The 230,070-nt window shown below is 42.7% G+C and overlaps 1 protein-coding gene and 1 long non-coding RNA gene across 3 annotated transcripts; both read right to left on the reverse strand.

Moving 5' to 3' along the window:
• Positions 1 to 117,608: 117,608 nt before the first annotated feature.
• LOC309873772 lies at positions 117,609 to 141,879 on the reverse strand. The gene is made up of 3 exons (XR_014316732.1): positions 141,610 to 141,879; positions 118,373 to 118,472; positions 117,609 to 117,962 (listed from the first exon to the last, which is right to left on the reverse strand). It is a non-coding gene; the product is annotated as an uncharacterized lncRNA (long non-coding RNA).
• A 3,985-nt stretch (positions 141,880 to 145,864) lies between these two features.
• On the reverse strand, positions 145,865 to 229,350 carry MSRB3 (methionine sulfoxide reductase B3). 2 transcript variants are annotated; one of them, XM_082757491.1, is made up of 7 exons: positions 229,220 to 229,344; positions 210,404 to 210,530; positions 197,449 to 197,557; positions 195,568 to 195,645; positions 185,258 to 185,286; positions 152,962 to 153,059; positions 145,866 to 148,557 (listed from the first exon to the last, which is right to left on the reverse strand). In XM_082757491.1, exons 2-7 carry the CDS (start codon positions 210,477 to 210,479, stop codon positions 148,393 to 148,395), a joined length of 555 nt encoding a protein of 184 aa, XP_082613617.1. In that variant the 5' UTR covers positions 210,480 to 210,530; positions 229,220 to 229,344; the 3' UTR covers positions 145,866 to 148,392. The 2 variants fall into 2 exon arrangements, with proteins under 2 accessions (XP_082613618.1, XP_082613617.1); XM_082757492.1 differs by lacking the exon at positions 210,404 to 210,530 and having other exon boundaries at positions 145,865 to 148,557; positions 229,220 to 229,350.
• Between the last annotated feature and the right edge of the window lie 720 nt (positions 229,351 to 230,070).

The following is a 230,070-nucleotide window of genomic DNA, read 5'->3' on the forward strand; positions in this document are numbered from 1 at the left end:
TGGGAACATGGGATTGTCTAGACTAATCTAACATCTTGTCCTTACATCATTTATATCCAGACTACCTTAACACAGGTAAGCACACGACATCCAGAACTCAGAAAGCCCGACTCCCTGAAGTGGCTAGCGGAAGGGGGAAGCCAGAAACAGCTCTTGGTTTTGTTCCAGGTTCCTTCCCCAAAGAGATGTGGTAACTGTTCCAATCCATCCTCCCTGCGTATGGATCGCTGCTCCATCCAGAGCAAACAGCAGTAAACAAAACTGTATAACTCACTGAACAGAACACGGCAAATCTACCGGAGTAGAAATGACCTGCTTTCCACGAGCTTTGATCTGAGATTTAACCTTTGGTCTGTCAACTGAAGTATTAATTGTCAGTGCTTTAATGGTTTTTGTTTTCCTGAAAGCATCCCTAACAGGTTAGGTTACTTAAAATAAGTCCTGGTTTTTACTTTCCATGAGCCTAAAAAGTCAGATTTTCACAGAAATTAGAGGAACTTCCTACAAGGTTAAGAAGAATAGGGTAAGACAGATTTTGCTACCTCACCTGCAACACTTCTCAGGACACTGTGTGTTATTCTGAGGCCAGTGTGACAGCTTGCAGTGGGTTCATTGGCCCAGTGCTGCCCGGTTCTGTTCCCAGGGGGGCTTTTTCAACCCTGCACTCTAACAGCAGCACTAACATCTTGCATCAGAGCACAGAACTAACTCCAGATTGCAGCAAGGTGCCCTTTGGAAAGACATCCCGGTCAGCTATAGTAAGCTAAACGGGTGTTGGAGAGCCAAGAACCTTCTTCACTTGCTCGTTTCTTCATCTGCCTCCTTTTTTACAAGCCTGTGGGTGCAGCACTCCATCCTGTAAGTCAATGGGCTTGTGCTGTGGATCATCAGAGGGAGATGCCACCTCTAGATGTAGTTGGTGTGATGGGCAGCCTGTCACTGACTCTACAGTGCCCGCTTGCCGTGCATGTATAGATATGCATGCATTGAGACAAAGAGTGGAAAGAGCCAGGCTATACATCCTTTCTGCTCAAGGGAGTCCTATTCCCTCCACCCTACTTCTCATGGAGTACAGGCTACCCCAAAGGGATAGTGACAAGGCAAGTTTGGCTTTGGAGGAGATCAATGGCCAGGGATGGGAGAGCACATGGGAAAATTCAGAAGTTTTTCTGCCTGTTTCCTCAGCTCTTCAGGGAGCCCACAGATCTGCATGGCCTCAGAGAGCTCCTTAGAGAAACTGTTAAAACCTGCCCTGTCCGTAAGTGCCATACATTGGGTAGGTATTTCACTTCTGTGGCCAAGCAGGGAAGGCAGCCAAAGGGATTTACGTGGTCAGAAGCAACAGTGGGTACCCAAGGAGCTGGGAATCCTGATGCTCAGTTTCTAGAAAACCACCCCTTCCAGGAGAAGTACATTTTGCAAATATCTTCTGGATTTGCGGGAAAAGATAACTTTCATTTTCCCTGGTTCTTTTGGAACAGGTTCCCTTTGGTCTTGGGGAACACAAGGCAAGCAGAAGAGCAGGCACAGGAGCCTTGAGGGCACCGATCAGATGGGCCTGGCCATGCTGCCGTGTTCCCACTTGCTCCTGTTCATCCAACTGGTGGAACCGGCGGCGGCTGCTGCCTCACAGTCAGCAGTCTGCAGATGGCTGGGATAATGCTTTAGGGAAGCATGACTGCAACTGACAACCAAGACTCAGAAAAGAACATTAAGGCTCGATCTCAGGCCTTGTCTGCACAAGGGAATTTTCTTCCCTCCTCCAAATTCCCACCATTGCTCATATGAATGCAGCTGCACAATTGTTAGGGATGCTGGGAGTCATAATATATGAGTTTTCATCTCGTCAGCCATTTGCAGCACTGTGTCAATTAACCCTCCTTAGAGCAGGGTTAACTGATACAGTGCTGAAAACGGCTGCTGGAGCTGAAGCTGTCTATACTGAGGCTCCCATTGTTGCTAGCCCTGGTGCAGCTGCAGGGGAATCAGCCCATGCAGGGTTATTTCGGTAACAATTCCCTAACCTAAAAACAGCCTAAAAATGCAACATGGCCACCTCATGGGCCAAAACATGCTTCCACCTCACCTCAACAACTATGCACCTAGGCTATTGCCCTTGGTGAGATCTTTCTTACAGAGGGCACTCTCTGTACTTCTGTATGAAATACCCAGTGGGTTTCACCTCAGCAAACTGGTGGTTTCGTCCTCACCCGCCCTGGACTTGAAGATGTGTGAGGACAAAGAGCTAATTATCTGGTAGTGTCTTTTAATTGTTTTATACATTCATTAATTCAAAACTGCACTGTCACTTACAGAAACTTATTATTTTATTTATTTATTTATTTTAATTTGTAATGCAGGTCTAGCTGTTTTCTTTATCATTGGAGATTATTGTCCATCAGCACTTTCGGTTTTTAATGCTACCAAGTAAGACCTTATTTACAGCACTGTGAAGACTCAAGCTGATTGTGATGGAGTGAAGTTCTGTTGGAATGAGTGGGGTTGGCAGAACCAGCCCCACTTTTTTCCATGTGCTTTAGGAAGCAGCAGGCTGGTGACATGGGTGACTTTCGCCCCGTTCTGAGTAAGAAAAACACTTCCAAAAGCCCCTCTCTATCCTCTACCCGCACCCACATCCACTACTGACTAAAACTAGCAGATGTTGCTTCGCATTTGTTAAACTTCCGAACAGCTATTTATCTGACCAATACCAGCAGTCAGGTTTTTTTTTAATTTAATTTAATTTAAATTAATTTATTTTTTTTTTAATTGCACTTTGGAAGTGTGAAAATGTTGAAGCCCAGGCTCAGCAAAAACCTCACTGAAAAACTCTAGCTCTCTAAAACCCTTGATTAATGACAGCCTGTTTTCATTTCATGCTTGGCATTTTATGCAAATAGAGAACATAGCTGTATGCAGACTGCATGTGCCTATAAATATCTGGAGAGGCTCAACGCACCTGCCCAGGGGAATGACAGAGGAGAGCCAGAGGGGATGCCATCTACAGCCACACGCCGTGGAAGTAAGCCAGAGACCCCAGCTCAGAGTGCTAGGGTGTTGGACAACATCTGATTTGGCAGAAACCTGGATATAACTGGGAATTTTGGGAAAGGGGAAAGGAACTGGCTTGCTCTTCCTTCACCTCTGATACTGCTGTGTTGGATCCTCTGCCTGGGATCTCTTTAGGTGAAGTGAGGTGCCTGCAAAGCAGGTGTCACGGCAGTCCCTGGGAGGAAGAGGAGCAACATACCCACTGCTGTTTAGCTCAGACCCAGCTGAGGGGATGTGTCACAAAGTTCCAAGGTCATAGCTGTCACACAAGGAGCCTGCTGCTTGGTGAGCATATTTATATATTTGCTTAAACGGTTTGCATTAATCTCTTGAAAGGCACTTATAAAAAGGGTGAAAAACTCCCATCATGAGTCCCAGTGCAACTGGATTTCTCCTCTCCCTTAGACCTTTTCCCCTCCAATATTAGGCTCAGTATCTTGCATGTGTTTTTATATGAAACTCTGTGATTAAAAGTACTTAAGACTGGCTCATTTTTCTCTGCAATGAGTTCAGTTATTTCCTTTTTATACCTTCCAGAATTTACTATACCATATCTAAATATTGGCTGCAGTCCACATGTTTTAGATCATGCTCTATAATGGTCCTGTTGTTACAGAATCCTTTGTGTGTGAGAGAGAGAGGGAGTGAGGGAGAGAGAGAGAACATGCATACGTGTTGGAAGGGAGGCAGGGTGCATATAATTGTTTGGAAAGAGAAATCAGGGTATATTAATTCCATAAGTGATTTCTGAACTGATAACATAAAAATGATAAAAATAGTGAGCAGTGAAATTATAGACCTCCAGTGCCCTACCTTGCATGTGTGGTAAATAATACTTCTGATCCCAACATGTTACTCTGCTGTATATATTCTACCAATAAAATGACTCATTCGTCTTTCATTGCTATATAATTTTAAATATCGGATTTATTGTTGTCACATTTCCTCATTTTTACATAGGTTCTAAATGTAAACTCTTCAATCTGAGCCATACAACGTGTTAGTCAATTGGAAGCTACCTGAAGATGAAACCAAGGCAGAAGCTGAACGTCCTTCTTCATTACACAATAACCTCATTGCCTGCTAATGACCACACAGAGAACGTATGCATGTAGGGCAAGTTGGAGATTTTATGAAAAAGCAGAATTTGATGCCCACACAGATTTTGTGCACAGCAAGCATGAGTCAGCCCCCAGCACATCAGATGAACGAGCCCACGCTCACCGCAGGCCGAGCGCCCTCATGCTCGCGGCGCTGCAGTCACAAGCACAAGGCAAATTCACTCCCAACTTTAACTTCTTGTGGATGAGCCCTGAGGCAGTCTGCAGGTGATGTAAATTCAGACGGCTTTTCCACGGGGAGAAGTTCTCAGCCACCCACGAGAGCAGAGATGCAAAAAGCCCTGTGCTGACTATTCCACTCATCTCCCACCCTGCAGGGCCCTGAGCCAGGGGTTAGGCAGTTCAGAGGGCTAACTGGATGTCATTTTGTGCTGGAATGAAAGTATACTGACTTTCTATAATTTTTTTCCCCCCAAGCTAAGATAAATTTCTGCTCTGGTCCATTAACAATACTTGTATTTTTAATCAGAATTATTTTGTACTGTATTTTCTTTGGAAATAACAGTAATACAGTTTATGTGAAATACAAACAAATGAGGGAACCATTTTTACCTAAATGTATGAATAGCATTTTGCAATTTGTCATTGTGATATATTTATCTTTTGAACTTTAAGTGAGCTCAGCTGAAAAAAATGCTTCTCTTCAGCACATGACTGGAAAATATATTACACCAGAGAAGTATATTGCTGTTTCAGTTTAGAAATTAGTGGCTAAATATAATTTTCCACTATACTTACTTTCACAAAGTATGTAGTAAACTATTTACATTACAGTAAATTCTTAGTACCTACTCCAAAAGGTGTTAAAATCAGCATTCCCACTCTCATTAATGGATATTTTGTAAATGTGCATGAAAGCTAAGATCCTTAAAATCCATTGTTGCCTGCTGAAGCCTTAAAACCACTGTAATACAGCTAGAACAAAACAAATTTGTCAAAGAAACGAACCTAGGGGAACAAAAAAGAAAGCAATATGGAGCAGATAGATGCTGATGAATAAAGTAATGACAACGTACAGCTGAAGACCGGGGTCTGCTCTCTGTCTAACACCCATCTCCTAGTGTCACGGTGTATTTGTCACTGCGTGCAACCTTTCTGACTGAAACTTCTCACGGATCGAGAGAGGATGCCTCGCCGCTTCCTTCCCCTGGCCGGCTCAGGAGCAGGGAGGAGAGCTGCCTGCAAGCTGGACACATTCTTCCTCTGATGGCAGCTGCTCCCGTTTTGCCCAGGGGTCATTTGCCTGTCACATCCCAGACATGCAGCCATCGTGCGATGGGAGAGCAGCCAAGCAGCCATCAGGAGAGGCTGGGGCCGGGTGGGAGCTGCTGCTGCTGCCAGAACGATGCACCCGAGCTGGGCCCACGGAGGAAAGCTGCTGGGAACAGGCTGTGGGACTGAGGAACAGTCTCCTCCACCACCAAAGCCTGCAGTCTATAGGGCAAGCACCTGTTTCCTACAGCTTATGGTCATCGTGTTCCCAAACCATTCAGCTCCTTTGGTAATTGGATTTGTGTCCGCTTTCCCTGCATGCATATATGGACTTTGAGGGAGGTTCCAAGGTTTGTAGTACCAGTTTGGAGCTCAGGAGGCAGATTTTCCTCCTTTCCCATAGCAAAGCGTTCCTGCGTAACCTTGGGCAAACCAGATACACCCAGAGCCTTGGAGGTGTCTGGGTGCCTACCTCCCACAGAGCCGAGCAAGAACTGAGAGCCTGTGCCGTATCAGGGAAACACGGATGTCGGTGTTCCCTATCTTCCAGGGCCATTATGAAGATGAAGACATTTCTAGCCTACAGAAACTAGGGTGATGGCAGTCATTCAAAAATCACATGTATGAGAGAGAGAGTAGTGCTGAGGAAAAGCTGTATGGTTACCTATGGCAAAGAGACATCTTTAAATGTTTTGAGTGTTGACTCAGAATTTGTAAAAAGAGGTCTAAACAAACCTTCATACTTAAAGTTCTGCCTGAAAATACTCCGGGCCTTATATTTATTTTTTTGAATAATGATAGTAGTAAGAGTCCATTATATAATCACAAGAAAATTAAAACTCTCCAGGGCATGATCTTAGCTGTGTAATTAACTGGGGTGGTTAAAAGTACAAAGTAAACCTGAAGCAAAATTTGTACCAGAACCACACCTCATTATGTTTTGCTGCCTAAGTCTGTCATAAATAGAGATGTTTATTACACATCTGCCATTTAAAGTACGTATTACATGCAATGTTATATTTTATTTAGATTTAAAAATTTAAAAACACACGATGACAAGCTGTGTTACTATTAACACATGCCTCAGGGACCAGGGCTGCACATTCTAATTGTGCCTTAGGTTGTATTACAATTCAACCACTCCAGAGTTAGAAATCGTTTACAGAAGTATATTGTGTAATTAGTGTGCCTGATTTCAGTCCATGGAGTTTCACTGGTGTGAAAGAACAATCAAGCCCTCTATATCCATTCACATTTATTAGACCAAACTTTGTAGTCTGTCCTTAGAGCACCACTCCCTCCTCTGCTTTCAACAGCAAATGGCACTAAAATCTCCAGAGCTTCCCAAAGGAAAAGCGGTTATTTTCTTTCCTTGTGATTATTTTTTTTTTCTTTTTTTTTCTTCACAGCAGAACCGATTCCGTACTGACTCAAATGTACGGGCAGAAAGGGCAAGAGATGGTGTGCCAGTTATATACTTCTCAATTCTCTCTTCAGGTTTACTTAAAAACCAGACTGCCCTCCTGGACTAGCTGCAGGGCTGGCTTTGAAGAAATCTTTCAAATAAAAGTTTTTTATGGAAAATCATCTTGTCTGGGATTTGCAGGGAAGGAAGGCCCTCTGTATGCATTCGGGTTATTACCAGCAGATCATAAGTGATTCACCTGACTAGTGATGAAACCCAAGTTTTTTTGTTTGTTTGTTTGTTTGTTTTGTTTGTTTGTTTGTTTGTTTTTTTGATGCAGGAACCTTGATGAAGAAAAATGCCACCTCCTAGGCAGCTTTTCTTTGTAAGCTGGTTATCAAAAGTCAGTGCCTATCACTATTTCCTAGCATTCAGATCTTCTTTGTTGCATGTTAAGGTAGCACACATTTAGAATATCCTATATAATGAGGTTATGTATCTGCATAATGAACACTTTATGTTGTGATCTTATGGACAGTGTTACTCAGACCACTGGCATAGGAATTTAACCTCTACTACCAGCCCTACCAGAGTTTCCTGTAGCATTTCGTAGTATGTATCACCTGCAGTCCTGACTGGTTTCTAAAAACCTAAAGTGAAAAGTAGGAATGCTTGAGAATGAGTCAGGCCCATCCCTTCAGACCAAACCCAGGAAACTGTGATGTCCACTGCCACCTTCAGCACCCAGTCGTTGTCTGAGGAGCCTTTCCAAATGTAGTCTTTGCCTGGTTGTTCAATCTGCAAAACCTAGCAAGATGGGAGGAGCCGAGGTGTTAGCCATTCACAAAGCCTGTCCAGCTCTATGCTTCTCCTCATCAAATGTAAGCAGCAAAATGTCTCACATTCCTCAATTCCACACAAAAATCCAGATCTGTACATAAAGTAACTGGCCAAAACTGAACCCAAGACACTGCAATGCAGCTCCGCTAGAAAGGGATGCACTTAAAAGAATTTCTATATCAGCAATATGCTCCACCAAGGAGGCCCCTGTTGTGAGCTTATTAACTTAGTTGAGGAACTTGGGGTCACTTCAGATACCAAAATCACTCCCGCAGAAGAAAAAGATTAAAGGGCTATCAGAAGATCCCAGTCCTTCCTATCAGATTCGGTCCTTGGTTATCCATCTGCACAAGATTCCCAGGAGCAGTTATTGCTTAGCATCACATTCCATGCACTGAGAAAGCTCCATTTGATTAAAAAGTAAGACATAACACATAAATGGCTGGCTATCCATCAACAGTGGTCTACCACTGCTCTGCAGCATTGATCCCTATTACATGACACATTACTTCTTACCTTCTCTGTCCGAGTGGCCTGTGTTGAGTAAGAGCACATCTTTGGCTCATGATCTCCCTGCTGCAAATCACTGGAAGCTAATTATCACAAAATATGTGCCCTGCTCTCATACACTTCCATAGACTTTACCCACTATTGCAAACAGGTTTTTTTGGCTAGATGGACCTTGGTGTGACCCAACAAGGATGCTGTTATGCTCTTGGACCTTGGTTTGACCCAATAAGAATGCTCTTACAGTCACACACACTAGCAGTAACAGATAAACTATTGCTTAGAGAAATCTAGGTTGTAATTTCCATGTTTGCTTACTGTTAGCAGCATGAGCAAGGTGCTAAACAGATACAGCTCTTCATTCCTATTCAGTTTAAATTTGCCACTTTATTGGCATGAACTTGGGAAGACTAGGCTATTCACCAACAGAAATTTTCATTATCCCAAACAAATATTAGTAAAAACCTTTTTATCACATATTAGCACTTTTGATTTATCATCTCTCCATTCATTTTATTTGTGCAACATTTTATTGTATTTAAATTGTTTTTGACTTAGCTGAAGTGGTAGCTGAAGTGGTATTCCCACATCACACATTTTATAAGAAAATCTATCTTGGAAATGCTTTAGCAATTTTCCTACTGATGTTATTTTTAATATTAACAACTATGATATCTTCCTAACAAAATTAGGTAAGCTATTTATCTGATTGCCTTCTCATGCCCTTTCTGCCATCACTCCTTTGCCCATGGTGCCTTCTGAACAAATTAGCAGTTTTCAGTCAACTTTGTCAAGGCACAGAGATCCCCAAAACAACTAAGTTCCTACAAGTTTCATGAATGTTCCAGCCAAGTAGAGGAGATAAAGATGAGATGCCTCCACCATCAGAAGCTCAGCAGTCCTCTTCCTACTTACTCTGCCACCAGCTCATTGAGTACCAGCTCAGGCTGGTCAGGTGAGGAGCACACACCGAGCTTGGAAGCAGACACCATAGCATATATTGTCTCTTCCTGATTTGATTGCCAGGGTCAGGGAGGGAGGTGGGTTAAATGACAGGTGTTAATGAGTGAGGGGAAAAAGGAATAGGGGACTGAAGAGGGAAGGGACTGGAGTTGCATCCAGGAGTTCTGAGAGAAAGGCATATCAAACATAACGTATAGGAATCTGTTTCATTTAAATCACTTACAAGAGTCCTTGAGATTCATTTTTCATGCACTTTTTTTCTTGCACTTACAAAATCTAGCTACTTGAATATGACAGGTATAACTGCCAGGCCTGATGGAAAGAAAAAAAAAATTGCATTTTAACACATGAGGATTCTCCTAATATTTTCCAAAATAGCTTTTCCACGCTGCAGTTTGATACTGCTTGCACTCCAGTGGCAGATCCATGGTCTATTTCCATGTGATCAAATATATGTAACAACAAATACCTTACAGATTCTCAGCTCTCATGTGGACTAAAACTCTGCATTACCCAATAAGTCAAAATGGATACCGGAAATTTAACATAGATCCAGGCAGAGTATTTTTTATCCTACCCATTAAAGGATGATATTCCATATTTATGGGAAGATGAGAAATTTTTGTTGTGGGTAGATGATGTTTACAGGAATTTTCCTTGAGTGTATTTGACTGCTTGAATTTGGTTCACTTTCTGTACAGAACAGCCAAAAGCAAGCCAGTTCAAGCAAGAACCAGTAAAATACACATCCTCCTTGTGTCTCTAAATGCAGTCTATAAAGATATGTATTTCAATGAAAATTTGCACTAAGTTTAAGAAAGAGTCACTGTTTTTCTTCTTTGTCCTTAAAGACAAATGTTTAAAATTCCATGAGTCTAGTAACAAATGTTTTAAATACAAATATATAAATCACAGTTTCACAGATAAATATTATTTTATAACAGACTATCTCATATTTAGTGAAGATTAAAATATCAGAATTGAGCAAGTAGTGACTCTACTTTGATTTCTTGTAAGTAAGTCCCCAATATCTAATTGTCAGACATCTGAATGTTGGCTTATTTCATGTGTGTCTGTCCTTTAAGATAGGATATAAATATATAAACATATAAGCATATTTATCCTGAATTCTCACTGTCTGACAGACTGAAGACTCTCACAAATGCATGAACTTTGTGTGAAATCAAAAACTTCAGATTGAACATTCATTCATTAATTAACATGACTAACAGATGGAATAACAGAGCTGTATGGGATATAATACTCTCCTTTTTCCAGAAGTCTACCTCACTCAAACCAAGACAGCTTATCTTCATTCAGAATTCAGTACTTCATAGGCTAAGTACTTTGGATAGGTATCAGCTGAATAGGTGATTCTGTTCTTGTCAGTGGGGTTAGTCACATACCTAAAATTAAGCAGGAGATAATGTGCTTTTTGGACAGAACACAGTATTCCAGATCCTTCCAGATTCTCATCTGCAGGCTGAATATATTGACACTTTGCACTTTGTTTTGTTGTATAGGGCTGCATGGATTTGAAAAGGTGGCATCAGTAGAGAAACTAATGAAACTAGGAAAAAACACTTGAAACTGGTCTCAGTTTTAATCCACAAGTGACCACCAAACTTTGTTTTGCAGGGCTCTGCCACTACTGCTGTCAGCAGAAAAGATCAGCTGAAACCATTTTAGCTGAGAAGAAACATGCTGTTGGAAAAATATTTCTATTTCAACATCACCCCAATTACATTAGCAAGCTGAAAGGCTCCGCTAATTTTGCAGGAATTTAGGTGTCTCTGAATTGAGACAGTGTGGGGAAGACTTCTGAGCAGTGGAATATATGGGAAAGGCAGTTTGCTTTTGATGTCATGATTTGATCATTTATTTTGCTCTGTGGGGAGGACAAGCTTCTCAGAATTGTATACTTTCAAGAGAAACACCTAGTAAGTTCTGCAAAATGGATGGCACACCACCAGCAATTATGTTAAGCCTATTCTTCTAAAGAAACAATCCATCAGTTTCAACCATACTCAAAAGAGAAGGTGAAGTCTCAAAAATAGCTAGGAAATTACAAGTAAATGAGAGGGATTAAAATGACTGTTCCAACAGAGGAAAAGCTGGGCAGAATTTAGGTGTAATATGTTAAATTTGACAGTAGCCCTTTAGCCAGTAAGTACAAACGAGTAACTGGCCATTCAGAGCATGCTGCAAAAATCCTTGGTCTGGTAAGGAAAGGCTTTTTTTTTTTTTTTTTTTTTTTTTTTTTAAGCAAAAATAAAGGGAAATAAAGGATAACCAGACTAACTTCATTAGCTACTCATTGAACAAAACCTATGATTGCTCCAGATTTAGCTATCATTTTAAGACATTAGATAGCAAGTAGGTAGATATACAATACAGTAACAGCTAGAGTAGAAGAGTGTGGGAAACAATATGAATGAGACAAAATGTGATTCAAGCAATCAGTGTTCATGGGAAGGAACTCCAGTTGTAGAAAGTGTACTTCTTGTTCACACTGGAAACAATAGAAAAATACATACAGAAGAGACATTTATTGGATGCAAGAAATATGATGTTGCAAAAACTAATAAAAAAGGAGATATTGAGAGTTTTTGAAATGCAATATTAGAGAAGCCAAACCACATTTACATAAATATTTCCTCTAAAGAAATTGTACAGTTTTTGAAATCTAAGATTTGTCTCCCGCACAAAGTAATCAAGCGTTCTCATGGATTTCCGCAGAAGAACACACTGGGACATGATGAATGAGTAGAGCATAGAAAATGGGTAGTCATACACAGCTGCAGAGTTACTGGCAGCTCTGCTCTGAGAGTCCAGTAGGTTCATCATGACAGTTCTCATTGTGGGATTATTATTAATACATATTCCCCTTTTCCAGCATTTCTATTTATTTCTGGAATGCTGCTTGCTTTCCTGAGGTGCTCTTTGGAAAGAAGATGCCTCAAATACAAGCAGGGAAATGGTAGCCCAAAGCTATATTATTTTGGATGTTCTTCTTCTCTGGGATCATGCTTTGAAGGGAGAGGCATCTGGAGGAAGAACTAAGTCTTCTTCCTTCACTATAATGCCAAGGATTTGAGTAAAACAGTGAAACACATCCCTTAGATCAAACAACACTGCATCTCTCCTGACAGTTTAGACGAGGTGAATATCTTGGAGCCAAAATGTAAAGTTTTTGCTTAGTTCTTATTCATTCATACCTTGGGCAGAACTCCATTTGTTTCAACAGATTTTTGTGAGGAATAACCTCAGGATTTGGTTCTTAAAGGTAACCAAGTATCTTAAAGATTACCTGACGTGCAACTAAGATCCTTCAGGCCAAATGTATTCTTATGCTTCCCAAATTAACCATTCCAGGGTCTAAAGGAGGGATCACCATAAGTCTTGAAGCAAAAAAAAAAAAAAAAGAAACATCGTTATTTAAGTCTGGGAACACTGTTTAAGGGCAACACTCTTCTGCTTTGATGTTCTAGAAAAAAATGTAAACAAAATCTGTAATTTGTGAGGTTGGGGATTGATCAAGTTTTCAGAGTGCAAAATAGCCCTACAGGAATCTGGTGGAAGTATCTGAAATTACTATAGGGAAGAAATTTGATCTTGTTTTAAACGTAATTAAAGCCTTCTGCATCTCCACAAAAACCTCCAAAACCCTGGAGATCTCTGATGGTTTACCCTCTGGGGAGAACACACAGATATGAATTTTAATAGTGTCTTTTGGTAATGTGGTGGATAAAGACAAATTGATTACAGCAGTCTGGAAAAAAGCAGGTGATGCATTACCAGGGCCACTGGGTTCATGTTTTCCCAGACATGGTGAAGGCCACCCAGATCGTAAAAGAAAGTTGATATCTTTAAAACTTGAGTTCTATGATTTGGGGCTTGATATGGCTTTCTTGTTTCCGGATACACTGGATTGTATCAAAAGAAAAATAAGATGCAGGGTCCAAATTCTGTTCTCATATACACAAAACGAAATCTAGGTTAAAACCTCTGATGTCAACAGATTTGCTCCAGATTTACACCCATACAACATGCAACAGAAGAGCGGTACTCTCGTTCTGACTACAGTGATGCATATCGTCATTTATTATCTGAAGAGTAATGACAGAGAATGAAAGTCCAAGAAATATGAACTCTGAAAGAAGTGTTTCTACATGTTATCATGAAATACTGGACAGAACACTCTATAGAAGTCCCTTATGAAGATACTTGTGCCTGGTCTCAACAGACATGGTTGTTAGAAATGTGTTAATTAAACAACACCAGCCATGCACACTGATAGAACATAAACTGAGTGTACTGTGATAACTATAGGCTCCTTGCAGTCTGTTTCTTTCTAGCCCATTTGGATTTATACTGGGACAATTAGATATACATGTATGATTAGAAAAGACATTTCACTGACATGCATGAAAACTATAGCAGATGACAAGCCAGACAACAATTCTGCTATTGCTTAACTCTAGCTTTGACCATTGTCTAATTTTGTTGATTAATATTTGGTACATGTGGATATACACACACAAATGCAAGTATGCACATATGGATCAGATCAACATGTGATCTGCTTTCAGATCTAGCCATTTTTCAGTACTGGAGATAGCCTGCAGCCTGTCACAGAGCTGTGCACTCGGCATGTGGAAAAGCCTCACACACTTAATGCTCCATGATACTAGCTTAGGTGTGAAAAACAACATGGATCTAATCCAGAGACTAACTCTCCATACAGAGACATAGCCTTGGAAAGCTCTGCTCAGCAGCATCTAGCTAAAAAAAAAAAAATAAGGCACTGTAGCACCTGTGCTATGGGAAAGCCCACAACTTCTGTTTTTCCAGATGTGCAGGACTGTGCCTTATCAGGGCTAGGAATGAAGTATGAATGGAAAACACTGACAGAATATCTTGCAAAATGTGGTCTACCACCCTCTTCTCTTAAAACAAGCACAAAGAAAGAAATCCATCCTGTCTGCTGGGACCATTCGTAGTTCTAAGTTAATTTTTAAGTAGTCCTTGCCTAAAACTACAAAGAAGGCAGCAAGTTGAAATTTCTTAACCATTACAGCAAAGTCATGCTTGGCCCTAGACTTTCCCATAAACTCTCATTTATGTTTTGCAATGGCACAATGGCAACAAAAGGAATGGGGAAAGCCCATCTTCTCCCTTCTTCCAGTAGCCTTTAATCTGGTGGTTAAAGCACCCTGCAAGAAGGCAATTGCCTTGGGTGTGAGTCCCCACCCGCAGAACTGGGGATTGACCTCGATCTCTAGTGTCTGAGGTGTGTGCTCCAACTGTTATACCACAGGTAAGATGGCCAGGCTACCAGAACCGGAGCCTCATTTCAGAAGGAGAACGATCTGGGCTGAATTCCTGCTGGAAGGGATGTTGATAATCTCCTTCAACAACTGCCAGGCTGTAGTTGCAGAGTGAATGCATACAGTTCCTAAAGCATTGAATAAGATCCACTGAGGAGAAGATTTACAGATTTATCTCAATTTTTCAGATTTCTCAGCTGGCCAGTTCCAGGCACTTACCAGCTGGTTTGGATCCCAGCTCTCCCACTGCTGCAAAGGAAACCTAGGCATCTGGCGCAGAGCCCTGAGGAGCAGATGTCAGAACACTGGTGCTGCAAGAATTAACTTTAAGGCACCTAAGTTCTTGCTGAATCTGACCTGCATCTGTGAACCATTTCAAATACGAAACCAATAGCCTAAAGTCTTTGTTTTTTTCTGGGGAGAGCGACACCTGCATACCTGAAAGAAAGTCTAAGTCACTTAGTTTGCACTTACAACGGTGTGCTGGCTTAGCTGCCCTTGCCTGCAAGTGTCAGGTTGCAGGAGAATCTCTTCCTCTTCTTTTATCCACCCAAGGAACTTGGGATACAAATGGGCAGATACTTAATTTTATTTGCTTTGGGTATTTCCATGCAAGGTCTGAAATTACACAGGTCTGTAATGGGGATTTTACTTTTGAGTTACAAGTTAGTCATATCTTTATATATATCCTACTTCCTGGTCCAAATATGAGCTAACAAAATTCAGCGGGTATACTGGAAGTTAGTATTAATCTTTTGATCAATATCTCATACTGTTGTATTTATTTTTAAAATACTCTATTATGCAATGCTCATTCTGCGTCAACTTTTTTCCTTTGATAAAATATACCACAGCCACCCACTTCTAGAACAGCAGAATGGTAACATCTTGTAAAAAGCAACAGTGCTCAGTGATCAAGGAGGAAAAGGTATCTTCCTACACAACAGAGTGAGTCTTTGATTTGAGAAGTCAAACTGGGAGAGGAGACTCCTCTCTTAGGCAAATCCTAGAGAGGATTTTTGCTAGGCAAAAATTGTTTAGTAGCAGACAGCATTTCTCAAAAACTCACAAGACCAGAACTTAAGGTCTTCAGAGAATGACTGAAGTGAATCAAGACCAACTTAAATAATGTTGTGTCATAAGTTTGTTATGTATCATATGACTTTACAGGTAATTTTCAGTCTGGTAAAGTTTATTCACAGTGATATAGTTAAAAATGTATAACAGCAAAAATTAATAATAATAATTTAAAAAATAAATAAATAAAAATGGCCCCATGACTTAAAGGTGAAAGAACATGCATTCTCACAGACTTGTGAGAAAGAGATTGGGAATTAATTTTTTTCCCTTTTTTCTTACTTTGTTTTTGAGAAGAAACATTGATGACTTTCTCCTGCACCCATTCCAGCCCTGGATAGCTGAACATGTTACAGAGCTATGCATAACATGCTAGCATCTAGATTGCCGTTGTTCATCAGTGTTGTCAGAAGCACTGACAGAAAGTGCCACACAATGGCTTTGAAAAATGCAGGAACTAACTAAAGAGCACTGATATCAATGTGGAATACAATGATCAGACAACTGTTGTGTTTAGTCTGATATCCTGTCTCCAGGAATGTCTGCAATCGACGAGAAATCATGAAACCAAACAGAAGGAAGCTATAGGTCATTCTACTGGCATATAATGCTGCCTGTGCTCAATTAAGTATTTAGACCAGCCACTAATAACTTCCTTCAGAGTGAGTTCAGCTTCATGAGCTGAGTGTTTGTCTCCCTACAGTTCTTATTCTTTGTTTACTTTTAAAAACTGAATGTATATGGTTATAACAATCTAGTTGCTTTCTTTATGCTTCCTAAGTTCTTGGTCTGAAACTTTGAGCAATCGGTTCCTTAGCTAACTGTTTACTGTGTTAAGTTGTATTTTGCTCCCTTTGCAGCTGTGAGTGACCTTCAATTATATCGAGAGACTAAGCAAAGCATCCTATTTGTCTTCCCTGCCTTCTTCATTATTGTACACAGCCTGTAAAAAGGCACACAATAAACAGTCCCTATCTTGCCCTGTTCTTTGGCTGAATCTCTCATGTGACAGATGTTCCAATGTATTACCCATCTATGCCCTGCTTGCTTGCTTTTACAGCCCAGAGCTCAGTTTTGATTGACATAGCTGTTGCTTTGACTAGGTACAATAAAGAAAAAAGGCACATAGCTATAATTACCCATTGCTCTTTTTAAAAATGTGACCAGCTTTCAAAAGCTACCCAACAGTGTGAGAAACTCACTGACGTAACGGCATTGCTGCCAGAAAACTAACAAGAGCAAAATGAGTCAACAGAGAGCATTCATGAACTACAAGAGAGAGAACCAGAGACCTGTCTTCGAAGACAGCAGCAGAAATAATACAATTCTCTAGTATGTTTTTCATGTGATGAACTAGCTGTTCCAAAAGCCAGTATGCTTTCATAGGCTGCCAAACTGACTGAAGGAAACATCCAGTCAAAGCCTGTAACTTAGGACCAGTTTTCCAATTGCTTGGGCAGTTTCCGACTTGTACAGGTAGCAGTAAAGAGAAGTGGATTCATATTTCACAGAGCTCAGGTTAAATCCAAACATTGGTGAGGGTCTCCTGGGAATTCTTTCTGGGGTTTGCATATGCTTTTTTTTTTTTTTTTTTTTTTTTCCTCTGACAATCCTGGCTATAATCTGCAAGGAGTTCTTTGTTTGCTCCCTGTGGAAATTTTTGACTGGTTTATGTTTACAAAATCAAAATCAGAATCAGTGAAGAGAGACAGGGAAAGCATGAAAACTGATGTAGAGCAAAGCAAACAGTGAAGTACCAACCTTTGTTGATACCAACAAAACCTTACCCATTAGCCTTTGTTTACTCTCCCCATGTAGCGTGTGCTCTGTCTTCTCTCATTTTTTACAATCTAACAGATGAGTTAACTGAGAGGATCTATCTCTATAAAATAGAGAATCCATTTTAGTAGGTTGACTGAGTTAGTTGGCTGGTCCTCCCATTGGAGCAATTTGCTAACAGCAGGAGTGTATCCAGCAAAATGTAGTTCTTCACACAGACCTCCCAAGTTGTCCCATCTCTCCATCAGAGAAACTTTTGTGGGGCCTGGGGAAGGGAGAGTCCTTCTGTGAAAATAAAAATAAAAATGCCATGTCTAGGTGGAACCCTGGAAAAATTCCACAGAAGAAAATCTCATTATGAAACCTTTCCCTACAGAACTGTATGGCTAATCTGAAATACTAAAGAGGAAGAGAGAATGTTAGAGCGGAAGGAAGAGAGGCTTGGAGTAAAGAAGATCTGGACTCTTTTCCTTGCTCTTGATCAGGCTTTCTAGGAGATGTTGGGTGAGAGACATAGCTGTTGTGCCTTGCTTTCCCCTCAGAAAATAAAAATTGACTGATGCTGCTGTTGTCCCTCCCAGAACCACTGGAGAGATTATTTATCAGGCTTCATAAGATCTTGTAAGGAGGAACCATGTATTTTTTAACTAATACAGTAAGTGTGGCATACACTTCAAATGGCTAGTGCAAAACACAGGATGAGGATTAACCTGAAAGCTTAACCCTAACAGACTTATTCCACATGAGGTGCAGTGTTCTACTCTGAGATGTTTTTCTGTCTGCATATTCTCTTTAACATACCTACACTATAAAATCTATCCTAGATCACCTGACTGAGCTATTCATTGGCAGGAACTCACAGTGTTTGGCTGGCAATTGTTTTGAAGGTTTCTAAACCTGGGTAGTTCCCCAAAGAATTCCACTCACTTTAGTCAGTCCTTAAAGCTAGCAAGAGAGGAGATATACAAAGGCAGTTTTGATGCTGTTAAAACAGTTATATTGGGTCTCGCATCTGACTTGGCTTTCAGAACAATAAAATGGATTATATGGGGATAGGGAGAAGAGTAACTTACAAGTGCAAGTTACACACCTGGACTACTAAGATGTTTCTGTCTGTGTTCCCTAATACCTGTTTTCTGTCTCCAAAAACGCACATAGGAGTATTTGCAGACTGAGGGTATGTTACAATCTCTCATCAGTTATATAAGTGGGACTGAAAAATACCAGGTTCTCACTATTCCTTTTCTCTAATGCCTGTTTCAATAGAGATATGAAGTCTGGGAGTAATGCATGACTTCATGCATTTTTTTCCAGAAGTAATGATAAAGATGTGACATGAAAGACCAGCCCAAACCCGGTCTTTGAACTGGAAGATGAACCAGATAACGTAGATATGTATTTTCCAATTCATTTATATTTGTGCTTGCAAACTTTTGGCTGTGCAAGCATTCCCTTAAGTTCCCAAGTGCCCATACAACTGAAAATCTCAGAGACACAACCCAAAGTGTGGGCAAGTTTTCAAGAACAAAAGGAATGGGAAAGCAGCAGCCTCTTTGGCTCTGAAGTTGTAGAGCACCTGTGGATCAACATTTATGGTTACAAGCAACCTTTTAATTCATTTTGCTTTATATTTAAGAAAAAAACAAACAAACAAACAAACAAAAAACATTTGCATACAAACTTGCCAGGAGGTATGTTAGTCAAAATGTATTGCACTCCCCTAGAAAGAGCCAGGGAGGGAGAATATGAACTGCAACATTCCCTGGGCTTCTGCAATATTGCAGCTGCTCTCAATTAAAGTGAGCAGTGGTTTCTAGGGACCGTATCTATGGTATTTATCTTCCAACAATTTTTTATTATTTTGCAATGATTTCATGAATTGCAATTGTAGCTTAATAAAGGGGTGTTACAGTAGTGACCATATTGTCTGCATATTTCTTCCGTTGAGAATCCCAATACACATTATGTTACTGTCAGAGATTTAAGGTATAGCTATCTATAAAGTACCGGAATATGAAGAAGGGTTAAGTAGTGAAATGCTTCTTAAAAATACATATGCACTAAGTCCACAGAAATTACCCTCTGTTGGGGAACAAAAGAGAGAAAACTTACATGCTCTAAGGAGCCTGGAGAAAGATACTGGCAAACCACTGTCACTACATCAGGCACAGTAGAAAATGTTTGACACAGACAAAACTTTGTATTCAAAACTCTAAGTAACTGATAGGGTTTCATCCTGCTGCATTTTTCTTTCTGTATTCCTTTCCTCTGAAACTGATGGGAGACTTCTATGCTACTCAGTGACCTGCTTGGGCATTATCATGCAAGAGTTAAAAAGGGACATTCTGCTTGTGCAAGATGAAATACACTAATCGGTTCTAATTCCACACTGAGTGGCTCCAAAAGGGAGATCTGTTCATATTCGTGTATTTTCTATTTGTCACTTGAAATCACTCATCAAGGCATCCGGTAAGCTGTCAGAAGACCTTTTATAGCATGTCTCAGCTTTGGGCTTCTTCTCCAATTCTGAATGTTTATTTTGTTGTTGTTGTTGTCTTTTACTTTTTTTTTTTTTTTTTAACTTTTACTGACTCTGTGTGAAAAGGATGTCCAGAGTCAAAATTTGACCAAGAAGACTTTTGAAAAACACTGTGCTAGCTTGTTTTGCATAGCTATAAAGACAAGTGCTAGTCTAGAAACATTTTCCCCAATATAAATTACCCATCATATTTCATCAGAAGACAGTGTAGTAGACATGCCCATATAATCAGGCCTTCCCATTCACAAATTGTTGAAAACACTCTCTTTTCACATAATGGCCACTACAGAAAAAATGGTAGTGACCATAGGTTGCCAGTGGATGTGGATGAGAGTGCTCTTTCTAAACCTAGATAATTATTGCTGGCCAACTTCATATGAAAAAGTTCATTCTTTAAATGTGTGTGTTGCATTATTCCATATTAATGTCAACATAACAACTTCTAATTACAGCACAGCATATCGTAGTTGCTCCTGTGCTGTATGTAGGTAGCCAAAACATTTTAGAAGATGAAGTAGTTCAAAATCTTGAGGTCTCTTCCAACCTAGATAATTCTGTGATTCTGTGAAAATCTCTGTATTCCAGAGAAAAGGCCAAGCAGGAGAAACAGGGAAAGCAGCAGTCTATGTCCATGTCCATTTTTCTTATACCTACTTCATATGCTTGCAGCCAACCCTTCTTAACATTAACACCAACCTTGATGGTGCAGTAGACTACTCAGCTGATGTTGCATAAGAAAAGTATAGGAGTCTCCCAAGCAACAAAAGTAGTGAAAGAAAAGGAAAAAAAAAAAAAAAGAAAGAAAGAAAGAAAACATAAATTTGTGTCAAGAGATGTGTTTACCACTAATGATCATGAAGCTATGATACCGTTTTAATTACCCAGACTTCTCTTTATTATGATGGCCCCATAAAATGCTGACTAAATAAAAATAACAGCCGTATATATAAGATGGGAAGCAGATGGCTGAGATTTTTGAACTAGAAGCCATTGCTGGAAAAGAATGATTGCTTTTGAGTCAGTCGCCTATTTGGCTAGATACTTTCTTTTAAAATGTTTTACTACATGATTAGAAGGTTTGAAAGATTTGAACGCCTGAGGAGTGTGCTAACAGATACAGAAACATGAAAGAGTGACTTCCCTTTAAAAATGCTAGCCCAGATGTGGTCCTCTACTAGAAGGAGCAGAGGAGGGCAAAGCAAACCCAGGCAGGGTCTTGCATGCTTTCTAATACAACAGAACAAAGTTTTGTACTAACAAGTCCTGATGAACTCTTGAAGTGCCCTTATGAACATAGTCTTAACAATAGCTACCACGAATATAGACTTTTTTATTATGTTCATTTTGGCTCCCTCAGATCTCCACACTGTCTAGCTCTCCAGCTGGACTTCCTAACTCCTGCAAGATGGCTCCATGATTCCCAGCTCCCTAGTTGTACAGTACAATATTTGAAACACACATAATAACATCAGATAAAATCAGTTATTGTTGTGAGAAAAGCTAAAAAAAAAAAAAAAAAAAAAAAGCATGACATGCTCTTCAGCTGCAAGACCATCTGCAGAACTGCAGAACTCTGTGGACAAGATGAACATAGCAGTTTACCTCTTTAAGTGCTACTATTAGGGTCTACTTTCTGACTCAGGCAAACACTACTGTCTGACACCATGAACATATAAATGTTTTGGCTAGAAATAACAATTATAGATGAAAGAGAAAAAAAAAACAAAAGGAATTAAAAAAGATGAAGACACAATTCTTTGGCATCTCCTTTGAAAGTGGGATTGGAATTCCATGGATGCCAAATTGCTGGGAACCTTTTATAATAGAAAATAAAATCTCCATGACAGAAGAAAGTGAAGTGTGGTGACAGTCAAAAACACTCTCTGTGAAGTCTCTCCACAAACATACTATGGGATTAGAGCTCCACTGGCTTTAAAAAAAAAAAAAAAAGGAAGGAGCCCATCAGAACAGTTACTTTTCATTAGCCCACGGATTCTTGCAAAAAATCACAACTCACTGTCCTGGCTTTGGCTGGGATGGAGTTAATTTTCTTCCTAGTAGCTGGTATAGTGCTGTGTTTTGGATTCAGGATGAGAGTAGTGGTGATAACGCACTGTTGTTTAAGTTCTTGCAGGGCTTGCACAGAGCCAAGGACTTTTCAGTTTCTCGTGCTGCCCTGCTAGAGAGGAGGCTGGGGGTGCACAGGGAGCTAGAAGGGGACACAGCCAGAACAGGACCCAGGCTGACCAAGGGATGTCCCACACGATATGATGTTGTGCAGTCCATGCTGAACAATAAAACTGGTGAGTTGGCTGGGGGGGCTGCTATTGCTTGGGGACTGGCTGGGCATCAGTAGACTGGAGGTGAGCAATTGTATTCTACATCACTTTTTTTTTTTTTTTTTAATTATTTTACTTGTTTTCTTTCCTTCTTATTAAACTGCCTTTATCTTACCCAACAAGTTCTTACACTTGTATCTTTTTTGGTTCTCTCCCCAATCCCACTGCAGGGGAGTGAGCGATCGGTGCTGAGCTGCCTGCTGGGCTGAACCACAACAGTCCTTTTGGCGAGCAACGCGGGGCTCCAACGGTTGAAATAACGACAGATCTGACTGGAGTGTGTTAGAGTGAACAGATTGATTTATAATTTGTTGTAGTTATTATATTAGTTTAAGAGTTGCTGGTCACAATGCTGATGAATTTGTTTGCAGAGTTGTTTTATGCTATGCCTCTGTTGCTGTATGTGCTCCCCGATTTGCTGTTTATCACCTTTGAGGGCAGGTTAAGCATTGCTTTTTATTTTGTCCTTTTGCTGTACTGTGTAACACTTGCTTATGATATGATAGGAGCACTAGATTTGAGCCTAATCTGGTATCTGCACTCCACATGGCTGTCACCCTTGTACTTCAGGAACTATCTCTCGGAAGCTATTGATTATACTCTTCACCTTTTCTCCCCTGAGACCCAAGCTCTGGAGGAGACAAGGAGTAGCACCTTCCCTTCCTCCTTCAATCCAGTTACAATAGCTCTTGAGTATTGGGCAACCAGCATGTTCCTATTGCTATGTCTCAATGTGTTTCTGTTCTTTGATAATGCTGAACAACTATTTAAGAATACAACCCACAGGTCTGCCCCAACACAGGATAGTTATGAGTGGCAGGGAGAGTGGGAGGATATGGGCAGGTTTCTAGAGCAGCTGGCACCTCCAGTGCTTTGGAAATTCACCCCTGAACAACTGCAAAATCCTAAAAAACTGGCAGAATGCTTGAAAAAGGGGTGTTGTCACCCTGGCTTTTCCAGACAGACACAAATCGCAGCAACGTGCTGGGGCCTGGCCTATGCCTACCGAGGTGCATTTACCGCTATTCAGCATCCTCCAGGGGAAGAGGTCATCTCTGGATCTGACAACAAAACGACAGACACTCCCACAACAAGCACTGTGGCTAATCCAGCCCCTATGGCAGGTGCTGCAGCTAATCCAGCTCCTGCAGCAAACGCTGTGGCTAAAGCAGAGAGACAGATCTCTGTGGTATCAGTTACCCCCACAGTCAGGGAGAAACAACAGCAGGAGGAGTCAGCTCAGTTAGTAAGGAATGAAGCAGCTTCTCCTAAACAAGAGCAGGAGGAAGGATCAGAAGAGAAAAGCTGCTCTAAAGCAGAGCAATGGGAAGAACAGGAGGGGGATGAGACAGAAATACGTGAGTCAGAAAATACCCAATACCTATCCCTGCGTGATCTACAATATATCCGAGAAGACTTCAGGCATTTTCCAGGCGAGCACATTGTCACCTGGCTGCTCCGATGCTGGGACACTGGGGCTGGTAGATACAGACTGACAGGCAAGGAAGCCCAGCAGCTGGGATTCCTCACTAGGCACTGGGGCATTGACAGAATGATTAGAAAAGGGGAACAGGCCTCCACCCTCTGGAGGCGACTCCTGTCAGCTGTGAAGGAAAGGTATCCCTTCAAGGAAGACCTTGTATGTCAGCTAGGCAAGTGGACCACCATGGAGAGGGGAATCCAGTACCTGAGGGAATTAGCTGTGCTGGAGGTGGTCTATAGTGACCTGGACAATGGGCAGCTACCTGTAGATCCAGATAAGGTCCAGTGCACGCGGTCCATGTGGTTGAAGTTTGTATGGAGCGCACCACCGTCGCATGTCAGAGCGCTGGCACTCATTTACTGGAAAAGCAGAGAGGCACCAGTGGTGGACACCTTGGTCTGGAAACTCCAGCAATACCAAGAAAATCTCTCTTTTTCCTTTTCTGGTCAGAGTATGAATTACTAGTTTTTGTAAATGCAAACCAGAAGACCTGTCATTAGGATCAGAAGTAAGATCTTTCTACTCTGACTGGGGAACTTCCCAATAGAAAATAGAGACATAATTTTCCTGGAAGAATTCCTGTGGTCTACTGTTTTTCCTTGCAAATCATGTACCCAGGCTTCTAGGTTCAAGGTAGATTTATGATCCCAATTCCTCCTATCTTCCCTGCGGTCATGAAGATAAAGGCACAGGGTGGCATGTGATGTGTACCCACGATATCCTCTCTCTTGAGCAGAAGGAAATATACCCTATGTCCCATGCCACCAGCTGGAACACTATCCTTGGTCTTGAAAAGCAAGTCTTCTGGTGACATGGCATCCTAGAAAGAATTGAATCAGACATCAGGACTTATTTCTGAAAAAACTCACAGACATCTGGGCCGAAGAGTATGGCATTAACTGGGTTTAACATATCCCCTAACATCTACTGGTCTCCGGGAAGATTGAATGATACAAAGAACACACTGAGAGCAATAGGTGCTGGGACATTCAAGCTTTGGGATACACATTTAGCAAAAGCTACTCTGTTAGTTATCACTACAGGATCCACCTGCCAATAGATCTGGTCCTGCCCAGTCAAAACTCTTGCATACTATAGAAAGGGACAAAATTCCTGCAGTGTGTAAAAAACTATGCTGGGGAAGACAGCCTGGGTAATTCCTGCCTCAGGCAAACGCAAACCCATCTGTGAGATTGCTTTTGCTCAAAGACATGGGTGTGCTTGGTGGGTAATGTGGGAGGATGGGGAACTCTGATTTGTACCTTAAGAGGATTTGATCTTGGGTGAAAACAGCCCGTGATTTGAATTGTGTGATGCTACTTGTTACACGATGTTGTATGCCACCACTGTTACAGCTGCTACATGTCATGTCCATGGTATTACAGTAAGAATTACCCATACTAATGAAGAGTGAATCTTGTAAGGAACCGGACAAATGCAGCAGTGATGGAATCAGGGAAGTGCAACGGTGATGTGACCAGAGCAGGCTTCATCACGCAGCAATCCAACACCACACACCGTCTCTCCTGTCCTGAAGGACTGTTACGACAGATGAAGACCAAAGTCATGGACTAAATGAACTCAGTAGACATTTTAAAGGGTTAGCACATAAACTAAGGGAATGATAACCATGTGTATATAGCAAAGAAAGCGAAGAGTAGTGATGATTAATGAGGAGTTGTTGGAAAGTATGGGACCTGAGCATGAAGTAGATGGTTTAGAATAAAGGGTGTATATAGTCCTGGTTTTGGTTCTGATAGAGTTATTTTTCTTTATAGTAGCTGGTACAGTGCTGTGTTTTGGATTTAGCATGAGAATAATGTTGATAACACACTGATATTTTAGTTTTTGCAGAGCAGTGCTTTCACTAAGCTGAGGACTTTTATGGTTCTCATGCTGCCCTGCCAGCGATGGGGCTGGGGGTGCAGCAAGAGCTGGGAGGGGACACAGCCAGGACAGCTGGCCCAAACTGGCCAAAGGGATGTCCCATACCGTATGATGACATGCTCAGCAGTAAAAGCTGGGGGCGTTGGCTGGAGGGCTGCTGCTGCTTGGGGACTGGCTGGGCATTGGTCAGCTGGCAGTGAGCAATTGCACTGTGCATCACTTGTTTTTATTATTAATCTTTTTCTTTCTTTCTTTCTTTCTTTCTTTCTTTCTTTCTTTCTTTCTTTCTTTCTTTCTTTCTTTCTTATTAAACTGCATATATCTCAACCCACAACTCTCACTTTTATTTTTTTCAGTTCTCTCCCCCATCACACTGGGCTGGAGAGAAAGCAGCTTCGTGGCACTCAGCTACCTGCCACGCTAAGCCAGAACTCACCTAACCAAATGTACATACCTACAATGTGGAAGCATAACTGATGTAATAGTTGGGAACACTTTACTGGTCAGTGGAAAGAAAGAAGGTATTTATCACCTTGTTCTAAAGTAAGCAGCACAAGTAACGAGGAATTGTTCTCTATCTTTCTCTCCTAAGAAGGAGCCTGGGATGACTCTCAGTTGTAGAGGGCCCTACTACAGGCCTAACAAAATATGTGAGATGAATCCCAACCCTGGGCTTAATACAAGTGCCAAGTGGTGATACAGTAAACAGAGAGCAACAGGTAAGGCTGCTAATGAGTTTTCCTGTTGAAATAACACCCTTATAAGATTGTGGTTTTGATACAAGTACTAAAATTGAGTTAAGTACAATTTTTCAGTCTGATATGGACTTTTAAAGCACCAACATCAGACCCCAACTTCAAATCGTTGCTAGCAGGTACTAAACATACTCTAATGTGGGTGAGAGACAGGCAAGAACAAGTCTGTCTCATGGAAGTTCAACAGTTTTCAGGGTAGTGCCTGCACCAGGGTAACAAAACAAAGAATATACTGTGTTGAGCTCTTGGAGAGAGCACAACTTTCTATCAACGGGGGCAATCTTCTAGCACTCTCAAAAAGGGGGCAAGAGAAAAGCCTCCCTAAACAAACCAGGTTTTGGCAAACCCAGCTCAGGACAAAGAGAAGCCAACCAAGAACTTTCATAACATGAGAGCAACATGAGAGCATAACATAAGGAGAAGTTGCCTTTGCAAGGTTTGAAGGAAACTGGCCTGGGAAGATGTTGGCATGATTGACTTCTGCCCTATGTACAACACAGACTGAGAAATGATCAGAAGAAGCAAAAAGTGGGAAAGAGGGAAAATAAGAACCGTCCATTTGTGTACAGATTGAAAACAAAGGGCAGTAGCTCTCTACATCAGCATGCAGTCACACTGGGGAATTACACGCCCTAGGATATTGTAGATGGTGAAAGTTTATTAGACAAATTAATAGGGAAAGGAATCCCCTGAGGGCTTCTAAACACAAAGACATAACCCCTGACACAGGAAATCCATGAACTGCAAGTTATTGGAGGCCAGGAGACATGTCTTCCCCCTTACATCCTTCTCTTTGCATCTTATTTGGCTGCTCTTGGGGGCAGGATACCAAGCCAGATGGACCTTAAGCCTGACCTGGAATTCCTGTGATTTATCAAGGTATTTTTATAGCAACCACTCCATTAGAATAAGTGTGATTTGTGACATTTTTTAAAAGCAGAAATTGTATTTTGTCTTCTTTTTTGACAGCACATGTCTGAAGATATTAAAAGGCTTTATTAGTGGATGCAGGCATTTTTGTTTAGTTAATTAGAAGTATTGTTGTATATGGTAATTGATTGGAATACACAGTAATTCAAAGATTTACATCTCTGAATGACATTTACTGTTATTTTCTCTACTATTGCTACATATTCAAAAGTGATGGTTTTATTCTTATTTTTATATGGGCTGTTTAAAAGCTCAAGATAAATGGGTAAATTTCTATCTCCTTCTGATGGACAAGCTCATTCAGATAACCACTGGTGTCTCTGTAAGCAAGGCCAAAGACACAGGCACAGCAGAGAGTGAACAATCATGTTCCCTGCAGAGCAAGGTGGGAACATATTGGCAGCTTAGTGGTGAAATAATGTCCATAGCTGCTGCCTATGTTGTGCGTGTTCTAAGGATAAACAGATTAGTTTCATTTATTTGTTAGTGTTGTACCTTTCATAAGTCTCCCTCTGTCAAGGAAAACAAATTTAAACTATCAACAGCTCCAGAAATTCACTTACAGATCTCTCTTTTTTCCTGGAGTGGTAAGGGTTTCTAATATTGGGGAACAGCCATTTATCCAAAGCTCAAAAATGTTATTTAATACAGTTCAACAAAGCCAGACAGATGGTACTAACAATACACAAAAGAACAAAAACAACCAATTTTCAAAGATTTCATTCCTTTTTCATTTTCTCTGCATTAAGTTACCAAACTCATGATTTGCATTATAATATGCACTAGAAAAGTCTGTCTTAAAGACCACTTGGAATGGAAAGTAGCTAAAGATAAAAACAAAAAAATTTATACCAGAAAACCTGGATATGGCTTAGGCTTTTCTAATGTTCTGAACTACCATGTAGCAGCTATCTGCTTTATTTACCTAAGTAAAGAATTATCTCTCTCCCACAATCCAAGCAAAACCAAATGAAACCAAATAAAACCAAATAAAATACAATAAAATAAAATACGGCCAACCCTGATTCCTTTTCACTTGGGAAAAAAATATCAAGAACTAAATATACATGGTAACTGGACAGTTTCTATCAAGACTCTGAATGTGTTTCTACCAATCTATAGACAGTGGCAACATAGAGCAACTGGTCATCAACAGAAAACAGAAAGGGAGGCAAGTCAGCAGCTAATAAAGGTCCAGTTTAACTAATCAAATACATTCCCACAAAGGGCCCAACCTTGCAAGAATCTAAGGGCAATCGGTCCCTGGTCTTAACAGGATTTGAGGAGAATAAGCACCACGAAGGCCAGGTACTTAAGACAAAAATTTGTCTGAAGCAAGTCTTCAAAAACTTGCACAAAGACCCATGAAGCTCTTATAAATATTTAGCAAAATGTGAAGCACTTGGGAAGGTTTACAGGGACACTGTAAATGCTTCTTGTCACAGTGAAGGAGCCACCAGGTCACATTTACAGTATTTGTTAATTTTGCTGATTCTTTGCTCTGCTAAGGTTTTAGTTGTCTCAAGTGGATGCCTCAACTTGCACACTTCTAAATGTAGTGGATTTCCTAAAAATTATAGCCCTATAATCTTTCCAGTTTTTACCTGGTTGTAAAAATGACAGCAACCAGATGGCAACATATTTCTATATGGTGTAGATTTATTGATTTTTATGATTTTATTTATATATTATTTTACTATTTTACTTACGTTGTAGATTTATTGAATGTTAATCTCTTTTTGTATTCTTCTTCATACTCTAATAATTGACAAAACTGGAATGTATCCCACTTTGCCACAGTGCCAAGAAGACTGGTTACATCAGACAGACAAACTTTTTGGAGACACTAAAAACAGACCATATTCATTTAAGAAGCTCTCTTCCACCTGAGACCTTCATACAATTAAATAAATAAAAAAGGGAGTAATGAGTTTCATTGCTCTGAAATCTACGCACTTAATGTGTTCCACAAAAGCCACCAACAATAAACTTCTTTATAAACAATCTAAATTAGTGGCTTCACTTTAACTAGTTAACATATCCTAGTGGTAGGGCAGAACCTCAAACAACAAGCATGTTTGCAACATTTTTCTCATGGATTATACCAAAGTGTCTAAATATGTACAGATGTGCTGGGGCACAGTGGTATGTTCAGTAACAGCCTGCAGCTAGTAGCCAAGGATTAGAAAGAAAAAAAGTTACATTGTCTAGTTCTTTCTTCTTAAAGAATGCATTACATTAGCCTTCGCTTTTCAGCTTTCTTTATGTTTACTTAAAAATTGCTATATTTCCATGGATAATGAGTTATTAGCATTACAAATACACTCTATCATTAGGCTAGTGGCTGCCAACTACCATCTGTATTTCTGCAAGACTCTGCTTTCAAAAACTGTTCTAATGGAGAGATCTAACTACTCTTTAAAACCCAGGAAAAAAAAAAAAAAAAATTGTTCCATTTGATCAATAACACCTGAGTTACTAAATCCAGCTAGGCAAAGACCATATCCCTCTTTTTGTGTTTCTGAAGCAAAAGGCAGGATGACAGTCCCACTAAGTGAAAACAGTTTCTGAGATCCCATGTTATTCTATGCTCAACCATAGCTCTTTTAGTAATGTACTACACGAAAAAATAATGTTCAACTTGTGAAGTTTCAGGAAAACAACCACCGTAAAGTACTGGCAGGAATGGCATTCTTTTGAGTGTCTACAGGTGTATTCAGGGAACAGTCTATAACCAACAGCTTTTCCCAGTACCATTCCTTCTTCACCCTTTATTTTTCTTCCAGCTCTGCCCTTCCAGCTTCTCATGGCCATCATCTCAAAAATCTCAAAACCTTCAGAGCAACTGGAAGCCACCTGTGTATGCTGACTCTTGCTTACAGCAGGGAAAAAAAAAAAAAAAAAAAAGTAAACCAATGTGAACATTCAGCTGCACAAAGGCTGTGGAGCAATGTTAAATTGCACCATCTGTGGCTTTCATTTGAGTATGATTTCACAAGGGCCTGAGAAGGGGACTAGAATTACTGGTGAAAAGGCATAGCATGAAAAATGGGAATAACAGGTGCACGTTATAGCAGCTTTCCCCAGCAACACCTGTAACCGATAGACCAGAATAAGGGATTAATAGGGACTTTTAATACATGGACACTCTCCCCCTCTATAATGATATGCTGGAAAATTTCTTTCTAAAATCTCTAATAAATGATGATAGCATTGAAGCCATGCTGGCACTTTTTCATTCACAAAATTCTTACCTTCATTTCAGACTTTGCCCAAAGGATTTGCGTTAGATAAGCAAAGATTAGGGGACAGAATCTGAATGGGGATGGGAACAAACTGCGTATGTATCTCAAGCAATATCACTATGGGAGGAATGATGGGAACCACAGGGTAGAAAAGGGTATCAAGGTTGAAACTGCCTGGAGAAAATGGGGGACTGATTTGCTGAGGATCGAGCATGGGACAGGATCTGTGTAAGGGAGACAAAGTGAGTGCAGGATTAGAAAGATCAGAATAAAACACAACCGATATGTGGAGCAATCACAATGGTAATTTCACTTGAGACCAAGAAGGTGTGAGCATAACCGTTTAGAAGCAGTCTCTGCACCAGGGCTCAGAAGATTGACAAAGGAGGAAGCAATGCAAAGATGTATTAAAAGTCAATAGAGCAGCAGCATAGTATGCTTCTATCACACTGCATATAATTCTATATCAGACTTCCAAATAAATATAAATTAATCCCAGTACTTTTTCAAGAATATTGGTTTGGTCATTTTAAAGGTTGGAAGCCAGTACTGGTATGGGAGCTGTTACGTAGATGAAAACTAGCTGTTTTATGCTTTATAAAACCAGTCCATAATGATGATTAGCCTCTTCTAAAGCCATTTTTGTAATAAAGATTGGTAAGTTTAATATTTGCAAATTAGCTACTAAACACATATATTACTTTCATAGAAAAAATGTTGTGGGTGCATATAAAAGCAAAGGGCAAACTGCACTGGCCTGAGACAGGAATAACTGCAGGCAAATACTATTTAAACTTTCACATATGGGTATCAGTACATCCAAGTTATTATCTGCACCACTTCAATGTGAGGCTTTGGCAAAGTCCTTGCAAATGGTGACACCTCTGCGTGGTTCTGGTTCTGATTCGGATCCTGACACCAAGTATGCCCACTGCCATCGGTCAGTCCAGTCAGGCTGCTCACAGGCACAGAAGAATAAATTTATTCCTTCAGACTTCTTCCTTCAGAAGAATAAAGCTTTCCTTCCACTCGGACACCATCCAAAAACGTCAAGCATTAGAGCTGTGGAAAGCACGGTTACTTAGAGCTAAGTAATGTCAACTTAGTTCATTTTTACTATCAATCTGCGAGGTCTTTGCGTACCGTGCCTTTCCGCAGCTGTTTCGGTCTGTTGGCTGTGCTGAACACCTATTCATCTGTCGGGGTGGCTAAGCCCTCATCACAATGAAGAAGACACCAGTGGGAGAACAATCACTGGTACTCAGAACAAATCTGAGTGCAATTAATACTGATACTTAAGAAGGCAAAAGTAGCAGTTACCATTAACCATTACCACGTGTCCTGTCCTTCCTAGTACTTTCCATTATCTTTCTTGGATGCACTCATGTGGACCATATCAGATATTCTTCTGCACTGGAATCACAGATTGTGCTACAATGCCGCAGAGATTTGAGTTTTCCAGCAGTCAGGTGTGTTTCTTTGGGCTCGGATCCTCATACACTTGGCTCATAGTGTTCTGCCCCCTGACACAAGCTGGTGCAGTCACTGACGGCCACCCAAGCATTTCTCTGGCATGGGAAGCTCCCTTTGCAGCCAGCCTCATGGCCTCTTTGGGGCTCCTCAGACATCATAAAGAGAACTTGGCCCATCAGTTAATGAGACCCATAGTCTATTTCACATACCTCACAGACAAAATTACGTAATGCTCGCATGTAAATAAATGGTTCTCAGATGAAAGAACTGGTCCCAGATGCAGGATCTCCAGTTAATCTGAAGTGATGCAGACACCAGCATTCTGAACTGACCTTGAAAAACAGATCCAGCAACCTGCAAATGCTGGAGTCTATATTGACTGAAAACCTAGCTGTGTCTCTCATTTTTGTTGCACTTATAAATCATATAATTGTGTTTGGAGGTGACTGAAAATGTTGCAGTGAGGTATTCTGATACTGTAAATAAGAGTTGTCAGGAAAAATGCTGTTTAGTAAAGGTTTTAACATCTCTGTTCTGGCTGAAAACATATCAAATTATTTGCATTTCCTGCTGAATGATTTTTTTATTCTCCAGTCTACATGATGTATTTCCATTTGAAAATGTAAAATATTTTATTCCGGCTTTTGGATTTGAATTGATAATTTAATCACTATTTATTCAACACTATTTAGCACTGTTCAACACTATTCCATTTCCTTCTGAGACGTGCAATCAACCTTGGCAGTGTCCGGGTTGTGGGTTCTGCTTTTCTCTAGAGTCCTTGATCTCTACATATCCACATATGCACAACCAAAGAGGCACCCAGCTCAAGCAGGTACAATATCAACTTAATATTGGTGAATTCTAGTTCAGATCCCTTGAAAAGTTTCCATCTAAATCAGTCTTTCTCAAGTAAAAAAAAGCCAAATTCAGTTAGACGTCATTTTATGCCATGTTTCTGAACCTGTAGTTAAAATAGATCTTGGTTCTTTCTAGGTCCTGCTACAGACAGCCCTTGAGACTTTACACAAATCTTATAAACTCAGTTTCTGCTCCTATAAAATTAGAATTGTATCTATTTGTCAGACATATTATAAGACTAAATAGTCTGTAGGGGGCTCTGATTTCCTTGGGTTTGGGCAGGAAAACATAAAGTCTTACTGCTGATTTGATATGCTGTACCCAGATAGCTCGGCACAGATAACATAAAATTAACTTTCTTAACATCTCCCTAAAGCACAACAGAATGACTTCAATACTTGAAAGTGACATTGCACGGTTATTTAAGCCGTTTGTGAAAAATAGAAGTTCTACAAGTCTTTGTTAGTGCTTTTATTGGTCAGTGGAAGCAGTAAGTTCAGAAAGCCTCTGTTGACACTGTAACATGCCACCTGAGTGCTACCAGTGCTTCACAAATTGCCCTATAAAAGAGGGCAATTTTAGTAGGTGTGATTTTGCTAAACTTTCAGCATGTGCATGTGCTAGGGTACTTTGTCAGGCCAATAAAATCTCACTGAATTGAATTAAAACTGAACACTGACTGACCTACAAGAAGTCTGCACATGAGCTGTCTGGTGCTGCCTGTAGTTTAGCAGCTAGACAAACCGTCCACCACACAAGAAGCTATTTTCCCAGTTTCCCAAATCTGACAGTGTGGAGCAAAATACAGTACACGATAGCCTCAGGTCACAGGACCTCTCCTGGAGACTGAAACCACATAAAATTTGTCCTAAGGATGTGATCGGCTTCTTACTTCTTCGTAAGATGCCTGATGTCTGATAACAATAGCACACTTTTAAGATTCTGGATTCTGCCATGCACAAAAATACTGAAAGCTCAAGAAACTCAAGAAACATGATCTCTTGCATTTGACAGGGAAAAAAAAAATATATATATATATATATTTCTCATCTGATTGAGTCATTTGTTCTGAGTGAGGAAGTACAAGGGAGGATCCCTTCAGCAGACAAATATTCCTCTCCTTGCTCAAAAGAAGATGCCTGTCATGTGCCATGGCAGTTTCACTGCACAGATGTTCCTTCACGTGTCCTGTTGTTCTATCTGAACCTAGGACTGTTTAACTATGGCAGTAATGCATGGAAAGGCAGCATATCAAGTCCTACATGCCTGCAAACAGCGTAGTTCTTACATCCAAGAGGAGTTTCTTACCCTGTAAATCTTCATAACTGGTAGACAGGATGAGGAAAAAAAAAAACAAAAAACAAAAAAAACGAGGAATTAAAAATTCACACTTCCATTTATAAACCCCCCTCTCCAAAAGAAATAGTTCTGGGAAAACACAGAGGAAAATTTCACTAACCTCTCTCCTCAGCTCTTTGAGGAAGTTTTCCATGACAGAAAGCTGTATGACTCCTTGATATCCTAGGAAGTTAAAAAAAAAAAAAAAAAAAAAAAAAAAAAACATGATATGTAATGGAGCCACAGATTTAGTACTTAGCGTTCAAAACACAAGTGGAAGATACACATAGCAAGACAACTAGAAAGAGACAGACTTACTGGCTACAGATGAAGCAGCTCAGGAATATGTAGTAATTTTTTGGAAACCAGTTCGAACCTGGGCTTGTTAATTCAGCTCTAGTTCTAATTGGTTTGGACAATAGCATGTAATAGAGCTTTATGCTAAAATTGTCAAATTTAGACAAACCCACAATACTTTTGGAAACTTGTCATCAAAGAAGTGGAAGATGTGGATACAAAGTACGATGTTTTTGGAAGGAAGGTAAGAAATTGCTGGATGGCAGCTAAAATTCAAAGGTTACTTCAGGCCATCAGACAGTTCAGAAACCCAACTCTCCCACATGTTTTGAAGATAACCAGCTCAGATCTGAGACTGTCTTTTCTGTTTTTCAACTGGCATTTCAGTATGTCTCAGTGTTGACTTCTGGCTATATTTATTGTGATCCATCTTATAGTTATTTATAATCTGAAAGCACCCAGTGGTTCCAAAGAAGGACTTGGATCACCACAAAATACAAAGACAAATCTCTCTCTCTTGTACATATGCAACAATACAGAACCATATCTGAGACCTGCTTAAGCCCAGGAAGCTGGTGGAATCAGATACCTCAGAGCTAGCTTTGCAGGTAGCTGTAGGATTGTCTGTACACATTAAATGGTATCCTAACACTGAAAACATAGTCTTAAACTATGAGACATAATATACTATAAAACACCGGGTTTTATTCTCTACCCAAACTACTCCTCTTTTAAAGCATTAACTATAAAAGGGGATGATCTTGTTATTGTACTTACTTCACTTTGAATATTTTTTCTGTATTCCTCACCATCAGGTGTTGGTGAAGCCTCCGGTATCACAGTCAACACCTCCTTACATGAGAAAATATTTTCTTGGACTGGCTTTGAGCTTGCCACCTTTGACCAGAAATGCCCTTTGTAAAAGAGGACTCCCAGTCAAATCTGAGATTGTATGTTATGGTAATGTCTCTCACTTGTTTTCTGAGCGGATCAGTTCCAGCCCCACTTTGGTTCTCCCATGCTCCAGCCCTTCTGTCACATCTCCATAATGGCAGTCTCCTTTTGGAAATGGCAGTACTATAGTACCACATGCAATATTCATCATGATATTCATCATGACTGAACAATGGAATAGGTGACCCAGCAAGACTGTGAAGTCTTCCTCCTTGGAGATCTTCAAAAGCCACCTGGACATGGTCCTGGGCAGCCTGCTATGGGTGTCCCTGCTTGAGCAGGGGTTGGATCAGGGGGGCTCCAGAGGGCCCTGTCGTCCTCAGCCATTCTGGGACTCCGTGATTCTCACTAAAGTAAAAAGTTGCCCCTTCATCACTGGTATAAAATATTTCCTGTATTGTTCTCCATACCATTCTTTACTCAACCTAAAAAGTCCACACCTTGAAGACTTTACAGGCTAATTAAAAGCAAGCCCTTTCTCTGTCAAAATACTAAAACACACATGGAAGGTAGGGAGGAAAAATGCGATGCTCAAGCAAAGTCATTAAGATGACAAAATGCTAATGTTATGTTAGCTCTGCAATTTTCTGTAACAGAATTTCTATATTTATACTGGAAATGTTTAGGGAATGATTCTCCATCACCTTTGTACTGTAATAGGGCAGCTGGGCATTCCCCAATGTAGGAAATCCCTGCACAGAATAAGGCAGTGTAGGAGGCCTTCATAGGTGGCCAAGGCGGAAAGGAGCAAGTGGCATAGGATAGGCCCCTGGGAACTGTTCTAACTAGTGTAATTTAGAGCATTCCTGCTCTCAGTTATGCCAGGGGCCACTTTGGCATCAAGTCAACCTAGAATCCAGGGAGATGAAAAATGGCTTAAAGCCACTTTCCCCCTCCCTATACCCTGGGCCTGCACCATGTGTGGTTTGGCTGGCTCCGAGGATCTGGCCCCTAGATTTTTAAATAGAGCATTTTAAGTCAAAGTTGAAAAGTGAAAGAAAACGGAATATGAAGAGTAAAAAGAGTAGGCAAGTGCTAAAGGGAGAGATTAAAAAAGAAAGAAAAAAAAAAAAAGAGGGAAACAGAATGGGTGGTATATGGGTAGTATTGGTAAGTGTGAAGCAGAGCTCATGTTTAGCAAAAGTGAGGAAGCACTGTGGAGGTCTGGGTTCACTTCCCAGCCATGCCAGAGACTTTTTAATGCCATGGTTTGTCTGTCAGGGTCACTTTCAAGGTTACCACTGAGCTTCTTTGACCATCTTTGCTAAATGTGTTTAACTTACTTCCTGAGAACTAACTAGTTTTGCCTGTAAGCACTGTCACAGAGTCTGAGGTCAGAAGTGCCTTTGGCCCTAATTACATATAACAAGAACGTACATAACAGGGACATGTCTGGAAAGAAAGACACTACTATCTTGAAAGGATCCAAAAGATGCCTGAAAAAAATAGCTTTGGTGCAAAACTGTACAACTGGTGTGGAGGGTAAGATGCTCAGCACTCTAGCTTCTCCACGATGTGATGTAAAGGATCATGCTGTATCACACCATGCTACTGGAGAGCTCAGGTCTCATTGTAAGTTTGTATTCAGTGCAGACAGGAGAGGGAGTAGGAAGTACCTGCACAGCTGGGGGACTTTGAGGTTTCACTTCAAAATGTCAACATCCATCACGATTTACCTGGAGTGTCTCTAAGCCTTGGTTTCTCATTTACTTAGTGGGAATATTACTACCTCTCTAACAGTAGTGTGGCAAGGATGTACTGGGATGTATGCCCAAAACTCAACAGCAACATGAAAAAAAGGAAATAATTAACAGAACTTCAGCCTCAGATTTAAATGAAACTTGACACATAGACAAAGGGAAGACACCACCACCATTATATTTAAAAATGCACTCAAATATTAAACTATTTGTAAAATTTTGAAAATGTTCAGTCTGAAAAGCTGCTGATCCTACTGGAATCTTTCAATATTTGTTATGTTGACTTCTGCCCCACTATGCGCCACCTTATGCCAACCAGCCCTGTTGTACCCCTGCCTTTCCTTTCCTTCAATCAAGCCTTCTTGATATTACTCACTCACCTTAATGATGATGGAGCAGAAGAGATGCTCTTTCTCTTCTATTTGAGACAAAGTGGTTCTCCTTAACCTCTGCAACGTGCTACAGTAGGACTCCAAGGCATATGGATGGAGGTAGGAGGGGTGCAAAGATTAATTCCCAGCACCCTCAAGTTATCTTGTCCTGCAGCCTCTACCATAGGATGAGGTGTCCCAGAGATAAACCCTACTCTTCCAAGAGGATTAACTGGCAAGCAATAATCTAATGAATAAGAGAGGGAGGGAGGGAGTAATTTGTTTTTCCCATTTATAGCCCCCAAACCTTACTGATGATATCTAAAAGGTTTAATAGTATCATGGTAGTGGTAGGCATTGTGATCTGTTTCTGCTGCAGGTATGTAGAAGATCCATATGACATGCCTACTGCTACTGCTTGTCCTGTTTCATGGTGGGAGATGATGTCCAACAGGCCCGAATATTTTCCTTACCATAAGTTGAGGTCATTGTTAAAAGTGCCCAGAGCAAGAATCCTAAATTCCCCTGACTCAGAGATCATCAAACTCCATTTTTGAGGGGTTTATCCAACACCAACATCTTGCGCCTTTCCCCAAATGCTTCACAGCTTAGGTCACTACCCCAAACTTCTCCTGTGCCCAAAGTCCCCTTGTAAAATTAACACTATTCTCCTTATTAACCCATCCCAAAGTCTCCTCTCACTTAAGTATCATCCTCCAAACAGTCATCTGCAGTTTGGATCTGCACCAAACTGATCTGCTCCGTGTTGCTGCCATTACTTTGCTTGCCTCTCCCCCTGTGCTCTATTGCTGCTCTCTCATTAGATACCACACAGGACCAAGCCCAGCCCTTGCTTAGTTCTCCCTGGAGCAAAACAAAGTGAGTGAGCAAGAGAGAGAACAAAACAAAAAGCCCCAGTTCCCACTCTGGCAGAGATTTTAAAACACAGAGTGCAATTATGAAAAGGTTACCCAGATGGGACCCAGAGGGCGAGTGAGGGGAAGGAGAGCTGTCATCCAAGGGGAAAAAAATCAGATGTATGGTAGCCCTACTGCTATAATATGATTCCTATTCCATGTGCAAATGTACAATGCAACGATAGTTCTCCAAGCCAGCATGGCCTGGGTTAATTGGACGTAAGGATTTTTTTTTTTAAATAACCCATTCATTCCAAAAAAAATCCTGCCCCAGTGATCACACCAAGTACAAGCATGTCACTAAAAGGCTTGTTCCTAATTGACAGAGGTTCCTGCCTACTTTTAAGTCCCTACCCCAAAACACTGAAAAAACATCCCTGTTGAGCATAACCCTGTATGGTTATGCTGTAAAACAATAGGCAACAGCTTTATCATTTAAAATTTTTCCCTGTATTTAAGCAGAGATGAATCATATTTACTGAAACAGATCCTGAAAAAAATAGTCTGAGGAAAACAAACAAACAAAAAAAAAAAAAACACAGAAAATTGCAATTGAAAAAGTGAGTAACTGGAAGGCTACAGTCAGTTGAATGGAAATCAGCTTTACAATGTCCTAATGCAACCAGGAGCTCCACCTATGCTATGTGCCCATGCAATGTTAAGTAATCATCTTACTATTGCAGAATTGGAAGTGACCATTGCTAACTGTACACATGGAAAGATATTTGAGGGTCTGTCATGTATGTGTACAATGTTAAAATATTGCTTATTTTTAACAATAGAAATAAAAGACAAAAAAAAAATCAGAACAGCTAAAACCCTGTCCCTAGCATGACATAGCTGGCAGCTAATGCATGGGAGATGCCAAATTCACTTGCAGTTATCTTTTCACCTCTCTGCTGTCTGAGGCATACCCAAAATTACAGTTGCTGACACAACCCAGCAGTCAAAATAGCTTGCTCCAGCTACCTGCCTGCTAATGTGCTACCATGTTTTTTCATGACAAGGGAATCCCAAAATAGGCTCAGATAGGCCGGGGCAGCAGCTTATTTATGCATTTTTCTACTGCCAGGTGGGCACAACCTGAGGCTGGGGGGAACTTAATCTCTGCTAAGCAGTTACTCACCAAATTCAATAGTTTCCAAGAAAAATTACATGATACAATCAAAGTGTTTTAACATTGAATCAAGACATACCAGTAAGTCATTTAGAGGAATAAAATCATCGATCATGTGAAGTTAAATTCAGCTTACTCACAGTACTAAAAAGCTTCAAGACACCAACCGAGATAGGCAGATCTGGGGGTGGATCTAGTACTGACTGTGTGCAGTTTTCTGACATCTTATCCCAAATATCTTGTTTAGAAAATGCCATGAAGCACTGTTAACAGAAATAGTTGCATAGTTTTTCTCCTCTGGTCTACCCACATGCAAGTGAAAGCGCATTTCCATGTCTTCGGATATCCCTTCTATCCCTCGATGCAGTTTTCACATGTTGGCAGATCCGACCAAAGTCCCAGCCGCAGCTGGCTCTACATGGCAGATGTCCACAGAGTGGTTGTGCATTGTCTTGGCACCGTTCGTGCTCCCTCCTCCCTCCTCTGCTCAAACTGCATGCCATAGGAGATTGCTTTGTACTACAAACTACGAAGGACAACCCTCGGCTAGTGCCAAGCAGCCTTTTTTTTTTTTTTATTATTTTTTTTCTTTAACTTACACTGTAAACTGCACAGTCCTAAAATTGACCTAGAGGAGAGAAAAAAAAAAAAAAAAAAAAAAAAAAAGCGAAAACTCTTCCATATATGACCAGAAAGCAGCTATTTAGACAAGACAGGAGAGACATTAACAGTGCAGTCAGGAGCCTGTGTGTTTGACTTGGGTGTCTTAACGCCCCCAACTCTCTTCCTTCCCTCCCTCCCTCCCTCCCTCCCTCTTTCCACGAAGTCTGCATTTTATTTATTGATGGGGTGTGCTTTAGGGATCGGAGGGCTCTTCCCCTCACCCCCAGCCCAGCCAGCCCCTGCTCCTGGAGGAGGAGGAGGAGGGGGGCTGCGGAGGGGGGGAGGAGGCAAAGTGGGTGCATTACGAGCTGATTGTGCTCTCGCCCCGACCTCCAACAGCCTGATCCGCCTTTGAAGTTTTCCACCCCTCGACTTGAAGTGAGATCGATTACAGAAGAACAACAGGGACAAAGAATCCGCTGCTTTACGTGCAGCCACTTTCCCACGATCGGGGCAGCCAGCTCGACAGCAGCGAGGGATCACCGCTTTCCCTACGCTCCTCCTCGCCACCATTCAGAAAAACTCGCAGCAGCCCCCGCCCCGAGCCCTCCGCTTCGCCGGGGAGAGCTGCTGGCAAAAAATAACCCGAGGTGTTTAGGGACGAAGGGGCCGGGGGGCGACTCGCACGGCCTCGGTCTTTAAAATGCAACGGGAAGGAATCGGTATGGGGCTGGGGGGGGGCGGAGGGGGTGGTGTTTAAAGGGTGGATAAATAAAAATTAAGCGGTACAGATGGGTGAGATGCGAGCAAGCACCTCCTCCCCGGGCTCCACACACGGGCTAGGGGGGGGGACACGCTCCGCACCGCCCCGCACCGGGGCTGGCAGCGCCTGCGGGCGGCACCAACGCCTTTACCTTGGGGTCTGGCCCCGGTTCTGACCGTGTCCCTACCGCTGGGACAGCCCCGGGGCCGGGAGGGGACGGAGGGAGATGAGGGAGGAGGTAAAAGGGCGAGCGGACAGGGCGAGAGCGCGGGGTGCCATCCCATCCCATCCCATCGCATCCCATCCCATCCCATCGCATCCCCTCCCAGCCGTGCGGGACGAAGAGGGGGGAAGCACTTCTTCCCTTCTTCCCGGCCCGCGCTGAATGGGGAGATTTGTTGTTGAAACTCGGTTTGAACCCATCGCACGCCGGCTGGCTTCTCCGAGAAAAGCGCTTGAATTTGTCACCGGGCTTCCAAGCCCATTCATAAAAAAAAAAAAAAAAAAAAAAAAAAAAAAAAAGGAAAAAGGCGGCTCAGGGCCGGGCTGCACGGACCCCCAAAGAAGGCGGCTGCGGAGGGGGATTTCCTCCCCTCCCCTCTTTCCCCTCCCTCCCCTCCCCGCCGGCCCTGCCCCCTCGCCCGGCGGCGCGGCTCCTCCCCGGCAGACTGCGCGGCGTCGGGGCGGCGAGCGAAGGGGGCGAGCACCGGCAATAGCCGCGGTCACAAATTACTGCAGGAAGTGTTAGCCGCGCACCGGCTCCTAAACAAGATCGATTACTTTCCACCGCCGCAGCCCCAGAAAGGGCGGCCGGGACCGGGGAGGGGAAGGGAAGGGAAGGGAAGGGAAGGGAAGGGAAGGGAAGGGAAGGGAAGGGAAGGGAAGGGAAGGGAAGGGGACAGGGCTGGGGGCGGCACGGCCGGTGAGTAAGCCCCCGCGGGGGCGGTCCGGCTGCGGCAGGAAGCCCTGACTCAGGCTCCGGGCTCCGGGCATCCGACGGGGCCCCGGTGTGAGAGGCACCCACCCGAGCAGCGGCAGTGGGTCGAGAAGAAAGCTGTGATCTAAAGGGAAATTGCACTCCCCTGCTCCACGAGTGTTATCCTCCTTCTCAGAGCGCTTTTAGGGTTTGTTGCTTTGTTGATGGTTTCAACACTGGGAATGTTAAGGCAGGTTTAATTTGATGACTCTGTGTGTTAGTAAAAAACCAGTATTTCCGACCTTGCAGTTAATTAGGCTAGCAAGGTAAATAAGAATCCCGTGTTAAATGCGTCTATTTGTATAAGGATAATTATGTATCTGCTGTACATGCATACACTTGCATGTCTGGGTGTAGGTTATAGCAGGTAACCAAGGCACACACAGAATGCATGCTGACATCTCAGTTTAGATGATGCATTCGCCCTACAGTGATTTAACTGCAAGTAAGTTGTCATATACAACGTGTATTAAATTCCCGTATTACCAAAGATAGAAATACCATAATTTAAAATAACCAAGTTTAAAGTTCAATCATATATTTTAGAGCATCCATAGAGGCTCCTCGTTCTCTTCAAGAGAGGATTCCAAATTTGCCCTTAGCGCTGTTGTGCTGCAGAGGTGTGAGGTGTAACTGTACCACAGGCACCTGCAAACCACTTCAGGGACAGGTTTGAAATGAGCAGCACAGGTGCTGCTGGTGGTTGTATCACAGCAGCTCATTGCTCAGCACAGATTACCACCCAAAGCACGCCCTTAACCAGCCTGAAGCAGGTTTTACCACCCCAGCTGAGCTGCTTGCTGCTGTGAGCCCCCTGCTAGGGGAGCTTATGCTTGCTACCTTGCTTAAGTAGCTCAGATATCTACGAAAGCTGTGTTCATGATGTAACTGTGTATTGTCTTCACTATCAACTCCTTTCACACATTATTCCTCTTCTCTGCAGCTAGTACAGCTGTTTCACATGGCCAGCTTTCCTATTGCCTCCTCTTCACCTCTTCTGCAACTATTCTTCAAAATCACATACACACATATGCACAAAAAAAAGAAAAAAAAAGCTTAGCATATTTTCTCATTTTAAATCTGCTGAAATCTGCAGTCATTTCAAATCTGCAGGAAAACAAAACAAAACAAAACAAAAAAACTTCAGCCAAATTGAGACACCTATTACATTTCACATCATTAACTGACATCCCTGACCTCTGTCATTAGTTTCCACAGAGATAAATATATACACAGTAATGCATACAGTAATAAGGAAAACCAAAGCTTATGAAGTCTATTAAAAAAAAAAAAAAGTGATATTAAAGGTATTCAATATATAGAACATTACTTCAAATCCTGAACTTGCTGTCACCACAGCAACATTAGTCTACATCCTTAATGTATGTCCCTTAACATACATCCGTACTCAATGTACCTTGTAATTACCTCATTATGGTTAACTACTGCTGACCCCTGTGTGGAACATGTTAACATACAGAACAACTGTGAAATACCTAGGGAAAAGCAAGGGGAGATTTTTCAGAATTAACTTACAACTCCATTTACAGGGTTTGTGCCACAGACTTACCATTGTCATAGACTTTTCCTCCACATTTATTTCACTACCATTCCATAAATGCTTCTTTAATCAGCAAACAAAGAGACAGGTCTAACAAATGTCAGGTGAAGCAAGTCACAAGAACTTATTATTAAACAAGGACCAGGTGGTGATCAGGCTTGGTATCTACTTTTCAGAATTAGGTCCCTGGCATAATATGTCAGAACTCTGTTTACGTGCTTAACATGAGTTCCTCACAGCACAACTATAAGAAGCAATTAGCAAAGTGTGCTCTACCACAGAGAAACCATTCATTGCTTTTCTCCCACTCCCACCCACCCCAAATCCCAGGGCAGTGCTGCTGTGTACAGTCCCACGACCGTGGGGAGGGATAACCTGCTTCTGTCACAGCATTTCTGTCCTGCAGCCAACTCCAAACCCATAGCGTTGACAGAGAGGGATGGCACTCCACCCCCAGGAACTCCTCCAGCCCCTACACAGAAGCATTATTGCATGCTGCTCTCATGTATAAATATAGGATAATTCCCATGCACAAAACCCCTCCATCCCTGCAGCCCCCCAAATTGACTACCCACCTATCCCTCCTCCAAACACAATTTAGCCTTGCTGCATTAATTAATGGAGTGGCTAACTCAGCTAGTACTATTCCTTTAGCTCTTCTTGGTATATACCTCCCGTTAGGGCACCCTTCTCTTGTGAAGTGGTGAGCAGGGGAATCAGGCAGCCAGGAGCTTGGGCACCTGGTGCCGTGGGGCGATGCAGCTGCAGCACCCCTGGGTGACTGCTTCCCCGGGAGGCTGGTGGGAGAGAGAGAACAACCAGCCAGGGGAGCTCTTCCTACAGGCGCAGCTTAACCCTCCAAAACCTACCAAGGGTCTGAAATCCTGAAGCCCGTAAGGAAAACCATTAGAGTTGGCAACCCTGCTAATGGTTCTCAGTTGCTCAGCTTTCACTCTCTTGGCTCTTGTAATGTCATTGTTTCTCCTTGCTCCCTGGTTGCCTCGGAGATTTCCGAGCCAGACAACACCTGAATTTCTAATGCTAAAAGAAAAATATCATTTCAGGGTTTCTTTACACGTCATAAAGAAGCACCGAAGGCCACGGGCTGCTCAGACAAGCTGCAGTGTGGGTCTCTGGCCCTAATGAGCAGCAGCCTGCCCATGGGGAGGCTGCCCTGGCTGCATGCTAGCTCCTGCCCTCCTCCAACACCACCACAAGCCAGGGGCGAGCTGGGCTGCTGCCCTCCTCGCCAGCATCTGGGGCAAGACAGAGGCCAAGGAACAGCCCAAACCCTGCCTGGGAGCCTGGGCCTGGGCATGGAGCTGGCTTGGGAAGCTGGGCTGGGCTGAGCTGGCATCATCACCAGCAATTTCTACATGAGGGAAAAGCCTTGAGATCTCAGCAGATAACACATGATTTCTGCCATGGGTTTCTTTTTTGCAATGTTTCTTTTCCAGAGGGTATCACTGTTACTTCACTCACTATAAATCTGTGGAGGTTGGTAGGGCTCTGGTGGTCATGCATACATTCTGCTCCCAGGAAGGAGGTGTTAAAATGGAAAGGCAGACTTACAGACAAGGCTTTAAATGACCACACTTCAAAATTTTCAGTCTCGCAACTTTACTGGAGTCCAGCTCCTGATGTTTTCATCTGTTGTAGGGGGGAAGCTAGTGACTCTCAGCATAATGTTTGAAATAAACAATCAGATATCTCCAGCAGCAGTTCCCAATCTAGAATTCATGGCCAGAAGTGGGGTCATAGAAGTTACAAGTGGGGTCACGAGCTTGGCAGAAATTAAATTGTTTACAGTAGCATCTGGGGTTGTAAGCCCAACAGAAGTGGAGACGTAATGTTTAGTATTTGCCCATCTCCAGTATCTGAAACCTCAGCTCCTGGATCCCAGTGATTTTCTGTTTATATGCAGAGATCAGGAAGCACACTATCCCTTCCTGAACTATAGAAAAAAAAGCATGAAAAGGTGAGAGAAATGTGTCCTATAGACTTGAAAGAAATCATCCAGGGTAGGAAGGTTGTGTTGTTTACATGTTTATTTTATCAGTTTTCAATGAATTGGTGTTTCTTATGATGTTCAGTTCCTAAGATAACCAGTGCTAAGTGGAAGGTATTTCCAGTTACGTGAGTGTGGGAGGTCTCCTCCTAGGACAGATACCACCTTACACTTTGTAACCTGCACAACTTTGGTGCCTCTAGTACTTTACTCTGCCCTCTTTCGATGTAATAGCACAAATGATCTGGGGTGATAATATACCTAATTTTGTTACTATCAGTCATTTAATGTGGAGACAAAACTCCAGTGTATTGTAGTCTCAAAGGTGATACAGAATATATTTCTTGAAGTACATTGCTAAATCACAATGAAAATTAAATGAACTTGTCTTTGTTTTTCCATGCTAAAAGCAAGGACACACATTTTTGTATCTAAAAAAGAGGTGGTATTTTAAAGAAGGAAGTTAGAGAATCAGTGACACTGGGAATTGTCTCATGACACTGGGAACTGTCTCATCTTATGCCATTTGTGTCTTTATCACATTGAACCCTTTTGTTTCCTCATGTGTCAAGAGGGAATAACTTCTGCTCTACCTGAAGGCAACACTGGAAAATAATTAACATTTGCTAGCAGTTTCATAATCCCATGTGGGATGTGGAATATCAAGAAAGTACAATATATTGATGGTCTCAGAAAGCATGGATGCACAAAACAATCGTGTTATTCTGCTACTAACCAATTTTGGTTAGAACTTTTGTTAATAAAACATTTCCTCTGCATCAACTTACTGGGTTTGGGTAGTAGGTTTTTTTAAAACTCTCTCTCAAGGGATATGGTACATCTAGTTTTGCCCCAGAATAAATGTTTATGGGTGAATTATGAAATCCATGAAAACAGAACTTTTTAATGGAAATGATGAGGCAGTATGAGCTATCATAACATTTCCATATATGTAACATTTTGTGATGCGTGTCTATGTGGGTATTTCCTTAGTGTCCGGAATGACTAGCTATTATGCCCAAAATATCCTTTGTACTTCACTCATTTTTTTTCTTGACAGTCACAGAGTCTTCACAGTCAAAGTTTCCTAGCCAGTCATGCAGTCAAGAACAGATCAGCTGTGTTCACGCTGCCAGAGACAGCTTGTACCAGAGGCTCCTCAGCGTAGTTCCTTCTCACCACATCCTAAGAACAGCTTCCTAAAGAGGGCCTTAGGTAAATGTTTTGGACATTACTGAGCCCTCACTTTCCAGTAATGTGACGTGCCCTTCCCTGGAAACCCAACCAGGGAGAGGTTATCTGATTGCCTTTGGGGTCAAGGGGGAGATCTCTGGAAGCTGAGATTCCTCATCACCCCTCATTATGTTCCCAGGTGGGCTGCTCAAACCCCTCTCTCTCCCCCAGACAACCAACACACCAAATGACAAAGCCACAACTCCTGTTTCTCCATGACGCTCAGGCCAAAAGTGAAGCTTTTCCTCCCATTGCAAGGCCAGAAGGCTCTGGCGCAGACACGGAGCATGGCTCCAGCCACTTGAGAGCAGTTGGTGCCCTTTGGGAAGCTGGGGAGAAAACCAATGTATGCCCCTCGAGTACCTGGGGGAGAGCCAGGAGGCTGGCAGTGCCCTGCCACCCGTGCTGGCCAGGCGCCTCCGAGCAGAGCAAAGGGGGACCAGAGCTGCTGACAAAACCAACTTTGTTTCTGTGTGCCTTTCTTCTGGCTGTGCTAGATGTGGGGGAATTAATCAGCCAGCCACTGAAAGGCCAGCGCGGCCCGGCTTTACCAAAGGGAGCTCTCGCCCCAATCAATACAGCCCCCTGAACAAGAAAAGAGTGGTTTGCTAATAATTAGACTTTCTACAAACATTATTTGTTTGCCTTGAGACAAAACACATTCCATTCAAAATCCCACAGGGGTTAGATTTTTGTAAAGAAAATAATAATAAAAAAATAACTAAATGGGTATTATTCCTAGCTGGAAGTGATTGGTTCTCGAAGTCACCTTTCAAACAAAGGAAACACTGACTTGTTATACAGAATTAGCTGGAAAAAGTTACTGATAGTCCAGGCGGCCATTCAGGGGGGTGGGGGATGTTTAAATATAGCAATAGCCATAACCATCATGACTTCTAAAATTAAAAAGAAAAACGAGTGCAAACAAAAATTTACAGTGTCAGTGAAATTAATTCACTGGAAAGTGAGGATAATCCACTCTCATAAAAAGCAGAAAATAACTTCACGCAGTTGACAGTTTTATTATAGGAACATAGGAAAATGGTGACAGAAAATGATATTTTGATGCCGATTGTTTTATTTGTGCCTCTTTCTGTGTGTTTTCTTTTCACAGGTCTGAGCTTTTAATACACCCTGACTGTCAAGTAATAAACAAATGGAATGGTGTGAATTAATTATCTCTTTCATTTAAATGTACATTTTAATTAAGTTTATTGGTGGGAGAATTGACATCTTGAAAAGTTCTTTACATTTAAGAGATGTTAAAATAACAAAATCACTGAAGCTTAAAGAACATCAAGTAGGAATGGCATTTGTTTGCCTTAACTGACTGGGAGATGGAAAAGCCTTATCCAGTTGACTTTTAAAAGGCCTAAAAATCCAAAGACATTAAAATAATTAGAGAACTTAACTCATTTGAAATATAATTTTGTTAAGCACTGAATCTGTAATTAAAACCAAAATAAAAGTGGTAGCTGTAATTAAAAGTGTATTCCCCAGAGCGAATTAACATGTTCTATACCTAAAAGAAGAAAACCTTTAGAGAACAGTTAGTGGAAGGCATAGCTTATTATTTCTGAGGATGGAAGGAGACTGATCTTTATTTTATTTTTTTCTGTTTCAGTTTTAAATAGAACCCTGTAAATATTTTTCACACCTATAGCTAAACTGGTAACATGGAGGTATTTGCTGGCTTTGCAAAGGATCAAAAAGACTGACTTCTCAACTGGCACGGCCTCATCGTTAGCAAAAACAAAACAAAAGGAAAAAAAAAAAGGCTGTTACATGTATTTCAACAGCTTGGGTTTGGTAAGTGCCTGTTGTGTATCACAGCAGAGAGAGGGAAAAGGTCAAAGTTTAAATTCAGCACACTGCCTTGCAGGGTCCCTGCACACGGGGCTCAATTCCTCCACCCCTGGCGTGCCCCATACCCCCTGGCACCGCGCTTCGTGCCCGCCACAGCCTGGCAAGGGGCAGAGTGGGTCCGGGCCTAGGTTTGGCAGCGCTTGGTGCCATGGTGGGAATTGGCCAGAGGAAAAATGTGGTGCTGGGGGATGGGGTTGGTGGAGGCAGTTCCAACAAAATTGGAGGGAAATGGCTTCTTTCAAATTAAAAGTTGAGTGTCTTAAGCTACAATAAATAAAATTCACTTTCTCTGGTTATAGTGAGAAAAAACACCAACGCAATGGGTAGCAGAGGAGCTGTGGAATTAAAGGTTGCACTTTTAAAAGAAGAGAAGGAGAAAGACAAAGGGCAGTCCAAAAACAAAACAAAACAAAACAAAACAAAACAAAAAAAACAAGATTCCCTTTTTTCAAAAGGTGGTGGCAGACACGAGCGCAGCATCTTTCCTCCATGTGCTTTGTATTTTGCTCCCAGGATTTGGGTTTCCTGAGTTTCTCCTTTGGAGCTACTGGGGGCTGGGGAGGGGGCCGGGAGGGGAGGTGGCAGGGCTCTGGGCTGCAGCAACACTTCCCCGCACTGACATCTGTGGAAGGGAGAGGAGTCCTGGCCACACAGGCCAGAGGTAAATCAAAGCAGTTGCCCCTCAGGAGGTCCCTGCCATGGGGCAGAGAGCCATGTCCTGGTCCCCATCCGCAGAAGCACTTAGGTATTTTGGATTGAGTGCAGAGCGGATAATGGATGAAAGGGCTGGCCCTGCTTGGTAAGCCAGGACCCTGCCCACCCAGTGGTGAGGAAGCCAAAGTCCATCCCTGATGGCTCCTGGTCTTGACCAGGCTGGAGGGTTGGCAGCAGGAGTTGGGCACAGGCCCCTTCTCAGAAAGGAAAGGGCTGAACCTCAGCCTGGGCAAACACTCTATAACCTCTGCCACATTAGTCATCACAGCGCAGTGTATTGGCACCATGACTTAGGAACCAGCTTCCGAGAGAGAAGCTCTGAGGGCCTGGAAGCACTCTTTGTGTTTCAGGAGACGGCACGGTGGTGATGGGCCTCCAGAGGCACTGTTCTGTGTGTACTGGCCATGAGGAGCTCCTGCTGGGTCCCAAGGAGCCACCTCCTTCCTCTGAGCACATTTGGGTGCCAGAATCAGGATGTGCTTGCATTGCTCTCTGGAGTCAAGGGCTTACAAATGAAACACTGAATCATGTGACTTTCAGGTGCCTTTTTTTTTTCCTTTTTTTTTTTTTTTTTGGATCTGGACCCATGTATGCAATTTTGAGAAGGCTTTTGAAGCGGGCTCACTCCTAGGTTTTAATCAACATATTTTTAAACAAGCCTTTGTACTTTGTATCCATGGTAAAAAATGATTAAAATCATGCTAGTTAGTTGTGGTTATGCATAGGGCTGACCATGATTACCTAAATTGAACATGACCTAAGGCTGCTAGAAGTTGCCCCTGCAACTAAAACTTTAGCTTCTCATTTAATCAGTTGCTGTTTATTTTGCTGATAATGATGTCTTGGTATCAGCAGAAAGAGTATAGCTCTTGTTTCTATTTTTGTAAGACAAATCTCTGCTTCAGAGGAGCTACAGGTCAGCAAAGTAGCTGGCCTGCAACCCCCTGACAGCACAATTTCTTCTGTGTCCAGTATTGTTTAAGCACAGAAATTAAATTGGTTGGGTTAGTGAATAGGGTGCGTGGGACGGCTGTGGGGATTTGTGTTTGTGGTACCATGCAGCTGGAGACAGGGCCGTGGACATAGGGTTAGAGTCAAGCAGGCACAGGCTCTTCTCCCCAATCCCAGCTGGAGTTGGGACCTCAGGCCCGTTTCCTTCTCCCTGGCGCAAGTTCTGCCAGTGTAGACATCTTTAAATCACACTGCAGTTGTTATTATATGTGATTACAGATTAATTAAATTACGTTTTCATTACATGTCATCAAAGTGTTGTGTGAGAAGAGGCAGTGGACGTGTATTTGGCACCCTTAACATAGTCATGAGGTAGGTTTCTGATCTGTAATGGCTGAGGTGGCTCTTCTTTCACTAGCAGCAGTAGCAGATCTGATGTTACTTAGCTTTTGCCAAAGAAAGCCTTGTTGCAGATCAGTTTGTGCATGTCCACATACCGCAGTGGCAATGGCTAGCCACGGCAATGGCTAGCTCCCCTCATCAGCAGGGCCTGCTCTTCATGGGGGAAACCAAAAGGCCAGCGATCCGAATCGCTGCCATTCCCTTTGCTAGAGACAGAAAGGGAGAAGGAGATGGGGGCCCTGGTAGGCCTCCGTTACAAACCTGCAAAACTTGTACAGTGGACACCTAGGAAATGGAGTCTCTTACTTCTTTCTTTTAGGATTTTAAAGTCAAATTCAATGAGTTTAATCTAGGCCTGAGATTAAAGGAATGGAAACCCCAGACTTTCAGTACTGTGTGTGTGTGTCGAAGGACCCAAGACCACTTGCTTTTTCTTGTTTTCAAATAAAGGTGGGTGCTGCCGTCCCCACCCTGGACAAGCAAGCAGCTGAGGTGCAGGGAGAGGCTTTGGCCTCCCTAACGCTCCACATGGCCATGACAGCACCTGAGAGCAGGGCTCCAGCCCTCCTAGATCCCAACCTGAAACACCCCTTTCTCTTTTTCCAGTGGGGTAATTCCAACCCAGGTAACTTAGACACGTTAATTCGCAGCCCAGCCTGTGCCCTGGAAGGTAGGGGTAAGTTTCCTATCCTAGGAACCAGAGTATTGAGTCATTACCCTCCCCCAAATTGTGCTGTTTTTATTCAGACTATCTTTTATTTTTAACTGTTCTGCAATCTTCTCTTGTGACGTATGGCAAATTCTTTACACTTTTCCTGCTCCATTTTTCCTTATCTATCAAGTGAGAATAACACTCACCTCAGAGGACTGGAGAGATGTTGGCAGGGTGCTCTGAGATGCATGGCTGGCAAGTCCCACGGGAGCCCAAAGCATATTTAAAATTGAAGAAATGTTTGATTCTGTCCACCCAGCTGTCTGCTGTGGCTTCACTGACTTGATAAAAAAAAAAAAAAAAAAAAAAAAAAAAAAAAACTGTTGCTGCAGAAGCTTTAAAAGCTGCTGCCTGTGGCCCTTGCTTTTCTCAATGCTCTCCCTTCCTTGCACAGCTCACAGTTACACATTTTCTTTAGGCAGCTTTCCTCCAGCAAAACACAGGTTTCTCTTCCACTTCTCTACACATGAAGAAAGAATGCCTTTCATTTGCTTGCACATGAGTTTTTTGCGTTTTGTTTTTATAGCTTTAATGTAACAGTTTTAAATTGAATAGATGGCTTTTATCGAGTCACTACTCCATTTTTGTATTTTACTACAATCCTGCAGTGTTTACAAAAGACATTTCAAGTACAATAAAAATCCAGAACATGATTCAACAGTTTCATTCACCTCCCTAAAAAATGATGGACTACAACATTCATGGTATTTTCCACAATGTTTGTTAGTACTATACATATAATATATATGCGTATTTTCTAGGTTAAAATAAAATTCACAAAGTTTATAGAGCATAAGCTTCCCTTGGATTTTAGTGAAGGCACTTTCCAGCCAAGCTCAATCTATTCGTAATTACTCAACACTACAGAATCTCTCCTTGGGCAGAAGATTAGATAATAAAGTGTCAGCGACAAGCACCAATCTCTAGAATGGCCAGAGCAACAGCACCTAAGATATCCGTAAGAGCAGAAATTCTACTTGAAAGAATATACTGGTGTTTCTATTTACTAACTTATCAGCTTTTCTTAAATTAACTATGACTGAAGTATGCTCTGCCCTTTTCCTCAATTAACTTTTCATTCATTCACAAATTCGCTGGGCCTCACCCTGGAATGAGACCCTTCATTCTTCAAAGAGCCTGGGTGACCTGCTACAGTTTTCAACTAATCAGAGAAACAAAAAAAGGCTGAGATTAAACCCCAAGGAAGCCAGGCTATCTTGGAATTCACTTGCAAGAATAAACATTGTCACTTACAACAAGCAGATCTGCAGATATTTAACAAACCCCAGGGTGCTCTATACAGTGAAGATTTCCACATTTGATTGCCATCTTATCCACCAGAGTAGTTTTCTTAGTTCTTTATCTAATCGAGAAGTTAGCTGGTGTGTAAGACAAAAGAAACTTTCAGCACACTTGTAGAGGTTTAGACAATCCTCTATGTCCCTGTCCTTTGCAGGCAGTCAGCTTAAAGGATATTGTGGTTCATAAAAATAATTTTAAAATTGCAATAGAAACAAGAATACAAAATTGGAAATCATACACTCTGTGTGTGATAGGTCAATTTACACATCACCTATATTTCTGTGAGAAAAAAAAAAAAAAAAAAAAAAAAAAAAGAAACACGCCTAAATTTGATTGTGGTTAATGCCACCATTTCTGAACAAGCCTTGTAGTAACTTAGCATTAATTATCCTTTTAGAGAAAATGTTGCCTCAGATGCCTTTTCTCTGGCAAATTGGGAGGGGGGGGAGGGTTGTGTTCTGTCTGAATGCTTGAAGTTAAATTGTTATAGGCGTTACAGCTATCCTTAGAAAATAAAAGTTTTGAGTCAGAAAACTGCTAAGATTTAAGAGAAAAATTACTTGATCTGCCGGGATGTCCTGGTGCTGTTGATTATGTTTTTCATTTTATGCAGGAGAATGGTTGGTTTGGTTTAGATGTTACCGGGCTGCCTGGAAAATGCCTGTCAAAAACAGTCTGTTGAAGAAACATCACAAAAGAGTAAAATTATCAGCAAACAATATTTAGCAAAGTAAACCTTCTAATGTAATGTGTCATGCTGTATGTCTGCGAAAGCCGTACCTGACATGTTATCCTCAGAGATGCAAGGTATGGATGGTAAATATCTTCTCATAACGATTGTGTTCATGCAAGGAAGGAGATAAAGCAAGGGAAAAGGAAACTTGAAACGAAATGTGCTAACCATGCACGACATATGTCATGAAGAATGAAAAGAGGTCAAAAGGAGTGGACAGATCAATGGGTTTCATGCCAGAACCATCACAGCACACCTAAACTGTATGCATCTCCAGCAATTACTTTGACCCTCTTTCATGGTAAGACATTTCCCCTTTATTGCATTTACCGTATTCTAGAGAAGCAGTGGAAAAATAATTATTCGGTAAACTGAAAGACAGAGCTGGAGAAAATGGACAAGCATCTTACACAGAGAGTTTTGTGTGCCCCAACATTTGTTTGGGATATTCAGATACAAAAAAAAATTGACGGTCTGAGAAAAAATGAGTGCCTGTATGCAGTAGCTTATGTTTTTAGGCTGTGTCTCATTAGGACAAAAAATTTATCTGTCTATCTGTCTGGCTGCCTACCTACATATAATACTGTTGTAGCAGTGGATAGGAATATAAGCAAGGTGAGGCTTGTAGGGCAAGATGGTGTCTCCCCTTCTTCTCCCCCCCTTTTTTTTCTTTAAGATCAGTATAGCTAAAAAAAGAAATGATCACTCCTTTGTGTCAGATGGTTGCCGAGAGTGGATTTAGCCCTCCTAGCAGCCCCTGCCTGCAGTGGGTTACCTAAATTCTCCCGCAAGCCCTTCCGCTGGCAGAGCCGGGGAGTGCGGAGCAGATGGGGGGAAGTGTGAAGCAGCAGAGATGGTGGATTCTTTGGTCAGCACAATTGGATCCGAGAGCGGATGTCTGCCTACCACCTTAGCTCTACTGAGAAAATGAAACATACAGCAACACACTGACTGAAGCAGATTACTTGCCTTCCATTTTAGCACAGCTTGAGTAGACACAATAAAATTTTACATGGCAATTTGATGGGAAGTATTGTTCCTTAAAACACAACAGAAACAGGCTATGAAGCGAAAGTAAAAGAGTTTCTTGTACCTTCCTGTTCCTCAGTGCAGATCAACAGCATAGAGCCTGATCTCAAGCAAGGGTCTCACACTGCTCCCATTAATCTAATACTCCATAGGCTGTAGTGAAAAGCCCCAGGGGAGTAAATAAGGACTACTGTGCTGAGCAAGAGCTTGCACAGGCTGTGCTCTTTTTGCAGTGCACGTCTACATTCGGGGTGAAGATTAGTGGGCTAGTTGCCTCCATGCAAGCAGAAAACATGTTTCAGGCTGCACATTTTCACGGCTGACTTGCGAACTGGTTTCAAGAGTGCACAAGCACAGACATATTAAAAACACTATTGTTTGAGCCCTTCGTCCTTTCTTGTTTGAAATTTTATGAAAGATTTAAGATTGCTTTCCTTTGATTTCAGTTAACCTAGCTACTCTGTATTTCTCTGTAAAGGTTGCGGAAAACAGGATTTTATGAGTAATTCAAACCACGCATGAAGACTCTGTTAACAAATACATAGTGCCAAATTCTTAGATACACAGGACCACTGCAGTAAAAACAAAGGGATTGTATGGGTGGGAATAGGAATAGATTTTGTAAGGAATGTGGATTCCCAAAGGAAGTGGTAACTTTCATAAACTCTTGAAAACCCATTTTCCATACCCGCCACTCTCACCACCTTCTACTTATAAACTGTGCTGTTCAGTAAAACCTGCACTTTTCTGGCCTGCCTTGCCGTGGTATTATGGCTGAACAAGTGGGGTGAAAAACAGTCATGTGAAATTTTCACAGTGCAGCACACACCAACACAAAACCTTGCCTGGTTTCAAATTTCTTTACCAATCCAAAACCCAGACAAGCTTCATTGAAAGGTTTGTTAAGGTTCACGAACCGCAGGATGAGTTTGGGGGGGTGCCAAAAAAAAGAAAGGTCTGGAAGAGCGAGCAGAAACTGGGAGCAGATCTATGCTGGGCTCGGCCATTGCAGGTATTGGACAGGTCTTCAACCTCCTTCTCCTCCTCTCCCATCTCTCAAACAGCATGGAATGAGTAAGGCTGATGAACTTTCTGTGTCCCAGGAGCACAGGGAGGATGAATGGCCAAGAAGCACTTTGGATATGCCACGTCCCTCCAGGACTAGATTGGGCAGTGGGGACTGGTCACCAGTATGGGTAATGGAGCCAGTCATGGGAAGCCCTTACAAGAAACTGGGATGCTGTTAGTCTATGCTATGGAGACTTTCCCAGTAGAGAAGTACCTGGGATGTCATCCTGAGGACAATACATGTTATTTTCCCAAAGGGAATTACTTCTAACGTACACCTAGTCATGCATTTTTCAAGGATACATCTACCTCCTCTGAAACAAGGGAAATAATTTTAAAATGCAGTTTACAGAGCAGGGCACTGGAAGGACAGAGCTTTGGTTTCATGAGGGAGAAGTAGGTATACAGGATAGCTCTGTTGCCATGTTCACATGCATGTGTGTGTACGTGCAGGGTGGAGGCTCCTATCAGCGGTGCTACAACTCCCTGCAAATTACCATGAAGTCACAACTGTAATTTGTTTGCTAGGAACAGTTCTGAACCCGTGTTCGGTTTCATTAGGGTCATTTAACTTCTTAGCAATTGTATTGCCAAGCATGTAAGAAAAGATGCTGAGAGGGAAAGAAAAACAAAAGTGCAAACATGAAAACACAGTTAATAAATACAGAATAGAATGGTCCAAATACCAATCTTCTTTTTGCAGGCAAAATTATGCTGTTCTACAATTTCACAAAACCAGGATGGTATAAAAGGAGAGTAATAACTCCAGTGGCTTCAGACAAAGCTTTGTTTTAAAGCTAAATAAACATAGTAATCTGTTGGCTAATCTATATCGTTGTTTGGAGAAATTGCAACTATTTGAAGTTATGAGATTCTGCATTAAAAGTATTCAGGTGTGTTACAAGTAATTATCTATAATAAGGTATCCTTCCATGACTCTACATTTAATCAGGCACCTTATTTTGCTCTTTAACTTCCATGATTGCCTTTAAGAGGAGCCATGTGGTTTTTGACCATGTTATTAAAAATATTTAAGATATCTTGTTGTTGTTTTGTCTATAAGCTTCATTTAAATATTGCAAGTCTGCAAAGCCCTACTCACAAATTCCTCAATACCGGGGGGGGGAGAGAGCTTTTTCTTGTCTGTAAAATAATTTTATTGGGTATTAAGATTACTTGCTGCAACCACATTCATTGTGGGCTGATGAAATCAGAGACTTTGTGACAATCCTATAACATGCGCAGTGGAGTGTCAGGATATTGATTACAGCAAGCAATTTTGTGAAAGTTTCACTTTGCAGCAGTCACACCAAGTGGTGTCCAATACATTCAAAGAGGGATTTTCTGCTGTGTAAGTCTAGACGTAAGGTCTAGTGAGGGTAGAGAAATACTAGATGCGATATTTGCAGCAGGAAACAGGGAGGTCTCTACATTTTTACTTCGTACAGGAAGAAACTAGTCTGTTGCAAGATCAGATTGTTGAATTACAGTAGGAATTGTTCTCATGTAGGGCTATGTAACATTAAAAAAATATGTATTTTAAAGGAAAGGTTCAGAAAGCAAGGCTTTCAGCTTCATGTTGTTTCAAATGAGGGGTGCCTCCAGCTTTTCTATGCATTCATGTGATTCTCAGCATTTCTGTGGGGAAGCATTCATACCAAAATGCGTAAGTGGAAGTAGGAGGGTGTACATAAAAGGACTCATTTTGGGGGGGAACTAGACATGACCTTGGCCAATGAATAATAAGGAAACTCAGAGGCAAAAAGTTGTGTAGCAATCACAGCGAAAGGTAGAGCTTGCATACTGAACTTGTCCATCCCCTCACTGGATGCTTCAGACACTGTCTCTATACTGCTTGCTCACATACATGGGCACATGCACACACCTGCACACACAAACTCATTCTCCCATTTATCCTATAGGAAAAAAAAAAAAAAAAAAAAAAAAAAAGGAATATAGAACAATGTTACTGTTATTTTCAGGGCTAAATACCCAGACAAGAATAATTATTAAGGTTATAATGAGCCATGAAAACAATACAAAGATGTAGGATAGTTTCCAAAAAGACTCGATATGAACACATCCATCAGCCTGATTATAGTTTTGCCCTGCAACTTTATCATTTTAGTGTTCTTAACACCGCTAATTGTAAAGTCAATGAAATCTGTAAATATTATTATTTCCAATGTCTGTATGATACCGGCTAGAAGTAAGTAACTGTTTATGCCACTTTGCATTTCAGAATAGCTGACATACACTGATTAAATATGACAACCTATGTAAAACTTGTCAGCTCAAATTAGGTACATCAAGTATATTGTTTTACAGAAGACTTTTTTAGAATAGATTACATCATGCTTGCTTATCACTGTCTGAAAATACAAATGCATTTTTCAGGTTAATGCATTGTTGCACAAAAATCTATTAGGAGGCAGATGAGTGTTGAAGGATTATCCTCTGTGTCGATAAGGAAACTGAGATGCAGACCTGGCTCTTTGTTGTTGCAATTCTTCTCTTGCAATTAACCAAGTCCTGTGCGTAGAAGAATAAGGGTGATACATTTATTCCCCATGTTTTTTGTTTGTTTGTTTGTTTGTTTGTTTGTTTGTTTTTGTTTTTAAACAACATATTTAATGAATTAGCTGGTCTATTATAACGACAAATAGTCACCGTATGCTATTGGAAGGACTGGGCCTTCTCTCTCTTTTATCCAACATCCAAAGCACTGCAGTCTCATCTAGGGAGGTACTATTTCTGGAGGGTGCTTGAAGTGTCTCGTCAGGTTCCCATGAAAAAGACACCCGGAAGAATCTTGTTAATAACTGCCTGCTTATAAAACTTAATCCTTCTTAATCGACTGTGTGCAGTTTCTTCAGAGCTGGAGAAATCTTCTAGGACTGTGATGTAGCTGTGACTCCTCGTAGCCATAAAAACCCACACTCTGTCTTGTGTCATGGGTTCTCCGGGTGTGATAATCACATGTTAAATATGCACTTAACCTCTTAACAGTATACATTGCAAAGCCACCGGGATGTGTGCGTCTCTCCTGAGGAACAGCCGGGCAGAAAGGCAGGATTACATGACTGCCACTGCTAATGATTGCTTTCCAAATACGTTCTGTGGTCATTGACTGGGCAACACTGGAAAACTTCCAATGCGGTTGTTTAGACTACTTGACTGAGTGATATATAGGGACTTCTTTTTACAGTGCCGTTAGTGTCTTAACGCTAGCGTGGAATAGGACTCAATAAAAATACTTTTCTTGAAAGAAAAAAGCAAAGGGGAAAAAAAAAAAAAAAAAAAAAAAAAAAAAGCTAGCATTTTATTTTAGCTGGAGGAAACACTCAGGCGTTTCCAGCTGCCTGGAAGTCGCCGTCGGGGGGCTGTGCGGCGGGGGATGCTGCAGCCCCCCGACGGCTGGAGCTCCCCGCCGCGCCCACCGCCGAGCCGGGCAGGGGGTGCCTGAGGTGGGCTCCCACCCTCGGCCCGGCAGCCTCCCAGTAGCCTCCCAGTAGCCTCCCAGCAGCCTCCCAGCTTCAGCCCCCTCCCCGCAGCGGGGGGAGGCCGAGTCCGTCCAGCGGCTGTCGGGGGCACTTCGGGGGAGAGGCGGCCGGGGGGTCCCTGCCCAGCGCGGCGCCCACCCGGGGCCGCTCCCCGCACAGCCTGAGTCCGGTCCCCCCCTAGCGGCCGCCTGGGCACGGCGGGGGGGACCTGAGCCCGGGTCTGCTTCCCGCGGGGTTGGACACGCGTGGGGCGACAGCACGGGCCTTCTGGTGAAAGCCTTTTTCATCCTCCTTCTCCTTCTCCTTCTCCTTCTCCTTCTCCTTCTCCTTCTCCTTCTCCTTCTCCTTCTCCTTCTCCTTCTCCTTCTCCTTCTCCTTCTCCTTCTCCTTCTCCTTCTCCTTCTCCTTCTCCTTCTCCTTCTCCTTCTCCTTCTCCTTCTCCTTCTCCTTCTCCTTCTCCTCCTTCCCCTTCCCCTTCCCCTTCCCCTTCCCCTTCCCCTTCCCCTTCCCCTTCCTTTTCTCCTTCTTCCTCTTCCTCCTAAAAAATCAGAAATCATGCTCACTTGCTTTCCCACCACCACCGAACAGATTGGTATTTCAGCCCATTCCTTGGTGGAGGGAAACCAACGGTGTGGAAATAGCAGGCATCTCAGTGGCAACTGCGACCTCCGCCTCAAGAGCCCTGTTTCATATTCACCCTTCATGGCAGGTCTGAACCTGCAGGTCCCACCCACTTCGGTTCAGATTTTGTTTAAGAAAGGCTGCAATGAGGCAGAAATGAATTGAGAGAAAACGTCTGTTTCCGAGTGTGGGAGTACATATGTATCAGGGAAAGGAGATGTTACATTTGATCCTACATATGTTTATATGTGCACAAATAAGGCATGCTGGTGACATATGGATTTCCTATATTTTGCCTATATAAACAGACACATAAAATAAATATACACCAACAGACAAAAATAGCGTATGGAGAGAACCCGCTATGCTGGGCAGCTGAGATCCTGTCCGTGCAAGTATAGCACAAATATTAAAAAGCAGCCATAACCTCTTTTTTGTTCTAATAAACATGACAGGTTTAAACAAATATGTAAGCTGAAAAGCCTGTAAAATACAAGATAAAATTTTGGGGAAAAAACATTTGTAAAAGTTGTCAACAGCATAACACATTCCCTGCGTGTATTGAAAGGTTTGCAAGACCTTGAATGTAATAAAGTTTCTTCATTCCTAATATGCCTGTTTTTATCTCTGTCAAAGCAATGCTCTCTTAAAGCTGTTTTCCAAAGACTGTTACAACTTAAGACTTTTTTTTTTTTTAACTTGTAGACACCAAAAGTAATTTCTGTAGAAGCCCACAGTGCTTTGCAAAAAAGCAACTGTAATAGCTGCAAACATATATATGTATATTTTCCAGTAGAAAGAATGCTTCCCTCTCAATCATATCTTCACCAAAGGAGTTGAGTTGACTGTATCAAGAGATTTGTAGAATTTGTAGAATTCTGGATTAATCTTATCTGGAGAGTATACCCAGTCTCCCCCTTCTTTCTTTGTACTCACAACTGTTCTCTCAACTTCTTTGCCTTACAGCTGCAGCGCTAATAATTTATCTGCCTGGTCACCTCCCTCACAGGAGTTGAGCCGAGTCTTCTTCAAAGCCGAAGGAGTGAGCTGTTGGGCTGCATGCGATACAGACAGCATGCTAACAAGGGGGGGGTGAGGGAGCTTCTCCTGCTCTTTGGTCATGAGTTCATGAGCCTTGTAAAGCCACCAGGCAGCGTAAGCAGATAAAGCAGAAATTTAAAAAGGAAAAAGAAAGAAAAGAAAAAAACACCAGTGAGACGGGGCCAGATCATCTTTGATCTAAGGCTAATTTGTGCTGTGGTTTTATTGCAGGCTTGCACTAGAGCAGACCTTGCTGGCCACAGAAGAGTCGATGGAGGAATTGCCTGAGCAGTGTTGGGAGGCAGAGATGCTTCTTGCCGCCACCATCGGTTGTAAAGACAGGGTCTGATGCCTTCAGACTCATTCATTAGAGTCTGAAGTCATCCTGGCATCTCCGTGATCCAGGTGCAGTAGCAGCCCCTTGGAAATACCAAGTGTTGGCACCAATGGCAGCGGCCTCTAAGCTGCTCAAACCTACACCACCAAGGGTCTTCAGCAGAGTCTGGGTCAGGAATCGGGGAAGTAGAAAGGTGGTGGAGTTGTACTTTGTGCTTCTAAGGGAGAGCAAAGATTGAGGCCAAACTGTTATCAGACAAACACACAAACTGGATTCACTCACATCTGGAAGTAGCAGCCAGCCAAATATATGCAGTATCAAACATTTGGAATGGGAGAGTTTCCTCTGAGTCTCCATGACCCAGGCTACTAGTGATAAAAGGAAATTCACTGTATGTGAGCTAAAAGTTATTTCAGTGCCAAATTCCCCCTCCCTACTGCTCCCCCTCCCCTGCACTCCTGCCTGGCTTTGTTCAAAGGGCATTCAGTGCTGAGCCAAGCTTCCTTGTTTTCTTTTGTTTTGCTGTTCACCTTAATGTTTTCCTTTCCCTTTGCACCTCTCTCAAAGGCTGAACAATGTGGTGCATGCAAACACTCAATCTCCTAGCTGCTGCTGAGCAGACCTCGACACCTATCCATGTTGCTCGAGCCAGGCAAGACTCCAAGACAGCAAACGTACCCTAAGGGAGTGACTGGCTGTGGACAAGGGCATGGCGTCCAGTGACCTCTTAAACCTGCCTGAGTATCCACACACCTCTATGGGGCTGGTAGCTATGGGAGAGGATTTAAATCAGACCCTTGTCCTTCCAGAATCGCAGCTGGAGACTATGAGAGACACCACAGGAATCTAATGCAGCACCAGATGCCATAAGTAGACAAGAGCCCAGCTTGACTATTTCACCTTGTGCTGCTGTAACTTGTTGTAACTGCACTGATTTCACAGAAGATTTGGGCCTCTGCTATTTTCTATTTATTTATTTATTTTAAATTATTTTCCCAAATTAAAAAAGACACAATCTCAGTGCAGAATCATGTGAGCCCATCTTACATTTTCATCCAAAGATGGACATTTAAGTTAAGGTTTTCATTGCAATCACAGTGGTCAGAGAGTGGCCATTCTTGAGAACATTTTCACATTTTTCAGTAGAAATTTAGAGATATCAACCGTATCAAAAAGTGGCCATCTCAAACCCAGTGCTTCCTTTTGAGTAGAAATCTTAAAGCACATGGTTTCACTTTGATCTGAAGAGTTACCTTTTCTCCTTTGCTCTCTTCAAACCAGAACAGTGGTTGGTCCCATAACATGACATTTTGTTTGCTTTTTAAGAGCAAAAAAAAAAAAAAAAAAAATCTGTTCTGCAGCAGTGCGATCACTCAGACCTAGTGGCTTAGCAGGGATCTCTGCACATCATGGCTCCCTGGTGATGTGCAAGCCACTTTGAAGCGAGCTCTGCAGACAGCTTCCAGCAGAGTAGGTGGAGATAATTTTGTAAGTTCTGGCGTGAGTGTATTCACACTCTGGTCTTTGTGCATCCAGCAGCAGATCAGCAATACCTTATTGTTTCAGCAGCTGCAGTAAAAGCTCTGCCAATGCCAACACCTGCATCTCCTGATAGAACATAAAAGTAAGGCGAGGTGATAAAAGAAGAGAGCACAAGGTGGGAGGTGATAGAAAGGTGCAGACTGAGGAGTCTGGGTGAACCGTGTGGGTATAAGGTTGGTGTTTCCATGGGTTAGAGGCAGAAGTGTGAAGGGCCTGGGTACATTTTTGGGCATGTTTCAGTGGGGTGGAGAAGAATGATAGAATCTCACAGGTTGGAAAAGACCATCAGGATCATCTGGTCCAACCACTACCCTACTACAATGTCACCCATTAAACCATGTCCCTAAGCACCACGTCCAAGCTTTCCTTGAACACCCTCAGGGCTGAGATCCTAGACTGAATTAAGTGATGGGGTAGAGAAGAAGCTGTGCCTCCTCATGCCCATAGGGATGACCTACCACAACACCAAGAACTGATGCCACCAGGGATGCCCTGTGGCTGCTGCTTTGTAGGCAAACTCAATTTGGAAACATAGCTTTAACAAGAAAATGGAAAACCCCTGAGTCTTTTTAGTTTCTCTTCTTAATGGAAGAGAAAAAAAAATGCAGTGCATTTCTCAAGAAGCAAGGAAGAACATTTGTTCATGTGCTTGTACCTGCCAAATAGCACGTGTTAACACAATTAACAATTTCCTTAATAAATACTTCTGCCTGAGGATCCAGATAGCTTTATAAACCCTGTCCTTGTACTAACATGGGTACACTGAGATGCAGAACGGTTGGGACATGAGACTTGCCAAGAGCTGTGAAGGAGCCAGGCACCCAGCCCTGCCTGGCTTCCCCTTGGAGCTGTGCATCGAGGCCCCCTTGGAAATTCCAGCATAAGCGATTTGCCCTGAGGTCATGCAGTGAGTCAGTATGTGAAGTGGGAACCAAGCCAGGCTATCCTGACTCCCTGTTTCCTATCCTAACCACTGGACTACTCACAGGATATTTGGTCATGCAAATCTCATTGCACAATATCTTGTCAGCAATGTTTTGCCATGAAAAAAATGTCATCCCTAACAGCACACGTGATGCCTTGAAGATAGGAACAGTAAACCCAGGCGGTTCTATATATTCAATACTACAGATGACACATCCCACATTCAGATCTCATTACAATCAAACATTTGTGGTGAAAGGGCCAAGATGAAATGATGCAGTCCTGATAAAATGGCCATTAAAGACCAGATGTATGCACCTGGAAAATGAGACACACTGCATTAAGTATCAGGCCACAAGTATTCCATTTCCTATTTGGGGTCAGACCTAAAGTCAAATGAGATCACTCCTCATGCTGAGAAGACTCTTCCCAGTCTTAAAAAAATAATGCACAATAGTGAAATAATGCAAGCTAGGTATCATATAGGTTCATCTAACCCACAGAAAAATATGTTCTGTTTGTATATAAAAACTCAGTTAGCCAGTGGAATAAATATAAACATGTTAGTACAGCCAGGAGGAGAGTTTGGCACTGTAGATCAAACCATCACTGGTGCACTGAAATTAGTAAGTTACAGTCAGCTATCTGTTCAGCTATAAACATATTTTTTAAAGTATCTATTTCAGCATTTTCCTTCCTGAATATTGCACTGAAATGAGAAACTGTTATTGGTACCCTCCTACTGCAGATTCATCTTTATAAATTACTATACATTTAAAATAAAATATTTAAGTTAAACGAGTCATTTTTATTTCATGGGAAAATAAGAATCCAGAGAATTGGTTAATAATACAATGCATTTTTCTTCTTGATCCAGTGACAAATAAATACAACTGGAATTTAGAAAACATTTCCCTTGGTATTCTATACAAAAAATGAACTTGCTGGAAGCTTTGCGGTGGGATGTCCATTAACTGAGTATATAATCTATCACTGTTCCATTACACTGTCTTTAGCTGGAACACAAGACCAAGAAAAACACTATTCTGTCTTAAAAATAGCCACAATCTCCCTCAGAAGCAGATTACACTGAGCCACAACAGACTCTCTGGATGGGGAAAATGTTCCTCATTTCCGCATGCCCATGGAGTGTTTGCATTATTTACTCTGGGACTTCCTAGATACTCAGAGGACTAGAGCTCACTCACTCTGCTACGTTCTGTGGAAACATGTCATGAAAAACTAGTACCTGCCTGCAGATATAAGCTTTACACTTACTGTGCTCCTCTGTACTGTTTTGACAGTGCAAATCTGTTCCAGCTGCCCTTTCCCAATACTTTTCCAATGCCATAGCTAGCTCCAGGGCATGTGAAAAATGATAACATGGCTTTTAATCATCATGTACCACCAAAGATGGGAAAGCAGAGCAGTCAGCCAGCCTCGTCTCTGCATCCAGTTAGATAGAGGATGGTGCTGGATCAGAACTTTGCACACGTTTGTGCCTACAGGTGTGTTTAACAGATCAGGTGAGCTGCCCTGCCAGACCCATCTTTTCATTCAGCAAATTCCATTCACAATAAAAGGTAAAACAACCCTAGGGTAGCTGAGCCCCCTTGATAAAGAAGGGCTCTCTTGTGCGATGGGAGCGCTGCTCATTCTGGTAACTTGAGCAGCCACCTCTGAGGAAAAGTGAGGTGAGCACTGATGCCTCAGTGTTGATTTATTCATTACTAAAATTAAAACTCAGGAAAGTAGCATACCTGGACACTAGCATAGCCTAAAAATGCCTCTAAGTAATTCACAGTTGTTTGGTGAGCTTGCCTCTTTACCAGTGTCATTTTGAACACACACCACTTTTCCTTTACTGCTTTTTGACCTCCTTGGGAAAAAAGCTCCAGAGAGTGGTGGCACAAAATTGGATTTTAAAAGCTTCTTGAAAGGAAACAGTCAAGCATTCAGATGCAAACACCCTTGAGCAGTCCCACTGAAGCATGGCCATACCAGATCCTGTGGCCACAGTGACCTTTACATCCCCTGAGATCTTCCTTCTCTTTCCCATTACATTTGGATTTGAGTTGTCAAAGCCATTGGAAGACCCCCGTACAACAACAATGACCTAGCTCCTACTGAGGAGAAGGGAGCTGCCAGGGAGGTAGGCCAAGTGGACACTGAGGTCACATTTTAGACACCAGAGATCATCAGTGGGGACAAAGGAGAAGGTGGCAAGGAATGACTGTCAGCCGTCTCCAGAGCTGAGAGTAAAGCTTAAAGGGGCAGCAAAGAAACATCTCCTCCCTGCTCCTGGAGGGATTCGCTCATTTGCCATTGGAAAAATGAGTTCAGGAAATAGATAGTATATTTATGGAGTTTACTGTTTTCTCCTGAGCTGCATCTTGTACAAAAAGACACGCAATTCAGCATGCAGCTCACCTGTGTGAGTCCATTTCCATGTGCCTAGCACCTTCTGGAGAGATTTATGTGCAAAAGTTCACATTTTTGACTGGATCCTGGGAGAGGGTGTTTATAGGTAGATAGCATTAGACAGCAACATCTGTTTGGTAATGTTTTTTAGGGGAAAAATAAAAGCCACTGATGTGAAGGATGTGACCTCTTTTCCTCCCCTAAGCCCCCTGAACAGGAGGATCACAGAGGCCTGCACTGTGATTGTACCTCCCTGTCTTCTGGCTTTGACAAAAGACCTGAAGGTCAGAGATTCTCACAGGATCTTCCAGCTGCTACCCACAGCTACTGATGCTGGCTACCAAAACTACTGCAGGAGAACCTCACTTGGGAAACCTCAGTTCCCCTTAATTGGAGCTGACTAAAACTCGTGAGCAAGACCAAAACCTTAAAGTGAGTAAGACTGTGGGTACTTTGATGTTTCTGTCCATCCTGTCCAGCTGAGTCAGGATCCAGATGCAAAAAAAAATCTCTGCTCATCAGTGGAACAGGATAACACAAACCCCTGTTTTTCTGCTCTCTAGCCCTGCATTTGTTTGTTGCACACTGTGTTCTCTGCTTCCAGATTTGACTTCTGATTTTCAAAAGACTGAGGTTGACTTAGGACCCACTTGAGTCATATCACCACCATGATATCACCACCCTGATTCACTCTGGTCAGCTGCCCTCTCCTAAGATAACACAGTTCACAAGGCCACTGATGAATCAAACAAACAAAAGACTTTTTTTTTTTTTTTTTTTTTTTTTGAAAGGAGGTTTAAATGAGTACTTTAATACTGTGTGACTAGTGCTTGGGCATTTGACAACATCTTCCTCTTAACAAAGCATTTTTTTCTCAAAATAACTTGATGTAGAAATGAGTTATTAATATATATTTCCCACTACCTTGGCAAGGGATCTCTTGGAAGTCCCCTGAGAAATGTACAGATCTAATCCACTTCAGTAACATTTTGACATCCCAGAAACAAACAACAAAAAAACCCTCACACAATTATAAAACCCCTAAGAAAGTCTTTGCCTACAATAGGAGATTGAGTCATTTCATTTAATCTCAGACAGTGCTGGCTCTAGGTTTGCTGAAGGTGTAGACAAAAATAAATATGCTAAACACTTATGATGTACATGGCAAAAACATGGTTGGAGGCAAATAGGTCAAAAAAAGTTGGCACACCTTCAGATGGATTAGGACAAACCTCACCTGTCTGTGTACATTTCGTTTGTAATCCAGTCCTTAGTTTGGCTCCTTCATTGAGAATGACCTGTTTTGTCTTAATTTTTTCCCTCCCTGAAACAAGGGGTTTGTGTAACAGCTACACAGAACAGCTGCTTGGACCATGCATAGGCCAGTTTACATTAGACTGGTTTTTCTTGAGAAAGTCATAGTTTAAACAAATGGTTATGTCTATTTTAATCATTTTTGTCTTCTTTTGAAGTGTTTTTTCAAACATTAGCTTTTTTTTTTCCTTCAAAATCAAGTTTAGCTTTACAAATTAGTCTGCTCTGTCATGTCCCCTTTAAACACAGCTGTTACTACAATGTAAACATAGGTTTTAAAATGTAGATAAACAGTTACAAGAAAGAGGGCTTCAAGTGTTTTTAACACATGGTCAGTTCTTGCTTACTTGATTTTCCTTGGTTTAAAATTAGAATTTAAAATACATGCTGTATTTCACAGATGTCAGCCCTTCAATAATAACACTTACACAGTGCTTTACATTTTCAAAGTGATGAACAGAGAGACACCAAGTAATAATCCTCCAAATGCCCCTGTGAAAGAAGCAAGCATTATTTTACAGGTGGCGAAATGGAGTTACACTGCTTATGGTAGGAAACATTTGCAACATTTTCCTACCATTGCAAACAGTTACAGTCCTGTCAGCGATAAGAGCTGTTGGGATCCTACTAGTACTGCAATTACTGTATAATACTTCTTTATGTAGCAGCACTCTCTTGGAGCACAAGTCAGAGCCCAGGGCTTGCACACTGTACCGAAACAGTTGGTCCCTGTTCCAAACAAAAGAAGGTGGAAAATCAGTGTTGAAAATTTGCAGCATTGTTCCGTAGGTAGACCCTATGCTACCACTAGAAACTGGTCAGAAACAGAAATGAAAGGACAGGGCCAAAGCTATCACCAAGGGACTCAGTCACTGGAGCTCAAGAAAGGACTTAAAAGTTCCCTTACTGCAGCTGTAGGCACTCATCCTTACTGGACAACATCACCTCTCTTTTTACAGTTATTCTCATGCATTTTCTGAAATTTTTGTCACTATATTTAGCAGTGAGCCTCACTGAGGCATTATCACTCTGTTAAAAGACCATCAGACATGCAATGACAGAGTGTGCATGACTGTAATGTGAATACTTCTGTGAATGAAAGGGTATGGGGATCATAAATCAGAAATGAATGTTTCCTTTTAGTGAATTAAGAATGACTTCAAACTTAGGAAGTACTAAAATAAAGCAAAATTATGAATGAGCTTTCCCTTCATGGTTATCTCTAACAACCGAAAGTAAAGTGAATGGTGTTTGTGCTGCATTTATATCAGACAAGCAGGAACACGTACAGAGCCATTAAAAGTCTAGCATAAAATATTATGCCATTCATTTTTCTACAAGACTGCATTCTGGTTCCCCCAGATGAAGTTACACGAGTGCTTTCATCCCCAAAACTCATTTTCAGATACTCAGAACTATGTTAAAACATCAGCTTTTTGGAATGCATGTTTCAAGTTTTGGACTGAACTGCTTCAATCAAAATTGGATAGGCCTTTTGAGAAAGTGGGGAGTGAAATAGCATGTTTGGGGCACTGTTAAAACTACTTGTCATGCTTTTTGAAATTGAGAACAGTTGCTCCTTAGGAAACACTTAAAACTTCTGATTTTTTGGGAGTGGTAGGACTCAGTTTCAGGTGTCCTTTGTAGGAGTTAGGTACCACAATACCTTTTGAGGACATGGCCATTACACTGTAGCTTAGTTCATTTGAAAAGATCAGTTCTAAACAGACAGAGTTCAGACCAATATGTTTGCAGAGCACAGTAGATTTTGTCATGTAATGGGTTATTGATGTGGGAAGAAAGATTATTTTTATGGTTTAGGTGTTGAAACTGGGAAAGATGCAGAGGATTAAGACTTGTTTCACTTTAGCCATCTCCCCCAAAATTGGTACCTAAGTTCAGACCATCTGTGGTCATTGGCAAGAGACAGGACAACACAAAAGGAAATTTTGACTATTATAAAATGACACTTCTAAGGCAGAGGAAACAAATCACTCCTTAGAAGTACTCTTGATGAGGAAAAGAGCCTAGGCAGCTACCTTTTAATCAGCTAAAATGTCTGAGATAAAAAATAATTTAATATCAAATCCTTATCAGGAAAAAAATATAACTTCTCCACATACTCTGTAGTCCCCACAGCATGCCTTTGTTATGGGTATCAGTGATGTGGGATATGGAAGGAGGGAATAGGAGTTTATTCTTTCACATAATATGAAGCATACATAAGAGCAGTTTTCTGATATCCCATGGCAGCATATGAACTGAAGGGAAATTTCAATCTCTTAGCAGCTCTGCTGTTAGTTTATTTATAGTTTGATGTCAGAGTCAGCAGAAGAAAATGACTTTCACTTTTAATTGGTGGATGCTCTTAAAATAACCCTGCACCTCCCTTCTTTTTGTGCGATATGCAAAGAACATAGCTTTGTGAGAGGCCATATCAAAGGAGAGAGTGCCAAAAGAAGATCCTCTGTCTGGTACATTTTTTCCAGTCATTTTTTTATGGAAGCCTTGCCTTGCTGAACATGAAAACTGTGCAGACTGGAGGAGCACTGAACTGCTACCTAGCAAATAAGATAATACCTTGTTCTATTTACTTCTTTAGATACATCTAAGAACTTCCATACCAACCACTTCCATGGAAAAAAAAAAGGCAATAAAAGGGAAAGAGGAAGGCAAAGTGAACAAGAACAGCAATGAGAAAGAGGGAAAGAGAGAGACAGAGAGACAGACAGAGAGGAAGAAGAAAGAAAAAGAAAGAAATTGAGAAGGATAAAAAGAGAAAGAAACACAGAAGAAAAAGAGGGAGAGGGAGATAAAGAGAAAGAGGGAGAGGGGGATAAAGAGAAAGAGTGAAAGAAAGAGAAAGAAAAAGAAGGAAGAAAAATTGAGAAAGAGGGGGAAAGAAGAGAGAGAAAGAAAAGAAAAAGGGAATGAGAAAGGGAAAAGGAAAAGGAAAAGGAAAAGGAAAAGGAAAAGGAAAAGGAAAAGGAAAAGGAAAAGGAAAAGGAAAAGGAAAAGGAAAAGGAAAAGGAAAAGGATTTTGACAAACAAGGAATGAAAGAAGGAAATAAGGAAAAGAAGGAAATAAGGAGAAGGAAGGAAGGAAGGAAGGAAGGAAGGAAGGAAGGAAGGAAGGAAGGAAGGAAGGAAGGAAGGAAGGAAGGAAGGAAGGAAGGAAGGAAGGAAGGAAGGAAGGAAGGAAGGAAGGAAAGCAGCTGGGTGTTGAACCACCTGACTATGAAGAAACGCCAAAAACAAATTGCCTGTCCATCCGTATCTTTGCCCTACTACAGCAAAAGCTTCTATTGCAAGGCTACACATTTTCCCACCCTCATCCACAACACACTTGCCTTGCAATTCCATATTATGGTTGGGGATGATCGGGACTGAGATTATTATGGCATATCCCTCTTTTTCCTAGGGAATTGGATGTGAGACAATTAACTTTGTGAAGAAAAATGATGAGTGAAGGACAAATTTATTCCTCAGTACCCATTTTCAAGGCTAAAATTTTGTTAACACTTTCAAAGAAGGGTCCTGTTTAAAGGAGGGAGGCTAGGGATGCTCAGCACCTTTGGTAGTGGGGCCACAGAGGCACCCCCGAAATTACCCTTGCCATTTTGGTCTAATGGATACACATCATACAGGGAAGCACCTGGTGTTTCCCTGGTTCCCAGGCCCACTATGGCCCAGGGACATTCTTTCCATTTATAGTAGAAACACACATGTCACACACCTTCTGCACTGCCATAAAACCAGCTCCTCCATGCGCCAGGCTACACAGGCTCTTTGGTAAAGAACAAGGCAAGAAATTTCATGTGTTAAGTTATACACCAGAGGGAGTCCCTTGAATGTAGTACAAACATCCTGATATTACCAAAGAAAAGTCAATTTAAAAATGACGGGATTCAAGCACTGTGGTCCATAGTTCACACTGTAGCTCCTCCTGTCTGCAAAAATTCATGACCATCCAGTAGCATTAACACTGCACTTTTCATAGGCAGCCAAGCTCTGGGGCTGTTGAAAGTGAAATTGCTCCTTACTTTTTTTTTTTTGTTTTCTTTCCAGGATGGATCCTTAGCTATTTCTCATTGAGAAAACCATGTGAAACTGATTTGTTTTAGGTGATATTAGATACTAGGCTTCAACTAGGTTGGTATGAAACAAACTCGGTTCTCACATTTGGAACTGCTTTAAGACAATATCCAAGATTTCCCAGCTATTTGGCTCTATATGGCATTTACAATGATAGAGAGCACTCCTCCTCTCCCTGTTCACCCCTCACATGAACACGGAGTTTTGACATCAACCTGTTTGCTGAAAGGAATCTGTTTAATAATTCATTTATTGTTTTCATTCATTACAATTCCTTTCCCCCTGCCCCTTTGGAAATGTTATAAATTTCATTACAGAAGACAAGCCATTCTGGTTCTTCCCCTCTACCTTTTCACCTGTACACTGCAGTGAGTAATGTTCAGCTTCTCCCTACAGAAATGATATTCAGAAACCTACCAAATACTTGCATAATGACTTCAGGAGTTTACGTCAAGTCTAGGCTTTGAATCACTGTGGAGGTGCAGTGGGTCAAATGCAGTTCCTAGCTTTTTGGCAGGTATTTTTTTCCTATTTTTTTAAGGCAACTGAATGGACCTTGTTTTGTCTTCTGCATTTCATTGGGCTATTTATAGAATAAGTCACACCATGCAGCTGATTTTTTTTTTTTCTTTTTCAGTAACATAATGCAAAAAGGTAGTGCCCTCACTGAAGGCAACTCTGTTAATTAGAGGAAAGGCTCGTATTGTGTGAACTTTTGATAACTGGCTGTGGGCTGAGCCGCTGCTGCTCTTTGTCTGAGAAATTCAGAGTCCATTAGGCTGATAGCCACTGTTCTTCTGAGGAAACTACAGCCCTTGTGGCCCTTCCTGTTTCCTTTCAACATTCTTAATGTGATAGTGGAAGAGGATATCCTAAGGTCAGACATTAAAATGTAAAGTTGTGAGGTGATGATTAAATGTGAACACAGTGAAAACTTCACTCTTCATTATTTTAATATAGTCCAGCCTGTGCTGATATAATCATTTCCAGCAGATATTTAAGGTAGTTATGGAAATGATGAAAAGAAAGGCCTTTCATTTATTATTTTAATTATATTTTGTGTGTTATTTTAATTTTTTTTTCTTTTCCCAGAGACCAACATTAAATGTTAAAGTTTAAGTCTTACAAGACCATTTTAAAAGACAGTAATATATTGTCAGCTCTGTATTGCTCTTTGATCTTTCAAAGTATAATGTCTCGCAAAGTGTTGCAGCGGTGGTCACTTTGGTTAAGATTCACAAACATTTTCCATCATAATTTGCTTGTTCTATAGACTTGTAACCTGAAAAATCCCTCTTGGGATGAAATTCTCCATTCTCAGTCACTGCCCGATAGCAATTACTTTTTAAAATTGGGGAGTGTTCTCTTCATCTCTCTCTCTCTCTTTTTTTTTTTTTTTTTTTTACTTATGGGAATGGTGGAGAAAAATAAGCAACACTTTTCCCACGGTAAGTGGTTTTCTGAACACAGCTATAACAAAAACAGCTGAAATACTCATCTTGAAGCTGGGTGACCATACTGCATCTTTCCATGGACTGACTTTATTGGTTCTTCTTCTGAGAATTATTTTTCTATATCAAGCTGTGTGGGTAGAAAAAGCTACAGCCTCCAGGCCAACAAGACAGACATCTTGGTGGGGGTTTGCTGTAGACCACCAAACCAGGATGAGGAGACGGATGAGGCGTTCTACAAGCAGCTGGCAGAAGTCGTGCAATCACCAGCACTTGTTCTCATGGGGGACTTCAACTTCCCAGGCATATGCTGGAAATACAATACAGCCCTGAGAAAGCAGTATAGAAGGTTCCTGGAGAGTGTGGAAGACAACTTCCTGATTCAGCCAGTCAGTGAGCCTACCAGAGGGGGTGCCCTGCTAGAGCTGCTCTTCACAGAGAAAGACTGGTGAGAGATGTGCTGGTAGGGAGCTGTCTTGGGCAGGGTGTCCACAAAATGGTAGAGTTCTCTTTTCTTGGTTAGGAGGGGGTTCAGTAAAACTGCTTGGATTTCCAGCGAGCAGTCTTTGAACTGTTCAGGACACTGGTAGTGAGGGTCCCTTGGGAGGCAGTCCTCAAGGGCAGAGGGGACCAGGAAGGCTGGACGTCCCTCAAGAAGGAAGTCTGAAAGGCAAATGAGCAGGCTGTCCCCATGTGCTATAAGATGAGTTCACAGGGAAGAAGACTGGCGTGGCTGAACAGAGAACTTTTGCTGAGTCTCTGAGAGAAAATGAGACTTCATGTCCAGTGAAAAAGGGACAGGGAACTCAGGGAGAGTACAAGGAAGTTGATATCATATGGAGGGAGAAAATCAGAACGGCTAAAGCCCAACATGAGCTCAAACTCGCCACTGTGGTAAAAGATATATATATATACACATTATTTTTTGTTGTTGTTATTATTTATTAATTTATTTATTTTTACAAATATATTAAGGAAGGCCAAGGAGAACCTCCATCCTTTACTGGATGTGGTGGTGGGGAACATGACTACTGAAGATAAGGAAAAGGTTTAGATTCTCAATGCCTTCTTTACATCTGTCTTTAATAGTCAAATCAGTTATCCTCAGGGTACTCCACCTTCTGACCTGAAAGTCTGGAACAGAAAACAGAATAAACCCCCTGCCATTCATGTGGAAGCAGTTAGAGACCTGCTGCTTCGCCTGGACTGTCACAAGTCTTTGGGGCCAGATGGGATCCACCCGAGGGTGCTGAGGGATGTGGCAGACGTGATTGCCAAGACACTTTCCATCATCTGTTAGTGGTCATGGTCAACCAGAGAGGTCCCAGATGGCTGGAGACTTGCTGATGTGATGTCCATCTATAAGAAGGGTCATAGGGAGGATCTGGGAAACTACAGGCCTGTCAGCCTGACCTCAGTGCCAGGAGAGGTAATGGAACGGGTTATCTTGAACACAATCACTCAATGTATGTGGGACCACTGGGGAATCAGGCCCAGAGAGTAGTGGTGAATGCACTGAAATCCAGCTGGTGACCGGTCACCAGTGGTGTTCCCCAGGGGTTGGTGTTGGGGCTCATCCTCTTTAACATCTTTATTGAGGATTTGGATGAGGGACTTGAGTGCACCCTCAGTAAGTTTGCAGATGACACCAAGCTGGGGGGAAGTGTTGATCTGCCAGAGGGTAGGAAGGCCCTGCAGAGGGACCTGGACAGGTTGGATCAACGGGCAGAGGCCAATGGGATGTGGTTCAACATGGCTAAGTACTGGGACCTGCACTTTGGCCACAACAATGCCATGCAGCGCTACAGGCTTGGGGCAGAGTGGCTGGAAAGCTGTACAGAGAAAAAGGATCTGGAGGTGTTGGTCAATGCTCACCTGAACATGAGCCGGCAGTGTGCTCAGGTGGCCAAATAGGCCAACGGCATCCTGGCTTGGATCAGAAATAGAGCAGAAGGACCAGGGAGGTGATTGTCCCCCTGTACGCTGCTCTGGTGAGGCTGCACCTTGAGTACTGTTCAACTTTGGGCCCCTCAGTACAAGAAAGATGTCGAGGCCCTAAAGCATGTCCAGAGAAGGGCTGTGAGGCTGGAGCACAAGTCCTGTGAGGAGCAGCTGAGGGAACTGGGGGTGTTTAGTCTGGAGAAGAGGAGGCTCAGGGGAGACCATATTGCTCTGTGCAACTACCTGAAAGGAAGCTGTTGGGGCTGGGGTCACCCTCTTCTCACTAGTGATAAGACCAGAGGGAATGGCCTCAAGTTGTACCAGGGGAGGTTCAGGTTATAAATTAGGAGACATTTCTTCTCAGAAAGAGCAGTCAGGCATCGGAACAGGTTGCCCAGGGAGGTGGTGGAGTCACCATCCCTTGGGGGTGTTCAAGGAAAGGTTGGACCTGGCGCTTAGGGACATGTCTTAGTGGGTGATGTTGGTGGTAAGGGGATGGTTGGACCAGAAGATCTTGGATTCTTTTCCAACCTTAATGATTCAGTGATTCTATATGAACTACCAGCTTGCAGGGAAGTTGTGGTTCAGCGGAAGAGGGAAAAAAAAAAACTTAGATACCCTCTTAAAATGGACTGTAGTTAAAGGGCAAATCCAACACCCACCTAACGTAATCAAGGCAAGCTCCCATACAAAAATCATAAACTAAAATAAAGGGTGGTGCCCTACATAGGGATGGAGGACACCAGGACTATGGCAGTCTTTGCTTTTCAGCTGCAAGGGAAGGGAAGGCAGAAGCAGCACGCAGGTGGCATTGGCAAAAGTCAGACATACCCTGCACTGGCTTTACACTGTCAAGATGAACATTAACTCAGTGACACAGGGAAAGTTTTCCATTCCTGTTTTCCTTGATTAAATGGCAAAAGCAAGTAATTATTTACTTTCATATATATATAATGGAGATTCCAAAAGCACAGAGGACAAGCAGCTAAGTTAAGGAGTGCTGTTGGAAACTCCTCTTTTGCATTTCCAGACATTTTGTGATTTTAACCATTCATCTGTAGCAAAGCATCAGTCCAGACTTTTCCCCTCCATTTAATTTTAGACTGAGTACAGACTGAGTACAATAACCTTGGTAAATTAAAAAGTCACATGATTTCCTTTCTGCAGGCTGAGCGGATGTGTCTGTATAGCTCTAATGAAGGAGAGTCAGTACAAGAATGGAGAGCTTGCACTCCAAGCACATCAAAGGCTTTCTGAGCTTGTATAGCTAAAGTGCAAAAAATGCAAATGTTGTGTGAAATTCCAATTTGAATGATGTATTTGGATGAATTGTGGTCTTCTATTTGATTTAAGGTCTTAATCTGGAAAGAAAGTAAGATGGAAGTGGATGGAAAAAGCTTAAACAGTAAAGATGTGTTAAGATTAGGCACATCAGTAAAAACCTTGAGACCTGTCTCAAGTTGCTATACCTGGCTGGGATTGCAGTGCTTTTCCAGTTCATGTTCAGCACTTACTTGGAGCATGAGCTCACTGTGGGCTTGTGCAAGAGGTCATGAATTCATTCAGTTTTAACTTCTAGTCTGGTATTTTTGATTTTCCTTTTTCTCTTTCCTTCAGAACCGTTAGGTCTGTCACTACATCACCTCAAGGAAAGGGAGCAGACTCATGGCATTTTGAAGAGATGTAAGGGACAGTTGTTGGACGGTGCTGACCTCTTTCATGTCCCATTACATGGAGTCAAAAGCTCGCAGCACTTCCCAGGAAGCATTCAGCAATTTGCAGGAATGGGTTCTCAGGATCTAGGTCACCTAATGAATTTTAACAGAGCGGAATCGCATTATGAATGGAAAGCACCAAATAGCAGATACTTTTCTTTATTTAAACTGGCTGGCTGTAATTTCTGAAGTACAATTGACTTCTTTCAGTCCCAGCCCTGCTGCAGAATTGTGTGGGGATGACAGAAGGATTTGGATAGTCGAATGTGCAATTCTACTCCAAAAACTGGCTTCAAAATGGCATTATGTATTAATGATTCCCAGAACAAATTTGCTCAGTTCACAAGTGAAAAGCTGAGGGGTTTTATAACTGCCAGCTCTGCAAATTCCCCTTGGGACATGAAGGTCAAGCTTGCGCTATTTCCTTCTCACACATCATCATCACCGTCATCATCAGCAATAAAGATTATGAGGACCAATTTTTGCCTCAGTTACATCTACGCAAGCTCCAGCATGTTTCAGGGGGTTGCACAGATGTAAGGAATTGTCCCCCTGTGCTGCATGTCCCCATGCCATGCTGCATGGACCTCGTCACCTGGGGACAGGCTCCAGGACCCTCTCCTGTGCCCCACAGGTCCTTGCCTGCATGTGACAGGTCTGACCCTGCAATGTCACCTCCCGGTGACAAATGGGCCCTGCAGGGATTAGGGGAGGGAGTCAGCTACCATGCAGGCAAGCTTGCTCGTACCGGAGGTGAAGGCCTACTCATAAATGTCATGGCTGGATGCAGTGTGGCAGCTAGGCCCCGGTACAGGTGCTGAGGACCCAGGCATCAGCTATGACTTTAGACCTTTAGCTGGGTTCAGTGGTGGACTTGTCAGTACTAGGTTGAAGGTTGGACTAGATGATCTTAGAGGTCATTTCCAAACTGAATGATTCTGTGATCTCATGTTTGTTATCCTGATGCCTGGGGTTGCCTTCCAAATCACAGAGCTCAGACCATGGGCTCCCTTTACACCTGGACTTGTGCCTGTGTGGGAGAGCAGCTCCTGTAGCTTCCACCACCTGAGTTAAGTAAAGGAGCTAAAGAGCTTCTCATGACTTTATGAACAGAAAAGCAGTATTTCAGTGAGATTTAATTCACTTCATAAAATATTGCCTAATAAGGAGCACAATTCCTGGGGAAAGAAGTGTCATTCTCCTGAGAAATTTTATTTCTTCACTACTAAGAAAAGGGATGAGCTTCTGTCTCAGTGTGATGGGCGTGTCTGAAACTGCAAACTGGCCCGAGACGTGTCGTCCCTTTTGTGTAGGAAGAACTAGGGTGTGCTCCAGCATTTAGTGAGAGGATCCCAGACAACACCTCCCTGTGGAGATACTGAATTGGACAGGGCTGGGCAGCCAAGCTTCCTGTGCAGGATTTCAGCATCAGACTCCATGTGATTTCAAAGTCTTTCCATAACACAAGTGCAATGATGCAAGTGAGAAAGCAGGTGGCTTTGTGTGCTTGGAGAGTAACTTCAGGGGTGTTTTCAACTGTATAATGCCTTTGGTCTTTATATTGTCTTGTTCCTTTATTGTCTTGTTCCTTTTGCTGTCTACCTGAAGCAAGCCGTGCTTGGGAATACTCCAAGAGACTGACTGCAGCAAGCCAGGAAGAGGTATAAGAAGAAAACTAGACTATATATTTGTTAGTCTAGGCTTTTTTTAATGTATTGTTTTCCTTCTTTTTTTTTTTTTTTTTTTTTTTTTTTGCTTCTCCCTCCTCCCCCCCTCCCCAGTAAAGGACAGTAAGACCCATCTTCCAAACAGTGTGATACACAGCTGGCAAAAGCCTTTTTGATACACCGCCTTTGCAGCCTTTTGCTGCTGGGCTGATTTGAGGACTGAAGGGTTAAGCTGGTATAGTTTAAATGGCACCAGGGGCACTCCTGAGGAACAGCAGCAGCTTTCCCAATGCATGCAAGAGATTGAGAGGCTGCTGAAATCTTCACAGCTGTGACTCTCTTCTCTTTGCATTCCTCCATCAGCTGCTCTAACATGCCCTGGCACAGATGTTCCTATGGGGTTGGCTCCATGTTTCCTGACCCAGAACTTCTCTTTTCCAAGGCAATCTGATTCTTCTTGCTCATAGTGTATCTCTTTTGTGTGAAGGGATAGGAGTGGGAATTTCATTTTTGTATGAAAATTAAGCATAAGCTTAATTTTGAGCTTTTCTCTTATGCATCAAGCTTCTACCTATGTGATCCAAATAGGCATTTGTGAACAGACATCCTGCTGAGCTACTCTGGATCAAGTTACTCTGTTTGTGTGATGAAACACCAAAAGGATCACCATGAATTGTACAATACAGTGGGAGCATGGAGCCTCTGCTGGGAAAAGCTTACATTTAACAGACAAGTCAAAAACTGTGGGAGAAACAGGCACAAAAAGGTGAGGGAACCTCACCTGTGCAGCTTGCCCAAAGTAGTGCAGTTCACTACTGTGAAAGTCAAGTTTTGCTTCTGTACTGGCATCTGGCATCCCCCTCCCTGAAGATAAGAATCAGGCATTCTTTTCAGATTTTTTTTAATTTTTTTTTTTAATATAGATCTCCTTTTTGCTTTGGTATGAACTAAAAAATAAAAACATATTCTAAGGTCTAGGTTTTCTTGTGACCATTTCATATACTCTTGGCCTACATACTCACACCATTTATATATTATTATTTGTGTGTATATGCACAGCATGTGAGTGATCTATAGCTCATGGAAGTCTGTGTCTTCCTAATAATTTGCACATTGTGGACAGCAAGCCCTTGGAAGGGCAATAAATGTTTTTTGCAGCTTTTGGCCACCAAAATCACTTTGTGTTCTTTGCAGTCTGCAGCTGGGGACAGAGAGGATGTTGTCCAGTTTCTTCAAGTACATTTTTAATGCCACGCTTCCTTGGTGACTATGAAATAACCAGCCAGGCTGCCCAGGCAGCTGGATTCAGAGGCAGCTTGAGTTACCCTGCTAGCAGTGAAGGAAAGTGTACAGGAGTGTAAGGTGGTGTCACTGACATGCCACAGGGACCAAAAAGCAGATTTTCCGTAGGAAAGTCAAGAAGCAGGGTGAAAAGTGTAATGGTACCTTCCATGTACTACCTCACAACCTCTTGTTAATAGCATTCCCGTCAACAAACTTGCCTGTCGCTCTCAACAGATATCCACTTACAGCAGTTTACAGTCAGGTAACTTACAGCACCATGTTTCAATCTGATGCTTAATCTTGCACAAGCCAATGTGATAAACAGGTACTCTAAAATATCATAGAAGTCTTCTAGGGAGTAAACTGAGTAAACTAAGTTGGGCCGCTTGCTCCTAATGTGACAATAGCCTTTTATTTAACAATACTAAAAAAAAAAAAAAAAAAAAAAAAAAAAAAAAAGCTTCTATTTTTACTTTGTAGCCTGCCATTATTAGAAGGGAAAATGAAATTATAGAAGTCCTGGGTTCCCTAGTGTGCTTTATGAAATCACCTACCTTTGCACTGTTTCTGAGACACTGATACCACCAGTAGCTGTGTTGGAGGCATTAGTGCACCAAGACAGATATTTATAATCTCTTGTTGTCCCCACTCCCTCTTGAGCAATATCAGGTAACAAAAACAAGGTTTATGTCCTCTTCACGCCATTGTGCTTGTCTACAGCAATCCCTCACACAGACCTTCTGGTAGATTTACCTTGAGCCATGTTGGGTGGTTTAATTCAGAGAATTGTAGTGTTTGTATGACTCTCCAAAGATCCTGTATCCCAGAAGTGGCCCACTGGGGACCACAGGCCAGATCAAGCCCACCAGAACAGCCACATCGTACCATGGCTCCCTCAGACACATAATCCATGCTTCCTCTTGGGGGCTGGGGGGTTTGATGAACTGTTGCACGAACCTGCACCTGCTGTCTCCATCATTCCTTGCTATGTGACCAGATACGCACCCCTTAGCTCCCCTTTCAAAAAAGTTCCATATATTATCTTGTAACTTCCACAGATTTTCACCTACAGACTGTGACTAACCAGACTTCATCCCGAATGACTGTGTTCTGCTGCTCTTTTTCTGCACCTTGTTCATTCCCTTCCTGGTGAAAGTTTCCCTGAGTTTTCTTGCAGTTGTTTCATAGACCATGTACTGCTGCTTTCTGCAGCTCTTTTGGCCTATGACCAAGCTGGTCTGTAGCGATGCTCAGTCCAGAAGTGCATGTAGACAGGGTCTTCACCAGTTATTATATTCATCTAAGACTTCAATTGGCATCCTTTTCAGTTTACAATATGGTTTCTAATTTAAAATGAAGACTGAACCATGTTTTATTCAAACTATATTATGGATTTCATGTTTCTATAGTTACAATTCCTAACGAATCAACAATTTTCTCAGCTTTTATTGGTTGTTGATTTTGAGGACACTGGAATTAATCAATGCACAATCACTTGTATATGTACGCATATATATATGCTTCATGCCACTTCTCCTGAAAGCTACCGGCCACCTTTCTCACCTGCTGCTGGAGGACTCCTCATGCTTTTCTTTGTGGGTGTGAGTATGACAAATGGAGAGATGCTCTGGCCTCCAGTAGGGAAGGAGGGAGAGCAGAGATGGACAAACAAGGGGCCAACCTGATCTTGTCTGCTCCCTGGCCATGCCTACACTCCCTCCCATTGTGTGTCTGATGTCAGGTAGACTAAAGGCCACAGCTCCTTTGTAGCTTGGCCCCAGCATTACTGGGCAAAGAGGCTATCACTTGGAGGAGCTTGGGTTGCTCAACATTTTCTGGATTAACCGCTGTACATGGCAGAGGAAAAACCTGTCCTTACTAGGCACATGGGATGGGTGCAGATCCCAGCTGCACATCTGCAGAACCTCCTTCGTGGTGCTGCTTCTCTGTCTTTCCTGTGGGTTTTCCACGAGCTCCTTGCACAAAAGGAGGAGAGAGGCCAGACATCATGGAGTCCCTGACCCCAGTGCAATTAGCCCTGGGGGTCAAGGGGCAGCCAACTGGCATCTTATTTGTCTTGTTTTCCTTGTCAGGGTCCCTGGCTGAGGCAGGAAAGCAGGGGTTATATAAGCAAAACATAAAGGCAATTGTTTTCTGGGCAATGAACAGATCAGGTGAAGGCTGTTTCCTTTCTCCCATCTGCCACATTGTAGACCCTTTTAGGCAGAACAAGGCACTACACAAAAGCCAGGGGCCAGCTACATGTTTCGTTATTGTGTGTGTCTAATTCTTTAATCCCATGCCATTCTTACTAAGTGATCAGTGACTTACTGAAATGAAAAATCCCAAAGTATTTATTTTAAAAGTGCAAAAATGGAATCACTTGAACCATGGCTGATTAAAAAAAGGAGACTATACCTTCAACAACAAGTGGATCAAATTTAGCTGGTTGTAGGACTGACACATCTCCGGTGTCATCTGCAACAAGAACCAAATGGTAATTGCCTGACTGTATTGAACACCTCGTCAACTGTGACTTAAGGCTCTCCCTGTGCGTGATTTTGGAAAAACAAGCCTTTCCTTATGCTTATTCTGGTTTTGTGTTTTTCAGTGGACCTGTTTTTCCTATGCTAATGGGGTTAATGTATTTTGTTGCTACTGTTTTGCAAACTACTTTTGATGAAGCACACAGAGGAAGCTTTCACACAGTCTGGATTCACTAATTGGAAAAAGACTTGAGACAAATCTGAACGGCACCATGTTTCCCCATGTCATCACGGAGGAGTTGATACTCTTCAAAAGACCACAAGGAATGGTGGTGACATACTTCGTTTTCAGAACTCTCAGAAGAAGAAGGAAAACAGGAAGATTCTAATAAAAATGCTAAGTGCGATATATTATCTTGCCAACAAGAACGTGTCCTATGAAGCCATGATTCAGAACAAGATGAAAATATGAAGTATTTGTCCGCAACTTTTTCAACTGCTTTTTTTCTGAAGTTAGAATATGATCCCAGAGTTTTTAGATGGTTGAGAAAGAGTCAAATCAAATTCACAGATTCTGTTCACAGACTTTGAAAGGATATTTCTAGGAAGTTTCTAGGAAAGTGATATGCTGGTACAGTAAATAAAATCTGATTTTTTTCCAATGAAAGGCAATTATAATTACAGCATTTGGTGACACTAATGCTTGTAAAGAGTTTGCTGCAAGACAGCCTGTACATTTGCAGAGATAGTTATATCTGAAATTGATCTACAGTTCTGAATATTGACTACTATTATGGATCATGTTACGCTGCTTTTGCTTGGCAATGTGAAATCAGTAAAAAGAACCACAACTTACAAATACCTGTTCACATAGGTGACATATGACCTTGTCAACTCTAAAGTATGCAATGTGATGTTCTGAAGCAAGAGCTCAGCAAGAGTTAATATGGCAACTCAGATGGGAAAATGCGAAGAAACTGATGTTGCTGAAATTTAGAAAGTCTCAATTACTGAATAGAAAATGCATGGAAAATAACTATTTATTGTCTGTGCACCAGATCAAAGGCACATATTATTCTAGGAACAAACCCAGGATAAACATGGGGGTGAAATGACTGGACTTTTGAAGGTGAATAAAATTTCCAGGAAAATATCAAGAGTAAAAGAGGAACCCAAACATCCACATGAAGAAATGAAATTTTATGGACTCATCAACTCAGAAATAATAAATTCTAATCAGTATTAATATATGATGTGAACATAAAGTTCTCAAAATAACTCCATCCAAAAATAAATAAGTAAAAATAAATAAGTATTGAAGGAGGTCTGTTTCCTATTTCAATTAAAACCAATTGATTTTTCTGCTTCCCATCCTGAAAAATTGATACTTCTCTAAAGATAACTGAAGATACTGCAGATACATTTCAAAGTTTGTGTCCTTGGAAAACTAAGTTCCAGGGAAAAGAAAACTGGATGAAAGAAAGATAAGGAGTTAAAACTTAAATCATAGAATACATTAAATCCCTGCATCAGCATCAGTATTTCAGAGAGATTCTAACTTTAATGAATGCAATCTTAATATTTTTCCATATTTATTTTAACTTTGCTTTATAGAGATACGTACTACATTTAGTCTAAATGCATACCATTTATTTTCTGAATTGGCACAGCTGATAAAAAATATTTTCATGGGAAACACACTGCAAAGGCCAATTCTAGCATTCAGCATGGAAGGAAAAGTTGGTTTCAGTTTGGAGTAGGACAGTCTTGGCTCAACTACTGCATGGTTTTATAAATCTACCTGGACAAAACTGGTGACCTACAGACTATAACTGTTGTAGAAGAATTAGAATCATGGAATATCCCGAGTTGGAAGGGACCCATAAGGATTATCAAGTTAAACTCCTGGCACCGCACAGGTCTACCCAAAAGTTTAGACCATGTGACTAAGTGTGCAGTCCAATCACTTTTTAAATTCAGACAGGCTTGATGCAGTGATTACATCCCTGGGGAGCCTGTTCCAGTGTGCAACCACCCTCTCGGTGAAGAACCTCTTCCTGATGTCAAGCCTAAACTTCCCCTGCCTCAGCTTGACACCATTCCCGCGAGTCCTATCTCTGGTGTTTACAGAGAATAGGTCGCCTGCCTCTCCACTCCCCCTCGTGAGGAAGCTGTAGGCCGCGATGAGGTCTCCCCTCAGCCTCCTCTTCTCCAGGCTCAACAGGCCCAGTGCCCTCAGCCGCTCCTCGTATGTCTTCTCCTCTAGGCCCTTCACCATTTTCGGCGCCCTCCTATGGACACTCTCCAACAGTTTAATGTCCTTTTTGTACTGTGGTGCCCAGAACTGCACACAGTACTCGAGGTGAGGCCGCACCAGCACAGAGCAGAGTGGGACAATCACCTCCCTTGACCGACTAGCAATGCCGTGCTTGATGCACCCTAGGGTACAGTCGGCCCTCCTGGCTGCCAGGGCACACTGCTGGCTCATATTCAACTTGCTATCAACCACAACCCCCAGATCCTTCTCTGCGGGGCTGCCCTCCAGCGTCTCATCGCCCTATACTCTATTTCTCGTTTATAAATGGAATACCTAAATTTTGAGGAAGTGACTAAATCTGTTTACCCAGTCTTAGTATCCCATGTCCTACAGTTGTGTGTGGAAATGAAGCATGAAACTAAAGAAAAGAAAAAAAATTTCCTCATCTGTATGTCATTCATTCAGATCTGCTTAGTCAATATTATTGGGATGTGTGAATTTCATGAGAAATGATATTTTAAACTTTTAAAATGCACCTTTCCTTGATTTTATAGGTGAACTGAAAAAAATATTTTGAAACAAATGGGTATTGTTTTAAGATCCCCAAGCACTAAGAACTCTTACAAAGCTATTTGTAAAAAGCGAGGGTGATTTTGATTTTCACTGTCCAGGATAAAATAAAAAATGTGAAAAAGAAAAAGAAAGCCGCAACAGATAATTGTTAGTGCATTGGATTTGTAAAGTGCTTTCTTTTTACCAGGATGTTATCTGTCACATGAGTAGGGTTGTGAGTACAAACATTACTTTTATGTGCAATAAGTCAATTGATTTGTACCGTTTCTTCAGCTTGCACAATTGTTCTGCATCAGAGAAAATACATCCCTTTCCAGTTGGGCAGTAACTGCAGCCAGCACTTCTTTCATTCCAATCACATACCTTTTTTTAGGCAATATATTACGTACAAAGAGACCATTGTACTTTTATTCCTGCCAAATGTGATACAGCTTACAGGAGACAAAAGAACAGAATGGTTCCTTTTAATAGATCTTGAACCTCCGAGTAAATATATAGAAGTTGCTCAAGCGCTAACCTCTGAAAACTGAACCCTGCAGCTTTGATTGTAGTAGCTCAAACAAACCAAACTCTGCAGGGCTTGCCCAGTGGTAATTGCAATAAACAACATACAAGAGCTCCCAAATATTGCTCAACCAAGCACAGTGTTGGCCACCTGCCAGATGCCTAATGGCCACTTCTGACCTGTGTACAATGGCATGGTGGGGGTGGATGTTGGCAGCCCAAGAGACCGGAGTGGCTCTGCTCTGGTGGCTCCGTGGGTCACCAGTGGAGCAGAGGGAAGGCACTGGGTGAATTGTAGACACCTGTGGGTCACATCTGTGGTTTGGGGCAGGTGGCTTCTGCACCTCCCCATTAGGTGTAATGAGTCAAGAAATAATACGTACACAACTCATGGAGAGTAGTAATACAATGGAGCACAACCATTGTAACCAAAATAAACAAAACTAACACAACTTCCAATAGTGATAATCACAGCAACAGGGAGCTTTTTATTATATAATGTAGGAAGAATACGGCACTTGGAGAATAAAACTGATTGCGTGGAGAAAGTCTTGCTTCCATTCACATTGAAGTCATCAACAAAACTATGGTTGCCTTCATGAGGAGCAGGTTTGGCCCAACATGGGTGGTGATTCTTGCAGGTATTAAGACTGTGTGTTCATCATGACATAGCCCTAATGAAATGCTCAGTGGTGAGGGGGGTGATTCCCAACCAGTGTGAATAATGTGCAACTTCCCAAGTACCAGGGCACAATAACTGCAGCCCCAACTCCTTGCTCTTCTCCATGGCCTTCCCCAAAAAATATGTTTGAGCACATAAAACTGACCTCCTCATGCAGAGATGTCTTCTGAGGAAAAACAAAAGCTGACTTTTCTTTCAGGATTGCCAATATGGGCAATATCGCTTATTTGCAGTTATTACTCCAGTTCACAGGAGGCTAGGGGGAAATAATACCAGCAGAAATACTATACCAAAGCCCAGTAATGAAGAGACCAGGCAGTGACAGTATATAAATTAATCATGAGTGCATGACAGGATGCTTTGTGCAAAAAAGCAAATTGCTATTTTTGGACACGTTCCGAGGGAACCTGAGTAAATCAGTGACATAAAGCATTCCCCTTTTCACAGCTCAGGACTCAGGCATGAGACCCTGGCTCATGTTGGTGAGCACTTAGTCACACCAGCAGTCCCACTGACTCCAAGAGCATAACTCATGTAGTCTGTTTTGTTCTGGGCCCCTTGGTTCAGAAGAGCTAGTGATAAACCAGGGCTAAGATCCAGCCACACAGTTGATAAAAAGGTCAGGGGCCATGACCTACAGGGGAAAAGCAGGTAGATGTTGCTCAGGCTGGAGAAGAGCTGACAATGGGCATATGCCTGTCGTCAGGAGATGACGCAGGTGTTAGTGAATGATTAAAAAAGAAAAAAAAAAAAACACTCTAGAAAAAAAGTTCCATAAAAGGGAGAAAAGAAGGTGTGATAACACCATTGTAGTAAAACTCCTGAGTGTAACTGTATGAAAAGGTCTTTAAAGATGTGTTCAGTCAGGCAAAAATAAGTATACCCTGAGAAATCACTGAGGCATATAGAGCCCCCCTGAATAGGTGCAAGACAAAGACAGACTTAATACTTAGGAGTGAATGTTCAACAAATACAGCATTGAAGTAACAGTATTAAAAAGTGCTGCAAACTTATCCCCTTCAAAACCAAGGAGGGCACTCACTCACTAATGGTTCCCACACCAATTCTGTAGTAATTAAAGGACACTCTCATCTCAAAATAATAATAATAATAATAATAATAATAATAATAATAATAATAATAATAATAATAATAATAATAATAATAATAATAATAATAATAATAATAATAATAAAAGACAAAGCAGATGTATAGATAAAAACAATAGAAATAACTGATTAATCACCAACATTGGTTATGATTTCATCACTGTAGGTAAATACATAAATAAAACAATACTAATTATATAGAAAACCTTTTAAGCCTTTCTTGATGTGAGAGAGAGACACAACAAGCTAGATTTTAGAAAAAGAAAATCTCTTGGAATATTACTGATATGCCAAATGGCTTGTGACTGCAGAAGTAACTAAGTGGTGGACAACTTGGTTCACCATCCTGGATATAACCAGGCTACTTTTAGACTGGAAATCTGCACAGCATAAAGGCTCACATAATCTTCACTGTGTATTAAAGAGCACTCAGTATAAAAGAGACACTATCAGAATGAATATTGTCACAGGACTTCAAGACCAAAAGTACAGCAAATAAGTTATAATCCAGCAAGGGAAAGAGGTAAAAGACCCAGTGTCAGGTTCAGGCTTCTCCAAGCTGTCATGAGATAAATAGGGGAATTACTTATGCAAAGCACGTAGCTGGATCACGTTTTAACTCTATAGCCAACACAGGGCTTTCCAAGTCAAGGACATATTAAAAATGATGCCAGTATTATTAACCTGATTCCCAGTCTCCAGATAAGTCCCTTCTAGCCAAGAAGACAGTATATCCAGCAACAATATTTCTGTCTTTCCAAAGCTGAGGACAAGACAGTCCTAATGCAGCCAAAAAGCAATAACATTCAGACATTCCTCCATAACTTAGACTGAACTTACAGTGTCCATGTGAAATACAAGATGACTATTGTCGATATACTCTACCTTATATTTTATAATGATCTCCCCAGCTGGCTATACTTTAAAGAACACAGACAGAAAAGCTGACCCATATTTCAGCATTCTCCGTGACGAGTCCAAGCAGCCATCACTAGAAGTGGATTCCTGCACTCTGAAAGGACAGGAACCACCGGAGAGCAGCTTCAAGCAAAGCAACAATATCCCTGGCTGCTGAAGCAACTGCCCATGATTAGATATATTACTATCTGCCAAGAGGTCCAGCACAAGCAAAACAGCTTGTAGATTTTGATCTTACACAAGCAGGAAATGATTTGCCCAGAGCAGCTGTGGATGCCCCATCCCTGGAGGTGCTCAAGGCCAGGCTGGATGGGGCTTTGGGCAACCTGGTCTGGTGGGAAGTGTCCTTGCCCATGGCAGGGGGATGGAGCTGGGGGTCTTTAAGGTCCCTTCCAACCCAAACCATTCTGTGATTCTATGATTTGTAGCTTCTTATGCATGGTATTGACTACAAAGAAAGACCAAATGATGGAACTACATGTGAACCAACATCCCTTAGTATGGAAGAACAATTTTGTTTCTCCAAAAAAAATGGAGTTTTATGATGGAATGATGCTGGCAAGTACTCCACAAGAAGAAGTGATTTCTTGAGGACTGGGTGAAATGCCCATATGTTTTAAAATCATGTTAATAATGACTGTACCTTTTTGCTTGCCTTAAGTAACTGTGAAGGATAGGAGAGAATTATACTTCTTAGTTCTTAGGGTGTGATAATGTTGGAGGCTGCCTCACCAGAAGCTGACTTGAACCCATTCACCAAGCAATGGCCTGTAAATGTAAACCCTGAGCACTTAGTAAAAATAAAATAAAATAGAAAAAAAAACTTGCCAATTTACCTTTCACAAAATGAACAGTAAAAAAGTATTCACATCATTTTATAGAAGGTAGATATAGAAGGTGGTAAGTTGCAGCATGTACTGCTAAGAACACTTGTGTTTTCCAGCTTCAGCCATGATCTCCCCCCACTCCCGGATACCTGAAAGGTCCAAAAAATTATCAAATTCCAAGATGTTCTTCAGCCATTTCCTCTCCAGGCTGTAATCCAAATGCTTTTGCTCCACATCCCTCTTAAACTCCAATGACTTCCCAGAATCTGAGATGGTATGATATAGAGCTCACAAGTCAAAAGATTCCCTTATGAATGAATCATGGTTATTGATGAGCCACTTTCCCAGCTAGATAAGTATCTTACATCCATTTGTCAGTAGAGTCAAGCACTGGAGGAGATTATCTAAAAAACTGCAAAATCTCTGTAGTTGGAGGTTTTCGAGCTGGACAAAGCCCTGAGCAACCAGGTCTGAATCAATGATGACCCAAGTTTCAGTGGAATGTTGATCTGAGTGACCTGCTGAGATCTCTTTCAGCTGGAGTTATTCAGTTCTCTGAGCTGCACTAATATAAAAGTCACTAAAATAAGATGGATCTGTTATGCTGTAAGGCCATGCTGAAAAACCCTAACAACAGCATTAAGAGTAAGGAAGAATACTTGACTTGTCATAAATGATGTGGCATTTCAGTGCCTCCATGCCATGGGTCAAAGCCTGATAGACAGCTCCACAAATATTCTCTGCAATAACATAGGTACAAAGTTTGCATTAAATCCACAAGGCACCAGTCATCATGTAGGGATCTAAGTTATACTGAAATCCCCAAAGAACTACACTCCAATTACACTCCAATACCAATGACAGCAGCTTCCTGGGATCATCTGGAGAAATCTCCTGTGGATCTAACAGTCCTTTCACCAGTAAAGAGTTTTTCCCCATCACAAGAAAAAAAAAAAAAAAAAAAAAAAAAAAAAAGGCCAAATGCTCCTTTTATTGAAGCAGAGCAACCTCTAACACTGTGAGTCCACTTGCCTCTCCCATCTTTGTGAGATCGCTGAATCACCGATGAAGACAATGAGGCCTGTTATAATGTTGTGAGGTTAAAGGTGAGTTGTGTGGAAATCTAAAAACATGTGAGGAAACTACAATGCTACTTGTAGCTGTTATAAATTCTCAAGTTAGCACATTTGGGTTTATTCAGTATTTGATTTTAGACTTTTAAATTTGAGTGATAAATCTGAATATTGTTTGAAATAAGATCATTGCTTGCCTAATACCATTTCAAGCTTATAGACTTGATGAGAAAATTTGAAAAGTCAATTGAAACAGAAAGAAAATAATTTAATGTTTTCAGTCATTCCAAGATTTCTTGCCAAAAGTTTGAGAAAAAAATCTGCACATTGCTCAGTTTCTTAAATAGATTTTTTTTTTTTTTTCACTTCTAGGCAAAATTCTGATTTTGAAATATTTTACCATAAGTATGAAAAGCAGAAACATTTTTTAAACAAATGCATTTTCTATTAAAATTAATATAAAACAGGTGAAAACTGAATAAAAAAAAAAGGACTAAATTTTGACAAATAACGTTTTTTTCATACCAACATATCAACACTTCCTTGGTGAGAATTCTTTGTGTCTGGAAGTTACTTCTGATATACACAGTGTAAGAGAGGCAAGAATGAAGCTCTGGTGTGTATAGCACTGTCAGACGTATTGGAATAACCTCAAAGGTATATGAATGAAAATCCCAGTCAGACTGTCTCTACAGGAAACAGTCCATTCAAGGTCTGGATTCCTTTCAGAGAATTCGCTAGCAATATATATTAGCATTTATCAGTGAGCATTAAACAAGTCTTACAGGTATGTTACTGGCTGTTTGTTAATGACCAGTACAAGACTTTTTCCAGGGTCACTGGTTCCCTGTTTGACTTTCATGAAAACAGAGCCAGTGAATCTCTAGGGCATGATAATGCTTCATCTCTTGCAAAAGACACAGATTTATCACCCAACTCTCCAAGGGGATTGCAGCACGCTTGGATTGCGACAGTTACTTTCTGACATCTAGAATTTAATGTACAATAAGTTTCTGTTTGCATGTATGATTGGAGGTGACTTTTTCTGGTTTTGTTACCTAAATTAATCTTTGATTTGTCACCTGAGGGCTGCTTTTTCCAGGCCCATTTGGAAATATGTGGAGTCCAAAAATATTAAAGAATTCCTAAGTCTGGGTTCATTCCATTAGAAACGAGCATTTCTGAAAGAAAGGAGGAGACTGGCAAGCCACCCTGCCTTGCATGCAGGACTAGGGGCCAGGAATCCCTCAGCTCCAGCTCTTGTACCTGGGCACTTTTGTGGTCTTGGACAAACCATGCCAGGTACAAGTGAGTGTTGCCCACATAAACACACAGGAGAGTAAGTAGGTAAAGACCCTTCTGACTCCCTTTTACCATGAGAAGCAATCTGTTTGCTTTTCTTGCTCTTCAGGGTGTGTAGATTGTATTTTATAATCTTACAATCTCAGATTGTGATGCTGAGCCATTTCCATCTTCCCTTCAGTCTCTAAAGACGAATACATTTCAGATTTTGTTTGGTATAATGCTACACCCTTCCCCTCAGTGTCCTCAGCTGCAACCAAGGGCCATGAAAAGTCAGAGAAAATACTTTTGCAGCATCAAAATTTCATACCGATTTATAAGACACTAATTTAGTATCTATGCAGACAAACATGGTTTTTCATTAACTGAAATGAATTCTTAGTTGAAATGTGAAGATTTCATTGTCTGACTGGGTACCAGTTATTACACTGCTACTCTAAACAAAACCAAAACCAAAACCAAACCAAACCAAACCAAACCAAAACAAACCAAACCAAACCAAAACAAAACAAAAAAGGAATATTTAGCCATGAAAATTCTTCCTCCCCTGCCCCAAATCTGTTGCTTAGGAGTAGGAGAAATACTGTCAATGGGCAGCAAAAGATACTCCATGGCACTACATGAATTAAATCATTGCAGTTTCAGGCAGTCAGCGAGGGACATCTTGATCTGCAGGTTTCATCTTGGCAGTCACTGCTCAGCAGCCATCAATGCACTTTTGCTCCACGGATATGTCCCAATCCTGTTTGCAACCCATGTATACTTTCAGTCTCCACTTTCAGTCTCACGGCAGCAAACTCCACAACATAATTATGAATTATGTGAAAAAATATATTTGGCTTAAATCTTATTCTTTCCAGTATTTTCTCTGAAAGGCGTCCTGAAGGCGTCCTGGCTTTTGTTTGTAGGGAGAAATAAATAATCTTTTCCCTTCCTCCCCTCTTTTTGGCCTGTCATGTCTCCCTTCAGCTGCATCTTTTTTTCTTTCCGAGGACTCTCAGTGTTTTTGTTTATTTTATTATTATTATTTTTTGGAGGGGGTATGCATATGCTATTCTACGAGTACATTCAGCATGGTTTATCCAGTGGCACAGCGATGCTTTCTCGTGTTCTGAGGTTCCCTCTAGCAATTCTCACCACCCATCAGGGAGGATGATTCCTTGTTTCCTTTACAGATAAAGAAAAACTTCGTATTTCATGTCCTGGAGATGTACCTGATTTTGGTTCGGAATACAAATGCCCCTTCTCCACCTACTAAAGCCACCCAAAAGGAAACTTTATGTCCGTCAGAAAGGCTGACAAGCACATACAGGGCACTCTTTATTAAACACATCAGAGTTGATTTGCAGGCTTTTACTTTACGGTTCCTACAACATTAACAAAAACAACCGAGCGAGCCAAATGCAGGATGGATCATCTGGCGGCAGGCAGCATTTGATGGTATTTACCGCAGTGTGAGTACAGCACTTGCTGTGCAGCTTCAGAGAAGGCTGAGTTGCATCTGGTCACCTCCAGGCCAACCCCGGCCTCTGCCGCGCTTGCTACTGTATCTCATTCATCTCTTGTCTTTGGAAACTCGATTAATCCTTGAAGCACCACAGAAAGTACAAAAGGTTTTCATTACATATCGGTGAGTGTATTTCCTTAAGAAGGTTCTTGGCGAACCATGGAAGTAAATGAATCACTGGCTCCTCTGGCTGCTGCATAACTACTTATTGTTTTATTGAACAAGAGAGTAAAAAGTCGCATAAAACCCTGCATACTATAAATGGCCAGGGTATAATTCAGACTTGCCCATGTGCACATTAATTTACGCATTGGTCTTTTTGGAAAAAAATGTCAACTGAATAAATATAGCTTAGGCTGAGCCCATGAACCACGAATGACTTTTATTATTTTTTTGGTTAAATTCCATTCACCTTTTTTTCCCCCTTTTCTTGGCTTGTGAGTTTTTCAAGAGTAGAATGAAACCATTTGCTAACAAGGGTAAGAGAGCTAGGGCTACAGAAAAAGCACATACCTTTTCCTAAGTCATTAAGAGCAACTTTTGGCACTTTCCAAATATGGGACATAAAGCTTTATGAACCTAATCCTTAATCTCTAGGTCCTCTAACAGATATATGTTTACTTATGGCATTGTGTGTTTTCTCCTTCTGAAGAGCACGGTCAGGTCTCTTAAAATTCACATGCAAGAGACCTTTTTTACGTCAACAGGATGGTGTGAATTTCAGGAAGTACTACAGGCTCCTTAATGCTTCAACATCCCTGGAGCCTCAGTTGCACGTGTAGTTTTTGGAAAAAAAAAAAAATTAATTTTAATTTCTTTCACAGAAGTACATGTGTCCTTCAGCTTGTCATGGCTTTTCCCAGAGGCTCTCCCCAGGCCTGATCCTCTAAAACCAGCTGCGAGATGCAAAGTGCCCTCAGCCCTATTGATGTCCATGAGTCACCGCGGAGAGGTGTTGAGTACCTGCAGCTCCCTGCGAAGCTGATGGAAAGAGCAGGTGCCCAGCATTTCTCCAGAGGGCAGCAAAGGGAGACAGGGAGTGCCCTGACAATGGAAAAAACTACAAGCAGAGGCCCTGAAGGAAGGAAAATGTGCTGAGGTCCCTCCATGTCCCATTTCCTCACAGGTTCTCCTCCTGCTGGAGCAACAGGGAGTCTTTGTGCTCCAGGAGGCTGTGCTCCTGAAAAAACCTCCTGTGCCACTGACAATCAGGCTGAAACCTCCTGTGCCACTGACAATCAGGCTGCCTTCAGGGCTGCCATTTAAAGGAGAAAGATTAAAAAGGTGAAGAGGTGCATGCTGGCAGACATCTAGGCAGGCAGGGGTATCACTTTCGCTGCGCCCTTTCATGGCTTGCATCTTCGGCTGCCTTTGGGATCCCCACCTAACATCTTCCTGCAAAATATCTGGGGAGGTGTTGAAGTTATTTCAAGTTAGAACTTTATCTAGCCACATCTAGTTGGCCAGAAAGTGAAAAAGAATCTCTTTATAGTCTCTTTAAATGGCTCTGGCTAATTCCCTCATGCCCGTGCAGCCACGGTGACTCAAGAGGACCTCAGAAGCACAAATCCTCTCAGTATCGTTTTCACAGACCTCCTATATTAAGAAAAAATCTTCCATTCCTTGGATGGTGACCCATTGACACTCCCTGCAAAGGATGCAGACAATTTGCCTCTGCACAAAAGTGCTGACTCCTGAGGAGTAACAAAAGGAGAACTAGGAAAAACAACGCACATGTTAAGTGTGCTTGTTGGAAAGGAGGGAGAAATGGCAGCAGCCAAAAGCCAAATGGTCACTTTAGGACCACAGCTGCATGTCTGTGTCAAATTTTAAGGGCCAGCTTTGCAACAGCATGAGCAAAGCAGAGTGGGAAGCCTTTATGGAAAGGCTTGCTATAAAGAGGCAGTTGGAATCAAGCAGCAATTGTGTGCCAGGCTGTTGCTGAAATGTGAGCTGATGTTACACTCTGTGTGTACGTATAGAGCATAGGATATATATATATATATATATATAATGGCCTGAACAGCCTAATACAGCTTACTTGCTGCTTGTGTCCCATTACATGGACAAAAGTACAGCCATATGTGAATCGTGTCATTCCATATGCGCCTCTACAATAGTGTTAAATTGGAGATGAAAATTTATGGAGAATTGATGTTTTACATAAAATAAGTCATTTACTCAGAAATTTGTGGAAGAGCTGAACTGTAAGTAGAGTCTCTTTTCTCTGTATATAGCATTATCCTTGCTGATATCTAAGAATGTGCATGTCTAGTTGGGAAAGTTGAGCACACCAGATAAGTAAGCCCCCATGTATGTGCAGAAGTGCAAACTGTATACAAAAAAAAATGAGTTTTAGGTAATCCAGAGATGTGCACAATATTTTTACTGGTTTTTACAAAAGCACACATTGCTGACATTCCCTTTTGCACTTTGTACTGCTGGGATCCAGGTGTTCATGCGATTTCATATCGATCTGCTTGAAATGAAGGAGAGCTGGTGACACGAAGCTCTGGAGCAAGTCCTGTTTTCTTCAGGAATCTCTCTCCAAAACAAAATACTGAAAGGGCACTGACTTTCAGAAAATGTTAGGTTCTGCTTTGCAGAAAAATTACAGTGAAGGTTCTTGGTGCAGGAGATGAAATTTATACAGGGAAACTCTTTTGATCACTGTTCCTCTCTGTGAAGAGGCTATTGATGATTTATAATGTGCTGGACACAAGTAGGATGAAACTCATGTCACCTAATTGTAAATGTCTGTGTTGCTGATTGGTGGACTAACTGCTAAGTACTTTAGGTTGCAACTACATCAGTGTTTTAAGCTGGATCTGGAGAGTACTTCAGAAGTGATTCTCCTCATTGCTAGCACTTTGCACACTTTGTTTGCATTGTGGAGTCCTCTCAGTGTGCAAAATGGATTCATTTTGGATAAAAACTAAGCCATGAAATGATCTCCGGAGGAGCATCTAATGTGCCCCAACTGCTAATGAGCATTTAGTTCACAGGAGCAGACTAGAGCTAGTCAAAAATAAAAGCCCTAAGTGCATATAGTGTGGATGTCAGGTTCTTGGTGTCAGATGTTTTGCACCACAGGGGTGGTCCTTCCACTCCACATGACGTTTGATGAAGACACAGCTTTAGATCCACTTCACAGCCAGTGGAAAGAAATGGATACGGTGCAAGTTATTTGACCTGTATTAGATACATGCTTTAGGAGGAGATAAATTTGGACATGTCTCTTTCTCTTCATTGATTATAAAGAGAATCCAGTTAACAAAGTCAGATGTAGATGGTTTTCTGTATGTCCCTGTCTTTACTTCTGAGGTATTGAATGTCCTGCAATATTTTAAGTCTTTTATGTCTTTAAGTCAGTGAAGGTAACGTCAGCTCTATTGAGAATGGTGATATTCCATATGCTCTGCTCATGATGCATATATGAAGAACTGGGGAGTCAAGACCCCCAGGGTATCAATACAAAGAACAAGATCATATTCCAAAGCCTTTTTCTGCCTTTGAGACAGGAAATCTTTCCACCTATTAAGAAATACATGTTTCAGTTTTCTAGTGCTACACCTGAAATAATCACACTTCCACAATGGCACAGCAGCGTTGTGAGCAATGCAGTATTTGTGGAAAGGACAGCGTTCCCTATGGGCATTCAATTCCTCTCTAGTTTTACTTCAGTAAACAGTTTTCCCTCTGTGTATCTCTGAACCAACAAATCAGTCAGGCTTCTGCCATGTTTATTTATAAAAATGTTGGCTACGTTCAACCTAACCTTCTCCTTGCCTCCCCCAGTAGCTATAATGCCTTGCACCAGTTTTGAGTGTTAGCTGGAGTCCCGAGCAGCTCAGCGCTCCCTGGGGAGCACGAGTGCTCTGAGCCACTCAGCACTGAAGCTGACAGTTCAGCTTGGTTAAGACAGCTACAAGCACAACGGGAAAAGAAAGGAAAGACTGTGCATATTTTGTGTAACATTTGGCTAAATCAGCCACAGAGAGGCGTGCAGAGGATGAAACTGGGAGAGCCACTGGAGAGATTTCTCGTTTTTATTAATGAATGGAAACATACACAGGTTAAGCCCAGAGAGATGTATATGAGGGTAGGAGACATCGAGTTCAGGATGACATGATGGGAAGGAATTACTTTTGTTTTTATTGATAATATAAATGCTATTTTTCCCTCAGAATGAATGTCTCATCTTCCTCAGGAATAATCCAATCCCCTCACTGAGATATATGACTCAGACTTCTTCCTCATGGTTTATTCCCTTGCAAACCAAATTATTGCCTTGTAAAACAGAATATCTCCTCCCATTATCCCCTTAGTGACAGAATAACAATCACTACAAGTACAGAAAAGCCCTCTTAGTCCAGCTGAGTTCAGTTGAAGAACAACTGGCTTAGATCTGCTCCTACTATTAAGGGAGGAATGCCTTTATTTGTATTACATATGATGATTAGTTCCGATTATCTCTGCAGAGCTTTAAATAAACAGGGACTTTAGTGTCTGGTTAAAGAAATAATGAGCTCTGAGTTATTTGTTTTGTGTGAGTGGAATTTAGGGATATTCCAGATATGAGCTAAACCCCAAGAAGGCACACACAGTCCTCCCCCTTTAGAAGGCAAGTCTGCAGTTTCTCCAGGATCTACATGGTCTTTTTCAGGTTGTGTAAACCAACAGAGCTTTGGTGGTATCAATGGAGCAATGCCAGTTTCCACCAGATGAGGCTCTGGCTCTGGTTTTCCTGCCTGCCCGTAAGGCTACTGTCTGCAAACAGGCTTTTGTCATGACCAACACACCATGTCTGAAAAAGCACACAGCGATGCACCCGCATGCATTTTGCTGCCATCCTGTGAGTTATTTTGTGTTCCTGAGGAGGAGCGTCACAGATGATGAAGCTTCACTGTTATGTGATATTGAAGAGTCATTTCCTTCATATTTTTACTGTCAGCTGCAATAATCAGGAGACACATACACAGATATTCAAGGTCAAGCTTCAAAGACCATCAAAAATCAACATCAATCAACTCTTTCATGGATCAATCCTTTTCACAAACTTCTAGGAGGTTTGGATGAGCAGAAGCAGGGATTTCCTTCACTGCTGACAGCCTACAGCAGAAAGGAGATATCCGAGGAAGATTAGAAAGACACTGACACAGAAAAGGAGTTGCAGTACTGTTTGCAATCTCGATGGTCTCAACAGCGAGACTAAGGTTGTGGTATTGACCACCAGAGAGACTAAACCACTTCAGCAGCACAAGGAACAGAAGAAATACAATAAGTATTTCCCCAAAGGTTAGCTGCCCATGTTGCCATTGTAAGGGAGGGAAGGAAGCTGCAGGCTCTCTGAGAAAGCCAGAAATAGATCATCAGAAGCAAGCAAATTGCAGAAACCTTGACCTGGCTGAGACACCAAGAATTTCCACATGGGAGAAAAGAATGCTCTAACGGAATTCACCAATGTTACCCCAAATTTCCTCAGAAATTCCTCAGGAAAAGGGAGCCTCAGTGCAAAACTAGAAAGAGATAGTAAATCTCACATAAAACGTCCTCCAGGGAGAAAGGTGGAAGGAAGCTAGTATGTTAGCACATGGCATGCCAGACGAGAGCTAGGGGGAGAGAGACAGCACCTAGCCAATACATAGCTCCTCAGTTCTGCACAGAGGCGGTCCATGTAAACATACCACCTTCTAGATGATTTTTGCCCCAATTTATATGTTCATAAAGGGACTGAGAAAGAGAAAGGAGGAGGAGAAGCTCTCCATAGTCTCTTTTATCTGAGTCATCCCTCTACGTTAAATATTGATTTTCCTAGCACTTGGAGAGATACCCACTCAGCAGCTGAGACTCTAGAAGTGTTATATTCCTCCAGAATTATAAGTTAGAGCTGCTGTGCAACCTGCCCAGCAGAGGCGGTGGATGAAGCACACAAGCACTGTGGTGGTTATTGTGGAGCAGCTCTGGCTCAGGGCACTGTGGAGGGCAGCACTGCTTCAGATCTCCTTCTGTACAGCCAGCTCCCAGACCAGAGCCTGTTCATCACTGTTTTAACCATGAGATATCACTTGATCTGCCTGGAGTGCACCAGACAAAGGTGCCAGTAGCACTAGAGAATGAATGTTCTGCATAGTTCCATTTCTGTTCATATCTAAAGATTGAAGAAACAGATATTAGCTACAATATTGGCAATGTGATGAAACATCACATAAAACATACTCCTTATACTTTCCCTTGCAACAACCAAAAGATAAGATTTTTTTGAATGCTCAAAGGACTTCAGAGAATAGGCCAAAACTTGTTTTCATAGAAAGTATGCATGAGAACAGCTGAACCCTCAGACTTCATCTTGAAGATGTTCAATTCTCTGAGTCCAGTTTCAATGGAAATGAGCGTAACTCAGCTCATACATTACTTCAGAAAACTAGAATTCAACCTTTACCCCATTCTGGCACTTTCCAAATGTTTACCCATCTCTTGATCTTTAAAGTGCATCCAAATCTCACTTGTTTGCTACGCCTTTTGGATATCAGGAAAATGAGGGTAACTGTAGGGGAATTTAATGTCTTTTTGCTGGAGTATCTATTTGTATGAGTGGAGTTAAGGAGATGTATCTGGTAAAATTATGCTATTCAAATGTTATTGGGACAAAAAACATAGGAGAGGTTTTAGCTAGCAGATACTTTTTTTCAATTTTAAATTGAACTCTCCTCTCCCAGGATCCTAGAGTTCACAGACTGCAGAAATAAACTTGACAGGAATACAAATACTACTGCATTTTGACATCCTGAGGAGCAAGTCTGATCAGGACAGGCCCCTTTGTACTGTGGTAAGTGGAGGAGAAGGTGGGGGCACCTTTGGGATGATGAAGAGGCCTGGAGGGTTGGGCTTATTGCTTCTAGAGTAGATTAATTCCCTCTGCATTTAAATCACAAAATTAAAATTCACACACTTCGTTTTGCTCTAGGTGAGACACAAATCCTTCTACCCGTTGTGCAGTGGCCCCTTTCCACTGATCACACTCATTATAAGCAATTTACTCTCCCACCAGTGCTGTATTTCCTGCCTGAACTGCATCTCAGCAGCACCTTTACCTACTTTTGATGAAAGCCAACAGCAGTCCCTTAGTTCTGCCTTTTATCTAGCGGGATGAATGAATGCACTTATGGTTCATACAGCAGCATAACTGAAATATGTTGTGGTTACACACTGATAACTTGAAGTGGAGCCTAGAAATCTAAGCATATCTAATAGATCTTCTTATGGCTGAGGGTCCTTCTCATTTTTCTGTGGAACACAACAGATTGGCCTTCACAAAATGGACTCTGAAAGACAAATAAAAAAAGTATATCTTATCATTAAAAATGGTACCTTTCCAGCCTTCTCTTACCTTCTGAGGGAGAAAGATTTTGGCCACAGAGCTGGCACAGCAGTCCTGGGTGTTAATAGGGGAAGATGGCATTGGGACACTGCTCTTTCTCTTTGTCCCCAGCCTGTACTGCAGTTAAGGCTGGACAGTCCTGCTGCCCACGTGTTTGGAGAAAAGCTGTGGTACGTGCCTGGGGGGCCTGCACAACTGTGGTACAATGGAGGCTGATTATGGATCAGCTTGGTGTGGGAGCCAGGACATCTCCTTCCCCAGGCTTCCCTCCTCCTCTGAGAAGGAAGCGTGAGGCTGGGGGAGAGGCGAGAGGCTGAAGTGAGGACAGGCAGTCAGGGAGGGGGGGAGCAGGGGAAAGGGGGGCTGGCAGAAAGAGTAGGGTGAAAACCAGACAGAAACCAGAGAAAGCGAGGATTTCCATGTCTCCCTTTGACACACCAGAGCAGTTCATGAGAAAGGCAAGCTTTTGATAAGGAAAATATTTTATTTTCATTGTTAACTTAAACATTTGCAGACCCCTGAGATCAGAGGAACACTTGGGGATGCAATCACACACACAGACAGCCATCATATTAAAGGCAAGGATAAGCACAGCAATATTACCCAGCATAATTTTCACCGTGAGCAAGCAGAGCAATTGTCATACCGAGGGCTGGGGGATTGCAGATGGGATCAGGAGGTGGCTCATAAGGTAATCTTGTCCTTAAGAACGGTTTCACACCCTGCAAGAACTTGAGTGCATCTGCGGGAGAGCAGCCTCCACAGAGCTGGCCGCTGTGCCTCTGCCAGATGTGAGGGCCCACGGGCAGCATCTGGCGCTGCATGGCTCCAAGCCCGAGCAAAGCAGCGCTGGATGAAAATCCACATCACACGCTGCTTGCAGTAAGTGAAAGCAGAGTGCTGTGGGAGAGGTGCAACATCAAAAAAGTGGGCTGCCAAAAAGTGCAATCTTCCTGCAGGAAATTTATGGCCTGGAGGCCCCCGTGCTATTCCCACAGGAAGATGTTTGCTGGCGGTGGACCCAGGGGATGGCCCTGGCCACCTCCAGGTGCAGCGGGCAGGGCCAAGGTGGAGGCATCTGCTTCTTCTCCTGCCCCAGGGAGCCTGCACATTGGGATGTCCCATAGCCACCACACCACTGTGGACCCTGCAATCCTTTCCTCACTTTTGCTTCTCTTTAGGGACCCTTGGTACTTCTCCACAGTGGTCCATCTCTGCCTTGTTCCCATGGAGAGAACAGGGGTGCAGCTGGGGGCTGGTGGGACAAGCCCTCTGCTCTCCATCCCCAACCTGGTCCCTCCAGACAAAGGGTGCTTGTCCAAAGAAAAGGGAAGGCAACCCCCCCAGCCAGGGGCCAGCTCCAGGTGGCCCAGAAATGCTGAAGGCGCATACCCTAGCTTCTGTCTTTCTCATTTCTGTTTTTACTAACCTCGCACACACATACACAAATGCTATTTTTAACCTCCAAAAATAAGTTTGTAGGGAATTTTTTCCTACCGGGCTAAAAGCTGTGGTGAAATGACTTCATATATTGACTAGAGTTTGGCTCCAAACATGTTGAAATATTTGTGTGAGGTTTGTGTATTGGGACCCAGCAGAGTGCCGTACAGGTTGATGCAAGTGATACACTGGTTGCCACGATACTGCAAATGTTGGGATCTGTTGACTGGCCTGAGCGCACTTCAATGCACAAAGCACTTCTTATACCCAGGCCCGAGCAGCACAACCTCACACTAACAAAGGCAGAGGTTTCATTTAGCTCACTGCAGATTGCCGATCCCCGAGCATTTTCCAGTGGAGGTGCGAACCCCTTCAGAAACATCACACATGTAGATGCCTGAGCGGTGTGGATGAACGTGCTTTTCTTCATCACTTTTTACACACCTCTTAGCTCCCAGGCTGAAAAAACACAGATTTCAGTTGCATGTAGCATTTCAGCCTTTAAATGTCTTCTGTTTGCTTCACCAACCATGGCTGGCCTGAGGAAACATGGCTTGTATTTAAACTTAGAAATAAAAGAGCTTCTCTCTTTCTCCTTCCAGTTTCAGCAGGATATGCCTACTGTGCCACAAAGGTTTCAGTGGGGTTTTTAAGCTAGGATCACCCCCAAAATGTGGGGTGCCACAGCCCATGATGCTATGGGGCAGGGTAAGGTCAGCAAGTGGCTTTGGGAAGGGGGCTGGCCCTAGAGCCACCACTTTTGCGTGGGGGGTGGTGACCAAGTGCATCTCCATCCTCTGGGCCAAGCCACCTAAGCTGCTGGTGATCCTTTTGTCGCCTATTCCCCCTTCCAGCCCCAGCACATACATATCCTCAGGTGGCTGAGTCCCAGTGGATAAATTTGCTTCTCCTCAGTCAAAACTTCCACTAATTTCATCATGGTTTTGCCAAGGAAAAAGTAAATATGGAGCAGGGAGTTTGGGGATTTGAGCTGTGAAAGAGAGAGATGGAGAGGCCAGGCCTGAAATAAGTTTTGAAAGTGAGAGGTCAGACCCAAGCATCCTGGCTCCTTCCCACCTGTCTTTCTGGCCTCAGTGCTCACAAGGGGCTGGGATGTTCACGATATCCTGAGCTTCACGAGGGCCAAGTCGGCTCCAGGTCAGGCCGAAGCGTCAGGGTTGCGAGCCAGCTTTCTCCTGATGACCCCGTACACTATGTCATGCACAGCTTTGGGTCCCAGACCTCTGCCATATGCTTACAAACACACTCTCACTGAGGCAAACTGGAAATTTCACACTTCTGAATGCAAAAAAAGGTCACTCCACACAATTCCCCCATTTGTGCAGGCGTATTTAGTGCTGCTGCCAGCATACACACATCCAGGTACAACCTATATCCCTATCTTGTGAAAATTCAGACGCTTCTTGTCTACCACCTGAAAACTCGAGATTTGCCTTTCCCATATAAGGTTTAATGTCCAGCCTAGGAGCAGTTTAAATACCCAGAGGAGTGGGGTTAAAACCAGCTGAATGATCCCCAGTGCGGTCTTAAAATCGAATTTCCTGTTCCCACAGGTGGGGCAGTCCTTTCCTTGCAGCTGGGCCAATGAATTGGGCACCTTATTTCCATCTCTCCTCATTTCCCCATTAGCTGGAGTGTAATAAGGCACTGCAGGCATCAAGCATGATTTAAATCACCACTTCTGCCCCTGCTTGATGTGCATGTCTGTGCAAGGTATAGGTTTTTTTTTTCCCCTTGCTCTCTTTTCTGTTTCAATTTATCTTCCTCGCTCAGGAGTTTTCTGGTGAATACAATGGCTTCCGACTGGAGAGACCTGAAGCTAATTTTCTTATTCTGTTTGAATAAATGGCTGTTGGCTCTTACAGGAGTAGGTTTGCCTTCTCATGTGGTTGTAATCTCCTTAGCTCCCAGCCAGAGAGCTCCTAATGCCTGTTGTATAAATAATCCGCCTTTCATACATGGTTGTGCTTGTCCTCATCCAATTCTTTTCCATATTTCTATCTCTAAAAATGCATTTTTCTGAGTGCTCCAATACTCTTTGTTCACGCAGCTTTTATGGCTCAACGGATGTCCTACCACCAGAGAGGAAGGGATCCCTCTAATGCCGTAGGAAAAAGCATAAACCTCTTGCTGTAAGAAGCAGGTTCCCTGCAGCAATGAGTGCATCTTACCATGTACCCTGAGCTGGTCTCCTCCACAGCACAGGAGATACCACCTCAATGACCATGCTCCTCCATCCGCCTGTGCCAGCTATGTCCCATATGATCACCTCAAGGACTGTGCCTCAGGTGGAGCCTTGGTCTGATCTGGGGCATTTTCCTAAGAAAAGCACTCATGAGTGTTGCTAAAATCTAAACAAAATTCTTCCCAGTATCCCCATGGGTGGATGGCTATCAGGGAAGCTAAATATGTAGAAGTCCAACAACATTTACAGCTTGCTGTGGTCTCTTTCCATCCCTGTGTTTATTCAGATTAAACCTTGTAGCACACAAAACACTTTTAGCTTCTCTCTATCAAGCCTCAGGAAGGAATTGAGTCCGATATTACTTTTCATACATTTCAGTAAGGTGTGAAGGCTGGTTTCTCTCTGTCTGGACACAGTTTCTGGAAAGTAAAGTGCTGAGCCCTAAGGATGGAGGCTTTCAACCCCCTTAGGGCAGCACAGGGCCATGCTGATGCACCCGTGTCCCTGCTCCCTGGGTGAGGGACCACCCCTCTGGCAGCACCTGCAGTCACCTCAGCAGCTCAGGCTGGACAACAGTGACCATAAAACCACACCCTTGGGTCTAAGCACTGCTGTGATGGCCTCTCCATAGGCAATACTGACAGTCTGTCAGGGTTTCTTATACAAGTAGAGGATTTGCTTATAACCAGAAACTGCCTATGGATGTGAGCCAACCAGTGGGTTTGGCATTCATATTCAGTAAGGCAGGTTCAAGTGAGACATTGGGTGTTTCTTGGTGTAAATCCTTGTACTGGTATACAGCTAGAGAGATTTAAGGGTGCTCCCAAATGCCTAATAAAATCACCGCTGTAGAAAGACCTGGCTCTATTAGGCGAAGTATAATACCCTCAAGTATAAAATGAAGCTGCTTCTATATTTATTTTTTATCACTCATTATACAGACATTAAGAAACATGGTGTACAAATATGATGCCTCTGAAATGTCATAGATTGCTGTCTCTCAGATGTCTTCTTTTGATTTGTGCTGTGATATTCCCCAAAAATCATGGGGTCATCTGCATGGCACCAGTATTGCCAAGGTGATCAAGACACCAGGTCATATAGCCTGAAGCAGGACATGCAGGGTGAGCTCTGCAAGGGTGAGTTGGTGTGGCCAGGATAAGGCCTTCCACCTCATGGGAGAAGGGTTTTGGGGACACATCCCCTCCTTTGGTCACACACGTCAGAGGCACCCGCTGAGAACAGCAGGAGAAACGTGAGGGAAAGAATTTCAGTGGGCACAGATGTTCCCATCTTTAGGTTTAGGGGAGAGCTGAGAAATGGGTTTTGAGGATGATGGTTTTAGGGTAAAATTTTCGTATTCAAGTGCTTCTGTGAATCTCATACCTAGTGCTTTGAAAGAGTAAATACAGCACAATTGATAAACATATTTGGAAATCAGTTATAGTGTTGAGAATAAACTACATGCAGTGACATATATTTTATGTGTATGTATCTTAGGGGAAAGATTTTAACATCAAGAATCAAAACCCATAAGAATGATGAAAACCAATGACTATTCACCACGTCCTTTTCACTATACCATTCTGCCAAACAAAATTGGTGAGACATTTCAATTTACTTACTGTCACTTCCCAAATGTAAACATTCTGAATGTCTTCAAACACTCAAACCTTGCCATGGCATTACAAATCTAAGCCATGATAATGAAGAGTGCAAGTATTTTGCAGACTGAACAGCATCTGTGTTGTTCAATGGCTAAAAGATATGTAGCAGAAATTAAAACTTGGTAAAGTAAAATTTGAAGGACAAAATGCTCCTCCTTTTAATGCTTTATTGTTAACTTGAAGGCTTCAGGTTAACTTAATTTCATTCCAGCATGTGAATCAACAGTTTGACTTTGCTAGATGCGCAGTTCTGTTCCTCTGAATCCTAAAAGCATATTGTTTACACGACATAATCAGCAAATGAAAATGATCTTGTTCACAGAGGGTCCAGTTCCCACAAAGTATCCACACCCTTCCTTGCTCATGAATTATGGATGTCTGGGGTCTGTGCTCTACCAGAAACTTGGCTGGGCTATGTAAAACCATTTTCTGGAGAGCATGTTTTATTTTGAATGAAGCAGGCAGGCAAGAGGCCAGTAGGATTAAAATGGATCCTTTATTTAAAACTACTCACAAAACACAGCAGCTCCTACCATTTTGTTATTCTCCCCTGTTCCTCCCGAGATCCCTTTTCCAGGCTTCGGCCGGTGCTCCCCAGTACCCCCTGCACCTCTCAGGGCGCATCAGAGGGTGGCTGCTACCAGGGCCAGTCGCCTCCCGAAAGCCCATGGGCAAGAGAACAAGGAAACCCTTGTGGCAGCCCCAGCTGCCGAGTCACTGGGTCCATTATCCCAGCCGCAGCATCAGGAAGGTCCATCCATCTTTCGGCTCCCTCAGCTTATGGGAAATAATTCCTCCAGGTATAACTGGGAAATACTGTGAGGCTTTAATTCTCCGAATCGTAACAAAGAGGTCTCAGACTCCCCGGTGAAAAAAGGGAATGCTCTGTATCTATCTAAAACTACACTGCATCCAAATCTTCATGAATTTATTTGGACAGTATTAACAATAGTTTATTGAATACAAGCAAAATAGTGAATGGGACACATCCACAAGAGCTGAAATACCATGAGGTGTCCTGACAGTGCCAAGAATTGCCGTGCTTGACCCAGCACAATGCAGTTTCCTTTGCTGTTCTCAGCAAAATCTAAATACGTGATCTCCTGCAGACCTCTAAGTCACTGCAATAATTTTCTCCTGATTTACTTTCTGTAAAGCAAAATAAGAGCAGGTCCATCTCCAAACCTCAGACAAGAATTATGGAGCTCCGTTGCCGAAGAAGAGGCAATCTGACTTGTCCCACATTGAAAATTCTTTCCTTCCTCGTGACACCCTCGTTAGAAAAGCGGTCTTTTCACCTCTTCAGCCACTGCTCCTTCTTTTGTGTTTAGTCTCACCATGTTTGCTCCTTATCAATTTGTTTGGCTCAAGGACTTCGAGTTTTATGGGTTGTCAACACCATGGGCGCTACTCCTCACTGGGAGCCCTGAAGCGTGGGAACCTTTTTTGCTGCCCCTGTCCCAAAGCCCCCTCTTCCCTGTGTTGCCTCCCACCACAAGGGCAGAGGATGGTACCTGGGATGGGCAGAGGTAGGTCCTCATGGGTGAGGAAACTGATACTTAAAATGAGTTAAAAAAAGGAAAAAAATAAAAGAGCAAGAGCCCTGTTAGCAGCAGTTGGCAGCCACTATGTAGTTAGGAGGACCTAGAGGGCTCCAGAAAGAAAGCATTTCTCTGTGCGCTTTCCAAGATTTGTTTTGAAAAGATGCCAGGCAGAGCTCTGCAGAGCTAAGTGGAAGTAGCAAGCATGATGGTGACATCTTTAAACCTGGCTGGCTACCAACGAGCTTTTACGGGGCCAGAGCGATAAGGCTCATCGGAGATTATTTTCTTTGTTGTGAAGTCACGTAGTCCTTGCTCCTGACAGCTCTGTAGGTATTTATCCTAGAGTACATTTTAAATAAATACCTATGTCATCGAGACAAGAGCAACCAACATAATTTATATGGGAAGGCTGACATTCCAGAATTAAGTAGAAAACAAAACAAAACAAAACAAAAACCCATGACATTTGTCATTTTTAAATCACCTCCAGGCAGGATATCCAGTCAGACATTACCACAGCCCAATTAACCTGATAAGAGGAGGAACAACAGTTAATGTTCAAAATGCGCAACCTTCTCCCCTTCCCTTGCCAGAAAGAAAAAGTAATGAGAGTGGGATTATAAATTTGTTATCGTGTCTATTAATAATCAGGCCAAAGGCATGGAGAAGAGACCTTTTGACAAACCAGAAATTAACAAGAACTAGTTTAGGGAGATCTGCTTAGAATAGATTAGAATTGTCTTTGAAAGGGTTTTCCCCCTCCCCATACAATGCTTTGATTCCCAGTATCATCTGAGGGGAAAATACTGCAAAGTCTGCCAAAAAGCATCAGAAGAAAATGAATATATAGAGGAAAGGCTGAAACGAGATGGTGATCCAAAGGTTACAGGCTTAATGTTCAGAATTTCTGTAGTCCAGTCTTTGTCCTGGCAGCAAAGGACACTGAGTTAAAATATATCACTGTGATTTCTGCTTGCAGATATTACTAAATCATATACATTTTTTTTCCTACATTGTGTACTTTTCTGGCTCATAAGGGAACTAACGTTGAGAGATACACAGTATGTGAAAAAAAAATATATATATATATATATATTCTGATGTATGGTGTCCACAAAGGTCACATCTCTGACTTCTACTATTTTTGCTCTGAGTGACTGAGGAAAACAGTCTTGTTCCATGTACAGGACAGAAGGGATAGATGGAAGTTTGCTGAAATCCATGATGCCTCAGATCAGAGGGAAGAAGGAAAGGAGTATTTCTGGAGATGAGTAAATGCAAACAATACAGAATTGTCAGAAGTCACCACCAGCCACTAGAGTGAGAACCAGATGTCAAGGGTGTTTAATACTTCATGCAAGTGAGAAACAGAGTCAGGGAAGGAGGGGAAAAGTAGAGCAATTAAACTTATTCTAGTGGCAAATTCCATGCTAGAGGTATATAAATACCACTAGATAGACACAGTCAAGGAAAAGCAGCAGTCAATGGAAAGATGACCAATCAAGAAGACAAGCAGCAAGACACACTGATAAAACCATGCATTTTCCTGATACGATGCCATTTGTTGCATATTCTGTCCCTTTTCTTTGGTTAAGTACATAAACAAACAAACGAACAAACAAACCAAAGCAAAATTCACTAATGTCTTTTGTATGTCAAAGTGGAAAGAAGGGAAACAGAGAAAGACATGTCAGTTCACACTAAATCAACTTGCAGAGAAAAATGAACGCTCATGAGGCTCTATCGCTGATAAATTCTCTGTGTATGACAAAGTGTCCTAGCTTAACACTCTCCCTGATAGAAGGTATGTTCTGCCACGTACGTTAAAGCCATCTCATAATCACACCACTTAAGTTATTGCTTCCTTTCCAAGCATGGTGTAATCAGGAGAGTGAAGTGCTCCTGCCCATAATATCCCAACAGCAAGGGTGGCAGTACATGAAAGAATGGCTTTCAAATGGTCTAGGGAAAACATGCCCAAAGGACCATACCCAACAGCTAACACAGGTAACAGCTTGCTTTTTCTTGGGCAGAGGATCAGATGGGGTGACCCATCCTGGAAAGGAAGGAATTGAGTGTCTAAGAAACCTGGCAGGTGTCTTCCAGCGAACTGCACGGTGGCTTAAGACATGGGAGTCCACATGCCTTCCCTCTCCCGTGGAGAAGGCTATACACACTGCAGGGACCATACACCCACATCAAATGCACTTTAGAGGAAAATCCAGGTGAAGGAGGCTGCTCTGCAAGCCTTACCACCTGTGGTTGGTTGTGCACAGAGCCAAGGGCAGGGCTGCCAGCTGCTGGCCGGGGCTGAGGTGCACCGAGCAGGACTGCCCCTCTCTGGTGGCCTCTTGCATGATGACAGGGCTGCAGGACTCTGCCGAGACATTGCTGACCCCCACCAGCGTGGATGCCCGCAGCTCAGCACCCCAGGGGCAGAGGCATCAGCCTGCTCCCTGGCTGGTACCACAACGTCAGCCTAGGCTTGTAATGCGATTCAGGAACGACAGCAGGTTTTTGTGATTTAGCTTACATTGCGTGGGACAGGGTTATCACGTCTACTGGTTAAAATGTGTTTCAACACATGCTTCAGTTTACACGACTGTAGACAAGCCCTTAGTGTGAAGCAGCAGCAGTATTTTTTTTTCCAAAGCAAAGATTCAAAGCAGAGCTATTTTTCCTGTGCTGTTTAATGAGATAAGACTAACCTGAGTGAAATCACAAGAAGAGCCTAAGTAAGAACATTTGTGTGCAATTGCATGTGATAAGATCATTCACAAAAAAAAAAAAAAAAAAAAAAAAAAGGCTTAAGTGCATGGAAGTAATCATTAACATGAAGAAGGGAAAGGTGGCCCACCTTTAGTTTTTGCAGTGTGAAATTCTATGTCTTTTTCTGTGTCTGTGGAATTTAACACGTATTATCACTCAGACTGTGACAGATATGTTTTAGCAGAGCATTCAAGAAAGCCTTCCCCTTTCTATCTGCTCTCCAAGATACCGTGGTAACACAAACCATTCCTTTCTCCATCTGTCTGCATGGCTCCTCATTATTAATTGTATTTCCCAAGGTTCAGGAGTGTCTTCAGTAACCTTGGGAAAACTTGTTTTCAAACTCCAAATGTGGTTTCTTCCCTGATCCCTCTTACATCCCCCTCTTTAAAATGAAAGGCTCCCATTCATAGTTACCCTTTCTTTCCTCCTCTTTTGCCAGTTTTTAGTCCAATATGCTCATTGTCCCTCTATTCCATGACTTCAGACCTTAGACATTTTAACCAACAGTGGAGAATGTTGTCAAATGCTTTCTGAAAAACGGAGTCTATAATATCCTTTCCCCTTCCTTACCAGGGCAGTAATTTCCTCAAAGAATTCCAACAAATTAGTTAGGCATGATCTCCTTTCCCTGAATTGATGTTAGCTGTCTTTAATCAAGCTCTGCTTTTCCAAGTGTTCCCTATTTGATTCCTTAAAGGAGTTTCAGTCTTTCCCCCTTCAGTGAAGTCAAACTGACAAGTCTGATTTTTCCCAGTGTCTGGGGAAGCCGTCTTCTTGTTTCCATTAAGAAAAAATGATGAGAAGTAAATTTCAAATATGTTCAGCAGCCTCCCACCTAGAGACACTTATTCCCTTGAATTTTAAGTGCAGCTTTTGCTGTCAAGAAGGGGGACACAAACCAAGAAGACAAGGGTGGGAATGGAGAGACACAACATTACAGATGACAATTGTGTGCAACTGGACAACATCGGGAAAGCTGGGAAACAAATAATACCGAGCATTTCTGATGAGGTCTGAGACTTGCATGGCTGAAATTCATATTTGGTTCCTCTTGTGGACAAGCAACACCGGGACACACAGCACCACACTGCAAGCTTCCTCAGGGACCTTGCTAGGGAACATCTGCTGCGATGTGACCTGGTCTGTGTTACAGTCTTAGGCATCTCTGTGTGCTTCTGAGGCTTTGTATTGGACTCTTTGCAGGCTGCACTCTAAGCTGTGCTTTCACTTCAGGTGTGAGTTAATTGGGGAGGAGGATGTAGAGGTTAACCCCTCTGCTGCCATGAGCACGGCCAGCCTCTGAAGGCATGTACTGTATAGTACAGCACCTTTCACTGGTAAAGGAACAGACATCTGAAAAAATAACAGAAATCAGTTGTTAACTCTTTTGATCACTGCATTTTGAATGTACAGTGAAAATCAGATAGCCCTCAACAGGCCCAAATGTTTCCTTATGATTGTGAGAACAATATCCACTACCTACTTCTAAAACTGTCTCCTCTTATTTCCTTCTTGTCATCAAGCTCCATTCATAAAGCGTCAGCCTCCTGAAAAGGGACTCCTGGGTCACCAGTCTAGTCTCCCAGTATCACAGGAAATTGCACTAATTGCACTAAGTCATCCCTTTCATAAATTCCTTCCTAAAACTCCATAGGTTATTTGCTCCTGTTATTCCTACAAAAGACTAACTCATCTCTCTGCTGTTTTAATTTTCCTTCTTCCTATTTCCAGACTACATTTTTCATGACCCATTAATGTCCATTTGTCCTTGTGCCAAGATTTTCCTTTGACTTAAATGTATTTTCTTGTTTCCTCATAGGCTGTTTTCCTTATGCCATCTTGCTCTTTTCACTGTTCTCCTTCCTTTCGTGTTTTTGCTCTCTCCGTCTCAAAATCCTATCTCGTTCAAGACAGATAGTCTCGAAAAAATGTTGCTGGATCAGGCACCAAATCTTCCATTGGGCTGAAAGTCTCCATCGTTGAGAGTCCAGATACATCAGGAGGAACATGACTTAGATACCATACATCAGCTGAACTGCAGGTAACTGACAACCATGGCTTGTGCTGGGTAAATCATATCATTTCAAGACTTAGCAGAAGGGATCAAGACTAATATTTCAGACTCAAAAGAGCAATAAGTGTGGTCATTCAGCTGTGTTGCTCAGACCTGTTCTGGAACAAGATATGGCAGCTATCCCAGCTCCTGCAAATCTTACTCACACGTAGATTTCTTCATTGTAGAACTGATCCGAATTAGTGACGTGGGGAAGAGTCCAAAAAGAGCTCCATCCTTACAACTCAGCTCCTGGGGCCAGCACAGGGCCTGGCATAATGAGAAGGGCTAGAGAGTCACCAAAACACTGAGCATTTGCTTTCACTCAAAGGAAAGTGAGTTGCACAGCATTACTCTGTATTTTTTGAGGCCACATAATATCAATCATATTATTCATTACCGCAATATTAATGAAGGACAACCCTGCAAGACTGGTGGTGGGTCAAAGCAGGGTAGTTTTTTTTTTTAGTATCTATAAAGAAAGTGTATAGCGCATGGTCACACCTTCATGCAGCAGTCAGACCACCTTCTCCTTTTGTAACCAACAGCTTTTCACTGCAGTGGCTGCACTGTGCTCCAAGAAGTGGCATTAGCTCCAATATTAAATCCCAGTCCAACTCAATGAGGGTTTCCAGATCTCCTTCAGAAACAATGCAGCATCCCTTTTTAAAAGGCAGAAATGGTAATGTTTTGATGGGCCATTAAATGACATGTTCCACTGCAACAATTTTAATATTTTTGCCTGTGTTACCAAGACCTACAGCTGCTTCTTCCTTTTATCAGGTTTCACATTTTTAAGTAGATTTCTGATTGGTTTTGGAAAATGTATCCTTGCTACAAAGGCTAGAGTCTGATTCTGGTGCCTTATTAATATCCATATTCCCTTTCTGTTAAATACTGTGATTCAGATAGTTTAAAACAGTTTGGTTTTGTCTTGAAAACAGACAGTCAGCTAAAGATGAGCCTCCTTTTCCAACCCTTTCCACAGCCTGCTGTTTTTGGCTGGCTTTCTGATGCTGACAGCTAGGCTGGCCCTTGGTAGGCCGCCCCACGCCACCCACCCTTAGCCCTTACCAGGGCTCCACATGTGAGTCCGGATGTGAGGACAGGGACCTGGTTATGTCCTTTTGATTCCTGCTGTGCCACTTGTCCTGACTCAGCATCCCGGTGAGAGCAACGTGATGCCTGCTACCGCTGCCGCTCGCGCAGCTGGCGAGGTTTCCCCGCAGTTATTTGCCATCAGTGGCTTCAAAGTGCACCACCACCACCTCCCTGGGGCCCACCAGATGCAGGTTTGCGATCGCCTGCTTTGTACTGCATGCCCGTTGCGACAGGACTTCAGGAAGGAAACCACAGAGAAATGAGCTGTGAGTGCATCCCCTGATCCTCCTACGGTGGGCTCGGAAGTCACAGCGCTGCAAGCCTGTCTCAATGAGAAGTGATTTCTTAGCTGACAGTTGTGCGTGTGGAAGGCTAATAAGTGCTCACACTGGTTTTCAGCCAGCTAACAGAAGTCAGTTGTAGTTTACATCTTGCCTTTGCCTCCATATGCACCAAGGAAGAAGTCACTGGTACTGTCCACTGAAGTCATCTGCATTTTTTCCATGTCCAGTCATCTCTCGGTGTTTTTCTCAAAAAACTAATACAGAACATATGTAAATTGGGCTGTAAGAACATATTCTGTATATTTAACTCTGAAAAATGAAGTTAGGATGAAGAATGAACATCAAGAGAAAAGAAAAAATAAAAAGGATGGCTGGGAATATTTTTACCAGGGCACAGCTAATCCGCAACCTGGATGCGCTGCTCCCAGGTGATCAAGACCTGACTGTGTTTCAATCACAAATGTGACTCCTTTCATTTCTGCCTTAAACCAAAGCAAGCTCGAGTTCTCTGGGCTAGCCTACATCTTTTTCTCATTGCAGAACTTGGCACTACTCAGCACGAATAGCATGCCTCGCTCAAGGAACGGCAAGAGTAATGAAGGCAGGGGCTTTCTGGATCATGCATGAGATTCATTAGCAGAGCTGTGGGGCACTTCCCGCAGCACCTGCCCAGGCTACTCCTGGCAGCGCTCAGCGCTTTTGGGTTTTCCCTTTCCTGATCCCCAGCTGAAAACAACTTCTAAAGAGGCAGTTCCCATGACATGTTCACGTTTGGCAAGTAATGGCTGATGCTTAGGTGGAAAGAGAGAAATCACCCTTCCCTGTTCATCGTGACCTCTTTACCTTAGCTTCTCTCCACATCTGGTCCTCTTACCCCATGCCCCCGCCTCCGCTATGCCTTTTCTTCTTTTGTTTTTCTCTCTTTATAACTTATCCCCCTCTTATGTTACCACCTTTCAAAAACACAATAGCGTGGACCTAACATAATGTTTCCTGCTATCATTCCCTCCTCACCTCCTCACCGGTGGTCCTGGTTTCTGCTGTAAGCTCTTTGGGAAATGGCCTTCCCACCACCTCCTCTTTGCCTCTGCTAGAGGGGGGCCCAGTCCTGGTTGGTCTGTGGGCCAATCAACGTGGCTACAAGTAGTGATAACGAGTAGCAATTTGCTCCTCAGTTAATTAATTTCTACACATGTCAAGTCTATAAGCTATCCTTTTCAACAAAAACATGCATTTCGTGTTCTGAAATTGTATATCTAATATCAAATTTTACATCTCATCAATTCAAGGGACAGAAGTCACCTGACCTGGTGTGTGCTGCTGGCCTAACGCAAAATCAATTTTGAACTTACAGTAATGGAAAGGAATTTTTTCTTGAATCAATTGAAGATGGAATTGTCGTGGAAATTTTCGAATCACTCCACATAATAATCAATAACAACGAAGTCCCGAACCGCTCCTGAACAGTTCACAAGTCAAAAAAGTGCTGAACTTCATCCAATAAATTATTCATTGTGAATTGTTCGCACAGCTGTGCTCTACATACAAGGGAAGTTCAGGGGGTCTAATAATCCCTCTTCATGCAGAATATTTTGTTACATGGGGAAAACAGTAATTCAGAGGATGCCCAATTTTTATGCTCTTGTAATAAATTAAGAAACTGTTTGATTTTGTCATCTGTGAGGGAAATACTCTTTTTTTTCCACTGGAATGAACTATCTCAGAATAGTTTTTAATGGAAATGATTAGAATGGTTGCTATTAAGAAATCAGCATTGGTCCAGCAATTACCACACAATCCCAAATGATGTAGTACAGGAAAATATATTTATCCCAGAGACTGTGTGGTAACTTATGGTAAAAGTTGCTTCTTTAGGAGCAGCCACCACAACTCCATCTGTTTTAGCTAAAATATCTGTCCAAGTGACCCCAATTTCAACTTTATGAGGCTCATATTAATAGGGAATCTGAAGAAAATGAGCCAGAGTTTAGCTTCATGTCACTACTCACATTTTCAAGCTCTTTATCAAGTATTTCTTAAAAGTGTCCTGTATGCTAGAGCTCTGAATGCCTGTCTGTAAGTGATGGACTCGTCTTTAAAGAAACAGATCCACTTAATGTGTTCAGCTACAAACATGAGCCTATTGGTGCATATGAACTAACATGTCACCCCATGATTGATGCTTCCCTGTTACTCTGCCAAAGTACATTAAGTTAAGCTCCTTTTCATCTCCACAAATAGTAGGGACTACAGATGGCCCTCATTTGTAATCCTCAACTAGCACAGCTGAGCGATGGGAGAGGGTGCTGGTACCCATTGCCCGCCTGAAACGGATTAAGGAGATTTCTGTACAGAGCAGCGTTACAAGAATAAAGTCCCAAAGCAAATAATAACAAAAAGGAAGGAGTGCTGACAGTGGCTGTGAGCATTGCCAAATGGTGCAGATGACAGTATCTCTGAGTAGACAGTTGTATTCGGTGGTGAATATTTCAGCAGTGTGCACGACTCCCATCTGCCTGTCCTTTGCTGCTGGTCTCCCATGTGCCATGAGCAACGTGCACTATGAGCACTGCTGTACTGGCATCCCAATCATTCAGAAGCCCACGGCTAACCTACTGACTTCAGTCACGGCCAGGATTTTGTCATTCACTGGAGCAGGTCAAGGCACCTCTCAACGTGGTCAGTTGTATATAGGGAGCTCAGACCACTTGTCAGTGGCCATGCATCTACATTTTGAAGTACAAAACAAATCCTGCAGGCTCTGTGCTCAAACTGCTTGCTGGAGGCTTCTACTATAGTTGTTGGTGCTGCAGTCTGCTGAAGGAAACGTCGGCCCCTGCAAGGCACTTCCAAGGTGTATTTTCCCAGAACACTGTAGTGTTTCAGAAAAGAGAGAGGAGAAAAGCCTCTACCTTTTTGCTTGGTGTACACACTAAGCAGGTTGAAACCATTTCAGGACACAACATTGGGCACCTTCTCAGCAACAAAAATGTCCTCTTGCTGTTCTCTGAGGACAAGTGTGCAGGGTCCGTGTGGGTCTGCCCTTGGCATTGCTGTGGAAAGGGAGGCTGGGAGGGGCACTGATCTTCCCCATTGATGCTTTCACCTCATATCAAAGCTATTTCCATCTCTCATGTAGAAAGCATGCATTGTAACACAGATTTTCTTCACTTGACACGTATTACAAGAGTGAATTTATGCCTCTTTGCTTTCAAAAATATGTATTTGGGAAAAAAAAAAAAAAAAAAAAAGAAGAAGAGAAAAAAAAAGGAAAGGTGGCTGCAGTTTTGTGTGAGGGGTCTGTGGGACGGGGATCAGCATCTGGCTCTCAGTGGCTATGAGCAGACAGTGCCGAGCGCGGCCTGGAGGAGCAGGGCTGTGCTCCGGCCAGACAGGAAGGGAGCCCCGGCGTCCAGACGGCACGAGAGATAACAGCTGCCTTTCCAGACACCATTATCTGCTCCAGCGAGTCATTGGGACCAGCCAGCGGGCCTTCTCCAGGGAAAGCCACACACAGCTCCTCGGAGCACCACGCTTCACCAGGGGAACAGAGCTGGTGGTGCTCTGGCCTCTGAGCCGGTGCAGACACAGATGTGTCCTCGTGGGGACCTGCCTCTGCTGTAGGGCTGGCGCCTTGCTGGCCCTGCACTTGCAGCCACCCAGGAGTCTGACCAGGCTGGGCTCTGGCCATATGAGAGATGAACAGATACTCCTCTTCCGCATTTTTGCATGATTTAATTAGTCCTGACTGACCAAAGGTGAGAACAGAAAGGTCTCCTGGAGCTGATGCTGATCCCTGGTGCAGCCTCAGTTTCCCTTCTACATCAGCCACTCACTTCTGGCTTCATCAGAGCAATGTCGTGTTGCAGCCAGCTCCTAACACGCAACGTTTCTGCCATGAAAGTCAATATCCAATGCAAACTCCAGGTCTGGTTGCTCATGGCACAGTATTATGTCTCCAAACATCCCTCTTACCACGGTGACCATCATCAGTTACATGTTCCTCACTCCTTTCTTGCCTCTGCATGCAGGGAGTGAGGCTCTGTGGCACGGGAGAACCCAGAAATTCCCAAACCTCCCCTTCCAGTGCCTCACCCCAAGCATCCCAGCACAGCTTCTCCACAGGTCCCGAGTAGCAGAGAGCAGCTTCACAGCATCTCATGGCCCTGGGGCCACAGATTCTCCTCCTGCAGCCCCCAAGGATACCCAGGAGCCTCGGCATCATGGTCATGTTAGAGTTCTTCCCGCCACCCTTCACCACACCTTCCTGCTCCTGCCACAAGGAGGTTGAAGACCAGCTTCCAAGGGATACAGCAGAGTTTGGAAAGCTCCCTGGCTGGAGAAGCAGTGTGGAAAGAGAGAAGCAGGGGAGGGTGAGGAGGTGAAGTGGTGGGAGAACCTGGAGGCTGTGCAGGGGGTAACTCTGAAGTAAAGGGCTCTTCCCCCTTCATGCTAAACTGAGAATATCTTTTCCTTTTCATTAGACAGCAAAACTTCATAAAATTGCATAAATTTTCTTGTCAGAGATTCATGTTCGTATGTTGCATTCAATTTACTGATATATCTTTATCTTCATCCAGTTTCATTCAGACAGGGGTTTTAAAATTATTTCCACAGAGCCAAGTGTTTCATCCCAGAGTCAACTGCATTGTACTTTAGAATGCAGAATGTATTTTATTACAATTTTTAACAATCGTATTTATAGGATTCTGATTAGGCTGAGCTTAAAAATAATAGCACAGTGCAAAGATACATGCATTTGGGTGGTTAACTAGGTGTTGAATAGCCAACATCAAAATGCACAGGTGATGACACAGGCACATAATTATGCATGCAAAGTATCCATATGCAAATTATTGGCAGATTCTTATATTTGTATGCATAAAGGCATGCTTCCTTCTCTTATCTGGAAAGGCTATGGGTTGAACTTCTTCATCTGCTTTTCAAAACAAAAGAGACTCCCGAAATGGAACTTATTAGTGCAGGATGGTCTATATTTCCAGGGCAGCTGAAAAGGTAGTAAAAGCAGAATTATTCACTTCTCTTAAAATTTAACTTTTGCAAATACTTGGATGTTTCATATCTAGAGAAAGAATGTTCCCTTTTGGATACAAATAGCTTGATCCTGCATCCACCCCACAACCATATGGAATGAAATTGAAAACAAAAGCCATTTTCATATCTGCTGTCTGTCTTCATTTAAAAGGTGGAGTCGAGTGAACTTTCCCGTTAACATTCCCATGAACATTCCCATGAATAAGATTTTGTTTGCAACAGAGTCAGACAATTGTGGGCTTTCACATGTGGTGCAGTTGGTACTGATGTGGCCACGTTTGCTGAGTTTTAAAGGCTTGGCATCTATTAGGGTGGAAAATCAAGTGGTTTAAGCTCTTCATCAGCAAAGACCTATGTACTTACCTTACTGAAGAAGGACAAGAGCCTTGGAGAGGAGCTGCACAATATACTCCCAACAACAAAACAAGACCTGTGATCTGTGTTGATACTGATGTGCAGTAACCTGAAGAAACCACATGGAATAACTGTAAATATTTTTTAAACTTATTAACTCATTTCTTTTATTGTATCTGCTAGGAGACAGAAATGGCAGAGCTTTTCCCTGGCATTCCTTTATGTTACATAGGAGATAAAATCTTGCTTTCCTGAACAAAAAGAGTATCATGAGAAAGGTTCTGCTTTCCAGTTGGTCTCCTCAGAGGGGTCAGCTCCCACGGTGTGGGATTTGTTCATACCACAGGAGCTGAGTGTATCCTGGAAGGTGACTCGTCCGACGAGTACAACTGTGGTTAATTCTGCAGACAGAAGGACGAAAGCTCTTGAGAAATACAACAGTACCTCAAGGGTGCACAGATGCTGACTTTCTTGGTCTAGTGAGTGGTTTGCCATAGAATAAGTCAAACTTCCCTTATCACAATTTTTTGTTCTGCTAAAAGAATCACAGAATCACAGAATGGTTTGGGTTGGAAGGAACCTTAAAGACCAGCCAGTTCCAATCCCACAGCCATGGGCTGGGACATTTTCCGCTAGACCAGGTTCCTCAAAACCCCATCCAAACCTGGCCTTGAACACTTCCAGGAATGGGGCAGCCACAACTTCTCTGGACAGCCTGTTCCAGGGTCTCACCACCCTCTGTGTGAAGAATTTATTTTGTATATCTAATCTAAATCTACCCTCTTTTGGTTTAAAACTATTACTTCTTGTCCTATCACTACACTCCCTGATGAAGAGTCAATACCCATCTTTCTAATAAGCTCCCTTTAGGCACTGGAAGGCCACTATAAGGTTTCCTGGGAACCTTCCCTTCTCCAGGCTGAACAACCCCAGCTCTCTCAGTGTGTAAAACCTAAAAACAAATGTAAAATTGCGTAATTTCCAAAGACACACCCACTGTTTATCAGGTAACTTCCGACATACTGTACATTGACTGTGTATCACTGTCGGAAAGCAAGCTTACTCTTGCAAATAGCAGAGACAAGCTGTTCCCTACAAATAGTTATTGTAGCTCTACTAAAGAATTCAATTTTTCCCCTTTCCCTCTCCAGCAATCTGTTCTAGATTGAATTTTTCTTCCTCAAATCTCTGTTTATAGATCTCAAATGCTGACAAGAGTCCACAGATTCTCCTCTTACCAAACAAGCCCTTTCCATAGGATGCAGGGGGTCTTCCCAGGGGCAAGCACAGGATTTCACACAAATAAGGCGGTCTTCTGCATCCCAGGGCCTGACTCAATTTCTGGATTATCTGCTCAGCGGCAACATTTCAGCTGTTTGAGGAGTTTTCAAGCATCCCACAACCTCCGCTGTGTGCACCAAGGCTTTTATTTCACTGTTGGTTCCCCTGCTATGCTGCCAATGACTGACGGCACACATATTCCCCTTGCGAGCACGATGGACTGTGCATAGTTCACCAGGGACACCCCAGCGGTTTGTGAACCGATGCAGGAAATATTGTCAACTATGTGTTAGTGATATATCCCAGCTCTTCCCATGACTCATGTATTTAAAGGTTTTTATTGTTATTATTTATTCCAGCAATTGGTGATGACTGGTGCACACCAAAATGGACCGATAACCAATGTGTGTTTGTTTTAGAATATCCCAGGCTAAAACTCGCTAATTTACTTTTAGGGGACTGTCTGAGAAGTCATTTGGTTAGCCTCTATCACCATATCTTATCATGAAGCTTCAGTGACATCTGTTTCATCAGCATGCACACACTCAGAGCTCAGACACACACATCACCCATGCTGCTAGCATACTCATGCTGATACACCTCGTACCCTCACACATCCACCTTGCACACTCACATCTCACATGCTTACTTCCACACACGTTTTCAGCCTTGCACACACAGACACCTCACCAACCCACATCTCATACACACACGTGCTCACACAAGCCCATGCCTGCTACCACATACAGGTCTCACTCTCACCTTGCATACACTCACTCCCCCAGCACTTTGCATGCACCCAGCCTCCCTGCCCACACAACTCCTGCGATGGGCACTGAGGAAGCTCACACCTCATCCCCAGCCTCCTCCCGTGGAAGTGTCAGACCTGCCTTTTAAAACAGCAACAGAAAAAAAAAATGGCAGTGAAACGGATGGCCCTTGTCTCCTGCAAATATTTAGCACATCAGGAGGCAGTGCAGTGGGGCAGAGAAACCTAATTCGTTTCTTCTAATCAATCAACGTTTGTTAATGAAGCATGACAAACTTTCACTCTCTCTGCCAATAAGGTAAAATGTGATTTAATCACAGCTGATTTTATTGTTACTTTACCAGTCACAACAAAGCAAAACATGAAAGGGAATGTGCCTGTTGATCAGCTGCCTGTAGTCAATAGGAGAAGAAACAAAAGCAGAAGGATCCATCCTCAGTGTCCTCTTCACCAATGTCCCTTTGAGCCCACGTGTGCAGTGGGGCAGCACCTGGCGCTGTTTTCATGAAATGCTGTGCTTGCCTGATCCTAAACATCTAACAGCTTCTGAAGGAGCCCAGCCCGTCAAGCCCAGATTGCTGAAGATGCTTTGTTTCTATTTTAATTGACTCTGACTTCATCGGAGTTCAGCAGCCAACTCTCTGGAGAAATCTGGCTCATCCCATCCTGGGTGCAAGCTAATCTCCCCTTTTTCCAGCAGCCCCCTCTCCCATGGTGGGGCAGGATCACCTCTGCCCATGTGAGCGCTGCAGGGCTCTGGCTGAACTCACATCTATTTGGATGACTGACCACCTTCTCACCGTCTTTCTAGCTTATGGCTAAAACCCATTGTCTGGGCAAAGAGGGTAAAATTAAGCTTTTGAGAGGTGTTTGTCAGCAGAATATTGCAGGTTTTCTGTTAAAAGAGTCATTTACCAGAACACCACGATTCTGGAGCAACTTGTTTGCTGGAATTCAAACTGACAGGTACTGCAGCTAGCTGCAACTTCCCAGCTACGCGTGCAGTATCCTGGATCAGAGAAAAATCCACAAACCGTGGAGAAGTGGTTAAAGCTATGATAATTGCTACAGTCCCGTATTTTTTACCAGCAGTGAAATCAGCCTCTAACTCCTGTATGGAAAGAATTATTCCATACCACTGTCCATTGTTCTGCATCATTACCAGGAAACAGGGTTATTACAAGATCGGGTCTCTTATGTTAACCCTGGGAAAGAAAAGAGATACATTTTGTTTTTAAAATATATTAAAGAAAGAAGAAAGTAAATCCCTTCTGATCTGGTAAATTGCTACTGTACACATTCATTGAAAAAAAGAAAAAGGCTTTTTAAAGAACATCACAAGCATAGCATAAACCAAGTAAAACCGAGAAAAATTGAAGTTAAGGCAGGCACTGTGTGCTCAGCTAAACAGGGGATAGCATATTAAATCTTTTCAAGAAAGCCAAAGCTGATCTGCTCTGTGTAACAGGTAGCACAAGCGCCCTGGAGTCTTGCAGAGCCTGGCAACATTGCCACCATGCCACCATGCCTGGAGTAGGGTCTGTCCTTTGCCTCCGTGGGTTCAGCACATCCTCCAGTGTTGCCTGAGGCAGCCCTGGGGACAGGAGGAGCAGTGAGACCCATCCCCAAGCTCATCCTGTTTCATCCTTCATGAGAAGAGCCAGCAGGGAGCCCTGAGCAAGATCTGGCCCTACGGAGCTGTTGAGGCTTGACAAGTCAGTCAAGATGACAGCCATTACACATGCTCTATTTTACAGAAATGAAATGATAACATTAATAAAACACAACAAATGGGTCATTTTAAGCATCATTACCTCCCTGTGTGACATTCTCACTGAGGCAGGGGAGAAGGAGCTGTTTCCAGGCTGTGCTACATAATGCTTTTTGTTCTGCTCTAGTAATCATTTTCGTTTTTTTTTTCTTTTCTTTTCTTTTTTTCATTTTTTCCTTTTTTTTTCCTTTTTTTTTTTTTTCTTTTCATTTTTCTTTTTCCTTCTTTTTTTTTTTTTCTTTTTTCTTTTTTTTTTTTTTCAGGGGGCAGATTTTCCCTCTCCTGCCACAAAGCCATAAAGAGGAAGGACTGTAGGATGAGAAGACAAATGCTCCCTGCCACTTTTGCCTAAGTGGCCACAACACCGGGCTGTTTGTTCACCTGCCTTGGGTCTTCCTGGCTCCTTTCTCATTGTCTTGAGCGAAACCATGGAGCAAGAAAAAGAGGTGGTTCCCACTAGATGACCAGAAATCCTCCCCTCTGTGTGGGCCCCGACCCTGCTGGCAGGGAAGTCAGTTCTGCATCTCATGGACCAAAATGGAGGAGCAGGCCTGGGGGCTGCCCACCCTGCCTGCACACCTCAAAGTGCCACGGATGGACTTCAGAGAGCAGGAGCTCCAAAACCTTTCCCCGGATCCTGGTGCTTCCATGCTAAGTGATAGGGGCTCACCTGTACCCCACAAGGGACATCCTGGCCAGGTCTGGTGCTTGTCCCCAGGACATACAGCAGGATGGGGCCACCACTGCAGGAGGTTTTAGCCCAAGCAGTGGCAGCACCCTTCTGGGGCCATTAGGCCATCTCCAGTCCCATGCACAAAAAGCATGCGTCCCACCCAGCAGGCTCACACAGCCAGCCAAATTTGCACATGCACACCCATCATACATCTTCTTTTAATACCTCCTTTTCCTCTCACAAACTCCCCGGCCACCCCAGTTGCATGTGACTGTCTGTAGTTACTTGTATGTTGAATCAGAAGCATTTAAATGCACTCTTTGATCCTCTGCTAGAAATGGTAGCCCAACACATTTGGCTGTTGGCAGGTTGTGAGGGACTGTATGTACAGGCCTGTAAAGCAAATATCTTTGGTTTTGTAGAGAAACCCAGCTGCGCTCGCACACGTGCCATGGCACACACTGCATTGAAGTGTGATGACAATCACAACTGAAAACACCAGACGCTTTGAAGGCCCTGTAATTGAAGCGAAAGAAGAAAGGCCTGGGCTTGGAGCCCATAGTGATCAGTACCAGGCCACGCAGCCAGCAGAAAACTGCCTTTTACGGCATTTTACAGACTTTCTAATTGGCTTCCAGGGCTGGTGGCTGCTGCCTGTGCAGCACTGGGAATCGGGGCCACGTGGGGCCTGAGGCTGGTGCTGCCTGAGCACGGAGACATGCCCCGCGGGGCCCTGCAGCTGCTTGGGAAGGCTTCTTGCCACACCGCTGCCCTGCTTCTTGGCCTCAGGAAGGGTGTTTCTGCTGTTGGCAGTGGTTTCATGATGAGACCATGCACACAGGGTGCTGTACCTGTGCCATTTTGGGGGTTTAATGGGAAATCGACAGGCCCATCCCACTGCTGAAGCCACTTGGAATGTGGTTGCTGTGCCACCGACCAGCGCAAGCCTGTGTAAAGGGGCTTGAGCGCTCCTCGTCCTGCCTTGTTTGGTTTTCCCCAGATGAGTCTGCTCTTGCCCTCTCCCTGTCTCTCTCTCTCTAAATACAAGCCTGTACATACCCTATAAGTATGTGCAGACCAAAACATACTCACTTCTGTAGTGTGCTTGTGGTACTGTGTCCTTGTTTCCCTATAGGACTGCATGTTAAAGCTGCCCGTATACACTTCAATATTCTTGAATCCTTTTGCCAAATATTTCTTGGCAGTCTGTTGGGCTGAGTTTGATCCCTTGATGGCAAAATTAGGTGAGACCAATGTAAACCTGCTGTCCAGAGACCTGGTAAACTCAATGCCCCATGTCAAACAGCAGGAAGGACTAACCTCTCTGCTAACATGGGTTCAGCAGTAAAAGAGCTTTACAAGAAAAGCTGAAACAAGGACAGGAAACCTGACCAAGCATCAGTTTGGAAAACCTGGTGGATCTCTGCCCAGACACAGAGAAGGTGCATGGAGAAAGTTGTTCTCCTGTACCTGAAATATGTGTGGATTTGGGGAGGATTACAGCATGTTCCAGGCAAAGTAATCACACCCTTATGGCTTGGCAGAAAGGCTTGAGATATCTATGTTGCTACTTTTATTAGATACAGCTTAATAGAATCTTGCCAGTACTTGCTGCTATCAGTCTTCTTCTTCTCCACCCCTTCTGCTCCACCACCACATTGCTGTCCAAAAAAGCCCCGAAGTATTCCAGTTATTTCAGCTAAGGAGCACAAGTGTAGCAGTGTCTCAGAGGCTTATCCAAGTGGTCAGATATTCCTCCCCAGAAACTCTCCCCTCTTTCCTCACTCCTTGAATCCAAAGCAGGATTTTCTTCCTTGGACAAAAAAAAACACTCAGTTTCTCTCAACTTTCAAATTCAAAGATTTTTTTTACAACAAAAACAACAACAAAATTGGCTGTAACTGGCAAAGGCATCCTGGCTAGTGCAATTGGCTCCTTTCACTCTTCTACTGCTGGTAGGGGTCTGTCTGGAGCTCTCCTATCTCAGCTGTTCTTCTTTCTCACCTGTCAATAGCCACCAGCACTGGGCTCTTGCCTTTTTAAGATCCCATTTTGTCCATATGCACATGAGTATGTCTATGAACTAATTGTACGAAGGGAGCTTCTGGGAAAAGGGAAGGAGACAGAGCATCTTCCCTGAATGTATGAAATTCAGAAATCAGAAGCATCACGTGAAGGACCCTAATAATAATTAAAAAGACCAAACAAGGGATATTGCATAGGCCTGTGTGGTTTTGTATACTCACTTGCAATATAAACTAAGGGCTGCTAGGCTGCAGAGGGCCTCTGGGGAATCTCCACTCTGGGAAGAGTCTCTCTTTGAAGGCATGGCCAAGCTGTGCTCTCCTAACAGTTCAAGACCTGCCCAGAGAAACTCTGGCCCCAGGTTTGAAAATGACTCTTCTAGCTGGAGATCTACAAAGCCATGGCTTTGATAGCAGGCCTGTGGCAGAAACCATGAGCTTATGGTAATTCTGGCTGTTCCATCACTGGAAAAGAATACAGGACCAATTTTCCCCTGATACATTTTCTACCTCTTTCTCAGATTAGTTTGAGGTCAAAAAAATGTGCCCAGCTTCATTGTTTTCCTTAAAAACTGGTTCTATATAACAATATCAGTCTTAACTTGTTTCCATTTTCACAGAGCCTTATTTTTATAATTAACAACAACATTAAATCAAGAGAGCACTTGTTTAACATTTCAACACATTTTTGTCTGAAGTGATTCACTCAGATCATTTTCCTGGAAAAGGTGATTTCTGGGCCTGTAATCCCCTAGGTATGTGTTTCATCTTCCAATATTGAGCTGGTATGGACACATGGAAAGAAAATCTTATCTTGTTGAATAATACCTAATACCCTTTCCAGAAAAAACAATAATGATTTGGCACCTCTCCAGCTATTAATACTTTATGAGTAACTAACTCCTCAATACCCAGAATTTTCTTCCCTCTTCTTCCGTACAGGAACAAAAAGTCCCAGGCAAGAATTGAGAAACCAATCCATTTGCCAAGTTTCTCAAGCACCACGTCAACATGACTGCCATACGTGCTCTTCGTAATAACAAAAGTCATGGTGTATTCCTTGGTATTTATGTGGATATCTCATGTCATTTCATGAGCTTGCTTGTTCTTTCCTCCTCTCTTTGAATTTTTCCTTCAGCAACAGGTATGAACTCTAAGCGCAATACAGGGGATGTATTTAATACACAACAGTTGTTCTCTTACGTGCAAGTGTTGCAAGTGTTTTCTATAAAGAAACCATCCATCACTGCTGTATAATAAGCCACATCTTTTTCTGTATGGTCTCTCCTTGTGAACTGACATATGTGGGGATGAGTATTTTTCCCTGTAAAACAGGGAATGAGCAAATACCAAAGTAACTTCTGGAAGAGAGTTTTTAATTTGCAATAAAATGATTAAAAGTGCCCAGATAACTTATGAGTCTAAATCCCATTTTCAAAAGGAGGCAAGGTCTAGAACAGGAAAGAGATGTAGATGCCTAACCAACACAAATAACCATAATGCTAACGTGTTTTTCCAGACATATATTTGATCTTCAGCCCTTCTCCTGTCCTGTACAAGCTGTACATTCATAATTCCATCAGTGACATTCCCTGAGCTAATACATCCATACGATCACCTCAGAGCTTTTGAAGATCATTCTCACTTCCTGCACAGGTTTGTTTCTTTGATACATATTCTTTCTAAGGCTGGTGACTGGTATGAAAAACACCATGAGCATCCCAAGCCCATAATGTGTTTCATTGCCCACCAAAACAACATGATTCCTAACTAGTCAGCAACTGGTAATTGATTAGTGGCAATTTGTCAAACCACATATGTTTTGTGAAAATACTTTTGATTCTAGAAACATTTGTCAGCCCCAGACTGAAGCCTTCTGGGTGATTCTGCAGGATCAGTATCTCCTGGGAGCACCCTGGTGGGCAGCAGAGCTCTGGGTCAGAGGCATGGTTCCCGGGCTCCGCTGCACTGCTGGGCATGTGGCAGCTTTTGTGGCTCCAGAAAGGATAGGACTGAGGGGTTTCTACATGCCAGGTGCCACAGGATGCTGCAGAGTCACCTCTGGCACCATTGAACTTCAAACTGGACAACACTGAGAAGAGAGCACTCCCATAGTGCGATATGGCTGCTGCATTTGCTTTCAGAAAATGGGAAAAGCAATGCTCTGAGCTTCTGAGAACAAATTACGTTCAGAGTTTAGTTTCTACAGGAAAGGTAAAACTTCTGTAGTCTCTGTTCCATTCTGGAACAAAAACTGTCTGGAAAGGTCAGGATTTCCTACAGAGAGAAAATGCCAAGTTTTGACCCACATCAGCCTTAAACTGCTTTATTAAAAATAAACAATCAAACAACAAAAAACCACGTTTTTTTTTTTTGTTAATAATTCCATTTCAGAGCAAGGATTGCTAAATATTCTATGGAGACTGCATCTTCAAAGCTCTTGTTCCTTATGAGGATATTTCAAATATCTGCACCCACTTCCTTCACCTGGCAGCTCCCTTCCCCTCAGACTGTGTGATACGTGGCTGTTCTGGGGGATATTTCTGCCCAGGTATGGAACTGTCACAGGAAAAGAAATGTCAGTCTATCTGATTAAACCAGAATTAAATGAAATTGTAATGAGAAATGTGTGGCCAAAAAATGCTGTTGTGTACAAACAGAAAAGGACCTAACTGACTTTTTCAGAACACCTGAGGGAATTAGCTACATTTTTCCTAATGATGTAGAAGGGAGATGTATGGTCAGGTCCTACTGAATGCATGGGTTTCTTAATTTTTCCTAGCATGAAGTGTGGTTCTCTTGCTATTGGCAGGGGACCTGGTTCTCTCCTGCTTGCTCAGGGGCTCTCACTCCTGTGTAAAGTAGCCTCAAGATGCATCTTAGGCTCCATGAAAGTATTTTATATTCACCTGCTACTTCCAAGAGCAAGGCACTGAGAAAGTGAGCCTTCTGCCCTGATCAGAGAAGGGTGGCTGATGGGGAGTTAGGGAGTGGTCAGAAAACTGGAATTCATTAATTTCCAAGGCTCTGAAGAAAAAAAAACACAAATTTTCAAGATATTGCAGGCAAGCAAAATCCTTTCCCCTTTGTACATTTTTGCCTGAGATTTTGCATGTTGTCTTTGAATGTGGCAAAAGCCCCCCTCTTCTTCTTCCATCCTTCCCTAGGAAAAGGAGCCCAGCACTGATGAGGGCAGGCTCTTCTGCGAGCACCCAGCACCCTGCTCCGAGCTACCAGAAAGTGGGTGGCCGTACCTGCTGGTGAGCCTGGGCTTTGGACATCTCCTTTCCACCTCAGCTGTGCTCTCCCTGCTCCCTGTTCTAAAGTCCTGTGTTGTGGTCAGCACAGGTAAAATACTGGGTGTATAAATAGCTTCCTCCCACCTGAAGCTGCAATTTTTTTCTTTCTTAATTCAGCAACTAGGGTGTTCGAGTGGAGGATGTGAGTCTCACCTACTTATCACCGTTGCCTGCACATAATCAGATATTTTCAGTAAAGAAGATCCAGAATCCTTTGTGGACCTTCTTAACAGGTCTTAACTCCCAGCTTCTTGATACCTGCAAGTGAGCAATTCTGCTTGCAATAAAAAATAATCTCCCAAGAGGACCTCTGATCTTAAAACAAATGCTGTTTAATTCACCACTCATTAGGAGTGTATCTGGATTGATTTATTGAGCACTCCTGACCCCAAATCTTTTGAACAGCATTCCTTCACGATTAAGTAGGGAATGGATTTGGGCAACACTTCTGGCAGGCAGACTGGGAGAACACAAGTGATTCTTAAAAACATTCATATCATGTAACCTAATGAAAATATACTACATGTTGGCATGCATTTGGCCCAGACCAGAAAGGATATGTTTTCCAGCCAGAGCTCAGGTAACTTCTGTAGTAAATAGGGCCAGAACAATTCATTAATTATACATTTGTGGTTGTCTCACCTTTGTGTATTTTGGAAATATGCAGCCACATTCAATCAATCAGGGAAACGGCAATATCTGGGGGTCCAAAGGAAATCAATGTTTTTGGTAAGTACACGACAGGCCAGGGCAGCAGAAAGCATTATATCCTCTAGGGGATCAGTTTCTACTTGCTGCTTAATATTCAAAGAACAGAGAAATGGAAAAAAATATCCCAAAAGTCTTTTATAAGTGACTGGCTACAGATGAATGCTTTCTAGATGAGAAAAGCAAACTTTCTTGCTAGTTGCACCCAAGTAATTAAGAGCATGAAGAAACTTGGCCTCTGTTCTTTAAGCATGTAAACGAAACAAAACAAAACAAAACAAAACAAAAAACTTTGAATTTTGTAATAAGAATCAAAAGAGTCCAAATTATAACCTCCTACCATGTGCCTTGCCATTCTCATTTGACTGCAAAAACAAGATGAAGCCATGGCTGATGCATGGAATGGGCTGTTGGCTGCCTGCCTTGTTTGGCCAACGAAGGTATATGCAGTAAATCTGGTATGTGCCTTCCCTGCTCTTCTGGCTTCTGGTGAGCAGGAGAGTGCAGTATCTGGCTTGTCTCTCCCTGCAGAGATCCAATAGCAGAGAATTTGCCAGAATATTTGCATGCATATAAATCATTAGGAGCAAATGTTGCTTTAGGTGGCACTTGAACACTAAGCAATGTCATCAGCTCTCATGACTTATCAGAAGATTTCCAATAACATTTTACTCAATATTCCTGCTTTGGGGGAAAAGCGAACGACTATTTTAAACCAGACCTCATGATTGCAGGAGATTAGAGAGCTGGGGAAAGGCTTAATTAGTGATTTTTGAGGATGTAGACTGGGTTTATCCCAACTGTTTTTTTTCCACACACTTAACTGGCCAAATCGGATGCCTATTTCTGATGGGTTTCTTCCATGCTTAGCAGAGAGCAAGGCCTTGCAGAAAGCATTGCTGCACAGTGTTGGCAGATTCCTGTGAACCTGCTCCATCACTCGTGTCTGGACACACAGAATGAATAGTTTCCCAAAACAGGGGCAAGGCCAGGCTGACTCCTCCTGTCATTGCATCGGGGTTGGCGGGGATGGAGAAAGACAACCTGCATAGCTAGGAAGGGTGCACATATCTCCTTGGGCTTTCCTGCATGCAGGTTCCTGAAACAACCTGTGGCTGTCCTCCTCCTCAAAACATTGCTCCTGGGAGAGATGACAAAGCCACATGGTGTCCTGGCCACTTGTAGAGTTTGTTGTGAAGCTGGTTGTGTTTCCCATCCCATCATAATGTGCCCTGCTTTGGTAGGGCCTGCAGGCTTCTCCTGAGACACGAGCAGGAGTCCCAGCAGAGATGACTGGGAGCTGCCCACCTCTGCTCACCGTCCCACCCAGGGAACAGGACTGCTCTGTGCTGCAGGCAGGGGGGGAATCCTGCACTCAGTAGGACCTACACCCCTGAGAGCAACACAAAGCCATTAATTACTTTGCAGTGCTAACAACAGGTGACAGAAAAAGCTTTATATCTTACACCTGCTTGCACGGAAAGTTTGTTCACTCTTCTGAGACCTTTCCAAGGGGCCACACAAGTGGCGAGCTGAAAAAAAAAAAAAAAAAAAAAAAAAAAAAAAAAGCCAGTTTCAGCCAGATCTGCCTCTCGCTTGTGCCTTCTGGATAAAAAAATATGTGGTACATGAAAGAACCCTTTGAAGTGACTGATGTTGATGCTGCAGTGCATTTGGGAGAGCACACAGAATACTGCTGCTGACGGTGTCAGGCAGCAAGGGGGGCTCTTCCTCCACCCGCAGGGAGAAGCCGGGGATATCTGAGAGCTCTTTCTGTATATCTATATTTAAGGGAGTGGGTAAATTTAGACTCTGCTGAAACAGGAGAACGGTTCATGACACCAGGGTGAGCAGCAAACAGCATCTGCCTCTCTGCAGCGGGGCTGCGTCCTGTCTCGCAGCGTGTCTGCGGCATCGAGCCTACCTTTCCCTGGGTGGCTGCTACAAATTACTCTGACTGTGGGGCAGTTTTCTGACGTTGGAAAATGCTCTTCGCAGATGCCAGCAAGTGGATTTATTTTTAGCCCAAAGAAAATTTGTGATCTGGGGTCTCCTGAATAAAACACGCAGCCACCTCTACGGTAGGTGGTAATTTTAACAGCGATTTGCAGTTTCTTCTTTCTTCTCTCAGTGGCGAAACAATTCAGTGTGCTAGAGACAAGTCTTCCACACAGAGCTGTCATAAGGTAATTAGAAAGAAAGGGAAAAAGAGCATCATGAAAAGGCAATAAAGAGAGGAAAAAAAAAAATCAGCTTTGTGTCATGTCCAGAGCTGCTGGAAAATCCACATCATAAAACAGACTGACGGTTGGTGGAAATTTCCTCATGTTAGGGTATATTTTAAGCATTATTTAGAAAACAAATGCTTAGTCTACCTGTCCAAGGGTGTAACAAAGAACAAAATCCAGCCTACCTCCTCCCATCAGACCAAGAGGCGACCACACTACCACCTTGCTGGTGGGCACCTGCTGGGGCTAAACCCCTCCAGGAGCAGCTCTGCTCACTTGCAGGCAGGCAGCAGAGGCACTTATCTTATGGGACAGCAAACACTGCAGAGGCTGGGAGCTGGGGTCACCTGGCAAAGAAGCAGGATGGTGTTCGTGTGTGAAGACAGCAGGAAAGAAGAAGAGTGAAGGAGATGCATGGGGTCACCTCTGAGCCTTGACCCTGTCATCTTCCTGTTTTAAGAAGGGAAGGCTCTGGGGCACAACTCAGCCCGAAGATGAATTCAGGCTGTTCAGCCGGAAGCATTTCCCCATTCAAAAAGTCATGAGTCCTTCTCAAATATTCCTGTGTGATTAAAAAAAGGAAATGCAACCACTTTATAAGTTTGGGGTTATGGGATTAGGCCCATAACAGCTTAACTCAGCTTTAGGGGCCTGATCCTGCCCCAGTGAACACCATGGGAGGTCAGTTATCAAGACACAGGAGGTAAGATAAAGGTCTGTACGAGTTACTATTTTTAACTCTTAAAGCTAGTCTTATTGGGCCCAGCCCAACTTCAGCTGAAGTCAATGAAAGGACTCCTGCTGACTTTAATGGGAGTTGGATTGGCCCTATTGTCCTTTGCTGAGCAAAGTAATTTCAAAAGGTCAGGAGGTGAATTAAAGGAGAAAAGGAACAACTGCATTGATAAGCTATATTCAGCGTGCTCACCTTATAAGGAAAAAGTATTGTCTTAGGTGGTGGGAGTAGTTCAAACTAGTTCTTGTAGACTCTGGCAAGGATAAAAAACTATGTTGTTTCTCAAAATGAAAATAAAAATAAAGTGAAAATGAAAGTTGCTGAGTTCTGATTTGATGATCTCCCAGTGACTTCTATCTGCTCAATTTGCAGATGAAACCATCACCAAAGTTAGATGCCAATCTCCATGAAACCAGCTTAGGGCTGGTGTAATTCCAATGATGTTAATGGGTTTCTTCTTTACTGACAATGCTGTGAGAGCTAAAATAAAGTGCTGCAATTGCAATTGCTTTGGCTGCAGTTTGTCTTGGGCTGTGGACATCTTGCTCCACTTTCAATATGGTTGCAGATGAAGCAAATTGGTTGTCAAAGTGGCAGGGGAAAAATGAGGAAGAGGAGGAGGATTAGTTAGTGAACGTATTGATGGTGTAAAAATGAGAGCAGTCCACAGCTAACTTTCCGAATGCTGCCTTGGTTTTGATGGACTGAGAAGACACAAAGGAGAGAAAACCTCCAGTGTGTTTTCCAGTTGAGCCTCTGTGAACCTTCTGGGTTTTGACTTACTTTGGGGCCTCTCCAAGTTAAAAAACTCAGGTCACAGGTTTTATCACCTTATTCAGCAGATGAAACGATAAAACGAAAAGTTGCTATTTTTACACAATACCTTTTCAGAGCCCAGTAGCATTTTAAATTGCAGACGTCTCCCTCAGAACAGCTCTCATGCACTAGATGTTGGAAGATGCTGCCGACAATCAACTTCACAAAAACTTTTCTTTTCCAGATTATCCCCCTCCCAGAATGCTTTTTAGGATCCAAGCATTATAAAACCTGCTGCCTATCTTGGGAAATGGCTGGAGGAGTTTGGTTTTGATTTTTAGCATTGTCCTCACTAAATGTTTCATGCTGTGAAATTCAGATAGTCTGCTCTCATATAGGCAGTAGCAATAGGAAAATTAAAGTTTACCTCCCCCCCCTCCCCAATTTATTGCCATTTTCAATATTAAAAAAATTCTCTACCAAGCTGTGATGAATCAGACCCATCTTTCCAGCAGATGGTTAAAACTAAAGGGGGAGAAGGATGGCTTCGTTGGGCTTGTCCACGAAGCCCTCCGAGCGGTTCCCTTTGCTGGCAGGTTCACAGCCCGGCGCTCAGCAGGTTCTGGTCATCAAGGAGCTCACCCTTCCCTTCAACCTCGCCTCCCACCGGGCAGGAATTCAGTGCATGAGCAGAGGTCAGTGTTACTGCCATCTTGCTAAAGGCATCCAGCTTTCATTCACAAAACAAACCACTTTACTGACTTAAGGGCGAAAAGCAAGTAACCCGGCAGAAAAAACGCACAAAGATTGCCTATGAAGTGAGAACCAGTTTGTATAATACCAGTCGCAAAAGGTTTGAATCAGACATTGACATAATATATTTTTAAGCAGCTTCTTAAGTGAGAATCAAGGAAAGATTATTTTGCCCATGTCTAAGCTTAATGGCACACTTACACAAATAAGATGAGAAACTGCAGCTGCAGAGAACACTTGTGCTGCCTGTTGCAGTTTACAGAACAAACATTTGGGATCTATCTGGCTAATCATGATATATTTTTCATGTAATCATCTGTTTATGCTTCTTTGGTTTATATTTCATGGGACCGGGCTGTGTGCCAAGGGGCTGGGGGCTGAAGTCGGCAAACATCCCCCCAGACCCATGGGACCCTTGGCGGGACCCACAGCCCCAGCTGCCCCAGCCCCAGACCCACATGGGAACAGGACCCCTGGTCCTCCTGCCCCCACACCGCTATCATTCCATCCTTTAGGATGCAGGGTGCTTGGGCCATGTGGATTAAACCCTCCCTTTCTTCCCACAGCCTGTCCTGTGCTGGAGCCATGGACCAGGCACACGCGTGCAAGGACATCCATGTATGCCATTTAGCCTACATTTTAACCAAAAAACACATGGGGAATGACCCCCGGACCCACTTCCAAAAACCAGCCTTGAGAGCCTGCTAAAGCCTCCTGAAATACACGTGCAGCAGCAACCTGCTGCTACTTTTATAATCAGAAGAAACAAAACCAGGGTGAAATTTTGGCTGAGCAGCCTTTCAGGCACTGGGAAGGGCTGGCTGCAGACAAGATCTGCCGTCTTTCTCCCATAGAGGGAGCACAGCTTTTCCAGAAGACGCTGAAGCAGATGCACTTCTGTGGCCATTGCGAAGTCAGAGATGAAGGAAAGAGAAAATCCACACGGATGGGAAAATAGGAAGCAGTGCCAAGGGAAAGGAAATGCAGAACGGACTTGGAGATATGGTTTAGTGGAGGACTTGTTAGTGTTAGGTCAGAGGTTGGACTCGGTGATCCTGGAGGTCTCTTCCAACCTAGATGATTCTGTGAGCCCACAAACACGCAGCCCCACAGCACTGAAATGCTCATTACTCTGGTCACTGAATTTACCCATTTTCCTGAATTACTGGCAAATAAATAGTATCGTGTCAATTCTTTCTTCTCCCTCAAGTAACTGTCCCCGCAGCTCCCAGGCCCCACAGTCCATAGGGTGGGTCCATGCCCAGGACTAGGAGGAGCAATGCCAGCCACAGCCACCTCCAGCCCCTCACAGCTCTCTCACGTTCAGACAGCCAGGGCCCTACCTCACCCTGAAAGCAGTCGGGTTGGGTTTCTGGTTAGAAATGAGGAGCCCTGTAGATTTATTTTTTGCCCTGTTCAGCTCTATTTCCCAGCTTCAGCAGCATTTGTGCAATAGTCATGAAGAACTCCAGTTACTTGGAGTGGGTGGGTGGGGTGAGAGGAAGCCAGGAAGACCTCCAAGGCCTGCAGCGGGTATCCCTGCCCTCAACACTTCCAACCTGAAAGGCCGACGTGCAGGGTCTGCAGCTTCTGCAGCTCCCAACAAACCCCAAAGGGCAGTGCTGCAAGCGGGACTGCTATGTGAGGCAGAATGGTGGCAAATCTGGTTGAAAAGGGCAAGAAAGCACTTCTCCGGGCAGTCTCTGTCCTCCTGGAGATGTTTGCTTCACCCACAGCCTCATGGGCTGTGATGTCCCAGCTCATGCACTTGTAGAGAAATTATTTTTCATCCTGTATGGAGCTGTTACATGGTACAAATGGTTCGCTTGCATCTCGGACTCTTTCAGCCAGAGCCTGGAGGCCTTTTCCCCATTTTGGGCATGTTAAGTCCCATGAAGGTGTCAGGGATAGCTGAAGGAGATAAAGCTATATCCCAGAGAGGCTGATGGTTGCTGTGCTGGCAATTTTTTTCCTTTCCCCAGTCATTTTTAGGCAAGCCAGGATGTTCCCATCTCAAATCTCTGCCTAAAAGCAAAGGCCCAAGTTGCTTAATATTCTGGGTGTTGAGGGAAATTCAGATCCCTGCAGTGGGATATGTGCCTACAGAAACCCTTTGTACTATTTGAGACTCTCCATAACATTTGAGTGGATTCAAATTTTCTCTCTCTTTTTACAATAGCAACATGAGAAAGTGCAAAGCCTCACGTATCTGATGATTGCACAAGTGGGATTTGGGGTGTGGGGGGGATTATTTCAGTCTGATCTTTCTCCATTATTTTTTATTTAACTCTACATTCTTCTGTTCAGCTCTCTTTCAGTGAAAAGTGCAAACAAAAAGAAGTGTGTTGGGAACTGCACGTGAAGGGGAAGGTCCCCAGGACACCATGGGTGCTGGTGGCACCCAAAGGAGCCAGCTTTGCTGATGGTCTGGGGGAGGAATGTCCTCGTGTTATGGGACGGTGATGGATAGCCACCCGCCTCTGGAAACGCCAGGTCTACGCGGACAAAAAATAAATCTCATACGAAATACGTGCTTTCATGGATCATCTAGCCAAGGTGAACTTTTTTTTATATCGTATTGCACACTAGGAAATAAAAAGCAAACTGCACTGACAGTGCCCTCTCGATGGCAGATCTTTATGTGTTTTCCAGAGTCTTTAATTCTCTTACTTCAGAGCCCCTCTCGCTGTGGATTTATGATATGTTTCCTGCCTCCCTCCTCCTCATCTGTTTCCCCAGCTCTCTTACTTGAACTACTTTAAAGTGACATGCTGACACAAACCCACACGATGGAAGCTCTGGACTGCTTGCTCAGCCTTTGCAAAGGCCACCAGACACACAGAGAGGACAAGGAACATGCAGGTGACATCCTGAAGGACATCTTGAGCAGCAGAGTTCACCCATCCTGCAGAAATGGCAGTGAGTTTCTCAGCAGCTCCCTTCTGTTGCCTTTCTGCTGGGCAGAGGCTTTTGGAGGAGTCACAGTTCTCAGGGCTGTGTCCATTCACCTCTGAAATGATGGGGCTGTTCCCTCTCGCCTTCAAAAGGATGCAGGTAGCCCAGCTGCATCATTTTAGGTAAATTTCTTGTTCCTCGTTAGGGCAACCATAAGCTAAATCTCAGGTGTTCCCCATGTAAATGTGGAGCTACATCTGGAAAAGCTTCCTTCTGCCAGAGTCTGGACTTTCTCTGTCCCTTCATCCCCACATTCGGGATGCCACAGCTACGTGATGTTACAGTTATTATAGCCCTTCTCCCTACCTACCAGTAGAGTTTAAAACTTAAAAAAAAAGGAGTATTTTCAGCATAATACTTTTCAAATATTTATGTGAAAATATAGATCTGCTTTTTGATCTTCTTGTAAAAGCCCTTGCCAGAAGTTGTCTATAAGGAGATGAAGCATTTCCCAGTGTTAGCATTACTCTTAGAGCTCACTATCAAGATTAGCAAGGTAGCAGTTCTTAAAGAGGGCCCTGGAAAGTCATCACAAAACTTCAGTGCTGTGGGAGCACACCCTCACACACTTTTGCAAGGCACTGTGTATTTGGATTATTTCAAACATCTGCCACCTACAGTAAAAATAGTCATTGATAAAACCAGTTCAAACACAGCACAATGTGTTTTGGTCCTTTTATTTTGCAGCACAGACCAGCCATTATTTTAAAAGAATGAAGCACAACTTCCAGAGCTGCAAACTCATGTCTGCAACTGTATCACTGGTTTTAAATAGTAGGTACCTGTACTTCGAACATTTTGCCTAATCCCTCGGAGTCTGCATGTGCTTGTGCATCCTATACCATCCTGCAGCAATGAGTCCCACAGAGCAACTCCATGCTGTACAGAAAGATGCTGCCTCTTGCTTCCACTAAACCTCCTGTCTGGAAATTTCACAGGGTCCCTTCGAGTTCTCATATCATATAATTCTCATATATATCATATCACTGTTCCCCATCCATCTTCTCAACATGATCTTACAGCAATCTGGTGACCTTCCAGGGCTCTTTGAATGTACATAAAGAAGCAAAATCTTAGATGGAAACAGTTCAGAGGTTCAGACTTCCATACCATACTTAAGCCACCAAGGGAATAAAGGTAAACCCGTTTTCAAAGGGACCATAAAACAGGAGAGATGGACAGTCTGCCTGAAATCTCTTTCAAGTGCATCATGGGTGTAGGCACATTTCCGTGGGCCAAAGGCCTTTCCCATGCTTTTTGGTCAACTAAAGCTGGATACACATCTGTTAACCCAGAAGGACAATTTTCTGAAGAGTTTGCTCATGCAAATAGCAGACTTTGTCTTTCCTGTGAGCACAGGATAGGGGCAAATGCTCACGAGGTGAATGCTGACACCCACCCAGGTTCATTATCAACTGTGGGCTAAGCAAGGGGTGAGTAGGACCACATGTCTATGGTGCAAATCTTTGCCCATCTGGCTTTGTTGTTGTTTTTTTTTTTTTTTTTTTTTTTTTTTACTTTTATTTTTGGTGACATGGCCCTCTGTAGGTGGCACTGTCTGGGTATGAATGGCTGAAGCCAGAAGAATATTAAAGTTTTCACATCATGCTAACTTGGTAGTGTACAGCTGGGATAAGTCTTGAGTGCATGTTTCTTTCTGCAGTTCACAGAAGGGACACTCAGCTTTGCAGTCAATATCAGCTTTACAGTCACTGGAGGCTTTCAAGATGTCTTTCGAGATATTTTGCAAGCATTAGATAGAAGGCTTTTGTTCTCTATTTATGTGGATGGGAAAAGAGAGGCAGAGTGGTGAAGTTATGTGCTACAGCACAGCAACTTGTTACTCCCACCAGGGGTGACATTTCCTCTCTCCTCTCCTCTCCTCTCCTCTCCTCTCCTCTCCTCTCCTCTCCTCTCCTCTCCTCTCCTCTCCTCTCCTCTCCTCTCCTCTCCTCTCCTCTCCTCTCCTCTCCTCTCCTCTCCTCTCCTCTCCTCTCCTCTCCTCTCCTCTCCTCTCCTCTCCTCTCCTCTCCTCTCCTCTCCTCTCCTCTCCTTTCTTCCCCAACCTACACACAGCCTGCTGACACCCTATAATTGTCCACAAGTGGGGCAGTCTGAAAGGCACTCTTTGAATCACAGCCTTTCATGTCTCTGGCAAATGGAAAAGCAGACATCGATATATGATGAATATAGTGAGAATTGTATTCTAATTGGAAATAAGACGTATATTACCTTGTACTGGATCAAATAACATGAAGGATTAAAATGGCTGTGCTGAATAATTGAGATCCCAGTTGTATAATTTTTCCTATCATTTTAAAGTCATGCCACGGAACCAGCAATATTCCACTAATAAAAAAAATGTTGCTCATAAAAAGGAGAAATATCAAAGAGCCATCGGTGAATAGGAGCATTAGAGAGAGACGCAGAAATTTTCCCACTCCTCACCTTTCTGCGTGTGCAAGTACCAGGCTATTAAGCTTTGATTCTTTCAGAAACTTCCAAAGACAGAGAAATTTGTGGCAAGCAGCTGCTGTACTCATACAAGCACTTCAGGTGTATGGCAGGGCTGGAGATTTTCTCTTTACCCTTCCACTCTTCAATGCCACATGCAATTGCGGTGCTGTGCAGTGCAGAATTAGCAAGGGCTGGCAAAACTCAGCTTGATAACCTGAGCAATGGCTGCATCCAGCTGCACACCTGGGGGTTCAAAACTAGTATTTATGAGGGTTAGGCCAAAATCATCCAAAGGGATGGTTTTCTAAATCTAGGTGTTAGTAAACAGATTCCTGTTTGTCCTCAGTATTGCACGAAGCAAAGGGCTGTAGCCATAGGCATGCCTGAAGCCTCTGTGTCATATTACCAGTAGCTTGAAATTCAGACTGCAGCCTCTTTTAAAAGATAGTATTTTTCCAGAAGTGTTTATTTTAAATTTAGAGCTGTTATTGTTATTTCTGCTCAGTGGTGTAAAAGTCCAGTTGGAAGAGTTTTCTTTCCTCTGCATTGAGGTTGAAAATTCCTGGAAAGCCATGACAATATTCGGCATTCATGATTACACAGACAGACATATTTCATGAAAATTGCATAGCCTTTTAATACAGGATTATGAATGAGCTCTAATGTTGAAATTATATTAGATTGAATTTCAGAACGTATTTAACATATTTCCATACAGCAACCTTGGGATGTCTTTTCAATAACAGTGATTATTACGGGCAGGCTGTTTTTTATGAAAACATTTGTTCAGGGTGGACAAGGCTTCCTGAAAAATGTTGTACATCTTTATGGCTGACGTTTTAGTTGTTTTGAATTAACTTTTTTCACAGCCAGAATGAAACGTTTCACCATATAATTCTTCATGCATGTCTTCAAACAAACCTGGAGACTTTGCTGTGAATTTTCTGAACCGTAACACAATCTTGGGTATGAAAACGCTTTGTGAGCTGGAGGTGAGCATTTTGTCCCAAGTTATCCTGTTACTCTCAAAACATAAATATTCTTAGCTAACGTCTGGCTTTTAAAAGCAGCATTTCCCTCAGCTGATTTGAAGGCATCTCTAAGTATCATCTTGTAAACAACCCCAGCCTTACTCTTCTGCAGCCCTTACTCTGTTGTCTGCTTGGCCCACGAATCGCAGTGAGGACAAGCTCTTTGGTTCCTGAATCAAGTGGAACAGAGGCCAGATTCTTCCTTGCATAATGGCAAACACATTAAGATGATGTATCGCCCAGCATAGCACATACATTTGGAAAGCAAATGCCAACGGGACAATCTCTGGGACTCCCAACCTTTGGGATCTGCCTGTAGGCACCTCCCAGTCTGTCCTCATGGCTGCTGACCTGGTGTGGCTCAAGGACGGCCACCTGGACCAGTGGCTTAGTGCTGCCATTTTGTCCTTTCTTCCTCCCTTTCAGGAAGTGGCAGAGTTTGTATTCCATTTCCTCTAATATCTGTGGCTTAAAATGTAGTTAACTTGGAGATGTATCCACTAGGTAAGGCTCAAAGTCAGGGAGCATGTGTTTGGCAGTTTATATGTTCTCTGCCAGGGCCGGTGGACTTGCTCCTCTGTCCTCTCTTGCTGCCTTTAAGAGAACATGGGTTATCGGGCTGTGTTGATGCTGTTTTTTTGCCTCTCATTCACACTGGTGGTGTCAGTCGGAAGTAACCCTACAGAAAACACTTACATTGTGCCAGCGCAAGGCACTGAAAGGCTTTCCCTCAACCATTAGCAAGTTTGATGGCTCTCATTAGTTCAGTCATTGGAGAAAAGAGATGTGTGTTTCCTACACTGGTGGTATAAATGCGCCCCTCACTTTTATACTACTGGAAGAAATGTGTATTTTCAGGGGTAAAACAGTAATCCATTCACGGCATGCTTCTGAAACCAACCCTATTTTATTCACCTCCCTGAAACGGTCAGAGCTGTGTAACTGGATGCCACAGCCCCTATACTCCTAACACCTAATAGAGATTCTTTGAAGGGATGTTTTGAAGACATTTGAAATAGGAAGCTATGTGCCCTATCCTCACTGCTGTTGTGAAACTCTAGGTGAGCCCACATAGATGTGGATTTTTATTACAGTTTAACATTGCTGAACACCAGCTTGCTGGTTAAGAATGGGCTGAATCATCTAAAACTGGCTTTTATTTTTGCCCTCTAACTTGACCCGCAGAATGCACCTACTAATTAAATATCAACAGGAAACAAATGTCTTCACCGAGTGAAAGCAGTTATCTATGGCAATTTTGGTTTGTGGTGAAAAAGCAAGGATAAAAACAGCCCACAGACAGAAAGTCGCATACACTTCTAACAAAATAATGTTATAAGCTTTTACGTGGCCACCCAGATAGGGATATAATGGCTGAAGATGCATGGTTTCTCCAGAGCAGATTTGATAACCTCTAGGAGACCATGCTGTTTCAGCTGAGCTGTCCTCAGGTAGGACAATTCCCATCCCCTTAAAACGACCAGGCTTGGTCTGTCAGCAAGCAGAAGCAAAGCTCTGCATCCCCCTCAGTCAGTCTCGGCCCTGCAATGCAATGCAAAAGGAAAGGAAAACTGTATAATAAAGTGCCTCCATTTGCACTGATAGTAGGAACCTTTCTCACTTTTTGTCTTGCTACTCTGTATCAACTTCTCAAGGATCCATTTCTTCCATTTCTGTGGTTTTGTGGGTTTTTGTTTGCTTGTTTGTTTGCTTGATTTTCCCACTAATGACTTAGAAGGAAACCTGGCTTGGAGAAATCTCCACAGCCTGAACAGCTGAGCCAAATGAAAGATGAAATAACATACCTGAAGGGCAGAGGGAAACCGACCATCCCACGTGGCTCCTGGGTGTAGGAAAAGTGCTGCTCCTCTACGGCCAACACGCTTTCAGACGTAACCCACTACTGGGCACTGTCTCAACCTTTGAAGAAATCACTTTCCACTGTAAACATTGACTGCAGTCAATGCAAAATATTTATTCCTCTCATTTGAGGATCCCCCACATGCTTTGAGGTATTTGAGTTCGTAAGTGAGAATACCAAATATTATTCCTGCTGCATGTACGTCAGTCAGCTCTTGGATGCCCTCCCTCTATGTCATGGTGTCAGTAAGGATGAGTTAAGCTGCCCTTTGGCCAGGCTGCTGTTTGGTTTAAAACATTAGATTTGGGTGTTGCTAAAAGCACCTCCCACCACCGCTGTCCTTGTTTTCCAAAGTAAACAGCCTCTGGCGTCTTGTGACCTGAACAGCCCCAAGTGTCTGACGTTGGAAAACAAAAAATATTTGATTTGCAAAGAAAATCTGCAGCCTAAATTATTTGGGGCACTGCTTTCCTTCCTCAGCAGGATGCTGGAATGTCCAGGCTTGGGTAGGATCTGCTTACATGCCACAGAAGTACACAGGAACGTATTTGCCCTTTAATGATATATTAGGCAATGGTTTTGAGCTGGCAGGCTACTAAAAGCCCTAGCCAAACAAAGATAAAATTGCAATTTATCAACAGAGAATACTGAATTCATGGTCACTTGTGACTGCTGGACTGGTGCTAGCCCACAAAGCTGGAGTTGGCAGTATGGAGACAACAAATTCTGAGGTTGTTTGGATTATTTTTCAGTTTAGGAAAAAGCTTTTCACATCTTTTTCCTAGAAACTGTTCAAATTAGGAGCTAGGTAAAGAGATCGCCTTTCTCAAGATCCACATCCATTCCAGCACCACTGATGTTCTCAGGGATACTGCCACAGTGATCTCTGGGAAGTGGCACCAGCAACAACTAATTTCACAAAAAAACAGTGAGCAGCAAAGAAATGGGAAGGGATGCTGGCTGTTACAGACCCAGCCAAATGTGAAGTGGTGCTCTGGAGGTGAAAGGCTCTCGACGCCATTACAGACCTTCTAAGTTTCTCAGTCCCAGGAGTGTGCTTTCAAGGGAAGAAAAACCTGTTTCAGATCATGCCAGATATTTTCTGCACTGCCCAGCAGTTATACCTGAGGATGTTCTCCAGATGTTCGCATTTGTATGAAACATACAATAATAAAGCTGTAAACTGGAGGAGACAATAGCCAGACTGCAAGAAGAAGGAGCGGCCTGGAAAAACATGAAAACTAACTAGCCCACACACAAAATCAACTTGTTCGTTTTAATGGGATGATAAAGACACATTTTATTTGCTTTTCTAAAGAACTACTTTTCCCTGCAAAGTGGGCAAACAAAAATTGCTAAGGTTCTTCTATTGCCTGTAAGGGATTGTTTGGTTTTTAGGGAACAGCGAGTCCTTGCACCAGGGCAGACAAGAAGGGAGACGTATGGAGTCTGAAACCATATGAAATCCCAGTTCTGAGAGTTTTTAGACTACAGTGAGAAGAAAAAAAAACACAAACTACACCATTGTCTGTAGTGCCAGCTACTGAAAAATAAAAGAGAATAAAACCCCTGCAGCAAGTGAAAAGGAAGGTGATGGAAACAGATCTGCTATATGAAAACAGTAAAATTTTCTGGCTAGAAGAATTTAGACCTCTGATATCATCTGTACCAAAGCTATAAAGAGCACTAAATGAGATTGCCCTGGCTAAGACATCTGCAGAGTGAAATGTCTTCAGTGTTCAAAAGCTGTCTAACAAGAGGTGAATAAAACAGGAGTTTGAAACTGGGAGCTTTTTCTTTTTTTATTTCTGGAACCGGTTCTCCTTTTCTACTGGCCTACGTTGGCCAAGCGAAAGGTCTAAGGCTGGCTATAAGTCCTAGGAGGTCTCTGGGGAAGGTCTCTGAGTGTACTATTTCTGCTTAATTTGGGCTGCTCGAGCATGTCCTGATCCCAAAAACATGTGGACATAACTGAGACCTTTTTGCTTAGTGCATTTAATATTACACTGGTGGCCTGTATAAGGTTTTCAGGATGTCACATGCCTCCTCTGCATGGAGTTTGGCCATTCCAGTGATTTGGCTGATTGTAGTGCATTTAGAAGTACTATCTTGCTTTTTTAAAAAAAAAAAGAAAAACATGGCTTTGATCTGAAGAGCAGTGTCAGGCCCTGTAGAGTATCAGTTCTTCTTATAAGAAGGAAGGAGCAAGCCAAGATGGAAGGCAACTATTCAAATATGCCGGCTTAAACATTTTTGCAGGTTTATTTTGGTACCTGTAGGTGGCCTCATTTTAATAGTCAATAAACCAAGAGCTATCAGTTCAATGAGTTAAGCAATGTTTTTTCTTGTTCTACAGAATTTGGAAGCTGATAAATTTGCTTCCAGTGCCACTTAATGCTCGCCCTTTCTTTCTGTGTACAAGTGGGTACTGGATGCACTGATTTTAATGCCAAAAGTGCAGGCATCTGTTTTGTTTTCATCCTTACAGTCCTTCAAGGATGAGAAGGATGAGATGTTGAAAGTCTGAGTTAGGCCCAGTAAAGCAGCCTGCATCATCTACTTCCATCCCCTCACAGACCATGTTGGAAGGAGCAGAGGACTCCTGGCTGTGCACTGACATTAACCACAGGCACTTTGTAACATACTTAGCAATAAGAAAAATGAATATAAATCACATATTCTATGAGAGAAGGTTTAACCTCATGTTTTACCCAATTTGGTTGGCTAAATGGATTTCAAAACAAGGCTAAGTGACTGAGATGTTTCTGTACCATCAGTAGACTACCAACAGCTGCACTGCGCATGGTGCTTGGGAGGATGTGTCCTTCAGCATCACTCCAACAGAAGACTCAACTTAGCATGTGGTCTTATTGAACTGAGGGAAGAAGCCATTCTTTGGGGTGAGGAAGAGAGGAAACGAAATGGGGCATAACTAGTGGCTCAGAGAGCTCCACTTTGGGCACTGTAAAGGAGCACTAATGTCTTGTGCCTCATGCTAGCATGTTGGGCAGGCCCAAGGGTCATTGCTACCTCTGGCGCTGGGCTGAAGTTGGGTGCTTCAGCTTTACCTTGCCTTTTAATGAGAGAGGACAAAGCGTTTGGACACCACTTACCTGCAAGTACAAATGAGAGGCTGACATAGTTCTTCACAAGCTCGCACTCCCTTCTTGGAGCAATGCCCTTGCTGTATAAACCCAGATGGCAGTCTATGACTGCCCACACAGGGTATGCATGCTGTAGCTGCTGTGGTAAGGCCACACTTTTAACCACATACACATAGGGAATATTTTTAGCATAGCAAAGCCACCCAGGGTACCCAGATGTGTGTCCCATTTCAGCAGGTACCAGTTGGGCCATCAGTCCAGGAGCATTAAACCATCACCGGTCTGAAAAGGAAATGCAGGCCAGAGGCAGAGGCTAAAAGGGATTAATTTTTGGACAAATGAAGATTATATTAAACTGTTAAAATAAATCTGCAGTATGTCCTATAACACCTTGCAATGTTTAAGACCAATTAATATGTGAATCGATCTTGCATTAACACCCAGGTCCCCGCAAATATAACCATGAAGCAGGTTTGACAAGAGCCTGCAAGCTCTCCCCTTCCCTTGCACCCATCTTTCAAAGCCTGCTGCTGACTCGATTTACTGAGCGGCATTACCCTGCTGCCCACAGGGCATTCCCAACCTGCATCCTTAGAGATGGAGCCTTGTCAAAACCCAGATTTCCAGAAAAATTTCTCGGCTGCAGACCAAGACCGGGCACCGCAGGGCTCCTACAGCTTGTCTGCCACTCGCCAGCCCCCACACCGAGTCACTTGGAAGCGGCCAAATCTTTTGCTAAAGGTGAAAGCTGAGCCCTTCTCTAAACATTTCCCCTTCTCTGCTGGGCCTGGATGCTTGTGATATTTTCCCAGAGGCTGGTAAATGCGAGGCAACCTGGTACCCTGTGGTTCTGTGCCCCTACCAGAAAGCTGCCTGAGATAAAGGGCTGCTATCCAATATTTGCAGTTAAGGGAAAGCAAGAGAAAGCAGCTCCTATGCTGCAGCTATGGGCACATAAACCTGATGGAAAAAAAAAAAAAAAAAAAAAAGCAGCCCACAAACAAGCAAACAAACAAAAACAAATAAATGAGAAAGGAGAATGGAATTATTTATAAAGAAATTTATTTTCTATTTGTGTACAACAAATATATGAAACAAATTTGATTTGAAAAATGTATATTTGATTTCTTAAAAGTATTGAACTCTTTTAAGGAAAGGTTTCAGTTATTAAAAAGGTATTGAAGGCTAAAATTATACTTGGATAGATATATATGCGTGTACGTATATATATATAAAAAACATGTGCAATTTTTTATATATATAGTATATATAAATAACATGTGACATGATGTTTTAAGGTATCCTATTTAAACATCTGAGTAACAATAGAGATATTATAAAATATAGTTTCCTATTTCTACAGAATTTGCATTCAGTTTTCATAAGCATCTAGACAGTGCAAAATGTAAAGATACAGAAAAAGCTCCCAAGTTTCCTCTGTCATGATCATAACCAGACTGAACGAAATTTGGAGGGTTCAATACCAGCCCTTACTAGCGTCTTCGAAAAGCAATAAAAGGAAATCTGTCTTACCTTGACCTGTGCTATGCTATAGTTTGCGCACAAGAGAGAACAATGCATTTCCTATGTTAAATGGTCTAACTCCCAGAGATCACATACACCTCACCATATTGACTCATTTCATTGCACTCCATATCCTGCAAAAATAAATCTCCTGTAGGACAGCACACATTACTGCATACTGAAGTTTAAGTAATATATTTCTTTAACATAAGGCAGAAATATACTGAAATTTGATAACACTTAAATCCAACAGCAATCTGGAATTAAACCACATTTATGTACCACATTTTTATAGATGCTGCCTTTTTTACGTTTATGTCAGAAAATGTGGTAGAGAAAATCTACTTTACTTTACTTTAAATAAAAGCGAGGGATAAGAGCACTCCCTCTACAAGAAATTGCTAAAAAGCAATGGGACCAGGAGAAATGCAACTGCCTTGAAGCAGCCAAGGTCAGTCGGCATCAGCCTCTCCTCCTGCTGATGAGCAATTCCTTGCGTGACACCCGGGGGAATACTCACGTGAGTAGGTGCTCACCACCACAGAGCCCAAGTGCTTCAGCCCTGAATATTTATCATCTTTAATTATTTGCATCTATTCTATGTTAAGGTACTGTATGCTTTTTTTTTCATGCAGTTCTTATGTCATCAAAAAAAAAGGCGACTGGCCATTCTGCATGCTTTTACAGTTGCTATATTTTAATCGAAGGATGTTTGTACTTTAGGTAATGTGTTTATTATCACCGACATAAAAACCTCAATCCTGCTTCCATAAAACTCTGTGGTTGTTTTGCACCTCCTGGAAATAAAATTAGATTCGAACATGTTAGTTATGCAGTTTGCTAATAAAAGTAACTACTATATTCATTAAGTCTTGCAATACTTAAAGGCAAAGCGGTGTCAGCAAATACTGTGTCTTAACAGCTTAAAGAACAGCATTATGCACAATTCAAGGCAAACTTATCCAACAAAATCTAAAAGCAGCTGTGAAAAGCATCTTATGGGACAGCAAATTTCACTACATGATAATTGTTGCAGGCTTTTTTCAAATTTTTTTTCCTTAAACCAACCCCCTCACTCATGTCCTACGTCGCAGTTGCCCAAAATGAAGGCTGTGCCCTTGTAGGCAGCACACATCCAGGCCAACTACACCTTAAAACTCTGTGTTTCCAGAGGGTCTCCCTCTTCCTGCTGCACTCTTAAACTCCCTTTTAGCAGAAACTGTCCTGTTTCTGAAACCTTGACGGGATAAAGAGCCCAGTGTCATTCTGCATCTTCTTCAGTTCTCCAGTTTATCTCTGCACTTGCCCATATAATGGCCCCCTGCAGATTTCAGCTTTCATTCAGATTTCAGGCCTCAGAAGAAGACAAAGTCTCATTAGTAGCCTGCATAAGTGAGCCTTACTAGTTAAAACCTTGATTTAAATACCAAACAAAGGGGAAAAAATAGATGCTGAGACAATGTTTACACCCTTTCAACCACACCCTTGAAATGTTGGCAGGGAATTAGCCAAAGGATGGGCTTTACATCTGATCCATCTCTTCTAGTTGGGAAGGAACAGCCATAAATACAAGTTTTTGCAGGGTGCGGCTGATACTGGGAGATGGCTGAATACATATGACCAAAGGCTGCATGCCTCACAAGTCAGAACAAAGCGTAGATGTGCTGGGAATTCAGGATTTCTTATGCCCAGAAGTTTCCTATAAGCTGGAGATAAACACAATTCCCGTCTCCCACACAAGGATTACTGTTCAAACCTAGAGCAATGCAGCACTAAGGAGAAACTAGTAACTCATAGTGCCAAAGCCTCTTGAGTTAAGGGTACCTTAAAGCAATCTATTAAAAAAAAAAAAAAAAAGAAAGAAAAGAAAGAAAAAAGAAAACCTGTGGAGTCAGTCAACATGTTTTTCAACCCAATAATATAGTAAAATGCACTGGCAGGCAAGGCCTCAGTTCCAGAAAGGAGAGGAAGAAAAAGGATGGTGCAAAATTCTTCCTTCATACGTTTACACATTCTTAGGATATAAGGTAGCAGGCAACTTAGCAAACATTCCTTGTAAGTTGTGTGGGATCAGAGCAGCTTTTCGTGGGGGCGCTGTCCTACAGCTCAGCTTTGCCTGTTGGGGCAGGACTGGTGCTACTGCTGCCTTCCCCGGCGTTGCTCTTCTCTGCTGGTTTGAAGGATAAGGAAGCGGAGTTTGTGCAGTACCGTTTGCCAGTTGGACGAGGTCCATCATCAAAAATGTGCCCCAGGTGAGCCCCGCACTGGAACAAAACACAATAGAGGATCACTGGGTTTCTGCACAGCTCAGTGGCGTCACAGCAGCATTAAGCAATGCCGAGCAGCTGCTTCCAGGAAAGCACATTTCGATGCCTACATCACCCTTTTGGGTGGGATGCACAACCCACATTTAGTGACGAGACTGATCTGGGAAGATGATCTTCTGAGATATCACCGGCGCCTAAGACTTAGAGCCCAAATTTCCTGCATGTTTCACGTCGTGTCACTGCACATGTTCAGCTGGGTGAGCCCAACGCTCACCCCACGCTACTTTCTGCAGCGTGTAGGGGACAGGGACACGTAGCTGAGCAAACACTGCTGCTCCTGCCTGAGAGAAAGGCACAGTCCTCTGCTTTGCAGAAGAGTACAACACTTTGAAGAACCTGGTCCAGTTGGTCCTTATGCAGAAATGAGGATTACTCTCACTGCACATTATGGCTGACAACACATCAGGATAATAAGAGCTTCTTATAATTAGTCACTTGAATTCCTCAAGTTCATTTTTACAGCCTGCCGTGAGAAATAAAAAAATAAAACCTTGCGCTGGAGAAATATTTATCTTGAACAGGAAAGTCATGCTGCTTTCCTAAAGAGCCTCGGCCTTTCAAGTCAATAGCTGATCTCAGTGAGAGCTGGCATGGTGTAACCAAGATCACAGCACTGTTAGTGGGCTCGCAGTCAGACAGCAAAAATCAAGGACTGCGAATTATTCTTAACGTTTAATTAATTCATAGCATCCCAAATACATAGAGGCAATACTGATTGCTCTGAACGGTGAATGAGTTAGTGACGGCAACTCTCTACCCTGCAGTTAATGTGCAGCTAATGTTCTCCTGCTGTTCCTGCTTTTAATTCATCAAGGCAGCAAGAGGGATGTCTGCAGAGGCAGGTAAGGTCTTGGCTTCGGACTATGCTCTCTCAACAGATTCAAAGTCTATGGGAGGCTCTCATGCCAGCAGGGAGGGACAGGAGCTCTTTGGGCTTAATGGCAGCTAAAGCTGCCAGAGCCATGTCCCAGGGCAGGCTCCCAGCTCCCGGAGACGAGCTGATGGCACAGCATGGGCAGCCAGCCAGGACCCCAGAAGCACACTGGGGAACACTTCTAGACCGTGGCATCAGCAGGACGAGCTCCCCAGGGCAATGGGAAAGGGCACAGATGACTCTGGGTTAAGAAGCAGCTGCTCGGCTTTGCAAGGAAGGAAGACAAAACAAGGCAAATGGGAAAAGGCAAAGGAAAGTTGCATGGGAAGTGCAGAAGACAAAGCCTGTTGTTCTTGAAAGATCACTGTTTTACAACCCTTTCCTCCATACGCCACCTCTTATTTCATTTTCCTTTATACTGGAGGCCCTTTTTTGGGCAGTTTTGGCAGAAAACCTGAGGCATTTCTCAGAGTGGAGTTTCTCACAATGGGGCACTTCACCTGATTAAAGCTTTTCCATACCTTGAAAAAAAAATCTGAAGAAACTTAGTGTCCCAGAGAGAACATTTTTCTAAATGCTCAGCATCCTAATTAAATCATCTCAACTAAGAATGCTTCAAAACCTCCTGGCCAGAAGTGTTAAACAGATCTTTTCCAGATTAACATTTACCCAAAGATAAATCATTCCCTCTCCATTGGACAGAAACAGAACAAGAGAAACCGTAGAGAGAAACAGTCTGCAGGAGTAATATGCTCACAAACATATAGACTACGAAGACAATCTATCAAAAAGGCTTTCCTCACAAAACTTGAAAAGCTGTGCTAGAACTTGAGGTAGTCTCATTACACCTTCTTGTGATGGCAGGATCACACCAGGATTGGATTACTGCAAAATTTGTTACCTTTTGAGATTACCCCTCACCAAAAATTTATGTGGCGATTCTCCCTGTAGAGGACTCTATAACTCATCTGCCCTGAAAAGGAACGTAATTCAGCCCTCTGTATCACACCATAAGAACACTGGTTCTCGGCTGAGAGTACAAAGGATGAATTGATTTTTACCGTCCTCCCCACACAGAGTAGGTGCTGACCATTTTTCTAGGACGTACATACATGTCTGTAAAGCCTCCCCAAAAGAAACAATCATGTGTCACAGCCTTATATATGAATATCTTGGGCAGAATGCACTGGGATGGTTAAATGGTTAGAGTAAAGCATCTGAAATATGTGTTTAGGAGCAGGAAAAGGGGGATCACTGCTAACTGTCAGTATGCTTGGATCTCAAGCCTCCTGGTTCTAATAGGCTGCAGGGAGCTGCAGAAATTAGCTTGCAGACAGTTGCTGCAACCTATTCAGAGCTATCGGTGTGCAAGCAATACTTCTCCAACTACAGAGTTTTATTGGCTTTTACAGGTATAAATAATACTTAGGGAGACCTCAGGGGAAGGAATTCTTGAGCAGGAAAGAGAAAAAAAGGGAGAGAGATGCAACCATTTTTACATTATTCCTCAAATGCATTAGCAATTAACTTCCACCTGCCACTAACCATTTTACCTTTTAAATACATCCCGGGTAATGTGTTTCCAAAAACATGTAAAAGCAATTTCTAGGATAAGCCCATAGATGTCTTTTCTTTATATTATGGCAGTTTTCCCCCATTGTTTATTTTCTATAATGCAGAAGATTAAAAGAGAGTTTTTTTACTCTCCCAGACAGGTGGGAGAACTTTTAAAGAAAAGGCAGCTACTTTTTCATCTGCAAAAGATTAATAAGGCTTTGGGTGCGGGAGAGGGTACTTCCCTCCAGTTTTACTAAGGCCTGCCATATCAATCCCCGTGCATTTCCAAGCTGCAGTAAAATTGCGAGTTTTGATTGTGCAATTCACATTCCTAGGGCTCCGAGGAAAGGAGGAAATGGTTTTGTTATGGATACACAATGTGGTGGTATTAACCATGCTGAGCGGTGGCTGCAAAGATGTTCACCACTCCTCGAGCTATTTTCCTGTGTGACTCGATCATCTGTGGGGTTATTGCACCAGGAAGCCAGCGTAACTGCTCGGAAGTTGCCAATGGATTATATAGCAACTTTGGTTGTATTCTTTTCTTAATGCTGTAAATTCAGTTTTTGGTTTTGCTCCAAGTTTATGGTGTCTGTATGTGCCTGCTGCTAATAATACGGGTCTCAGGTCTGCTAGTGCTATTTTGTTTGGCAACAGGTAAATGGCACTCCCAAATTCCTTGTCCTGACCACAGGCTGCCTTGGGTTCACTCTGGTGAGCCGAGGAGCTGTGACCGTCTCTTGGAGGGCATCAGCAGATACAGGCTCAGCAGGTTGGTAGCACACTTGTTTCAGCACTGTTCAGCCCTGCTAAGCAAGGGTGAAGGAAATGGGTTACATTTTGTGTTATTCCAGTAATTACTGGTGAATCAAGAGGTTCCCAGCCCATGGGAATTTAGGGAAATTGATGTTCTAAAAAATTGTTAAATGGATCTTCATTCTCTTCAAGAATATCATAGATGTAAAAACTACAGAATGATGTAGTACACAAGACATTAGCAGATATGCTGTACTGGCCAGACCCTCTGCCTAGACCGCAGTTAGTGGATTCTCCATAAAGATGCTGCTGCTTCTTTTCAGGAAGCTTCTTGACTCACTCTAAGCATTTATATACGAGAACTGATTGGCAAGTAAGATGCGTAGCATCAGTGCCAAAATCAGTTATCCCACCACTGTCTGGGAAGAGAAGAGCAGATTCTCACGGCCCAGATGAAGCTACTGCTTCTCTCAGAGGAATGTGAGCATGTGGAGCTAGAGGGCTGCAAGCCGCTGGGTACATCTGCCGAATGCCAGAGCAGCAGCTTCTCCCTCTGCCAGGTAATGACCACGCCATACCCTTTGTGGAGAGGAAGGCAGCACAAAGTGTGGGAGCAAGTAGAATGAGACAGATAACGGAAAATTTGGGCGTGATTTGAATGACTACTGACTTCATTAGTACGGCAGACAGGATTGTTTGAGGCAGCTGTGAAGACTGAGCTGGGAATGAGCGCTGGGAATGAGTTAGCACCGCTGCGTGGTAATGCACAGTGATGGAATCGGCACACAGGCAGGCGCTCTGCTGCTTCCAGCTCCCATCTCAGCTGCTCACATGTGCAGCCGGTCAGCCAGGCGCAGGAGTTCCTTTGAAGGGACCCTCTTCAGGAAGACAATTTCTGTAGACTCAGCGCTGAGCCCGGCCATTTACATCTGCTCTGTTAAATCTCACCCGAGACAAGGACGCGCATTCCAACGAGCCCTTTGTGCCTTTGGCTCGTTCCACCCAGCTGTTATACCTAGGACCCATTGTGCTCTCTTACAATGATTGCTATTTAATGGAACTGAAAGGTTTGCAAATCTGAGGGAAGTACAGCGCTCTGTAATGATTTTTGCAGCCTTTGCCATCAGAACAGTCTTTGTGTGCTATAAACTAACCTGACTGCAGGATATTTCAATCCGATGCATCCCATAGGAGAAATCATCAGTGAGAGTAATTGCATCGGGGCTGATCACATCATAGAAGGAAGGCCAACCTGGAAAAGAGGAACAAGATAAGTAAGAAAAGAGGGTGTCTTTGTGGCAGATGGCACTGTAAAAAGCAGAGACAGAAACACACTTTGAAAAATGTTTATTTCGCTCCAGAGCTCCAGAGTCAGAAATAACTGAAATGGACATTTTGGATCATAAATCATGTAGGTATGTTGGAACATTTTCCCCCAAATACAAAGTCTTTTACTGAGCTGCCAGCAGCTGCCCATCTTCCATCTCAACAGAGACTCCTGCACACCTCTGCCACCTCTCAGCCAGCAATGGTCACCTATCACCTTCTGCTCTTCAACTCTTCCTTGCCACGTATCCCCCTCACCACAACACCAGCACAAAGCAGCTACCCCAGTAGATACCCATTACACAGCTGGAACTTTTCAGCCACCCCTCAAAAAAACTCTCATCATAGGCTCTGTTTCCTGAAGCTGGGTTCCCACATGAGAACCTGATAGGCCTTCAGGTCGTGTCAACATCTACCAGTGCCCATCCAAAATCCCACCAGATATCTGTCCCTCTCGGCCAGTCTCCTGCCAAATATTGCAACATGCAGAGATAACTCTTGCTCTCTGTGTATTACACACATGCCCACGCAGAGAGAACTTCCTTGTTTGTTCCCCTAATATCTGCTAAGCATTTGCTACAGATGATTTCATAAAATGACTTGCAATAAGCTATAACAAACACAGCAGCAGCTGTGAATCACTGCATGCAGATGAGTAAAGGATGTACACAGCTTTCCATAAGTAACAGGAGTAAAAGTTCCTATTCAGTAAAAGGAGGTGTGGAAGCCATCAAGTTTTCTGAATGCGGGTAAGGAAAGTGTGTAAACTGGAATAAAAAATAGCATATGTCTTCATTTGTATCGTAAGCCATTAAATGGCAAACAACACTTATTAGGATGCAAGCATAGCAGACATAAACGTTTAAGAGGTGCTCAGAAGTGCATTTTTCTCCATTTTGGAAACCTCTGCACACAAATAGCAGCATTCCTAAGCCTGCAACCTGAAGGCATGGCAGGTCCCAAGTCCTATGCTTCCAAGGAACCTGCTGGCATCACAAGTGTTTCCCCCTCCAAAACTCACTGCAGAAGCAGAGTCATTTCCTTCCCCCAAAATACTGCAAATGTAAGAGACAGCAGATGGATTGAAGTGGAAGAGGTCTGAATGGGGAAAATATCCCACAAGACAGGAACTCAAAACAGTGCAGAAATGACAACCAAAAAAAACAATATTATAAGTTCTTCCCCTCGTGCAAAATATCGCTGCCAAACAAATACCTTCACAAACAGAAAAGGAATAAACATATGACAAGTTTTGCAGAAGAGGTTATCCCGTTGACAGAAAAATTGATGTCTCCTAATTGGTGGCACATCTCCAACATCATTCATCATCTCAGCTGGGCCTCGGTCTAATGAAAATCGAGGCCTTACAAAGAGCTGGTCGGACATTTTTGATGAAGCACTTTAGTTATTGCAATTTAAATATCTTGCTAACCAGGCATATCTACTTCTCAGTTTGTGTGACGGCAGAGGATTTCCAAAGAGGGACCTGCTTGGAGCAACCAGCTATCTCACCGTGTGAAAGCGTTTGGAGGAGGAACACTGCAGTGCTGCAGCAATTCTTGGAGGCAACCCTCCTTCCTTCATAATAGCAATAAGGGGGAAGCTTCAAAGGCTGCTGCACAGAGATTGAAGCAATCTGTGTCTTGCTGAGAAAATTATCTTGTGAGAAGGGTTTGGAGGAGATGTGTTTATGTCAGCTTTGACATTAAAGAAAGACCATCTATCCTCCTTTCTCCAGACTTTTCCTTTTGGTCTTCCCATTCAACACAGAAAAAAAAAATAATTATTTGCTTTGGACGCATTCCATGCGCTTTTAAAAAGTGAAGTCATCTGAAACCTATATAAACAGTCAAGCTCCTCCTAAAGTAGCCTTTGTACCCAACCGGAGTGACTTCAGCTTCCTTCTACACATGCACATGTTTCAGAGGCTCCTCCATTGCCACATGTTCCCCAAGACAGCGGCTAGGAAACAGCCTGTGCCTCCACAGGGCAAACTTCTAGCTCTCAGCTATGCCATCTCCTCTGGAGTACCATCACGGACCAGGCCCCAGCATTGCTGTGCCCAAACAACAACTCCATGAGGGTTGAGTGAAACCCGATCAAACATGAAACAGAGAAGCTCCTGAAGGGCACTGTGAAGGACACCACCAGTCAGCCCTGAGGGGGTGACAAGTGAACTGCTCCTTGTGCTGATGAGCCAGAATCATCAGGAAAACCAATCCCCCTCTGCTGTCTCATTTCCCCTCTTCAGAGCTAAAGTGGAAAACCCATTTGATAGTTTGCTAAGCCTTCTCTGGCCCTTTTCTCTGCTTTAAGAGCTGCCAAGAACAAGCTGTAGAAGCAGCCTGCTTGCCTGCACATTAGGCAACTCCCAGTGATGTTGGAAAACCAACTAGACCCCTGTGGGTTCTTCATACAATCTTTCTTTCTTCCTAAGTGGTGGATGACCCAGCAGTGTCCCCACTTTACAAGCCCCTGGCTACTTTTCTCGCCTCTCACTGCTGCTGCTCAGCCACTCCTTTCCTTCTGAGCGCCTGTTCCTTCTTGCCCTAAGGCTGCAAAATGGCTGATCCATTCTGCATTTTAGATTGCTGTTGGCTGTGCTCTAATGCTTTGGCCTGCCTTTGAAGCTATCTGGCAGGGCATATTTCCATGGTGAACTAGGACCGGGAGGAAGAAGACCATTTAGGAGCTCTTCTGCTCCTACTGGAAGGAAGAGTGACCCCTGGTGCTGTACAGACTGAGCTCTGGAGAAGGCCCTTAAAAATGCTAGTGCTTAGACCCAATCCTCCACAGGTTGGAGCAATACAAAATAAGAGCCTGTTGTGTTTGTGCTCACTCTAGTGACCCTTTATATGGGAATCAGACCACTATGTCCTAAGGGCCAATATCTGCTTTGTTAATAAGACAGACATGCAGGTGAAGAGTTATTCAGATCAAAAGCAGGTATCCTGTCTTAGATCTAAAACAAAGGAATGACATTTTCTTTTGTCAAGCACCAAAGTGAAAGCCATGGTGGAAACTGAACATCACTGACAGATCTCTTCCACTCCATCCTGCAGGAATAACAGAAGGGATCTCGTGCTGTGGGGCATTATACATACCACGTGCATCTCCTTCTGCAACCGAAATGCTGAAAGTGGGGCAGTGCCTGAGTAAGAAAGATACAGCAAGCGGTGTGCCTTCCATCCAGCCTCTTTTGTGCACTCCTGGTAGAGAAATGAAGCCCCAGCAGGAGAAGGTCATCTCACCCATGTTAACACAGGAAATTCTAAAGCACCTTTATCCTATGGGCTACTCCAGGACTGTTTCCTGGGACAATGCTGACCTCATGCAATGAAGAAAGATGTTTTGTTCCTGTAAACATTTGGAACAGTCCAGCTGTTGAATGATTGATCAATTTTAGAAGTATCTCAATCATCCTTCCAATTTCACACACATTTTGTTGTACTTAGACCTCCAACTTCCTAATAAATGGATGCAAGCAGTTAGACATCTAACTGTTAAAATATGAGCCTATAATTATTTGCAGAAGCAAAACGGCAGGCTGCTTTTGAAAATCAGCCCTGCTAGGCCATTTTTCCCCCTCTTGTGAACTAATATTCCTTTTGACATTTTTTTTTTTGAACAGCACAATTGCAATCCCCAAACATCTAATGCTCTGACATTATTCCCATTTCATACACCTGCTGACTGGAGACCTCCAGAGTCTTTTAATAACTGTGATGTCCGTAGTTATGTTTTTCATTTTGGAACCCAAAGAGACTAAGTTCAACCTGCATTTTATCATTCTTTGCCGTAATTATTCCAAGCATTTACTTCAGTGAGTTATTTACAGATGGAGAAGTAGGGGGAGATGGAAGATGTTAGAACTACCAAATGACACCAGATGGAAAAGAGGACCTTGACCTGAAAAATACCTTGTTTCTCTGATGTGCTGTATTTTTAGAATTCTGATTCCCTTTTAACCTAATGTGGATTAATGAAAACCCAAAGGCTTTTTAAGGTAGAGGTTCATCATTTATCTTCACTGAGAAAGCTATGTCTGTGTAAAAACATGAAGCATATAGGATTAAAAAAGGTAATAAAGCTTCTGCTTTGAAATTGCTGTAAAGCTGAAGGGCCTTCACTTTCTTCTTTCTCACAGGTTTATTGAAACCGAATCTGAAAGACACAGGCATCCACAGCTGTAACTTCTCACATACAAGTTTAATGTGGAAGTCCAAAGTGACATATTCCTGTTATGTACAATGCCTGTGCAAATGCAGGGCAGTTTTTGCCTAACCTGTTGGGTTATTTTTCATAATATCTCCACGATGATGAATGCATAACAAATATTCTTACTTACAAATATTTTACCATCAGGTAGCACTACTTTCAGTGGAGGTCCAACTGTAGCTAGAAACAGAGTCGGGCATGGAAACATTCATGTTCACCAGCAAATGGCTGGACATGAGATATGTAATTCACTGGAAAGAAAACAACTGGTCCTTTCCAGCACCATCTAGGCTTAAGACAGATGACATGGTACTGGTTTTCAGCAGAACATGTGGAGCACTGCAGTGGTAGCTAGGTAGGAAAGCAGCCAAAGACAAAAAGCAGCTTAATTTTGGAAACAAAAATAAGGATATGGGGCCTCTCTAACCCACCGTCTCTAATAGAAAAGTGGGGCTACCACAACAGGTAAACAGAACACTGTGCAAAGGGAATTTTATAAAACAGTTGAATTCCTAGCAACAGCTTTTATCAGATAATCATAATCTGTTTGTTTTGTGTGTCTGTGTTTCTTTATGTTTCTCACTTGGGAAAGAAAAAAGTGGAAACCATAAATAAAGGTGGTGTTTGTTTTCATCCACGACGGCACTCCGAGCATCAAAACAACATTCTGTGAAACAGCATATGCAATCCAGATTTATTTCTTCGTTAGTGGGAGAAGGTTATATTTGTTTAAAGTGATTGTTAAGAGAGATCTGACACTTACCATTGAGAATTTCCTTTGACATCTGATTTTTTCAGAACGAGAGTGACCCTGAAGTCTCTTGAGCAATGAAAGCATGGGGCCTGTTCACTTCAGCAATTAATAACTGTATCACGATACAGCTATTGCCATAACTGCTTCCTTAGTCCTTTCACTGTGCTTTACAATACTGCTAAATACAAACTGGCTGTTTTAGAGACTTCCTCTAAAACACTTTTGACATCTCCAGCATCTGGGCTGCTGTTAAAATCAACAGGTAGGCAGGAGCTGGGATCTTCCTCAAGTCTTCTTACAAAGATTGAGTTACTAATGGTTTCTTTCTTGGTTCAGGTTCAACAAAACTACTGAACCTAACTCACTTCCTCCCAAAGGATGGTTTTCTCCCCTCATCTGAACAGTGTCTCTTGTTACTTTAAATCACAGCTAATGTTTTTAAAAATATATCTTACACATAAGTCAGTTGTAGATCTTCAGCATCAAAGGAACCAAACAGAATCATGTGAAGCGGTGTAACCTTAAGCTATAATTTTAAAATGCCAGTAAGAAATGTCTCAAATACTTTTCAGAATTTACTGTTGACCTAGTAACCTCAGTCCAAAACATTCAACTTCCAATAAATGTTTTTATTTTCCTTGCAAAACCAGTATTGGTAAAACAAATGTATGTATTGAGGAGTATCTTGCAATCTGTATACTTATGAGTTATCTTCAGAATTCACTGAAATAACAGAAGTTTTCATGCAGGATGAGTAAACTATAATAATAGTGGAGATGGCAAAACTTCCAGTGGAAGTGATTTGACAAAAATCTGAATACTAATGCCGTATATTCACAAAGAAAGGGGAAAAAAAGCCCCAGTAAATGCAGCCCTGTAATAACCAGCATCCGGCACTGAAACAAGCAGCAGTTGCAGATGAAGTACATATTTGAAAAATTTGTCATGGGGTGTTTCTAGTGATGAACATCCACAATTTGTTTTAGACCTGTCGAAATATTTTCCTATCACATTATTATGCACGTCTGGGAAACAAAGTTTGTAAAGAACAGCCAGGACTCAGTTATATATTAAAACTACAACTACAGAGATGGAATTCTGACAGAAAATTGCTTTTAACTCAAAAAAACAAACAAACAAAAAAAAAAGCAGCTTGTGTTTTCTTTTTGGAGTTCTATTCCTTCTGCTGAGCAACATGCCCATGTCAGTGAGTGCTATAGCAGACAAACGCCCTTCTCATTACAGCTGGACAAACAGACTCTCACTGCAGTTGTAAAGTTCCGAAACAAGGGGAAGTGTTACTGCACTGATTAAAAACAAACAAACAAACAAAAAAGACAAAGGCCCCCTTTTTTCTGCTTACTTTAGATATTGAATGAGATGTCTTGGTAAGGGAACTTGGTCACAAATAACTAAGGAAGGACAGCATATTCTTGGCCATAAAGGAAATCTTTTGTCAGGATTTGGGCCGAGATGGGGGCAGCTAGCAGATGGCAAGGTCTGCTCAAGACGCACAAAGCTGAGTAACAACCACGGGGTGGAAGTGCAGCCACAAACCGCTGCATCTCCTGCAAGGGAATTTAGTCATGGGACAAAAAAAGTGGGGTAGGGCTCCTTCTGATGCCACCATGATGCAGTGGAGAACAAAACCCTCCTCTTTGTCCAATATTACAACTTATCAACGTAGTCCTTAAAACAGATGTATTTCCAGGACAGGGGTTTTGTCCCAGTGCAGGAACATCTCCTCATGAGCTGCAGGCACACCAAACGCCGCGAGGAACCTGACCACAAAGCCTTCCTTCACCTCAGGAGCACAGGAGCTGCTCCCTGCAGAGACTCCTCAGCTACAAGTGCCACCTTGCACCCAGTACCCAGGGTACTTTTACCATGCCCTCTGCCTAGGGCTTGGTCTGTTCAACACACACTTGAATGCTGCACGGTCTTGTGCGAAAGGATGCAACAGCAACAAGCAGCAGAGAAAATCCCAAAAGAAGGAAAAAGGAATGATTTGTGGGGTTAGATTGTTTGGAGTTAGTGTTGGTTTGGAGGGAGGTTTAAATCTTTTTAACAACCTCTTCTGCAAACAAAAGGAGGTAGGCAATAATGTTGACTAGAAAATAAAGACTTTTCTTCACAGAAAAGCCTGACAAAAACAATATACATGTGCATGCACACCCCCACACACCCTTTTTCTTTTAAGTTCTCTGTGGAAAACTTCAGCTGTACTTTGAAAACTTCTGAAAACCAAAACTATTGAAATGGAAAAGTTCATATTTCAGATTATAATGTTCACCTTCTGTTTTGCTTTCTGTTATGGTTTCTAAAGCAAAGCATGCCCTTTCTGGTAAACCCTGTATTTTCTTTCAAAAAAGATTTCAAAGGAAAACATTTCACAGCCATTCTATGTGGCCGGTGACACAGTCTGAGGAAAGAAACAGCCTGGCAAACCGCTTTAAAAAAGATGTCATGAGGAGCTGCTCTCTTTAACACTCTGCTGTGGGAAACCCAGTGTTCCTGCACTGAGGAACCACCTGAGGACTGACCAGCACTCTCACGCTGCTCCAGCTCCGCACAGGTCTCTCCATGCTATTCCTTAAGTGACTGCATCCTTGATCTTCTTCTTTTTTCTTCCAGATTAACCTTCTACGATGTTTTTGGCTCAAATAAAGAAATGAAGTAAAACAAATGCGCTGCACACAAACCGCTCAAGATATGGAAGTCATTTCCAACCTAAGCTAAAAGCACTTGTAATTAGGTACAGCACAAACCATCACAGTGGAAGTCAATTATACTCACTACATGTTTTTACAAACAAATAATATCAGTTTATAAACATCCAGCTCACTTCAGGGTCTTGTTTTCTCTTACACTATTCTAAGTAAAGATATACCTAAAAAGGAACAATTGGCTTGGAAAAGAAATCTGGTGCAACAAGCAAAAGAAGAAATAGGAGAAGATTTAGAGAGAATCAGCAAAAAGGAAATGGGCCAGTGTGCAGGAGGAGATTGGGCAGAGGCAAGAAGCGAGGAGTGGGAAGGCAGTCTTTGAGTAGATGCATTCAAATATCTCAAGGAAAACACTCAGGAGAATTTCTCCTGGGCATCGCCATTTTGTAGCTAGCCTCCCACAGCAGTAGGCTAGCTGTCCTGTAATATACATCGTCAGCCATTGGACACTTTTGGGATGCTCTCTTCTGTAATAATGAGAGGCACTCCAAATTTCTGCCTCCTTGGGCTCATCTTTCTCTCTCCCACAACTCAGGTGGAGCAGAAGCACCAGCTCAGACCCACCCACAGCTCACACACAGACCAGCACAGGGTACCCGTGCTTGGGGTGCCCAGTACAGCTCCAGGTTATATGGGGCCAGATCTTATGGCATGTGTTAGGACCACTGGCCTCACACAGCACGTCTGATAACACAGCTCAGCTGTCAGACATATCTGATGCTTGGACCCTTTAAACAGCACAAGTGGCTATCTCCCAGGTGAAAACACTGGAGCTAAGAGTTATCGTCTACAGGCTATTGAGCCTCTGCTGATCCAAATCTGTTCCACAGTCTCCCTGTTACCATTTGTCAGGCTTAAAAATGACACAGGCTTGCCCATAAGCATTTGTTCCTTTCAGGTCAAATGGTATGCTTGCAATTAAGTTTTGCCCAGAAAAACCTTGCATGAGAGAAATCTCAAAGTATCCGTGTTAAATCAGCATCAGCTGATTTGTGGTGTCAGTGGCTGCCTTATTTCACTACACACATTTGTGCCCCGTGTGCCGACTCAACATGCTCTTGATATGAGGGAAATAAGGAGCTCCTGTTCCTAGAGGGCACACAAAAAAACAACCTTAGCCACACCTGGATCAGCTCTAAGGAAGACCAGCCTCATGTGTCCAAAAGTAAAGAGGACAAGAGCTTTGTTTCAGCTGCAATGAGATATACGCTGTTATCCCGGAAAGGGAGAGAGGAAGGAGCAGAAAGGAAACGCGCACAGCCCATCATTTTATTTTTTTTTTTGAGGAAAAAGATGATGTGCAACAGCCGGCGAAGACGTCCCTGCCGCTCCCCCTATTTCCATCTGTCTCAGCAAGGCTTGTGCCAAAGGTCAGACAGGACCACGCAAAAATATCCCACCAACTCCGGACCCCGGGCGCGGAGCAGAGGAACTGCTCTTGGCATCTCCTACGCAGAGGGTCTCGGGCCGGGACAAGGGGCCTCGGGCCGGGAAGAGGCCTCGACCCGCTGGGAAGGCTCCGGGGAGGCTGGATGGAGGCTGGATGGAGGCTGGAGGGAGGCTGGAGGGAGGCTGGAGGGAGCCCGTCGGGGCCCGTCGGGGTCCGCCTGGCGGTGAGACGGGGCCCGCGGCGGCAGGGGCCGGCTCATTGCCGTGTTCTTGTCTCCACCTGCTGATGCTCCCTGTAAGCAGAGCGCCGAAACTCGGCCCGCAGGCACGGCAGCCTGGTTGGAAACTTGCCCGGCAGCTCAGCTTACAGGCACTCGCCACAGCTTGGGAGAGGAGTGGGGAGGGAAAGACTGCAAAAATAGAACAATAGAACTTGACCTTTTCCTTTTTTTTTTTTTTTTTTTTTTTTTTTTTCTTTCTTTCTTTCTGCTTTTTAAACCAAACTTTCAGGAACAGTGTCATTTGCCGTCTGGCGCCCCTCCTTGTTACTCGTATTTGGGTACGCTCCTATACAGCGTATAGCTGATGACTGCATGACGCTGGGTTTGTCCCTTTCCTGTTCTTCAAATCTTTATAATCTTACACAGAGTCATTAACTGCTTATTTGGGATCTCAGAGTGAAGAATACAGCAACCTGTCAGCCATAACAGATTTTTCCCCCTGAAGCACAGGCCCTGCATTTACTAAGAAATGCCAGAATAATTATTTGGAGGTACTGACTGTTCAAAATTTGGGGCCAGGCCCCTCACCACCTTGTTGCACAATGACTGTCCTGTTACGAGTCTCTGCCAACCAGCAGACGAACGATGGGTCTGCACTGCTCACCAGGCACCTGGACCTCTGTGGTCTGCATTATACCAAGAATTACCATGGCAGGAGAGGCTCCAACAGGAGCAAGAGCTCCTTTTTTTCCATTTCCAGTCCTGTGCTGCTATACCCACAGCCCAAAGTGGCAAGGATTCCTTGCATCTTTCACCTTGCCAAATAAATCTGAACTCACAGTCAAACCTCATGTGGGTTCCCACCTCAGCCCCTCTTGTTTGAAGTGCCACCGAGCTCTGATAACAAACGGCAGCTAAACACCATCATTTTACTCACAGAGGGAAACAAACACGGACGAAGCTCTTGTGTAAGCAGGCTAGTGTGCGCTCCAATCACTCTATAAATTTCTGGAACTCACTTGTCAAAAAGCATCATCTTCAACTCACTGAACCTTTCAAAAAAAGAACACACCAGGGCTCTGGAATTCCAGCCTAACCTGGCTTTCACCCTCTTTAGAAAGGACTAAAAAAAGACAGGGAAGGGATATACAAAGGCATTTCTCATCAACTGCTAAATGGTCCAATATACTCGTAACCTTAGCTCTCTGCTTTATAGCAAGTGAGTGATGAAAACCTGATGGGACAGGCTTGCAAGCTACACTCTAACACTGAGCCACTGGGGTGCATTTTCAGAATTGGACGAAAATATCCTTAAGTGGACACCTGGAAAGGGCATGGGCAGCCAGGGGAAATACTGTCAGGAGAGGAAGAGTTTAAAAAGGCTAAGAAAATCTCTGATTAAAATTTTATGTGGTAAAGTGCTGGCATGGATCAGTTTTCTTGAAAAGCAGGAATCAGTCTCTGAGCTGGCTCCTCAGACACTATTTGGAGACCTCAAAAGCAGAGTCGTTTAGAAAGCAACTTCTTCAAGGAGTCCAACTAAAACTACAAAGACATAAAATTCCAGTCAGACACAGGAAATTCTTAGGGGAATACAAGAATTTTATGAGTCAGAAGATAAAAATCCCTCTGAATACCTAACAAAACTAATCTAATGAAGTAGTCACCGGGAAGGCAGTTTGATGAATCTGCATGTCGTGACGGACAAATTTAAACAAACAGGAAATTGAACAACCTGAATCTGTTTTCGTTTTCACTCCCTGTGCCCTGCTCCTTTTTTTCTTTAAAGGTGCAAAGCAAGCTGACAGCTGCAGAAGCTGCCGAGTGGGTCTGAGGGGACTATTTCGTTTTAGATGAAGTCTCAATTTAAAATAAACAAATTGCCTGTCTTCCTTTTGCAAAGCTGGGAAGTCATTTATTTCTGATTCATTATTTGCAGTATTGTAGACCCTACCGGCCCCAGTGCAATCAAGCCCACTAATCATTGCAAAGGAATACAGGGAAAAAAGAAGCCCCTGATATTAAGGTTATAACCCAAAATGCAGCTTCTTCCATGGCAAGCAGAAATGAGGCTAAATGCTTCCAAGCAGGTATTTCACCCATGCTGGTGGCTAGAGGGTTCAGTCCTAAATGATACCGCTAGATCAAGTCTGGTTTTGTATCAGGGCATATACTTAGCTGTTTACATGGAAAAATTCTCACTAGTTTCCAGAAAGATCCTCACATCCATGAGAGCTTTGCCTTTAGGTGCAGATAATTTCAGGACCAGCTGTGTAAAGTAATATTAAACTGAACGCTACCTCCTCTCCGTCAGGGAACCAGGCAGAGTCTAGACTCAAAACCAAAGTTTTACCTATGCATCTTCTGGCATCCTGGAAGCTGTTTTTAAGCAGAGAACAGCTTTTTCAATTTATAACCTTTCTGTTACAAATACACTCATTTTGGAAATAAATATTAGCAATTTGCACTTTGCACTGAGCATATCATAATTCTTAAAACCATGCTGATGGTTACTATTCTCACAATGGTGCTTCTAAATCAAAATTATTATTGCATTAAAGCCCTTCTGCTACTTCAGATTTACATCAGCTTGAAGGAAGTAAACCTACAGAGAAGCCAGAAATTTTTGTTTATTTCAATGTTTTTTGTTTGTTTGTTTGTTTTTGAGTGTCTTAATTCCAGAATAGAAAAAAAAAAAAGTCTTTAAACAAGTTTTCCTCCAAAACTCATCTTGAGTTAATTAAAATGTTTCATTATACAAACTAATTCATTATACTGGAACTGAAATACTTTAATTTTGATTTTTTTCCTTCATTTTATATTTCATACTAACAATTTCAGACACAATAATGTGCAAAAAATAATTTTGAGGTGAAAAATGAAATCTTCTTTCCAACAAGACAAACCACTGGTCTGTCAGCTTTCATGGCCTAATGTGCTGCAGTAGACAGTATGTTAGACACAGGCTGAACTGCCTGCAAACTACTTTTACATAAATTTAGGACACTGCTTAGTTTCCTATCTGAACTGCCTGTCTAGATCCTCCTATTTGGGGTTGATTCTGGACTCCACTTAAAATACTAATTGTTTATATTAAACAGACAAGAGAATGTGTGATGTATTTTAACTGTCAAAAGTGTTGTGAACAGCAGCAGCTGGAAGAAGAATGTTTAATTCCCTCTGCTACCCTCAAGCCTTTTACAAGCCTGTATCAGCAGCTACATCTTCCTCTTGCAGGCAAGAAAAACAGGGTATAAAGGGGTAGCGCAGCAAATCTGCCTCTACAGAAAAAACAAGAGGGGTATACAAAAGCACTGCCATTATTAGGTGAAAATAGGGCATCACTAAAACTCCACCAGCATTGATGCTGATGTGAAAGCTGCGCACATTTGTGCAGAGCACAGCTCACACTTGATGGCTCCTCTCTTGTGCTGGTTTGCTCACGCTTAGCTTATGCCAGAGATGTAATACAGGCAGTGATGGGAGATATCAGTTGAACCACTCGCTGTATGGTACCCCTAAAAAAGGAATCTTGATACTATCGGTTATGGCAATACTCTTAAATCTTCTGGACACGGGGTCAGCAGCATGTGTGGGGCCATCAGTAAGGAGAGGTTTCCTCCCCTTGACACTTCATTCCCGCAGGGCATCTCAGACCCATGCTCAGGACGCCTTCCCCAGGATTATGATTGTTGCATAAGCTTGTGCTAGGGCCAGTGGGGCCCAAAACAAAGCAGAAGTGCTGTTACTGACAGGATATTAATAAAAGCTTTGCTAAGTAACAGGATCAAGTTATTTTCAATATTTATAAAGACGTCAATTTTTCAAAAGCAGAAAAAAATCCAACTACAATGATGCTATTTTGTATATTTCTAGAGGAAATCGGAGTATAGCAGCACATAGACACATGATAATATCCAGGAGCAGGAGGGCCTGACACATAAAATAAAGAGATGTACAGGCTTGTGCAAACTGCTGCAGTGCAGGTTTTCCTGCTATGTGGTTTGGTGTCTTTTTTTTTTTAATGCCACATTTACAGAACGGATTTGGCATGCTCAGGGAAGGAACACCTCTTTTGTTCATCCCATCAGTCTTCTACTTGTCCAACTGTGTATAAGTAGAAAAAAATAGCCCTAACAAGGTGTAAAATAACACTCTGCATTCAGAGACAGCACGGTACGTCATTTCGCTTGAATATTCACTTCAAAAGTAAACTCGTCTGAAACGTGGCATAAATAGTGCTGAACAAGTTTGCAGGTTATTCTGAGCTTACTGAAGCAAAGTTGCTTCACAGCTCATAGATGCAATTGCTTATTTGGTTGCTTACCACCAAGACTTTTGCTGAGAGAGCGGGGAAGCAAAGGCCTGGCTGGAAGAGGGATGGGTAACACACAGAGCTTAGCCAGTAGAAACACAGCCCATGCCAGCTGATGGTGAGCAAGACTAGCTAAGCTGAAAAGTAGCAGCAGGTCAGGATTTTGATTCGATTTTAATTCAATTTAATGTTTTTCACACCCTGTGTGTCCAACTTTTCGTTTTCCACCTTTACACTTTCTCCTTTTTGTTAGTTTTTCCTTATACTACAGGAAATTTTTCTCTTCCTTTTCACTCAAAAAGGTAGCAAGGTGGGTTTCTGGGCTTTCTCTTGGAGCCATCTTTGCTTGGGAGCGTGAAGTCACAGGACTATAGCATTGATTAGATTAGATTTTGGATGGAGCTGTTTAGAGATTTAGTTCAGGTTTGAAAAGCATTTGTGATTCAATCTAAAAGCAAAGTCTTTCAGAGACTTTTGCCACAGAAAGCAAAACAAAAAACTTGACAAAGGGCTCAGTAGAAAATTTTCCATTAAAAGATTTTTAAATAAAAGAAACGTGAAATGATTACTCTCTGAAAGCAAATGTTTTCATGGGAATGTCTCGATTTGACCGAGAGCACATTCAGCCCACAGCAGCCAGTGACCTGATGGCTGTGAGTCCCAGGAGATGCAGCTCAGGGACATGCAGGATTCTGCTCTGATCAGCTTCTGCTGTTTTGTATGCAAAGTGGAGAAGCTTTAGCAAGAAAGACTTGGAGAAAGGTTTAAGACAGCCAAAACAATCCAAGGGCTTCCTGTCCTTCTCCTGCCCCCACCTGCAGATGCATCAGTCCCACTGCTGCCTGACCACTCACTGGCCACTGGCTCTTTGCTTATATATATATATATATATATATATTTTTTTTTTTTTTTTTTCTGGGCTAGCGGGCTGAATCAGTTAACTGAGAGACCAAACAACCACTGGAGGCAATGCAAGGTAAAAGTGTACAGGGCAAGGAGAGGAAGGGAAACAGAAACGCAGTGCCTGTGTCAGCAAGGTGTTGAATTGACTCAGCAGCCTCATTAAACCTTGCCTTAGGGGTGATGCTAAAGCACTACAGTGCCAAGCTCAGTGCTCTGCTCTGCCCAAGTTTCAGGACTCACACATGAACCAAGATGTTTCTCCTACCAGTGAGAGCTCTAGCTATGACACCGCCTTGCCACTTTTGAAAGCTTTCTCTTCACCTGAGAAGTAAGCTCCCAGAGATTGTGAGAGGGGAATGGTCTAGAAATTACCCCAATGTAGCTATAAAATCACCTGGTGCCATTTTTGGCCCCTCAGGCTGCTCTTTGGTGACCTCGACTGTGAGGCAGGGACTTGGCCATATGCTCTGTGAATGATGTGACCCCCCCAGACTGGTTTGCTTCTCAGCCTGTGGCATATGACAAGGCACACTCCCACTGTCTAAGCTTTCTTTGCCTTTCAGGTTTACATGCAGGAAGGAGAACAGTCATAGGTCTGCATGCTGACTGCGTGCTGACTTACTGTGTTGTCCCTGACTGACAGAAACACTGCAACCTGAATAAGGCAAACCTCCGTGTTCAGCACCAAAGGTCTCCTCTACTGCAGCATTACAAAAGGCAAAGTATGCAAATCCAGAATTTATTTATTTATTATCTGGGATAATTCTTTCTTCAGAGAGCTGGGAGCAGAGAAAGCACTTTCCACAAAAGGGACTTAACTGCTTAAAAAAAAAAAAAAAAAAAAAAAAAAAGTATTGCTCAAGAAAAGCTACAGTATGCCAGTTCCCAACCTTGTCTTGATACACAAAATCTGATTTTGATGCCAAGCTACCCCAATATTGATCCCACTCCATTCAACCAACGTGGACCTTATTCAAATGTTACGTAACCCTACACAAGTACAATGTCTCTTTGCTTAAGTTCTGAGCAGGCAAAGCAGATTTAGCAACATGGCAACCATGGAGGTTGCAGGGATGGGGAAGGAATGGAAAGCACAAGTTGCTGGGCTTTCCCTCCTCTATCCTTCACATGTTATATCTGTTTTCAACCCAAACAGCACACATTCTCAGTGTGGAGCACTCTTAGGCTCAACAGAAAAGTTCTGCCTTCAGCTGGCTAAAAGGGACTGTTCTAGGCTCAAACCTCCACTGGAATTTAAGCAGCACCTAGTACCCCAAAAGGTTTGCAGTCACACAAAACACTTGGTGCCCTCACCCACTTCTCAGCTCCCCAGAAAGCTGAGGCATACCAAATGTTTTAAATGCTCGTGCTGTAATTGTATCACTCCAGGTGTTCTCAATAGGATTCCTCCCTATAAAACAACTAAAGAGGTGAAATACAGTCCAAGTCTCCGCAGGAAAAGAACGGAGCCAAGAGCACAATCAGTTTCTGAAAAATGACTTGGTTCCCATGCCACAAGCAACAGTCCATAAAGCATCTCACAGAAAGCCCAAACACACCCTGCAGCTTCTGGCTTTGGAGCAAGAACCGGAGGACCTGGGGACCTCAGACCCGCATTCCAAAATGGACCTTACGATGTACTTCCCTCCCTTGCAACAGCTTAATGACCTGCAAATTTTCAGCCCTGGCCATATCTGACATCAGTTTCAGAGCCCCACCTTCAACCAGATTAAAACATTTGTATGTTTTGACATGAACCATGAGGGTGTTTCATTTGCACAGAACCCACCCTATTGATTTGGTCTGTTTTTGGTGGGGGGAGAACAGGATGGGGAAGGAAGGATTCCTACCCTGTTGTATTCAAAGCAGCTTCGGTAGCAAAATTTTCAATGTTCAACCTCTGTACTTGTGTCCAGTACTGCCATCATGAGCTGTAACATTTCATGCTGTTACTCTTAAGTAAAATAGTTTTGAGTCTGCACTCTAAGAAATGTTGTCTAAAAGCCTTGCAAAATTAGGAATAATTTTCTAGGAAGATCTGAACCACAGGGATCACCTTGTAGTGAGCTCGGTGTGCAGTGACTGATTGTCCCCATTGCTGGCGTTCCCAAGGGTCACAAATGGGTTCAGCCACATTGTGCCAGGGCATCCCAAAAAAAGAAAGGCCATCACAGCCAGCTGATAGCATGATCTAGGAAACCAACCTGTGGATCACATTAATTAAGTATCCAATTAAATGGGCCTGATTTTTGAGTGGATGGCAGATTTGGGAATTTGTTTTTAGTTTCTTTCTAAAACATAACATTTCCTTGAACCATACCCTCTAGTGCTCTAGAAAACTTTCTATAAATTTTTTCTAATTTTGTAAAAAAAAAAAAAAAAAAAAAATGTTGGCTGGAAAAACTGGAGTATTTGGAAAAAAATCAAATAGCTCAACTGTTTTCCACTTTTCATTTTTAAAGCATAGAATTCAAGCCTTTGTCTGAAATGTTCCCTTTCCAATATCAATTTATGTTTAAAAAAATCTGAGGGATATACTACCTGTCCCAGTTCAATACACGGAAAAAAAAAAAAAAAAAAAAAAAAAGACAAAACCAAACTTTTTATTTCTCCTTGCCAACTAAAAGCAAACTATCCTGCACACACAAGTCCCTCACCTTGTTTCCAAGTACAGGTTTGATCCTCAAATAAAAAATCCAACTGTACAGCCTCTAACAGTGGCTACCACAGCCTCTGAGACTAACTTTATCCACCTGTATTTGAACATTTCACCTCTCAATACAGTAAAAATATAGAGCAAAAGCTATACATACATTCAAATACATGTCTTGGGTGAGCAGTGCAAACAATTATTTTATTTGCAGCTTTATACTAGCATATCCTTCTGCTATCTCTGTGCTTAACAATCTACTTTCCTATGCCCATCATAAAACATAATTTTTCTTTTTTTTTTTTCTTCATTGATCTTTATTAGATCATTTAAATATTTGCACGGGCTTCAGCAAGTATCAGTTGACTTCCTGAGAGTGGAGCGTTTTACTGTCTTCACTCTTGCTTTGAATGTTTTTAAGATACCTGCTATCATTGCTGTTAACTCTAATTCCCCATCATTCATTAGTTTTAAAACAGACTTGCACAAATAAACCACAATGTTGAATTAATGAGATATGGATAGGAAGTTTCTGTAAATATAGTCGGAATTAAAGATAGAATGTCTGCATAACTTAGATAATTTTTCCTTTACATTACACTGAAGATGACACTGAATGCCCTTAGTTTATTAACCTTTATGCATTTGGAGAACACTCTACCTCGTTCTTTCAGGTTCTTTAACAGACCACCTTTTTTTTTTTTTTTAAAAAGAAAAAAGTATGAAGAACAGACTCATATCCAAAAGGTAAAGCAGAACTGCAGGCTGTAATATGTTTGATTACTTAGGTATTTTAATGTTATTGACTACATCCATCTGTGCAAGGTTTAAGCCTGGCACTGGCCAATACGGTTTATGAAAATTTCTAAAAAGTATGCAAGAACCACTGGCAAAGGAAGGAAAGAAATATACTGTTACTGCTTGTACAAATTATGAGAAACTCATTAAAGCTCAATCACTTGCGGATGAGTAAAAACATTCTCAGAGGCAAAGTGCCAGTGGAAATCTCATGAGTTTCAGCTTCTGAAGTTTCCCAATATCCCTCTTTGCTGTGGGAAGGAGGACGGGGGGAGGGATGGACAAAGGCTCTGTACGGTTCACCCCTTTGGTGAGCAGATCAACTTGGGGTCAAGGGTGTTTAGATGAAGGTCCATGTCCTCGCTCCCACCCAGACACAGGCAAGCTGCCCTACCACTCCAAGTGCCATGCTAGCAGGTACCCTAATTGTGTGAAGACACGGGTCCCAGACATATATTGTGCATCGTCTTCACAGGAGGTGGGGAGGTGGTCACATACCCTCTCCATCCTCCCCAGAAAGAGGAACCCAGGAGGGGCACGTCCCACAGGGAGCCTCCCCAGTGCATCCCACTTCCCAGCCAGAAGTAGGTCCTTTGGGCACTGACCTTTCTTGTGTGAGAAAGCAAAAGGGAACATAAAAACTTATGTTAATGTATCATTAAAGAAATTACTTTTACAGAGACTAGAAGAAGGGAGTTAAGATTACACTTCTGCTATGTCCATTTCTCTGGGTTTTTAGGAGTAGAACTTAATTTTTATACTGTCTATGCTGTGATGTCTGGAACCAAGAAAGTAAAAGTAGCGGCTGGTATAGGTTTCAACAGCATGCTGCTCCTCTGCAGTAAAATGCAGCCCTGCTTAGCCAAAACACTACAACGACACGGGTCCAGGTATGCCTGACGTATGCCATTGTAAGAGAAGAGCCTCGGATGTGCAGAAAGTAAAGAAACCAGAACAAATTACTTTGGCTACGGCAGTTCACTGGAGAGCAATGGCCAACACAACTTCAGTTTGCCTCAGCCTAACGCTGACAGTAATGCATGACCTGCTCTGTCAGGTACTCCTTCAGTCAGGGATTTCCTCCTATCCTTTAATGCAAGAAGGAGTGAGATTTCAGAGAAAAACTATTATCTTCCACTCTTGGCTTTTGAACTTTTTTTTCCAAAGCCCTCAACATAGTATTTTATGCATTTTAAAATTATTTTTTTTAATGTACTAGCATATTTTTTCCACCACTCTTCAGCTTAAATGTGTCTTTGTCAGTCTGGAGATAGTCTATCAGTGCTGAGAGTCGATATTCCAAATCCCACCCTACTGCAAATCCATATTGCTGGGACTCCATTTAAATCCCTTAAATATGGAGCGTATGGCACTCCGTAGGGGGGAAGAAAAAAATCACTGAGTCAAGGCAAGATAATAGTATGGAAGTGAGTGTATGGGTACTTTCAAAAACCAGAAATCTTACGGATAAACATTTCTTCAAGGAGAGTATAAACAGGGGAATTCTGTTCCCCTGACCACTGCTTTGAAATGCAACAGGCAGAAACAGAATACTTCTGTTTCTAAATTTTAATGTTTTAAAAAGACACTTTTCAGTTTTCACATCTGCATTTATTGTGTCACATGCCCTCGGCTTGGTTAAAATGTTTAGCATCCACTACAAGACTTTGACTTACTAAACGTTCACAAGTAGCAGCATAAAATCAGCAAAATCTCTGCCAACTAAGCTCTTGGAAAATTTTACCTGCTTTCTACAGCATGCCAAAGACCAACTTAATATTTGGGTCCTGACTGAAAGTAAACATAATGTATTTACAACATTTTTGATTCATTCTCATTACCCTTAAGCAGTCTCTCTTTCAATTACATATTTATCATCCTGCCCAAGAATGCACGAGCAGTGGTGAATAATGTATTTACAAAATACATTTTGTCAGCTTTTACACATCTGACCATTCTTACTCCTACTTCAAGGGAAGCAGAAGAAAATCACCGCAGTTCTCTGGGGTAATGATAACTGCAGACACATAAACATATTTTTTTTTTTGGAAGATGAAAAGTAAAGGGAAATGAAAAGGAACACAAAGAGAAACAGAACTAAAATAATCACAAGTAAACTCATTTTACCCATAAACACACTGTTCCCAAGCTGTGTGTACAGGTGGTTTGCTGACACACAGAAGAACTTAAAACTAATTGGATCGTTCTCCTCTTAAGCTTATGAATTTTTTCTGCTACTCCTCCACAGCAGCAGCTGTGTGAAGTGACTTGGGGATCTCACCAGCTCAGCCCCAGCTCTCTGCACACTCCTTGGTGATAATCTCTCCTAACCTTAACCATCAAAGTTAATGAGCAAGGATGGGCACTCACTCAGTGATTCAGTGCACTGCCAGCCAGACTTCTCCAGCAGAAGGGCTGAACCCCTCTGAGATTCCTTATCTCTTCCTGCTAACTCTGGAGGAAGCTCAGATGTCTATGTGAAGGTAGATGATAGTTTGATATGATGATCCCACTCTTCTTGATCTGATAATAGCCTGTATAAAATATGCTTCCAAATGAAATGCTGGTGTTTCTCCACAGACACACAAAGATTGTGTGAAAGCTAGACAAAAAGATACCCTGAAAAGGATATTGTGTAAATAATCTAAGCACTTCAGCTACTACAGCTAGTAAAGAAGATCAGATACCGGTGTTCAGGCAGATGCCCAGTGATTTATGCAGAACAACCAAACACCGAGAATATGGATTTTATGACACTGATATGCATGGTGTTTGGGGAAGGGCATACAGTTCTAGGATCATTCAGACACCTAGACCATGGCTGAGGAAATGTCTGGGACCCCTTGCTCTGTGAAGAGCAGCAGGAAGGGATGACAATGGTATATCAGAGAATGGCAACTCAGCCTCCTTCCCCAGATGGAAAACAAGGTTGCCAATACCCTTAATCAGATCATGCAATGATCTATTAATGCTTTCCTTGCAGAAATACTTTCAGTCCCTGTAACTCGATTCACTGTCATCTGGCTTAAGACCTGATGGTGCTGTCCTTTCTCGCATAAAACTCAGTGCAAACTGTGGCTGACTTAAACTGGCAGCTTTAGGCTCCATCGGTGTTTTGACTTAGCACTTAATCCTAAGCAGATGGGTGTTCACATGTACAGTGGCAGTTGCAGTGGTATGACACAGACTTGTCTACCATTACATCTTAAATGCTGTGGTTGCCATTAAATTAAGTCAACAAAAGACAAATTAATGTTCTTTGCTTCATACTCAGATCAACACTGTAAAGATTTTAATGGTGATCGCTGAACATTCCAGTTTGATTAAAAGCAGCTTGCATTTTTCTTCTTACTTTTAGTACTATAAAACTTGAAATCAGTTTTGATAAGAGACCAAAATGTGAAATAGTAAAAGCTGACAGATCTTTTGTATGGTTTCTTACTGGTCATAAATTTACAACACTCTATCACTGAAAGAAAAACAAAACATTTTGATCCTCATTGAATCTTTTGCCATTAATCATTATTATTTGGCTAGTCTGTACAATCTAATGACATGAAACAATTTTATTTTTTTCAAATAACATTTTCTTCCTCTTTCAACTAATACTGTATATCATTCTCATCATCTTGTATAGAAAAGATTTTAAGTTTTGGGGTTTTTTTTCCTCTCTGACAAACCCAGGGAGAAGAAACAAAACCAACTTTTGCCTCTTATTCAAATTCACGACCCCATAAACCATGCTAATCAAAACAGAAGATGTGCAATTTTGGACCACATGTCCTCAGGCACAAAAGATAAGGTGCTCAATGAGACACTGCCTAAAATCCAGAAAGGAAAATGCAATTCGTGGTAGTGAGAAAAAAAAAAAAAAAAAAAAAAAAAGAAAAATAGTGCACACGTTGACCATAGTCATCCTGCCCTGTTAAATTCATCAAAAGCACTTCAGTGGTCCTCTCTGCCTGGTGCTGGGTTGTGGGCTGGCCCATCCCATAAGGTAAGCTAGTGAAATCAAAGGAGACATCCAATATGCAGCATACAGGGCTTGAGGAGGGGCACGCAGGGCATACCTTGATCTTGCCCTCTCCTCTATCCTCAAGGCTGATGAGGCTGGTAGTGCAGTGCTCATCCCAGTGGTTTTACACAGCCCCAGCTTTCCTCTGGGCTGAACACAGGCCAAGCACCCCTAGATGATCACAGCTCGAATGACCCCATTGCTTTCTGCTCTCCTTATCAAAGCTGTGGGTTCCTCCCAAAGAGGGCAGGGAGAGCCAGGGCAGCTGAGGGAGTTGGGCTAGGTTTGGTTTGGTTTCACTTGGAACTGGAAACCCAACAAGCAGCAGCTGATAGGCTCTGTAGATGAAAAAGTAGGAACACTCCTCAGCTGAAAAGCCATATTTTTCATCTTTTTCCTTTGATTTCAGCAAGGCATCAGATGAGCAGGACTTCCTTTCTCCACCAGAAACCAAGCAGGGTGGAATTTAGTATCTCATAGAGGCCATCTTGCCGCGTTGCACTCTGCTCTTTCCTCCTTTGGCCTTGTGCATTTTCAGAGACGTGACAGGAAGCACTATGAGGAACAAGGGATGCCTTTTCACAGGATGACGGATGCAGCAGTCCACCCAAAGGAGGGGTGAGGAACTACTGAGTCAGCATTTGATTCCCAGCTCAGCCTCAGTCACTCCTTAAATCAAGGAAGGGCCCCAACCCAACCTTCTCAGCTGCTTGGCCTCCAGCCAAACGAGAGATGAAATTTTCTGTTAGTCACCAGGAAAGAGAGCAGGAGGAATTCTCAGGTGAGCGGGAATGAATGAAACAGGAATGGAAGTACTTAAGATACCTTTTTTTTTTGCCTTTTCTGAAGGGTGGAGTGGGGACTGACGAATTTACTAATTCAGTGTAAATTCAAACATACTGGGAGGGAGATACAGCTTAAAAAGTCACTTCTTAAGGAGGAAGAAACAATGTCTTGAGAATGCATCAGATTGTACCAAATACAATATTAACAAACACGTTATTAGGATCTCTAAGCACCACTTCTATGATTTCCCCTCCTTTTCTCTTCAAAATTTGTATTATTTCCACAGTAATAGAAAACAGGCAGACTGATCCATAAGCAGTGTGGAACATCTTCAACTCTTGTGGCCTGTGGGAGAGCTGCTCAGCATCTTTCAAGATTCAAACTGATTTCATGAACTGGCCACTGACAAAGACATTTAACTTCCTCCAGGCCCCATTGTGTTAAGTATCATTCATGTTCACAAATGCCGAATTTGTTTGGTTATTGGTTTGTTGTTTTGTTTTGTTTTCAGAAATGAATGAATGTGTGAATGATCCTAAGATAATCATGTAAAAACCTGCCTTCTTAGACCCATATCAATGACAGAAATATTTGTTTTCAAGAACTGTTGAAAACTTTGTACTCTGTCTGCGTTGTTTCTTCTACATGCCTTAGCCCTCACCATATTTATTGTCATTCCGCTATTACTACATTTGGACTTTAATAAAGAAATTTGGGCCTTTATCTAAAGCCACAGTCATGCATTCTTCTGCAGAGAGCATGCAGTTCAGTAAGGGGAAGGATTCTGGGTCTGGGAAGACCATTTGTAAAAATTGTATTTCTTCTGCACATAACAGATCCCCTGGACACAAATTTTGTGGTACTGGTGACTGTGTAGGCAGAGTGAAAAACTGTAATGCAGTTGAATACATTTACCATGCTGCTTTTTATATTATCTTCTAAAGACTCTTTCTAACCTAACTTCATTTGCTCGTGCTAAAAGGAGATACTTCGTAAAGGCCACCCATGATTTATGGTGGACCTAGGAGGCTGAATGAATAAAGTGCACTAGGTCTTGAACATGCTTGATAGCAATAGACATCTCTCTCCCTTGAAAGCCTTGTAATGAAAACAAACTATGTTTTGTTTTGACAGACAATGGACAGGAGGAAAAAGTAATAGGGAAAAGGGACTTTGTCCAAGGTGGATGCCCATACAACATTAAAAACAGGGAGAAGCCATCCAAATTACATTCAAACCTGCACATCTCAGCCACCTATATATACCCAGATACCAGTAGCTTCTGCATCAGAAGGTAGTGGAGACATGAAGAAATCTTGTATCCTACAGAATTCTCGTTTCCTGAGACCATGCAGTGAGCTAAATAGTATCCCACGTTGCCATTCTTCAAAATCTCTGCATAAGTATATACATATATGATGCACAGTGCCGCAATACTCCACTTACAAATGAATTATAGTTCATCTTCCAAATTACAAAGCAGACAAGCAATTTCCTTCCGCACTTCATGGTTAAATGAATAGAGTACTAATAATGCAATGAAACAATACAACTGACTTGAACTGTACATGGTGTGAGTAAATTGCATTTGAGCTATATAATGATCTCAATGAGCCACAGCTGTGACCAGAAACCACCCTGCTTGTCCATTCTTGTGGCTTCTTTTGCACATATTCCATTTTTGGCTAATTAAATGGGACTATGGCAAAGTTAATTATCACAGTTAGTCTGTAACAGGGTTAATTTGACTGAATGAATTTTCTTTTAAAGAGAACTGAAAACGTCTTTATACTCTTTATGAAGTTTGAAAGCATAGGATAATTCAAGAGTATCACCAGAAATCTCCTTTGCCCACTGAACAAGACTGCAATGAGGGTAGCTCTTGAAAAGTCATTAGGTAGCCTTGTTTAGTAAGAAACTGCACAATGATTAACAGGTCTAAGCAAACATCACAACATTTCTGTGTTTAAGAAATCCAGCTCTCCAGGACAGTAAAGACGTTATGCTGCTGAATGTTGCTAACTTGAAAGAGAAATTTTGCTGACTACCAAAATGAATTCCCTTATAGACCAAACCTATGTGAAGTGACTACATTTATGACAAATAAAAAATCCTCATCCAATCTACTTTATAGCTTATATAATAATTTAACAGAGCACTGCAGTTTCCAATTCCATGTAATAAAACCATGATTTATACATCACTCATGTCTTATAAGACTTTTTCCAAATTGTTTCTTAAGGACAGACTTTTTTTTATATTTACAATGAAATAAAAAGTAGAAAAGATGATCTTTAGTACTTAGAAAAAAGTGTAAAAAAAATCCTCCAAAATAAATCTGATGAATTTGCTTACATGAATGATATTAAAATGGAAAACCTAAATGTAAATGTTTTCATTACAGAACCAGTTTAAACACATTGCAAGCTTTTCAGAAAGATTCCCAGAGCAAGACAAGAAAGAAGCAGCAACGATTATTAAAGTATATGTAAGACAAAAATATAGAACTGTATTTGTCTTTGTTGATATTATATTCCTGGCTCAATGAGTGAAGCCCTTTAACACACATTTCTTGCTACATGCCAAAAAAGTGCTTCGTGCAAGAGTGGCACAGTGAGCAAGGCTCACAAGGGCAGAACATTCGTAAGTAGCTGCCTTATTAATGAGAACACAAACAGGATTTATTGGAGGGAGGAATATATCATTCAGAAAAATGCAAAATATACATCACACAGGAAGATTGAAGTCTGTTGTAAGACCGATTGAGGCTGTTGGCCTTCAGTTACTAGATTCACAGATGCAGCTTATGGAAATGGACAGGCTTTCTATTAAAAATAATTTGACAGTTGAGAAGAATCATGCTTGTCATAGCAAGGAATAGTCAAGCTTGGATACAAGTAAGATGAACAGAAACTGGGAGAAAAAATATCTGCAACTGGAAAACCATGAATAGAATTTGGAAATGTCCCGTTTTGGAGTCCTCTGGCAACCTTCTTCAAAAATCATAGATATGTATTTTTTTCTGCATGCTTACAACATTTTTCATCAGCCCTTCATGAATTAAAACATTGTTCTATATGTTGAAATAATTTGTCCGTCTTTTGCCATTCTTTAGAAGAGAAATATGAGGGTGGTGATCAGTTACCACAGGTCAGCGCTGTTACTAGCACATAACTCACTGGGATGTATCAGTTACATGTCCCAGCCATGTATATTCCAGATCACGTTGTAGCGTGGCCCTGAAAACATTCAACAGATGGTTCAGCTTGCATCTGGATCTAAGGACGTGTCCCAGTGCTGAACAAATATAACAGACCGTGCTCTCCAGCCATTGCATCCCTAACGATCTGCTTGTAGAGTTGTTAATGCCAAGAGCAAAATAGCACTAACAAGTAATGACAAGTAAGATAATCTGAGCTGCTGTTCTCTTTATGTAGTTGCTCTCTCCCACTGTCTCACTGTGCCAGCTCATGCACCCTTTCAGGAACCCACACAGTTGTGGTGGCAAGGAAGAAAGAAATAATTCATTGAGAAAGAGACTCCAGAGAGGTCATTTGCGTCATCCAGAAAGCTGTGGGGCACCCTTCAGATACCCTACAGTATCTCTGCTGATTTTGCCACTTTCCCTCTTACAGACTCTGAAATTTATGCTTTTAAATCTAATTCCCTGGTTGTTAGGTGACCAATGAGATTGTTGATACGATTTTGTTATGAACACCAAATGTCTCTTCTGCCTCAGTTCCTGGAAGTACTCGGCCTTGCGAAGATGAAATTAAGAACAGCTCTAACACAGCTTGGATGCAGTTCCTGGATGAAGAAGCTGACATCAATAAACTCTAGGAATTGATTTGGTAACCTGTAATCAGACCTACCAATCCATTGATAGACAGACGATATTACTAAGTTCCCTGCTGCTACAGAGACTTAAGGTTTCAGGCCAGGTAAGTGTCTTTTAGGTTTCCCTAGTAGCAAGGCTCAATAAGAGATGCTCACTTTCAAGGTATCTTTTGTTTTTCATTTCTTTCTTACTCAGCAGAAATGCTCCCTGTGCTCTTGCTAGTTGTACCGATGGCTTTCGTACAATGGGACTGATGACAGGCTAGGGGAAATCAGGGCTGATAGTGAGAGTTTGGAAAGTCTACTGCTGAACATCTGGAAGCGTAGCTGAGAGGAATTTATGAGAGGAAAACATCTGACCACCCCAACCTTATAATTTTCTTCAACTGTTCTCTAACACCTGTGCTGAATCATGTAGCCCAGTGAGTTAGTACATTACAGGGGCCTTATTAAGGGAAATAAAGCAGTAAATACAAGAGGTGAGAGAGGTGAGGATGGCAATTTTTATGGGGACACAGGGGTGGCAGCGCTATGCAGTGCTGAAGACACGGGGATACAGTCATTCTGGTGGAAAAAGCAACATGCAGAGAGGAGAGCAAACTGCAGAGTCACCAGTAGACACTGTGATTCCAGACACGGCAGGCAAAGGAAATTCCAGAAACTGTCGGGGTCTCATTGACCTGCTTTGTGCCTGACTGCTGGGGTGGCAGGGATCCAACAAAAGCTGGTGTGTAGCTGTCCCTCCGGACAGCCTCTCGCTGCACAGGCAGCTATTATACCTTAATTCCTGATGCTAATTGGAAAGTTTTTCCGAAGTATTTACACAAATGGTGGTACAAAATCACACAGATGATCTGTGCATTTCGCTAAATTTTGCAGATGTGTGTGGTTCAATTGAGTGAAGAAAGAGAAAAGCTGGATTTGGAGCTGCATCTCTTTTTTTGGGAGGAGGGGAAGGCTGGCACAGGGGGTGATGCAGATAGAGCCAAAGGCATCGTGTGCCCTTGGACGTGCCTCTCTCTTCTGCCACTGCGCCCTTTGACTTCCTCTGCTCAACCCTCTGAGTGACACATACACAAAAGAGACTCCGCTGGAGTCCGAGTGTATTGTCCGGGGATTTGTGGCTCCCCTTTAACACAAAACAAACCTCGGATTTCTTCCCGTTCACAATTTCACTGCCAAAACTATCACTTGACTATCACATGGCTCACCTCCGCAGCGACAGACAGGATACACCAAATATCACAGGAGACTTTCCAAGAAAGCTCCAGCCCTCCCTGCAGGCAGGAGGAAACTCACCACTACCATTCACTGGTGAGCAGAGGACGTGCTGAGATGGTTGTTTGAATTTTCCATGCTTATTTTTCTAAAGTGGGATTACACAGTTCAGTGGCAACTTCTGAGATCTATGAGTTCTCCCTGCTATTGAACAGCATAAACAAGTATAATTTTTTCTTTAAAGAAAAAAAAAATCTTTCCTTAGCTTAACATTCCAATATAATTCTTACATTCTTAAATGCACTCTTATACGCCTGGTATTGCTCTGCACCAAAAGCAAATACGAGCCTTTAAAATTTGCTAACCAAGCACATAGCACACCACGTATTTTAGACACTCCCAAAATTCTAATAATTAGAACAAATTTGATTCAGCTGCCTTTTTTTGTGGTTTACTTTGTTCCTTAACAAATTTTGAGAAAAACTATTTTTTTCGAATCTTTTTCACTTTCAAGTTTTTTTAGAAAAATCTATTTCCAGTTCCAGCAAAATTCATCATATTGTGACAGGAAAGCAAAATTGTTTCATTTCATGGGATCTTCTAACAGCGTGAAGCTAACCCCCTGGTCTCTGAGACAGAAATTCTGCCAGCTAGACTTATAAAGAGTCAGCAGAGTAAAAAAGTTCCTCAGATGGAACTGTTAGTCATGGGATGAGGAATGTGCGTCCCCTACAGATGTTATAGCTATTTATATGATAAATCCCGATCATCACTATAGGAATTTTACAGCCTTCTTTTAAGTTAATTCTCAAGTTCAAATTAATCTTCTTTTGACAATGTTTGCCTAATATTTCAGTGTTGAACACTATTTCCAGGGTTTCATTTATGGTGAGCCTACTGGGCACTTTTAAAGCTGTATTCCAGACTTCGTACTTGCTTCAGAAAGACTTCTTTTAATTCCTCAGTACTTCACACATATTTCTGGGCAAAAGAAGTACAATAAGCATTGATAAATGCTTAACATGGACACATCAAGGCTCACAAGTTAACTCGAATTAACATAAGGGTTAATTTAGGGCACGCAGCAGGTTGTAGAACAGCTCCCTGTAGGAAAATATTCATTCTAGAATAAAATTATCTCATTCTCAGGTTCAACACTTGAGCTGTTTTGAGTAACATGAGATAAACTCAAACAAAGCATGTTTGTTCCAGTTTGCAGGATCATTGGTTTACTCAGGAATCACAGTCTAGGGAATTCAAAACGAAACGAGGGACATGAAAGTACCTTAAGGTGTCTCCGAGGAACTCAAGGTCACATAAATACAGAGTCATTGATTTCAAATGGCAGCAGCCCTTTTAAAAGCAATGCCACATTTACACATTTCAAAGGCACGTGGTATGTAGAACATGGTGCTACATTGAGCATCTTATTCCCTCATACTAGAAAAAGATTTTTTTTTACCAAGATGCCTCTCTGCCATCACCAATGCATCTCTCCCGTCCCTCCTGGTCACTCTGAGCCACCAGGAGGTCTGGGTGTATTGTTTGGTTTGGGGAGTGGGACAGCAAGTTGTTTGGTGGAGCAATAAAAACAACGATGTTTTATTTGGGTGAAACATGCTGACTTGATCTCAGTGTCTCTATTTCTCCTCTGCTCTCACATACTGGGAACAAAAGATAAACTCTAAGTGCTTACGCTATCTGATCACTAAGAAGAGTTTCTTGGTGAAAGATCTGAGCACCATCCCTGTAAAGGGAAGGCTGCTCTACTTTTCACAAAGATAAAGATTTTTGCAGCCTTGGTGTTTCTGGACATGAAATGCACTTTAAGGTTATGAACTTTCTGTAATTTCCTTTTTCTTAAAATGCCATCTTAATTGTGTGCTTAATCTTCTTTTTCTATTATCATTTAACAACTGTCCTGGGATGTGACACTGAAAGAGGCAGCACTGATAAGACCAAGCCATTAAATGTCTGTAATTCCCTGTTCCAAAGACAACATTTGGGGCAAAGAATAAATTGAGTCGGAGCCCAGCCTGGGCTGAGCAGCCACCCACACTGGTGATTCACCTTGGATCACCAGGTGAGAAGCCTTCAAACCTTGGGCAGATGGCCAGGGTCCCATGACAGGAGAGCCTGAAACATTTCAAACCGAAGGTTTCCTCAGGGATTTAGGGGAACGGTGTCAAGCAGAAGATGAAAGTGAGGCTCTGCAGAAAAAGGGGGAATAAATCTAAAAAGTTCCTAAACCCTGGACATTCCCAAATTGTATCCCCGATGGCATACAAAGCACTCTGAAGTGGAAAGCAGCATGGCACAAGGCATAAAATTCCCTATGACATCCACGGTACCTGTTGATGTTGATACTCAGTAAACAAAGCTGGCTGACCACCTGCTGCAGAGAATTCTGGTACAAGTCCAGAGAATATTTAGGAGCAGCAAAAAACGTGGAGACAGAGAAGATTTGGGGGCTTTTACTGCTCATTTACATTTATATATTTTTTGTGTGGTCTATGATAAAAGGTCTTTACTTACAAATCCTTTTCTAACATCTGGTCCTATTCTGTAGGAATAATGCCTAAGGAGTGCCTGCAGAAGAGCCTGCCAGCGCTCCTGTCTTTGGATAACCAGGCTTGTGTGAGATATGGCAGAAGTCTGCACCCAGAATAGGGGTCCACACTGAAGGACAGAAAGCCTGTGGAGCCCACACAGATGAAGAACAGACATTTAAGAGCTCATGTTCAACATACAGAGCCGATCATGAAGGCCTGATGGCATCTACTGAGCAGGCGTTTGCCATAGCTGTGATGGTGCCAAAGTTGTGCTCTGCTACCAAGGAGATCCCTCACCCCTGCCTTCGTGGCCAAGGAGCAGGGCACAGAGCAGGAATGCTGCTTCAAAATAAAAAGTCAGAAAAGTGTGTGTAGCTTAACCAAAAGTCCTGAGGGCAGCATTTCCCCCTCCACAGAAAAGTGAGATATTTAACACCATATTCCACAACATTATTTTTTGGGGGGTGGCACAAAATGTGTGAAGCTATCCCCCCATGTGAACCTGTTTGGTCAGGATCTAAGAAACAATCTTAGCATACAGTACATTCAAGCAACATTTAAAACAAGTAACCTCAAAATCATAGACTAAAATCATAATAGAAGCAAGATGACTCAAGCACAAAAGATGCTGGAATTAGCTATATAAATGCTTCCTGCTGTAGGTTTCACTCCCATACAGTTCCAAAGATAAAATCTAGTGTGGAAAGAAAAAGCAAAGTAATACCTCACATTGCAAACCCAAATCAAGCTGTAGCTGGGATAAAAGAAACCAAGCTATTTTATAAATAATCTGATTAATGTGTATTGTAAAATGCATATCATTATAAACAATTACAATCACTGCATTAAGCAAATTGATTAGAAGACAACATAGGCCTAAACATAAGATGGCCATGATAATATCAGGCTTTCTCTTTTCCACCTTAACAAAAAAATTATTTTGAGTGACCTTGCCAGGCAATGGACATTTCAGCTCGTTTCAGGACTTCAGCCTATTCTTAACCTACTATTGTTTAACGTTTAGGAACAGCCAAGAATAGTTAACCAAATAAATAACAGTCTGGTATTAGGAGCTCTGCTTTTTTCCCAACTGTGCCCCTGTTTGCTGTCCTGTGTTTTTCGTCTTGTTAGATACACATTAACCTGTTAGAATGACCTTCACTTCCCTCCCAATCCCTACAACACATTAAAATTCTTTAAAAAGCCAACTGGAGAGAGACTGCCTTTTGGTAAACCTCCTAGAGAGAGCTCTACAGACTGGTCTGGCATGCATTGTGTACATGCATCTGTCACGAAAATTTGATGACAAATCATCTGTTTCCTGACAGATAGGCTGCACTGACTTCAAATTCCCATGAAATGTCTTTGTCCACCAGGAAGAAAAACATTCTCCTTTAAAGCTGTGATCATTCTCAAACTTCACTTCAAACCTCCATTTGCTTTAGCCTGTATTATCATTTATTTGCACTCTAATTTCTCTGGATCAATTAAAGCCTGTTGCAAGATACATCTTCCTGATCATCTTCTGGGAAAAAGTAAAAAGACAGGAACTAATGAAAGGAACGAAAGCAAATGTTTCACTGTAATGATGCTGTTTTTAGAGGGTGAGAAATGAAGATCCTTTTTAAGGCTGACCTACCCCAGTTTGTTTAAAACTAAACTGAACTTGAACTGATAAACTACTCTTTTGAGATTAACCTGAGTAGTGTACATTCAGCAAAACACCGTAAATCTAAACATACCTGAATTGGAGTCAAACTTCGTCTCTGACCTGCAAAAGAAAATAAAAAGATCATAAGTTACAAGATCCGCTTCATGCCATAAAAGCCATTTGCCTCCCCCCCCAGAAAATATTGCATTTAACAAGGCTGCCCATCTGCGTGTGTTAATATTTTATGCATTCAATGGCATTTGAACACAAATGATAGCTGTGATTTTTAATATTTTGGGTTTTTATAATGAACAGTTACAAAGAAGATATTTTAAAAGACAAATCACAAAATGAACACAGAAAATAGAATATAAATTTAAAACAGGATTAAATTATATTCTGTGAATCACAACACACAGTTGTTCCTATGAAATAAATATTGTTTTAATTCATTTTCATTTTTAAAAAGTCATTAACAGGATTTAATTTATTCACGAATGTTTCCAATCTATTTTTGAAGCAGATACCGTTTCATTAATGTCATATGTATTGTATCCAATGATCTGCACTTAATTGAACAACATCCTAGGAGGGTTTTGTTTGTGTGTGTCTTCAATTTACTCACTCTGCACATAGGAATAAGTGGTTTGATTTTCTTAAAAGTGGAAAGCGGGGGGTGGAAGAGAGGGAGAGAGGAAGGGAGCCAGACCTAAATTTTAACTTGTTTTAAAGTCTTTGCAAAAAGACAATGATGTGTGCATTATGCACCATTAGCTTTGGTCGTGCACTACAGATTTTTCTCTCTCTAACAAGTAGTGTTTTCTTCTAAGGGCTTAGCACTTAGCAAATGAACCCTATAACCTGTATATTTAATAAAAGAAAGAAAAAATTAGCCCTTGTGGGAACATCATGTTTCAGATATAGGTTAATAATACTTGTAAATGTAGAAGCCTTTGAAGATCTCAATTCAACTGTGGGAAAACTTAAGTTGGGTAATTACTCTCAAGATGCTGCTGATGTGCTGTCAAGCAGAATTAACCCTATGACTAGGCCTATCTACACAATCTGCTATAAAACAGCATTGTCTATATCTAGCTCTCAAACCAATTAGCGGGCATGTTCCAATCAGGTTTATATTGCCCACTAACAATCAGTGGCACACATGGTCATGGCTGTCACAGCAGGACACAAGGTCCTACCAGCAGGAGTCCTGTTAAAGGACGATATGTCGGCAGGAAAGTGCATTTCCCCAGACGTTCTAGGGGGGAAGTACAATGTTGGATCTTTGTACGTTACATCAGGGAGAGGATGTATTTTCAGAAGTTACAGTCCTTTTTTTTTTTAAAAAAAAAAAAAAAAAAAAAAAAAAAAAAAAAAAGAGCTGATAAGCTTGCCCATGCAGGTACTTGGAGATGCATTTTACACATACTCTACATATGTTGCATAACTGGCATCATAACCCCATACTAAGGATCTACACTACAGCAAAAAAAGCACCATCAAAATCAATCCTGGTCAAAAAATGCACAAGTTTGCACTATTAGTGTAAACAGTTATAGCCATCAGAAAGGAAGCAATTCACTTCTCCCTTCTTGCTCATTCTTCACCTTCCCCCAGTGTTCAGTCTTTCATGTTTTAAATATAGCTCAGGTGGTGAAAAGACGGAAGGGAAAAATCCTAGCTTATCTTTCTAATTGATAGTGTACCACCAAAACAGTGAAGAAAGCAAACATGTTGCTGACATGCTTTCGAAAATACCACCACCAATAACTGCCCAGGCCACCAGACCATGCTCTCATTTGGCACTGCATTTCTGCTTGTATTTATGCACAGGATAAAGTCCTACCCTGCAAAAGGTGCATGTCCATAACTGGGGGAATTCCACCAAGCTGAAGTCAAAGATACTGTTCCACATAAAGCCACTTACTCAGTATTTTCTTCACAATACTCCCCTCAAGCTGCAGTATATCTATCTGGACCGTATATTCTGGCTCCTCACCACACAAGCAACATCTCAGCTACCTACATGTCTTTCAGTACAGTTGGTGTCATGATGAAAATAACAAATAAAGCTGGAGGCAGTTGGCTGGGACAGGTATCTTCTTTGTCTTTACTAGTAAATTAAATGGCTCTAGGACACGGGCAGCTACAAGCAATTGATGGATAGCGAGAAGTCAGCTCTGACCCAGGCTGCAGGGAAGTCAGAGACAACATATGGGTTTTACCCTCAACATCTGTGTATCTGCACAATCACCTTCTCACTGTCTAAATTCCAGGTATTTGGTATTAAGTGGTCAAACAAGAACTCCAGTTCTCAGCTTGCAAGGGTGAAAAACTAGACAAGTAGAACCCTGCACCTGAATACCTTGTTCATTGATTTGTTAGAAACTCTTCACACCTCCTGCTCACCCCTCTGACAGGCCTCTGGCATTGCACAAAAACCTTCAAAGGATGTTGATGCAGAATAAAAGAAGTACTGACGTTCCAATCTTCTTCAGGCAGGGAGAGTTTCCATCCCAGCTCTGTTTCCGTGTCAACCACCACATTGTCAAACCATTTCCAGTTTTATACAGTAAGCTATTAAACAGGCCCTTATAATCTATCCCTCTTTGTTTTTTAACTGACCCAAAATTTACTCCCATGGTAAACCAATTCAGGGTGGATTATTTATTTATTTCTGTTTATTCATTTATTTTTTTTTTTTAATTTGGCAACAGACATGAAATCAAAAGGTTGATTGGCCTTTACTAGCATGTGACTTTTGCTGTGGACTTTTGCTGAAATATCCCTTATGATATGGTACTGCACAGCCACCATGTTGCTCCACGATGCCATATGCTAAAAGCTGTGTGAGATGAGGCTGGTGACCTTTTATCCACCTTGGCATGAGCATAACAGGCCCTCCATCTTGCAGCATTAACAACTGGCCCAGGGGCCAACAACTGGCCCAGGGGCCAAAAAGGTGGGGAGATGGGGTCGCAAGGATCACTGGGCAGTGTAATGAGCACCTAAGATCCATGCAGTCATAAATTACTGGACAGCAAATCAGGAAACCAATATGGGGAGATAAATGAATCAAACTTTGTCTGGCAACAGCCAAATGGCCATGAAAGAAAACGCAACATGGGAGGTAGCACTAGGAGCCACTCACGGTCATAACCTATGTCATGGTCATCATGTCACCTTGGGAAAACAGGGCAAAATTCAGGGCACAGAATTACAGAAATAGAGATGTTAGAAAGGCACAGATAAAGGGGAGGAAGATAGTAAGTGTCCATTGGAATCAGCACTTTTCCCCTAGATCTTTCCAGCACTTACAACTTTATAGCACAACTTTATATACACTAAACAAAGGCATTAGAAACTAGTTCCACATAGGTGCTAAAAATTTGCAACTAAAAAAGACAATAAATTGAAAGAAATTAAGTGTTGAAAGTAAGCTCTGAAGGGAGCTTACAAACAAAAATAGTCATTCTGACTCTTTTGTACTTTCACAACCACATTAGCTAGAAGAAAAAACTTCCCTGTACATTGCTTGTTATCACTGTACACATTCTGATAACCTACAACCTACCAGAGAAGATGCACTCTACAGAGCCAGGCAATGACTTTGCAAACTCTCTTTTATCATTTATTACACTGAGAGGAGAAGAAAACAAACAAAAAGAACAGCTTTATGCATCTTTTCTCTGTTTGTGCCCCATAGGAGTACTCTAAAAGTCAGGGCATCATTCAGAAATATCACTGGGAAGGAGTCTTTACGAATAAAGAGAGCAAGGGGACATTTATAAAGTGCTTTCCATTCCCAACTGTGATATGACTCAAATACACACAACATATGGAAATACAGATGCTAAGTATCTCAACTACCAAAACACAATCCGCAAGGAAATAGGGAGCTACTGGAAAGGTTTAGCTAAGGACAAGGTGCCACAATATTTCTAAAGTTCCAGATATAATTAAATCAAACACAAATAATAAAATATAACAGTTATTTTTTTCTGTACTGTAAAGAGGTAGAGGATTTGAACCCGCATGTTTTTTAAAACGCACCATAAACCTGATGTTCAGAATGACAAGTAGTGAGAGAAAGAGAGCGAACTGGGCTTTTGGCAAAGAGAGGGGAAAGAGGACTTACTGCTGCATCAAAACTGGCACTTTCTTTCACCCTTCCAGATGAAGTTTTTATCAGGTTTATTCAGGTTTGGTTGAAGCCCAATGAGAACAGCCTTTGGAAGCATCACAGCTCACTCAGAGAGCACCTGATGAAACCTCTCTGATCCTTGTGACAATTCTTTTCTTTGTAATAGCCAGTCTTGTCACCTGCCTTTAGGACCAGGAAGGACGCTTTTGTCCCTTTTGTTCACAGGTATGGACATAGCCCTTCCCCCTGAAAGCACAACCCATTTATTGGGAATGCTCATTGACCTTACTCAAGAGCCCAAGCTCCAAACAGCAAGGCAAGCTTCCAGAAAGAAAAAGGCAGAAGTATTCCAATATAAAAACGAATGCCTGATGTAACTATCTAGGAATTTACTAGACCCCCACCATCAGGGAACCTGAGAAGCCCCCAAGCGTTAAGAACCAAGGCTCTCCTTGGGCAGCAGAAGGAGCCGCGTGGTGGCCAGGGGACAGATCCTGACAGTGTGAAACTCCTCATCGGCACTTCCCAGAGCTGGAATGCCTCCCTCTCTTCCCCCCTCATGTGGATTCTCTGGTATAATACAATAATATATATATTATTTATAATAATATTATCTGGTATAATCTAATAATATAGTTGAACTCTTGCTCAGGTCTCTCCTCAGAGAGGGCATGAATGCGATCTCTCTCCTGATTTCATGAACGTTTTAAGAACTTAATATCTTTGAGGTTTAATATCTACTCCCTTGTCAAATTTGGCTGAAATTGGCAAGTAGATTAAATAATAAGGTTTTGTTATTAGGAAAGGATTGACACACAGACAGTATGATCCTGTGAGCCTTACTTCCTTAGAAAACCTGACTAATGATCTATTTTTAACCTTGCTTTCCTAGACTACAGAAAAAAAAAGTTTGATTCATGGTTGATGGAAGCTGTGGGGATTTCTGTTCTGTGTACTGATGAAAAGCCAGATTCAAAAGGAACATTTTAACATCACATTAGTCAGTGCATAGCCTGGGTGAGTTCTGTCGAGTGTTTGTTTTAACACAAGGGTTAAAAATGGGTAAATATAGAAAAAAGAAAGAATAATTTTCCTGTTTGTTTTTCAGACTTGCTTTCCTTCTCCTAATCCCAACCCAAAAAACTTTCCAGAGCTCATTGCTTATATGAGAGTAGCTAAATGAACACTCAGCATCAGCCAAGAAGCTGCGAGTTAGAAGATACAAAAAGCTCCCTGTGAGCTGATTAGGGGTGTATTTGTTATAATGATGTCTATAGGACGTCTATTTGTTATAATGACGTCTAAAGGACGTCTATTTATTACAATGCCTGTGGCTCCCCTATGTCCCACACACCAAAGGAGTGCCCAGGGAGCATGGCCTTTTCCTGCCGCAGCCCCCACGTTGGCCTGGAAATGACGCCAACGTGAGACACGGTCAGAGCTTTTGGAGAGGGGAAGCAGTTTTCAGTAGGGACTCACTGCAGGATTTCTTGGTTGGCATGACCTGAGGACTGCCTAAACTAATTCAATTTACATCCCTGATCATGGCAGAGGCAGCACTCAGGTGTGTTTAGCTGTGTAAGACGCCACGGGCTGTGTTCAACAGCAACATCACTGCAGGAACAAAATACGTGCCTATTGATGGTCCAACCTTGAAGGCGGATTGAGCCTTCAGATTCCAGATGGCTCCAAGGAAGACAAGCAATGTGCTATCTCAATTTCTGCCTAGAGGATTAGGAGGACTTAGGACAATTTGTCATCCAGCAGTTACACAGCAGACTCAAAACAAAGGCTGGTTTCAATGCTAAACAGGTGAAGCAAGAGGAAACCAATGCTCAATGATAACAACTCTACATTTTTTTTAGCTCCATCAGCCTTTCTAGGGGAGAGTCACAAAAAGCTGCAGAAGCTTTTTCAAGTTTTAAGATTCTGAACTTCTGAGCTACACAAGACCCAAGATGTGGATTTGGGGTGAGAACAGTTTGATAACGCTGCCTGCTGGCTGCTTCCTATACCAGCAAGATCTTACTTAACCCAAATGAATTTTACTAAACAGAAGTTCCTGGTCACCAAGAACCAATCATGGTGGATGAAGTTGCTCCAGTAGTTTCATTGTTAGAGATGCTGTAGCAATTATTTCATGTAGGTTCTCCCAGCTAGATGGCTAGAGATCTAGCCTGATGACTGAAATCCTCCCTTATGCTATGGGGAAAAGAGTGGCACCATTGTAATGGCATTGCAGTATCACCCAACCATGCTTTGCTTTTGGATGGCCGAGAGATGTTGAGAGGACCAGATACAGGTCACTGAGAACTGAACGAAAACATGACATGACTACGGGTGTTGCTGTTTCTCCCAGCGCATGTACAGAATAGCCAACACCATTACCGAGAATTCCTTCCAGGAAGCAATAAAGGCAGCAGTGGGTGATTTATTGAGACTTGGCAATTCTTCCCTTGGCCCTAAAAACTGGAAACTAACACAACAATAATATTTCTTTTTTAAAGGGAAGTCATTCTTCTTGGCTTCCCAGTTCAACCCATCTATACCACACCTTTCTCACACAGCCTTGGATACGGCAGAGAACGACTGTCATTTATTAAATACGGAATAGTGCTCCCTTACGGCAATAGCACAAGCTGCAGGTTTCACTCGGGTCCTTTCTAACCTCTGCTTGTGGACGGAATTCCATTTCTGCAGAGAATACAAGACGGTCCCTTGAAAAAATAAGGTAGATGCAAACCTTCAAATATTCTTGGCCCTTGGAAAACACTGAGGATCCCAGTGCCATCGGTGCATCAGCTCTCTGCGAACTGATGTGGAAGCACACAACATTGCTGCAGAGGCTGCCCAGCCACCATAAACCTGGCACACAGAGAGTGAGCACCAGCAGGCACAGTTCTCAGGCACCAAGGTTCTTCCTTTGGTAGATGGGTTTTCTGTCAGATCAGTGTCCTGCATGGTGACCCACTCCGGACACACCAGGAGAGGTTTGGTGAAGGGGAAGCCATGAAAAAAAAACACAAGAGGCAGGAGGGGAAGCAGGGCTGCTGCTTTTAGCACAAGCCTGCAGCTAGAGCAGAGTGTAACGTGAAGCGCAGCACAAGGGCTGGCTTGCAGAAAGGGAGATACTTGAGATTAGTTTATTGTGTCTCTCATTTATTGCTTTCTTTAGGCAGCTGTATGGGGATGTAGGAGACTGTCTGGCGTGAAAGTTCAGAGATAGATTAATTAGATTCAATGGCAAGATTATGGATTTTATGCATGAGCCACCTTTGATTGTGGAAAAAGTTAAAGCATGTTCTCCATAAAGCTTGGGAGGTTTCTCATAACACTAGTACAAGTAGGTAGATGAAGAGATGTTAAATTCCTAATTGTTTCTTTTATCTTTCCTGTGATAGAGACAGAGTTCTGTTTTAAAGACGTACCAAAAACCAGGTCTTTCATCTGGAGTGTAAAATTCATGTGTTCCCTGACCTCGTGTGTCACATGGTAATGAAACAACGTAAATCAGAAATGTTAAAAGTTGAAGTTTGTTAATATTACTGCTGAAGCTCCAGTCTCTTTCCTGGTTAAGCTGACAGGTCCATAGTCCAAATATATATATTTACAGATTACAACGACATGAAGAAAAAAATTAATGGACACCCAATGAGAACCAAATGGAAATGCAAGTTTCAGATGACTATCTGGAAATTAAAGAGAAAAAGAAAGAAAGAAAAAAAAAAGCTCAAAAAACACATGCATGTATTTTAATTGGGGTGATGGACTTTCTTTGTATTGTACTACCACCTTACTCCTAAGGAAATATTTTAGTGATTTATACTCTGTGGGGAAAATTTAGCAAACAACATACATTTTGCATTCTCTTATCTATATTTCCTTCTCTGTTCTTTAGCTGCCTGGCCTGAAGCAGTCACCAAGGTACAAAATGTACCTTCCCTAGTTGAAGAAGTCATTATGCACTGGTATTTTCGGGTGGGTGAACCAAAGGTTCTGGCCTGCCTCTTCCTGAGACTGCTGCAAAACATTTCTATTCTTCTGCATGATGACACTGAGATCTGTGGTTCTGCATGTTGTTAATTGCTATTAATTCCTATGTTGGAGTATTTTTGAAGTGTGTAACTATTGCACTGTGTATCTTACATTCAGACCTCTGCACCACAGATCATTGAGGGCAACGACCAACACCACCCAAGGTTTGGATGCAGAAGACAGAATTGTGGTTGCAGCCCCAGTGCTAATGCCAGTTTTGTTGGGGCAGAGCAAATTATGCCTTCCACAGATCTTGCAGGTGGAAGGGCAGACCTATCAGTGTTCCTGCTTACACTGCAGTGACTGCATATATACTGAAAGAGCCCCAACACCCAACCCCAAGGCTGTACCTGGCCTCACAGACAGAGTAGATGGGCCCCTACAGCCCTCTCCATTTGTTCCCAGCCCTTGACAGCTGCTTCAGCAGAATTGGCTGAATTTGATGTGGACCAGAGGTGGCGAGAGCTCAAGGTCATAAAGCAACACAAAGATATTGGGGAGATTGGGCTAGGGCCAGCCTTGGGACACAATGAGGAAGGCTTTTTCAGGTGCCCACTGGCCTGGGAGTTATTAAAAATAAAAAGCAGCTTCCATCTTTCCTCCTCTCTCCTCCCATAAAATCCATGGGGAGTCTCAAAGAGAATCTGAAAACAGGGACATTTCCATAAAGCTCATTTCACACAGGGAAATCCAACTCATTACCTTTAACTCAAAAAAGTCAAGGCTATGCCAAAGCATACTGTGCATTTGAGATAATCACAGGTAAGTCTCCTATTGCAGGTTTTTTCCCATATTAAATGGATTGTGAAAGCAACTGGAAAGTAGTTCACATTCAGTTATGTGAACTACTGCTGTCCAAATCTCACCTTACAAAAAAAAAATTACTCCTTCTGCAGCAGACGATAGAAAGGAAGCCAGTCTTCAAGGTACAAGGTGAAATCCTGGCTCCATTGTATTCATTTGCCAAATTTGACTTGATTTCAACAGAGCCAGGATTTCCCCCCTAATGATTTAGCTATAGTAAGCTGGGGAACATCTAAATGGCAGAGTAGAAAAACAGGTTATGGAGCCCTTAGATCTCCATTTGTCCCCACAAGCCAAGCACCACAGTAACACATGACGTGAGAATATTGCCTTGGCTGAGTTCATAACGATCAGTTTTCCAACTCAAAAGATTCACATTATTACTGAAGTTTCTGCAGGTAATCCTAGCAGAGAAATCAAATGTAACAGAGACGAAGTGCTTCTTTCATCTTTACAGACAGTCTTTGGAGAACAACTATCGCTGCCACATCTGGTGATTCTGAAGCTACATCAATTTTATTTTCCTTTGTAAACTACTACTGACCCAATTTTCTCTACTGTTAGTGTTATCCTGACCATCCTGCTTCATGCTGCTGTCAAGGAGTCTCTTCAAGTGGAAGGGACTGAGACAATGTGAACTGAGGGAAAAACAACCAAGAAATGAAATTCTTCATCAGAATGAAGACAAGTGACCACGAGTATGAAAAAATGCATAACAACTGAAACAGTGCAGAACACTGCAATGGCTGAGCAAATTCATTCAGCACTGCTACTAGCACCAAATCTAGGGCAGCAATTCCCACAGTCAAAATCTAAAGATTTTCACGGAAGACACAAATTTTATTATGTCTTTCTTAATCCTTGTTTCAGTTTCCAACTCAGCTTTCCATGTGCATTAATTGGGATGGGTGAAAATCTGTTAAGTAACGTAATTTACCTGGGTTTTGTTTTCTTAACATCCTGAATTCTGAAAAATCAGCTACTTACTTCTCCATTATTGGATCCAATGCTGTAGCATAGATGCAGCATTGCCACCCAGGATCCAAATCCTAAAGCTGTTTGCTAGTAATGCTGACTGCCAGAACTCAGTATCTATGACTGCAGCAAAAGGCTGTACAATAACTTGGCATGGCTGAATACAAAAATAAAATAAAAAAATCATTTTTTCTCAGTCAAACTCATTCTAATAATGTTATCTCACTATGAAATTTGCTTATTTATTTACTATTTTTTATTTATTGAACTATAAGAATAATTTTACTATAGCATTATTGATTATATTGCTTCTCTTGCATTCCTTATCAGTTTGAATTACTTCAATTATCTTATACTACTACATAAATACTGGAATATATGCAAGATTATACAGCATATAAGCTAAGAGACAGTAATCTCAAAACTATGATTAGTATACTCACTTGAATAAAGGAGTTCCACAAACAACACATTTGTATATTCCTTGAGCTTTGTGATATGTGTACTCCCCCTCAAAGGCACTGGGAAAACAATAACACTCCATTTTAAAAATAAATAAAGGATTTGGGTTTTTTTAATTATTAAATTTTTTAATTATTTAGAAAAATATTAAAGAAAAAAATAATAGTTTGCAGTTGTTTTTTATTAAATGAAGCAAATAAAGCAGGCATGGGAAAAGGGGAATGTCCTCATTAGTTTGCCTCAGATGTTACGCATCATGCAAGAGGAAGCAAATTGTCACACAGTTTAACAACAACAACAACAACAATAACAACAAAAAGAGGAGAAAAACTGGAATCTTCCTCTATTTGGTAACTGAAACATAAGTTTTCATAAGCATGGATTGTTTGAAATTTAGCAATTTAGCTTCATCCTATGCACTTCTCTGGGTTTGCCTTTAGAAAATGTTTTAGCAATGCATTCAGATGCTGAGCTGGAGGTGTAAAGCTCTTGGGTGTCTGCCATTGAGCAGATAATGAAGAGTCGGTGTTTGGTGAGTCCAGGATGGGCTGGCAGGGTGACAGAAGTATTGTAGCTGAAAATGAAATAATTGGTCCATGATTTCAAGCTGTGTGCGCCTTATATTTTTAGTTGAAAAGCAATATTACAGCTTTAAGGGAATATTTTTCTAAGTTAACAATCTAAGAGGCTAGGAGGTCATTCATCTAATACGAATCAGCTGTGCTAGTCCAACAAAAAGCCTATGTGCTCGGCAGCTTGTTTTTATTATCCTTTCACCCTTTTTATGAGGTCCAATTTTTTTTTATAAACAGGATTTTTAAGAATGACCTAATCTCCGATTGTTTGTGCGCATTAAATCACGTCGCTGGTCCCGTACACAAATGGGAGGGATGCGGGGCAGGAAAGCCTCGCGGCGGAGGCTGCCATCCATCCCCGTGCCCGGCCACGGTGGTGGGGGGATGGAGGGATGGGGAGGAGAGGGGATTATCCCGCTCCTTCCCATCCGGCACATCCCATAAACATGCTCTGTCAGGAGGAGCGCTGCCTGTTAAACAGGACCCCATGTGTGGTAAAGAGCCCTTTCAGGTCATGAATGAAAACAAGCAGTTACATCATTAGGGCGTTTGGATCAGAGGTAAAGCCGGGGCCTTATGCCAAGCTCAGTGGTATAAATTAGACAACAAAAATGGTTAGGCCTTGGCAAGTTACCTTCGTGTTGGAATCAGCTGAGAGAGACTTTATTCACTAAAAACAGTCCTGGAAGCAAGTCCTTTTTTTCCTCCAGGATTCAGGGCTGGCTTCCAACGACTAAAGCCATGTGAGGGCAGTTATTGAAAATTTTTGACATTCCAACCACAAATGAGCCAATAAATACCTTCTCCACATGTGCTTCAAAAAGAAATTGGAGTGGGGTGGAAAAGAACTAAATTATGCTACCTTCTTTCTGCAGCCAAAATGTCTATACTTACAATGACCACCTTCAAAACTTCAGCGTCCTGGCACGGGGCCATTTCCCTCGTGGTTCTGCTTACTGTGATGTCTTCCAAAAAGTGTACCTAAACCGCTATTACTTCCACACATTTTGTAGTAAACTAAAAACAGACTCTAAACATAAGCCCCGAGACTTTATAAGACATACAGTGTTCATTAAAAGTCACACAAGACCCCTGGCCGTGGCCTCCACGCTGCAGATGCTTGTCTTTTCGGTGGTGTTAATTTGTAGGGGTTAGTAAACAAGTGCAGAATTCCTGGAGAAAAAAAAAACACGTTGCTGGGGAGGATGAGGAAGCACCAGCGAGAGGAAAGGGAGAGAAGAAGGATGCCTGTGTTTCGAGGACCTCGCTCCCTTCGCCCTGCCTTACCTTTCGGTCCCCTTCTCCTGAGTGACATGGTACTGCAAGGGTGTCAGCCGCTTCCTCAGCTCCTCCTGGGAAAAGACCACCTTACAGTCTTTTTTATCCCTACATGACCCTGCAAAGGGAGAGGATATGGGAGAAGGAGCCTTTTTAGCTTAAATCCTGAATAATTGCTTTGGCAGACGGCCACAGCATAGCTTCTGCATTCACTTGTCAATGACCAGACCAGTCCCTAATGCACGAAGAATGGCTCAGCTGAACTGCAGCTGATTATTTCTTCAAATCCAAGTTTAAAAAGAATTTTGCTCGAGAGCCAGGTGATTCCACTGGAGCAGTGACAATGTGCTACAGCCAAAGCCCTTCCGTGTGTTGCGCACACAATCATTCACAAGAAAGTTACATTTCCCAACCATTAAAAAATAAAATAAAAAAAAGCTGCAAAAAATAACTACAACCGAAATGTTCTTTACAAGACATCTATATTGGAGACTTATGGTAATGGGCATATGATGTTCAGCCACAACATCCAACGATTTTGTTACCCTTTAAAGTAGCTCAAAATACATCTTTAGAATTCAAATACGGTTGATTTAACTTTTAGTAGCATCCTAGTCCTTTTACTTTATAATAGTAACAGTTAGATCTTTTCCCTGCTGAAGCACTGGAATAGGAGCCCCAAGGAGCAGGTCATTTCTTTGCAACAAGAGGCACCAGGTTCAATAGTAAAGTTGCCTTAATATTTAGAGTTGCTATTGAAATTACCTGTCTTTGAAAATCTCATCTTATATTTTGCTTAATTCACACACAAAAAAATCCAAGGAGCACATAGGGATTGCTGTAAAAAACATTTGTATAGTGCAAAAAAATCACATTATGGAAAAAAATTAATAATAGGGTTGCTTTTGAGAATGAAAACTCCCAAAGTAATAACAGAAATTACCAAATATTAAAATAACTTTGATATTCTCTTGCAAAAAATGAGCTGCCACAGTACAGCAGGTAAAAAGCGCTCTAATTATGACAGTAATTAAAATATGTTACAATTAGAGAAAAACAGTCCCAACAAAAATATTTTTTGCTAGTAATGCATATACACTCATAAAAAGACCAATTGTGTTCCCAAAGTAGAGGGAACAGAGCTACCCATCTGTATGTCATTTAGTACAGGAGAGGCAATGGCAGGTTTAAATTACATGGTATTGGATTGCAATTTCCTAACATTGGATGCTTTTCTGCTTTTTTACCTTGAGTCATTACTAAGGAGTGTTCATAAAAAGTAGCTTAAAGCACAGATGCTTGCAAATCATTTAAGAAAAGATGTTTCTTTCTTCCTCCCCCTCTTCTTTTCCTCATTTTTTTTAATGTGTGGGGGTGGGTGAATAGGGGAGAGAGAAAAAGAATAATGCTGTTGGTCACTACTGACTAACCCTAGGAAGTATTTTCAGGAAGAAAAAAAAAAAAGTAAAATTGAAAACATCTGATTGAAGTAAATAGTGCAAACATAAAAAGCTTTACTAGTGAAAGAAAGGTATTGAAAAGCGACTTTATTTCATAGATTAGAAATTACTTTTGATCTAAACATTCTTAAAAACAGATTGTTTTCCACTCCGAGCCATCTCATTAGCTGTGCTGCAGAGCCTGCGTTTTAATGGCAAGCTTTGAAAGAGCGCTGCTGTATGCCTTTGTTAGCTTCAATCTTATTTGGGAGAGGGATAAAGATTTCATTCCAGTTCTCTTTGTTTGTCTTTCAAGAACCACTAAGGCAGTATTCACACAAATTTTGCAGGAATGTGCCCTGTGCCATAGCTTACAAATTATTTGGTTTTGGTGCACTTAAAGGTCACCTTCCAAATTAGCAAAATTTTCCTACATCCTGGCTTTTCAACCTTAAATGTAAATATTGTTTCCTAACTGTAAGTGAGGTTTGTTCTTTATAACATTTGGTTGCTTATTTAAAGATGTCAAACTTTGGAGGTTTTTATTCTCACAACGTGCTGGGCTCTAGGACTAATAAGTCTTTCAAAGGATAGCTAGCAGGGAAAGGAAGCATATGCATTATATAAATAACTATTGTTATGTTGCACTATGCAGTTCAGAAAGAAACTGTTTGAGAGCTGGTCTTCCATCTAATATTTCAGTACCAAAAAATGAATCAGGAGAGCAGCAAGGAAGCCTACAAACCAACACCACTTCACTTTTAAAAATATCTTAATATCTTCCTTTTTTTTTTTTTTTTTTTTTTTTTTTTTTCCAGAAGATCATTTGCTCTTTAGCTATTCCAAAAAAGCAAACTAAGCATAACCCCGTATTGAAAAAAGTCATGCAAAACATTAAGTGTTTTACGGAAGAGCCAGCATTCCCTCTTTGCTCTCCTTGAATTAATTCTCATCTCTTTCAGAAATGTTCTTCAACCAGTGGGCTCTTCTATGCACAAGGAAATTTCTATATGCCACTTGAATCCGTGACATAGATCAGAAGTAGGGAGCATGTTATAAAAGATTTTTCCCCGTCACTTTTAATAATTAGCTGCATGTTTTACAATACAGACATGTATTTATGTCTGCAGGGGAATCTTGCTAATCTGCCTGGGGGTAAACTGCAACCTGCCCCAGCAAAGGTCTCTGCAGGTTTCTGATTTAATGCAGTATACAGCAGCAAAAAGCTATGGTTGCACTACAAATCAGAAAGGAAATCTCTTGGTCCAGCCCTCGGCATTAAGGAACAGCCCTCTTCAGTCAGTTAGGCGTACTCTTTAACTGCTAGCAACAAAAAAGAAAGGGTCAGCAAACTGAGTGCACTGTTTCCATACTGCCAAGGAGACAGGGAGGTAATGCAAGACTGAGCCACAACCGGAGGGTGGAAGGATCCATCATCTGCATCATGGCTAGCCTACAAGCATCAAGAAAATGCAATATATCTTAAAAACATCAGGATGGGATTCTGGGAATGGAGTTGGGAAGAAACTACCATGCAAGGGGGGACAAAAACGCTCAACCTGCAGTACACGATCAGCCACCTCTGTCTGGGAACCTCCTTTACGGGGTGTATGGGAGGTCTGCTCCAGTCAGATCTGCCTCTACCTGGTGCGGGGACAATGTAAAGCTACTGACATCTGTGTGCAGCTACGAGGGAAGCTTTGATGGATAGAGCTGCTAGCAAAGCCAGTGGGTTGTTAAAGAAGGGAATAAAGGTGGCCCTGAGTGCCTTCCCCAAAGGAGGGACCCAATGTGGCCTTCTTGGAAGGGGTCCCATGGGCAACAAAACCCTCCTGGGCAACTTTGGCCTGAAGCAAGGCTCTCCACTCACTTGTAAATGCTACTGCTCGAGGCCAGAGCCATCAGTTTTCCATCAGCGTGATTACATTACAAAGGTAAGGCTAAATTAAATAAGCCTAACTAATTTATTGAAGATCAGAGACTTTGGATTCATTTGGTCTACCTCTGGACTCCGAATGGGACCCAACTTGTTCTCCAGCAGCGATGCACTCCCAGCAGTGCCTTTCGAGGAGCTGGGGACAGCTCTGCCCCTGACCCAGAGGCTCCAGCCAGATCCCACAGATAGGAGCGGTGAAGGCAGACTTCTTCTGAGAGACATCTTTTCCTACAATGCACGCACAGGTTCTGCTCCAAGATCCAAGTCCAGATGAAATTTTTCCCATCAGTTCACTGTGGTGTGCCCATTCTCCTTGGTGCTCATGGGGGAAGCAGTGCACACAGCCCTTCCAAACCAGGCACTGATGTTTCCACTTCAGGCCACCTGCCTTCAGCCTTTTTCCATGTGTTCCAGCAGTGCTAAAAGCTTCTGGGATCTTGGAGCAGGATGGAAAGCCTCTCAAAGACAAGGCCAGGCTCACAGATCTTAATGCATAAATATTTTTTAAAAAGTTCAGGAGGGTGAGACAAACAAAACCAGAAACACTTCTGGAGCCTTTGTGGCGTTCCTGTACTTAGGAATGGCTTTTCTGAAAAGAAATGCGATGTGTGCTGCAATTTACTATTCACCCACAGACCGCAGGCATTTTAGAGTTCAGCTCTGGAGTCTGGAGGCCTTCCCGATAAAAATGAAGTGAAGAGAAAGTATTTGCTGGGTGTTGACCTGATAATGAAGACATTAAGCATCTCACCTCACATATAAATTCCAATTTCCATCGACCTTTTCAGACCTGTGGTTCGTAGCGCCGGTGAGCAAGTGCCATTTCCTTCAATACCACCGATCGCAAGGAAACGAGCAACAAGATACGTCCAGGCAGACTGACACGAGTTAGCAGACCATTACTCCTCACCACTCAGCCCTTCACCTGCTCCGGCGTGCCACAGGGTGTCGAGCAGTGTCTGATGTGCCCTGAAATGCCCTGGTGCTTTGCCTGATGGCTTTCCTTCCTTACATCGTCTTTTGAACCCTCCTAATGATTTTCTCTTCTGTCTTGTTGCTTCCCATCACCACCAAGTGAACTCAGCTTTTCAGCTTCGTGGAGGCCATGGCATACATTTTCCTCTTCCTACGAATGCTTATGTTCCACCAGCATTAATGGACATTACAGTCATGCACCGAGCACACGCCATTAAGACTTCCTGAATTAAATACAGCAAGATCAAATGTTCCAGCAGAGCACAGCCATATAATAAATTGGGCTTCCAGTTTTCAGTACTACTCCTTTTAATATACCTGAGCGTTTTTTTAGGGGCCTTGCAGCACGTTTTATTATTCATACACCACCACAGCCTCAGTCTACAGAAGGGTCTGTGAATGCAAGTAAACCTGGCTCCTGGCACACATCTCCCTGCTTCCCAAAGCCCATCCCTCTGCAAGTGGGATGGACCTTACTCATCCCTGGTAAATTATCTCACACTGATGCTAAGAGGAATCCTGCAAGGTTAAAAAATATTCGTGTACATTACTTTACACAAATACCCTTACAGATGATATCCCTAACACTCAGGCTTATTAAAATGGGAATCTCTCGTTTTTACTCTTTTAAATTTTGTTTACACAGTTTATGCTGCTTGTTTAGAGTTTTGCCTCTCTCTCTCTGCTTGGGAAAAGGAGGATGGACGGCTCTGTTTCACTTCTGTTTAGTCTGTCCTCTGCAGCCTTTAGTCTGTAGCCTACTGCAAACAAACCGGGAACTGCTGGTCTAGTTAACAAAAATTAAAAAGGAAAACAACTCTTGAAAATGCAAATCAATGCAAACATTTTTGGTCAGCCCATAAATTTGAATGCTATGTTTTACAAAACCCTGTATTTGATGTCATAGATCTTTATGTACTCCCATTACAAGCCATTTTAAACCACCTAAGCACGTGGCTGCCTAGGAGAGATCCTACAAAAGAACTCAAAAAAGTGGGAGGTCAAGTTTAAGTAAAATCCAGACTTGGTAATTAAAGAAACCCTGTAAATGTTCTACACATTGAAAGACAGATCTGTGGTTCTTCTCTGAGGGATGGCTCCTTTGCTTTCTTGCTGTAGGTAGCTAACTCCCACCCGCTGCTGAAATACCATTTGCAGTTTCATGCAAGCATTAGGAGTAATGGGGCGAAGACCATTTCCACTACATTGTGCGTTGAAAATCCAAAAGCTGGGTACCAGGACAACAGCTAAAATTTTGGGTCAAATGCCAGGTTCTTGTCTTACAAGAACAACACCAAAAAAATTTATCCGTCTTTAAAAAAAATGGTTTGCTTAACACCCAGGAGGGTCACAGGGCCACGAGGGAAGGGCAAGCCAGCTCTGGGCGAACTCGCAACCTTCCCATGCAATCGAGCAGCAGTCACCACGTTTCTTTTTTTTTTTTTTTCACCTGGTCATCAGCATGGCTGCTGGCTTGTACAGATGTAAGTATTCCGAGTCACCATAGGAGATCTACCACGTAAGAAAACAACCTCGACTCTACCTCCTTATCTTGCATTAATGCAATCCACGACATTGCCAGTCCTGGCCCCACAACCTCTCAGGCTGCAGGCACCGAGCACTCCAGCGTCAGCTCGTGCTGGTGCAGGGGGGCAGAGCTGCCCTGGGGCTTTCCAAGCCCCCAGCTCGGTCAGGATGGCAGCAGTAGCAGTGATGGCAGCATGCAGCGGCTGCTCAGCAGTGGCTGGAGAATAGAAGCACCTTCAATATCGTGGAGAAAATCCTCGTGGCATTAGAAGCTGCCTGTTTGCTGTGATGGCCAAAGACAGGGCACAGGGCAGCAGAGCTCTTTGCCTTGCTCTCGGATGCAAACCGGGCAAGACAAGATCAAGATCTATGGGTACAGCAGCGGGGGCGGGAGCGTTTATAATGATGGATTTCTCTTCCTCTCTCCCCTATAGATAAAGAGACTTTTGTTTTGCTGATACGATCCTAGCACCTTTCACAGGCACTACATTTGTTTAAATTAAAAACAAGAAAGGCAGAGACACTGAGCACTCTGTATCTGGTCAGTAGATTTCTGTCAGAATCAATAAGAGGGGGCACGACATATGGAAAGGCATTTTATTAACGGCAGAATTAAGCTGAATTTAATAAGAGTGCTCTATGCTACCTTTTGCATTTAAAATATTTCAGTGAGCCATCAAAATAAGTTTATTCACACGGCTTTAATAAAGGTTTAACCCTGCAGCGGAAACAATTAAAAAGTCAGCATTTGCCAGCGGTTACCGCAGTGGTGTGTAGCTTATTGTAGCGTTCGGGCTGTTGCTAAATCCTCCTGCTGCTTCCTCTACAATAGTGATGTGTGGCCTGTGAAATGAGCACTGCGTTTCAAGACCCGAGGTGCCGCCGCCTGTGCTTGGGCTGGGGGTGGAGGAAAGGAGCGGGGTGGGGGAGGTCCCTGCCCTCCTCCAATTCCAAACAGCAGCCCCGACCTCACCCCGTGAAGGAGTCGGCTGACTCTGGACGTGCTCCTGGAAGGGCCCTGTTAGCAAAGAGGCAGCCAAGGGACAGCAACGGGCACAGAGAGCAGCGGGCACTGCCGTGTCCTGGCCTCAGGTCCCCGTTCACCCCCTGAGCTGTAGCCACCCGTGTGCACCTAACAGCTGACTTCTGGCAGCTTCTGTGCCTCGCTGCCTGACTCCTGCTCCGTACCCTCGATGCCCTCTCCACGTGCCATCCAGTTCCCTGCAGGCACATCCCCTGGGTGACCCACTGGATCACCTCCTCCATCGCTTCCAGGCTTGGTCTGGCCAACTTGAGGGTTAACACCATAAGCATCTCCTGAAATTGCACCTTTTCTTGCTTGCCCTCCTCCAGCTTTTCACCAGATAAGATCTCCTTCCTCTTTGTGTGCTGTCATCTCTCCTTTACATCACATTCTTCTGTTCGTTATGCACTCCTCGGAGGAAGGACAAAGCTGGGAGTTGCTTTTAATCCAAGGGAAAAGAGTGAAGGCAGCCCTGAAAGGGCGTCTCAGACCTCCTGTTAGACACTCATAACTAAAAGAGCAGCTTTTCACTGGAGCCTTTAAAACACAGAAACCCAGTTAGTGCTGGAACGTCACCTTTCACATCCATCTTTTACATTACATTTCAGCAGAAAAAGCAGAGAGCCCGAGTTGCACAGGGCACAGCAGTGGAACAGAGGAAATTTATGAGCTCCCAGAATTAAAACATTCTTGCAAGAAAGGCAAAAAGGGCTTGTGGTGGGTCCTTTATGGGAGCGGGGAGGGAAAGCAAATGACCTTAAGAGATCCTTCAGGGAATACGTCAAGGAACTGGCTCTGTGCACAGAGCTGGGAGCACATGAAACTTCTCCTCATCCCGTGGTACTCAGCACCACAGACCCCCTGCGAAGCCCCTGCCCAGGCAAGGCACAGGCAGAGCAGAGCCTCTGGGTAAGGGAGAGAATGAGGAGGAGAGCAAAAGTCAGCATGAATGAGGAGTTAAAAAGGAGCCAAAAAAGGGTACACAACCTGGTGTTAAAAAAAAAAAAAAAAAAAAAAAAAGTACATTAGCAACGGATTTCTGGTCTTCTGTATCATCCCAATTTTTGCAAGCATCAGGCATCATAAGAGTATCACTCCCAATGAGATATCCACAAATAAATTTTGTTTTAAACTGTACTGAAGAAGATATTTTAGACTGAACATTATTATACAAAATAAACATTTGTAAATAAAACATACATATAAACATATATATTTAAGCAATACCACCATTGAATATAGTTCCATTCAAACAGCTACACAAAGGTAATTTTTTAAACCATTCTCAAGCCATTCAAAAACAATAACTTTATGCTCTGTTACGATAAAGCAGCGTTCTATGGTCATCATTATCACTATGAAGCAAAAGAGGCATACGAACACGATTATGTATTAATGGCAGATGAACAGCTTTACATGCTATTTGCTATTGTGCTCACATAGTGCATGCTCAAGCATTTACCAAACTGATAATTCTCATAATCCCTGGGAGGGAGTGAACCAGGTAATTTGCAAGACTGTATTTTAAGTTTAAAAGAAATTTCAAATCGATATTTGCTATTCTTAAAATCATTATTATATAATTAGCTTCATTGAAATGAGTTTTGATTTTTGCCCCCCAACCAGTTCTGAGGAACAGGAACACCCATCCGAGACCTTGCATGACACACGTAAGCCCAGAGCAAATTTCTACATTCAAGTTATAAACCCCAGAAAATAGGGATTTATAACAAAAACATTGACAGGCATTTAACCATAGCCATACTAGAGGGTATTGTTATACAACATATCAGTCTCACTTTTATTTTCTTTCAGATCATGTGAAGAGCCATCTGTAATAGTACGTCTCTGGTGATACAAATTACGGAAAGCTATAGGAAAGTTAAAACATTCATTATGGAAATTACATCTCCGAACATACAAACACACAATATGAAACGTTTTCAGATATAACTTGAAACGCATAAAATTTAAAAGCAGCTAACGCTCTTTGAACATACTAGACTAAGATCTTTTCTTGGCTTTTCTTTGCTGAGGCCAGATCTGGCAAACACTACGTGCACAGATAATTTCACTGACATGAGCAGTTTGAGAGTTCAGAGGGACAAACGCATAGGAATAAGTCATGTACGTAGCTGTTTGCAAGATCTGCTCCTAAAAGTAATCCTTTATGTTAACAAGATTACTACTAAAAGTCCAGTTCTGAGAGTCAGGAATTTTCTGTTCACAAGCTCTTCATTTCAATTTTATGGAAAGACATTATACTGAAACTTGGAATTAACAACGGTTTAATAAAACAAATTATGAGAAACTATACCATAGATATTTATTTAACAAAGACTTACACCATATGCCCAGCACCATCTTCATACAGATGTGTTGTATCTTAATCTAATCCTAGAAAAGCATGTTTTCCTACTAGCAATTAAACACTTCACAACAATTTAATATTATCTAGGACTTTATTGTTTCATACAGGTCCTGGAAAAAAATAGCAAGTCTACTCATGTAATGTTTTCATCATTACTTTTGCTTAATTTTACAAATACCATAAATCTCTTTGATCTACAGGAGAAGCAAAGCGAAATTATCTCATGCAAAAACGTGATTTAAGCAGCACAACATTCAAAGTGTTAAAGAAATAAAGGAGATTTTTTTAAGAAATGAGAACCAATAATAATTAAAAGACACAGCAAAGCAAAATAAGGTATCTCTTTATATCTTGGTGGTCTGCTACAGAAAACATATGTACATGGAATCTGCATAATCATTATTTGTATCAGTTACTTGATGCTATGCACTGAAGCAGCTGAAGTATTTTTTGCATTAAAAATTTTGTATTTGTTTTTGTGTTTTCAAAAAGAAAAAAGAAAAAAAAAAAAAGAAAAAAAAAAGGTGAGGGTCAATTTCTTTTAATTTCTGTGAACTAAATCCTGGCAGGTGCTGAATGCATCCTACATTTCCAAAGACATTATAAGCATTCAGCTCTAATACAGCATGCTCAAGAAGTGACACTTCTAAGTCACACAAAGAATAACAGAGCTGCAATCACTGCTGGAAATGAGATCTCAAAGCAACGTGAACAGAGTTTGTGTACAAGCACAGCTTTACATGATTTTTCCCCATGCTCATTCTTTTCCTAAAATACTCCTAAATGTTCAAGAGGTCTCAGGGCGTACTTTAGGTATGAATGACTCCTAAATGGGAAGCTTTTCATATAGTTCAGGGTGTGCAAAACCACATATGCTTGGTGCCATCTGCTGGGCCTGCAGGGCTACGGCCAGGCTTTGCAATGCCTGCTATGAAAAAAGCGCTGCGCTTAGGGCAAAGCATGCGCTGGCTGTGCACATATTGAAACGTTTAGTCCTAACTTCGGAAAAGAAATATTTTTAAAATACAATTTGGAAGAATGCGTCCACACCGCAGGTGCTAATATACAAATGGAGAAAGAGCAAGTATAAACACTTCTCTGTCCCAGTTATTAATTCGGTTTATGAGTAGCCCAGCATAACTCACACGTGCTTGCAAAAGTGTCTCAAGGAAGAGAAAGGTCACCCTATTCTAAGATACTTCTTAACACAATTTCATTCATTTAACTCGCTTCTGATCTACCAATATGACTGTTTGTTAAATACAAACATCACGTGGCACCATTTTGCTCCCTGCAGGATGGTCAGAGGTACCATTACAAGCACAGAAACTGAAAGGACAGCTTCTCATTGAAGTCCTTGTCCTGCAAATATTTAACTGCATGCAATTTGAAAGTGCACTATGAAGCCCAATTCACAGCTAGGCAGTGTTTGTCTCGGCCAGAGCCTTTGGCTTGATATTTAAGCTTGAGGATGAAGCCCCTGCCAGCACCTTGCTCCTTTATACTAAAAGGACAGGGGTTCCAGAGGATGAGCAAGTCTCCTTTCGTATCAGATTTTCCATACAGGCAGAAGCAGACAAAACTGCACCATTTCAGACTGAGAGGATACACGGCCTGAAATTATATGGTTGCAGAGCCGCAGTTCACACAGAAATGGGTGGTGGGAAAAAGCACTAATAGAATGTAATGGTAGAAAAAAAGTCATGAGAACTTGGGGCGTTTTCTGTATATTCAAAAGTTGAAGTCACAGTGGATTGTGGCATTTAAACAGATGTTGTCTCTCGATCTCATTCCCATGTTTAATCTGATACATGCTATACCATTTACTTGCAACCCCCTCAGTACACCACACACAAAAAACAAACCAAAGGCAAAGCAAGCCTACACTCATTTAAAAGCAGCTGGGGAATTTAGATTACTCTTAAAATATGTGAGATATGTGATTGTATATTATTCCACTGTTAGCAGATGAATTTTGGTTTGGAAAATACATATATACATATATATATATATATATATATTTATATATATATATATATATTTATATATATATATATATATATATAAAAAAGTAGTTAGCCAGTGGAACTCAATCTATTAATGTTTGCACAGTTATGGATCAAATGGACAGGAATAAGCAGCAGCGCTACTAGCTTTTTATTCCAAAATGTGACTACTGGATTATGCCAGAAAAATGATTTGACAAAGTAAAACAGGTACACAATAGAAAAACCTCCTACAGGCTGCGTTCCTAGCTCACCAACTTTGAGATCCCCTTTCCGGAGCAGGGACAAAATGGCCAGCAGCCCGGCTGCCCCCTTTTTAAGGTAGACACCAGCAATGTGAGCACACATCAAACGGTGCATAACAAGGGCTAAGGAAATTTGCTTATCCTATATTTTTAGGATTTTAAATCTGGCTCAGCAGCAAATAGAACAGGAAACAAAGGTCAGGCTGACACAATGTGGGCTATTCTCTCTCTTCCTCAATATGTGTTTGCAGCTCCTATCTAGGTTAATAGGAGTTTTGTGCACATGTGGGGGAAAACAGAACACAAATGCTGCAAAAATTGGACTCAGATTTAGTTCAAATAAAGTGTAATCAGCTTTAGAAAATCCATCAGCTTGAAAACTGATGTCTTATCACTGAAAAAATCTTTAGAACATCACCTCCATATGCTTGTTAAGTAGAGCTCTGGAAAAAAGTGCTTAGAACATTTTGCACCCTTATGAAACTGTTGTGAGTGCAGTACACGCACCCAAGCTGGTTCTTATTTGATGTTTCAAATACTGATCAGACAGAATTGTATCTTTTTTTATTCGGTTGTCAAGAAAATTCCTAGTAACATTCAAAATTCATTCACCGTAGCTTTTATTTTCTCTCACATGCCCACATATACTGACATTACTAGGCAGATATTACAGATACTGTTTTTGTCCAAGGGAAACACAAAATACTTAGGTTTAAGGTATTAATCGTATCGGTAGTTCACAGAGATGGGGTCTTAAGGCAGCTTTCACAGACCTAACAGCAGACCTTGGACATTACAGAAGTGCAGCTGCATCTGGGCATTAGGTTGCATGTTACCATTTAGTTAGTTATTTATTTGGAGAAGTGTCATGTAACTAAAGAATATGCTGTCAGAGGAAAGAAAGAATTACATTTTAAATTCTGTTCACTTGTACATAATTTTCAGTGCATACATATTTAATTCATACTAATAATTTAAAAAGGGACACATCAAGTGCAACTATAGCACACTTTCAAAGATTTTGGAAAACTTCTTAAGTCACCTGATTTAACAGTAATCCATATTCTAAATTCTGTTAAGTATTCTTTTTAGATATATAAAAATGGCATTGAACAGAATTGATCTTTAGTTAATTCCACTGTTTTTGCCAAGAATGAGGAAAATAATTAAAAAAATAAATTAAAAAAAAAAAAAAAGAGGTAATTAATTGGACAAGGAAGACAGACAGCATTGCCAAGCGTTCTATTATCTAGGATATGGAAGCCCTCATCCAAGCCAATGACTTTTACCAAAAACAAACAAACAAGTAAACAAACTTCTGATTCCAAGGCAGATTTAAAGACAGCAGAGCAACCCATAGCACACTGTTTCCTGCAGCAGAGACACCGGTTCCTAAAAGGGCCTTCATTACGCATGACACAACAAGCAGCACCCATTCAACCTGAGGGAAGCCCACAGGCTCGCAGGGCCACTGGCTGGCTCTTTGTCACCAAATGCAGCAGGTTGAATGCAGACATCACTGTGATATCCTCACCAACAAAACCAGAGGCAAAGAACAGGGGCAAGAGCTGAGTAGGGAAGAAAAAAAAAAGAAAAAAAAAAAAAAAAAAGAAAAAAAAAAGATGAGAACAAATTAAAACGTCAAAAATGTTAAGATACATCCACAGAAAAAAAATAAAACAAACAATGCTTACAGTTTTATCCAAGAGCATCACAAAGGAGTACCATTCTAAATGAACCTTTCTTAGCAGGTTTCTTCTGATCCCCCCTTTAAAGTTTGGATGTGTATTACATGGTATTCTGTGGAGCATATTGCTGGGCCACCAAGTGAGGGAGGGGACATTTTTGTGGGGGGCATTCACAACAGATGCCTAAGATACCTACCACAGAGCAACCTGTATGGTCAGAAGTGAGGAGGCACTGAGGGATGCCACTCAGGGCCTGAGGTAGGTGGCAGGAGTCCTGCTTCAACATCCAGTAATGCAGGACAGAGCAAAGGGGCAGGCTTTTCTATTTGTTTTTGAAAATATGATCAAGCTCCACATTTGTGAATGGTGAGTGCTAGGAACCAGTCCTTGCTAAAAATTGTTCTTTTGATGACTTGTCTGAGGAACGTGACATCACACTGTAATAAACTTCCCAGTTATCTTAAACCCCCGACTTCTTGTTTTAAAGGCAGGAAATAATTCGCATTGTAAACTGTCCATGAGATATATTTAAACAACCTTCCGGCCAGTTTAAATATAGAAAACGGAGAGATGGCAGTCGCAAGATTTTATTTGAGAAGGATTTAATGCACGAATACTAATTGTTCCATTTACCCCACGATGGGAAAGAGGAAACGCAGCTGCCTTGCAGCGCTGGCTTCAGAGGGTTACGGGACATCGGGGCCGAGAGACAGCCCCCACCAAAGGTGATCCCGAGGCTCTCGGTGACACGGCTGGAAGCAGGATTAGGCCCTAGGGGGCTAATGAGCAATGTGGCACCACCACCAGCCTCCTCCGAGCTGCCTCTCTCTGTTTCTGAATATCACAGCGAAGGAGCCGCGGGACGCGAGCACCCAGAAATGAACTGAGGAATGGTTTTGTCTTGGGCATTTCCTGGATAAGATTAAGAAGCCGATCGCAGCTTCTTCCGACCCCCTAACGAACAAACGCGTAATACACGGTCTTATATATTACCACATCACTCTGGAGTATATCTGATGGAAAACTGCTTGTATTAACATGCCTGAACTCTGACTTCTCCAAACTAAATTCGCTGCAAAACCAAAACATTTTTGTGTTACTAAATGGAGACAAAAAGGAGGGGGAAGGTAAGTACTGCACAATGAACAGCCTGAGAGGGCCATTAAACATAAATAAACATGTCATTTTCACGAGTGACTGCAGGACCGGTTTAAAAAAAAAAAAAAAAAAAAAAAAAAGGAGGGGGGGAAAATTCCTCCAGAGCAGACTACCGACTAATAAAAGATCAAAGGTCTGTCCGTAACGAACACTACAAATAAAAACGTGATTTTTTTATTATTATTATTTTTTTTTTTCCCTCCCAGCGACCTTCACCGCCAGGAATAAAGGGCGCAGTGAAGGCGTAATTACCGGGCCAGGCTGCAGCCTCGCCGCGCTCCCGCAGCTGATCATAAAACCCCTTCTTCCCACCCTGCCCCGGCGAGCGCGGGGCCGGCCGGCCGCGGCCATCTGGCTTGTGTCAGAGCCGGCGAGGCCGGGGGAAGCGCGGCGCTGATGTCACCGCGCGGGTCAGCCGGGGAACAAAGGCGTATTTTTGCCCTTAAAAAGCTGGGGTGCCCCAGCAGCGGGGGCCTCCAGCCCGCCGGCGGGGGTGATTTATGGCTCGTGCCGTTCCCGCTCCTACTGAGATAGCCCGGCCCCATCTAGCGGTCGGCGCCGCGAGAAGGCCTCGTGAAGGACGGGGCCGGCATGGCGGCCGTGAGGCCGGCCACAGAAGCACAGAATCACAGAATTATCTAGGTTGGAAGAGACCTCCAAGATCACTGAGTCCAACCTCTGACCTAACACTAAACAGTCCTCCACTAAGCCATATCACTAAGCTCTACATCTAAACGTCTTTTAAAAACTTCCAGGGATGGTGACTCCACCACTTCCCTGGGCAGCCCGTTCCAATGTCTAACAACCCTTTCGGTAAAGAAGTTCTTCCTAACATCCAACCTAAACCTCCCCTGGCACAACTTTAGCCCATTCCTCCTCGTCCTGTCACCAGGCACGTGGGAGAACAGACCAACCCCCACCTCGCTACAGCCTCCTTTAATATATAGCAAGGTGGGGGGTGGTCAAGGCCAGCCCCAGAGGGCTGCCACCATCCAGCTATCCCCAGGCTGCTAACACGGCCTCGTGGGGCTCCTTGTCTCCATGTGGCTACACCAAAGCCCAAGCCACCGGCCCGCAGACTTGGTGGCACTTCAGCCACCTGGCCTTGTCTCAAAACACCCCTTGCTCTGGAAGCCAAGCTGGGTAGCAGGGGACAGCCCCAAGGTTTAGCAAACCCTGCTCTGCCTGTGTGTGGGGACAGGCAGCACACCACGGGCACGACCAGAGTCATGGTCTGGTCTGCGACGCTGACGTCTGCCTCATGTCATGGCCCTGCGCTCGTGCCCAGCTTGCAGGCTGCCAGCAGCTTCAACAGGAGCTTTGTTTTCTGCAGAGCTCACCAGACAGCTTTGTGACAGCTTGGCTTTGCCACAGCTGGCAGCGCAGAAACTTTTTTGTGGATGTTGTTTCCAGTCAGGAGCATTCTCTGCTATTTTGGAGGCCAGGATACCAAAGGACAGCCAGACCTTCCCCCGGATGGCTGGGCTCTCACAGAGCTGCCTATAGGAAGCCCTACACGTGCCTATGAAACATCTCCTCATGCCACTGGGCACAGGCATCTGATGAAGCACGGGGCAGACACGAAGGCATCATCCCTGCTCTGTGCTTCATGCTCCATCGGGCCTGCCAAACCTGCTGCTTCGTCCCGCTGGATCTACCTCTCCAGACCAAACCCGCTCCACCCCTCCCGATTTGTGAGAAGTAAACAGGATCATAACTCCCTCGAGTGTAAACAGTTTAAAGGAAATGATTTGAATTTGCCAAGGATTATAAAATAGATCTTGACCTCTTGAAAATGTCAAATATTTCAGTGTTCACCAAAATGTTGTTATTTAGTCTCAAGTATTCGTAAAGACTTGGAGGATATATAAGTCCTGAAAGCCCAATAAAATATAACTAAGCATTCATGAAAGTATTTTATTGCAGTTAACATATTTTATTCTTTTATTGCTGACGTTTTGATCGCTATTTTTATTTACTCTGTACATTACAGCAGTGCCCAGTAGTTTCAAGTAGGACTGGGACCTCCCGGCGTTAGGTACTGCGTATACACAAACAAAATCCCTGCTGCAGTGTGCTTACAGGCCAAGATTAAAAACTGCTTGTAAAGAATCAGCAAAGGGAAGAACAAAGTCAAAATCATTACGATTGATGCATTTGGTTTGAAGGTTAGATGGCTTTGATGGAGAACAACAGTGACGTAGCTCTGCTAGGTAAGGAAGCCCTGCTTTTCCTGCAGTCAACACAAGCTTGGCTGTGTACTTCAACAGCTTTAGGAACTGGGTTTGCACCACAGATCTCTTAGACAGGAACAGCCAGAGCATGACAAACATAAGAAGGAAACACCATCCTGTACATATCCGTGCTGGTGGCTTAAACTTCTGTCCTGCGCCCACCTGGACCTCGGTGGGGCCAAGCAAAGGCCCCACACCACAGTTCAAAGCACTTGCCACAGCCCTGTATGATGGCACCGTAACGTGAGGCTTTCCCAGTGGGACAAATGCTCCAAGAAGAGCCCAGTGCCAAACTGACAAGCCTGGGTGTTAAGACCCCTGCCAGGTCTGTCCCAGCCCTGAACACAAGCCCCGAGCAGCCAGGACACCACTGGCTCTTCCACCGCTGTCCCCGCTATGTCATTAGGGGGGATTTGGGAGCTTTCTGTTAGAATTATAAACATCATAACTGCGGGAAAGCCTTCCTTGTAGGATGCTGACACCCCACAGTTGACAGATGGTGAAGTGCTGCCCGCTTTCAAGACCTAGATCGGCAACCACAAATGTTGGGAAATCACAAGTTAGGCCCCAAAATAAACAAGATTTGATAAAAAATAACGTAGGGGGGGTCTTTCAAATTTGTCCTTCGGAAATGAAACATTTTGTATGTACTCAGGTTGTGTTTTCTCAACCTCTGTCTGCAGCTAGAGAAATTTCTCTGGGGGAAGGCCAACTTGAGAGATAAAATTCTGATATTATCACGTGTTGCTTTTAAGAGCTGTAAGAGAAACATCAAGGGTTCTCAGGAGCTGATAACACTATTGTTTTAAGGTTTTCTGCATTTAGTTTAGTTTAGTGTTTCTCCTGAAAACCCCGGTCCAGATTCCTAAAATTACAAGAGAATCCCAGCTCTCACAAGAAAAACGTGAAGTTTCAGCCCTTTCGCAGTAAATTAAATAATAACAGTAAAGCAACTGGACACCAATTCTTAAGGGAACAATCTTTTTTTCTTGCACCAATAATGAGACCTCAATAGTGTGAGACTTCTACTTTTTTTTTTTCCCCATTTCCCTCCCCCCCAACCCTCAGTCTCTGGCCCCATTTTGAGGACAGGAAACAATTACAGATCCCTACATGCTCGCCAGAGAGCCAGGCTCCTATGTCAGGAATTTCAGTGTCACTGGACAAAGCAAAGGAGCAAAAATACTGCCATCCTGGAGAAATCCTAACAACTACAAGTCAGAAGACAGTAAAGGCCTGGGAAGTTTCTATGGTCAAGTGTTACAGTAACAAGTTAATTTTAATTAGTATTTGTTTTGTTAAGTTTCTCCAGTCGAGCAGAAAGTTCAAACAGTTGCTTTGCAAAAGTTTCAGTTTGTTTTGTTGTTGATTTAAGTCAAAACCAAACAAACTATAACCAAATGTTTCACTGATAAAGCTTAGTGAAATATTTAATATATGCGTTTATTCCAGTCTTAGCATTTGGATTTATTTTCTGTTTTCCAATTTGGCTTTTGCTTACTTAAATCTGCTGCCAGACAGAACAGCACAACCACCGGGCACTGCAGGAACAAGAAATGCTGCTGAGAAAGCACCATATGAGCAAAATTTTTGGTGTTTCATGGACTTCTGAGTCTAAACAACTGTTTAGTCCCTAGCTACTTTTCCTTAACACAGTCACTGCAAATGCCAAAGGCCCTTGGTCTCTCCCGCTCCCTCGATTGCATCTGAGAGTTTTTAGGGTCTTTACCATTTGGGCTAAATGTCTCAGGTTGTCACGGTATGTGCCATGGGCAAGGGCAAAAACAATGTTTAGCAGCTTACAGAGAGATATTTAATGGGGTCTGATCCAATGTCCAATACAGAACTGCCAGCCACGCAGGAGGATGGTACACAGCAAAGCGTCTGAGGAGGGCGATGAGGACAGACAGTCATTTACTGGAGGAAGAAGGGAAACATTCGCATTCCCCCCGCTGATCCCAGAGGGTCTCTGGTCTTTCACCAGCCATGCAGTTCCAAATCCTTCAACTTTGGAGGGATTATGCTAACCTTTCTCCATGCCAAAGGTACTTTCCCCACATACATATGCCTTCCTGCCTGGGTGAAGATCCTTTCTTGTCCTGTCCAAAATTGTAAAGTCAATTGACAAAAGAAATTCATCTTTAAAGAGGGTTCTTGGGCTCTGCATTTTCACATGCTTTTATATCAACTGATAATGCAAACTGAGGGCGTCTCCATAAGTTCCTGATTTGCCATTAACACATGTTGCAAAAGCTCTCTGATTAGAGCAACATACTTTAATAATTAGCAGCTAACAACATGCAGCAAAACATCATAAAGAGAATTATAAATATAACCTTCTCAAAGGCTTACTAAAGAGGCATAAAATATTTTTAGAAGAAACTAATTGTGTTAGCCTTACAAGTATGCGAAGGAACTGTGGCATTTAACTTGCACACTTGTCTGTATATAGCTTTATTTCCACCTCCCCTCATAAAATACCAGCTCCTCAATTAAAGCCACAGCAGTCAGAAGTGCTCAGCCTGAATTCCCACGTCACTTTTAACGCTCGCAATTAAAGCACGTTCTCCATAGCTGTTCGCTCTGGAATGTGCAAACCGAACGTCAATCCAGTCTACTTTTAGGAAGTTTACGTTGTGCCCTGATAAAAGAGGTCATTACTGCCATAACCCATAATATCTGAGTGGAAAACCAGGAAATGTCAAACCTTAAACTTGACATTACTCCCCGTGCTGCAGAGCAAGCAGAGGGACAGGCGGGATGGGGCACAGGGGGTCCTGCTGCCCCAGGGCTCCCAACACCCTCTCTTTCTGACCTAAAATGGGGAAAAATGGCCTGATCTGGTAATTTTTATATCCTAGCTGGGATGTTTCAGCAGCAATATTGCCAATATTCATTATTTTAACAGCGCCACCTAACAGAGATGAGATTTCCTGCAGTCACTTTTTGATCCTCCTGCAGGCTACAGTCATCTTTTCAACCCAGTAATCCATTAAAACCTTGGAAAACGAGCCAGATTCTGAAACCGCTGCTCACAACTCAGGATGATTTCACCGACTTCAACAGCTGAGAAGAAAATGTGCTAAGTAAGGAGGCAGCACTTTGTGTGCCTGTGAGTTTACGTTCATATTAGAACGGGTATCCGGGAACAGAGAAGTGATGTGTAAGAGAAAAACCCTACCTCTGGGCAGAGAACAAAGAGCTATATTTAATTTTCATTTAATGCTTGGATTGAACTAACATTCTGCCTGGTACGGGCTGCCAAAGACGGGAAGCTCACAGTCCCTCACAGGAATATCCCTCGCTGTTGGCTCAGCTGGCTCTCACGCTGCTCCCATCTCCAGCTCACGAAAACCAGACTGGCAGCAAACAGGCTCGTGAAACAAAAGCCCTGGGAGGTGTGCCCAGGGACCGAGTCGAGAAGGTAGGAGACAAGAAAGAACAATCAAAGCAAAGGCTTTTTTCAACATCTGTACCCTTATGGGGAAAAAAATGAGAGGGGAAAAGCACATCTCCCTGTTCTATAACTGCTCCCACTGAAGAAAAGAGCTGTGACACTGAATTCTCCTTGTTTTAATAAGTGCCACTTGCACACAGCATCACAGTGGTACTGGTCCCCCTGAACTGAGAGCGTGGGCCAGGGCCAGGAGCCACGGGGGGAAGAGGACTAAGTGGCCATTAGCTAATTTATCACAGCGAGAAAGCATCAGGAGAGAAAGAAAGGATTACCAAAAGTAAGGCATGGGACTCTAATAAGGATATTAAGAGCAGTGTGATAATGAATCACAGCAGTTCAATACTTGGAGTGCACAGGGCAGGAAGGTTAATTAATTCTCCTGTAAGTAACACAAAAGCTAAGAGGGTCCTTGCTCGAGGGGCTGGTTTTGGTCTTGAAGGAGGGGTGTGAAATGAAAGGAGGGAGACAAGACATTGCAAGCCTTGTGGGAAATAGAACAAATGGGAAGAGAAAAGTGAGGTTGCAAGGAGACAGGAACAAACGGTGTCACCCCAAGGAGAGGAAGAGAGGGAGCAGCCGAGCCACGCGCCCCAGAGCCTGGGACAACCGAGGAGCTGTTCTGTTAAACTGGGAGCCTCCGAGCCTCGCAAGCGCTCCCACATCCCATTGCCAGACTCTTACCCGACGGTTAGGGCTGGCAACACTTCCCACAGGAGCGTAAATATAGGTCAGCTGGGATTTTCCCCCATCTCTTCCTGCTCCTCCCAGATCCGACGCACCAAAATAGCACGCGGCTGCTGCGCTGTCGGTTCCCCTGCCCTGGGAGCCTGCCAGCACGCAGCTCATTCCTTGTACGGAGCGAGTTTATAAGCACGGCACTCATAAACCACTCGTAAATGGGTCTGCTGCGAGACGCAGGATCCTTTCAACATCTTGAAAATTATCTAATCTCTTCCAGTCCATCAGTCCTCTCCGGTGCGGCGGTAAAGGATTAATTGCTTCTGGTGCTGGCGTGATGAGATACAAGTGTTCTGGAAACAACCTTTTAATTTAACAATTCCTACTGGCAAGCCTGAAAGCTTTTTGCTTTGCTCACCAATGAAGAATTTGTTTTCAGTACTGAAGGAAAAAAAAAAACACACAACAGTTTTAAACCCCCTAGACTTGTGGGTTACTGCCGCACAGGAGCTTTAACCCAAAGGTAGGCCAGCACTGAAGACATGGAAGCTATTTATACTCACAGCTAGATTTGGGGAGGCGTGCTCTCCCTCTCCACCAATATTTGCTTTGTCAAGCTTGCCAGCACAGCAGAACTCTTAAGCTTTCTCTTCTATTTTTAATTCAGGAAAAATCCCGTGCATTATTTACCACTCTCCTTTTTTTTTTGCAGTGAACAGAAGCCCTTCAAAGGGAATTTCTGCTGTGCTTTCCCGAAACAACTTCAAAAAGAAAAAAAAGGGATAAATTTTCAAGGTTAAAGCAAGAAATCACTTGGAATTGAGTCCTTTTAAGCTGTGTTATGCAGTGAACCTGAGCTCAGGACTCCCTCCTCAGCTTACAGCGCTGGCCTGCCCAGGTAAGGGCGCACAATGGATATGTGATAGGAGCCACGCCGCTGGGGAATAACGGCTCATGAAACGAGGCAAAGAGAAAGCTCCAGTGAGAACTGATACGACTTCAACAGGACCTCCTACCTGAAACATCAGCAGAGAGCGCTCTTTCCAAAAGGCACTCTGGAGCATCATCTTACTCGTTCCTCAGCTGAGACAAGTGAAAAAGCCCCGTGACACCTCGGCAAACGCGCTCCTGTCCCTGCCAGCATCACAGGTGAGCTTAAATTGAGAAATGGCACTCATTTTCGGAAGAAAACAAGGCCCCTAGGCACATCAGAGCTACAAGCAGTTAGCATTTCAGCCATGTTTTGGCTTCTGCTTTAAAGAGCTCTCAGAGAAAAAAAAACTTTATCCAGGATAAGAGACCCCACAGAACCAGTGCTCCCTGCCACTCGGTGCAGGATCGAATGCCACGGGGTTACAACATGTACAGGAAATTACCAACAAATACTCACTAAGTATATGGCCAGAGGAATTTTTAGGTATTTCAAATGCTTTCAGGCGAAAAAGCGGATGGTGCTAATATCTATCTACACGGATCTGCATATAATATGCCCATAAGCGCCAGGAACCCTGCTACAAAAATAAACTTTCCTGGTGTAACAGACACATGGAGCCACGTCCTACCTACACACATCAGCCTGTGCCATTGCACTCAGCATTCAGTTCCTCAGCACAGGTCAGCTGGAAGATGTTATCTCTCCGTATTTTTATGATTTACCACATCAGAAAATATGATTTTTAAAACAAAACGTGAAGCAGACACGAGTATCACCTCATATTTTGTAAAAATAAATAAAATTAAATTTGAAAAATTGGGAAAAAAAAAAAGCTTAGAAGCAGAGCTTTGTAAAATTTCCTCCTGATCCCTTGGCTAGCTGGCATAAGGGCACTCCAGGCCAGCTGAGGCTGGTTGTTTGGTTTTTAGCCTCGCAGGCAGCAGCAGAGCATTTTGAGCTAAGGCCATGCAAGCTGCCTCTCCCAGCAGCCTCCCTTACATGGACATTTTCTCCATGGCCGTGCCTAAACCCAGTACCACTCCTCCCCACAGAGAGGAGCCATCTCCCTGCCATAAAACCGCACAGCACCATGAGCTGTCCCGCAAATTACAGCCCCGGCGCACACACGTCAGAGGAATAAAAGCACTCTGCAAAAACGTACCTTTGATCACAGAAATTGTGTCATGCTCGTATTTAGAACATCCTTAGGAACATACGAGAAAACCTCAGCCTTTTATCCAAAAATAGTTTTAAAAACATGGCATGAAGAAATTCTAATCCTGCACGAAGAATATAAAAGAATTGCACACAAACGGTAATAGTTACATTAACCATCCCCAAAACAAAGAACCTTTATGTAGTTAAAAAGAAAAATAAAATTAAAACCACATCTAATCCATACCCCAAAAAGTCTCCCCTCGTCAGAGATGTACTGATGTTTTTAAAGATTGCTAACTCACCAAGAAGACCCTACAACAAATAAGGAAAGAGGAGAATTTATTTTATATTTTAAATGTTCCCTGAATACACAGTACTACAATCCAACTGAGTTAATACTGAATGCCAGTGACTGAAAAGGGAGAGAGCAAAGACTATTTCTGCCCTAAGAGCAATGAACTTGATCCAGGTATGAAGCCTGCTTGCTTTTAAATATCTGCTCAAGCTGAACTCAACAAATACTTGATTTAAATCTCTGTAACACCATTTTCTTAAAACAAATCTTCACTTCCTTAGGCTATCTTTAAGCATGTTGATCAACAAAAAAATTACACTAAATTTTCTGCTACTATTTAATAACCAGGATTCTACGTATATCTACATGTATTTAGGGAATTACAGGGATAAATGCATGTATTCAGGGCTTCGTTTTCTTCATACAAGAAAAAATGTCCAAGGACAAACTTCCTTTAATGCAAAATTTTTCTTGGAAACTGTGAGCTGAATTCCAGTTCTCATTCCAGTGCAGTTTAAAAAAAGGCACAAGCGTAACATTTTATTTTTTTTTAATTAGCTAAATATATTTACCCTGGATGTGCTGCACAAAATTCTGCACCACTGGGCATCCTGACGCTGGTTTTCAATTCATGAGCAAAAGAAATGTTAATTCTAGCTGAATGTATCGAGACAAGCTGTAAAGCCATGATTTCAGCTGCAGCTGCCAGGCTCGCTCCCTGCTCCTCTCAGCCACAGTTTCACAGCTCTGGAGCTCCCACACGGCTCAGCACCCCAAGTTAAACGCAGGAGGTTTCTTTGCCTGAGCTGTTCTTACAAAGCACCAAGCTTCACAAAGCCTTGCCCCAAAATGCAGCGTGCTGCCACCCTGCTTGGGGTCCCGCTCCAGAGGAGGAAACACCACAATTAATGCCCCGCGAGTCCTCATTTCTCCTCTCAGTCCTGATGTCTCACACCACTCCCACAGACACGTTAGGAAGCCCTTACCAGCTGGGTGTTCGCTTCGAGGCTTTAAAAAACACAACACAACAATTCTTGGTTACTAGCCTGATGTGCTCGTTAGGTATGCTATTTCCATAGCACTTGGATAAATATGCAGAAAGTTTCTCATCCTCTTGTATTTATGTGTGTTTAATTAGGTGCTCACGGGTATAACTTCTCTAGATGCTTGGATTTATTATGTAGTTTCATAGGCAGATGATAAGAAAATAAACTATAAGCTATGCCATGCCCAGAGCAGCTGTGGGTGCCCCATCCCTGGAGGTGCTCAAGGCCAGGCTGCATGGGGCTTTGGGCAACCTGGGCTGGTGGGAGGTGTCCCTGCCATGGCAGGGGGTTGGAGCTGGGTGGGCTTTGAGGTCCCTTCCAACCCAAACCATTCTGTGACTCTATGATCAGGTAAGTCCGCCTGCAAATTTCAGTATTTGTAACCAAACACAAAGAAAGCAACAGGCACAACACATGATCAGGTTGGAAATAGGTCTGAAATATCTAGATGGCCTTCCATGCCACTGTATTTGAGGGACTTTTTTAAGGAACAGAGGCAATCAGGTAAAGCAGCTGCTATGACTGATTAGGGACTGCCCTGGCTCAGTTGCACAGATCCTGCTCTGTGCACGGCTGCCTGTGGAGCACGGCTGCCCCTACATCACTGATGGACACCATCCACCTTCAGAAAGGTTTGTCAGCTGGTGGACACCAGCACACAAACACCGACCTTCTGTTTCTGGCCCACAAACCCAAATATTTGATGAAACAGGGGATATACCAGAATCACAACTGGATACCACGCAGTACCAATTGCTACCAAATTAGGCACAGCCAGTATTAGTCTTCTGCTAGAGTCTTCATGGCCTGATCCCGCTCTAGAGCCCCCGAGCTTCCTGCAAACATCCTGCATCACTTGTTCACTTAGGAAGTAACCACAGCAGGAGCAAGTCCCAGCCCCAGCCAATAAATCATATGAACAGAGAAGATGAAAGATGAACAGATTGAGATGGTAATTCCCATCCCACAGACTCCTGAAAACTGAAGGACTCAGTGCTCAGGGCTTTGTAGTACTTGTTTTGGGGATGTTTCTCCTACGACCCCTGTATAAGTTTCCAATACTGCACCCATGTTCCCTGGTCCAAGGCTGACTTCTGCTGAGGCAGCCTCAGGACATCTCAGCCCACGGCACAAACAAGCCCTTATTTGGGCTGAGCCAGACAGGGTGGGCAGAAGTTTGGATCACAAAAATCAAGGGTAGTAGTCATTACTCCAAACCCCAAGTAACTCTGCCATTGCAATGCAACAGATTAGAAAACTCGCTCAGCTCCAGATTGAACTCGTACCGATTTCGTGTCCTGACCAAAGCCTAAAGACTCAGCCTGATTAAATCTTGCTTTTCCCACAGTCAAAATTTCAGAGGACATTAACAATGCTGGAAGCAACCCTTCACAAAACACTGAGGAGTAACATCCCATTTCTCCTCAAAGACCACCCGAAATACTCTGCAGAACTCCCATTCCTGATCTCCTGCTCAGGAAGGGCCCATTACACCAATCCCCTGTAAAACTTGAGGTGAACATTTTTCTCCCATCATTATTTTTCTGTCAACATAAGGAGTGTTGATGACTGTCCATTATACCCCTGGGCTTGTGTTTCTTCTCCTACTTTGTCACAGCTTTGGAGACCTTTATCGAAACTTATCCAACTTTCATTCTCACTCAGAAATCCATTTCAGGTGCTTTAGCAAGATAAATATGAGACTGTGGATCTGAAATTAGGCACACTAATGTCGAATCACTGTACTCCTGGATTATGAGGCTATTTTGTGTCTGCAACCTTTGTCTGAGGTTGCACTTCCTTTTAGGGTTACAAAACTTACCCTAAAGTGTTTGGGAAACTACCTGAGACAATCCTTCATGAAAGGTAAAGCATCTCTGAGGATGTCTGAAAGGCTTTTGCCTTTCCAAAGCTCACAGGTAAGCTGACAATGTCAAATTTTAAAAAGGGAGAAACAGTGAGCAGTGAGCTGCATGTCTATAAGCATACCCTCAACATCCAGAAAGCTTTTAAAACAAATTACAGAAAAAATCCATAATGGGCACCTGAAAGGTAATAAAGCAGCCAAGACAGACTTGCAAAAGCTAACCCCGTGAAACCAGTAACATTTCCTTCTGTTCTACAGGCAGGAGGAATGCAGCAAATGCACCAGAGCTCAAGCATGACAGACTTTTTGACAGAGCCCTCAGTGGTATTTTCAGAAGCAAGCTAGAAAAGCATCTCCCCTCTGGATCAAGGTCCTGCCAGTCGGGAGCACAGCTGACTGCCAGGCTGGAAGAACACCCCAGGGAGTCGACAAGGGCCCAGCACTTCTCTGCAGGGAAGTGGGTCTGCAGAGACATCAACTGACAGCAGCAGGAAGCGCTCCGAAGAGCTGGGCAGAACTCAAGACGATCCCAATAAATTAGAGAAATGGTCAAAAATAGTAGGATGGAATTCCATGCAGCCATGTACAAAGAACCATATTTGGACTTTATCAAAAAAAAAAAAAAAAAAACAAACAGAAACACTCAAAAAATCCAAAAAATGGAAAACAAAAACAAAATGAAGAGTGCAAGACCAGCAGCAGTACTGCAGAAAAGGATGACAGGGTTACAGTGCCTACAGACTGAGCTAACAGTGTGATAGTACTGCAAAAAAAGGCAAGTGACAGCCTGGAGACTATTACAAAGAGAAGCATCATAGACAATAGCAGGGGCTGGGAGGAAATCTGCTCTCCTCAGCAGCGAGGTACCAGCTGGAATATGGGGCTGGTTTGGGGCATAAGACAGAAGTAACGTGGGAGAGTCCAAAAGAGGGGAAAAAAAAAAAAAAAAAAGAAAACTTCAGAAAGTCTGACATCTGCAAAAATTTTTGAAGAACTTTGTTTATCTGCAGGAGTGACTGTGGAGATGCAACAACACTCTGAAAACCTGCATCTTATCTTAAATAGTGTTGCACCAAGAAGCTGTTACAGTGTGTGTATCCCTGCCAGCGTTATTACTTGCCTGGCATATTTTAAATAAAAAGCCATTACTCTATAATTCATAAGTAGCAAAGCAATAAAACCTCTCCCCAGCCTTCAGCAGCTACTGCATTTCATATTTTAAAGGACCTCAAGGGCAGAGTCTGAGGGTCTTGCAAAGCATTGGCAGTCATCTGACCTGGCGTGGCTTGACCCCTGCTAAAATAGCTCGGCACGGCTCAGCACCTCTCTGAAGTTCAGAGGCAGGCAGCAGAGCTGCCGTGTGTTTTTGGGCGCAGGGTGCCAAGCTCTGTATAAGACCAGAAATGAGGAAGAGCACACAGAGCAAGGTGTGCTATCAGCACTTCCCTCTGTCGATACGGAGTTAACGAAACTGATTTTAATGCTGGAAAAAAACAGGAGAAACTGAGGGTACCACCCAAAGTACATTTTACCTCCTCCTCTCCCACAGACCCGCACTGCAGCTGCTGCTGGTGGCCCGATGCTGAGCCTCTCTGACCTGCTCTGCGGGCCTGGGCTTCAGGATCACAACAACTGGGTCAGTGCACGGCCAGACTGGAGCAGGCACAGCAACCTCACACCAAACCAGCACGTGCTTTAGGCTGGCCCAGCGCTCCTGGACCTGTCACAGGGGTCCAAAGGCCAGACCACTGAGAGCAACGCCCTTGTGAACCTGACCCCGGGCAACCGGCCACGCAGATACTTGAAAATACCAGTGGCTAAAAGCTCTGGCACCTTCCCTGCATGCTTTTTGAGCCCCAGAACCAGGTGCTGGGGAATAAAGTTCAATGAGACCAGGGCAATCTCTTAGCCAGGCTGCACATTTTCGGGACTGTTTTCTCTTGGCATGGACTGGCACAGATCGCTTCCTCAGGAAGCCACTAAGATGCCTTGGGTTGATTTCTTTTTTCCATTCTCATTGTGCAGTGGGAGTGAAACCGATGGCATTTGGCAGTAACTTTCCACCAGCACTATTGTTATTTCCTGGCAGCAGGGAGTTGTTTTCCATCAGGTGCAACGCAAAGGCGTTGTCCCTCTCTGGAAGAACAGGGAGTTAAAAAGCTCCTGGGGGAAATACACCCAAACGCCACGCTTGGAGTTCTTGGACCTGGTATCCTTTCCCACCAAACTATGCACACTATGTATGTTTTGCTAAATTGCTACCTACATTTCAAAGAAATCCTTAATCCCAGCATTTGGGTGCTACTGAAAGGAAAGCGTGAGCGGGGGAGCTCGGCAGCAGTCCTGTCTTCACGTTTTGTCCGTGCAACACTCAAATGCTGAATGATGTTTAAACACAAAACTTACTGGAAAGATCATTTCCACCGCTCCCTGTAAATAAAGAAGCACTTGTGCTATTAATCATGTTACAAAACAATGCCGAGCTCAAATTTAAGTGCGTGAAGACAGCAAAACTGTGTTAGCACCTTATAAGTTTAAGCGCTGCTCTTGCCTGTTTTGGGCTGGTATTGTTTCAACTCCTCAGGTCTTAAAGTCCTTACTGAGAAAAGCCTCTTTATTCCCCGGAACAGTTGCTGGATTGTGTGGCTTTCAGATAATGCTATTGAAACCGAGGCTGTTAAATGAGAACCAGAAGGCTGGAGCTAAGGAGATAAATTATAATTTCCAATCGCCTCCTGATGAATGGAGCTCCCAAAGAGCTCCCATGGCCTGCTTTCACACAAAACAGAAGGATCGCCATCCTCACAGGTAAAGGACACAAAAATCCCCTTTAAAGCCCAAACGCCATTCTTCATCTTCTGGTAGAAGCTGATGATATAACGCACGCTCCCGTCCCTTTCTTAAGTGCCAAATTGGAAATTACTTCTAAAACACTGCCAGTTAGTTATATACCCACACATTTCCACAGAGGAGGACTTAAATGCTTAGTTTTGTGCTGCTGTAATAGCTTACAGAGAAGCCAACATCCTTCCGAGGTGAATGAAGTATCTGGAAAGATAACAACACAGCCTCACAGAAGCGACAGGAGCGAGGGAGGTTAACCAGTAGCCGCTTCATGCTCTATGAGACAAAAATGAAAGCCCCAAAGGCTGTAAGTTTTTCTGGTTTTGTCCTTAGGTTTTCAAGATCTCTGCTTACACGCGGAAAGTTGCCTCTAAATAAGTCCATGTATGGACACGAGTACTCCAGAGCAAGAAACCACCGATTTCCCCGTAGTCCTGGAGTCTGTTCCAAAACAAGCATACCAGCTCCAGAGTGACTCGGGGGCAGCTGAAATCCCTACCCTGCTTTATCCTACATTCATTCTATACACACCGCTCTCAATGCACCAGGAATGTGAGGTTCCATTTTCCTGGGGGTCTCTTAGCTGAAGGAACCCACAACCAATTCAGGGCTAGACCGAGCTACAATAAGGCAGACAGTTTACCCCAAGTTGCCATCAGCTAAACCCTGCACGGTGCAAGGAAGTTTGTGCCTTGGGGGCTGCCCAAACTAGAGCTGTTAATGAAACTAGAAAAAGAATACAAAGGGAAAAAGAAAAAAAAAAAAAGGTCATATTCCCTATGTAGGACTGACACAAATGTTGCACGTTGCCTGAGTGTTGATCTGTAATGAGGACGCACTTGAATTATGCAACTCACCGGAGCTATCTGAAAATTGGATGGCTTTACTGCATCGCTGCCTTGTAGCGGTGCCAGCCAGATGCAGACAGGCAGACTTCTTGACCTTCTGGCTGAGAAGATTAAATCCTTAACAGCAAGATCTCTTCTCTCCCTCCTATTCCCCCATCCTTTCAAATACACCCAACAACATAACAAAGAAACCTTTAACCATTTATTTAAAGGGAATTTTAACTTTCTAGCATGTCTCAGGTTGGGCTTTAAATAAATAGGCTGGGCTTTAAATGATACAGAAAAAAGTATCATCTTTAAAGCTGACTAAATGCAAGCAGGCAAACAAAATCCTCTTCATACCTTCCTAAATATCAGGGCAACGTACCAAGTATCTTCCTCGTGCGCAAGTTTCCCTTATCACACAGCTGTGAGGAAATCTTATGGTACTTGCAAGAGCAAAATCCATATTAACCAAATCCCTGAGGGAGGGTATAAACAGCACCCCTTGGAAAAATAAACAAGGTCATTGAGTCAAAAGATTTTATTTTCGTCAAGGATCAACTGCTTTATATGGCTTTGGTACCAAATATAGAAACATTACAACGGCACTATTTTTAAAGATTGTGTTTTTTCGGGGGGAAAAATAGAATTCTTTTTTTCTCCTAATAGGTCTTCTGTAATGTGTATTGTAAAGATTCAAGGAACGTCAGACAGGAAAATGACCAACCAACCGCAGTCTGGGACTGAGCTATAGATGGCTGAGCTCCACCAGCCCCGGTGGTTTTGAGAAATCACTGCAGAACTTCGTCCAAAAAGTAAAATCTCCTTACAGGAATTATAGGATTATCTAGCAACGCTGGTTAAACTATTCGCTTTACTTAATTCCCTACGTATATTTAAAAAGGTGGCTAAGGGATGCTGCTCTGAATTAAGCCGTGCCTACAGCAACGCGGGCGATTCTTTTCGCAACTATGAGCAAACGTCTGACGAGGATGACGAGCCACATGGAAACTGCTTCCAGACCCAGGCTTTAAAGGGCACCGTTACCAACCAAATTTGGCAGCCCAGGGGCCGTGACGAACGGCGGAGGCATGCAGTTGGGAATCGTCAGCAAGCAGAACCGCGAGCGCTCGTGGCAGCTCGGCGAGGGCACGGGCAGGACGAGAGGCGAAGCATCAGCCCCTGGGCTGGAAATACCCGGCGCTGTGCCCTGGTGGGAGCAGAGCCGGGTTTTCCTTGTAGGGTCTGCTCGCCCCAAGCAGGCCGTGCCAGGCGGGCGAGCTGTCTGCCCGCTGCACGTCGCGGCTTTGGGACCGAGCTGGTGGCCACAGCGGGAAGCTTGGGAGGGAAAGAGCTCCAAGCCTGACGCGTACACAAAGCTCTGCGCTCCCCTAGATATATATAAGCTCAAATCTCTTATGAATAGCCGGTATTTATCGCTGGGGAGCAGCAAACACCTGGCACTGCCCATGAACACCCCTCGCTAGGCTGTGTTTTCGGCAGCCCTTTGGGGTCAGGGTGCCTTGGGGCAGCCCTTACGGGGACCCCAGAGGAGCCGGCGTTTGCCGCAGGTCTGTCACAGCCACACGGCGCTCAACTCAGCCTGGCGACAGCCCTGGGGGCAGAAAGGAGCCCCAAAACCCGCTGGATTAACCCGAAAAGGGGCCGGCGGGACCCCAGCCGCAGCTCGGACGCGCGCAGCGAGCCCTTTGGGGTGGAAATAATGCATCCAGAAACCGCTGAGCGGGCTCTGGAGGCGCACACGACGCCCCAGCTCCCCTTCAGGCCGCCGAAACCCAACTCCCCGAGCCGGGCACGGCGGGGAAGGGACCCGCCGCCCGCCACCCCCTCACCCCGGCACTGGAGGGGGTAGGGACCCAGCGGGGACCCGGCCTGCTCGGGGCGGCCTCGGAGGCCCCGCGAGGCGGTGCCGGGGCCGTGCCGAGGTCCCGTCCCCCCCCCACCCCCGCAGGTGCGGCCCCGGCTCCCCCCTTTTCCTCTCCTCTTTCTCCTCTCCTCTCCCCCCCGGCTCGCCCTCCCCTCGCCGCAGGGGCCGGCTCCTTCCTACCTGCGGCTCCTGCGGCGGCCGCCAGCGCCAGGAGGAGCGCGGGGAGCAGCGGCGGCGGCGCAGCGCGCATGAGGGGAGGCGAGGAGAGGAGAGGAGAGGAGAGGCCGGGCCCGAGGGAGCGACGGCCCCGGTTCCCCCCCGGTGTCGTCCCCCCCCCTTCCCGGGATGGCGGGGACGGGCCCGGCGCCCAGGCAGGCCTGACGGGAAATTCCTGGGCACCGGCGGCCAACGCCAAATATGAGCAGAGCGCCCCGAGCCCCCACCCCCAGCGGGCTCGGCAGAAAGCGAGGAGCTTTACCGATTCTGTGACATTTTCCCATTTCTACGCCAGCCCCACAACTCCCTCAGCCTCAGCTGCCAGCCTTCAGCAAAGCACCCCCCCCCCCCCCCCACCACCACCCCCCTCCCAGCCCCGACCCCCCTCAGAAGTTGAGGCAACTCCCTGCAGGCTGCAACCGAGTATCCACAGAGAAAAGGCACCCGAGGAGCTAGGAGGAGAGACACGTGTAAAAACCCCTAATAAACCTTTAATTTGAGTTTGGTTTGCTTTTCCGTGTTTTTTTTTTTTTTTTTTTTTTTTTTTTTTTACAGGACAGGGTGACAAATTACAACAAACATCTGATTTTTTCCTCAAATGTTCGGGTATTATACACATTCCCATCTGTCTTGCAGGAAGGGATATTGGTCAACTTAACAGTTTACGGTAAAATAAGCTGCATAATAGTACATATTACAATAATAATGTACAGTGTTTACAAGAAATATATTTTAGAAGCAAGATGGATGCATTTGTATCAAGATGCGACCTTTTAAAATGCCACAACTATTTTTACATTCACTCTTGCAACAGG

Source organism: Aythya marila (assembly GCF_965140915.1).
Source record: "Aythya marila genome assembly, chromosome: 1".
Classification (NCBI taxonomy): domain Eukaryota; kingdom Metazoa; phylum Chordata; class Aves; order Anseriformes; family Anatidae; genus Aythya; species Aythya marila.

What these genes read in the sequence shown, in the direction of transcription:
- MSRB3 (XM_082757491.1), bottom strand. Translation starts at nt 210,479, where the DNA reads ATGTCTGCATTCAACCTGCTGCATTTGGTGACAAAGAGCCAGCCAGTG. An exon ending in TGTGGAACTCCTTTATTCAA is followed by an intron (nt 185,287 to 195,567) that starts GTGAGTATACTA and finishes TTTCTTTTGCAG; the next exon opens with GTCAGAGACGAAGTTTGACT. An exon ending in GAAGTTTGACTCCAATTCAG is followed by an intron (nt 153,060 to 185,257) that starts GTATGTTTAGAT and finishes CCTCTTTTCCAG; the next exon opens with GTTGGCCTTCCTTCTATGAT.